This window comes from Lynx canadensis, chromosome B3 (genome assembly GCF_007474595.2).
Source record: "Lynx canadensis isolate LIC74 chromosome B3, mLynCan4.pri.v2, whole genome shotgun sequence".
Lineage (NCBI taxonomy): Eukaryota > Metazoa > Chordata > Mammalia > Carnivora > Felidae > Lynx > Lynx canadensis.
Window position 1 is genome coordinate 110,540,706 of NC_044308.2, and position 248,635 is coordinate 110,789,340.

General features: G+C 42.4%; 7 protein-coding genes, 1 long non-coding RNA gene and 3 other non-coding genes across 20 annotated transcripts; 6 read left to right on the forward strand and 5 right to left on the reverse strand.

Moving 5' to 3' along the window:
* Positions 1-10,604: 10,604 nt before the first annotated feature.
* LOC115517564 lies at positions 10,605-10,811 on the reverse strand. The gene has a single exon (XR_003969986.1). It is a non-coding gene; the product is annotated as a small nucleolar RNA U3 (small nucleolar RNA).
* Positions 10,812-15,746: 4,935 nt separating this feature from the next.
* On the reverse strand, positions 15,747-38,210 carry LOC115516552. Of its 4 annotated transcripts, XR_004343709.1 has the most exons (6): positions 37,943-38,210; positions 35,172-35,261; positions 22,264-22,396; positions 20,506-20,678; positions 20,251-20,379; positions 17,071-17,486 (listed from the first exon to the last, which is right to left on the reverse strand). XR_004343709.1 is itself a non-coding variant. In XM_032593373.1 (5 exons), exons 4-5 carry the CDS (start codon positions 20,300-20,302, stop codon positions 16,762-16,764), a joined length of 777 nt encoding a protein of 258 aa, XP_032449264.1. In that variant the 5' UTR covers positions 20,303-20,379; positions 22,264-22,396; positions 35,172-35,261; positions 37,943-38,121; the 3' UTR covers positions 15,747-16,761. The 4 variants fall into 4 exon arrangements, 3 of the variants coding, with proteins under 3 accessions (XP_032449264.1, XP_030175151.1, XP_032449265.1); XM_032593373.1 differs by lacking the exon at positions 20,506-20,678 and having other exon boundaries at positions 15,747-17,486; positions 37,943-38,121; XM_030319291.1 differs by lacking the exons at positions 20,506-20,678; positions 35,172-35,261 and having other exon boundaries at positions 15,747-17,486; positions 37,943-38,121.
* MTHFD1 (methylenetetrahydrofolate dehydrogenase, cyclohydrolase and formyltetrahydrofolate synthetase 1) lies at positions 16,916-79,341 on the forward strand. The gene is made up of 28 exons (XM_030319280.2): positions 16,916-17,073; positions 32,263-32,347; positions 39,694-39,753; positions 40,434-40,487; positions 41,575-41,711; positions 41,851-41,951; positions 44,242-44,378; positions 45,215-45,326; positions 50,164-50,291; positions 50,859-50,956; positions 51,592-51,765; positions 52,399-52,535; positions 54,060-54,106; positions 54,994-55,101; positions 55,244-55,318; positions 58,564-58,666; positions 62,361-62,437; positions 63,056-63,196; positions 65,322-65,390; positions 65,664-65,775; positions 65,874-66,013; positions 68,511-68,552; positions 70,869-70,969; positions 71,804-71,981; positions 74,288-74,395; positions 75,170-75,322; positions 77,680-77,773; positions 79,088-79,341. The coding sequence occupies exons 1-27, from the start codon at positions 17,033-17,035 to the stop codon at positions 77,767-77,769; spliced, it is 2,808 nt and encodes a 935-aa protein (XP_030175140.1). The 5' UTR covers positions 16,916-17,032; the 3' UTR covers positions 77,770-77,773; positions 79,088-79,341.
* LOC115517556 lies at positions 33,855-34,053 on the reverse strand. The gene has a single exon (XR_003969983.1). It is a non-coding gene; the product is annotated as a U2 spliceosomal RNA (small nuclear RNA).
* A 1,488-nt stretch (positions 79,342-80,829) lies between the features above and the next one.
* Positions 80,830-83,467, forward strand: LOC115516554. Its single transcript, XR_003969575.1, has 3 exons — positions 80,830-81,208; positions 82,897-83,013; positions 83,145-83,467. It is a non-coding gene; the product is annotated as an uncharacterized LOC115516554 (long non-coding RNA).
* A 3,384-nt stretch (positions 83,468-86,851) lies between these two features.
* AKAP5 (A-kinase anchoring protein 5) lies at positions 86,852-89,050 on the forward strand. The gene has a single exon (XM_030319287.1). The coding sequence runs from the start codon at positions 87,101-87,103 to the stop codon at positions 88,388-88,390; it is 1,290 nt and encodes a 429-aa protein (XP_030175147.1). The 5' UTR covers positions 86,852-87,100; the 3' UTR covers positions 88,391-89,050.
* Positions 89,051-103,310: 14,260 nt separating this feature from the next.
* ZBTB25 (zinc finger and BTB domain containing 25) lies at positions 103,311-121,863 on the reverse strand. Of its 2 annotated transcripts, XM_030319283.1 has the most exons (3): positions 121,568-121,863; positions 108,244-108,423; positions 103,311-104,896 (listed from the first exon to the last, which is right to left on the reverse strand). In XM_030319283.1, the coding sequence occupies exons 2-3, from the start codon at positions 108,414-108,416 to the stop codon at positions 103,762-103,764; spliced, it is 1,308 nt and encodes a 435-aa protein (XP_030175143.1). In that variant the 5' UTR covers positions 108,417-108,423; positions 121,568-121,863; the 3' UTR covers positions 103,311-103,761. The 2 variants fall into 2 exon arrangements, with proteins under 2 accessions (XP_030175143.1, XP_032449263.1); XM_032593372.1 differs by lacking the exon at positions 121,568-121,863 and having other exon boundaries at positions 108,244-109,867.
* A 790-nt stretch (positions 121,864-122,653) lies between these two features.
* Positions 122,654-151,448, forward strand: ZBTB1 (zinc finger and BTB domain containing 1). 2 transcript variants are annotated; one of them, XM_030319282.1, is made up of 3 exons: positions 122,775-122,862; positions 140,509-142,424; positions 149,535-151,448. In XM_030319282.1, exons 2-3 carry the CDS (start codon positions 140,527-140,529, stop codon positions 149,569-149,571), a joined length of 1,935 nt encoding a protein of 644 aa, XP_030175142.1. In that variant the 5' UTR covers positions 122,775-122,862; positions 140,509-140,526; the 3' UTR covers positions 149,572-151,448. The 2 variants fall into 2 exon arrangements, with proteins under 2 accessions (XP_030175141.1, XP_030175142.1); XM_030319281.2 differs by lacking the exon at positions 149,535-151,448 and having other exon boundaries at positions 122,654-122,862; positions 140,509-147,643.
* Positions 151,449-152,272: 824 nt separating this feature from the next.
* On the reverse strand, positions 152,273-152,341 carry LOC115517542. The gene has a single exon (XR_003969981.1). It is a non-coding gene; the product is annotated as a small nucleolar RNA SNORD2 (small nucleolar RNA).
* A 4,603-nt stretch (positions 152,342-156,944) lies between these two features.
* HSPA2 (heat shock protein family A (Hsp70) member 2) lies at positions 156,945-159,746 on the forward strand. The gene has a single exon (XM_032593375.1). It carries the CDS (start codon positions 157,341-157,343, stop codon positions 159,261-159,263), a length of 1,923 nt encoding a protein of 640 aa, XP_032449266.1. The 5' UTR covers positions 156,945-157,340; the 3' UTR covers positions 159,264-159,746.
* Positions 159,747-165,463: 5,717 nt separating this feature from the next.
* PPP1R36 (protein phosphatase 1 regulatory subunit 36) lies at positions 165,464-226,010 on the forward strand. Of its 5 annotated transcripts, XM_030319300.2 has the most exons (13): positions 165,464-165,560; positions 166,384-166,448; positions 176,310-176,396; positions 177,165-177,262; positions 177,378-177,444; positions 179,976-180,074; positions 185,299-185,433; positions 194,363-194,405; positions 194,716-194,894; positions 194,979-195,170; positions 205,252-205,377; positions 205,516-205,627; positions 209,879-212,308. In XM_030319300.2, exons 1-13 carry the CDS (start codon positions 165,486-165,488, stop codon positions 209,894-209,896), a joined length of 1,296 nt encoding a protein of 431 aa, XP_030175160.1. In that variant the 5' UTR covers positions 165,464-165,485; the 3' UTR covers positions 209,897-212,308. The 5 variants fall into 5 exon arrangements, with proteins under 5 accessions (XP_030175160.1, XP_030175165.1, XP_032449267.1 ...); XM_030319305.1 differs by lacking the exons at positions 205,252-205,377; positions 205,516-205,627; positions 209,879-212,308 and adding exons at positions 197,087-197,208; positions 225,531-226,010; XM_032593376.1 differs by lacking the exon at positions 179,976-180,074 and having other exon boundaries at positions 209,879-212,309.
* The last annotated feature ends 22,625 nt before the right edge of the window (positions 226,011-248,635 follow it).

The following is a 248,635-nucleotide window of genomic DNA, read 5'->3' on the forward strand; positions in this document are numbered from 1 at the left end:
ATCTGGGAGACTCTCTTGCAACAAATAGCCTGAGGGTGCTTGAGCTCAACTAAAGAATTCCTACACTCTTGGGGCGCCTGGGTGGCTCAGTCAGTTGAGCGCCCAACTTCAGCTCAGGTTATGATCTCACAGCTCGTGGGTTCGAGCCCTGCGTAGGGCTCTGTGCTGATAGCTCAGAGCCCGGAGCCTCCTTTCGATTCTGTGTCTCCCTCTTTCTCTGCCCCTCCCCCGCTCATGCTCGCTCTCTCTCTCGCTCTCTCTCTTAAAAATAAATATTAAAAAAAAATTACTACACTCTAGTTCATCACCTGGTGTTAAGGGAAAAGTCAAGGCATTTTCTACAAATGTGGTTTCTTTCTTTTCCATCTGTTGATGTTACTCAGATGTCTCCTCAAGTATTATATAAGACTAGTGGATATTTGACATTTGGTGCTGTTTTAAATAGGAACTCAATCTTTCCATTAAAAAACGCATAATACATGTAATTGATTAGTGTTTTTACATAAATTTTGAGCATGGCAGTTCCTAGCACGATTTTAACACTACAGCATTCAGTGGTCCACTCAAAAGTATCTAACTATGTACCATCTTCAAAAGGATTTATCTGGTAAAAAAGCAAACAGATTTGGGTCTAAATTAGTGTTCCTCAGTAATAAGACAGTTCAATATTGAGGAAAAAAGCACAACTGAGTTATGAATCCCTTATCAGAATGTTTCTCTCCCTGGTGCACCTGGGTGGCTCAGTTGTTTAGTCTGACTCTTGATTTCTGCTCAGGTCACGATCTCATGGCTCATGAGTCTGAGCCCCACTTAGGGCTCCACACTAATAGCACAGAGCCTGCTTGGGATTCTCTCTCCCTCTCTCTCTGCCCCGCCTCCACGTGCATTCCCTTCTCTCTCTGTCTCTGAAAAAAAAAGTTTCTCTCCTTACTTTTACAGAGGATACATTTTCCTTTGGCACTTTATTTTCAGATAATCCATATACCTCAGCTAAAAGAGTCTTGTTTTTCACCAACAAAGCAGTAAGGTCAGGACAGACTGGGTCAGCTGCTCTTTTCTTGTACATCATTGGGTTCTTGGTGGGAACCGTTTTAACAGGTGGATCAAAACAAGCCTACAAAGAGAAACTGCAAATTAATTAACTGAACATGTGCCCTATTGATCAAAACCAACAATGTTTGAACTCACACAAATGCAATTAAGTAGCTTTAAACAGAATACAACTTTAAAATATTTATTTTGAGGTGCTGGGATAAGAAATGCAATGGGTCTCAGGAAAATAGCAAGTAGCCTATATTATTTATCTAAATAAATATAATTTCTAAGAGTATAGGAATCAAGACAACACATATGAGTTATCTGGGGAAATGTTAAATCACATCCAATAAAACCTTTATAGAGACGTGAACTATTAGAAAGCCATTGATGAAAGAATTACCAGTATGTATTTGTTTTATTTTTGGTTACAAATCAATTCCTATGCATTTTATTATTATACAAATTGATTTTTTAAAATCTGATTTTATTAAGTCAGTGTCAATTTTGTTTTTTCCACACCTATATGGAGGGTAAAACTTAGGGAGTATTTACCTGTATGACAGTATCTCCTCCTATTGTCAAAAGGGTGTGCAAAGTGTAATTGTAATTAGTACAATTTTTGTTAAGAACAAAGTTTATATGACTCAAATAAAACCAAGAAACATGTATTAACATAAATCTCTAAAAAAACATATAAATCTATCACATGGTGCTTAATGTGCTAAAGAACAAAATACATTTTTCTAAAGTTACCAGGTTTTAGAATTTTATGCTTACCAAGATACTAGGAAACAGAATTGCACAAGAGAATACAAAATAACTATGTTTAACTGTTTAAAGAAATAAAAAAGGAGCATTTGGCTGGCTCAGTCGGTAAAGCGTGCATCTCTTGATCTTGGGTTGTGGGTTTGAGCCCCAGGTTGGGTATGGAGATTACTTCAAAACAAAACATTAATAAAAAAATAAGAGGGCTGCCTGGGTGGCTCAGTCGGTTGAGTGGCCGACTTCAGCTCAGGTCATGATCTCGCGGCCGGTGAGTTCGAGCCCCACGTCGGGCTCTGTGCTGACAACTCAGAGCCTGGAGCCTGTTTCAGATTCTGTGTCTCCCTCTCTCTGACCCTCCCCCATTCATGCTCTGTCTCTCTCTGTCCCAAAAGTAAATAAACGTTGAAAAAAAAAATTTAAAAATGGAATGGACATGTTAAAAAACAGATTAGGCCTAGATGAAGAATAAACGGATCTATAGGAAGGAACAAGAGGACAGCATACAGGAAACAATAAATGGTAAATATAAAAGAGAGTTCAAAGGCACAGAAACAACATGAAGTGGTCTATCATATGTCTATTTGGAGTTCAAGAAGTTTATAATTTAAAGAACAGGAAGAGGCATTATTTAAAAACATAATGTCTGAGAATTTTACAGAATTGTTGAAAGATATCAATCTAAGTGGTCTAGCAGATCCCAAGAAGAGTAAATAAAAAGAATTCCTTACCTACACACTCATAATGAAATTGCAGAACATCAAAGAAATATCTAAAAAGCAGATAATTAGAAGGACAGGTAGTTACAAAGAAATAGCTGTTGGACTGGTGAGTGACTTCTCAACAATAATACAGAAGATTGAAAACTGCAAAATGATAGCTAAGAAAAATTTCCACCGATTCTAAGAGACACAACTTGTCAAGTCTCTGCAACTGGGATGCATCTAAAGTTGGTGCCATTTCATATAGTGGGTAGTTTAGGTGGCAACATTTTTAAACTTTATAATAGTGCGTAAAATAGTAGCAATTCTTCAAATCAAGGATATATTGTAACTGGCAGCTAGAAGTCTATACTGAATGAAATTATGTTTTAATAGGGGGGTAGAATAAAGACATTTTAGAGAAACAAAAACTGAATTTACCAATATGCCCTCATTTAAGAAAATTCTAAAGGATAGATTTCACATAGAAAATTAACTTACAAAGTCTAAAATACAAGCAAGAAGAGTAAAAAATAATAGTAAATATGTGGATATATTTAAATAAGCATGAAGTAATTTTAAAAATAGGATTTAGGGGATTGAAAATAAAGAATAGAACCAATGCAGGACAAAAAAATGCATATACATGGATAGGAGAAAAATAGTTTAAAGCAGTATAAAATCTTCAGATTTCTCAGGAGTTAACAAAGATTTCAGTTAGCTTTGTTAAGTATATAATGTAATATAGTTAATATAACTACTAAAACTGTAGTCATATAACTTTTAAACTAGTAGAAAAGGATGGGGTGCCTGGGTGGCTCAGTCAGTTAAGCAACCGACTTCAGCTCAGGTCATGATCTCACAGTCCATGAGTTCAAGCCCCGTGTCAGGCTCAGTGCTGACAGCTCAGAGCCTGGAGCCTGCTTTGGATTCTGTGTCTCCCTCTCTCTCTCCTGCTCATGCTCTGTCTCTCTCTGTCTCAAAAATAAGTAAAAACATTAAAAAATTTTTTTAAACTGGTAGAAAAGGAAAAAATGGAATGAAAAAATAAATGCAACAAAACAAAAACATAATCAGTTTTTGGCACGAGAAGAGGAAGGAAAAGGAAACAGAAATATAATGGGACAATAGAGTATGCATAATGTGGGGTGTCTGGATGGCTCAGTCAGTTAAGTGTCTGACTTCGGCTCAGGTCATGATCTCATAGTTCTTGAGTTCGTGCCTCATGATGTGCTCTGTGCTGACAGCTCAGAGTCTGCTTCAGCTCCTCTGCCTCTCTCTCTGCTCCTCTCCACCTTGCACCCTCTCTCTCTCAAACATGAATAAACATTGAAAAAAATAAAAAAAAGAATATGCATAATGTAATGACAGATATACATCCAAATAGTCAGTAATATCTATAAATGTAAATGAACTAATCCTTCTAGTTAAAAGCAAAGATTATCGACATTAGTTGAAGCAAAAAACTGAAAAACCATATGACAACTAAGAGTTTAATAGGTAAATAATAGGTAAATAATTTATTTCATACAATAAAATACTGCATAATGATGGAAATTAATTTTTCATTTATTATTTTTTTATTTTAGAGAGAGAGAGCACACACAAACAGGGGAGAGGGGCAGAGAAAGACAGAGAGAATCTTTTTTTTAAAGTTTATTTATTTTGAGAGATAGAGAAAAGAGAGAGAGAGAACCAGCAGGGGAGGGGCAGAGAAAGAGGGAGACAGAGGATACGAAGTAAGTTCTGAGCTGTCGGCACAGAGCCCAACATGGGGCTTAAACTCACAAACCTTGACATCATGACCTGAGCTATAAAGTCTGATGTTTAACTGACTGGAGCCACCCAGGTGCCCCAAGAAAGAGAGAATCTCTTTGATGTAGGGCTGGATCCCATGACCCTGGGATCATGACCTGAGCTAAAATCAAGAGTCAGGTGCTCAACTGATTGAGCCACCCAGACACCCCAAAATTATTAATAACTGTAGTAATTATTAATAACTGCATCAACACAAACTCACAAAGCAAAAGAAGTAACAAAAGAAAGCAGTATAATTCAATTCAAATCAACTTTCAAAACCGATAAAAACACAGATTAGGGATACATGTATGGGTGATTAACTAGGAAAAGAAACAAGGAATGACAGATGCAAAATTCAAAACATCTACTACTTTGAGGTTTAGGTGGGAGGAAAGGGATTTAGCTAGGAAGGGGCACACAGGAAGCGGATAAGGCAATGTTCTGTGAAACTAGGGAGTAAGTTCATAGGTATTTGTTTCGTTATCTAATCTGTGTGTATACATTTTGTAATTTTCTAAGCATGACGTATTTTTGAAAATAAATCCATACAAAAAACAAAGCCACGTATTTTTAAAAGATGTGTATATATATTCAAAGGCATATATCAAATATATTAGATTGAAATGGGATACAAATGGAGATTATGGGGAAAAAAGTAAAGCACAACCTTACACAGAAAGATGACAATATACCATGAACTAACATGAGTAACTTGACAGCATACCCGAGATCCAAAATGAGAGTAAACTGATTAAAATGTGCTAGCTATCTTATTTAGTACATTTCAATCTCCCATCCAAGTACTAACCAGGCCCGACCCTGCTTAGCTTCCGAGATCAGACGAGATCAGGCGCGTTCAGGGTGGTATGGCCGTAGACTAGTACATTTCAATCTCACTAAGATTTATTTTTTTTTAAACAAGGAATATTTCTTTTTATTCCCTCTTTTTTTTTTTTAGTTTTTTTTTTTTTTTTTTAGATCCTTATTTATTTTTGAGACAGAGCATGAGCAGGGAAGGGGCAGAGAGAAAGACACACAGAATCCGAAGCAGGTTCCAGGCTCTGACTTGTCAGCACAGAGCCCGACGCGTGGCCCAACTCACAAACGGTGAAATCATGACCTGAGCCGAAGTCAGACACTTAACCAACTGAGCTACCCAGGTGTCCCAGTCTTTTTAGTCCCTTTTAAGACTAAAGCTAATATAGTTAGCTTTCAGGATTTAAGAAAGTCACGTACAAAAAATAAGCATTATTTTTCCTTGCAATATCACTGAGACTTAAAACACCAATAATAAAAATAAAAATAATAACTATTATTTCCAGTTAGGCTTTTGGTTCATAAAAATAAGCAATATACAACCTACAATTTATTTTTTGTATATAGTTCTTTCAAATACAGTTTGAAAACTTTTTATTTCATAGTTTAAAAGATATGGATAAGGAGGCATGCCGTAAAAGAATACGCAACTGCGGCTCGTATATATACAGAAATTAAAATATATAAATAATGTGATATATTAATTTGTAATGAAATTCTATGCAGCAGTTAACGTTCACAGACTAAACTAATGTGAATCAAAAAGAACAACTTTCAAAAACATAAGATTGAGGGGCGCCTGGGTGGCTCAGTCGGTTAAGCGTCTGACTTCGGCTCAGGTCATGATCTCGCGGTCCGTGCGGTCCCATGAGTTCGAGCCCCGTGTCGGGCTCTGTGCTGACAGCTCAGAGCCTGGAGCCTGTTTCGGATTCTGTGTCTCCCTCTCTCTCTGACCCTCCCCCATTCATACTCTGTCTCTCTCTGTCTCAAAAATAAATAAACGTTAAAAAAAATTTTTTTTAAAAAACCCAAAAAACAAAAAACATAAGATTGAATGCAAATAGCATGGCAGAAAGTTATGTTTAGAATACCATTTATGTAATTTTTTAAATGCCCAAAACATTAAAAGCCTTCATATATATGCAAGAACATAAAGATTATATATACACTTAGTTCACAAGAGTTCTCTCCCAAAAGGGAAAAAAAAAAAAAAAAAAAAAAAGCCCCAAGATGGCCAAATAACACTTTCACAGAGGTTTGTAATAGCAGCTGCCTGGGGCACCTGAGTGGCTCTGTCAGCTGAGTGTCCAACTCTTGGTATCAGGTGGGGTCATGATCTCACATTTCCCCTAACTGGGCTCTGTGCTGACAGTGCAGAGCCTGCTTAGGCTTCTCTCCCCCTCTCAATCTCTGCCCCTCCCCCCACCTCAAAATAAATAGTTAAAAAAAAAAATAGCAGCTTCCCTAACACCTCCATATCTCACCACCCCAGACCCTGGGGGTGCTCACCCCACTTCAGTCTAGTATCCAAGATACCTAATGCTCAACAGCAGAAACTCCAAGGCCTGTCCCAGTGCTAGGAATGGCAAAGATTCTTACTGGTTGATGTCTGATCTTGTTAAATTTTTTACATCATCCATCCCGAGAGCTGGGGATGGGATCAAAAGTTACACAATGGTCGTCAACTGTTACCAGTCAAGTTTGATCTCTTTTAAAAGAAGAAGTGAAGCAAACTGGGGGGGGGGGGGGGGGGGGGGCGGGGGGTCAAATATAAATCTGTGCAATGGGTACGTGTGTATATACATGTATATGTAACATTTCTTTATCCATTCATCCACAACTTATTTTTACTGTAAAACATTTCCTCTCCTAGCAAAGCAACTAAGCTTGTGATACTCATTTAACCCCAATATGGGGAGTAGGAAATAAACTACGCTAGTCTACATTTTCATCCCAAGCTCAGACTTCATCCCTGAAGAGCTGTATGCTAAAGACAAGGTGGATCTTTCTAGTGATCTTAAAAACATCAATGGAAGGACATCACCTGATCCAAGAGGATATGTAACCTTCAGAAAGATTCTCATTAGGGTCTAGCCCTAATAAAACAAGGCTGTAAACCAAGGAGGTAATATGGTGCATATGGAGGTAATATGGTAAAAGGTAACAGGACTCAAGACTACTTAGTTCTGCCCCCAAATCACTATGGCCTCTCTAGTGCTGTTTCCTAATTTGGAAAATGATAGAGTTGGATCAAATTAATTCAGAGGCCCGTTAGAGTCTATTTTTATATTGTTTTGGGATTATTGGGCCTCAGTGAAATGTCAGAACCACCAAAAAGGCAAATATAAACAAAATCCACTTTGAGGTTCCATTAGATTTAGTTGCTTCACTGTTCCTTATTCTAGAGTCAAGCCAGGAATCAAAAGAAATGAGAGTTCATTTGACCTCACATCTTAGATCAGTCACTAGCAAAGACATAAAAGGGTGCTCGCACAGGCAGGTGGGCAAACAGAACTGGACTTTCCTTTCTCCTGGCCCTCAACTGTGCAGGAGTTGTTGTACCTCTGTCTTCTAAGAACAGGGCAAAAAAATAAATGCCAGCGTACAACTCACCACTGGGCTATTTTTCTGAGAAGTGTGAGCTGATAGATGCTTGGCTTTTGATGGCTTAGCCTCGTGGAGCCCTTTGCTTCAGCCAGTAGCAAGGCTTCCTGGATCTGAGTGGTTTAAAAACTGGAGAGGGCCTGACATGTTGGAGATAAAAGAAGCATAAACAGATCTAGTAATGGTGATCCGAGGTGCTTCCAAGGAGAGTCTGCATAGAGCAGTCAGGAATTGCTGCTGAGGTATGCCCAGCATCAATAACAATGTCTTTAGGAAGGTTCCACTTCAGATCCACACACCTTAGCCAGACTTGAGAAGGAGATGCCTGCTGAACCTGTTGCTTGGAGACAAGGCAGATCTACCTTCTAAAGATCAAATCATGGTTTAAATTGTAACTGGTGGAAACAGCCTGCTAACGTATATATATGTACTCATATCATATTTAAATGCTACTTATGAATCATATCTATGGAAATAAGACTTGCAAATAGCCTTCATTTTCAGTTTCTCTATCTATCAGGATCCCTAACTATATCCCTCTGGATTCAGCCAAAAGATAAAAAGTCTAACATGAGTTCATAATGTAGCATCTGATAACTCAGAGTGCTCTTTTTACCCCAGCAGAATGTAACTTTACACTATAATTTTCATAAATTCAATTTCCCAAGAACTTCAGTACTGCCTTAAATCCATATTCCCTACTCAGTTCAACTTCATATATTATCTTTCTTTTCTAACGTTAAAGTAAAGGCAAGAGTGGAAAGCCATCTTCCAAATTAATGTTCACATTTTATTAGACAATAAGAGATTTCTTTATTAAGAAAAGGAGATTTCTTTTTTGAGATCAGGGGATGTATGAGGGAAGGGGAGGAGAAAGCCACATTTAGAAAAACTGAAGGCCAGAGGGCTGCATGTAAGTGGGGTATGTGTTTCTTTGGCTGGTTGGTATCTCCCAGGAAATTAAACTTTCCTAGATTAAAGGCATTTTCACAGAGAAAAAAAAAATTCAAGATGTGTGACTTGAATAACATGGAACAGAAAGCATGAAGGCCTGGTTTTATTCACTAACTCTGAAATCCATTTTGAAATTCCTGTATTATTTCATTCTTTTGATATTTAAGGCAATTACTAAAGTACAAATATCTCTGAGGCACCTGGCTGGCTCAGTGGGTGCAGTATGTGACTTGATCTCAGAGTTGTGAGTTTAAGCCCCATGTTGGGTGTAGAGATTACTTAATAAAATCTTAAAAAATAAATAAAGTGCAAATATCTCTAATGAGACTTTAGTGTTTTCCTCATTCTTATCATTTAATACCTACAATCATTACTACATTCCTTTTCTAAGAACCAAAGAAGAGAATTGAAAAACAACTTAAGTTTTGGTGAATGAAAAGGGAGAATAAATAGCTCCTAAATTCTGGAACAAAAATGATAGTGGAGACAAACGTCTCCGTAAGAAATCTAGGGGCACCTGGGTGGCTTAGTCGGTTGAGCATCTGACTTCGGCTCAGGTCATGATCTCACGGCTCATGAGTTCAAGCCCCATGATGGCATCTGTGCTGACAGCTCAGAGCATGGAGCCTGCTTCAGATTCTGTTCCGTGTCTCTCTTTGCTCCTCCCCTGCTCATGCACTGTCTCTCTCTCTCTCTCTCTCTCTCTCTCTCTCAAATATAAATATAAAATTTTTTAAAACAATTCTATCCTTTACTTTTATTTCCTTACATTTTATGAAAATTATGCTCTATTAAAAACAAAGTTACTTAATGAGTTTCATTCATATTGCTTCTAAAAACCTGGCTATATTATTATGTGGACCAAACTATACCTCCAAAAGCATGAACATATAAATTCTTCAATATCAGTTCAAATACCACCTCAGTCCCCAATTCCTGCAAGGTAAGGGTAATCTCTTTCTCTAACTCTTGTAGTGTATGATCTACACCTTCCTTTCAACTGTTAACTCATTCAATGTTGGATTATGTAAAAATATTATCTCTCCTACTGCATTAAAGGTCCCTAAGAGCAAGATCTATTTCTGGTTTATCTCTATCATCTCAAGGGTAGGCACAAAAAATACACATTGAACAACTAAAGAACCCAACAGAAAAAAAAAAAATTCCTTAATACAACGTTAACTCATATGGGTAATAGTACTGTTTTCCCAAACTAACCTTATATAATAAAAATGTATTAGGAGACTACACAAAATAGAGCAATATGACAGAATTATTCTGTGATAGATGACTATTCTGTTTTTCTATTCATTTAAAAGATGTATCAATACTTCAAATGAGAAAAGATACAGTATGTTACACTTCACTATGCTTCAGAATGTAAAAACCATACATTTTTACCATATCAAACACAAGAGAAAAGTCCAAATTTAAGTTCAATTCCCAGAAGAAACTTGAATTGTACAAGGTGAGTGGCAGCCTGGCACGATTTGCCAGTAGAATGTTTGCACAACAAAGAAGCTGTTTCTAGGTGAACGCATCACAGAACTCCAAGGAAGGGAAAAGTCCTTCCAAAGTGATGCAGTAAGGTAGCCCATGACTATTTCCCTAATTAATGACGTGAAAGCACAAAGCGATTTTCATCAAGCACTAGTAAACCTAAGAACTCTGAAGAAAGTGATTCCCCTGAAAGTAAACCTTCCAGAAAATTTGGGGTCTTTTGTGAAATTCTTGAAATAGGTGAAACTTTTGTCTCCAATACCTCATTCAGGGAAGAAGTACTTTGAGAGGAAAAAATGATTTGATTCAATCTACTATTTCTAAAGCAGAAGATGATTTGTCTGCAAAACTGATATTCTAATTCTAAGCAAATACTTTTTTACACTAGAGAAAGTATGTCCCTAATATGCTTTTTTTTTTTTTTAAGAAGCCACCCAGACCATGTCGCTTTCTTCTTAATCGCTCAAAGGAGGAAAAGAACCATCACCAAGGGTAAAAAGCAGTTGTAAAAGCAACACCAAAGCCAGCTTCATACTCAGGAAAGGACACTGCACCTCCTCCCTGTAGTTGTAAGTACTCTACATGTTCAGAGAAACTTCTCTAGTAATGAACTACAAAAATGATCCCTGGGCACCTGGGTGGCTCAGGTCATGATCTCATATTTCGTGAGTTCAAGTTCCACATTCAGCTCTCCGCTGTCAGAGGGGAGCCTGCTTCAGATCCTCTGTTCCCATCTCTTTCTGCCCCTCCCCCACTTGCGTGAACACGCTCTCAAATAAACATTAAAAAAATTAAAAAAAAAAAAAGAAATGCTCCCTGAAAGTATAGTCTTCCTGTTATGTATTCTTGATACCAGAATCATTGGGATTATACTTTAAATGTCATCTTCTCATCTTCTTGGTTCTCAGCTCTGCCTGCACATTAGAATCTCAACGAAAACTTTTAAAAAAATACTGATACCCCGATCCCACCCCAAATTCTGACTTAATTGGTCTACACTGGAGCCTATGCATAACTTTTTTTTCTCTAAAGCTACACAAGTAATTTTAGTGTTGCTTTAGGGTTGAGAATGACTATTGTACTATCTTCATTTATAAATATTAAAAATGAGACAGCACAAAGTGATATTCATTGGAATGAGAGTAATAGTTAATAACTAACCTTAGAAAATAAGCAATATAATTTTCCCCTAAAACAAGGTTTTAAAAATTATATCCCTAAGCAGCAGGAATAGAAGCATGAACAAGACAGGAAATGTATTACAAAGCTTACATTCTGGTGGAAAAAGTGAACAAGTATATAAATAAGATTATTTTACATAGTGATAAGAGTTGTGAATAAAATAGGCTAATGTGACAGTTATGAGTTAAATGAGTAGGCAGGCAGCTTTTGATAGTATACTCAAAGAAGGCCTGTTTTACATATATTAACATAAATTAAATCATATTATACATTTTATTGAATAACCTGAGTTTATCATTTAACAAAATGTGAAAGCTATCTTACACATCAATATGCATCCATTACATATCTATTGCTCCTTTAACCACTGTATCCGTCCTGATGAAGATTTTTTTACTACTGAAATCAACACTGTGAGGAACACTTTTATACATTTGTACACTTTTATACTCCAGGATAAATTCCTACAAGTGAAATTACAAGGTTAAAGAAAGTATACATTTAAGTTTCTGATAGATAGTATCAGATTGTCCTCAAAAAGGTTGGAACAAATGGAGCTTCTGCAAAAGGTTGCATTTTTTTCCAAGCAACCGCCATTAAGATCATTTGAATAAAAATATTTTGTCTTTCTATTCTCTGTGAAATTATTGATTCTCAATCTTTACCTGATCTGACCAATTTGCAATATATTTGAGTTACCCCTTTTCCCATAAAACTCTTTACCTGTCTTCTAAAGCGGTATGACTCCGTGGTTTTTCTCATAACACACTGGACTCTGCTTTCTTAAAAAAATTGTGTTAATGTTTATTATTTATTTTTGAGAGAGACTCAGCATGAGCAGGCGAGGGTCAGAGAGAGAGGGAGACACAATCTGAAGCAGGCTCCAGGCTCTGAGCTGTCCCCACAGAGCCCAACACAGGGCTCGAAACAATGAATCATGAGAACATGACCTGAGCTGATGCTTAACAGACTGAGCCACCCAGGTGCCCCTGAACCTTGCTTTTCTTTTTTTTTTTTTTTGGGGGGGGGACAGAGAGAGACAGAGCATGAACGGGGGAGGGGCAGAGAGAGAGGGAGACACAGAATCGGAAACAGGCTCCAGGCTCCGAGCCATCAGCCCAGAGCCCCACGCGGGGCTCGAACTCACGGACCGCGAGATCGTGATCTGGCTGAAGTCGGACGCTTAACCGACTGCGCCACCCAGGCGCCCCTGAACCTTGCTTTTCAATCTGCTCTCCAGGTTCTTCCTCATCTTCTTGAATTCTAAACACTGAAATGTCCTGGGGGTCAGTTCTTGGTCCTTTGTCTACCTACACCCATTCCCTTCATGGGCTCTTATCTAATCTCATGGATGGCGCCCCTGAACCTTGCTTTTCAATCTGCTCTCCAGGTTCTTCCTCATCTTCTTGAATTCTAAACACTGAAATGTCCTGGGGGTCAGTTCTTGGTCCTTTCTCTACCTACACCCATTCCCTTCATGGGCTCTTATCTAATCTCATGGACTTAAATATCTATTTCATTTGGATGTCTAAGAAGTCTTTGAAAACATCTAAAACTGAATTAAAATTCAAAACCTGCTCCTGCCACAGAGCTATCTTATTTCAATTCAATATATGACAACTCCATCTTTCCAGTTGCTCGAACCAAATCCATTCTCTTACACCCCAATTTCTTCTTTTCAAACAGGTTTCTGCCCAAGTCAAATTCCCCAGACAAGCCTTTCTTACCACATTTCTAAAACAGTACTTTCCTGCCTCTTAACCACCATTGCCCATCCTCTCAGCTTGTCTATTATTATTTTTTTTGTTTTTTTTTTTTAATTTAATGTTTATTTATTTTGAGAGAGAGAAAGTGCGAGCAGGGGAGGGGCAGAGAGAGAGAGGGAGACACAGAATCCAAGGCAGGCTCTAGGCTCTGAGCTGTCTGCACAGGGCCCGACGCAGGGCTGGAACTCACACGCCGTGAGATCATGACTGAGTCGAAGTCAGATGCTCAAACGACTGAGCCACCCAGGCGCCTCTCAGCTTGTCTATTTTTAAAAAATGATATGTCAATATCTAAAATTAGAGCATATATTTCTTTAATTGGTCATTGTTTTGTTACCAGAATATTAGCTGGGGACAGGAAATTCATTGTTTCACTATGGTATCTCTAGCACCCTGAGCAGTAATTTTTTTTTTAAGTTCGTATTTATTTTTGAGAAGGAGTGAGAGAGAATCCCAAGCAGGCTCTACGCTGACAGCACGGAGCCCAACATGAGGCTCAATCCCACAAACTATGAGATCAAGACCTGAGCCGAAATCAAGAGTTGGATGCCACCCAGGCACCCCAGTATTTTTTGTTGTTAGCACAGTAGCCACTCAATAACCATTTGTTCAATGAATGAATGAATGATATAGGTCACATAAAGATATTTTTATTGAAAACCAGGTTGTTGAGGTGGAAAAGACAATATATTTAGAGACGAAGCATCAAGGTTTGGGGCCTGTCCCAGGCACAGCTATACAGCATTGGGCAAGTTATCCTTCAAAGTCTATTTCTCCAGCTGTAAATTGGGGTTTTGCCATCTTCCTCAGCAAACAAGACAGCTGAAATAGTCAATATGTACTTGGTATTATAAGCCACAAAAGTTTCACTACCTGTAATTTACCAGGAACATTTGCTTCAATTTTCCTCTTAATTTTACTTGTTTAGGTCAAACCCAATATAAGGGTATGTGTTCAGAGGTCCTCATATTAAGTTATTACATTACATCACTATATTATATATTATTTAAAATTTTTTTTAATGTTTATTTATTTTTGACAGAGAGAGAAACCGAGCACGAGCGGGGGAGGGGCAGAGAGAGAAGGAGACACAGAATCCGAAGCAGGCTCCAGGCTCCAAGCTGTCAGCACAGAGCCGATGCGGGGCCCGAACTCACGAACCGTGAGATCATGACCTGAGCCGAAGTCGGAAGCTCAACTGACTCAGCCACCCAGGCGCCCCTATTATTATTTTTTTAAGTAGGCTCCATGGTCAGCATGGAGCCCAACACGGAGCCTGAACTCACAACCCTGAGATCATGACCTGAGCTGAGGTCAAAAGTTGGACACCCAACTGACTGAGACACCCAGGCACCCCCATATTACGTATTAAGTTGTACTTCTATTTTGTCTACTTGTGCAAACTTTAAGAATGGTAAAGTAAATGCAATTACTAGAAAAAAATTCACCAAAAAAAATTTAATTCTACTGGTGGTGGTTGTACAAGTCTGTAAATCAACCAAAAATCATTCAGTTGTACACTTAAATCAGGTGAATTTTATGGCATATAAATTATATCTCAATAAAACTGTTAATAAAACAAAAAAGAGATTCTCTGACTCTGTATATAAGGATACTGTAAAATATCCTCGGAATTTAGGAATAAGGCCAAAGTCACCTACCAAAAGCCCAAAATTAAAAAAAAAAAAAAAAAAAAAGAAAAAAGGTCAGAAGATGAGCTCTGCCATTAGTTGAAGCATGCCAATATAAAAGATGTTTTATGGGCGCCTGGGTGGCGCAGTCGGTTGAGCGTCAGACTTCAGCCAGGTCACGATCTCGCGGTCCGTGAGTTCGAGCCCCGCGTCGGGCTCTGGGCTGATGGCTCAGAGCCTGGAGCCTGTTTCCGACTCTGTGTCTCCCTCTCTCTCTGCCCCTTCCCCGTTCATGCTCTGTCTCTCTCTGTCCCAAAAATAAATAAACGTTGAAAAAAAAAATTAAAAAAAAAAAAAAAGATGTTTTATAAGAAACCCAGATATTTGGTCAATCCAAAATGACCTGAACAAAATCACTATCTCAAAGAGGTATCTGCACCCTCCTGTTCATTGAAGCATTATTTACAATAGTCAATATATGGAAACAACTTATTCCCATGGAAGAATGGATAAAGAGAATGTTACACACAATCCAACCCACCTACCCACAAGACTATTAAAAAAGGAAATCCTGCCTTTTAGGATAACGTGGACCTTGAGGGCATAGGCTTAAATGAAGTAAGGGATAGAAGAATACTGATATCATTTATATGTGGATCTAAAAAAGCCTACTTCATAGGAATAGAATGGTGATTGCCAGGGAGTAGGGGAAATGGGGCGATCTAAGGGTATAAATTTACAGCGATTAAGAAGAGTAAGTTCTGGGGCGCCTGGGTGGCTCAGTCGGTTGAGCGTCCGACTTCAGCTCAGGTTACGATCTCACAGTTCGTGAGTTCGAGCCCCACGTCGGGCTCTGGGCTGATGGCTCGGAGCCTGGAGCCTGCTTCCGATTCTGTGTCTCCCTCTCTCTCTGCCCCTCCCCATTCATGCTCTGTTTCTCTCTGTCTCAAAAATAAAATAAAAACATTAAAAAAAAAAAAAAAAGAAGAGTAAGTTCTGGGGATCCAATGTTCAGCATGGTGACTACAACCAACAACCATCAATACTGTATTATACACTTGAAAGTTAAGGGAGTAAACCTTAAATGTTATTGTCACACACAAACTACTGTCATTATGTGAGAATGGAGATGTTAACTAACCTTCTTGTGGTAATTATTTCATAACATACACGGGGATCAAATCATTATTCTACATTTTAAGCTTACATGGATTGTATGTTAATTATCTCTCAGTAAAACCGGGGGTAAAAAATAAAGGAAGTGATCTGAACAACTTAACTTTACAGCTACACCGGGATGACCGCACGGTAAGAACGCAGCTAGTTTCTAGAGCTGAGCGGACAAACGCCCCATCCCGCTTCCGGAGTGGAGCCTGCGGGGGAGGGAGTGTCCACTCCGTGGGTCACTTGGCGCCTAGTTCAAGCAGCGTCCGTCCCCTCCAACCCTAGATCTTCGCGGGGGAGCTGACAAAATTTAGGCTTGCTGAGCCGACGACCCTCCTTGCTTGCACTGACCGACCCCGAGGTTACCCCAGCCTCTTGGGGACTGGCGGCGCTTCAGCTCAGAGGGGGTCTCACCCAGAGCGCTTCGACCTTGGCTGAGTAGGAGATTTCAAAACGGTTACGGGCGCTATTCGGACCCTCGGACTCAGAATAGGGATGGAAGCCCCACACCAGTCTGACAGCGCCGGTGGGCGAGAAGAAGCCGCCCCAGGCCAGCCCTGCGCCCCACCAGGTACCCCGCGCGGAGACCGGCGGAACTCTCCCGGGGAAGCCACGCGCCTTCAACCCCCGGGGTACACCTTCCCCAGGGAGCAATCCTGCCCCAGACACCCGCCTCACTCCCGCGCGCGCGAAACCGTTCTCCCGCGAGATCGCCCCTCCGACTCCGCCCACTGCTCCGCCCACGGAGAGCTGGCCTGGAGGCCAGACCCCACTTCGGACAGTTCCCCGCGCCACCCGAAGGCGCAATCTGAAACTACGCCTTCCACCAGCCAATCATTTCCTCTAGTCGCTCATCACCGAGTTCATCCATCTTTCCGGGGCTTTCGGAAGTCCAAATCCCGGCTCTTCACTACAGAAGTGCCTAGGGCCTTCCGGACCGCGCATGCGCATCGACGGGGCCGGAGAGGGGGGAGGGGCGGGTGGCGCAGGCGCAGTAGCATCATCTCCGGGGGTGGTCGCTAAGCACGTGGGTTGTGCTGGCCAGCGCGCCAGTGGAGCTACTGGATCCTCAGTTTCGGTGGTGTCCATCGTGGGCAGCGGACTGATAAAGGCCATGGCACCGGCGGAAATCCTGAACGGGAAGGTGGTCTCCGCGTAAGCACCTGTCATTGTTGTTAGGGCACGTTGGGCTGCAGGCGAGGGTTCTGAGCAGAGTATGCAGGTCCCCATGTTCCCATTTTTTTTGCTGGAGGGACACTTGTAGCGCAAGAGTAAGGCTGGCCGGGGGCGTGGGGGAGGACGTAGTATTGAACCCATCACACTTGAAGATCGATCCTCTGCAGTCGAAAAAATGGGGACTTGGGCACCGTCCGCGTTTCTAGAAGGGCTCCCTGATGGCTGGGCCGGCTGGCGATTGGATTTTGGACCAGTTTTCTTAACCCGCCCGACTGTGCTCCTCAAAATGCAGCTGCTGACGGCTCTCTGCCAGAAGAGAGTGCTTGGGACTGTCTGCAGCACCGTATCAGAACTCAGAAATGCAATTTCCTCACTTACGCTGTAATTCGGAGCTGAGGAGACAAATTAATAAGATTAATGAGTGACAAAACTTGACAAGGGTACAAGACTGATTAGTGACGGAGGGACCTCTTCCAACCATAGCTTTCCCACTACACCTGAGTCATCATTTGCTAAGTGGAACCCAATAAGCTTTTCCTTTCCCTTCAATTTCATGCTCCTCTAATACCCTTGTCTGCATCTAGGCCCTAGAGTTACTTTCAAGTTTGGCTCCTGAGTCCTGACACTGTTCTGTGTAGCATTTGGCCTCTGCTTGTTCTACCTATATAGGAAATGTAAATGCTTAACTGATGGATATGATTGCCAAACTTACTCCCAAGAAGTACACCCTGCTGCTTTTTGTCTGGGAGGTGACTAGTGGGAAAATATGAGAGTAGAAGAGGAAAGGATACATTTTGTGTGACTTTCCGGGAGGTTGATCTTGGGGCCTTTGACTTCGCAGTTATTTAATAACTACCATAGTTGGCAACAGTAATTGTCTTGTAAACCTGCCAACTCTGTGAGTAAAAGGTTTTTGAGTGTATTAGGGAGTCACTGGTAGTGAAAACCATCCTGGGGCAAAATGATTTTTCCTGGAAGGTAGAGATGGTGGACAAAGAAGGTGAGATGTACAGTAAATGGTAATGAATCTTCCACATTGGGAAAGAGAAACTCCAGACTTTTAGACTGGAAGTCATAATACATCTGAGTGCTTTTGAACATGTGGTATGCTGAATTACATTGTTTCTGCGACTTTGCTTTTGGTTTGCCTTCAGTCAAACCTACTCCCTTTACCAGTGGCTTTTTCTGATGAAGTCTTTTTTAAAAGACTGGTTGAAGAGATAATTTAGGCTTGCTCCTTGGCAGGCCACTGAAAATAGGTGCTCAATGGGTACGTTTTTGTTGAGTGGAGAGCAAGTTAAATATGTTTGTTAACTCCACAAAGGCAAATACATGCATTGTCTTGTTTATGTCTATGTCCAAAACACCTAGAAACCTTTCCTTAGTAGTTAGTTATGTGGCTTTAAGCAAATTAGTTAACCTATCTATACCAGCACTTCCTCTGATGTAAAATAAAGATAATATATAGACCATTGAGTTGTTAGGAGAAATTAAATGAGTTCTTAGCTGAAGAACATTTAGAGTTCTTCCTGACATGTAATAAGTGTTCAACACATGTTAGCTGTGTTAATGATTAGAAATTAGTTAATGTATACATGGATGATTGATTCATGATCTTTTTGACAGTGATAGGTGCTTGAGATCTATTTCAATGGTTCCCAATATTAACTCACATTGAAGTCACTGAGGAAGATTTTGTTTACTATTTCTTTTTATTTAAACATGAATACATACAGGGGTGCCCTGATGGCTCAGTCACTGAGGCTTCCAACTCTTGATTTTGGCTCAGATCATGATCTCGTGGTTTGTGAATTTAAGCCCCTGTTGGGGTCTGTGCTGAGACCACAGAGCCTGCTTGGGATTCTCTCTCTGCCTCCCCTCCCCCTCAAAAAAACCAAAAACTTTAAACATTAATACATACAGTGAGTGTGCCTATCACAAGTATACAACTCAATGAATTTTTTGCAACTGAACTTAACTGAATAGCACCCAGATCAAGAAATGGCATTGACACCCAAGAAGCCCTCCTTTCCTAAACCTCCGGTCACCATCCCCAACAAAAGTCATCATTTTTAAGAAATATTTGTTTTTGAGAGGAGAGGAGGGCAGGGAGAGAGGGATACACAGAATCTGAAGCAGGCTCCAGGCTCCGAGCTGTCAGCATAGAGCCCAATGTGGGGCTCGAACTCATGAACCTTCAGATCTCGAGCCAAAGTTGGACTCTCAACCAACTGAGCCGCCCAGGTGCCCCAAAGGTAGTCATTCACCTGACTTCTAACAATGTAGATTAATGTTGCCCGTTTTTGAACTTTATATAAATGGCATTGTATGGCATAAAGACTTCTGGGTCTGGCTTCTTTCAATGAACATTGTGTTTCTGAGATTATTTCATATTGCATGTAGCTGTAGTTCATTTACTCTCATTGCTGTATTGTATTCTACTATATGAATATGCTACTATTTACTCATCCAGTAACTAGGACACTTAGGTTTCTAGTTTTGGTGATTAGGAGTTTTACTGTTACGAGCATTCTTTTGCATGTCTTTTGATGGAACATATGCATATTTCTGTTGGTTACATATTTAAGAGGATTGTAGAGTAGTAGGACAAATATGTATAATTGTATTTAGTAGAAATTGCCAGTCTTTTCCAAGATAGTTTTGCCAATGAGTCTCATAGGGTACTTTTGAAACATATCAATGCCTGGTGCCCACACCAGACTGATTTCATTTGAATTGGCTAGCAATAAGCCACTGGATTCAAATATTCTCTAAATCTTTTAAAAGCTCATTTCTATGATTCTAATGCATCTTGAAAGTGAGAACCACTTATTTAAAACCTTACATATAGATCCAGTTCTCATCATTGAAGTATGGCAACGATTTGGCTATAAGGATTGAAAGCATTCTCTGGAAAAGACTGTTCCAGGTGCTGGAGGGGTCCCCTTTACCCAGCCTGCTCAGAGCTGACATAGCTAACTTTTTACATTGCCCTGTGGTAGAGCAGTCAGTTAGTTCCTAACACAGTTCTTACAGGAGCATTAAGACCAAGGTCTCCTTGTCCTTACAGAAGATCTGTCTTTCATGTGCTAATAAAATGGTTCAGAGACTGCCATACCTTGCCACCTTGACCTTCATGGAGCTTGTAGTACTCACAGTTCCTCAGAGAGAGGGAGCCTTGGCAGGGGGAACAGCCTTCCTGGCTCATGGGGATCTTGCAATTCCCCAGCAACTTGTACTCAGGCTGCAACAGGTTTCTGACTTGGCTACTGGCTCAGTGGGAATCTGAAGAACAAGATTCAGCTTGAGTAGGCTGGATTGCAGGCGGAGGCTCTGGGCAGGGTATCCCCACCTGTCGTCTTTTACTGGGTCAGGGACACTCTTGAGAGGAAAGGTAAGTGAACTTCTTACATTGCAACCAGGGATCCTGGAGTCCAAGGAAATGGTCCCTCATTCCCCAAGTTTCAGATCAGCTTTCTTGGTTGCCAGCAACTGTTGGGTCTCTCGGGGGATAAATTTGCAAGCCTTCAAGGGCTCTGGGCAGTTTCTTCCCTGATACAGTGTTTGGAATGTAAAATCCCTTCCTTGGGGGGAGAAAGTGGAATAGGCCATGAGTTCTACAGTCAGAATTTCTCCAAAATCCAGTCCGCTCGATCCATCCCATCCTGCAGCTGAGGCAATAATAGTTGAGGCTAGAAAGTGATGCGATTTGGCCAAAGATTAATGGCAGAGGTTCAATTGGAACCAAGTCTCGTTCACCCAGCGCATGGCATTTTTCACGCTATCAGGCACTTATAACTTTGCCGAAAGGAATTTCGTAAACTAATCTTTGTCTTACTTAACAGCAGTCTCTCATTGCTGTGCTTCCCACTCTGCTGAGAAGACCATCCTTGACTTTTGTTTACTTTTATTATTTATTTTATTATTTTTTTTATCATTTATTATTTTATTATTCCTTTATACCTTCCTGGAAGCCAGGACTAGACAGAGTTCATCATTTCCAGATTCCATCTTTGCCTGTTCTACCCTGTGGGAAATCTGGATCTAGTTGCCAAATTGTCTCCCTTTGGGAGGAACACCCCATTTCTCCCTTAAGGGGAGTTTGAAGGTTGCAGTCCAAGTTTGACAGTTGGGAGAGATCTGAGGGTCAGAGACAAGTGTGTGTCGTTTTTGGGTATTTATTGACTTATTCAACAAATATCTCTGTGCCTCCCATATGCAAGCACTCTTTCAGGACCTAGAGATGATGGCAGTAAACAAAATAGCTCAAATCCCTGTTTCTGGAGTTTGTGTATTGATAGGTAGAGATACACAATAAAGTAGGTACAAAAATGTGAGGTGGTGAGATGTGCCAAAGGGAAAACCAGAGCAAGGAAGAGGGACAGAGATTCCTGCCACATGGGGGGACTGTAATTTTAAATATGGGAATTAAGCTCATACTATTGTAAAAGTGACTTTGGGGCAAATACTTGAAGGCTGTGGGGCCATGAGCCTACCGATGTTATGGGGAAGAGGGTTCCTGACCAAAAGCAAGCCTGTGCCATGGACCTTTGACCTCATTCTTTAATAAATGACTGCCTTAGGGTCAACAGTGAGGGCCCCAGAGAAGCTGACTAAGCATAACTGGGTGAAGTACACTGTCTTTGGCGGTGACCCACCACCTTGGCTTAAAAGAGGTGTCCTTAAAGAGACAAAGGGATGGAAATTAGATGGAGGAACCGCCCTGATTTGTGTGGTGCCTAAATGGGGTATCTCCTGATCAGATGGGGGCCCTAAATGCAGGGCAACAATCAGGTGGAAGCCTGTGGGGACGAGGGAGGTGAAAGAATTCACCTGAGGCAGAACAAAGGAGGTACAAGTTTATTGAATATGCAGTGAGGGAGAGGAGAGGCTGTCTGCTTGGAGGCAGTGGAAAGAGGCAGCTTTTCAGGAGGGAAAATGAGAGGTTTGGTGACATATGGAATTTTCCCTTTTTTGGTAACTGGCTGGTTGTAAGCAGCCCGTTGGTCCGTTAAGGCCTCTGGATATTTCAGGGTGGGTCGCCTGATGGGCCTGTCTGTGTTCAGCCTGGTGGTCACTGTGGCCCTTTCTGGATTCCTTTGCTCAAGCCTGCTTGCCTAAAAGTGGCCTCCACAATTTGGTTTTTAGGCTAGAAATTACAATTCTTACCTGTGTGCTTTTCAAAGTGAGACTTGCTGGATTTTGTGTGATTTGTTTGCTTTTCCTTCTTCTGTTTGATATACCTGAGCCCACTCCCTCCATCGGTGGCATTTTTCTTGGTCAGGTCTTCTTTCTGCAAAGACTGGTTGTGAAGAGACAGGCAGCTTGCTACTTGTCAGGCACTGAGAGAAGGTGCTCTTAGTTTTTCTGGGTTGAGCAGAGCAAGTTGGATAAGTTTGTATGCTCCCTGTGGGCGGAATCCCCAGATCTAGACATAGCGCTGCTCCCTCTGGGGAGCACGGGTAACTTAATTTACCTCTTTGTGCCTTAGTTTCCTCATCTGCATGTTGCGGATAGTGATGGCACATAATTCATAAGGTTGTTGAAATTAAATGAGTCATTCATTACTTTTAAAGCATTTGGAGCAGTTCCTGGCCCATGGTAGGTTTTAATGAATTGGTGCTTTATAGTTAGTATCTGTTGAATAAATAAGTGGTGTCTGTGTTTATCCAGGCTGTGTCTTTGGTAGCTGCCTTATAACCTTGAACCTTAAAATTAGAATTTGTCCTACTGATCAAATATAAAAATGGAACCGTGCTATACATTTAGCTCCAGGGCTAGAAAAATTATTTCTGTGAAAAGAATTTGCCCACCACAGAGAAGGGCTGCTAAATGTTGATAAGCTTTTCATTTTGTCCTGTAGATAAAATACCTGTAGACCTTTTGTGCTTAAAAAGATTTGCCTGTAATGAGATCCAAAGTGCAGGCCTTTCAGAAGTTACACGGAACCTCGAATGCCCAAGCTGGCTTGACTCTGGGAGCCTTGCAGGGGAGTGGGATCTTCTGCAAGGTTGTAACTAGGCCGCCTATCTAGGCTACTGGAGTATTGTTGTAAGCGGACCCTGGCAGAGTCTGGAGCTGGCAGCCAACTGCTGTGGCCATGGCTCCAGCGAAAATCCTGAGGATGTGGCCCAAGAATAAGTGTCTGTCCTCATCCATCACGAAGGTTGGCACCAGGCAGTTTGGGATTTGGACAGTGGGGCTTTGAGTAGGGGTGTGTGGTCCCTTGTGTATCCCTCAGGAAGAAGGAATATCAGGTTAGCCTAGCATGGAGTAGGATCCCTGGAGCACAGGGAAAAGGCACCCTCTCCTTCCATGGACCCTGGTAGGGGCTGAGCAGGGTAGAAAGACCAGGGCAAGTTAGTGAGCCTTGCTTTCCTCTCTTTTCCTCTTCTGTACTGTGGGGGTGGCCGTAGCAATCATTTATACCCTGGGGTTGCAGAGAGGGTTAAAAGGGTGTGTAATGTAAGGCTCTCAGAACCACAGAGCTACTGTGGGCTACTGTGGTTACGACTGTATCCACTGAGGTCTGATCCATAGTGTTGAAAGTTCCCAGCACCCCTGCACTGTGCAGTTAGCTCCCCTTGATACTCTCCTGTAAGGTATCTCCTGGCACTGTCCCTCCGTGAGCTTGAAGGAGTGGGGGGCGGATGGTGCCACAGTCAGGATTCCTCAGCCACCCTGGCCACCTCACCCTCCATTTTGCAGTTTCTGAAGCTTTGGCCAGAATGACTAACTTGACCAAGACTTACAAGGCTGGAGTGGGGGGGGGGGGGGGGGAAGAGTTATAAGGCTGATGGCAGGGACTCCACAGTGTATTTTTCTTCCTAGCCAAGGGCTTGTTACTTGCTTGCCAAAAGGAATTGCAAAGTTGTATCCTCCTGTTAGGAGATGAAAGGACAAATTAAATCAGTTTGGAAGGCTCCCAGACTGCTTCTCTTCAGAAAGTCATTTTCAAGGTTGGAGACAAGTCAAACCTTCTTGCTTTGTTAGCTAAGTTTTTCTTTTCACCCTTGATAAGAAGTTCTTTCCCTAGAGCCTGGGCTGGAGAGGTATAGCTTTGTGTTACTGGTGTTTGAGGAGTACCAGGAAAGAGGGAGTATTTCTTTAAAAGGTTTTGCCAGAGCCTAAAAGGAATTTATCTTCAGTGACCTAACGTGATAAATGATCTTTTGTTTTGGTTCCAAGTACTAGTCCTTGTAAGCAGCCTCCTAAAAATTTATTTATTTATTTATTTATTTACTCATTCATTCATTTATAATTTACTTAAAATTTTTAATGTTTGTTTATATTTGAGGGGTGGGGAGAGAGACAGAGACAGAATCTGAAGCCGACTCCAGGCTCTGAGCTGTCAGTAAGCAGAGAGCCTGATGTGGGCCTTGAACTCCTGAGCTGTGAGATCATGACCTGTGCTGAAGTCGGCCGCTCAATGGACTGAGCCACCCAGTTTCCCCAAACAGCCTTTTAGATGTAAGCCCTTTTTACCCAAGTTTTTCCTTTAGCTTTCCATAAAAGCAGAAAGCTTAGGTCTTTGTGAGGCTTTTCTCAGAGAGAGCTCTTGGCCTGCTCTTCCTCTCCAACCAGAGGCCCCCAGTCTTCCACCTTCTTTCCACATTCTGCCTGGATGATGATCCAAAGCCCTCTTGGACTTGGGCCCAAAAGCAGCTCTGATGGCCAGATGTGTGGTTAATGGGGAGACCAACTCTGCATGTTGGGCTCTTGCTTACAGAGCCTCATACGTGGGGCCATCCTGTGATGTCTCATAACTCTTGTTACCAACTGACAGTTACAAAATGGTGGCCTAGCGGCCAGATGTAGTTATACATTTTGTTGGGCTTACAGAGTTATTTTTAAAAATTGGATTGCTTTCCAGCACATTTATGTGTATAATTATACCCCAAAATCTGGAATCCTGACTTTTTGAGAGGAAAGGGAAAGCTTAGCAATGCTGTGCTCTCTATTCTTAATGTCACCAAGTTTGTTGGATCAGAGTAGAAGCTTCCCCCTCTCCCCTGTGAGGGGGAAGGGTGGTGGGACCACATTGTTCAGGAATCCTACCACACTTGGTTGTGTCCACCTGGACTTGGCAGTGTTTTCCACTTTGTGACCTTTTTCTAATGCACCTTTTTTCTGTCTGTCTCTCTCTCTAGTGCGCATTTAATCCACTTTTAAAATTGTACATTTCAGGAAGCTTTTCTTTTTTTTTTTTTTTTTCAACGTTTATTTATTTTTGGGACAGAGAGAGACAGAGCATGAACGGGGGAGGGGCAGAGAGAGAGGGAGACACAGAATCGGAAACAGGCTCCAGGCTCCGAGCCATCAGCCCAGAGCCTGACGCGGGGCTCGAACTCACGGACCGCGAGATCATGACCTGGCCGAAGTCGGACGCTTAACCAACTGCGCCACCCAGGCGCCCCCAGGAAGCTTTTCTTGACCAGTTCAACCTGGTTTCCCAGCTCCATGTGTTCTCTCTAGATCAGTGGTTCTCAAATGCGGCCAGTTTGCCCTTTTCTCCACCCCAAGGCACATTTAGTCAGGGCACATTTGGATGTGTCTGGAGACATTTTTGGTTGTCGGTTGGGGACTTGTCATCTATGCTGGTGGCATCAAGAGGTAGAAGCCAGGGATGTTCCAGAGCATCCTACAGTGCACAGAAGAGGCCCCTCCAACGAATAATTATCTGGCCCAAATGTCAGTAGTGCAGAGATTGATAAACCCTGATCTAGAAACTTAAGGAAAGTAGTTATTGTATCATTGTGTATATGGATTAATGATACCTTGTATACTCACTGAGAATTAGAAGATTCACTAGAATTTTACACCATTAGCTGTTTTCACGTCCTGAATGTCAGGCACTTTACCTTCCTTAGGTCTTGGAGAGATTGGATGGAAGAATTTTACATTAGAAATTTTTATTGGAGCATGAAATGGATTCACATTAAGTTTTCAAATATATATTTGAGGTATCTGTCAAGTTTAGTGTATATTTGCATTAATTATAATAATTCTTACATTAAATATTTTATTCTTCAACATAATGAAGGAAAGTACTGATACTAGTTGATCTGTATACTGATACAGTATAGCTGTTGCTATTATACCATGTATCAGTGAAAACAATCAGGTGTTTTTTAAATGCTTATTTTTTTATTTTGAGAGAGAAAGAGAGAGAGAAAATCCCAAGCAGGCTCCAGAGCCTGGCACGGGGCTCAGTCTCATGACCTGAGCTGGTATCAAGTTTGACAATTAACTAACTGAGCCACCCCAGGACAATCCTCCCCACCTCCCTCCCCCTTTCTTTTTTAATAATTGAAACAGTTCTAACAAGAAGGTAATTTAGACTTTTAATTTAACTTAACTAGGAATTTGAAATATATGTATTTCTTGGAACACTAGGTGGCCTCACAATCACAATTGTTTTTACAAGAAACTACGTGTTTTTGTTTTTGTTTTTGTTTTTTAATTTGAAGTATTTATTTTTAGCAGCATAACATTGTATGGACAAATGAGATAAAACAACAAATGAACAACATGAAAACAATGCAAATAAAATATGTGTGTTGTTTTGCACAGTTAAAACTTTACAACAATAATTTACTCCTTGGGAAGTTGGGCAAAAGAAATTTGTGTCCTTTAGAAAAGCCCTACGTACTGAATGAAGATGAATGTCCTTCCTTTTTCTCTGATTGGTTACTAAAGGTATATTCTGTTCACCTTTGAGAATCACTTGGGAATTACTCTAAGCTTGTGTTGTATTTCAGTGTTTGTTGACTGAGGCAGCTTTATTTTCATCATGTAGATTTCTCAGCCAGGTGGTTAAATACCCTTTACCGCCTCCTTTTTCTACCTATAGCTTCTGTTGAAATGGCCCTGTTGGGTTATATTTTAGCAATGCTTTTGTCTCTGTCATAAAATGTCCAAAATTTGAAAATGAGCCAACATTTTATATCATAAAGAATGAGTTGTAATTTGTACTGGGCTTTTCCAGGAGTAATTGTACAACTTTGGCAAAAGAAATCTGGGTGACTATTTACGGGTATTATCTGACTGGGACTCTCTGGGGGTAATGTGATTCTATAGGGACATGCATCTTTGACTTATTGATTAGGCTCTTTAACAACTGTATGTGGCAGAAGGTAAGTTGGAGAAGAGAGTACTGCACATGACTCATCTATACAGATTTAAGCAAATTTTGACAGGTTGAAATATAAATGATTAAAAAAAATTTTTTTGAATGTTTATTTTTGAGAGAGACAGAGCGCGAGCAGGGGATGGACAGAGAGAGAGACACACACAGAATCCGAAGCAGGCTCCAGGCTCTGAGCTGTCAGCACAGAGCCCAACACGGGGCTTGAACCCACGAACTGCAAGATCATGACTGAGGCAAAGTCAGCTGCTTAACTGACTGAGCCACCCAGGTGTCCTGAAATATAAATGATTTCTACCTTGCTTTTCACCCCTTAGACAAAAAGATACCTCCAGACATTGCATTTTATTGGCCAAGAGCAATGCTTCTCAACTTTGGGTACTATTAACATTTGGGCTAGATAATTGTTTGCATTGCATTGTAGGATATTTAGTTGCATCCCTGGCCTCTACCCACTAGATGCCAGTAGCAACTTAGTTAAAACTGCATCTGTGTCTGTATCTAATCGGCTATGATTATTTTACTAGTATCAGTTTAACAGGACCAGAGGCTTTAATGGTTTACTGCCACTTTGTCTTACCACATTCACCTGCACTTTAGTACTGATTTCTCCTCCACTGAGATTGAGATGTATCTTCCCTTAGGTTTTAGAGAATGTTCATGCAGGATGGTGAGACTCTGGCATATGGAGGTCTACCATCCAGGTATCAGGGGTGTTCTCCAAGTGCCTATTTCTGCCTCACTTTTCCCTGAATCTTTATTAGCAGTGTAACTCATGGGCCATGGCTGGAAATCAAGGCATCTGCAACTCAAGAAAGTTTCTGTTGATTTAGCGGGTGTCAGTGTTTCAGAAGGTGTTCTGTGATGTGGCATTTTAGCTTTCTGGAAGTAATGAACTATGAAAACTAAAGAGTTTCCCAGCATTTAATTCCTCATAGCTCTCTGACCCTAAAATAAAGGTAGATGAGGGAGAGAGTGTTAACTTTTCTCTCCATGTCTTTTATAGTTTCTGAGCTTCAAGCATGCTTGCACTTGGCTGTTGTTATTCTGCTTTTCATTCCAGAGTTCCTCAGTTAGTGGCCAACTCAGAAACCAAGGCAGGGAAAACCTTATAAGGGACCGTGGAGACCTTATTACAACTGTCTTTTTAAATTTTTTTAAAAATATTTTTTAATTAAAAAAATTTTTAAACATTTATTATTTAGAGAGGGGGCACAAGTGAGCGAGGGCAGTACCACAAGGGGCAGAGAGAGAGAGAGAGAGAGAGAGAGAAAGAGAGAAATGGGGCTCACCAGAAGCCAGTCTCATTCTCACTCCATGCAGGACTTGAACTCACAAACCGTGAGACCATGACCTGAACCCAAGTCAGATGCTTAACTACTGAGCCACCGAGGCACCCAGTTTATTTTTTTAATTACAACAATCTTGGTTTTTTTTTTTTTTTCTCCTCGCTAAAACAGAAAAGTTTCTGCCTATTGCTTTAGTGTTTTGGGCTGTGTAATTCTTGCTGATTGTGGTTTATGTGCATTTTTAAATATTTCATTGCTATTCTGATCATGTCTCATAAGGAGACCTAAATGTTAGCTTTTAAACAAATCTTTCTAGTTGGAAGAATAACCCTGCTAATGCAACTTCAAAAACAGTCCTGCTTCTTAGAGAAAAGCTTAAGGGAGTCACTGTAACTGATCTCAGTCTATGATCTTTTTTAGAAAAAAAAATTGCACACTTAGATCCATTTAAATTATAGCATAGAAAATACAGAACATTTTGTTCTTTGCTCTTAACCTAGTGGGCTGAAATATTTTCCACCTATACCACCTTGTAGTACTGGGTTCTCATAGTTTGCTACCTGCTGGGTAAGGATATTACTTTTAGTTGTCCCTAGAGTCCCTTCTTCAGGCCTCAGATGGTCATTATTCTAGAATCCTTATAAGATTTGGGAAATGAATTCACAGTATCGGTATGAAATCTGCTCTGTGCCTTAAAATATTTGTAGTTGTCAATCTTCCCAGCTCTATTTTACACCCCCTCCCCAAACCTCAAGAGTCATCGGTAGCCCCGCCTTTTCTCTGTGCTTCATGTTAATATTATCTAGAATCCAGCCACTTCTTGCCAGCTATGGATACCAGAGTCCAAGGCACCATCCCCTCTGGCCTGGATTTTTGCAATTTGAATAGCTTCTTGCTTGTGTCCCAGATTCTCACCATTCTCCCTTTAGTCTGTTCCCAGTTCAGCAGCCAGGAGTAATTTTTCAGAAATGTTAAGTCCTGTCATGTCAGCCCTGTTCCAAGTCTTCTAACAGCTTCCTATCACATTCAGAATAAAAGACAGGCACCCCACTTTACCCTATCCGGTTACCGCTTCTCCTGGGACCCCATTTACCCACTCAGAGCCTTTGCGCTTGCTGCTTTCAGCTAATTGGCTTTCAGAACACCACATGACTGCTTAGAGCCTGTTTCTATATCTTGAAATAGGAAGGCCTCTCCTCCCTTGGCCATCTCGTAACATTATTGAGAATTTCGGATACAGGTTTCCTCCACTATTCGACAGTACAGTATTCCTATGAAACCTTTCATAAACCAAAGTGGCACAAAGAAAAGAAGCAGGTTTGGAAAATTTTTCGAGCATTCCAAGACCCAAAAAATAACCTCACTTAGGCTTCTCTGATACCTGAGGACACATCTTGCTAATAGATGCGCAAAATACATTGAGATAAAGCCCAGACACTCACACAGTTCAAAGCTCTCGTGGCTTCATGCTGAATTGCTGAGTTCCCCAGGAGGGAGCTGGGGAGTACCCTTCAGGAAGGGCTTGCTGCAAAACAAACACTAAATGCTGTTTTGTTTTTGTTTTTGCTTTTTTTCCCCATAAAGCAAAAATCCTCTGTATTCCTTTGGGCTAGTGAAAACAGATATTAATAGAGGTTTTTCTGAAAAGCAAAGTGGCAAACCTGAACTTTTGAAAAGCAGGGAATCCCTGCAACGAGCTGTTTCCTCTGATGGTTCATTGTTAATGTCTTACATTGTGCCTGGCAATGATTCCCCCCCAAGTGAGCTTTGTTTGGGTTGGGAGGGCTAAAGGAGAACCTGTAGGAACCTGTGCCTAGGCCTTTGTGTTAATATAATGGTTGGAGGGAAGGGAGGGGACAGGAGAGAGTTGAGTAGCCCAGCACTACACCTAGTTGTCATGGTGGGGAGGCAGCCAAGGCTAGGACTGCTGGGGAGTTTCAGAGGCAGGGCCAGTGGAAATGCCACGTGTTTCCTGTTCTCTTGTGTTAGAGCAGAACTGTGATCTCCAGGTCAAATCTCTGATAGAAAAATCCAACACTCTGTTCATTCTTTTGAACTATATTATTGTATGGGATAATTGATACAAATGATTTTTAGAAATAAGGTCACCAGCTTGAGATGATGAGGGAATGTGGGGCAAGCCGAGGGCAAGGTTCAGGCTAACAGCAAGCCCACCCCCACCCCCACCCCCACCAGTGGGACATGTATAATATTCCTTGGACACTCCCAGGCTACCCAAAAACATGGAAAGGACAAAAAACAAATGGTTAAACTGATAAGAGTCTCCACCAGTTTACCAGAAAAAGGCAATCCCATTATAGCCTAAAGTCCAGGAACTCCCTAGTGTCTTAAAGTCAATGCTTTGCTAGAGGGAAAACCACCTTAGCTTGACAATAGCTAGGCCTCCAGCATGTGAAAGTCTGGAAACTCCCTCTTGACTTTATCTCTCCCGATTGCATAAAACGGTCACCCCCTACACTTGCAGTGTAACTCTTTCTGCCCACGGGTCCTGTCCCCTTGCTTTAATAAAATCACCTTTTTGCTCCAAAGATGTCTTTAAGAATTCATTCTTGGTTGGGGCCCCTGGGTGGCTCGGTGGGTCAAGCGTCCGACTTCACCTCAGGTCATGATCTGGCAGTTTGTGAGTTCGAGCCCTGTGTTGGGCTCTGTGCTGACAGCTCAGAGCCTGGAGCCTGCTTTGGATTCTGTGTCTCCCCCACTCTCTGCCCCTCCTATGCTCACGCTCTGTCTCTGTCTCTCTCAATAATAAATACACGTTAAAAATTTTTTTTAAAGAATTCTTTCTTGGTTGTTGGCTCCAGACTCCATGAACCCCCCCCATCACCTCAAAATTTCATCAGAAATACAATTTTGAAGTCTTAAGTATGACTTCTTGTATCATTCAACATTCTTACCATTGACGAGGCTAATCCAAATAATCTATTTCTTGTAACACCTGTGCCTATTTATGTCCGTTGTTTATAAGTGTGGAGGACTGGAGCAGGAACTAATCAAGTCAGAAAGAGGGAAGAGATGTTTGTAATGTCCATATATATTTCGTATGTCAAATGTGGTTGAGATGAAGAAAGGCAAATGATGTAATCTAATGTACTTGATGTCTTGTATTGTCGAGAAGTTGTATGTTGGTAAATTGATTTGTCCTTTGTTTCATGAGAGGTTATACTTTTAACGTTGTGTTAAATTCTTCTGTAAGGAAAATTCTTTTGTGAATTGGAATATATTTATAAATTCATATTGGCTTTGGAGTGCGATTCATTGATTGTCATTCAGCCTTATGTGGGTACCCTGTGATCATCTTAGCAGGGAAAGTTGAGAGCAGGTGTGAGCTGTAGTTCTTTCCTGCAAAAGTTTTTCATTTAGCACCTGGAGAGGGGGAATGCTGAAAAAGATGAAGATTAACAGCCTTCCAGAAGTGTTGGTTCAAGTTTTCATTTATTCACTCTATGATTTTGAATGCCATCAACTAATATGTTTTCAACTAAATGTCCTCATTCCGCATGGCCCAGTCAGTGTAGTTAGGAGTTAGAATCTAAGATCCACATCTACTCGAGTCCTGGAAAATGGATGCGTATCCGTAATATCCTCAATTATACCAGATAATGTCTATTCAAGGGAGGTATTTTTAATTTAAAAGAGAAACGGCCTTTTATTAAATGACTTACTTGCACTTGAGACATTCAGTGTTAATTCCAACCTTTCCTTTTTCTCTAGGCAAATAAGGGAGAGACTGAAGAACCAAGTCACTCAGATGAAGGAGCAAATTCCCGGTTTTATACCAGGCCTGGCAATTTTACAGGTATTATGATAGTGTATTTGCACGAATATCCTCTTTTCCCAACTCATGAGTAGCACTTCAGACAGCAAGCACTTCACACGTCTTCCTTCCTTTCTCTTTCTCTTTCTCTTTTTCTTTCTCTTTCTCTTTCTTTTCTCTTTCTCTTTCTCTTTCTCTCTCGGTTTCGTGAAACCTCCTCATACCTTTTCAGGCTCTCTCTGCAGGCCGCTCTTCTTCAGCTCAGCTTGTACATGTTGCTGTATCCTGGCATCTGCTATTCTCTGGGGGCACCTCTTCCGTAGTCCAATGTCCCTAGACCTTTGGTCTCGGGATCCCTTTACACTTAAAAAATTTTAAGACCTTAACGACTTTTTGTTTATATGGATTCACCCATTGATGTATACTGTATCAGAAGTTAAAATGTTTTTAAATATTTATACGTTTTAAAATATCAATAGTAAGTTTATTATATGTTAGAATGAGTAACATTCTTATGAAAAAAATAACTTTGAGGAAACAAAATTGAGGGGAGCTTGGGTGGCTCAGTTGGTTAAGCGTCCAACTTAGCTCAGGTCATGATCTCATGGCTTGTGAGTTTGAGACCTGCTTTGGCCTCTGTGCTGACAGCTCAGAGTCTGGAACCTACTTGGGATTCTGTGTCTTCCTCTCTCTCTGCCCTGCCCCAGCTTATGCTCTCTCTCTCTGTCTCTCTCAAAAATAAATAAACATTTTAAAAATTTTTTAAAATAAAATAAAAAACAAAATTTAGTGAGAAGAGGGGCATTATTTTGTACTCTGCTATCTGGCTTAATGAAAGACACCTGGATTCCCATCTGCTCTTGTGTTCAACCTCTTGCTACATGTTGGCTTGATTGAAATATATGAAGAAAATCTGGACTTGTATAGATGTATAGTTGTAAAAGGGAAGAGGGTTTTTTTGTTGTTGTTTTGTGTTTGTTTGTTTTTGTAGTCTTCCCAGGTAATTGTGGATACTTTTGTTACTACAACAGGACTCAGTAAGTTTTTATAGTTTAGTTGCAATGTGGAATCTGACACTGTGCAGTGAACTCTCTCGTGCTTGGTTACATCCAAACCCACTGCTTTATGTTGCAGTTTGAATGGATATTTACCCATGCTTGGTTTGTTTTGTCTTCATTCCTCATTTAGAAAATAATGGTTCACTGAATTATGCAGATCTTCTGAATGTTAACACATTTCATTACGCAATGTAAAGAAAAGCACAATCATTAGTATCACAACAAACTTATCAGAAGAGTCTTTGATTATTGAGAAGCTTGAGGAGCTCACAGGAGTTGATAAAAAAAACTTCTGATTTTCACTTGAAAGCTCAGATTTTACCTTTGGCAACAAATACTATTAAGCTATTTTCCTTCAAGTAGCAGGCTCGCTCTGTCCAGTTTTGAGGAAATATTTGCCAAATATTCAAGCGTGAATAATCGTTGTTTGTCAGCTGTTTTTTCAAGTAAAGATAGCGTTCCATGTAAAACTGTGGCAGTTCAGCTGGCCAGGAGAAAAAGCACAGGGCTTTTCCTGGAGACCACCGCTTCTGTGTGGGGCACGAGTGTTTGATGAGCCCTTCCCAGTTCCCCACACAGGATATAAAAAGACATGTATGCAAGGGTTGAGGTTTAATAAAATTAATCATTTTTACTGCTTCATCGAGAGCAGTTCTACACTTGATCTCAGCCAAAAGGCCGAGAAGCGATCGAGAGCACTTTAAGTGAAATTGGCATCTGTTTTTACTGAGAGTGTGGCAGTGACTAGTATAGTTTGGTGCCATTGCCTTGATTTGTGCTAAGTCTCACCCACCATTGGCTCTGCAGCCTCCATACAGATGTGAAAAAGGCAGATGACATCACGGTATCATTATAAAGTAGTCTGGCACTTGAAAGGATCTTGGGGTTCCCTCAAAAGTGGGTAAGCTGCCCCAAATCTGGCAGTTTAACCTGGCTCTCGATACCAGCTCTAGGTCAGTAACTTCTTTTTTTTTTTTCTTTTTTCTTTTTTAAAAAGTTTATTGTTGGATTTACATCCAAGTTAGTTAGCATATAGTGCAACAGTGATTTCAGGAGTAGATTCCTTAATGCCCCTTACCCATTTAGCCCATCCCCCCTCCCCCAACCCCTGTAGTAACCCTGTGTATTCTCTATATTTAAGAGTCTCTTATGTTTTGTCCCCCTCCCTGTTTTTATATTCTTTTTGCTTCTCTTCCCTTATGTTCATCTGTTCTGTGTCTTAAAGTCCTCATATGAGTAAAGTCATATGATATTTGTCTTTCTCTGACTAATTTCGCTTAGCATAATACCCTGTAGTTCCGTCCACGTAGTTGCATATGGCAAGATTTCATTCTTTTTGATTGCCGGGTAGTATTCCATTGTACATGTATTCACCACATCTTCTTTATCCATTCATCTGTCAATGGCCATTTGGGCTCTTTCCATACTTTGGCTATTGTCGATAGTGTTGCTCTAAACATTGGGCTGCATGCACCCCTTCGAAACAGTATACCTGTATCCCTTGGATAAATGCCTAGTAGTGCAATTGCTGGGTTGTAGGGTAGTTCTGTTTTTAGTTTTTTGAGGAACCTCCATACTGTTTTCTAGAGTGGCTGCACCAGTTTGCGTTCCCATAGGTCAGTAACTTCTAAACCTGGGCTTCTTCTGAATTCTGGACTCTTGGTTTCTTGGAAAACTCTCACTTCCCTTCCTTCTCTGATCTCCTTTGCTTCCTGTTCCTTATTTTCCTGATACCTAAACCATTTGGATGCCATAGGGTACAGCCACAAAACCCCTTTTCCACCTATTCCTTCCCTCAGTGCGCTCACCTGGTTCCATGGCTACCCGGGAGAGTCCTTCCTGATTGAGGCCTCTGTCCAGGGTTTCTTCCTGAGCTCCAGATTCACCCAGTAGGACACCTTCAACAAATTGGTAGGAGGCATTCAATGAATGTTTTGTCAGATGGACACATGGACAGACGCACATTTGAAGGGTTGACTTGGATGACAGGAAGCCGATAACTTTCGTTTGAAATTCCCTTCAGAGAAGGCTGCTCCCTCACTTCACATTTCTGGTGTGTCTCCACATGTTATCATTTAATCCCTTACTAAGTTTTCTGTTCCGTGTTCATCAAGAATTCCAGAGTGAATCGTTCTTAAATACTTCCCCCTGTTGCTGTTCATTATCCAGGAGGCCTAAGCCGAGAAGAAAAGCACACAGGCCTGGGTGTGTTCTTGGCTGTGGTGGGTTTTTCATTTCTTTGCAGATTAATGAGAATCAAAGGTATATGTTGTGGGCATTCACTTGGTTCGCTTGGGAGACCAGTTATTTCTTGACTTATTCTTGTGAATTGTTTAGTGTAGAAAGAGGAAATGTGGTAGGCAAGAACTCTATTTCTATAAACCTTTTCAGAAGATTTCAGAAAGGATTCAAAAAAACAATCCCAATATTAGCAATATTGTGATTTTTTTCCCCTGTTTTTAAGATCAACTTCTGAACTCGTATTTCGAATTTATTGATTGCGAGACTTTTTGTTACATAAACACTTCTGCAGCTTGTCTCCCCTGTGTTGCTGCCAGTGAAACAGTGTTAGAGTATTTTCATCTTGCACTTCAGCACCAAAGTTTACAACATCTTTCCCTGATGCAAGGTTTACATATTATGTTGTAATCACGTCCCTGCTACCTTGGACCTCTTGGTTTTTTTTTTCCCTCCTGGTGACTGACACCATCTTCCCACACACTCAACCAGAAACCTGTACTCTTCTCTTTAGGATTTCTCTCCCTCACTCTCTTGAGTCCCCTTAGTGAATTTCATGCTATTGATTGTGCCTCTCATAAGCTCTTTCAGTTTGTACTGCTTTCACCCTCTGGGGCCACTGCAGTCACCTGCTTACAGGTTTTAGGGTTCTAATCTGGACCCTGCTAGCCTGTCTTTAGCTGCTGCTGCAGGACCCACAATCGTCCAGCCACACCCACCCTGTCCTTTACAGGAGTGAGAGTACTGCTTATACAGCGTGTCTGCTGTAGTCCAAACGGTTTGTATATATTTCTAGTTGTTCTGAGTTGCATACTAGCCCTATAATCGTGTTTCCTTATAGTCACAGTAACTGATGCTCAAAAGATCGTGGGTACTTGCCCCAAACCAGTCAGGAAGTGCCTGCGTCTGGGATGTGAACCCAGGTCTGTCTATCTCTGCACCCCATTTGCTTTTCCTTTTGTTTTCCTAATTCCTTAGCATTGCAGTCAAGGATATTTGTGATCTGGTCCAGGTATATACACCTAAAAGTTGGATTTTTTTTTTTTTTTAAAGAACAATGGACTGGTGACTTCCCAAACAACTGAATACTTAAAGGAAATTAAGACTTGACTTTTCACTATAAGAGATCAAATTGAGGCTGTATTTCTATCCCTTTAGCACATAAAATATTCATTATTAATATAATTCATTAGTTGCTTCCTATCAGGAATTATTCAGAGTGTTTTATATATAGTAACTCATTCAGCCCTCACAAAAGACATGGACAAAACAATAAAACGAATAAACTCAACTGGTCTGAATATCTACAGAAGGTTCCTGAAGCAGAAAGAAAAATTGATAAATAGGCCAACACCCAAGATATTTTATGGCATAAAGCAGGGATCAGTAAACTGGGGCCCCATCCAAATGCTGCCCAATTTGGAAGCCGTTAAGAATGAAGCAGAAGAATATACGACAGAGTATGTGGCCCCCAAAAGCTAAAATATATACTGTCTGACCCTGTACAGAAATAGTTTGCAGACTGTTGGTGTTAGGAGAAAAAAAAGTCCCTAATTTATTCTGGGATAGGACCTTTTTAGAATAATGCAATTCACCTTTTTCAGGGAGGAAATTAGCATTACTGATAAAGTGCTTCAGTGATTTTCTTGATAAACTGTGATGGGATTAAGATTTGTTCTCGGAAACCAGTCTTCCACCTACTCACTTGACTGTCAGTCAAGAATCTACTGTTTTTCAGCTAAACATTCTTTCCGCATCTAGTCTACCAGTGATTGTGTAACCTTTTCCCCTATGACGTGTCCATACCGAGAGGCTTTAGGAGGTCTTTTCATTTGCACTAGGCTTACCTTAAAACTTTGATACATGCTTGTAATCATAACTATTGCACTTTATTTTTAAAACTGGTGGCAGTTTTGGAATTTTTTAAAAAAAGATTTCATCTTTTAAAAATGTGTATTTTTGAGAGAGACAGAGAGAGCAAGGGAGGGGCGGAGAGAGAAAGGGAGAGAATCTCAAGCAGGCTCTGCATCGTCAGCACAGAGCCTGACGCTGGGCAAGGACTCATGAACCATGAGGTCATGACCTGAGCCAAAATCAAGAGTCAGATGCTTACCCTCACCACCCAGCCAGGTGCCCCTAAAAGATTTCAGTTTTAAGTAATCTCTCCACCCAGTCTGGGGCTCAAACTTACAACCCTGAGACCAAGAGCCAGTCGCTTAACTCCACCATCTGAACCAGCCAGGTGCCCTTGGTTTTGGAGTTTTAGAAAAATTCTTTCAGACATATGCAGACAGAAAGCAGTTACCTGTAAAAGAACCACAACAAAAGACTTGAGACTTACCACTAGATGCTGAAGATAGCATTTATGAAGGAAAATTTCGTGACTCCAGATTCAGCCAGGTAAATCCTCTCGAGGGCAAATGCAGCAGAAAAATATTTTCAGATACACATAGACTCAGAAAAATGCCCACATACCTTTTCTGGGAAAGTGACTTAAAGTTGCATTTCCGCTACCTGGGGGATGTATGAAGATGAACTATAGAACAGAGAAGTTGTGGTTTAAAAATGTCTGGCAGTGAATAACAAAACCATCTAATCTCAGAATTGAGTTTAAATAACTAATTGTAGGGGCCCCTGGGTGGCAAATTGTGTTGTGCGTCCAACTCTTGACTTCAGCTCAGATCATGTCCCAGAGTTGTGAGATTGAGCCCCACTTTGGGCTCTGTGCTGAGCATGGAGGTTGCCTGGAATTCTCTCCCCCTCTCTCTGCCCCTCTCCCCTAGTCATACTCGTGCACACAGCACACTCTGTCTCTCTAAAATAAAAAATAAATGTAGTTTAAATATTAATGATAATGAGAGGAACAATACTGTTGTGTTTGGAACCACCTCCTTTCCTACTTAGATCTAAGAATCCCAGAGTATGTTTAATGTGGTAACTGAATCAGTGAGGGCTTGAATGATAGGGGCAAGGAACACACAGAAAATGACTGAAGAAGAAACAGAGGCTCTGAAATTCTGGAGATGCCCCCACAAGAAGCAGGTAACCCATAGAAAAATCAAATTCCCTTCAAAGGATTCATCTGACTCTTGAAATTCAGATGAGTGCAGGCAGAACTGAGAAGTATCTGTATAAGGGACAGCCGAAGCTAAGAGGAAGGCCAGGTTCTATGACCCTGAGGAGAGCTTCCAGGAACCCCATCAACATGATAAGGACTGGAAGCGCTCACCCTTCTTTCTGTGCGGTTGTCCTCTTAAAAGGAGTCCTGCGTCTGTTATCTGTGGTATCAGTGGACCTACCATTTTTCCCCTCTGCGGTTTTGGGAGAAACCGAACTTACTGTTGATCACGAGAACGTGGAAAAATAGTTGTAAAATAAAAATTTACAGATATATGGCCAACAGTGAAAAACTCTTAAGCATGTTCTTGATTAGAGAAGCTGAGGGAACCCAGTGAGACCGGCATGGTAGTCAGAGGGTTTGCTCCTGTACCACAACACTTTGCTCTCTGTCTTGAGGGCATCGGACTGCCCTCTGCCTCACATAGCTCTTCCGAGTAAGCTAGGATTAGCTCCACCCCAGCAGGTTTCTCTTCTCTGTGTAACTGGGCAAGAGAATTTTCCACTGGGAAATTGGGGGGTGGGAGAGAGGGTGCCCAATATACCTTCTGGGTTTTCCTGACTCCCACAGCTATGGTGTTTCTCTTGCCTGATGACAGTTCAGCCCTCCATGCTCTGTGGTTCTGTACGGCAGCTCCAAGGCAGATTCCACATGTTTCAGGCAAGCCTGTGGCTCCTTTGTTTAGTTCCCATGGCAGATGCAGATGTCCCCTCCTTTATTACTTTTTTTTTTTTTTTTTTTGCCTTGTGGCTTTTTCAGTGGGAATCAGGTGGGCCTTGTTTGAGGAGGGATCGGTAACACCACTGTGTTCATATCTCCGTTCTGCCCCAACATTCTCCTATTCTCCTGTGAAGTCCTCTGCAACAAGAATCTCATGATTAAACATTCCTTTTATCAAAACTAAAACTTTAGAAGCTTTTCTGTACACTTTGCCTTTCCTTGATCGTCTGATTTGCATGTATTTATTATTCTAGGTTGGCGACAGAGATGATTCTAATCTTTATATAAATGTGAAGCTGAAGGCTGCGGAAGAGGTAAAGCCCGGAAGGGCAGCGCCGTCACCCCCAGCCCACCCCCTCCCCAGGTCTTGTTGGTGACCCCGTGCCCTTTGTGCCCTCCCTGTAAAAGCTTTCATTGCCCATAGCAGGTTTGAGTCAGAAATGCAGGGCTGAAGCTGCAGCCTCCGGTTTACCCTGGAATGTTTTCTAATCAGTGATGTGCCGACTTCCCAAAGAGCAGGAACAGTGGACGTGAAATTGCTTTAGTACAGTGGTGACAATGAACAAGTAAAGGATGAATGGGTCAAAGTGAGAGACTCATTCTTCAGACCATACGGGGGTGTGAGGTGCCTGGGTGGCTCAGTCAGTTAAGCAGTTAAGTGTTTGACTTTTGATTTCAGCTCAGGTCATGATCTCACGGTTCTCGAGATCGAGCCCGTGTCGGGCTCTGCCCTAGCATAGCGGAGCCTGCTTGGGATTCTCTCTCCCTTTCTCTTTGCCCCTCCCCTGCTTCTGTGTGTGTGTGTGTGTGTGTGTGTGTGTGTGTGTGTGCGCGCGCACGCACGCACATTTTCTTTCTCTCTTTAAATAAATAAAAGCAAGCATACAAGGGTGAAAGGGTGACTAAGGCCATCTGATTTGTTAGTCACATTGGTTAAAAGAAATGGGCCCATGTCTGACATTCTCTTGCCTGTTTTAAATGTTCATTTTTGCAGATTGGGATCAAAGCCACGCACATTAAGTTACCAAGAACAGCCACAGAATCTGAGGTGAGCTGTGAGGAATTGACTGTTAAGAGGGGCAGCTAAAGTGCTTTCATCTCTGGTCTTTGGTTTAGTGGAATTTTAGGGATTGGTACATTCACCATATGAAAGACCTTGAGGTAATTCTTTCTTTGCAGACTCTGCTTCCAGAAAATTTCTGAAACACCCAGAGTAAATGGTGCCATCCTGGGGTATGGCTGTGTGCATACTCAGTGCGTGATCACAGTGTCTTTTGCTTCAAACCCCCTGCAGTATTCACTACAAACCAATCCCGGACCTGTAGCTGTTTGCCTTTTAAAAACCAAATATGGGGGCGCCTGGGTGGCTCAGTCGGTTAAGCGGCCGACTTCGGCTCAGGTCATGATCTCACAGTCTGTGAGTTTGAGCCCTGCGTTGGGCTCTGTGCTGACAGCTCAGAGCCTGTTTCCGATTCTGTGTCTCCCTCTCTCTGACCCTCCCCTGTTCATGCTCTGTCTCTCTCTGTCTCAAAAATAAATAAACGTTAAAAAAAAATGTTTAAAAAAAAAAAATAAAAACCAAATATGTATTCCATTTATGTGATGTTCAAGAATAGGCCAAACAGGTCATTAGTGATTAAACTCAGAAGTGTAGTTGCCTGAGGGTGCAGGGGTAACTGTGAAGGGGCAGGAGGGAGAAAGAACTTTTTGAGGTCATGGAAATGTTCTACGTTCTGTGTCCAGTGGGGTAGCTACTAGCCCCCTGTGGCCGTTTAATTAGAATGAAACAAAATGTAAAATTCAGTTCCTTGGTTGTGCTAGCCATGTTGACAAGCATTCAGTAGACATTACTGTGTGGTAAGGGCACATTATAGAACATTTCTGTCATCACAGATCTTGGTTTGGGTGAGTAACATGGCTATTGCTATTAAAGTTCTTAGCTCTTTTTCTTGATGGTGTTCTTAGCAGACACTGAAGATTACATATGGTGTTAGAATTGCTCTCAGGTTCAAGGGGAGGTACATTCTAAGAGGACTACGATTAAACTCCTGGGGGAAAATAGGGCAACCAAAAAGCGTTTCTCCACCTTTTTGGTTTCTGTGTATAACACAAATTGTGTGCGCTGTTTCTTTTAGGTGTTGAGGTACGTTACATTGTTGAATGAAGACCTCACTGTACATGGTTTCATAGTGCAGCTACCTTTAGATTCAGAGAACCCCATTAACACCGAAGCAGTGGTCAATGCCATTGTACCCGAAAAGGATGTGGATGGGTGAGTGCGCCTCGGCTCTCTGTGTCACATTGCATGATTCCAATTATATTTCTGTTTCCAGAACAAACCATATGTGCTTCTGGAGAGTAAAGACATCTAATTATCTTTATTTCTCCCTTCATTGCTTTAATTGTTTTAGATTGACTAGCATCAGTGCTGGAAAACTTGCTAGAGGTGACCTCCATGACTGTTTCATCCCTTGTACACCTAAAGGATGCTTGGAGCTCATCAAAGAGACAGGTAAAAACAAATGTGAAAACTGGGGCGCCTGGGTGGCGCAGTCGGTTAAGCGTCCGACTTCAGCCAGGTCACGATCTCGCGGTCCGTGAGTTCGAGCCCCGCGTCAGGCTCTGGGCTGATGGCTCGGAGCCTGGAGCCTGTTTCCGATTCTGTGTCTCCCTCCCTCTCTGCCCCTCCCCCGTTCATGCTCTGTCTCTCTCTGTCCCAAAAATAAATGAAAACGTTGAAAAAAAAATTAAAAAAAAAAAAGAAAACAAAGCACCATTTCTTGGGTCTGGTCTTGACCCATGGAGGTAAGGGGGAGGTACACTATGGGCCCTAAATGAATGGACTTGATTGGCACAACGACCTGTCGGCTGGGGGCTTTTCCTAAATTCTCAAACTTTTTCGACAGCTCTATGGATTAGGTACTGTTACCGTTTGACAGCTTGAGAAAACAGGCTCCGAGAGACGCATAACTTGTCCCAGAGGCAGCCATGTCAAGATGTGAGCTCAGGGTTATTTGAGTTCAACGAAATTTATTTATTTAATTATTTGTTTTTGTTTTTATTGTTTTTTGTTTGTTTGTTTTCAAAGAAGTTTGCTTTTTATGGAAAAGTAACTTACAGAGTCCTAAGAATTCAGACAAAGTGAAAAGTCCCAACCCCCCACACGGGCACTGAGTTGAGTTTGAGGACTTGACAGATGGCTGGAAACAGATCTCTTGAACAGTTGGCCATATTACCCCACCACCTAGTCAACATCTTGGTGTTTTAATTTCATCATGAACACTTTTTGCAGAGGTTATTTTTTACCAGGAAATGTGTCCTATTTAAAGGAAGTGGATCAGAAGTTTCAAGTGGAAAATGCTGGCCAACGTATATGAACATTTTCTGTGGTTGGCAAGAAAAGGTTAAGCTGTAAGCCTCGGGACAGCTATTACTGTTCAGTCCTCCAACTAAATTTATATACTCTAAAGCATATTTAGCAAACGATGCATTACAGAAGCAAATCCCATGAGCCACAGCAGCTTCTCTGCCCCAACACAGCTTCAAGTCCTTCTCTGAATCCTCGAAAGTCTATAATAAGGTACCTTTCAGACACCTCAGACTTTGAGGGCTTTACTTCTAGATGCTTATGATATTAGCATTACATAGAAGCTTATCTTTTTTGAATAAAATTAATGTTATACAGGAAGCACAGTTTAAAATAAGCCACCTTAAATAAGCAAGAGTCCACCCAAGCCGGGCTGCATAGAGGAGCTCAGGTGGAGTCTTTGAGGTCTTACCCCTGCTTTCTTCTTGTGGTGGCTCATTCTTGGGCTCTCCTTGGCTGCCCTGAGCATCTCCAGCCTTGTGCCTGACAGTCATACGATTAGCTCTCATTGGCCAGGGACAGAAATGTGAGTGAGGGGCACCTGGGTGGCTCAGTCGGTTAAGCATCCAACTCTTGATTTCAGCTCAGGTCATGATCTCATGGTTTGTGACTTTGAGCTGCACATCGGGCTCTGTGCTGACTCACAGAACCTGCTTGGAATTCTCTCTCTCCCTCTCTGTCTGCCCCTCCCGTGATCATGTACTCGCTCTCTCTCTCCCTCTCTTTTTCTCTCAAAATAAATAAAGAAAATATTTAAAAAATAAAAAAGAAAAGAAATGTGGGGGAGTACCCAGATCATCTCCTTTAATGAGTAGAGTATGTCAGTCCTGGAAAGGACATTGGGATAGTGCCAGAAGAATGGATGCTGAGTCATCAAAAAAGAAAGCTTTCTGCTGCATTTAAAGTTCCCCTTTATCACTTCCCTGCAAATAATCCTGTGGCTCAGGCCCTATGCCAAAAGAGAAATCTGGATGAGGAACTACATAAATAAACTTACCAGAGTTGGAAAGAATTACTGATACTCCTCTAATTTCCTTTGCTTCTGTCCAGCACGTCATATGTACCCTATTTGTTATAACTATTTTTCCCATGTAAGTAAATCTACTGTCTTCCATATGGCTGTTTAGCTGTATGTCAGGGTTTCTTTCTTCTTTGAGTGTAGGTTTTCTTCCCACTCTCCTATGACTCAATGAATGGATCTTGGCTTAGTCTGCTCCCCAAAACCCACAGCAAGAAAGGCACAGTATAAGTCCCAATTTGCAGCTGAAAGCCTAGAGCTGAGACTATTATTGCCAAAGAAGGGATGTTTTTAGGAAGATTTCTGTTTGATGCTCAGAACCCGTGTTTGTGCACTTGTTCTGAATTTTCCCATTTAGGTGGTGTGTGAAGAGGCGACTTCTCCCCACACTCTGACTCACCCTGGCTGTTCTTTCAGGGGTGCAGATTGCTGGAAGTCACGCCGTGGTGGTCGGGCGCAGTAAGATAGTCGGTGCGCCCATGCATGACCTGCTTCTGTGGAACCATGCCACAGTGACCACCTGCCACTCCAAGACCGCCAACCTAGGCGAGGAGGTAAGGGGACCGCAGCGGAGTGGAAGGGTTCTGTGTGTGCCTTACGCACACGTGTGCGGTGGGCGTTCTCACCTGGTTTTCAGTGCAGAAACTGCCACGTACTTCATTCAATATCTCATTTAACCCCTACAGCAACTCCCTTAATTCCTGTCTCATTTTACATGATGAGGAAACAAATTCTACTTAAAAACTTGCCCAAGTTGTACAGATTTTGCTCTGATCGTATTCTTTCTTTACCAGTCTGCCTCGTGGGAAGGTAGGGATTCGCAGTATAGAAACTGGGATGGATCACAGCAGCCAGATCGCAGATGTGTGACACAGTGGGGGCCTCAGAGGTGGAGGTGCTCCTGAGGGGGGTGTGGACGGTGGTCCCCTGGACCCCTGTCACATCTTGTTCTTGACCCTGCATCAGATCCCGGAGCCTAAGAATCTCACGTGTACCTATCCCGGCTGACAACGCACCTTCTCTTTTAATCCCCCCGAAGCAGTGCTCTGCAGGAGGTGCTGGTCCCCGTACTGCGTAGGAGAGGGGGCAGCCTCCCAATGCCTCGTAATTTAGAGCCGGGCCTGTGGCTCCAAGCCAGTGCTCCTCCCTGCCCTACGTGTTTTCATCACGTTCCCCATTCGGGAAGATTTTAGTAGCGGGGAGCATTTTGGCACATGGAGGAATGAGCCCATAGGAACTGTCAGACGTGGTGTGTGGTCTGCATAAAATAGCTGATGACATTGAACAAGTTCATACAAAGCTCAGGGATGTCTGTTCCACATGTACGTTTTTATTTGTTTGTTTTATGTCTCACTGTTTAATTTCTCAAATCAAAATCCTCTTTTCCTAGGTAAATAAAGGTGACATCCTGGTGGTTGCAACTGGTCAGCCCGAAATGGTAAAAGGGGAGTGGATCAAGCCTGGGGCAATAGTCATCGACTGTGGGATCAATTATATCCCCGGTGAGTGCCGCTGGAGGATGCAGGTGCTGTCTGGTGTAGGGTGGGCAGAGGAAGACATCTAGGTCATCACGTGAAGCCTACGTGAGAACCTCTTGTCCCATTTCAGGCTCGAAGTGCTAAGGTTCAGAGCAAGTGCCCTGCCCGTGGTGCATGCAGTTAGATGACAGCCTGATGGCGGAGCTGCTGATTTTAGCCACCGGGCTGTGCATTTCCTGAGATGGCTTTGCCTAAGGAGAGGGTGGGGGAGGGGGCACGAGGGGGATCTCACAGCTGCCTTGCCTTCACGCAGAGGTCACCCTTTATTTTTAACAAAGGATGAGTGGATTTAAAATGCAACATAGGGGCGCCTGGGTGGCGCAGTCGGTTGGGCGTCCGACTTCAGCCAGGTCACGATCTCGCGGTCCGTGAGTTCGAGCCCCGCGTCAGGCTCTGGGCTGATGGCTCAGAGCCTGGAGCCTGTTTCCGATTCTGTGTCTCCCTCTCTCTCTCTGCCCCTCCCCCGTTCATGCTCTGTCTCTCTCTGTCCCAAATAAATAAATAAACGTTGAAAAAAAAATTTAAAAAAAAATAAAATGCAACATGATCTTTGCAGAATGTTCGGTGCCTCCAGGAGAGGGGCTAGCTTTGCCAAGACTCCCATAGGAGGGCTTTACTGAGAAGGCTTGGACCCAGACCCTTCCAGGCAGAGAGAGTAAAGCCAGCGCACTGTCATTCCCTCCCAATTGTTCCCTGTGTCAGATTCATTTTTAAATATCAGAAATTTTCCCTGTCTTCTGTCTTCGGTGTCTCCAGTGAGTGTTAACCCTCGCAGGTGGACGCCCTGCTGTGCGCTGGTTACTGGTCTCCCACGGCCAGCTGACTCCCACGCACATCCATCTGCGAGTTCTTGCCGTGTTGGTGGGTCTTGACGTGGAGCTTCTTCCTCCCACATTACCTGTCAAACTCCTCAGCCCCACCCTGGTTTCAGCCAGCTCTGTGGCCGTTTATCTCACACCACTTTGTGAACACGTGTCTTCACGTGTTGCCGAGTGGACCACGTGCCCTTCTCTGCCCGCGCCTTGCTTGTCCCTGGCGGCTTCTATCCCCACACCCTCTGCAGTGGGTGGTTCCCTCACGGTGACGTTTTCAAAATTTGACAGGATGATACAGTGAATAAAACTGTACACGTGCCTCACAGATTCAAGAAAGGAACAGCCTTTCATCAGACAGCTGTTTCTGTGCATCACACACCAGGGCAGGCCTTGGGCTACGTGGTCGGAAAAACTCCACTTTGATCTTCAGTTTAAGCCACTTCCTCTCTATCTCTCCTTCTCTTGAAAATCCTTCTCTCCCTCCCTCCCCGCCCACAGAACTTGGTGTCTCTTTTACTGTGTGTGGTGTCCTGTGCTGTCCTCCACCTTGGAGCCGTGGTCTCTGCAGTTCCTTGTCTAGCTTTATGCCCTCTAACTGCTGGCACTCCCACCTGTTGAATTGTTGAAGGGAGTTTCAGCAAGAATATTGGGTTTTTTTTCCCCCTTCCCATCTCAAGTTTGAAACATAGACACTAAGCTGCCAGGAACATTAGTCACTGTCAAGCCTTCACCATTTTTAACCTCCCTCCCACTCTCCTTACTGTGCTTTTAAGACAGTAGCTCATAATTGATCACTCATTTTCTTGTAGTGTAATTATCTAATGGGTGATAAAGAAATTGCTCTCCTACAACTCCTCACTTTGAGTACTTGTGATATGACATTCAAGCCCATTCTGTTTAAAACCTTGCATCTTCTGTATCATATTTCTGCATTTTGGCATTTTGGGGGGCAGGGAGGGGGATTTGAGAGATTTGAGAAGATAGAAGAAAAAAACACCTGGATAGGAATCTTGAGTCCCACAGGCATGAAATGTTGACTTACACATGAAACTCCCCATCCTGTTCACATTTATTCCTCACACAGATGTTGAAATATGAGTAAGAGCAAATCAATATCTGGTCAGCTGTGTTTTTACTGATCTGGGGTATTTAGTAAATAAGTTTTGATAAGGCTGGATTTTATTGTTTCCTTCTCAAATTATCTTTAGTAAGCCAAGCAGGAAGTCTGCTTTTATGTGTTTCTCTTCTGCTCTGAACTTGAATCTTAAAAGTATTCCTTTTCTTTTTTTTTGGAAAAAAAAAAACAAAAAACAACTTAATTCATTCTTAATTTGGCAAATGTCTTAGGATATTATCCCTGCGTGGACCATGCAAATGACTTTTTTTCTTTAAAGTTTTTTTTGAGAGAAAAAGCATGAGGAGGAGGAAGGGGAGAGACAGAGAGAGAGAGAGAGAGAGAGAGAGAAAGAGAGAGAGAGAGAGAGAGAGAGAGAGAATCCCAAGCAGGCTCTATCCTGTCCGTAGAGCCTGACATGGGGCCTGAGATCATGACCTGAGCCAAAATCAAGAGTCAAACCGACACCCAACTGACCAAGCCACCCAGATGCCCTGCAAATGATTTAAATAATCAAAATATAAGTCAGGATACGGCCCAATTACAGAACATGATGCCTTGAAAATGAACATTGGCAAAGAATAGTATTTAGTTCCTCCAGTCCACCCACTGGTCTGTAACTCAGTGATTGGATTTTGTACCTATAATTCACAATGAAAGAGAAATTCTAGGGCTCAGATAAATAACCAGAATGTTTATTGGTTAGTGAAACCATACACTTAGTTTGAGAAGTGGTGACTTTTTCTACTGACCACATCATACTTTACACAAAACACTGGACATGTACCAGAGGGCACTCGGGTCAACCCTAATAGTGTTGATTCAGAAGCAAAACAGAGCTCATCTAGTGTAGCAGTTGTACAGTGATTGATATGTCTCCTATATATGGAGACACTAAAATGACTAGCATGAATAAATAGGAAGAGGTGCAGGGCATTTTATTTTTAAAAAAATTTTTTTTTTTCAACGTTTATTTATTTTTGGGACAGAGAGAGACAGAGCATGAACGGGGGAGGGGCAGAGAGAGAGGGAGACACAGAATGGGAAACAGGCTCCAGGCTCTGAGCCATCAGCCCAGAGCCCGACGCGGGGCTGGAACTCACGGACCGCGAGATCGTGACCTGGCTGAAGTCGGACGCTTAACCGACTGCGCCACCCAGGCGCCCCAGGGCATTTTAGACTAATGTCCATGTTAGACTATTGAAACCTGTACAGTAGCTCTTAGCCATAGCTCCTTGGCATTTTGAAATGACTATAGGGGCGCCTGGGTGGCCCGGTCGGTTAAGCGTCCGACTTTGGCTCAGATCATGATCTCACGGTCCGTGAGTTCGAGCCCCGCGTCGGGCTCTGTGCTGACAGCTCAGAGCCTGGAGCCTGTTTCAGATTCTGTGTCTCCCTCTCTCTCTGCCCCTCCCCTGTTCATGCTCTGTCTCTCTTTCTCTGTCTCAAAAATAAATAAACGTTAAAAAAAATTTTTTTAATTAAAAAAAAAAAATGAAATGACTATAGGGTTCTGAGAGGAAATGTTCTGTGGTAGCTTGCTTTATAATTTAGCAACCTGAAACTATCCCAAGGAGAGATATTCTCCAGCTCCTTATAGTACATATAGAAAATATCCTATGTATCTAGGATGGGAAGAGAAACCCTTGTTTAGAGAACGCTTTTTAAAAAAAATTTTTTTTAATGTTTATTCATTCCTGGAAGAGAGAGACAGAGTGCAAACAGGGGTGGGGCAGAGAGAGAGGGAGACACAGAATCTGAAACAGGCTCCAGGCTCTGAACTGTCAGCACAGAGCCCAACACGGGGCTCAAACTCATGAACCGCGAGGTTGTGACCTGAGCCGAAGTCGGATACTAAACCAACTAAGCCACCCAGGCGCTCCTAGAGAATGCTTTTTCGATTTCAAGAATGCACACAATTTCTTACTTGATTCTCAGTGAGCTTGTGAAATAGGTAGTGTCAGTCCTTTGCAATCTTTGGCCTTCTGGTCAGGAAGGAGCCCACAGAGGCTAAGGACTGGCAGTCAGCTGATCCTAGAACTTAGATCTCTTGAAGTCTGACTTTTGGCTACATCCTGAAGTTTGCTCTGTCGGTTGTGGTGATCTGATCAAACAGAAGGGGTGAAATGGCTAAGATCCTACCAGATCCTGCCTCGGGAGCCTTAGAGCTGCAGGGTCTAGCCCTGTCCCCCATCCCCTCCCGGAAGTGCACTGAAGCCAAGTAGAGGAGGTACTTTGTGTGAGTGAGCAGTGATGCATCACTGGGTTTTGTTCTCTCGAATAGCTGTTCTTTGCTGGTGAGATTTGTAGTTGTTCTGATTTCCTTTTAAGGGAAGCGTAATTATATTCTTTGCCTTTTGCATACATTTAAGTAGCTGCTTGTCTCTGGAATTGGATGTTGAATTGTTCCTCCAGCTCACGCATGGAGCTTACAAAGTGCTGACAGTTGCTGTAGAAACGGTATCTGGCAGCTGTGACATAGTTGGAGCTTTGTGCACCAAAAAATTCCTTTGTAGGCCTTGGCAAATTAACATTTTAAAAGGTGCTCATTACATACTGGGTAGTTGGTTTTAAGAATAAAAAACAGTTGGTATTTTATTTGCCACATGACTGCAAAAGGATTCTCCTGGTTCTGAAACACCACTTATGCAACTTGTGAATTTTTGCAGGTAAAGTAAGTTTCTACCTAGAAAATAGCAAACACCTGTCATCCTATAGCTTTTTAGTAAAGTAGATGTTTGAGCCTGATGGGAATACACACCCTAAACTCTAGTTATTGGTGCAAGCTGTCATACTCAATCACTTAACTTGGAAATAAACACCACGATTGCAATTGTGAGACCTTGCCTTGCTTTTTTCCCCCCTTGACCAGATGATACAAAACCAAATGGGAGAAAAGTTGTGGGTGATGTGGCCTACAATGAGGCCAAAGAGAGGGCGGGCTTCATCACTCCTGTTCCTGGCGGTGTGGGGCCCATGACGGTGGCAATGCTAATGCAGGTGCGTGTGAATGGAAGTTTCTGCACTGGGGGTCAACTGGACTTACTGTGATTATTTTGCAGTAAATACAAATATTGAATCATTGTGTTGTACAGCTGAAACTAATACTGTTGTATGCCAGGAAAAAAAAAGTTTTTCTAATGGTTGTAAAAAGCTGCTAGAATTCAAGTTATTGCTTTTAAGTAAGGATGTGAATCTATTGAAGGAGAAAAAGGGACTGTTAGAACAGAGATATAGAACCAGTTCTATTAGTAGGGCAAGGTAGGGATGGCACAATGGGGATTTACTCTGGAGTATCAGAACCTTAGGAAAAGGAAAGTGCGAACCCACAGCTCTGCTAAGTGCACTTTGTCTTGCTTGCCCTTGTTGATACACACACAAGCTGAGATGGGGCGAACCCAGGGCACTTTAGCGGCTGTAGATTCTTGCCTAGGATTGAAGCATGTTTATAGGGGGGTCATAAAGCTGTTCATTTTGTGGTTGAACTGGAGTGACTTGGGATTTGGAATTGAGGTGGAAGTTAAAATAACCACTTCTTCTAAGTTCCATTTGTGACCTTTCGTTTAGAGCACAGTAGAGAGTGCAAAGCGTTTCCTGGAGAAATTTAAGCCAGGAAAGTGGACGATCCGGTATAACAGCCTTAATCTCAAGACACCTGTTCCCAGGTAAAAATAAAATTTTACGGGTTTAAAACTTTGTGGATTATCTGCTTTTAGCTCATGGATACCATGGCTACATATGTGCCACCTCCAGAAGCGCCATCAGTGGTCGGGGTGGGTCGTTCCTAGGATGCAGTTAAATAAATTCAGTGAGTCAGGGCACCTGGGTGTCCCAGTCGGTTAAGTGTCCGACTTCAGCTCAGGTCATGACTCACGGTTTGTGAGTTCGAGCCCCGCGTTGGGCTCTGGGCTGACAGCTCTGAACCTGGAGCCTGCTTCAGATTCTGTCTCCCTCTCTCTCTGCCCCTTTGCCACTCATGCTGTCTCTCTTTCTCTCTCTCTCAAAAATCAACATTGAAAAAAATTTTAAAGGGGCACCTGGGTGGCTCAGTCGGTTAAGCGTCCAACTTCAGCTCAGGTCACGATCTCATGGTTCGTGAGTTCAAGCCCTACGTCGGGCTCTGTGTGGACAGCTCAGAACCTGGAGCCTGCTTCAGACTCTGTGCCTCCCTCTCTCTGCCCCAACCCCACTCACGCTCTTTCTCTCTCAAAATTAAATAAACATTAAAAAAAAAAATTAAAGTTTTTAAAAAAAGTTCAGTGAGTCAAGACTGATAGATATTTTCTCTGTTTCCTGTAAGTGACATTGACATATCACGATCTTGCAAGCCGAAGTCCATTGGAAGCCTGGCTCGGGAAATTGGTCTGCTCTCTGAAGAGGTAGAATTGTACGGTGAGACAAAGGCCAAGGTTCTGCTGTCAGCACTGGAACGCCTGAAGCACCAACCCGATGGAAAATACGTGGTGGTGACCGGGTATGGTTGTTACTCGTTTGCTCTTGGAATCGTAATCCTGATTATTGTTATCAAAGATTGCATTTCCTCTTAGCATATATATGAGAAGTTTCCTTTCATTTGGTTTCGGCATTTTCACGTGTGTTTAGTCTCATTTGACTCTTAACAGCAACCCTGTGAGGTAATTAAGAGTAGATTCTAACCCTTTGGAGATGAGAAAATTTGTCAAGGTTATCCATCTAGTAGGGGAAAGAGTTGAGTTTTAAAAGCTTATCTTCAGATGGAATCACCTTTTTTTTTTTTCAACCCCAGATTTTTTTATTCAGTAGATGTATTGAGCATTTATTTTTATGGTTTGGCTGAGTTATACACAATAGCTAATTTTTTAGATTACATCGAGCTATTAAAATTATAGCAGTGTCTCTATAAGATCAAATGTATTTTCTCCTCACAGTGCGAGGGGCTCAATTACAACAGTTTTTTTAAATGTAACATTTTTTTGCAACTTCAGTAAGACTCTTGGAAAAGAACCTTTTCAGGTCTTTCTTCTTCCTTACTATTCAGGTTAAAAATTATTCTCTAGGTCTGGCTTAGCGATTCACATAAATTTAATTCCTATAAATTCACTTTCCCTCTTTTGCTTTCACCTTGAAGAATAACTCCAACGCCCCTGGGAGAAGGGAAAAGCACAACTACCATTGGGCTGGTGCAAGCCCTTGGCGCCCATCTTTATCAGAATGTCTTTGCGTGTGTACGACAGCCTTCTCAGGGACCCACCTTTGGAATAAAAGGTATTAGTAGCACTAGACCTTGGGTGGCCAGAGGCCACTGCTTCTCCTTCAGTCCTCCCTGGTCCGCTTGACCCAGGAATGCTTATGGGTCTTCATATAGACACCAGGAATGTCCTCGTGGTGCAGCCCCTATTGTGATGCTTTTGGTGAAGGCTTTTCACCAGATCATCCCAGCTCTTGCTGTCACTGTTTGACACTGCACAGGGGTTCCCTGGGATGGGTAATAATGTAGCGAGAGGTGCTTTTCTATGACTAATAGTCAAGTGTCACAGTAACAATAAAGGTAATCGTAGGTACTGATCATCATGCTGACTTTCTAGAAACAAAGACACCCTACAGCTGTCTCAGCCTGTTGGGAATAAGAAAAGCCTACTGTTACTGAGTATATGCTTTGCGCTGTGTTTTATGCTACGCAGCGTATGCATTTTCTCTTCTAATATGAGATAGTTACCGCTGCCACCAGTTGTCAGCAGCAGTGGCTGGGACTCCCAGAGTAACTTTGTCAAGTGCCAGGGTGGGTGCCATGTCAGTTTCAGACGCTTTAACAGCACTGCCCACACAGGGTTTCTTCTGATTGCACAAAAACATGACGTCACTATTCACTCTCCACCTTTCGTTTTTGGTAGCTGTGGTACTGCAAACATGCTCTTTTCATTTAAAGTATTTTCATTAATCGTAAGTTCGTAGAGTTAGCGTTCTCATGTGCTCGGTGAGAGCATCACATATTCTGCTTGTTCTAGAGACTGCTGCACAGGGCACACCTTTGCTCTTCTGCCTGTAGTAATATATTTTATAAATGTCCCGACTCAGTACACTCTGAGCTTGTCTTACCAACCGTCTTTCAACTTCGGAATGAACCGTTCCCTTGCACTGCTTATTGAACCCAGTATTCTGCTTTTCCTCTTATCACTAATTGCCCCATTTTCATCGCGTGGTCTCTGCCTCACAAAAAACCCACAAAATCTAAACCTCAAATTGACATTCGTCTCACTGATAACCAGAACATTTTGACTGGTCTTTTGTTAATAATCCAAACAGACCGGCAAAAGCTAGCAGTTAAGCTGTTTTCTAACATGTGTCTCCTATTTAGGAAGAAGTACAGTCTCTGTGTTTGTGTTTGGCGTGTATATTTTAAACATTCCTTTTTTTAAAATGCCAGCGTAGCATTTATGAGAGTAGGAAATTGAGCAGAGTTGCCTTTATGTAACTGTAGGCTGGGTCTTTTAACAAATGTTAGGAATCATGGGGAACCTGTCTCTAAAGATAATGAGTAGGTATGTATGTGTTCATGGTTTTGTCATTTAGAGTCAGATTTCAACGGAGACTATTCAGCATGAGCAAGATCAAGTGTTTTAGACTGGTAAAAGAAAATTAGAAAACGCTTGGTCAAAGCTGTCCAAATGGTTGAAAAAAGTAAATAGATAATGTGCGTAGCAGCGACGAAAACCAATTTGCTTTTATTTGATTTGCAAGTGGTGGAGAAACACACTTAACCTGAGTCCTCACCCTTGGCCTGCCCTGTAGGTGGCGCTGCAGGAGGTGGCTACTCCCAGGTCATTCCCATGGAAGAGGTAAAGTGCCTGGAATTTGGTTTCACTTGGACCTTTATTTATAGTTTTTCTTACAGAGATTAACTCTTTTTGTGCAGAGTTCTTAGTGGACAAATGACTTGTTTCTCATCAGAAAGGGGAAAACATCTTAATATGCAGGCTTGTGAGACAGCTTAGTTTTTTTCACATGACAAGGACTTCAAGGTCTGGCTTTCACTGGGAATAATAATTTTAAGCAAGAGATGAAACAAAGCATGGGAATAGGAAGGACCAACACAAGGTGTATTCAGAGCGGTAACTCCAGACACGGGAGCACGGTATGAGCATATAGGCACAGGGCTGCCCTCATGAACCCCTCGGTGCTCACAGTCCAAAGGACAGGAGTGTGCCCTCAGTATCCCGTGGTTGCTCCTGATGCTGGTGGTACGGGGTTTGTGGTTACAGGACGTGTCCCTTCAGGTAAACACCAATTTCTTGTGAGGCTACACAGTCTGTAATTTATGTTTTCTTTTTTTTTTTTTTTTTTTTTAATTTTTTTTTTCAACGTTTATTTATTTTTGGGACAGAGAGAGACAGCATGAACGGGGGAGGGGCAGAGAGAGAGGCAGACACAGAATCGGAAACAGAGTCCAGGCTCTGAGCCATCAGCCCAGAGCCCGACGCGGGGCTCGAACTCACGGACCGCGAGATCGTGACCTGGCTGAAGTCGGACGCTTAACCGACTGCGCCACCCAGGCGCCCTGTAATTTATGTTTTCAAGAGCGATTTGTACCGGGTGTTTGTTTGCTAACTGCTGCCGTCAGGTTTCTGTTAGCTTTAACACAGGGATTGATTTGGTTGTGATACAATGATCATCGGGAAGATGTCGGAGAAGCTGAAAGACTGATGTGGCCTCTGCTCTTTTGTAGTTTAATCTCCACCTCACTGGTGACATCCATGCCATCACCGCAGCCAACAACCTTGTGGCTGCAGCCATTGATGCCCGGATGTTCCACGAACTAACCCAGACAGACAAGGTAGGCTCCTGAGGCCCACAGGCACTTTTGAAAGGGCTGACGCACCCAAACTAATGTTGTTGGTCCCTTGGGTGTTGATGATGCAGGTGGCAAGGCAGGGGGTTCCTCTCACTTCAAAGCCCTTTTCCTCCTTTTCTTTAAGGCTCTCTTTAATCGTTTGGTACCATCAGTAAATGGAGTGAGAAAGTTCTCTGATATCCAGATCCGAAGATTACGGGTGAGATTTTCCCTTGTTCATTTTTGATAATTGTATGAAGTTGGGTGATTAATAAGGAGATACCTATTTTAGATCAAGTTACATCCATAACCGTAACCTTAAGGTCATTGTATACATAACAAAGGTTGGTGGTAGAGGGTATCTCTCATCCATCTGTAAATTATAAGTGGTTAGTCCTGGAATACATACAGCACTGACACCCCCACCCTCAGTCAAGAAGACATACTTCCGGGGCACCCGGGTGTCTCGGTTGGTTAAATGTCCAACTCTTGATTTTGGCTCAGGTCATGATCTCACGGTTCATGAGTTAGAGGCCTGCATCAGGCTTGCGCTGAGTGTGGAGCCTGCTGAAGATTCTCGCTGCCCCTCCCCTCCCTCTCTAAAATAAAAACAAATATATAGTCATTAAACATACATTGTACCCTGTGACCCAGAAATCCTACTCCTAGGTATTTATCCAAGACAAATGTTAAGTTGTGTTCATACAGAAACACGAATGTTTTTAGCAGTTCAACTAATAACCTCCAACATTTAGAAACAACTCTGATGTCCCTTAGTGGATGAACGGATAAACAAACCTGTACTTTTATGCAATAAAAAGGAATGAACTATTGATACACACAATTTGAATGACTCTTAGAGGCATTATGTGGAGTGAAAGAAGCCAGTCTCAAAAGGTTGCATGCTGTGTGCTTCCGTGTACATGGCATTCTCAAAAAGACAAAGCTGTTGTGATGGAGAATAGATCAGTAGGTGCCAGAGGTTATAGATTTGGGGAGGGTGTGACACAAAAGGGATAGCACAAGACGGTTTTTTAAAATAACATTTGAAAATACATTCATCATTTTTGCATATGAAAGACAATATATGTATATATATATTTTTTAATGTTCATTTATTTTGAGAGAGATTGTGAGCAGGGAAGGGGCAGAGCGAAAGAGAGAGAATCCCAAGGAGTCTCCACACTGTCAGTGTGATCACAGACCTCATGAACCGTGAAATCATGTCCTGAGCCAAAATCAAGGGTCGGATGCTTAACCGACTGAGGCTCCCAGGTGCCCTGTACATATATGTTATTTAGACAACCTGGCGTATGTAAGCTTAAGTAAATGGCACACGCTGCTTATTAGCAACAATAGTTTTATTTATTTTAAATTTTTTGCAACTTTATATTTTGATGTTGCAAGAATAGTACATAAAGCTCCCCTTTACCGAGCTACATCGTTTATGTTTTGCCCTACTTGCTTTACAATTATGTTTTATTTATTTATTTATATGCATTTTTTTTCTGGACTTGAGAAAAAGTGACTTTGACACACTATGATATGTCTAGCTTACTTTGTTTTCATACCCCCAAAAATCCTGTGTGTAAGGTAAGTTAATTATTGCTCTGTTTTGTAAAAGGGTCATGTTTTGAGAGGCATGTAAAGAGCAGGCAACGTCTAACCTTACCTTTGCTGATGGAACTTTCTGTCAGATGTGGGGAGGTGCTGGACTAAATGTGTAAATGATTCTTTAAAAGTCTCTAAGATTTGAAATCAAGGGACTTGCCCAAGGCCACAGTACCCTCTCACCACCACCCCCCCCCAGGTTTGAGCTAGAACCTCGGTCTCCTCCTGGGTCCCCAGGCCTCCTCTGTGGCAAAGTGTGCTCACGGTCTACACCCCGTGTGCCCAGTCGGAGTGGGGTGTCAGTGGCAGATTCTCAGCCGAGTGACTGAGAGTTGGGGTACCTTCTGTAAACAATGTCATGTACTAGGCTTCTGAGGCCTGTGATGAGCCAGTGAGGACCAGCTCTGAAAACACATCTGAGATTTTATTTTACTTATTTTATTAAAAAAAATTTTTTTTAATGTTTATATTTATTTTTGAGACAGAGAGAGACAGAGCATGAGCAGGGGAGGGGCAGAGAGAGATGGAGAGAGGGAGAGTCCCAAGCAGGCTCCACACTCTGAGCTGTCAGTACAGAGCCCGACACGGGGCTCGAACCCACAGACTGCGAGATCATGACCTGAGCCAAAGTCGGATGCTCAACCAACCAAGCCACCCAGGCGCCCCACATCTGAGATTTTAAAACAAAGTCTTCACAGTATAAAAAAAAGGAACTGTGGGAAGAACAGGGCTTGCTGGAGCCCACTCAGATCTACCACACATTAGGCAAAAAAAAAAAAAAAAGGAGGGGTACCTGGGTGGCTCAGTCCGTTAGGTGTCCAACTTCGGCTCAGGTCATGATCTCAGGGTCCCTGGGTTTGAGCCCCATGTCATGCTCAGTGCTGACAGCTCAGAGCCTGGAGCCTGCTTCGGATTCTGGGTCTGCCTCTCTCTCTGCCCCTCCCCTATCCGCACCCTGTTTCTCTCTCTCTTTCTCTCTTTGTCTCTCAAAAATAAACATTAAAAAATAGAAAAGGGAAAAAAAGGAGAACACATTTTATTTTATTTTTGTTTTTTTAGGAGAATACATTTTATACTCACTTTCCATTTCAGGACGCGACCTGTATACATATACTCTGTAAATAAATAAAATTTCCAAGTTCTGTGAGGAAGAAGAGACAAACTTTTTTTGTGCCTTTTGGAACAGTAAGAAGGCACTAAAAAATGCAGTGCTGTGTAAAAAGCATGTGAAGGTGATTTACACCGAGTTTTACTGATTAATAACTTATTTTTACCCTTCCAAATTTTTCATGTGAATTGGGGTTCTCAACTGTCTGCTTGAGAAAGCTTTTGTACCTTGCGTTTCCTTTCATACACTTGGGCTTGGTGAATTAGGTACAGCACTTTTTGGTCATTGTGCTTTTGTGTTTTTAAAAATTTTTTTTTAATGTTTACTTTTTGAGAGAGAGAGAGAACACAGGAAAGGGGCAGAGAGAGAGGGAGACACAGAATCCGAAGCAGACTCCAGGGTCTGAGCTGTCAGCACAGAGCCTGACATGGGCCACGAACTCATGAACAGTGAGGTCATGACCTGAGCCGAAGTCAGAAGCTTAACCAGGTGTCCCTGTGCTTATTTAGGGCTAGGTTTAGGGAAATGCCTCTGGGGCCCAGTTAGGGATAAACATGTTAACAACACCTGTGTGTGTGTGAGAAAGCGTAAGAAATAAAGGTTTGGCCTAAGGATTCTAATTTTCCCTTCTGAATATCACGTGGTTTATATTTCCTAGAGGGCACTCCCTCCGGAGATAAATTTTTAAAAAATTTATCACGCTTGTGTTTTGTCTTACTGATGTTTTAATTTTCCTGCCTCTTCAGAGACTGGGCATTGAAAAGACTGACCCTAACACACTGACCGATGAAGAGATAAACAGATTTGCAAGATTGGACATTGATCCAGAAACCATAACTTGGCAAAGAGGTACCAGTGCAGTGTCTGCGCCCCGTCGGCTTTCATTGTGCTGCACGTCCCTCCCTGCCTGTGGGGGTTATTCGAGTGTAAGGTCCAGAAGCTTGTGTGTTGGTGTCTTCATGGTTAAGGCATGACCAAGATGGTGCCTGACCTGTTTTTCTGGCCACCTCCATCAGTCTCTCTCCTTATGAGCTGTAATCAATCCTCCTTTCGTCGAGTTAGTTGGACATTTTGCTGGGTTTTCAGTGTTGATTGCAGTGAGGGTAGTTATAAGGAAGTTCATGCATAAACGAAATAACATTCTGCAAGTTTCTTTTTATGCAAAAAGTTTGGGTTTCATGAAGTAGAGAAATTATGTTTAATCACTTCTTGAATCATGCCGTTCTTTACTCCCAGAACTCTTGTCTGGCACACGTGATGTACTTTTTCTTGTCACTCTCTAGGTTGCCTACTCATTTTTACCTCATTTTATTAAACTCTTGTAACAAAGTAGGTAGGTTTCAAGGTTTAAACAGTTGGCGGTAGGTTGCTTTTCTCTGTGCACAACTGGTGTAGCTTAGAATTTTATTTGGTACCAAATTTACCAACATAAATTTTATTTATGTGGTGCATCTACATTTTCTGTGTCATTGCTAAGAAGAAATTTTTATCCAGTCATGCAGAATGCAGCTAGTGGCAAGTTTATTCACTGTTTTTGTGATTTTCATTGGCTTAGTAACTATTGCTAGCTAATGGCATTTTTAAAAATTTTGTCTTTTGGGGCACCTGGGTGGCTCAGTTGGTTGAGCGTCCAACTTCGGTTCAGGTCATGATCTCACGGTCTATGGGATCAAGCCCTGCATCAGGCTCTGTGCTGACAGCTCAGAGCCTGGAGCCCGCTTCAGATTCTGTGTCTCCTTCCCTCTCTGCCCCTCCCCTGCTCATGCTTTGTCTCACTCTGTTTCTCAAAAATAAATAGATGTTAAAAATTTTTTTTTTTATTTTGTTTTTAATGTTTATTTATTTTTGAGAGAGAGAGAGAGAGACAGAGTGTGGGGAGGGAAGGGGCAGAGAGAGAGGGAGACACAGAATCCAAAGCAGGCTCCAGGCTCTGAACTGTCAGCACAGATGCAGAGGCTCGAACTCATGGACCGCGAGATCATGACCTGAGCTGATGTCGGACACTTAACCGACTGAGCCGCCCAGGTACTCCTTTTTAAAAATCTTTTAAATTTATTTTTTAAATGTTTATTTGAAAGCTTATTTATTTATTTTGAGAGAGAGAGAGAACCAGAGAGAGTGAGCAGGGAGGGGCAGAGAGAGGGAGACAGTGAATCCCAAACAGACTCCATGCTGTCAGCATAGAGACTGATGCAGGGCCTGACTCACGGACTGTGAGATCATGACCTGAGCCGAAATCAAGAGTCAAATGCCCAACCAACTGAGCAACCCAGGTGCTCTGGGTTAATGGCATTTTAAAGATTACTTCTTTAGTATCTAAAATCACATTGGTATACCTTTTCCTTTGCTTTCATTGACAGATGGTATAATATTTTATGAGGAATAAGGTAAAGATCTATTTTGAAAATTTAGTATCTCATTCCCTTTTCCTTTGCTTTATGTCTAATTCATGCTTCCTAAGAAAGTAGAAGCAGACAAGGAAAAAAATGGATCATACCTATTGACTGGCTATTTTATAGAGAGAAATCAAATACAAAGAACTTGACATAGTTTTTGAAAATAAGAGTAGGCTCTAACAGCCCATTACATCCTTCACTTACCAAGTGGGGTGTGTGTGTGTGTGTGTGTGTGTGTGTACATGCATTGTTATGCATTGTGCAAGACCCTGCTTTTGGGGTTTACATTTAAAAAAAAATTTTTTTTTTAATGTTTATTTTTGAGAAAGAGAAACAGAGCGTGAGGGGGAGAGGGGGCAGAGAGAGAGGTAGACACAGACTCTGAAGCAGGCTGCAGGCCCCAAGCTGTCAGCACAGAGCTGGTTGCAGGGCTTGAACTCACAAATTACACGATCATGACCTTAGCCAAAGTCGGACACTTAACCGACTTAGCTGCCCAGGCACCCCGGGGGTTTAAATTATTACAGTCTTTATGCAAAATAATTTCACATGTAATCAAGGGCCTTAAAAATGTCTCTCCTGTTTGACCCATTTAGAGTATGAACTGGTTTGTTGTTCATTGTGTGTTTCATTATTGTTTGGCACGTCATACAAAAAACAAAATTGGTAATACACCAAAATGTTAACAGTAATTAGTCCTGGAAGGTGGAATTAAGATTAGTTAGCTAGTTGATCTTTGCCATGTTTTCCAGGGGTATACAATTGGATACGTATTCTGTCATCAGAATGGAAATTATTTCTTCTAAGTGTGCTAAAGGAAAGAGTAAGCCTGTACCTAGCATGCTTCAGAAAGCATTTGCCTTGCCCTGCATTTATGGCTCTTGTGTGTCAGGATGGTGTAAGGTCAGTGACACCCCACAGAACAATAACCTTGGCCTTTTAAAAAACTGGCCGGCTCTGGTTTTCTTTTTACGTGTAATGGGCTTTAAAATAGATGCCAGATTTGTAGTTAATTGTTTGAATTCTCTAGACAGAATAAAACCAAGTCACTCTTTCTTTAAAAATATCCTTCTTTGGGGCATCTAGGTGGCTCAGTTTGTTGAATGTCCGACTCTTGATTTCAGCTCAGTCATGGTCTTGTGGTTTGTGGGTTCAAGCCCTGCATCTGACAGCCTAGAGCCTGCTTGGGAGTTACTGTCTCCCTCTCTCTGTGTACTGGCCCCCTCAAAAATAAATGAATAAACTTTAAAAATGTATATCCTTCTTTAGGGGTGCCCTGGCCAGCTTCGTCGGTTGAGCATATGACTCTTGACCTGGGGTTGTGAGTTCAAGTCCCAAATTGGGGGCAGAGATCACTTAAAAATGAAGTCTCTTAGGGGTGCATGGGTGGTTCATTTGGTTGAGCATCTGAGTCTTGATTTTGGCTCAGGTCGCCATCCCAGGCTGGTGGGATCAAGTCCTGCATTGGGCTCCACACTGAGTGTAGCCTGCTTGAGATTTTCTCTCTCTCTCTCTCTCCCTGCCCCCCTCTTCCCCTGCTTGCATTGTCTCTCTCTAAAATTAAAAATGTACATATTTTAAAAAATAAAATAAGGGGCACCTGGGTGGCTCAGTTGGATAAGCATCTGGCTTCGGCTCAGGTCATGGGTTGGAGCCCCGTGTCGGGCTCTGTGCTGTCAGCTTCAGATCCTCTGTCTCCCCCTCTCTCTGCCCCTCCCCTGCTTGCCTGCTCTTTCTCAAAAATTAACATTTAAAAAAAAATTTGCTTTTTTAAACATTTATTTATTTTTGAGACAGGGAGAGACAGAGCATGAACGGGGGAGGGTCAGAGAGAGAGGGAGACACAGAATCCAGAGCAGGCTCCAGGCTCTGAGCTGTCAGCACAGAATTGCAAGATTATGACCTGAGCTGAAGTTGGACGCTCAACCGACTGAGTCACCCAGGCGCCCCTCCTTCTTTTAAAATAATTCCCTGTTCGTTTATAGTTTGAGAGCATCATTTCTGAACTTCAACCCATATTCTAGCTTCGCCATCAGCTTTGAAGTCAAATTTTGGTAGACTGTCGTTGAATTGGACTTGTAAGGCTGTCGGGTTAACTTACTGTGCTTGTACTGAAGGCTGTTCTGTATCTTCTCTTTCTACTGTAGTATTGGACACCAATGATAGATTCCTGAGGAAGATCACAATTGGACAGTCTCCAACAGAGAAAGGGCACACACGGACGGTAGCTATTTGTTCATTTCTCATTAAATTCATTCTTGTGAACCAGATCCTTGCTGCTTCTGTCCTCCTCCGTCCTCTCCCGTACAATTGATCCTGCCAGGTGTTGTTCTGCCTTCTCCTTTTTAAAATGGAAGTGAGTAGGTGTGTGGTAACGAGCACTCCTGACGGCTTTCGCAATAAATCCCATGTGTCACCTGTGTGTTTTCCCCCCCGTATTTTTTCCTGGAGGTGGAAGCCCCCAGTGAATATCCTCGTACGTGATTTGTTCAAACTGCCTCTTTTTTTGTGGCCATTTATGATGTTTCTTCGATGTAAGAGCTTCTGTGTCGTTTCCTTGTGGGTTAGGGAAACCATCACCACTTGAAGGCTGCCTTCAACGGAGCTTATTTTTTTCCTACTGGAGCATTTATTTTTAAAAATTAACTACTCAAGGTCTTGGAATAATTGATTACACATTTTTTTCTTGGGGAATTATTTTCATTAAGTTCTTTGTGCACTACTCTCATTCTGTCCTTTTAAGGTATTTGTTTAAGGCTTGGATGCAAACAGGGATTGCTTTCGCGATCCAGTCTTCTGGTTGGATGCAGTGTTGTGTGTTGTGTCTTTTCCCTGCCGACAGGCCCAGTTTGATATCTCTGTGGCCAGTGAAATCATGGCTGTCCTGGCTCTCACCGGTTCACTAGAAGACATGAGGGAGAGACTGAGCAAAATGGTGGTGGCATCCAGCAAGAAGGGGGAGCCCATCAGTACCGAAGATCTGGTGGGTACCCGGCTGCTGCAAGCTCAGTGACACGCCTGTGTCTGTTAGCGTATCTCAGCAGTTACTGATGAATTCACTGTGATTTTCCTGCTTGTAAGAGAATTCGAAATTTATAAACAGCACTTCGTAGCGAGTAACGGGTGGTATGCTCCAGTAATAGACCACAGGTTTCCGATGGTTTGAGCAACACCTTGAACCTGTGAGTATTCCTAAAAGCGGATGTATAATTTCAGTTTTCAGAGAACAGCCAGTCTCCAGTGAGGTCCTTAGTAGCTGAGCTTGGAGCCACACCTGGCCTCTCCCTGCAGAGAGGCCTCTTGTCACGAGGCTCGCTGACCGCCATGTCCATGCTAATAAGCACATTGGGAACAACTCATTAGCGGTTTATCTGATGGTCCCCCTAGGCTACTTCTGCACTAAAGGGTTATTTCTGAACTGTGTGGTAATAAGAGGTTTGAAATGAGAGAATCTTACAGATTAATTTTTTGAAAGCCTGTTTGTGTTCACATACACCAAAATGTTCGGCCTGTGATTAGCAGTCTGTCAGTTGAATTCAGAAAAGGGGAAATACTAAGTTCTTGTTTCCACAGCCAATATGTGTAAGAAAAGAAATCATTTTAAAGTTTACACCCAGAGGTGTCTGGGTGGCTCAGTCTTAGGTTAAGAGTCCGACTTCGGTTCGGGTCATGATCTCACAGTTTGTGAGTTCGAGCCCCGTGTCGGGCTCCGTGCTGACAGCTCAGAGCCTGGAGCCTGCTTCCGGTTCTGTGTCTCCCTGTTTTTCTGCCCCCCAACCCCCGCCCCTGCTCACACTGTCTCTCTCAAAAATAAACGTTAAAAAAATTAAAAAAAAATTTTTTTTTTTTTTTTTTAAAGATTTTTTTTTCAACGTTTTTATTTATTTTTGGGACAGAGAGAGACAGAGCATGAATTGGGGAGGGGCAGAGAGAGAGGGAGGCACAGAATCGGAAACAGGCTCCAGGCTCCGAGCCATCAGCCCAGAGCCTGACGCGGGGCTCGAACTCACGGACCGCGAGATCGTGACCTGGCTGAAGTCGGACGCTTAACCGACTGCGCCACCCAGGCGCCCCAAAAATTTTTTTTTTAATGTTTATTTATTTTTGAGACAGAGAGAGACAAAGCATGAATGCGGGAGGGGCAGAGAGAGAGACACAGAATCGGAAGCAGGCTCCAGGCTCTGAGCCATCAGCCCAGAGCCCGACGCAGGGCTCGAACTCATGGACCTCGAGATCATGACCTGAGCTAAAGTCGGACGCTTAACCGACTGAGCCACCCAGGTGCCCCTTAATGTTTTTCTTAATGTTTATTTATTATTTTTGAGAGAGAGGGAGAGAGAGAATGGAAGGGACAGAGAGAGAGGAAGACACAGAATCTGAAGCAGGCTCCAGGCTCTGTGCTGTTAGCACAGAACCTGATACGGGGCTTGAACTCAGAAACCATGAGATCATGACCTGAGCGGAAGTCAGATGCTTAACCGACTGAGCCACCCAGGCGCCCTCCCAGAAATTTTTTTAATAAAGTTTTACACCCAAACCAGAAACTTGGAAACTCCCAAAAATTGAACATGGGTGGGATCCATAGCTCTTTCTTACTTCGTTACCAGTTCGTTCAACTATGGTTGGATGGTTTCAAAGAGAGACCAGATTTTAAGAGTTTGTATTGAACTCCTGGGTAAATTTTCAGTTTCAGCTTTGGGAAACACACACTGAATTTGGTTTTTAGACATTTCTGCCCAGACATCAAAGTTACAAATAACTCAGTTCTCTAAGAGCTAGCATTTCTGTGCTATAAACCAGTATAAAATGGACTCCCCTCATCAGTCAGCAACAGAGCTTGATTGAGATGCTTGTTTCCAGAGTTCCATGTTTTGCACAAATTCCACGTGAATGTCATTTTCATTCTGTGTGTTATCTCTGCTTAAAATAAGTGGTAACTTCATAGTATATCCAGAAAAAAATAAGTAAATGGATGGTATAGCTCAGGTGAAAGTACGGATTGGTGCACAGTGGCTAAAAAAGGAAGACCTGAGAATGTTGAGTTTTGGTTTGAAAAGGTTGGGGTTTCTTGCGGGTCGGAAGCAATGCTCCATGCCTTTGTTTTGTAGGGGGTGAGTGGTGCATTGACAGTGCTTATGAAGGATGCAATCAAGCCCAATCTCATGCAGACGTTAGAGGTGAGCAGAGTGACCACCGCCTTCCCAGACCAGTCTTCCGTGTCAGAGCAGAGTGGTTCTAAATCACACTTCTCTTGGGGAGTCAGGGAGTTCTGTACCTGCCCGTGTCTCTCTTCCCATTCTTCCTCACTGTTGTGATCGGGATGCTGCTGAAATAGAAAAGAGGGGGCTTTGTATTTTTCTTCTGGGAAGTCTTTATCTTTCGGATTCCAACTGACTTTCGTCCCCTTGACCATGTTGGCGGCACTGCTCACGATGTCTTGATTTCCATAGGGCACTCCGGTATTTGTTCATGCTGGACCGTTTGCCAACATTGCACATGGGAATTCCTCTATCATTGCAGACCGGATCGCACTCAAGCTTGTTGGCCCTGAAGGGTTTGTGGGTGAGTATTTTTGCAAAATCGGTGGATCACCTGTTTTCCTTTTAATATCAAAGGAGTCGGGATGGCCTTTTTACAGTGGCTTTTCTCCTTACTTACAGTGACTGAAGCAGGATTTGGAGCCGACATTGGAATGGAAAAATTTTTTAACATCAAATGCCGGTATTCTGGTCTCCGCCCTCACGTGGTGGTGCTTGTTGCCACTGTCAGGGCTCTTAAAATGCACGGGGGCGGCCCGACGGTGAGGACCAAGAGTTGGAAGGATCTGATTGTCAGGAATGTTCTGAAGGCTAGGAGGAACTTGGGATGGCCTGTGCCTGTTTCTTCATGAAGCTGCTCATATTCTCATGACTAAGAGGTGCCCAAAGCAAGAGGTGTTCAGACGGCTCTCGTACTGGCCGCCTTATCACTCACAGGCACTGGTGGCTCTTGGCATTTACAGATGGTGGAAATGGGCTTCGCGGCCTGTCTTCTGAGGGAGCCATCTGATAATATCTAAGCCCCTCCAAGGACATGGGCTTGGCTATATCCACAAAAAGCCCCTTTATGTTTAGACTGTTTTTAAATGAGTCCCATTTTCCCTCTAAATAGTGACGCTGGCAGCCAGCCAAGCAAACCATTAAGCTGAGACAGAGGTCAGGGCCTTCTTGAAAGGCACATGCTGGGTGGGACTAGCATGGAGTAGGAGAGAAGGGGAGGAGAAAGGTAGGTCTGCCCTGGACTGCCTCCGGGTAACAGAGAGAAACTAGGTTAGGACTAGCTTATCTTCAACTCCAACCTGAACTTTGTGTGTTCCTGAATTCCTACTGGTTAGAAATTACACTTTTTATCCTATTATTTTAATACCTTTTCTTTAGCACACGTACATGAAGACAGTGTGCTAGTTTTCAGAAATTACTTGAAGAAGTATTAAATTCCTAGCCTTCTTAAATTTTAGAAGCTGGTCTTACAACTTGAGAAATAAGAGCCCCCTCTCTTAAAATCGGTGTTTCTTTTCTTTGTTTGTTTGTTTAAACGTTTATTCCTTTTGAGAGAGACAGAGTGTGGGTGGGGGAGAGGCAGAGAGAGGGCAACACAGAATCCGTAGCAGGCTCCAGGCTGTCAGCACAGAGCCTGCCGCGGGGCTCAAATCCACGAACTGGGAGATCATGACCTGAGCTGAAGTCAGATGCTTAACTGACTGAGCGCCGCTCCCCCCCCGGGCGCCCCTAAAATCAGTGTTCTACGTGTAGCTATCATACAGCAGTTCTCAAGCATTTTAGTCTCAGAACTTCTTTACGCTTAAAATTCTTGAGGCGCTGAAAGAACTTTTGTTTCGGTAGTTATATCGGAATTGACTATATTGGGAATTGAAGATGAGTTACATTTTAACAAAAACAATTTTTTTTTTTTTAATGAAAAGTTCTTACATTTCCCCAAACAAAATGTAAGCATCGTACAGTTTTCAGGTCTCTTCAGTATCTGGCCTAATTGAAAACTACTGGATTTTCATGTTCTGCACGAATCAGTTGTGTTAGCACATGTCACGTATTCTTTGCAAAAGTCCATTGTACACTCAGTGAGAGAATGAGTGTGAAAAGAGCCGTGATATTTTAGAGTTACTATGGAAATAGTCGTGACCTCATGGCCCCGTGAAGGGATTCGGTCCCCAGACCACTCTGTGAGAACCACGGCCATAATGCAACCCCAGGACACCTCTCCAGTGTCACTGGTCCCCCAGGTACCAAAAGCACTCCTAGCCCACGAATGCAGGTTGGACTCCTTTTATCTTCCCAGTTATAACCAACATGTTTTCCTCTTGCACCCCTCACGCCGTTGCACCTTCTTTCCTCCTGCCCTCATGGTCTGAAACATAATGCCAGACACTTAACTCAGGTAGCAGAGAAGGAGTGCCTCGTACGTAGCCTCACTTCGGTCAAGGAGCCAGACATGCTGCTCACAGTCCCTCATGGAGCTACATGTCAGCCCCAGAACACGGTGGCTCATGTCCCTGCTTGCCGCCCCGCCTCTCTGGCCCCCTTTGGAGACAGAGAAATGGGAGTGGACCATGCTGGGTGGCTGAAGCCTTGTAAGGCACGCCCATTGTCCACAGTGGAGTCCCTGGAATGAGCACCTTTACCTCAGTGCTCGTCCCTGTGGATGCGGCAGAAGCCAAGCCACCGGCCACCTCCGTAACAGTGAACTCACCACTTAAGTATTCTGACACCTTGAAATATACTCTGATGGAGGGAGAAAATCCTGGGCTGTGTCCCTCCTGTTTTATTGCTCATGCTCCCTAGTTCAGCCCCACAAACTTGCGCATTGGCTCCGTGGACCAGGTCAGGAGCCCATTGCAGGGCCTGTCACAGACTCCTCTGGGGGACATTCAGGGTGGCCTTTCTGACCACTGCCTTTTTCCATACATGCACCTTTACTTCCGCCCCCACTGCTGTGTGCTTTGCTCACTGAGGTTATGGCCCTTGGCTAGAACACATCCCTTTCCCCACCACCTTCACAGATCTGCCCTCACGTCCCTCATTCAGGCCATAGAGGTTTCCCACAATGCTCAAACCAGACATTTTTGTTGTTGGTCATATGCCCTAAATCCCTTGGACAGGAAACAACCTTATCCTGCTGTAAACCACCCCTCCCCCGCCAGTATGCAGCTTCTGGCCTTTTACACATGGCAAGGCATCACTTTAAGCTAAAACCGGATTGTAAGTAGAAAATGCCTCTGACTTTGCCTGCTTTCCTTCCAGGTTACTGCTGGACTGCCTCTTCCCAAGGCTTACATAGAGGAGGTAACTTCAGTCATTTCTAACCACTTGTCCTAGAGAATACGCAGAATCAGCGTCTCTCAGCCTGTTTGGAAATGAGGGGGGTGGGTATGGCTCCTGTGGACAGGGGCAGTAAGAGGCCTGCTGTGTGCTGAAGAATCTTATCGAATAAAGTAGGGAAGAAGTGCTTCTAGTGAAACCAGTGGTTGGTTCTCCATCGGGAGCAGTTTTGCCCCCCGGGGGACATTTGGCAATGTCTAGAGACCTATTTTTGGTTGTTTCCACTTCAGGTAGAAAGTGCTGCTGGCACTGAGTAAAGGCCAAGGCTGCCTCTAAACACCATGTGGTGCACAGGTCAGCCCCACGGCGAAGAATCATTTGGCCCCAAATGTCAGAGGTGGTGAAGTGGAGAAACCCTGCCCTATAGACTAATGACGTTTCTTTCCACTGCCTTAATGCGTCGGCTGCTTCCTTACCAAATGCCATCTGAGTCTGGAACAAGTAGGGACTTTTTGTGAAATGTCTCTTCCTCTGTGTATTTAAATCCACCTTAAAGGGGCACTATGCAGTCAGGATCCTGGTTATATTTTTCTAGGTAAAGTTTCCCTAAGCTGATTTGGTCTCTAGCTGTCAAGGAGGAGCTCAAAGAAGAACTGTGACCTTGAGCCTTTTCCTCTTTATATCATTTACTACCCAAATCCCTGGAGGCTGTTGGGGTGGTTCTGTGAGAGACAGACCCTCGCATGAGACGGGAAGGTCAGCCGCTGCCACTGTGAATTCAATTCTTCTGCCTTTTTTGGAGGCTTTTGAAGTTGTCAAGCAATCGAGTGCCACTGTTCAAGCCCTAAATGAAGTATTTCAGAAGCAGCTAGAAGAGAATTGTTAGTGTCTTGAGTCTGCCTGTCTTCTGAGTTATGATTTGCCTTTTATGGTCATTTGTCTGATTCACGCGTAGGAGGGGAATTCACAGTTCTGGCCCTCCTGCCACCCCACAGCCTTTCCTGTGTCTAATTAGAGTGACTGCCCCTCACTGGCCCAGCTGGTGTCTTCATTTACAAAATTCTACTTTTCAAAAACTGTTCTCAATCGGTCTTACATATTAATTGGTTTCCATGTGACTAGAGGTAAAGAATTAGCAGTGCTCTGTAGAATATCAACTCAATCCTAATTTTAGTTTTCAACTATTAAAGGAGAAAAAAGCCTAAGTCATGTTTATAACCGTAATTGTTTTCTACCTTTATCTTGCCCCCTTTTTCTGCTCTTTCATTGAATCCACAAACCAAGGGCTGTGACTGCTGGGTTTGCTCATGAGCCAGTGTATGTATTTTTACGTAAAACTATTACATTTTTATCTTAAAGATATCTAATGTATTTTAAGCTTATAATGGTAGCATCCTTTTTGTAAAAGAAAGTTAAACAATGTAAGGATATAATACACAAATATGAGTCCCCTGAACAGTTTGGTATATATTTTTCAACATTTAAAACATTTCATGAATATATACACGTATTTTTGTATTTGTCCAGAAGTGGAATTAATGAAACTGTCCATAGTTTTATAACTTTGGCACACTTTAGTACATCTTTGACAGTTTCCATGTTAATGCGGATTATCTCACTTTTCATGGCATCTGCATGATACTTAATAGAGGGTGTATGTCATAACTCACTGGCGCAGTCCCCCATCAAAGGAGGTTTGTGTTTGCAGTTTTCCAAGGCTGCAAGTAGAGCTGCCATTAACATTTAACATATTTAAAGGTATGTTTCCTTAATTACTTTCCTTTAAACGTCATAGTATTTGGTTATTAAAGGTGGCATCTATCTTCTTTGTCCCGAGTGAAGGTACATGGTTGAGCTCATTAGAACCTTTGAAAGCCTCACTGATCACTTCGTGTTTTCTGACGGCACGTGTGGTGGCTGTGTAATGAACCCCAGGCACTGTGCTAGGCTCTGTCTCCTGTGCAAGATGCTGAGTAGAGTTTGTACCATTGTACCACATGAGTACATGACATCTATAAACACAAGGCTATAAATATAATTTACTTAAGAGCAACTGATTCTCTGCAAACAGCAAATATGCAATTAAGATGTGGTGTGATGACAGCAGCTATGCCCACTCTCATGCTTTCAAGACAGCCAGGAGATGAGCCTGACGCCACTCCAGTGTTACAGTCTGGCCCAGGGTTATGGCTCCCTAGCGCCCCCTCACCACGGTGTGCGAAATGCATCAGCAGATCTGCCCTTGGCTTGTTCTGACTAAGTGGCTGGCTGCTGGTTCAAGGAGTTCTTTTAAGAAGAACCTGCAGCTGGCCTCATGGACCTTCCCTGTTGTTTTTACAGAACCTGGAGCTGGTTGAAAAAGGCTTCAGTAACTTAAAGAAACAAATCGAAAATGCCAGAATGTTTGGAGTTCCAGTGGTAGTGGCTGTGAATGCATTCAAGTAAGTACAAAGAGTAGGAGTCAACGGGACTGTGGAAAATGGTCAGAAAACATCTCCTGGAGCTGACTGTATAGCACTGCTTTTAGCTTTGTTTTGTTCTCCAGCTACTGGTATTGGTTATTAAGCCTGTGTTCTAGCAGCCAATAATGAGAGCCTGTGGTGTGAGCTACACCACAGACGCCACAGCAAACTCGTCACTCCTGCCACTGAAGGTCCAGGGTCAGATTTGGCTCCCATGCGTCCCCTTCTCTACTGGGTGAAGTGGGTGACACACAGGCCTGTGTTAAAGAAGTTAAATGTTCTTTGTGCTCTCTAGAGGCCTTTTGTGCTAACAGAAGGTCATAGCCCTACAGAGTTCTATTATTTTAGGAGGTCTGGTGGGACATTATCTTGACAAAGAGTCGACCGTATTGAGCTAGAAGTGTTCGTGCAAAAGGCAACTTGTGTAGGCTGTGTAGGTATTGTAGTGCTAGCTTTGGTCTTGTTATAATGGCCTAACCACAACAGAATGGGAGGAAACGTTTTTAAAAAGCTAGTATTTATTGATTCCTGTGATGTTCCTGGAATGTTCTAAGTATTTTGCATGTGTTTGTCAACTAAGCCTGATGACATCCCAATGAAATAAGTGCTATGATTAGTCCCATTGTACCACATGGAAACCAAAGCACATAAGGATTAAATAACTAGCCAGGAGTCCACCCAGATGGTAACTGATGGAGCCGGGATTCAAACCCAGTCAGTATTACTTGATTAGTTTCCATTTATCGGTGAGTAGCTCAAAAGAGTTTGTCCTAACTGTCATCAGTGCTTTAACACAAAGTGCTGCCTTTACAGGACAGATACGGAAGCTGAGCTGGACCTCGTCAGCCGCCTCGCCAAAGAACACGGGGCTTTCGATGCTGTGAAATGCACTCACTGGGCAGAAGGGGGCAAGGGCGCCTTAGCCCTAGCTCAGGCCGTCCAGAGAGCAGCTCAGGCACCCAGCAGCTTCCAGCTCCTCTATGACCTCAAGGTGGGTTACTTGCTATAAGACAAAACAAAAACAAAAAGGAAAAAAAAGCACAGTGAGGTTTCTGTGTGGCTGCCTCTCTTTAGAGCCCGTGTTTAGCATCTTTAGCCTTGTGAGTCTGATTCCCACGTAGGTGAGTTACACAACCACAGCCTGGGCTTTCAACCCTAGACAACTTTCTTACCAGTGCATGTTTCTGCTTATTTACAGAGGAGCAGGTCCAGGCAAGAACACTCTGGGAGGTTGGCTCACGACCTAACTTTTGGGAAGGCTCATGGTACCTTCTCTCTGCTGGCAGGAAAAAGGGTTAAATGTAGAACCAGTAGTGTAATTCACTACAGCCTTTAACCCAAGGCACCAGCCATGTTGTTGCAAATCGGCAGGGAGGTCCATCATGCTCAGAAAAGCTTTTTGACCGCTTCCCAGTACCAGGGGAAAGCTGCGTGCTCCCAAGCTCACCTCCTGGTTTGGGGCTGCCTCACGTGCAGAGAAGCTCTAGTGCAAAGCCAAAGCATCCCGGCAGGCTTTAGTATTCTTTTCATCACTGAGTAACTGCTTATTCTGTGATGCGATAAAGTGAGTTCAGAGAAACGTTGTTCTTATAGTAGGGTTGTATTTTGTTTTCAGCTATCTGTCCGTGTATTTCAGGATGTGATTAGACGTTAAGCAGCATGCTCACGACACCTGGAAACTTTGTTAGGAGCATGGGATGGATGTGGTAGTTAATTCTGTTTGTATTTTCCAGGCTGGTTCTGGCTTGGTTTTTAAAATATAGTCATAGACTTTCAAAAATAGCCATAAAAAGGTAGAGGGAAGAAACCCAAGTGTTCTTGAGTTTTTAACATTCTCTTGTTTCTGTTTGCCCTTTGCAGATAAAATACACTGACATTTCATTGACATTGTCCTATTGACATTGACATTTTCCCATTAGGCTTTAGTTTTATAGACTGGTTTGAAAATCTGTTCAACCAATCATATTTTCAGGAAATGCCATAAATGCCAATCTGTACACACATGCAAAGAAAGCATTTATAGGGCCTCTCTCTAAGCTCCATCCTCAGTACCTGAGTTAGGAACCCCCAGTCCTTGAAGACCAGCAGGAGGCCCAGAAGAAGTTGAGTGATAAAGACTTTATCACTCGTTTCTACTTGGAATTTTCTCTGTTCTGATACACTGGAGTCTGCTGCTTTTTGTCTTATTTAGCATCTGTTAGCCTTCAGTCACCCTTCAACGAAAGTACTTTCACTTCAGAAGCTCTGAATGTGCCTCAGCATTTATAAAGCTCCAATGATAAGACACATAGGAAAGTGATCTCTGTTGCGTCTGTATACAACCGTGATTGAATAGTCAGTCCCCTTATTTTTGTCCATTATATAAAGCCTCTCCTTAAATTGGCACTGTGTAGCTCCAAAGGAAATTTTTATCTTTATAGATTATTGCTCCTTTCAGAAAACAACATTCGCCCGATGTGTCCTGTTAGCCTTAGTTGCCAGGGAGCATAGTCAGGTTATTGCCAAATTTTAGTACTTTGCTCATCCAAGGAGCTTTCCTTCCCATTTCCTCTAGGCAGTCTTTCCTTAACGCAGTTTGCATTTCATTCCCCAGCGGAGCAGCCCCTGGAGGGGGAGGCTCTCACTGGGTGAGAGACCACTGGCCTCTGTGCCTGGCACTGTTTGTTTCAGGTGCCACACAAGTCATGGCCTTCTGCAGCACGCCCAGTGCATGTTGTCATGTAAGTCACTGGGGTGTTTTTTTTAATACGTAGGTGATTTTGTTTTTATGGCTATTTCTAAGCAACAGTGGTTTGCAGTCACTGTCTTATGTTAAAAATAGTATCTGCCTCTCACATAACAAACCGGGAGTTGTTGGATGGATGCTGGTTGTCTTTCGTCAGAAGTATCCCAGGTCTGGTTTGACATGAGTCTGATCTCCAATATTAGAACACTACTTTGTATTTATGAAGAAATAATTATTCTTGGGTAGTCAGCAGTATTGTTTATGACGTACCTAGGGAGGTCCTGAATACACATGCACACGTGCGCGCACGCACACACACACACACACACACACACACACACACATATACAGTAACTTTACCTCTGTGGGATGTTTTCCACGTATAAAATCTGGAGCTTGGTATTAAAAGAAAATGTTTGTAACCCACATGCACCTCAAACTATTTGTGTATCTGTATGTGTATGTGAAAGCGTCTTCTCGCCCTTGTGGGAACTTGGACCTAGACTGTGGCCCAGTTCAGCATCATCATGTGTGTCCAGTCATGGCATCTCCCCCTCTTTCCTGTGCATTAGCTTCCAGTTGAGGATAAAATCAGGATCATTGCGCAGAAGATCTACGGGGCCGATGACATTGAATTGCTCCCCGAAGCTCAACACAAAGCTGACGTTTACACAAAACAGGTGGGTGTTTGGTTGGTTGGTTCTTTTAACTCTTTACAGAGCAGCCTGGATGTCCGAGCCCCTGAGTTCTCCCCACCCTGCTGGGCGCCCACTGCCTCACTTCTCTGGGTGACAGTCTTCTCCCCTCTGGATACTGAGCTTGGATTAGGTGGTCCAGTTCTTTATCTACCCAGAGGTGGTATATGAACGTGTAGAAAAGCCATAGAGAAATAGGAAGTGTCTTCCTCAAATACTGAGAGCCTGCCTTCAGTTGTGTCCTCACATCTGCTCCAAACTATCATTTTTAATAGGTTGTATGGATGAAAATAAAATACTCACTTTTGGAATATGGTTGTGGATGCTTACCTCCCTCACCCAACAGTGATTCTTTTTTGGGGGGGTGGGAGGGGGGTCTAGAATACAGAGCTTGAGGTCAGTGAGGTAGAGGTGTATGTAAAGGAAATTAGATGTTTTATTGTTTTTTATTTTTTTAATATTTATTTTTGAGAGAGAGAGACAGAGTACGAGCAGGGGAGGGACAGAAAGAGAAGGAGACAGAATTTGAGGCAGGCTTCAGGCGCTGGGCTGTGAGCACAGAGCCCCACATGAGGCTTGAACTCATGAACCACGAGAATATGGCCTGAGCTGAAGTCGGAGGCTTAATCGACTAAACCACCCAGGTGCCCCAGGAATTAGATGTTTTAAGTAAATTGAAGAATCCGTATCATCACGATGCCCAGATGTGCTTTGTTGTCAACCTTTCATTTGTCCTGCTTTGTTCCTTTCTCTCCCCAGGGCTTTGGGAACCTGCCCATCTGCATGGCCAAAACACACTTGTCCTTGTCTCACAACCCAGAGCAGAAGGGCGTGCCCACAGGCTTCGTCCTGCCCATCCGTGACATCCGCGCCAGCGTCGGGGCCGGTTTTCTGTACCCCTTGGTGGGGACGGTAAGTGAGTGCTGCAGGCAGAGTGGGGGGTGGTTCATCTGTGCTTCTCGTCTGAAATTGATCACTGAAGCTATCAAGCACGTGCCAGCTGAGCAGAGTCCATGGCTGACGAGCAAGCTGGCGTCGGGCCTGTTAGGATTAATCCTCTTGCTGTGGATCATCCTGGTGTCCTTTCAAGGGTGAAGCCATGACTACTTGTGATGAGTAACAGTTCTGTTTCCCAGGGGCAGTATGACCTTGACTGAATCCAGGACAGGCCTAATCGATTGTCTGTGATAGTGCTAATGTATCATCACAACTGACATTCATTGGGTACCTTTCACAGATTAACTCAGTCCGGCCAACAGTAGGGGGGTAGGGGGTAGGGACAGAGGCTCCGACCTTCCCTGATCATCTTGACAGGCCTGCAGCTTATGCCTGTAACTCAAGGAATTGGTTGTTTCTGAGTAAAGAATTCCCCCCTTAAAATGCGATTGAACCCTTTAGACTTGGAAAATGAGGTTGCTTATTTCTGCTTCAAGATGAATTATCAAATGCTTCCTTATGACTTCGTGCATATTAAAGAAGGAGCTTTGCTGACAAGGGAGGGAGATTGCTGAAGGGCACACTCACAGTTTGCACTGACCTTCCCAGGTTAATGCGGATCCTGTGCCTAGGTTTCCCCCTTTGATCCACCCAGTGTCCTATACCTGCAGCTAGTCCTTACCTGCAGTACAGGATCGAAATAGTAAACTGAGCCAATTTATAATGGAAAAGAAACCAACAGATCTCGTGCTGGAGCTGGGTTACTCTTTCAGGATAGAAAGAAAGTGGTAAGAGGTGGCATTATAAGTCTGAAGTGTGTAACTTTAAAGCCGCATCCAGTTTTCACTGCTGGTTTTGGCCTTGGGCAAGTTATTAAAGATGTGTGCCCTGCTCCACTCAGCTCTCAGCGTGGGGCAAGCTGGTGCCCCTTCAGCCACTGCAGAGAGCAGGAGGTTCAGCTTTGTGACGACGTTCTTCGGTCCTGGGGATTTAGAGAAGTTACCTTTCGATAGGAATGTTAAACCATTGGCCTGGCATCTTGACTGTCACAGAAACGGGTGTTATTCTCTCTGGAGACACTGTCAGCAGCCGCCAGCTGGAATAGGAGGAGCTGCACTGGGCACTCGCTTTTGATGTGCGTGCAGGGGTTGGCCATCGAGGGGAAGGCAAAACTGACAGGTCCGGCCTGAGTTTGCCAGTAGCATGTCTGCATCAATGGGCACAAGCCCGTCACCTTCACCGTCACCTCCAGGCTTTTCTGCTAGGTCTGAGGACCAATCCCTTCCTTCCCCCTTCTTGTCCACACACCCACCAGTTGCTTACAGAGTTCCAGAATAGAGACTGATAGCAGGTCCCTAGAGAATGTTCTGGGAAGTTATCGTTAAGTTGTGGAAGTTCAGCTTAAACTCTTTTCCTGTCTGGATCTGATTTGGAACTTGTACATATTCATTATACAAGATACTGTTACAGGTGAAAGTTTACTTACAGGCCTTAAGGATTTGTCGCTAGGTAGATTTTTGTCAAAGCCAGGTCTTTAGAAAAGAAGGAAGTACAAATATAATCCATAGGCATTACGAGCTCAGTTTTAGAAGGCCAAACTGGACCCCTAAGAACAGTGATTGTAAAACTATTTAGATTTTGTACAGAAATGTCTTGGCCCAAGTTAACGGATACTAATTCCTAATGTGCTGCTGAAGCAGAATGATACGGGCATCAACACAAGACTTTTTTTTTTTTTTTTTTTAATGTTTATATTTATTTTTGAGACAGAGACAGAGCATGAGCAGGGGAGGGGCAGAGAGAGAGGGAGACACAGAATCCGAAGCAGGCTCCAGCTGCTGTCAGCACAGAGCCTGATATGGGGCTCGAACCCATGAACCGCGAGTTCATGACCTGAGCCAAAGTCGGATGCTCCACCGACCAAGCCACCCAGGCACCCCAACCCCAGACTTATTAAAACAAATTAAAACAAAATTAAAAGGCAGACAAACCCTGCACCTCCCTTTGGTCTTATGAGGGCTGAGGAGGGGGGAGGAGACTCCTCAGCATCCCCACACCTGCCTTAGAGAATGTAGGTGGAAGGCCTTCCTTGCTACTTCTTGTTGCAATGGTCAATGTGGAAGATGGTAGTGAAGCCCAGTGTTGGCTTGCTGAAAACTCGCTGGTCTCTCTGTGAGGCCATAACAGGATCGGTGACTTGGTGTGTAACAAGAAGAGTGCCCTTTCTTGACAACTGTAAAATAATATTCTGTTTTTGTGCCTTGGGCTTTTTATCTGAAGGGAAGGTGGAAATGAAGATCACTTTATTTTTACTGCTATTTCACATCTCCTAGATGAGCACAATGCCTGGACTCCCCACCCGGCCCTGTTTCTATGATATTGATTTGGACCCTGAAACTGAACAGGTGAATGGGTTGTTCTAAACAGGTGAGTTGTTAACTGTGAGAGTTTTGCTTTTTTTTTCCTTACAAGGCACAGTTGTGAATTATGGGACTCAAGCTAACGCTCTGAAAATGCCAGTTGTGATACTTTCAGAACTTCTCTTTCCAAACATCACTGAGGGGAGAGTTGCAGTGACCAATGAAGGAAATATCTCAACACATTTTTGGAAGAAGAGCGTGGCTTGTTCAGGGGCAGTGTAGGGGAGAAAGCCACCGTCTCGTGAACTCTGGAGGGACTGGCGCGGAGGCTGCGTTCTGAGTTGTTGGCACCCTGGAAGGCAGGTGCCAGTAGGGGTCTGTGTACTCTGAGTAGATGGTGGGCAGGAGTTGAGTAAATGTTCCAGAATGTAGAAAAGAAGAGGAAAGAGTCTAGGACTTCATGGGGTCTTAAGTGAAAGGCTCCCAAGTACTCGTCACAATGAATGAGCCTTCCCTAGATACATCTAGTTGAAATTTCAAAAACATCAAAGATGTAATCCTAAAAAGCCTTTTCCAGAAAAGAAAAAATGGTTTGTCTATGAGAAAATAGGAATCAGACTGAAGACTTGTCTTCTTATCAGCAGTAAGGGACTTTTCGACAATGGAAGAATAGACTCCCAAGTTCACGGGGAAAGCTGACTCCCCACCTGTGCCTAACACCCCACCAAATGTATCCAGATGTTTTCAGACACGTCCAGCTGTGCCACCCCACCTCCCTTCCTAGGAAGGTATTTAGCAGTGTCCTCCAGCAAAACGGGGAATAAACTAAGAAAGGGAAGACCTGGTTTTCAGGAAACCGAGTCCTGATCTGGGCAGTTACGAAGGGGAATCCTGACAGCTGCAAGTGACCTAGAGTTACAAGTCTAGGAATTAAGCAACACTAACTAGAAGGAGCCATTGAAGACAAGGGTGTCAGAGGGTAATAATGCAGAATGAAAACTCTCAGGTTGTTTAAGAAAGTAAAGGTCCGGCTGATGGCACAGTATAGTCCTTTTCCCAGCAGCCGCAAGGATGGGTGCTTACACAAGTCCCTGCAAAGGGAGCAGAGGCGGTGTGCTCCATGCCTGGGGGACTTATGTGACACTGGAGGTGTTCCCCTGGCTCACTCCCGGCCCGAACAGTGTTCACATAGCCATAGTGGAAGAGTGGCACGCATTGTGTTCAGGTCCGTGGGCAAACCCTGCCCTCCTGGAGTTGGTTGTGGGAAGGATGGAAACGTTAACAGCTTTGGCAGAGCAAAAGGAGGATGCTGCAGGGTGGGGGTGGGGGTGTGTTTCAGCTCGTAGAGGAACGTTTACTTCTCATGTCCTTTTCCTTCTAGATTTCCCCTCTTCGAGAAGCCGCTCTGAACATTTGGCCAGTGTCTATTCGGGCCGACTGTTGGTTAGGAAGTGTGGGGAAGGTGGAGAGGAGTCAGCCCCTGCCCTGAAGATCTTCTGAAAGAAAGAGCAGAAGTTTCCCCAGGAGCCTTTCTTCAGTCTTAATTCCCACCACCATGTATAAATTAACATAAATCATGCACAAGTCAACTTACTTGATTGAAGTTCCACAGAATAAAAGGAAATGATTTTGCAATCTGGATGTTTAAATATAAATTCTAGCCTTAACAGACTGTGCTGCAGTATCACTGCCGTCCTGCGGGAGCCCCTTTGCCAGCAGGCACCCGGGACTGAAGAAGCAAGTTACAAGACCTTCTTTATTGACACTGTTGTGTTCAAAGGGGTAAATGGCACATGCACACAGAGTTCTTGGGGACACAATCGGGATCCCTCCTGAGAGGGTTGAGGGGGAAGTAGGGTATAGAGAATGTGCCTTTTTAATCACGTACCTTTCTATATTGTTCCTTTAAAACAGACCTGAGAAAGTCACACTTTTCCAGGTTTTTGTGCTGAACTTCCTTGGAGGTCCCATTTCTGGCACAGCTTTAGCACCATTCATTTTTTTAAGTCATCAGGAAGGACGGTCATGAAGCACTAACTACAGGTCCATCCTGTCTGCTCTGTTGGTTCAGCAAATGTTGATTGGGCTTGTACCATGTGCCCTGGTCTCTACCCCTCCCTCCGGAATGTTTTTTTCCCTGAAATGTTTTCCTTCCTCTTCTTGTTTATCTTCTCTGTTCTTCCTCTCCTGTTTTTTCCTCCCTCTTCCTTATCTTCCTGCGTTGGATCCTTCCAGGAGATGTTACATCACCATTGATGCTGATGTAAACACTGCTGGCATTGGCGGAGCAATATTTGTCCTGGTGTCCTTGGTTTTATTACATTTAATTCCCTGGGTTCACATCGGTGTTGTCATGCAGTCAGTTTTGCCATCCAAAGAATTGATGGCAGTGCTTCGGAGGCATATGGTAAAGGGATCATCAGTGCGGAGCCCAAGCTTCACCATGCTTTGTATAGTGCCTGGCACATTGTTCACAACGATGGTGTCAGTTTCTGTTCCAAAGCATCATTTGGGCCCCGTCTGCACAGAGTTCACTGTTTTTGATGGGTTTTTTAATGTCCTATGAGACGTCATCTGGAATGGGACTTGCCGGGAATTCATCTTGTAAATAAGGGAAGAAAGCAGGCTATTGTTAGATGTGGTGACTCAAAGATCATCTAAAAGGATTTAGGCTTCCTCATCACCAAAAGCCAGGTGGGTTTATATCCTTAATATTGATAGGAATAGTGAACACGATTGGTGGGAGAAGGTGAGTGGAGGGTGTATAAGCCAAAGATAGTAAACAAACCCCTAATGTAATAAGTAGTCCAAACTGTTTTTTACCAGGATACTGCTTAGAATGAATGGACTATCACGAATGCAAGAATTTTCCTAAGGAGGAGTAAAATGTCTTCAGTAAAAATTCAAATGGTACCACTTGCTTTTTCCACCTGGCAGTATATCTTGGAGATCTTACTATGTCAGCAGCTGGAGACACACCTTGTTTTTTACAGCTGTGTAGTATTTCAGCAGTCCCCTATCGATGGACACTTACCATCGTTTCATGGTTATTGCTGTTACAAATGAGAGCAGCGAATATTCTCTCACGCATCTGTGCGGTCTGTGTAGAAGCACGTGTTGGGTAAATTGTTAGTAATGGAATTGCTCAAAAGTGACCTCTAGCTTCAAAATGGGAGCTGACCTTTGGCTAGAAATGTGTCAAGAGAAATGATAACAGAACAAATTTGTAAATTAGGTTTGTATCTCCATTTTGCAGGAAGGCAGACTTCAAAATTGCACTACTTGCTGCCTGCCAGATGGACTTTTTAAGTCCTCTGACGCTAAAGCCTCTGCTCCTAACTGTTATTCTGCCCATCAGAGCTGTTCCCGGAAGGCAGCCCCTGCCACGTGGTACAGAAGCAGACTTCCCATTTGTGACCAGTGGAAAGCTGTGTCCATTTCACTTCCCTCTTGAAGGAAGGGAGAGTGAAAGGCGGAAGAAGCAGAGGGAAGAAATAAAGAGGTTGGGAAGGCTGCTGAGCAATTAATAGCATGGGTTTTGTGAAACTGATTCTTCGATCTGTGGTTAAGAAGTGTGATGAAGAGGGGCACCTGGCTGGTTCGGTTAGTGGAGCATGTGACTCTTGGTCTCAGGGCCGTGAGTTTGAGCCCCACACTGGGAGTAGAGATTACTTAAGAAGTTTTTTTTAAGGGTAAAGAGCACCAAGGCTAAAAAAAAATAACTGCAGGCTAATTGAAGACCTAAATTCAAGACCTGCAGAAGCATTACTGCTTGGAGTACATATTATATGTTGCCAGACAAAGTCCAGTGTCCTTACCTTGGGGCGAGGAGCCCTTCCAGGTCACTGGCCTCCCCCGTTCTTAACCCGTTTCCAGGCCACTGATGCTTTCCCTCCCCCTATTTGTAATGTTACTGACGAACAGCGGACCTTCTCTATTCTGTACTTCAGAGGCTGTCGCCATGCACTGAAGATGTTCGTAGTAACACTCCATTCAGAAGAGGCAGCACGCATGTACTGTCAAGTAAAGCAGATTACGACAGAACTCCCGTTGAGTTTGTGTTCACTGGTACAACCGGACGGTGCCCCGAAACAGATAAAAGTACCAGAGAACACGAGCCACAAGTTCATTTAATGGTGTACCAGGGAAGAGGGTGGTGGGCTGATTCCCAGAAGGTCTCTCAAATGTGTGTAAGAATTCCTAAGCCATTTTTGGTAGCTACAGGCCCAGGCCCTGGGGATGAGGGCCAGAATGGGAGAAACGGTAGGACCAGTTGAGATCAGGTAAAGAGGAGTTCAGATAAACAAGCAAACTATGCTATTGGCATGCTATGGCTGGTGATATTGACAAGATAAGCTGTAGGAAGGATAATTTCTCATCAGATTGGAGAAATCTATTTATAGCCTGTTTCTCATTATATAATGAAAAGCTACTAATGGAGTAGCAGACAACGATATGGGTAATAGCTTACTAACTGTCACTTAAGTGAGTTCAGGGATGACGGGTCTTTCATGCATGAAATACTGGATACATTTCTTAAAATTCAGATATGGCATCAGTTTGTAGTCATATCCTAAAGAAAAATCACAGTGCAGTATTTTATTTATAGTACTATATTCTTAGTGTGTGTGTGTGTGTGTGTGTGTGTGTGTGTGTGTGTATGCACATGTGGTACAGGTTGGGGATGAGTTATTTGAAATATACCTTAAAGAAATCTTCCCTTCAAATACAAAATCAATTTACCTCAACCTTTTACCAGTTCCCTTCCACTAGTCTTTTTTTTTTTTTCCAAGAAAAGTAAGTGATAAAAGATCTACAAGTCATTAAAGTGGATTTTGTTGTTTTTAACCTGTTCCTTATTTTATTTCCAACTCCTGCCTAATAAGACAGCTCTCCTACCTGTCTTCATCTGGATAAGCTCATCTTATTTTTGCCTGAAATTGTTGTAAATGCCTATGTCTAGTAGATTTGGGGAAACTTGGATCTCAATGAGTAATAGCATCTCAGTTGTTTATGAGTGCCGTGGATTTCTTTTGGCTTGTTTAAAGTTCAAAAGTGTCAGCAAGGTTAGCAACCCATCTGGGAATATAAACGGCATTTTCACAGGCTGGTGTTGGCTGTCTGCACAAAGATAAACTGAATTCTTAATTACCACTAAAGTAGATGCTAATGGATTTTCCTGTTTTACAGCTTTCATCTCTAACTCTACCTGTAAGTTTAAGACCCCGACAACTTAGATTCGGCTTTGCTGTTGGGTCCTCGTGTTTCTTTCTTAAGTCTCAGTGAGAGCTACAGAATCTCACAAAGGTAAAACGTATTTCTGGAAAAACATCCAAAAGCAGATACCAGATTTATTTCCGTGAAGATCAGAATCCTGTCAAAGAATGGAGGTAGTAAGTACAAGCGCTGTTTGGTAATTCTTTGCTCCGCCTGAACAGGTTCTTCATCTGGACGGTGTCCCGGGGAGGGCCCCTGAGGAGCCCAGAACTGTAACCCCGGGAGGACCTCACTGCTGGAACTCCCAGGAATGCCCGGGTAGGTACTGGTAATCCTGAAGCCCTCACACCTAAGCCCTCACAGCAACACCTCATTGGTTAATGAAACCGATGCGCTAAGTGTACAAATAAATGCTTGCGGTTTCACTACGCTAGTAACCGGTTTAGACAAAGACCCAGAAAACGTATGAAAATACACAACCTAGCCATCCAGTCAGGAAGGAGGGTAGATGTTGCCTGTGCCCTTTGCTCTGATTGGGACTGGAATCGTGAGGAAAGCAATCTCCTGATCCCCGCTTAATCGAGAGGGACAAGATTAAGCAGACATTGTAAATACGTAAGGTATAAAAGATGGATGGGGCCGGGTTCCTGTGCCCTGACCTCCTCCGCACACAGATTGTATCACCTCCACCTGGCCCCTAGACTAGGGAGATTAGGGTCTGTCTAGGTCTTGGGCCTCAGAGTCCGTTTGGCAATGAACCATAATAACACCGTTGCACCCAAAGCCACTCCTAGGATAGCTGGTTTGTGTGTGTGTGTGTGTGTGTGTGTGTGTGTGTGTGTGTGTGTGTGTGTGTTTTGTTCTGTTTTTTTTTTTTTTTTGTCTCAATTCATATACGTAATTTTCTCTCCAAACGAGCTCTCACCGTGCACAGTTTTGAATCCTTTCAAAAATGTATCTGCTGTGTCTTTAAATATTTGGTGTGTCGAGGGGGCTTCGATGGCAGTGCCCATAATTTAAAACCAGATTTTGCTACTTTGCATCTCAGGAGGTGCGGGGCTCACTCCCCCTGTCCCCACCCCATCTGCGGGTGGTCCCCCGCCCCGGGCCGGACGGGGTCGCGCGGCGGGAACTCGCGCGGGGGCTCGAAGCGCCGGGTGCGCTCCCACGCGGCGGGGGGAGCCTCTCGCAGGCCGCGCCCCCGCCCCCGTCCGCCCTGGCCCCGCCCCGCGCCCGCCCGCCCTCCCGGCGCGCATTGGAGCCGCGGGCTGTCGCTCCCCGCTCTCTGGGGAGGGGGCGCCGCGGGCTGCGGTCCCACTGCAGAGGGTTGTTCACTGCGGGTGCGACCGAGGCTTCCCGGCCTCCTGGGCGCCCGGCCCCGCGAGCCGCCCCCTGACCTCGGCAGCAGGGTCGCCGGGGACCCCCGCGCCCTCGGTAAGTGAGGGACGGCGAGGGGGTGGCAGGGAAGGGGGTCTGGGCCAGGGTCAGGTCCTCTGGCCGCCCGCGCGGCGGGGTGGGCGCCCACAACCGGGGCCCCCGAGGTGGCCGGGGTAAGAACCGGGAGGGTCGTCCGTCCGCCCGCATCTCCAGCCAGCGGCCACCCTGGTCAGCTGTGCCCACCCGCCCTCTCCGCGTTACAGCTCGTCCTGGCAGCAGGGGTTGCGGGGACCGCTTGCCCTTCCTTACCCTCATTTGAGAGGAACGTGATTTGGGGCCCCTGGCCATTCTGTTTGTGCAGACAGCCTGAAGCTGGGCTATCTGTTCCACGCCCCCGGCACTTTCCTTTTTGAGTTCTTTATCGTGCGCTCCAGCACCTGCCACCAGGCGCGTCCAGCCGAACGAGCCGCCTTCCTCCGGAGGCAGCTTGGTGGTCCGCATCCGGCCCTGGGAGAGATTCGCAGCTTTCCTCGCAGGGGCTCGCTCTTTTCCTCCGGGCTTCTCTGCTCAAGGGGGAAAGGGGCGTTAGACATGAGACTCGGTCAGGAAATGACAACAGGGACTTTAAGATTGCTGTGGCGGTAAGAGTACCCTGCTGGCTAAGGAGGAATCATCTGCAGACTAACACTCTTCAAAGTTTTAAGGTCTTCAGATTGTATTTTCCCCATTTCGGTTAGGTTTTTGGGGAATTTATTTCTATTGTGATATCCATTCAAGTGAGCTTCTCAGGCAGTTGCCTTTGGGCAATCCAGGGCAATTTCAAATCCTACAGTCTTAAACATGGTCTAATTTCAATATTTCTGTTAGTTATACATTCTCTGGCTGGTAAACACTCAGGTGCTGAGAACTGCGAGACAGGAGAAGACTTAAAGAGAGAGCTATAATCAGCTGTGATTCTGGAGCATATGGAAGCATCATTTGAGGAGGGACACCTACAATGTTCATATTTTAGTTCCCGCGCTGTTCTGGGATGATCTTGTCCTTCCATCAGGGGCATGGAGTATGGAACTCCAACCTAAGGGAATACTTAGATCATAAACTGATTTGCAGAGTTCCAGTTCCTCTTGTGGTTCATAGAATCAAGAGCTGCCCAAATAAACCTACAACGCTGAAGGATTTACATAAAAATAGTACAAGGAAAGAGTCCCCTTGCTTATTTTAGGACTTGGATCAACAAAAATTGGTACAACTTTTGTTGAATCATCCCCTCACATCTTTGTTCGTTGGTCACGCTATTCTGTGGATTAATTTTATATTTTATATGTAACCAATCAGTTTGCCAATCACATAGCTTAGCGATTATCTTTGGCTCCTTAATTAGTTCCAGAACCAAGAAAACAAAATATAAGGAATTTCAGAAGCTTGATTTTAAAATAACACGAACCCAGTCTAGTCTTGGTTCAATTATGAGTTCATGGGCTGTGTTATGGTTAAATAACCATAAGTTAAATTTAAGCAATGAAAACGTTTTTGACTAGTGAATCTAGTGCAGATTAGTATCTCCAAATAATTCATTTTCCTGATAAAACTCTATTGCGCACTTTCAGAGCTTGGATTCAACCAAAGATTACCTACTAGCTGTGGAATCTCGGGCAAGTTGCTTAACTCTGTGCCTCAGTTTCTTCCTCTGCAGATAGTGATACCAGCACCTACTCACTTCATAATGTTGTGGGGAAGATTAGAGATGTATGTAAACGTGCTTATTAGCCTTTCCTAAGGCACAGATGCTGCTCAATAAATGTTAGTGCTTATTATCATTCACTCTTACTGACCTTTGGCTATGTGCTCATTATGGAAAACTTTTGAACAGTAGATACTTAGGGAAAAAAATGTCAAAATCATACAACTACATTTAAGAGTGGTGAATGACAGTGATGTTAAACTTCCCGAAAGTATGTATGAAAAGTGGCACTTCCCTGACAGAACATACATTTTTAGAACAGAAACCTTATGGTAGAATGGAAAGAACATTGGAGAGGCAAAGTCTTCAGTTCTAACTCTGGCCATGACCTTGTCTAACTGTATGGCTTTCAGCAGTCCAACCACCCACTCTGGAGCTCGATTTCTTCATCTGGCTGGGCTTGAAAAATCTCTAAGATCCTTTGCAGCTGCAGAATTCTTTACTGCATGTAATAAAAATTACCCTAGCTTGCTTATCACCTTGCCTTTCATTGTTTTGTTAATGTTTGTTTTGTTAACTTGGAATTGAGTCATAAACATTCGTAAAGACAGCGCAATGAAAGAATTGGTATCAGATTTGCAAATAATCCAAGATGAAGTTTTAAGAAAGAGAGTAGAGGAAAATAGATTCACATGGAAATCTTTTTGATATTTTAATTCTCCAGTTATTTCAGTAAGTTATTCTGTGGGAAACGTGCCTGGTAGAATCATATACGTTCGACGGAAATCTAGGAAATTGTTTTCCTAGAAAGCAATAGGCTGATGGTGAAATAAAATGCCACTCTCTTTTCTCTCATCAGGTTGATCCTTAAGTAAAATAAAAATCTATCCCGTAAAGGGCTTTCATGAAGAAATTAAAGAGAGGAAATTACAAGTAATAGAGAAACTAGGAGTTGCACACTGGAGAAGCCACCCAAAATAACTGGAGTAAGACAAAACGAGTGAATACATCTGGAAGAAATTTTACTTAGTATGGTATTTTTGCCCACTTTTTGGTCATAAAGGCCGCCAAGGAAGAAAGAATATAGTTTTCTAGAGAAAGAACGAGTGTAATGTAAAAATGGAAGCCACAGTTTCTGAAATTCAAGTCGAAAGCAAGGATGAGAAGAGACCAACAGAAGTCAGTCCTCAAGACGAGCGGCAGGAGGAAAAAGCATCAGTGCTTTGCTTCAAGAGAAGAAAGAAAGCAGCCAAAGAGATGAAGCCCAAAACTAGCTCTAAAGCTGCTGGTGCAGCAAGAACGGGTCCCCCAGAGGCGGGAGCTTCTGATCAGCCCCAGGCCCCAGTGGGGGCCTGGGCGTCAATCAAACGTCTTGTAACGCACAGGAAAAGGTCAGAAGCTTCAAAGCAGCAAAAGCCCTTTGAGGCTAAAGTGCAACCTGAAATCAGTGCTGAGGATGCTGATCTTTCTAGGAAAAAGGCAAAATCCAGACTCAAGATTCCCTGCATAAAATTCTCCAAAAGAGAGAAAAGAAGTAATCATTCCAAAATTATAGAAGATTCCGACTGCAGCCTCAGAGTCCAGGGAGAGGCTGAACGTTTGGATACGGAAGCTCCGACCCAATCCGATGAGCAGGCAACCACGCCCAAGTTGCCCCAGGATGTGAGTAAAGCTGTCTCACAGAAAGGGGGCGATGAGGTCTGTGAGCCAAATGGGAGCCACAGCACAATGGCACCTGGGGAAAAAGTGATTGCAGTAGAACTTGGGTTAGACACGGGGCATTCTGCCATTCACACAGGAACTCTAGTCATTGAACGAGATACTGAAACAACTGAGGAAAAACAAAGCGTTCAACCCCAGCAAGCAAGCCCACTTGAACCTTCAGAAACACAACAGCAACCCCCTTTGGTTTCTGATGTTCCTCCCTCACCTGCAGTCCCAGATCAGCAAATTGTGGAAGAAGCCAAAAGCAATATCCTAGAAAGTGGACCAAATTGGAAACAGCACGAAAGTGGAGAGATTGTTGCTGAAGAGAGTGAGCCAAAAGATACTGAACTGAGCCAGAAATCAGAGCTTAGAGGAAATGAGGTCACTGCAGAGAAACCAAAACCAGAAGAAAGCAAAAGAATGGAGCCAATTGCTATTATTATTACAGACACTGAAATCAGTGAATTTGATGTTAAGAAATCTAAAAATGTCCCTAAGCAATTCTTAATTTCAATTGAAAACGAGCAAATAGGGGTTTTTGCTAATGATAGTGGTTTTGAGGGTAGAACTTCAGAACAATACGAAACACTCTTAAAAGAAACGGCTTCTTCTCTTGTCAAGAATGCTATTCAGTTGTCTATAGAACAGCTGATTAATGAAATGGCCTCTGATGATAATAAAATAAACAATCTTCTGCAGTGACTTAATTTCCAAATCATGGGAGGAAAAGAAAAAAAGCTTAATGCTGAATTATTTTACATACTTGCGGCATTTCTTTTTCAGTAACAAATGAGGGATTTATCATCTGTGGAATTTAAAGGTATAGTTCCAATCCAGAAGTGCTAAAGAATTACGTTTATAAAACCCTTTCTCCCCCAGAGATGTAGTCACTTCTGGATCAGAGGAAGCCCATACAGATTGCAATGCACAGTGACATACAGGGAGGTGTGAAAATGACATGTGGAGATTGGGGTACTTGGGGGAAGGAAGCTGTATTAATTGAGCACTTATGGGATGACATAAACTCTTTACTGTTCTCTGATGTCACAAAGCCTGGTTTCCCTTTGATAGTTCGATCCTGTGTATAGGTTAACATCACATTCGATTTTCAAAGCTTCCCCCCCCCCCACAGTGCACTTTTATGTTTAAAATGGTGAAGAAGGTGAGCTATTTTTGTCAATGTGTGATTTATAGTTGTTACACTCATAGGCAGTAGTCTTACCTCAAAAAAATATTGCCTTTTCTTAGTTTCAGCAGAATGTGCATATTTGAATTAAACATGAGTGTTTTTCTAGTCCTGCTTAAATACTGTACACAAGCCATTCACAATTTACTTCAGACAGACAAATAATTACCAAGTGCAAAGGTGTAGAAACAGGCAGGGCATCTTCGCTCTCCATCTTCTGCCTCCAGCAGACCTGTATAAATCCATTTCTGCATGGGGTCGTCTACTGAAAAGCTTAAAAACAAAACCTGAAAAGCTAAGCAACAGCAACAGCAGCAACAAAAAGTGAGATCATTGTTTTCCATCCAGGGGAAGGCAAACTGCCCGAGTAACAAATTATCACAGATAACATAGGATTCATCTTGCAGGATTGCTTCTCTAGAGCCCGTATTCATCAACCTCTCCTCAAAGAGGGAACGTGAATTCAAAGCCTGCCTGGCAGTGAAAGTACTAGGAAATCACAATAACCTGGTGAAAATATTGTCCATTCTTGACCAAGAAGGAGCCAAGTACATAGTTGAATAGAAAAAGTAAAAAGTTACTGCTAAAGCACATTGTATTTTAAACGTCAGTATTCTCTCATTGTGCCTCTGTGTCGAGATACCAGTAACAAACATTTTACATGGATTTTGAAAAATAACTTTTTCATCAGTATTTCCAGTCCAGCTAATCCCTTACAGAAAAAAATGAACTTAATGTAACCATAAGGGCTTATTTGCATTTTATTCGGTTATTTAAATCATCGATCTCATTAATAATTACCATATTTTTTGAAAAAGTAATTACATTTCAATCTTTCCTTGTGTGAAATGGCCATAATACTACAATACACTTCCCTACCTCACAGGTAAAGGTTCAAACTGTAGAGTCCCCCACTGTCTAAGTGGCGGCATTACTCTGAAAGTGGATGAAGTATGAAGAGCTCTCCATTTGAGTTGTAAGGTATTTGCTAAAGAGTATTTGTACATTCTTGGGGAAAAGAGTGTACATTGGATGATTGTAAATGATCTAGGTGACTTCCAGCATTATTACGTATAGAAAGTATGTGCTAATTTGTCCTATAGAACCTTCTTTGTTTCTTGCTGTGAGTACATCTTGAGACCTCTGGCAGAAAAACCTAATCTGACTTTGGAACTGAACCAAATAATGGATATTATTAGCAAGATTCTTTCCTGAGGTGCAAAATTATCCCCCCAGACTTTCCTACCTTCATGCCTATAACTTTGGGACCAGAAACCCACAAAAATCCTTCAATTTAGCAATGTGAGCGTGGATTTTCAAAACACATGACCCAAGAGATGAATTTCTTTTAGTGTACAATTTTTAAACATTTAAAAAAGACTGCTAAGTCATTCTCCCTAAAACTACTTTTTCATTCACTCTCTGTGGTGCTAATGGACTTGGATGGCTACCAGCAAATATCAGATCATATTTAAAAGTGAACAGTTGTTAAAAACCTGATCAAAGTTGGTGCATTTTAACTGTTTTGAAGAATCCTGTCTTCATTTACTGCCAGAATGGCTCAAGCCAATATACTTGCATTGTAAACTTTTTAGTAATCTCTCATGAATGAGCACAGAGCACAGCACTTACCAGTGATTGAAAATATTTTGGAAGGCTTAGGCATATTTGGGAGTTTTAAAAACAGATACAAGATAAATATGTGTAATTATTTTTGTTAAAATATCACTTTCTCTAGTCCTAGGTTTCTACCTTTTTTTTTCCCACTATGGTTTGATATATATTTTTGGTTAGAATGTATTATAATTGATTGTTTCTCTGGTAAGATGTGTACTCCACTTGCATTCATCTTAATTGGCTTTTCCTTAATCTTTCCTACTGAGAATATCTGGGGAGTTAAATAAGTAGGATTCCAGTTTGAAAAAGGAATCCAGAAATTAATTGGTCTCCATCTAAATATACCTGCCACATGGCCAAATCCTATTAAAAGGAATTCTAAGGTGATCCAAACTGTATTGTTGTAGACACAAGCAGGAGTCACATAACTTGGAAGTCTCTTATAAAATATGTTTCATTTCAATAGTGTTTATTTTAAGCAATTCGACCTTATATGCGAGACATTAAATGAATTTAAGTAGGTTCCTATTCAATTCATATCCATTTGACATGATTAAAATGATCATTTAAAAGGCAATTCAATGACACTGCATTAATTTTCACTTAAATGTGCTGTGGTATAAATGCTGCTTTTAATGAACACTTATTAATTAGTTGGGATTCAGTTTGTCTTTGAGTTTAGGATTTTACAAGGTGGGTTGGTTTATTGGATGCTTGTTAATTTTTTCGGCACATTATCTTCCCCCTTCTAAGAGTCCAGTATTATTCACTTCGCTTTACAACCCAGTGAATATGAAAACCCTCTTCTATTTTCTCTAGCACTATTCACTTAACATTTTCTCAAAGTACTTTATAGGGTATAAAAATAGTACTGGGTAATATCTAAGTGAAGGTAGCAGAAAACAAAAGAACTTTCAAACAGAAATTATGTTCCCTGCCTCCTCCTCCACCTCAAAGAATAATAAGCATGTGGCACAAATGGAGTTCTTCAGAAAAGCTGTCTGCATAATTTTCTTTCAAGGCAATTTCAAGGCATTTGACAGCACGAAGTTTGTGATGATCTTAATTGGTCTACTATTTAGTGGAGTCTAAGAAACTCTGATTTATTTCTGAGAGATTATCTTATTTCACGAGTATCTGTGAAAAGCCTTACTGCTAAAGGCCATTAGTCATGGGAGGGCACCAGTCAAATCTGGCTTTTGCATGCAATCCAGAGTTAACTTCATAAATGTTTAACTTCAAGTTGCCTTATTTTTTATAGTTATGAGTTCATTTGTGGGGGTGGGGGGTTTCCAGCAGAATTTTTAAAATAATTGTTAGGCTTTAGAACCCCATTGTTTGGAAAGATCCTTTTAATCTCAACTTTATTCAGATATGTAAAGTCTTTCTAATTTCATCTGATACTCAGTACATCAGGGGTTGACTTTTCTGCCTGCCATTTCTGAAAAAAAAATTTTTTTAAGTCCTCATTTATGGTTTCAGGTTCTTTAGGTTCAAATTCCTATGATGTTTCATCCCGTAACATAAAGTTTCTTATTATGCAGAATTCAGTCAATAGTACATTTTATGATACATTTTTGAAAAAAAGTTCTTGCAATCCTTATTTAGTTACAAAAATTAAACAGAAGGAAGCTCCATGAAATTTAGATGTCCTGATTAAATTCAGTTTGGTTCAACATGTGTTGGGTATAACATATGCCCAACACTGTTTGGTGAAGAAGACGGGCTCCCAGCCCTCCAAGAGCTCAAGCCAGGCAACAGCAACCACAGGAACTGGGACAGGGATTAGGGCAAAGAGCCACAGGCAATGCAGCACCATGAGTGCCATAGAGGGGAGAATAAAGAGACACTGGTTAATTTGCCCAGTGTGGGGAGGCGGTCATCTAAATACAGGGACAGTTTGAAAGCATTCAGTTTCTAAATAGTTACACAGTTATATTCATTATGATTTGTGAACAGGTGCAGAAAAAAGCCTGCATAATGTTACATATTTATAGTAGTTCTTTGTCTGTAAAAATGTTAAGTGGATGAGCTATATGAAAGTAAAAGTTCCATTTTGTATTTCTCATTAAAATTAGTACTATAGGACTGTGGATCAGATGCTGATATTAAAGAAATACTCTGTAGAAAAAAGGTTTTAACCTGAATTAATATATGTACTGACTATTAATATAGAATAAATGTTATATTGGCTCATGTTTATTTTATTTACCTAAATCTTTTAAGAGAAATGTGGTATATTATATTTATTTCCTAAAAGTATAAAGATCACACTGAAGAAAACTATTGAGTTAACATTACCAAGAGTTCTACTTTGCTAGTTGGGTGTTGGACAGATTTTACAATGATCTGCCCAAAAGAGCTCACCTGCAGGGGTTCCTTGGTGGCTCACAGTTGGTTAAGCGGTTAAGCATCTGACTCTTGGTTTCAGCTCAGGTCATGATCTCACAGTTCATGTGTTCGAGCCCTGTATCAGGCTCCGTGCTGATAGTGTGGAACCTGCTTGGGATTTTCTCTCTCTCTGACCCTTCCCTGCTCATGTGTTCTATAAATACGGAAACAATCAAACAAACTTAAAAAAGATTCCACCTACAGCAAAGAGAAACACAAACACCTCAAACTTGAATTCAATATCAGCGAACTATCCATCTAAAGGGCATTTCTGACTTTGATGCCATCTATAAATTTGGCAAAAAAGTCCACTTGTTTTCACCATCTCCTGCTATACTCATTAGTTTTTCTACATTATACTAACCTAATTGTTAGTAATCTTTATGGTTTTCCAAATAATCAAGCAATCTTGATATGAAAATGCTTAAATTATGCAGATGTTGCTGCTAAAGCTGGGTGTTTCACAAGTTCTGTGTTTACAGACACTGATTTTATTTCCCTAACATTGACAACCCTGTTTTTTCTTAAGCACAGCACAATGGTAATAATTGGACTTCTATTACAGATTGTCTTTTCTAAATCTCGGGACCAGTTTAAAGTCGATTGTGTCTGGGGCACCTGGCTGGCTCAGTCAGTAGAGCATGTGACTCTTGATCTCAGGGCTGTGAGTTTGAGTCCCACGTTGGGTGTAGAGGTTACTTAAAAAAGAAAATAGAGTGGATAGCGTCCTAAAACCAAAATGTGTGCCGAAGTAAAATGTCTTACTAGTGAACAGACCCCGTATATAGGGTATTTCTGCAGGATTTAAAAATTCTTATTAAATCACAATTCTGTTGTAAAAGAAAGATACACCACCTTTTGCAAGACTTGTTTTCACAGGCAATCCCGTGAATCGTTTTTTAGACCCACCATTACTGCTGAAGTCTGGAGTGAGTTCCTACTTTCCCCACCCTACCCCCCGAGAAGCTTGAGATCATGAGGGGTTGAGTTTCTGAGAGTGAGTACAGACAGTCCCCAACTTAGGTTGTTCAACTAATGATTTTTTTACTTCATTGGGACAGTGAGGGCCAAGGGCCTTTTTCTTTTTTTTTAAGTAGGCTTCACACCCGACATGGAGCCCAACACGGGGCTTTGAACTCATGATCCTGCAATCAAGAGTTGGACGCTTGGCCAATTGAGCCACCCAGGTGCCCTGATTTTTTGACTTCATGATCGTGTGAGAGCATTCAGTAGAAACCATGCTTGGAAGTTTGCATTTCGATCTTTCCTAGACTAACACTAGTGTGATGCTCTGGCAGCAGCCACAATTCACATTCAACTATGTGATCATGAGGGTCAATAACTGATACACTCAAACCATTCTGTACCCATACAACCATTGTTTTTCACCTTCAGTACGGTATTCAATACATTACATGAAGTATTCAGTGCTTTATTATAAAATAGGCTTTCTGTTAGATGATTTTTCCAAAGTAGGCTAATGTAAGAGTTCTGAGCTATGTTTAAGGTAGCCAGGCTAAGCTCTGCTGTTCAGTGGGTTAAGTGTATTAAATGCATTTTCAACTTACGATGTTTTGAATTTACAATGGGTTTATTAGGACGTAACCCCGCCATAGACTGAGGAAGATTATATGTGTTTGTACATGAGCACACTACACATCCTCAGAAAATCCTCAGCAAAGCTGGGCACAGGTGCCATGAATAATTAAAGACAACCTAGGTAAGTGGAGAATGGTGTGGTGGCTCCCAGCCTAGAAAAGTCCCACACTGAAACTCGTCTCTGTAGGGGCGCCTGGGTGGCTCAATCAGTTGAGCGGCCAGCTCTTGGTTTTGGCTCAGGTCATGATCTCAGGGTTGTGGGATCAACCCCTGTGTTGAGCTCCACACTGACAGTGCAGAACCTGCTTGGGATTCCCTCTCTCCCTCTCTGCCCTTCCCCCACTTAGGTGCTCATGCACTCTCTCAAAATAAACTTAAAAAAAAAAATGTCTCTGTAAATTCCAGCTCATAACAGCAATGGTGGTGGTGTTCAGCAGTTTCTGCACATTAGCAAGACAAGATGCACTTTCCCTGTTGACTCATTTTGTGGCTAAACTCAGATAGGACTTTCAGCCTTGATTTTTTTATTGCAGTGCAATTATGGGGCAAGGATTCAGCTTTTCACAGCTCTACTTGTGGCCGTGAAACCCAGACCTTCCACTTCTGCACTCGGGGAGATGGGGAACACAGGGTGACACGAAAAGCAGATGGCGTCATTTGTATACTTGTACTCGAATCCTTTATTCCCAAATCCCTCCTGTGACATCCATACCTTCAGGGCACAGGAAGTTCTAGTCAGTATGCCTACAAGTGGGTCTCCGGGCCACATCTGTGATGATCAGTCAGTCACTACTGCAGCTACAGCCATGCACGCTCAGATCAATCAGCCTCATACACAAATTACAATGCACAGCTTCCATGTGGAACAGCCATTTATGGCATAAAAACGTAGAATATTGACTATTTAAAGACATCATCCCAAAACGTAGTATTTCCATCCTCCTGATCAGAACTAGTTAGAACTTACCCTCATACTCTGGGTAAGGCTGAGATGTACAGAATGCCAAAACAATAGGTCACCACGCAATTCCAGTGAAAAAAGTCACTAGGCTAAGCTAGGACGTTCGATGGGTTAGGTGTATTAAATGTATTTTATAATCTTCTATCCAGATATGCCACAAACAGCCTTATCGGCAGTTTCACTGATTTCATAGTGAATTTGCTTAGAATTATCGTTTTAGTTTTATGGGTTTCTTCTATACCCTGAATGTCTGGCTGATGTGTTTTTCTGATCTGCGGAGGTTTAATAGTGAATAATAATCATTATATACAGCAAAATCCACTCTGTGCACAGTTCTGCAGATTTTGACAAGCATATAGTTGTGTCACCTAGGGGGTCTTTTTTTCTTATTCTGATTTCATTATTTTTTTATACCACATGTGTATTTTAGTTTAATTTCCTGACTGCATAAGTGGAAACTGCTACTTGCTGCAGAAACTCAAAATAAGGGCTTCTTAAACCCTATGTTTAAACCAGGAAGGAAAAGCAAGGCTGTCATGCACGGCTGTGCAAACTGCACAGCTCAACTGCAGTCACGGCAGGGAGTGGCGCCCCCTAGCGTCCATTGTGCATGATCATGGCCATACGTGGTGGCTCTGAATATAGCCACCAGTTTGAGAGATCTGCAAAACTGTGATGGTGTTAACAGTGAAACAGGAGATGTTTAAAATAAAAAAGGAGGCTTCCATTTATATGCCTTTCCTCCCACATTTTAAAAGATTGTGATGGAAAGAGAAGACGAGAACCACTGAGCTCATAGCACCAGACTTTGCACATATGTGGAAGAAGGGCGATGTTGCAAAATGAGAACTAGTCCGGTTAAAAAAAAACAAAAAACAAAAAACTTGGGAGACTGCTGGATTCTCTGGTCTGCATTTTAAAACCTTTTCTCTTACCTTTTTAAATGTTATGTCCTTCTTCTAAAGAACCACCATAGATTCTTTGGATGTTTCTCCCTACAAGGCACTTAGAACAACAAAAAAAATTTCCTTAATTAGATATTTACCTACATATGGTTTGGACTAAGTACCATATGGCTCCCACTACAGAAAAATGTGGCAAAGCTAAACTCACAAGACCTCATTCTTCCAGGGCCTATTTGGTCCGCAGGAATCTAACATGGACCTTCCAGAAATTCAGACAGACCAAACAAGGAGTAACAGCTACAGCTGACAACGGCATCCTTCTTAGGCCCTCTTCCCACACAAGCCCCTCCCACAGTTCCCAGGAGAGCAAGGACCCGTTCAGGTGTGCAGACAACCCTCCCCAAGGTCCTGCTATTCCTTCAGATTTCTGGCATGAAAGGACACCATAGTTTTCTAATAGTTTAGAGGAAGATACTTTATTATTTTGATACAATATCACCAAGTTGTTTCAATGAAAAAAGTTTCAACACCGTCTAAACGATGAAAGATAGTTTATCTGAGAGGAGGGGGGTTCATTCTCCAAATTGGCTACTCAGCTGTAAAATGAATTTAAGAGAAGCATTTAGTGATTAGATACAAAGTTCTAGGGTAATAATAACAACACTGCAAGCTGAAATGATGGAGGGAAAAAGAGGGCACACTGCATTCACTCAGCATTGGAAGGCAAAAAGAGTTGAAGGCAAAAGAACTCTATTAAAGAAGGTCTCAGTTTACTCAGAAAATGGAACTGGTTGGAAGGAAGGGAGGGAAGAAAGGTAATAAACACCCGCTTAGGGGTGCCTGGCTGGCTCTGTCGAAAGAGATGTGACTTGATCTGGTGGTCATGAGTTCCAGCCTCACGCTGGGTGTAGAGATTACTTAAAATAAACAAAACAAAAAACCCCACCAACTTAGAAAATCAGTTGTTGAACCATAGTTAAAAAGGAAATTCCAGGGGTGCCTGGGTGGTGGCTCAGGCGGTTGAGCGTCTAACTTTGGCTCAGGTCATGATCTCACAGTTCATGGGTTCCAGCCCCAGGTCAGGCTCTGTGCTGACAGCTCAGACCCTGGAGCCTGCTTCCGATTCTGTGTCTCCCTCTCTCTCTGCCCCTCTCCTGCTCACGCTCTGTCTCTCTCTCCCTCTGTCTCAAAAATAAATAAACATTAAAAAAAAAATAAAAAGGAAACTCCAGAAAATTATAGGCCAATCTCACAGGATGTCAATGTAAGGAAACAGGAGGCAAGAAGCAAAGGAATATTTACTCATATGTCCGTGGATTTATCTCTCGACCAGGCAGGACACCAAAAACTGAGTCTGACGTCTGGTTAGAAAAGCAAATGTTGATGGGGACTAAAATGCCAAGGACTTAATGTTAAAGACTTAGAAGAATCCTCAGATGAGCTCAATGTAACAGTCACAGTGTTATATTTAAAAAACCCATCTGTTGCAATATTTACATGTAAATTGGAAGCTTCTTGATTAAAGAGGGATGTCAAAATACAGAGGTACCCAACATATTATAGAATTCTAGGAAAATTCTTATTAGTCATGACTAAATAAGACCCAGCAGTAGCTAACTAAGTACTAAATAGTGAATTAAACAAATAGTGATGCCAGATTTGAGTGTCATATAAAATGGATTTCTAAAAGATACACGGGTGCCACCTTTTGGCCAGATTAAAAATTTACACAAATTATAACCCACGATCACGTTAATTTCACAAAGAGACCGTGTTAGACACGGTTGTTTAATTCAAACATTATGTGCATAGATTTTAAACTGCCTTGTTGCTTAATACAGCTGATTTTTAATCACATTTTTTTATTTTTTAAGACCTGGGATAGAAGATAATACAAAGAGAGTTTAATTCTGAACTAACGCAAATCATACTTGGTAAGTATTCCTTTAGTTCTTGACAACCATCACAAAACTTACTTTAAGCTTTTAGACCAGGATTAGTTGACTTCAGCACTGTTGATGTTTTGGGCTAGATAATTCTTTATTTGAGGTGGGGGTGGGGGCTGCCTCCTGCATTGTGAGATGTTTAGCAGCATCCTTGGCCTCTACCCACTAGATGCCAGTAGCAACTATCCCCTCCCCAGCCCAACCCAGTTGCGACAACCAAAAACATCTCTACATTGTGAAATGTCCCCAGGGAAAGGGGGATCACCCTGTGTATGGTTAACTGGCAGTGTCAACTGGCCACAGGTGCACAGATATTTGGGCAAACATTATTCTGAGTGTGTCTGTGAAGGTGTCTTTGGATGAAATAAACATTTGAATCCGTAGACTGAGTAAAGCAGACAGCGCTCCCTAAAGTGAGTGGCCCTCATCCAGCTGAAGACTGAATAGAACAAAAAGGCTGACCCTTTGAGAGTAAAGGCAACTTCTCCTGCCTATTAATCTGGGACATTGGTCTTTTTCTGCCTTTGTGGATCTCAAGCCTGCTGGCTTTTGGACTGGAATGATACCATCGGCTTTCCTGGGTCTCCAGCTCGCCAACTGTAGATCTTGGAACATCTCAGCCTCCATATTTGTGAGTCCATTCTTTATAATCAACCAAACTCTCTCTCTCTGTACTACACGCTATTGGTTGTTTCTCTGGAGAACCCTGAGTAATACATGCTGGTTGTGAACCACTGTTGTACATTAGGTTGCTAGAGAAAATACAGGAAACAGGGAAGAAAGAAAGAAGCAAAGCAGGGAACTACTGGGCAATGGCTAGACGTTACCTTTCTTTCCAGAGATGGCAGTTGGGAAGCATTTGATTGGGACACCAATCTTCTATTAACACAGGTTATGGTTGATAAGACCCGGGCTCACTGATGCATTTTTGCATTACACATCCAGGATGGTCCCTGGCACAGAGACTTACTTACCCCAGTGCTAGGATGACAACACTTGGCAGACACTGCTGTAAAATAAGAAGAGTCTATAAGCCGCACTTAAAAAAGGTTTTGTTTATGATCAAGTCACGTTAATTTATTGGTCGTGATAAAATACATGAAATCCACTGTTTTCATTCCAAATAGAGGATACAAAACTTTCTAAATTAATGTGTCGGAAGCAAACTCACGGTGCGTAAGGTGGGAAGAGTTTAACCATACAATGTACTATTCTCTGCGGTCTCCTGAATTTGCCATGTGTTACTTATACGTGGAGGATTTCTTCTGTGGGCCTTTCTTCTTGCACAAGTGTTTGAATTCCAAGTTTCTTTGAAACTATTTTAAGTTCATATTTGATCTACGCTGACTAAATGACTTTATTTGGCACAAAATGGAAGAGCCAATGGCAGTTAATGTCAGATGCGTCGCAGCAGTTGTCTACTAAGCAGTCGAGCGTGGCACAGAAACATGCTGCAGCACAACGGGTTCTTCCAGGTCTCGAAGACAAAAAAATCGAAGTTGGTGATTCCTTGTATTTAAGACATCCAGGCTTGGGGCCGTATAATCTCACCAGTTTTCACAAAGTCCAACCATACAAACATAGAAGTACAGCAGAGAACAATCATTTACAGATTTCACTCTTAGGAATTTAAAAATTAATTATAATAAAATCCCTTAGAGCTACATTTAACGTAAAACATACAAAGACACAGATTACATTATGAAAACTCTTCGTGTGGCTTATTTTACCTCAATTACTACTAAAAAATGACACTTATCAAGGATCTGGGTTACAACACTAAGAATTTGCCTGGGCAGATAAACATTAATGGAATTATACCATTTTCCAGACTATCTTTTTCCATGATTAATAGGTATTTCCTTCAGTTTAAAGTGAGGCCTTTCCAATGTTACTTTAATAGAACATAATGAATAACTATGTTATTATCCCCACTCTATTTCTTGTCTCCATGTACTTTTTAGATGACCTACAGCAAAGAAACGAAAATGATATTTTCTCCATTGCTTTTGTTCTTTTTTTCCATGTGTAAACAATATGTTTGGGGTAACTTTCCATGAAGCTGAAATTGGCAAGGTTTTATTCCCAATAATGCCAATGAACGAATATCCCCCTTCCTAAAGTCTAAAGAGAAATACTACTGATTAAACTACAATAGAAATGGAATTCTGGCAACGTTGCCGTTTCTAGAGTATTTCTAAAAAATAAAAGGAAGAACTGTGTCAAAAAATTATTGAATATTAAATAGTATATGACTGCTTCTAAGACATTCTAGAGTTTACAGGTTGGAATACTGAAGTTAATAGGTTTAGCTATAGAATATATGTAGTTTTCTTTATATGGTTGGTTTTTATTAATAATATTAAGAGAACTTAACACAATTCCTCACAACACCCCTGTGAGGTAGGGATTGTTTATGTCCACTTTACAAGTGAGAAATCAGAAAAACAGAGCAAGAAATAATAATCTCAAGATATAGAAATCAAGAAATTTTGGTTTTCTTATAAGGCAAACTGCACTTATGAGTTCCAGAGTTCTGACAACATGCTAATAGGGACAAATACTGAAACAAGTCTGTTTTTCTCCAGAAAACAACTATATGTAGGATGTGGAAAGAAGAGAGAATCCTAAGTTGATCCAAGAAGAAAATGTCTGCTTGGTATTTGCCTCATACATTAATTAAGGTGCATCTAGCATTTCCAGTTTTAAGAGCTTGGTAATCATGCAAACCACATTATATGGTTAAGATTACAGCTCATTTTACAGATGATGAGGTCAAAACTAAAGGGTTTAGCTGAAAGAACCTTTTTTTTATATATATATATATACAAAGTAGATTCTCTTAGTAAGGAATCAAGTCTTAAAAAAATACACTCAGGGCACAGTATTAATTATACGTGTAACAGTTATTTTTAAAATATGCCTGTTGAATGAATGAAAAAAATTAAACTGGGGTCAGTTCCCACACCACTATTCACTGATTCTCTGCAACCCACCTTTTGGGACTTTTTTCCTATAAAATGGAGTTAACATTTTCCCACTTCCTAAAATAGAATATTATGAAGACTAAAAGAAAGAACATTTGCTCTGAATTTCTAACATTAAAAGGAACTAAATGAATGAGAACAAAAATACAATTAACCATCATGTTCTTAACATCTAATAAGTATAAATATATTTCAGCTTTAAATTAATGTCCGCCGTGGCCAATCAGCCACAAGCAAACACAATTTCTCCAGACTCTGCCCTGAACTGCTACCCTACACTTCAACTCATATGCACCCGCAATCCCACCCTTCAGCTACGCACTTCTTGTGTCAAGGACTAATGACTGAGCAAGAAGAAAACAGAGAAGGAAGAAATCAGAAAAACTGTCATCCTAGTGAGAAAAATAAAATTTTACTTGAAGAAGGCCGGGCAGTATATCATGAATAGCCTAAAATACAGGAAATCGATGTTAAGATGTGTGTTCACCCTATGAGATGAAATCTTTGAGGGCAGAAAAGTTTGAATCATTGTTTAAGTGCCTTAAGTTTAAGATTAGATGAAGTTCTCACCCCCAAGAGCAACACATTTGTTTTTAGCCACTCCCAATGTAACTGCTACTATAAAAACAGCTAGTTAGATTTTATTCTCAACACATAACAATCTTGACCCCAGGAAGTTTTAGTCATTTGTCTGAGGGACTAACGCTACTGCCTTAGACAATGCCCAGTAGTTTCTTCATTCAGCCTTCAAGAATAACTTAACCACTTCATAAGTCACCTAAACTCAGTGTTTACCCAGAGAAAACCTTTGTGCCCTTAGAATGGGCTGGATTACTCTTTCAGCTCCCTTCTGACTCCACTCTGATGCTGTCAGGAGATGTCTTCAGAAGGATGCAGTCAATAAAGGAGCTCAGAGTTTCTGTATACAGTTAAATTGTAAGCCTCACAAGCCAGATTTATTAAAATGTCTGTGAGGCTTTGAATTTAACAGGACAGCACACACAAAAAAGATGAGGCTGTTTTAAAGCCTCTCTGCTTTGTTATTCTTGACTAATCTTTGAAATTTAAACATTTCAGAAACAATTTAGATCTATCCTTTGTGGTGAAGTTTGACCAGCTATTCTCCAGCTACATAAAGCAGGACAATCTATCATTTAGCCCATCAGTTTTAATTTTTCTGGTGTTTTAGCTTTGTAAGTTTCACTGTTATAAAAAGGAGCTAAGGTTATTCACAAAGGGAAAGCTATCATGGACTTTAGACATAGTTCTAGGACACTGTGTGTACTGTTAGTTTTATGGACCAGAAAAAAATGAAAACTGTGTCACTGAAAAACTACTTCTGCAAGTGATAGAAAATTAACATCAACTTAGGCAGCCTAGAAAATCCTCGGGCGCTGAGGGTAGAAAGACAATTTGTATTTTATCATTTTCCTCTCTAAGCTGATGTAAATCTCTGGTCATAAAAAAAATCTCAAATTGCTCTTAAGATCCTTAAGAAAACATTCTAGATTAAGGTAACAACATTGGTGTTAGTCAAGGCAGTTCTGTCTGAAGCTCTGTTTATCTAGGTGTATGAACATTTCTGTTTCTCTGCTTAGGATTTTGTTTTACTGTTTGAATCTCCTCCATTTCTCTCTTTTCACTAAAATATTTTTCATTAACAATGAGGTATGCTCAATGTGAAAAAATAAATAAAAGCCATGCAAGATGCTGCAGAGCTAATAAGTAAAAAGTGATTTTAAAACTACTCATGATTTATTATAGCTATGCCTTAAAACAAAATTTTTATACATTATATAGTTATGTATTAGAAATAACTTTAACTCCCTATGTGGCAGAAAATATTATTATTGTTTTTTATTATTTTTAAATCTTTAATGTTTATTTATTATTGAGAGACAGAGCGTGAGTGGGGGAGGAGCAGAGAGAGGGAGACAAAGAATCTGAAGCAGGCTCCAGGCTCTAAGCTGTTAGCACAGAGCCCAACGTGGGGCTCGGACTCAGAATGGCAAGATCATGACCTGAGCCGAAGTTGGATACTCAACCAACTGAGCCCCCCCAGCGCCCCAGAAAATATTTTTAAATTGTCTTTACAGTGGCTTATTCATGTGAAAAATTAGCCAAAACTGATAGTCTAGAGTATTCTTTAAAAAATTTCATTTACCTCATTTTCAATTTGGTTTTACTGATTCTACTTAGAAACTCTATAAATATTTACTCTAAAGTTCCATAATTCTTACACTGATTTCTGATTTCGTAATTGCGATTTATGAACTGTTCACGCTCTACTTGAAGGTTACATTTTAATAGCCATGTGTATAACATACCTTACAATAAGACCTAACGTATACCACCTTAAAACTATGGATAAATGGCAAAGAAAAAAGTGAACAGACGTTGAGGAGGAAGAGAGTTTATGAATAAAAAAATGCATGTGGATTTTTTTTCAGAATTGATATAAAAATTATGGAGGAGAAACTGCTACTCCACAAGGATAGTGTCCACACCTTCTTGTGTGAGCTCTGACTCTAAGGCACAGGATGAATCTAACTGTTCTTGCGACAAGCAAGAACTTCTCAGGGGGACATCAGACCAGCTGTCACAGTACGGCTGAAATCTCTGGGCTACCGCATTACTGAACCTTTGGCATCGGTTGTATCTGGAAGATTTACCTTTGTGTATATACATGTGTTCCAGCAGTTGGCTTTTTCGGAGAAATTTATGACCACAGATGGAACAGCTGATTTTTCTTTTCCTTGAAAAAGAAAAATTACAGTTTAATTCTACTGGCTCTGAGTCTTTGGAGATCAGAGACACTTGGCTGATCTGCAGAGGCTCGGTGGTACCCTGGTTTGAGTGGTCAGGCTGCTGCTCATTCTCCTTGACAATGAAGGAGCTGACCCTGCGGCATTCAAGAGCCTCACTGTTTTCATTAAGTGGATGCACTTCACCAAGGTCGTTGCTTTCCAGAATGGAAGCAGGGACACCAAACGGGAGGGATCCGGACACGTGGGTATGGAGATGTTGTCTTAGGTTACTACGGGAATCAAAACGTTCCCCACAGTAATGGCATAAGTGTATTTTGATACCGCTTTCGGTGAAAGTGGGGCCTGTCACCTCCGCCGAGGGTGAGGGATGGCTCTGGGAGATCACAGACTCTGGGTCACATCTCTCCTGCTTGATGGACACTGGGGGCTTCTGGTGTTCCTCCAAGGCCTGGGCAGCAGGACGGGCCCTCTGCTGATCGGCAGTGCCATCATCCAGCCCAATAGCGAGAGAGAGCTGCAGCTGGGGGTGGTCGCCCTGCGCAGCAGCCCTGTTGCCACTGTTACTGGAAGGAGCTTCTTTGACCTCCAGCCCCGGTTTGACAGCTGTTTTTTGGGTTGTTGAGATCTGAATGCCATACAGATTGGAGGACTGCACAGTCTCTGGTGAGAACACCTGATTCATTTCAGTCGCAATGTGAGAAAGGTAGTCGGCGTGAAGAAATCGAATCCCTTCCTCCAGACGACTATGATCCACAATCTGTTTTGGCCCTTTCCCCGTATACATAATGTGCAGCAAATAGCTGAATATGTCAGGTTGGATATCACTTGGTTGTATTTTTATGCATTCACTGTTAAAAACAAAAAACAGAACCGCACAAAATGAAATGACCAGCTGGCCTTTTGGGTAGCAGCATACAGTCTAAGGCTAACGTGATTTCTTCCCAAGAAGTTCAAACTTAGCAATCTGCCTTGATGAAACATATCAACAGAAAATTAAACTTTCACTATACACCAGCTCTGTGGCCCAGCAACAAGTCTTCATGTCTTCAACCTACCGCCTAAAGTTAAGAAACACACACAGATGTTCTGATGAGTTCAACATTTAGTGACTCCTAAGTGATATGCCCTATACAAGCTGCCAGGGAGTAGAAACGTGATGAATAAAACAGGTCCCTTGCTGTTAAGGGACTTAGCAGTCTTTTGAATATATAATCAAAAGAACTGAGAATGGGGACCCAAAGGACACCTGCACGCCAGTCTTCACTGCAGCATTATTCACACTAGCCAAAAGGTGGAAGCAATGCGAGTGTCCAGCGACAGGTGCCTGGATAAACAAAATGTGGCCCGTCCGTACAGCGGACTATTACTCAGCCAGAGACAGGAATGAAGCTCTGACACCTGCTACAACATGGATGAACCTGGAAAACGTCTGGTAGGTGAACTAAGCCAGACACAGAAGGACACATTTTGTAGGATGCCACTTATAAAAAATATCTAGAGCAGGCAAATTCATGGAGACGGAAAGTAGATTAGAGGTTACCAGCAGTTTGGGCCGGGAGAGATGGAGAGCTATTGCTTAATGGGCACAGAGTTGCCGTTTTGGGTGATGAAAAGTTTTGGAAATGACAGCGGTGATGGTTGCACAACGCTGCAAATGTACTTAATGCCAGTAATTATATGCTGAAAATGGTTCAAATGGCAAACTTTATGTTATATATATTTTACCAAAATAAAAAATATTAAAAATTTTAAAAGGATCTATTGAAATTGGCAATATTTAGAATTTCAATTACACTAATCCCAGGGGCACCTGGGGGGCTCAGTCGGTTGAGCATCCGACTTCGGCTCAGGTCATGATGTCGTGGCTCGTGGGTTCGAGCCCTGAATCAGGCTCCATGCTGACAGCTCACAGCCTGGAGGCTGCTTAGTTCCTGTGTCTCACTCTCTCTCTGCCCTCCCCTGCTCGCACTCTGTCTCTCTCTCTCTCTCTCTCTCATAAATAAATAAATAAATAAATAAATAGCACTAATCTTATTTTGGCTTCCTAACTATATTAACACATCTAGTCTTTACATCACAAATGAATACAGGCATAACTTTGAAAAACTTCAAAATAACCCCAAGCCCAATTTTTAGATATGAATCTAGAATTCAGATAATAGGTGGAAATAATGAGTGAACAAGAAATTGGGAAACACCCTGCAAGATGAGGATAAACAGAACCTGAGGGAAGTGCTGGATGTCAAGGAACAACAGAATCAGTTAACGGACTTACCTTCCCTGAAGCAAAACTTTGTGAATGCTTCACAATGCACTGGGTGTCAGTAAGTATAGCGACAATCCATTTCTTTAGTCCCCGTATCTCGGGATTGCCTCCTGGGTTTCACTCTTAGCTCTCACCCACCCACCCACTTCCAGGGTCTGTGGCAAGGCTTTTTTATATCGGTACAGAGCTCTGTTAACTGAGGATTTTTAGTTGCTCAACAGAGATACCAGACAGCAGGCCTGACACCTTTGCATCTCTTGGATTTAGTTCAGCGTGCATGGTGCCTGGCACACAACAGGCGCTTTGGGAGCTGAACCAACTCCCAGCTCTTAGAGGAGACTGATGTGAAGGTACTGTTTCTAATCCAGTTTCGACAGTGACCCTAACTATGACATGTCCTCCCCTCCAACCTCCTCCCTCCTTGTGCCATGCATTCCAGTCATTCTGACGTACTCCCGTTTCCTCAATGTACTAGCCTGGTTCATATCTGCCTATGTTTCCGTGCACTTTTCCCTCTGCCTGCAACGCACCTTCCTGCATTCCTCTACAACATCCGGAAAACTCCTCCTGATCCTTCAAGATACAGGGCCTCAATAAAGCCTATTCCAACCTCCTCAAAATAGAGCTGCTGACACTCCACTCTACCTTCTACAACACTTCTATTATAGACGTATCACGTTAATTATTGATAGCAGTAGCTGACAGTGCAAAGCTCCGTTCCAAGCATTTTAATATTAATCCATTTAAATCTCAACACCATGGGGTGAGTACACATACAATGCCAGTGTCTTACATAGAAGGAAACTGAGGCACAGACAGATCAATTACACGGCGATTATTTTCTTTACGTGCACTATCTATGAGACTATTAACCCCTTGAGGGCAGGGAGCATAATTAGCCTGTTACTGGGGTCTAGCACAGTGCTGACATTAAGTACCTGATAAATACTTGAATGAATGAATGGGTAAATAAAAATGTGTAATTGAGGCTACACTCCTAGTATTTCATGCACGGTCCTTTAAAAAAACATAGAGAACTCTATCCCTTTCAATCGAGAATGGATTAAAGCTATTCTTTAAGAGCTCAGAGTCTGAATACCACTTTCCTGCCCTCTTCCTACATACCTATCATGTTGGGATAACCTAAATTCAAAACATCAAAGCACTTTTTGAAAATAGTATTTGAAACAAATGACTTTTGAACTATAGTATGGAATATAAGATGGGTAGAACTATGACATTAAGGCCTTGCTATGAAAGTGCTACAGAACAGGTATCAAAAACTTAGTGGGTTAGAACACAGATCTTTAAAAACACGTATCTGCATTTGAATGTAACTTATTGGGGGGCTATAATCCTGGATGGACCAATTATTTACTTCAACCTCAGTCTCCTTTTCTCTAAAATAGTGTGGATAAGAGGTACCTGGCTGGCTCAGTCGATTAAGCATCTGCCTCTTGATTTCGGCTCAGGTCATGATCTCACAGTTCATGAGTTCGAGTCCCGCATTGGGATCTGTGCTAATGGTCTGGAATCTGCTTGGGATTCTGTCTACCTTGCTCTCTGCCCGCAATCCCCACCCCCTCCCCCACACTGTGTTCTGTTTCTCTCTCTCTCAAGAATAAATAAATGAATAAACTAAAATAAAATAGTGTATATAACAGTAGAATGTACATTAGGTAAATACTTAGTGCTTGGGTATGGGATAAGCCTCCATTAACTTTTAGCTATTACTGTTTTCATTTTTACCTTCCACCATGGATCTTACACACAGAGATGAATTACTGGATGTGTAGAAAAAAAATACATAACTTTTTTTTATTTCTTAAGGTGACCCCATGACAAAGAATCCCCCAAATGATGTTACAATAAGGTTTAGCTATATCACAGTATTTAAAATTCTTGTGATTTACAAAAGCACATCCTTACCTTGTTTGGTGAATAAATATCATCTTGAAATAGTTAGAAAAAGCAGCAAGCACTGCTCTGTGGGCTTTGAAGTAAACGTCTCCAATAGCAACTGTGCAATCACACAGAAAACCAAATTCTCGCTGCATGTTCAGCTGCTGCAGGAGGACAAGGCTATGGCTACCTGTGTCCATTGTGGCTCTGAGAAAAAGCACAATTTTTGTTTGTTTTTTTTTTTTTTTTTTACAAAATTAGCTACAGTTCACACACATCTAGAGTACAAGGACACCTAAATTTAAACGAGATTATTCAATAGTTTTTAATACTGTTAATTTCACCCCAAACCTAGCTAACATGAAATCCCCTCCTTATGAAAATACCAATTCTTCGAAAACGGTAAAATATGGTCTTTTTTCATTTGGTAAGAAGGTGGCTTGGTATGAGTGACACAGAAGCAAAAGGAAGGCTGTCCTTTTTTAATCTATCTGACCTCAACGTTACCAGTCCGTCCTGTTTCCTCACTGGAAAATGGGATTGAGATTCTGACCCATTCCTCAGAGCTAAACGAGTGAGGTTATGTGACAACCACCTCGTGATGGAAACTGCTATTCAAATGTTAACCATAACTGTTAATAACTTAACAGTGTCCTGGCTGGGCTAGAAGTGTTACTGCTCCTTAGGAATCCTCTATGTGGTCAGGGGACACTGGCCTCCTGACTATCATACAATGTTTGGGAAATGTGTCAGTCACAGTACATTCAGGAGCCCTTAAAATAGATACTAAGCCACATCCCCTGATTTACATGGGGCCTGGAACCCTATGGGAAAGAGTCTATACCCTGATATTAACTGGATTCAGACATACATACAAGTATGGAGGCTCCTGAAGAAACAATACAGAATGGGACCACTGGTCCTGGGAAAAATCACGCATGAGAAAGAACACACAGAAGAATTCTGCCAGCAAGGGAGAGCAGTGTGAGCAGCAAGGGTACTGAGTGCTGTTGTTACATGTAGGTGGGAGGCCCCGCTTCACCACCTCCTCCCCAACCGTGTAGACAGCCACCAGTGTTTTAAGGAGAAGGCAGCCGGGTACGAAGGTCATCACTGGCAAGCTGGGAAAACCTTCTCTAAAAGAGCAATTTCTGCAAAAGAGAATGAAGTTTCCTCACTAGCCAGAGACCAAAGTCAAAGAGGTCAGCGTTGAAAGTGTGGGGTTAGCTGTCTGGAGATTGGCCGCAGCTTGGGCAGCAGACAGCTGAGTGATCAATTATATAATAGAACCAGCTAACACTTAACGGTGTTTCCTTTCCCTTAGGAACTTTCTACTCATTTAATTCTCAATACAACTCTACAAGAAAGGGAGTAAGCAGTGCACCTTACAGATGAAGAAACTGAATCATTGCAAAATAAACGGACATAAGTCATATTGCTAGTAAGTGGGAGAGTGGGGGATTCAAACCCAGGTACTGGGCTCCCGAGCCCAAATGTCCTCCCTTTCCACCTTTCAGAGGGAACATGACCCACAAACTGGAGATGCTTAGGGAATGGTCAGGTTATACATCAAGACACACAGGGAAGCCTTGGGGCGCCTGGGTGGCTCAGTCAGTTAAGCTTCTGACTCTTGGTTTCGGCTCAGGTCATGACCTCACGGTTTGTAAGTTTGAGCCCCGCATCGGGCTCTGCACTGACAGTGTGGAGCCTGCTCAGGATTCTCTCTCCCTCTCTCTCTCTCTCTCTCAAAATAAACTTTAAAAGAAAAAATTATGAAGTATTTCAGATGGACAAATAGGCACAGAGAGCAATGGGACAAACACGCAGCCACCCACCCCTGAGCACATAAGGTAAACGTTACAAACATGGCAGAGACCCCCTGCCATCACTCCCTCATTTGCACTGCCTCCTACCTTGCCTCTGAAGGCCGTCTTCATCCTGACTTTGGTGTTTATGACTGTCTTGTAACAGCATTATGTTCTTGCTGCATCTGTACATATCCCTTAAGAAGGGAGAGTACTATTTTGCATGTTTTAAAAGTGTATGTAAATAATAGCGTACTTTAGGAATCCTGCAATTTGCTGCTTTTAGTTCTACATTCATAAATTGCTTTTTAAAATTCTACTTACTCACACATAAGTTTCTCCTAAGCCTCCCCCAATTAAAAAATAAATGAAAACGAAACTCTTACTCCTTGCCATCTCATTTTAAAAGCCTGTAAGCAGTAATGAGATAAGGAAAATAACAGAACCTACAGAGACCCGAGCCTCAATAAAAATCCAAATTGTAAGTATTGTTCCAAAAGGCCATTTGACTAAAAGTCACTACTTATTGTATTTGCTACATTACCCAGATTCCTAAACTCCACCAATTTAGAGAGAGATTTAAACACCAAAATAGGGGCGCCTGGGTGGCGCAGTCGGTTAAGCGTCCGACTTCAGCCAGGTCACGATCTCGCGGTCCGTGAGTTCGAGCCCCGCGTCAGGCTCTGGGCTGATGGCTCGGAGCCTGGAGCCTGTTTCCGATTCTGTGTCTCCCTCTCTCTCTGCCCCTCCCCCGTTCATGCTCTGTCTCTCTCTGTCCCAAAAATAAATAAACGTTGAAAAAAAAAAATTTTTTTTTAAAAATAAACACCAAAATAAAACTGGGTATACTGAAGATTTCACCATGTGAAAAACATGTGTCTTAGATTCAATGAATGGTTCAAAGTGAAGTAGCTTAAACTAGCCTTACAAATTGTTTAAAGCAAAACAAAACCTCAGATCATAAACATTTTCACCAGATCTATATCTATCTGTCTATATATAGTGCAGTAGTATAATGAGCTATTGAACCACATGGAAATGAGAAAGGGCACACTAAAAAGCCACATACACAAAAATGTTGTGGTTAATCGTCTATGAGTAACAGTTAAATTCTTCACTTACTGAACACATTTTTTTTGAAGAGAAACTTAATAAAGAAAAAATTATTTGAAAGCACGCATTACACAAGGCCTAGGGATAGAAAAAAAATTACACAGATACTGCAATCAACAAGACTGCAGGCTAATAGGGGAGACAAAACATAAAACATCATAATTATGATATAAAGTAAAAGTGATAAATGTCATAAGAGCAGTTCAGAGAACATGTTATGGGGGGGGGGCAGGGATCAACAGCAGGTGACTCAATGGAAAATAAGCCATTATTTAGATGGACAGGCAGAGGATGAACATAGCATTCCAGGCAGAAAAAAATAGGATGAATAGAATTACAGGGAAGAGTGTGAATATACAGGTAACTGAAGAATTCAGTCGGGCATAGAAAAAACAAAAGTAAGTGACTAACGAGATGTGGTTAGCTCACACAGGGTACCAACTGTAAAACTGAAAGGTACTCCAGTTGTGTTTGAGATGAACTGTTAAGACGTTTTTGCTGGAGGGAGAACACATAGTAGTTAAAGCTCAGACCCTGGAATTAGACAGCTTGGATTAAAATTTCAATTCTGTCATTTAGCTGTATGATCTTGAGAAGACACTTAACTTTCTGGTCTTTGGTTTTACTTGTAAACTATGGATGGATAATTACAGTATCTATCTATCTCACAGGTTGTTATATAGATTTAATACGATAATGCATATAAGCACTTAAAAGTAGTGGGGCCCATAATACCAAGTATCATCATCATCATCAGGCCTGTTAGTCAAACTGCTCTAGTAACAATACATAAAAAAGATTAGCAAGAGAAAGGTATGGAGAAATAAAGACCAGCAAGGAGTCTGCTGTAATATCCAAGTAATGGCAGTGGGAATGAAGGAATAAAAAGACGCACCAGACGCAGAACTGACATGACCTGGCAGCAGATTGGAAGTGATAAGCCACAGAGAATATCAAGTCAAAGGTGAGTCTCAGAATTCCAGCTTGGGTCACTGGAAGAATTCGTTCATCCCTTCAGGTCGTATTTGCAGAATAACTGTCAGGTGTCAATACAAAGGCAGGGTCCCAGAATGCTGGGGAAGAGGCATAGAAGCTGTCTTAATAAAAGAGAAGTTTCATTTTGGACATAGTTCAAGGTGTTCACGCTAGGACATCTGAGTAGAAACGCTTGGTGATCAATGAGACAACATGAGGACTGGGGCTCTGGAGATCAGGGCTAGATAGAGAGAGAAGGGCCTCAGTAATTACACAACCGAAGCCACCAGGAGTGGATGGGACTACTGAGTGAAATAAGAGGGAAAAAAAGCTAAGAATGAATCCTTGAACAACACAGAAAAGACACAAGAAGAAGAAAAGGAGAAATAAGAAAATATATTTTCTTATATAAGGGAATGGTGAAGGAAAGGCAAGAGCCTTGGCTGGGGGAGCCCAACAGCCTCCATTTTCCATGGTGGAAAATGCTGCAGACAAACGTGAGGATGAGGCCTATTACAAATGCCCCAAGTGTGGGGACCAAGAGGTTTCTGGTGACCTTTGACAATGGGAAAGCAGCAAGAGCAAAATATCTCACTGCAAGAGGATGTTAGAAAGCACACGTCATACAGGGTAGGTACAGATAGGATAGGGCACCGAGAATAGGCAGCTTCAGCTTGGAGAAGACTTCCAGCCTGAAGAGGGGTGGAGTCTCTAGAAGCCAGAAGGAACACAAGCAGAAGTCTTAAGTGTAGTAGTCAGCCACAGAGAAGAGAGGGATTTCTTTCTGATGGTGGCAAGGAGATGATGAGGTGAGGGGAGAATGTGAGAGTAGTCTGTAGATGGCTTTGATTTACATACTATGAAGTTAGTCCATATGCAAAGGGAAGAGCTGAATTTAGGCCTTGAAAGAAACCTAGAGTAATAATCCCTGATGCTAACATATAGTGATGAAGTTCATACAGAACTTTCACATAAAACAATCTCTTTTTCTCTTTTAGGTGTGATACTTTCTATTAACCTGTCTTCAAATTCATGGACTCTTGTCATTTCTGTTAAACTCATTCAGTGAATTTTTAATTTCAGATATATTTCCAGGTCTAAAATTTTCATCTCATTCCTTTTTAGTGTCTGGTTCTCTGCTGAGATTTCCTATTTCTTTGCCCATTACCGCTTTATGTTCTTGAGCATAGTTATAATAGCTACTTTAAATCTTCTCTACCAGGGGTGCCTGGGTGGCTCGGTCAGTTAAGTGTTTGGCTCAGGTCATGATCTCACAGTTTGTGAGTTCGAGCCCCACGTCAGGCTCTGTGCTATTGGTTCAGAGCCTCTGTGCTATTGGTTCAGAGCCTGGAGCCTGCTTCGGATTCTGTGTCTCCCTCTCTCTGCCCCTCCCCTCCCCTGCTTGTGCTCTGTGTCTCTCTCTCAAAAATAAACATTAAATCTTCTCTGCCAAATCCAACCTCTGGGTCATCTTGAAATCAATCTTCATTAATTAGGGTGATAGTTTTGTTTCATTTTGGACAATATCCTAGACATTGCGATTACTGCAGTAAAGACTCTAGATTCTGTAATATTCTTCCAAAACACATTGATGTTTTTGCTTTGTTGTTATAATTAACTTGGTTGGACTTAAACTCCAAATTCTGCCTGCCCTCTGGTTCAGTTTTTTCAGCACGTGTGCCAAATGGGGGTTGCTCCACACATATCTAAGTTTAGGGATTGGCAAGAGATTCAAGCTGAGTAATACACAGTATTTGGGGTCCTCCCAGCATCCTTTCTGGAATTTTCCTTTTCTTCCCAGCTGTGTGATCACCCTGAACTCTGTCCTCTTTTCTTCAAGCAAGTAAGATTACAGGTTATTAACCTAATTTTAGCCATCTCCTCATGTCACCAACAGGAGTCTTCTCTCAGGATAAAAGCCATAGAAATGGAAATGTGCCCACTGCTGTTCCCTTCTCCCAAGTATAGACCTTATTCCAGTTTCTGCCTGATTTTTGTCACTTTCAAATGCCATCTGGTAGTTTCTAAAGCTTTTTTTCAAGTTCATACAGTTGACCCTTGAACATTGGTTTGAGCTGCACAGGTCCACTTATATGTGGATTTTCTTCCATAAACACAGTACAGTACTGTACATGTATTTTCTCTGACCTATGATTTTTTTTTTTTAAAGTAAGCTCTAGGCCCAACATGGGGCTTCAACTCAGAACCCCGAGATCAAGAGTCGAACGCTCTACTGACTGAGCTAGCCAAGCGCCCCTTCCTTATGATTTTAATAAGTTTTCTTTTCTCTACCTTATTATAATATAGTATATAATACATATAAAAAATGTGGTAGTTCACTGTTTATGCTATCAGTAAAGCTTCCAGTCAACAATAGGCTCTTAGCAGTTAAGCTGAGGGTAGGGAGTCAAGTTACATGCAGATTTAACTGCAGAGGGGTTGGTACCCCTAATCCCCACTCAGTGCAAGGGTCAAATGTAGTTTTTATTTCAGAATTGTCCCAACAGGCACTACTCAGCCATTATCACCCTTCATCAGTTCTAAATAGTCCTGGACTCAAGACCCACTTACACTCTTAAACACTATTAAGGACTGCAAAAGGCTGTTGTTTATGTGGATTATATTTATCAATATTTGCCATATAAAAAATTAAAAGTGAGACTTTTTTTTTGAGAGACATAATGTACTAGCATGTGAGCGAGGGAGGGGCAGAGGGGGAGGGGGAGAGAGGGGAAGGGGGGGAGAGAGAGAGAGAGAGAGAGAGAGAGAGAGAGAGAGAGAGAGAGAATCCCAAGCAGGCTCCATGCTCAGTGCAGAGTTCAACGTGGGGCTCAATCCTATGACCCTGGGATCATGACCTAAGCCAACATCAAGAGTCAGATGCTCAACTGATTGAGCCACACAGGTGCCCCAAAAGGGAGACATTTTAAAAATTTTTATTCATTTAAAATAACAGTAAGCCCATTATATATTAACATAAAATATACTTTTTCTAAAAAAAATAACTACATATATTTTTTAAGTGGAAGGGTAACATTGTTTTATAGTTAACAATCTTCTGATGCCTGGCTCTAAAAAATACAGCTGGGTTCACTGCTTCTCTGTTCACATAATCTGTTGCCACATTAAAAAAAAATGTTTATTTATTGGGACGCCTGTGTGGCTCAGTGGTTGATTGTCCGACTTTGGCTCAGGTCATAATCTCAGGATTTGTTGAGTTCGAGCCCTGTGTTGGGCTCTGTGCTGACAGCTCAGAGGCTGGAGCCTGCTTCAGATTCCGTGTTTCTCTCTCTCTCTCTGACCCTCCCCTACTTGCGCCCTGTGTCTTTCAAAAATAAATAAACGTTTAAAAAAAAAAGTTTATTTATTTTGAGAGAGAGAATCCCAAGCAGGCCGTGTGCTCTGAGGTCAGAGCCCTACTCAGGGCTCAATCTCCTAAACTGTCAGATCATGACCTGAGAAGAAATCGAGTCGGTTGCTTAACCAACTGAGCCACCCAGGTGCCCCTGCCACATGTTGTTTTGATTCAAGCATAGTAAGATATTTCAGCCTTGCAAAAGCAAGATCCTTGTAGATCCTGAAAAGGTTTCCGGAACCTCTGGGGGTCCTTGCACCATAATTTGAGAATCTCTGCCCTATGCTATCTTTTTTTGATCCTATGAGGTAGTAGAGCAGGTACTATATTGGTTCCATTTTATGGTTGAGGAAGCACAGGCTTAGGGAAGGCAGGAAAGGTACCCGACGTCAGGCAATTAGCCATTAACTGACAGTACTTCAGGTCTGACTTTATTTTTATTTTTTTGTTAAAGTTAATTACTCAAGGACAATTCCTTTTTTTTTTAAATGTTTATTATTTATTTTTGAGAGCAAGAGAGACAAAGCCCGAGCGGGGGAGGGGCAGAGAAAGAGGAAGACACAGAATCTGAAGCAGGCTCCAGCCATGAGCGGTCAGCAGAGCCCAATATAGGGCTCAAACCCATGAACTGGGGGATTATGCCCTGAGCTGAAGTCAGATGCTCAACCAACTGAGCCACACAGGCACCCTTCAAGTCTGACTTTAAACTCGTGCCCTTTCTTTACAACCCCCATGTAAAACTTTTAACATACATACTGATGCAGATTTTACAAATATATTGAATTGAATAAGGGGGAAATTTTTCCAAGTGTATACAATGAAAAAAAACTCAGATCTGTTAAAAAAAAAAACAAAACCACAATTTACATACATAATAGGCTCATTCAAACTTGTTTGCATAATAATAGACCTTTGATGTTTCAAGGCAACACAACTAGATTTTATCTCATGTCAGTATAGCCAATCCACCACAGAGTTATTAAAAACATTTACTAATGCAAGCTACTTTGCAAATTATTAGCTAAGCTTTTCATATAGCCTTTGCTCATTATTTCTTTGACCATCAATTCTATTTTCTCTACTATGTGGAACAGCCAAAGCTTTCTATGCATGCAGAAAGATCTTAGAAGTTACATTTAAGAATTTCCGGTGGAGGGGCAGCTGGGTGGCTCAGTTGGTTGTGTCCAACTCTTGACTTCGGCTCAAGCCCTGCACAGGGCTCTGTGCCGGGCATGGAGACTGCTTAAGATTCTCTCTCTCCCTCCCTCAATCTGGGAGGGAAAAAAAAAGTTAAGAAAAAACGAATCTGGGGTGGCAATTTTAAGATGTGAGAGAGGTTGCAGAAAAATAATTTTATACATTTTATTAAATTGACAAATACCACAGTCAAAATGAAAGAGTACTTCATCTTAAGATGCTTTATCTATTATCAAAGTGGTATTTATACTGTAATAATAAAATCAGTATTGATATTTAAGAAAAACTACAAAATCTTATTTACTAACTCAATTGCAGTAACTCTGGATTAGCTCACACTAAGTAAACTAGAACAGCTTTATACCAGTATCTATTTTTGTTTAATAAAAAGCTGACATTTAACATCTTTTAGTTTTTACTTATTTTATATTATTTATTCTCATTTATTTAAAAACTATTTATTGTATTAGACTGGACTCTCAGATCTATGGTAGCCAGACGATAGACGATATCCTTGAATACACAGCTTTTCATTCTCTCAGGCTGTATGAATCTTTAATAAAAAAGAGACATAGGTATAAGACATCTGTTGCCGTAGAAAATAAACAGTCTTAGATATTTTCTCTGTGGTTCCTACCATTGTGACTTTATTATTAATTATAATTAATAGACAAAGAGAAAAGTTGGCAGAGGAATGTGTACAGCTTTTTTGAGATACTTACTCATGGCTATAAATACAAAGATAAAAGCAGATACATTCAAAGTGCCAAGTGATAACAGACTTTATACAATGGTTTTAATTTTTTAATGGTACTTTCACATGACTGTGGAGGTGTAACAGTTTATAATCTAGAGAAGGAATGTTTGCAGAGATCATTTTATCATGGAACAGCTCTTATCACTGACTGTACTGTAAAACTTAAAATGCAGGGGCTGTACTGATGCCTGCATTCTACTTCACGCTAACCCAAAGAGAATTGCTGTGAGGCTCAGATCCTTTTTTAAAAAGCTCTTCAGGTAGTTCTAATATGATGCCTCAGTTAAGAACCACTGTATTAGAAGGGAACCAAGCAACCCGAAGAGAATATTTCACTCTATAATTTCAGAGAAAAAGAAGCAATTTTACAAGAAGTTCTCAAAATGTGGGAATTACACCAATTACGTTAAATGAAAAATCAACTATTGTACTTCTAATGTTAAACAAAAAAAATTAGCCAGATCCTAAGAAACAAAAGTGCTCCCAAACTAGTAGAATGGGCACTGGGGGCAGAGGAGGAACACATCATTTCCAGACTTCTTCTAAAGAAGTATTTAGGAAAAAGAGGTATGTCCTCTCAGACACCATTATGCCTATTTTCATAATATCTGAAAATGATACGGAAATCACAAATCTGAAAATACGGAGATAAAACGTACAGTAATTCTAGGATCTGCTTATGAAAATCACTAAAAATATTAGAAAAGAGGGTAAGAAGCAGACGTGGTAGAAGACACAGGAAGAGCAGTTATGCTCTAGAAACTTTTAACGGAACAGGGAAACGTTAGTTTGGGGCCTCCTGCCTGTTGCCAGACCCAGCCAGCCTACTACATCTCTAACCCCCATCTAACCAACATGTGGGATGCCTGATAAAGCCGCAGCACCAGGCAAACATGAATGCTAATACTGGTGAATGCAAACAGCTAGTGGACCTTAAAAAAATCAGAACCCTGTGAAGGAAAATAAATGGTCTTCTTAGTCCACTAAAAAAATAATGACTGCATTTCTGAAAGAAAAAAAAAAAGCTACTCAAAGGACAGCAGAAAGCTGGAAAACGACAATGCTAGTACAGATCTAGAATACAGTATAAACAAGAATAATTATTACTTCTGAATATAGGTGAACCAGTACTTCCTTTGCTACAGAACGTTCCACAAACATGTTATCCACATGGGTTAATTTTGCTTAAAGTGCCTAGAGTTTTTCACAAGGAACCAAAAGTCATTATATGACTGATAAGTACAGGGAAGAAATGAATTAGAAAAATTCCAAAAATAACTAACAATACTATAAACATTTTTTTCTTCAATTAAGATTTAAAAAGGGGTGTGTGGGTGGCTCAGTTGGTCAAGCGTCCAACTTCGGCCCAGGTCATGATCTCACGGGTTCAGGTTCGTGAGTTCAAGCCACGCATGGGGCTCTGCGCTGACAGCTGGGAGCCTGGAGCCTGCTTCGAATTCTGTGTGCCACTCTCTTTTACCCTTCCCCCACAACAAGTAAACATGAAAAAAAAATTTTTTTTAAAGATTAAAAAAAAATTCCTACTGGCAAAGGGAAAGCAGATGTGTGAATAAATTACTAATCCTAAAACTGATGTTTGTTTCAAATACTTTCCTCTTACTCCACTCACCCTAAACAAGTTCAAGTAGCAATATCTTTAGTATCCCAGAAAAAATAATACTGTTCTAGTTAAAGTAGCTACTATTATAATGAGTAAATACTATATGCAAGGCCTTGTGCTAAGTGCTCTATGTACATTCTCCCTTTTAGTCCTCACCTTGACTATGCGTTATTTTTATTTCCGTTTTACAGATGAGGAAAAACCTAGACTTAGTACCCACAAGTATAAAGTGGGGATCAAGAGCTAGGTCTGATTCCATAACCTGCGCTGATAACTATCAACTGGAATAGTACTTTTCTTAGCATTCTTCTCTCAAAAGACTGACGTTCGCATGCAATTTGGAATAAATAAGCAAAAACGAGCACAGGAAGTGGTGTACAAGTACTTTATAATTTATCAAGATAAGAGCACCTGCACTGCTTTTTTAAGACGAGGGGAAAAAAAAAAACCCTGCAATAATCTAAAACCCCAACTCTGTTCTGGCCCTATTATGACAAAAAAAAAAGACAAGTTTTTCTGTAACAAGATGGTCAAGCACCACCTATGGGCCATAGTAAATAAATCACTTTGGTTCAGTGGTGGGGAGGGCATTATGCAACACTTCCCAGCACTGCCTTTGCCAGGATATTTTACGGCCAAGACTCTTGGGCCCCTCCTCCCCAGCTAGACAGCCTGGCTCCTGCCCATTCCCCTCAGGAGATAGGGTGGAAGCACACAGCTCCATTTTCTAAGGCAAAGAGGGCAGCTGAAAGTCCTGCTCAGCCTCTCTGGGCAACCACAGGCGCCAATAAATCAGCCACAGGCGATTCTCTCATCCTTTTCCTGGCTTGAAGTCGTAGCAAGATACAATGCACAAGAGCACTGACTGGACTTGTGAGATAAGTGATCTGGCCTTGAATTCTGCTGTAAATGACAGTATCACAGAAGACAGGTAAATCCTCTGTTTTCTCGCTTGTAACATAGAAACACTACTACCTCCTTTTTTATTAAGTACTCAAAATTCATCTATGAAAGTGGCTAGCCACTGCTGGTGCTCAGTAAACAGCGAACAACCTGAGGAGAATCCATTTCCACTGCTTCCAAACAAGACATTCAGGGAAGGGCTGGGCAAAAAGGTATACACGTCATGTGACGCCCCTCCCTGCTTTGTCGCTAACCATCCTTGTGACCTTCCACGGTTTCCCATAACCTCCCAGCTATCAGAACTAATCTATTCCAAACAAACAAACAAACAAAACCAAAATGAATCTATTACACGTGCTATCCCAGTATTCTACGCCCTATTAAGGGACTGTTTTCTGACCATGGATAGTTTACCCTTAACCAAAACACATCCAGACTGCTTGCTAAACAGATCTTTGATGCCTTAACCTAAGGAAGCAACCAATGCTGCAAACATTGGTTATTCTTGCAGATAATACTGCTGAATTTTGGAGACAGGCTTTGAGCCCCAAAGTACATCATAGGGAGTCTATTTCACCTAGACATAATGCCAACCCCATTCCTTAAAATAACAGAGCCATCACACCATGGCCAAGCCTGGTTTCTCAATAATCTGAATCAAGGCAAGTATATCACCTCTGGCAGACAGTCTCTACAGTGAGTGGGTTAAACCAGCACTGTGCTCCTGGCGTGGTGGAGAGCCCAATAATCAAGGCCTAGAGCCCTACGGTCCAGTTACTCAAAAGATGTAGGGCTTCGACCAAGCTACACGTTCTTTAGGCCGGGTGTCTTTGTAAAATGAGAGGGATGAACTGGATTTCCTCTAAGGCCCCTTGCAGCTTTAAAATGTCATTCCAACGTACACCTTACACGCTTGACAAAATCCTGTGAGAATCAACAGTTTTGCCAAAAGACCCGAGTCTCAAGAGAACGAATACCAAATATAATTCCCCGGGGGAACCGGGCGTTACTTTAGGAAACACATTAGCTACTATCAAGTTCCAAGTACAGCTCTAGGTGCTGCCTAAGCAGCTTGATTTTTCCAAATAACAAGTGCTAGGTAAGCAGTGAATGATGGGGCAAACTTTTAAAAGAAAAACTGCATTTACTCAGAATGAAATCAATATAATCCGAAAAAAGGAAGAAATGAATTATGAAGGGGGGAGGAACTTCCTGCCCTAGAAACGGGGTAATCACAAACAGGGGTGGGGGAGGGAGAGGACAGTGGCCGAAGCGTCTCGCAGTTTGCACCACGAGACCCGCCCACTTGCGAGAAGGGTCCGCGCGGCCGCCCGGGGAACGCCGCAGGCCTGCTGGCGGGGGTTCCCACGGGGGGTCAGGCCCCGACAGCCGCCTTCTGCGGGCAGCGAAAGGTGGTTCTGGGCATCCTCGGCCCAGCGCTCCCTCGCGGTTGCCATTTTCCTCCTGTGCCCTGATTGACATGTCAAACGGACCAGAACACCCCTCTCCCCAGCTACTTGCATCTGTCCCACGACCGGCGCAGCTGCAGGCCGCCGCCCCGGGCGGCTCGCGGCGGGAGGGACTGAGCCCGGAGCAGCCCACAGGGGCCGGGCCGCGTCGCTTACCCAGACGCCGCCGCGGCGGCCAGCCGGCTCCACCGTGCGGGAGGGGCGGCTCCCGCGCCGCGCACGTCACGCGGCGGCGCCGGCTCACGCACCCCACGGTCCGCTCTCGCGCGGCTTCCCGCGCCGGCCGCCCCGCGATGGGCCCACGTGACCGCGCGCCTGGTAGCCGGGGAACGAGGAGAGCGGGGGCAGAAGAGTGCGTGCGTACGTGCGCGCCCGCCCGCCCGCCTGCCTACTCAAGAGGCTAGGCGGGGGTCGGCCCGCGCTCTGGGCACCTCCGCCACGGTCCTCAGTCGTGACTCTGTAGGCGGAAGCGTGGAGATGAGCTTGAGCGTCACAGGCTCCCCACACACAACCGCGTGACCCGGGGACTTTCCCCAGGGTGTGCAGAAGCACAGCACTACCTCAGTTCGGGGGTGGGGGTGGGGAAGGATGCGCCCGCGTGTTCGCGGGAAGAGGGGTGGGGGCGCGGGGCCAAGGAGGCCGAGCCGCTGGAGCCTGAGGGGGGGTGCGGGGGGAGGCGGGCTGGGCGGGGTGGGGCATAGCGGGGGAAGTGACTCAAGGCCAGAGGCGGACAGGCCCATGGCAGGCGGAGTGGGGGGAGCGCGGGGAATGGGTGACCCCGGACCGACTGGCGGCGCACGGGACAGGGCGAGGGTGCCGGCGCCCCCAGAACGCCGGGGACGAACCGCGAGGGGAGGCCCAGCTGCTGAGCCCTCCGGGGCAGGGGTCTGACATCTGGACGGAGTGGGAAAACAGCATCCTGCCCTTGGGGAGTCGGGAGGAGCCCAGTCCCATCCAGCTGTGCAAACAGGAGGAGGAGGAGGTCCCAAGCCTACCCTTGGGAGAGGGGCTAGAGGGGTGGTAAAGCCGCCGCCGCCGCGCCGGCCCCCGCGGTGCGGGTTGCGCCAGCCTCCCCGGAGCCCGACGCAGAAACTTGTTGCAAACAAACAGGCGACCGCGGGTGCCCCTAGCAGCCAGCGGCGGAGTGGGTGGGCGGGCGAGAGGGAGGGGAAGGCTGGCGGACGCCGCAGCGAACTGGTGGGCAGACCCGGAGTCGCCGCGTAAGCGGGGCCGGCTCAGTGCGGTGCGGCAGGCGCGGCTGTGCGGCAGCGGAAGTCCTTTGTTGCAGCACAGTCCCTGGCAGAGCCAGAGCCTCTCCGCGCAGCCCAGCCCGAACGCCGCGCGCCGCCGCCACTGCAGCTCGCGGCCCCTTCGCCTCCGCCCGCCTTTCCCGTGGCTGATTTGCCTTAAACTCCCTAAAACCTCCGCAGCCCCGGTTCCTGCTGCGGCCGGTGAGTATCTGCCAGTTGTGGGGCTATTTGCGCAACTTTGGCCCGGGCGGGAGGACGCGGGCCGCCGGCCTGGCGGAGTGCGGTGCCGGAGCGGTGCCGACCCGTGCGGGGATCCCGAGCGCGGAGGACGCGCCGCGAGGACCCGGCGACTGGCGGCTGCCGGGCCGCCTGCTCGATCCCGCCGTTCGCCCGCGCGCCTCGTCCGGGACCTGCGGCCTCCCTGGGTCGGAGGCGAAGCCCCGGCGGAGACTAGTTCCCAAATTAGTTACCTTCTTTTCCCTTTCTTTCTCTGCCTTTATTTTTTCTTGGGGGGGGGGGGAGGGGAGGGGAGGTGTAGACGGGAGGCGGGAGGACCCGGTTGATTGACGTGCCCAGAGCCCGCTTCTCTCAACTTACAGCTGCGGCTCCTCGGCGGGTGGGAGGGGAAGTGTCCCGGAGCCGGAGGCCGCAGACTTGGGCGCGCTCCGAGGGAGGAGGCGTAAGAGCCGTGCAAATTCTTGCCACGCTCTTTTCCACCCCCTCTTGCCGGCACACACGCTTTTTGTTCAGTAAAAAAGTAGTGGGTCTCGGGTTTGGGAATTTTCAATGGAAAAGATGTGTTTCCTGGGAAGAAAGTGCTTTCGATTCCAGTGGTGGGCGCTTGCTAGAAGTTCTGTTAGTGTTCGGTAAATGTGTTGGGTGTAGATCGGGAGTCGTTACCACTAAAATATGTAGGCTTGAGTCTGAGCTCAGCCACACTCTCAGCCTCCCTTTTTTACCTAAGCAACGTGTCCGTATGATCTGAAAGGTTGACATGACCTTTTCCAAATTGGGAGCGTCGGGGAGATGTTGATCAAAGTCCTTGATGTTTTCTGGGGACAGTAGGGCATTTGTATGTGTGTAATAATACTCCTAAATCGAGCTTCAGCGTGGTAGGTACGCGCAGATTCTCCATTGGCCTAAGTATATTTCCATACAGCATGTCTCAAGGCAGGAAAACTATTACAGGAACAATTTTCTCCAACCCAAGGACTGGTTCCAGGCTTTTTGAGGCGACTTAGAATCAGTTTCCGAGTTGAAGTTCAAGTCACTTTGGAGCAGAATTGGTGAAGGATGCAGGTCTCATGTTAACTTCAAAGCAATCACCACCTTCTTAGAAACGAAGAAATTAGATTCTATGAAATTTTATCAGTGCAAGTGGATATGATGGGAGAATTGGGATACAAAAACATGAAGGTTGAATGATAGCTGGCCATTCCAACCTCAAAACTTTTACTTTTGATTAACTTGCTGGATATCTGATAAAGTCTCAGTAATAACTGAATGGCTTTGGGAGCTAGATAGGGGCTTCCTCATCTCAGAAAACTGAAGCATAGTGGATGTGAAACTATTTTCAAAGATTAATAAAGACAGTCTCATGTAGAGCCTTTACTTAACATCTTATATTCATTTTAGGAGATTTCTCCATTATGACCAAGTTATCACAGTATAGAATAACTCAAGTTGAGTAGCCTTTTCTGAGGCCTTTCTATTCTTCCCACTCCAATGTGATGGCCTATTTTGGGGAAGTAGTGGGGGAGCCCTGGTGCCTCACTGTCAGAGAAAAAGAAACCATATTTAACCAGGACCTCAGCAGGGCATGAACACAGTCTCAGCCACTTGCTCTTGACCTTGTGTTTTGATTTCATATTAACGGCTAGATTTTTGTACTGTTTCCTTATTCTCTTCTTTTGCCAGGCTCTGGGGATGATAAGTTCATGGAGCTTTTTCAGAGTGTCTCTGTGTTCCTTGCAGCAGCATTTCATATCCTAATGTGCAAGAGAAAAGAAGTGCCTGCTTTCAGGCCTCTCCTCCTCCAGCCAGGAAAGTGCTAAGCCTTTCCTATTAACCTTCTAGGCCAAGGGGGAGGAAACCCTGTGGGATACAAATGTAGAAAAGTGTCCATAGATTTTTATTTTTAAGCTGTAATCTGTTTTCTAAAACAACTGAGGTATGTTTGAAAAACATCTGTTTGAGAGGGCTCTTTGGTCTGTATAGGATGTTTTCTCCTGTTGTTTTTTCTTGTGCTAATGTATTTTGCCCTGAAATATTGGCATTGTTATTCTTATGTACTTTCATATGAACCAAATTAAAAGTGATTCGTGCCTATTTTTTTCTCAAAATGGAAATACTTATTATAAAATCCATGCTGTTTGTAAAAATTCAGCCAATACTAAAGTACATAAAATACAAAAACAAAAATCGTTTTGATTCCCACTCCCCAGAGATAATCACTGTTAACAGTCAATTCCTTGTTTAAAACAAGAGAAGGCAACATTTGATCATAACTGTGCTGTTGTGTGTGCTTCAGAACCCTGCCGAAGGATGGCCTGTGATGATTCATGGCCTTATGTTCTCTGTTCACTACTCAGGTTGGTGAGAATTGGCTAGGTGGAGAAAAAGGGAATGTTTCGCTTTGGACTGGTTTAAAATTCTATGATCAAGTAACAGACGTGAGCGTTTAAATATAACAGGGCTGCTATTTTAGGTTTGTCCTTACGAAGTACTTACTGTACTGTGGTAAGCTAGTTCTCACACTTTTTTCATGCTGATGTTGATGTCCAGCTTCTGATGGGTTGATTTCTACTGGCCAAACTCATTAAAAAAATAAAACAAAACCAAAAGCCTCATATTTGTAGAGAGTTTCATAATTTTGTAGTTGGGAAGGAGTGGCTGAATTTGCCATGAAGACCACTGCCAAGATGTTCCTGTGCTGATATGGCGAGAGGGGTTCCTCTTGAATAGTACCTAGAGGCAGCATGCCAAACATCAAGGAAAGAGAATTAGAACAAAGAAGGGGATTCATGACTACAGTTTTTAGATGTGGCATGGAAGGAGATGGTACATATTTAATATAGATTCTAACTTCTGTTTGTGGCTTGTATGGTAACTACAGGAGCTCTTAGTCAAAGCCCAGAGTCATTTATGACTTAGCCTGGCATATTCAAGAAGAATGCATGTGAAGTAGCTGATGATGCTCTGAAAACAAAGCCCCAAAGTAGTACATAGAAGTTTAATCACACCATTGGTTATTTGATAGTGTTGGGGACACTGGTCTTTTTACACTACTTTGAGTGTAAAATCATTTTCAGGGGCACCTGGGTGGCTCAGTCGGTTAAGCATCAGATTCTTGATTTTGGCTCAGGTCATGATTTCACAGTTCATGAGATTGAGCCTTGCCTCAGGCTCTGTGCTAACAGCACAAGCCAACGTGGGATTCTCTCCCTCCCACTCTCTCTGCCCCTCCCCGACTCCCACTCATGTGTGCACACTTGCGCTCTCAAAATAAATAAATACACATTAAAAAATCGTTTTCCAAATAAAATTGGGAAATTGAAGCATTAAAGCCCCAACCAGATTTTCCATTTGTTGTCTATGTGAGATACACATAATCCTTTTTAGAGCTAACTAAAGAGCTCCATCCCCACTGTATGTCTTTAGTATTGGTGGGGGGGGGCTTGCTCTGATGGATGGTGGGAGTCAGCAGATGGAAGAGGAGATGCGGAAGGGGCAGGGCGTTCTGCCTACAATGTGGGGCTATGTGAGAGTGGGTGACTAGGAGGCTTAGCATGTTCCAAAGGGGCACTTCAGTTAATAGTCATTGCCATGGAAAGAGTGTTGTCTGGTTTATTTATTTAAAAAATTTTTTTTTAACATTTATTTATTATTGAGAGACAGAGAGACACAGAATGTGAGCAGGGGAAGGGTAGAGAGACGGGGAGACATAGAATCTGAAGCAGGCTCCAGGCTCTGAGCTGTCAGCACAGAGCCCGATGCGGGGCTCAAACTCACAAACTGCAAGATCATGAACAGAGCTGAAGTCGGTCTCTCAACCAACAGAGCCACCCAGGCGCCCCGAGTGTTGTCTGGTTTATAAAAGCTGAAACTTAGGGCCCTGAAGCAAGACTTCAGAGTTTGAGTCCCACATCCTACTTACAAGGTGAGCACCTGAATATCAGCCATTAACATTCAGGAAATGAGGATAATAACAATACCTATCTCAGGATTGTTGTGAGAATCAGTTGTATGATGTATGGGAAATTGCTTTGTAAATTTTTGACCACTATATAAAAGCTGCCATGACTGAAATAATACAAAAAAATTGGACACCTGGCTGGTTCAGTTCATGGAGCATGTGACTCTTGATCTCCAGGTCATGAGTTTAAGCCCCATGATTGTAGAAATCACTAACAACAACAACATTGAAGAAATTACTAACAACAACAACCACAAATTGATAGGCAAAATAAAATTTACCTTCTTCAACATATTCAATCAAGACTGATCGAATATTAACTAAATGCCAGGCAATCCTTAGGGGTCGGGATACAGTGATGACGAAGACAATGCCTTGATCTCGAGCTTACAGCAAAACAAAATTATATAATTGTAATTGTAATCCCTGCCAAGAGAGTGTGGTGGACACAGCATCCTATAGTTGTAGATAGGGGCTGTTTTAGAACAGAGGACATCTGCATTTTGCATTACCCTAGGATCAGGAAAAAAATTCCCAAAAGAGTGACTGGACATCAAAAAGGTTCTAAGCAAAGGGAATCACATATATGGAAGCACGAAGGACTTTGCTGTGGTAGGTCCTTTGGGATGAAGGGGAATCTTAAAGCTTAAATAGATTTAATGCTTAAAAAGGGAGTTAAGCTTCTTAGAATGAACATAGTTTTTATGATACTTTTTTTATTGGTTTCATTTCATGGACTTTTAATTAGATAAGAGTGAACTTTTCAGGGTTTTGGTTGGACTTAAACAAGAAAAATGGGGTTATAAGTGGAGAAATTGGAGACAATACAGTTTGAAAAGTCGGGTGGATCTGCGGGGGGGGGGGGGGTACTTTCCTGGCCAGTACTTCCCATTGTTCTAGAACTGCCTCTCTTGCTGCTCATTCAGCAGCACTTAGTGAATACTTACTATGTTGCACAGAAACAAGCTAACGGCCTTGTCTTCAGGTTGCTCCTCCTAATCTAGTGGGGAGACCTTCCGACAGACGCACAGATAACTGCGGTAGCCAGTTCTTATTTAGCATTTACTCTGTGACAGCCACTGCCTTGTGATAACTCTAAACACTAGGAAGGATTATCATCCCTTCTCAGATGAGAGAATTGAGGTACAGATTGCTTACGGACATGTTCAAGGTCACACACCTAATAAGTGGCAGAGCCGGAATTTGGACCCAGGCGATCTGGTTAGTCTGTGCTTTTTAACACCTACTTTACGTTGCTGTTCTGATGATTAAAACATAGCGTAATAAGTGCAAAATAAGGAGATGATACAGAGTAATATCAAAACCTAAAATAGTGGGAGAGGGAGGTGTTACAGAAGGCTTTCTGGAGGAGGTGATACACTGTTAGATATGTGGGAGGTTCAGGCAGAAGAACCAATCAATCAGCATGAGTAAAAATGGAGGTAAGAAATACATTCAAGAGGAGTGGGGGGACAAGCAGTGTTGTGCTGCTTGAGAATGGAGTTTGAAGCAAGAAGTAGCCAAACATAAGACTAGATGGGTGGGCATGGACGGCTCAGTATGCTTTGCTAAGGAGTTTTTACTTTTTAGCCTGAGGATATGTGAAGGGAGGCATAGATGGTACGATTTGTGTTCTTTGTGAATCGTTTGTTGTAATAACTCAGGAGTGATGATAGAGACCTCAGGAGGGCAGGGAAGGTAGGGATGGAATAGAGGAGTAGATTTGAGAAACAGAAAATTGGTGAGACTCGACAGTTGACTGTTAAGGGTGGGAGAAGTCCCAGGTAACTGGCAAGTAGCCTGGGTGATTGGTGCATGGCAGTGCCTGCTGAGACAGAGAATACAAGGGGGAGGGGCAGATTTAGGTGGGTCCCCAAAGTCACAGAGGTACAGATATAAGTTCTAAAAAATGAACCCCCAAATTACCAAGAATACCAATGCCACGTGCAAAAAAAGTGACTTCCTGGTAAAAGCTGCCTTTTGCTGAGAAGCCTGCTGTTCACACAGTGCCCTCTAGTGGTCGGAAGATGCCATGTTGCCTCTTTAAGATGAACAGATCAAAATGTAGAGATGGCCTGGAGTAAATACTTTTCCTCTTCTACTTCTGGAGGGAGAGAGAAGTATTCCAGAAGCCACTATGTTCCCTTTGCTTTCTGTGTGGACAAATTTATTTCCTAGACCTAGGAACAACTTACTTACTCAGAAGTTAGTTGGTTGGCTACCTCACTATCCAGTGCCCTGGCCAGAAACAAGAGTAATGGCAATTTGTTGCCTATGAGCGATCAAAATAGATGAAACATCAGGTCATGATCTCACAGTTCATGAGTTCAAACCCCACGTTGGGCTCTGTGCTGACAGCTCAGAGCCTGGAGCCTGCTTCGGATTCTGTGTCTCCCTCTCTCTGCCCCTCACCCACTTGCACTCTATTTCTCTCAAAAATAAATAAAAACATTAAAAAATATAATGGATGAAACAAAGTGCAGGAACTAAACCCTTATCTTACAGAACATTTCCCTTAGGTCCTCTCAGAAAATTAAATTATGTAGATTTAGTTTCAATGAGTTTTTGTCTAATTTCTTAACCCCTAACGGGTTGCAATGGTGGGCAGCAGGAGATCAGCACCCGTTTTAGAAGTGATAGCTGTTGGCTTGACAAGCAAGACAGAATACTAACCAGCCAGCAAACCACAACCTCCAAAAGCACAACAGTTTGAGGCCATTTTGTGTAGGTGCAAACAACCCTTGCCAGTTTGAACAGCTGTGTTTTAGCAAAACACAACTGATGCAGAGCATAGGGCAGAGAGGTAGTTGGTGTTGCACTCGGGGTTGCAGAACAGGAGGAAGAGCCCTGGACCAGGATTGAGGAGATGGGGACCTTTGCTGTCAGCCACTACAACTGGAGGTGATCTTGAGTATGTCTCTTAACCTCTTAGGGCCTCACTTTGCTTTCTCATGTGTAAAGCATCAGGTTGAACTTGATCGCTTTGTAAAATTCTATGAAGTATGTTCACAATGATGACATTAATATTTAAGAAAAATTGTATTGTGCTTGACTGAAAAGACAAGAAGAAATTGTCATCTCTGATTTATTTAAAACAAATATTTTGTTAAGTTTATTTATTTTTGAGAGAGGCAGAGCATGAGTGGGGGAAGGGCAGAGAGAGAGAGGGAGACACAGAATCTGAAGCAGGCCCCAGCCCCCGAGCTGTCAGCACAGAGCCCAGTGTGGGGCTCGAACTCACGGACCATCAGATCATGACATGAGCCGAAGTCGGTCACTTCGCTTGATTGACTGAAGCTACGCAGGCGCCCCTGGTCTTTAAATTTGTATGAGAATCCCGTAAGGAGTATGAGTATCCCTATTCTATAGATGAGAAAAGTAGGTTTAGAGAGGTAAAGATGTTTCCTCATAGCTAAATAAGTGGCAGAGTTGATATCCAAACCTATTGGTGCCTCCTTCCTGGGCTCTTATTTAATACTTTCATTTACCAAGCATGCATTAAGTACCAACTATGTGGGGGACGTGTGTGCTGGGCACAGGGAGCATGAGAGCCTTGAAGTCTCATCCTTAGCCTTTCGGATTCAGTGTAGTGGGCATTGCTGTATGATACCTCTGTTAGTGTAAATGATAAAAGTCATGCTCTGGCACTGTTGGGACTAATATAAAGCGCCATTAGGGTTTTAGAAGACTTTAGGGTGTGAGCGTAGAACTGACTCACCATTTATAGCATTGTTTCTATGGGAATATGTGTTTCAAGTTCCAAAGAACTAACTTAAAAATAAAGTTTTGGAACATAACCCAATTATAATTTCAGAACTTCCTGTGCTAAGTACTGAATTTACAGTCTAATAGCCAGCCAGAATGCCTGTTCTAAAAAGTGAATAAAATTGTCTAAACTTCATCGTGTCTGTCATGTAAGTGCCTTGAAGTGAAACTTTTACCTTTGTGAGCATCTACAAAACTGGTTCTGCCTGGAAATTTCAAGAAAACCTAAAGAACTTCATTAAGTTTAAATTTAGAGATTGGACTCTATACCCTGGAAAATGGTATTCCAAGAAAGGATTTCACCAGGGTGACCTTATTTTTTACAGGTGGCAAAATCATCGAGGCCACGATCTCAGGCTCAAGAGTCACATTGCCTGTGTTCTCATCTCACGAGGTCCTCTGTGGCCTTACAGAAGTTATATAACATTGCGCGCGCGCACACACACACACACACACTCTTAGACTAGAGCCTGACCATCGATAGGAGCGCTTAGCAAGTGTTGGCTATTCCTATCGTTGTTGTGTTACACTTGTCATTCACTCTACCTTCAAAACCTCCATTTACCAGTTTGGTGAAGTGTACCTGTCTTCCATCCCATTACATCTTCATGCTTTCGTGTGTGCTGCTCTGTATCCCTCTCCAATTATTTACATCCACCCTTGTGCAGATGCCTGCAATGCCTCTCATCTTATTCTCTATTTTTCTCTGTTCTACTCACTCATCAGGTCCTCACTCAAAGCTTCCACCTTTCCTAACGCCCGCTGTTGTAGTACAATCATGCTTTTATTCCCCCCTCCAACTCTTGCTGAACTTTATTCAGTTTGATTTAGTAATTATTCTCAAATTGTTTCTTGGTTTAAAATTTAACCCCTCATTTGTAATTAGTTCTATGTTGACCCTCCTTTTCCACCCTCTACTTCGATGCTTTATGCAATGTTGGGAATGTCGTAGATGTTCAATACACTCTTGATACTCGGCTTTATTAACATGAGAGAGCCCTTTCATTTCATTTCAGGATTTTTAAAAGGATAGTCTATAACCCTCAAAGTAAATCCCTATACATATATCCAATCATAGAAGACACGGAAATAGGTATGAGGAAATGAATGTATATACCTAAATGACCTTTGAGATCCAGAGGTAATTGTTAGTAGTTGAGAGATGGGGGCACTGAATCGAGAGTCTGATGCTAGACTCTGCTGCAGATTCTCACTGAGGCAATGCACGCTGTCCCCGGGGAGGCCTCCGTGGCCTATGGCACACATTACAAAAAGATGATTTGCTTTACAGAAGGAGTCACTCCAAAATTACTGTAAGTGACTTTTTCAATCACTTTATTTTTTTAATTAGTTAATTTTGGGGGAGGCGGAGAGAGAGCAGGAGCAAGCAAGAGTGAGGGAGAGGCAGAGGGAGAGAGAGAATCTTACGCAGTCTCCACGCCCAGTGCGGAGCTCAACGTGGGACTCGGTCTCACAAGATTGAGATCGTGACCTGAGCCGAAACCAAGAGTTGGACCCTTAACTGACTGAGCCACCCAGGTGCCCCTTCATTCAGTTTATATGCTTATTTATAGGTTCTTCAGTTATCACATGACTAAGGCGGAAGCAAAAGAAACTTTCGGCAAAACTTTTTTCCCAGTTTAAGAGATTTAGTGATGAAGGAAAAGTATTTCTGATACCTTCCTATGTCAGTGAGAAATTTACTGAAATAGCTTGCACAGTATAATTTAGGGGACACGTCTACTGGGTAAGACCAGATGCACGTATACAGATAAAACAGCATTACAGATGGAGTTCAGATGTGGGTAGTCACTTGTGCAAGAGTGCCTGGTCAGTAAATCCTGTATGAGGGACTCATGCCCAGTCCTTGCTGAGTGTTCTTTGCAGAAGGGCACTTAGTGCCCTTTACAAGGGGTTCGTACCCCTTTGAGTGGTCGTATGTCCTTGTTCTGTAATCCTAATCCTAGTACCTACTTTACCACGGTTAATTGTCCCCTTGATACACTGTTTAACAGTCAGAGATCTCTGCTGTTCTATGAAATAAGAATGTTGGATCAGATTAGAAGTCTCTAAACTCTAAAAATCTGTGAATATCTAAATTCATATGCTTACTGTGCTTGGCGGCTGTTTTTGAATTTGAGATGAAACTTTCAAACTAAAAATCTTAAAATCTGGCGTAAAATGTGTCGCATCACCTAACTTCTTTCTTTTCCTGGAGAACTGCATGCAACAGATATCCATCTGGCCTTAGAACTCTTGACTTTGGATCACACTTGAAGTTGTGCTCTCAGTCCCAGCCCTTGACTTCTAGCTGTAATAAATTTGTTTCACTAGTGATATAGCTAGTATATAATATAAGCAATCACAGATTCAGTTATAAAGACAAGAAGAGCTAAACGCTCTTGCACTGTTGATGGGAATGCAAATTGGTGCAGCCACTGTGGAAAACAGATGGAGGTTCCTCAAAATGTTAAAAACTGAACTACCCTATAATCCAGTAATCACATCACTGGATATTTGCACACACAAAATAAAAACACTAATTCAAAATGATTCATGAACCCCCAAGTTTATAGCAGCATTATTGACAATAGCCAAGATATGGGGGCAGCCCAAGTATCCATTGATTGATGAAAGGATGAAGGCAATGTGGTATATATACACAAAGGAATAGTATTCAGCCATTAAGAATGAAATCTTGCCATTTGCAATGACGTGGATGGAGCTAGAGAGTATAATGCTAAGCAAAATAAGTCAGAGAAAGACAAATACCATATGATTTTATTTATATGTGGCATTTAAGAAACAAAACAAGTGGGAAAAAGGCAGGGGGGGAAAGACACACACAAACCAAGAAACAGACTGTCAGTTATAGAGAACAAACGTTACCAGAAGGGAGGTGGATGGGGGGGATGAGTGATAGGTGATGGGGATTAAGGAGTGCACTTGTGATGAGCACTGGGTGATGTATGGAATATTGAGTCACTACATTGTACACCTGAAACTAATATTACACTGTAGGCTAACTATACTGGAATTAAAATTAAAACTTACAAAAATAAAATAAAAATAAGAACAGCTAAGATATAAGCAATCTTTTTATTTAAAACGTTTGCAAGCTTTACTATAATAGAAAGTTAACTAAGTTTTAGTAGCATTATTAATATCAAAAAAACTGAAAGGAGAAAACTTATTTTGGAATTTGAATAAAATTGTTTTTAATTAATTAAATTTACTGTAAATGAATGTAAAAAAATATTTTCAAAAAGGGGGCGCCTGGGTGGCTCATTCAATTGAGGGTCTGACTCTTGATTTTGGCTCAGGTCATGATCCCAGGGTCATGGGATTGAGTCTCGTGTTGGGCTCCATGTTGAGCATGGAGCCTGCTTGAGATTCTCTCTCTCTGCCCCTCTCCCCTGCTCACTTTCTCTCTCTCTCTAAAAAAAAAAAAAAAAAAAAAAAAATCAGGGCACCTGGGTTGCTCAGTCGGTTAAGCATCCAGCTTTGGCTCAGGTCATGATTTGCGGTTTGTGAGTTCAAGCCCCACATGAGGCTCTCTGCTGTCAGCATGGAGCCTGCTTCAGGTCCTCTGTCTCCCTCTCTCTTTGTCCCTCCCTCGCTCTCTCTCCCTCCCTCTCAAAAATGAATAAACATAAGAAAAGATTAAAAGAATAAGTCAATGAGTTTTTAAATTTTTAATGCAAAAAAGTATTCTCGAGATAGATAACAAGCTAAAAGTCTCACAAGAATTTAGATCCTTCACTCCAGATTCCATGCCCCACCTCTCTTCTTTTTTTGTTTTTTGGGGTTGTTTTGTTGGTGTTATTAAGCCTTCTCAAAGTTTTTCTGTGTAATAAGTGAGGTGTAATAAGAACAAAATTATTGGTACTAATATGTGAAGGATTGTTATTAAAAGTTACTCTACTGGGGCGCCTGGGTAGCTCAGTTGGTTGAGCGTTCGACTTTGGCTCAGGTCATGATCTCACAGTTCGTGGGTTCGAGCCCCCCGTCGGGCTCTGTGCTGACTGCTCAGAGCCTGGAGCCTGCTTCGGATTCTGGGTCTCCTTCTGTCTCTGCCCCTCCCCCACTCACGCTTTGTCTCACTCTTTCTCAAAAATAAATAAATGTAAAAAAAAAATTTTTTTTTTTTTATTAAAAAAAATTTTTTTTTTCAACGTTTATTTATTTTTGGGACAGAGAGAGACAGAGCATGAACAGGGGAGGGGCAGAGAGAGAAGGAGACACAGAATCGGAAACAGGCTCCAGGCTCTGAGCCATCAGCCCAGAGCCTGACGCGGGGCTCGAACTCACGGACCGCGAGATCGTGACCTGGCTGAAGTCGGACGCTTAACCGACTGCGCCACCCAGGCGCCCCTGTAAAAAAAAAAAATTAAAAAAAAAAGTTACTCTACTTTTGGGGTGCCTGGGTGGCTCAGTTGGTTAAGCATCCGACTCTTCGTTTCGGCTCAGGTCATGATCTCATGGTTCGTGGGTTCGAGCCCTCCATCAGGCTCTGTGCTGACAGGGCAGAGCCTGCTCGGGATTCTCTCTCTCTCTCTCTCTCCCTCTCTCTCTACCCCTCCCCCCACTCATGCTGTCTCTGTCTCTGTCTCTCTCAAAATAAATAAACTTAAAAATTTTTTTCAAAGTTACTCTACTTTTTAAAGTTAGTTTTACTCAGAATGTGGATATTTGCATAATAATATTGATGAAACTACAATTCTAGGTCAGCCTAGAAACTGTAGTCTTAGCATGAATTTTGTTTGGCCTTGAGCTCTCTGAGGGGAAGGTAGGAATGTAGAGACCTGTGAAGACAGTGGGGTTCATACCCATGCCTTTCTGACCCAGAGTCCTGTGTTCTCTCCACAAGAGCATGATGCTCTCTTCCATAGAGAAGGTACTTTACTGAATACGTGTTGAAGTCACTAGTGTAGAAAAAGCCAAAATTCTCAACAATGTATCCCTGAGATTGCAGAATACCTGTGCTATTGCCGATTCTCAGTACTTTATATAGTGCCGGGTGCCCCAGAGCACTCAAGGAATATTCGTTGCATTGACAAATGTGCGTTCAAATGCTGTTGGTGCTCTTGTTGTAGTGTAGTGTTTATATTAACACGGATGCATTTTTACTAACTTCACTGAATCTGATTTTCTCTAGAGAGGTGCCTATCATATTGGTCTTGGATGTACTTGCAACAGTTTTGGTTGCTGGCCGTAAAACTGCTTTCCATTTAGGGGCTCCTGGGTGGCTCAGTCGGTTGAGCGTCCGACTTTGGCTCAGGTCATGATCTCACTGTTCTTGGGTTCGAGCCCCACGTCGGGCTCTGTGCTGCCAGCTCAGAGCCTGGAGCCTGCTTCGGATTCCATGTCTCCCTCTCTGACCCTCACCTGCTCATGGTCTGTCTCTCTCTCTCAAAAATAAATAAACATTTAAAAAAAATTAAAAAAAAAACAACCCTGCTTTCCATTTAGATTAGAAGAGGTCTTGGAACTTTTCAGCTCTTTTTTTTTTTTTTAAGTTTATTTATTTATTTATTTAGAGAAAAAGAGAGGACAAGCAGGGAAGGGGCGGCGGGGGGGCAGGGGGTGCAGAGAGAGAATCCTAAGTAGGCTCCTCGCTCTCAGGGCAGAGCGCAACGCCGCGCTCAACCCCACGAACCATCAGATCCTGACCTGGGCCGAAATCAAGAGTCGGACGCTTAACCGACAGAGCCACCCAGGTGCCCCTAATGTCTTTATGTCATTATATTAAGCACAGGATATGAAAAACCTGCACATCTTCGCAGATTAACTGCTGGCGTTCCTCCTACTAGACTACTGTTTGGAAGGAAACCTTTTTATTTTTTATTTATTTATTTTTTTAACGTTTATTTATTTTTGAGACAGAGAGAGAGCATGAACAGGGGAGGGGCAGAGAGAGAGGGAGACACAGAATCTGAAACAGGCTCCAGGCTCTGAGCTGTCAGCACAGAGCCCGACGCAGGGCTCGAACTCACAGACCGTGAGATCATGACCTGAGCCGAAGTCGGACGCTTAACCGACCAAGCCACCCAGGCGCCCCTAATGTCTTTATGTCATTATATTAAGCACAGGATATGAAAAACCTGCACGTCTTCACAGATTAACTGCTGGTGTTCCTCCTACTAGACTACTGTTTGGAAGGAAACCTTAAGGTTAGCTGACTAGTCAAACTTAGCTCCTGCTGCTTAGAATATGCATGACCACCACTACCACTGCCGTGTTACTTCCGTTAGTTATCACCCGTCAAGAACTTTACACATTGTTTCTATGAATCCTTGTATGTGATATGTTATTTGACGTATTATCCCCACTTTGAAAGTTCGGGAAATTTGGGGCCAGTGAGGATAAATAAGTTACCAAAGGTGGCGAAGCTAGATTGGAACTCAGCTCTCTCTGACGCAGAGCCTGTGTTCTTTTCCTTGTACCGTCCCGTCCCGTCCTCATCGACATTCCATCCCTCTTCCGTGCAGGGCATTCGTTATCATCCGGAAGAGTTTGTTTCATTTTTTAACAACTCTTATTAGGAGATTTGTTTTGAGATAACATCTATCCTTCTGCCCCTTTCTCTTTATTATTCATTAAAGTTCTCTATGAATCCTACAAAATGACTATAGACCTAGAAATCTCATCCTATGGTGCTGCCACTCTGGAAAACAGTATGGACTTTCCTCAAAAAAATTAAAAATAGAACTACCCTATGACCCAGCAATTGCACCACTAGGTATTTATCCAAAGGATACAGGAGTGCTGATTCGAAGGGGCACATGCACCCCAATGTTTAGAGCAGCACTATTGACAATAGCCAAAGTATGGAAAGAGCCCAAATGTCCATGGACTGATGAATGGATAAAGAAGATGTGGCATATATATATAATAAATATATAATAAATGTATATATATAGGGTGTGTATACACACACACACACACACAATGGAATATAACTTGGCAATCAAAAAGAATGAAATATTGTCATTTGCAACAATGCAGATGGAATTAGACTGTATTATGCTAAGTGGAATAAGTTAGAGCAGACAATTATATGATTTCATTCATATGTGGAATTTAAGAAACACAATAGATGAACATGGGGAACATGGGGAACACAGGGAAGCAAAAATAAGATAAATACATAGAGGGAGACAAGCCATAAAAGACCCTTAAATACACAGAACAAACTGAGGGTTGATGGGGGTGTGGAATATGGGTGATGGGCATTGAGGAGGGCACTTGTTGGGATGAGCATTGGTGTTGTATGTAGGTGATGAATCACTAAATTCTCTTCCTGAAATCATTGTTACACTATATGTAACTAACTTGGATTTAAATAAAAAAATAGAGAGAGAACAAACTGAAGGTTGGTGGAGGCGTGGTGGGTAGGGGGATGGGCTAAATGGGCGATGAGCATTAAGGAGGGCACTTGTTGGGATGAGCACTGGGTGTTAAGTGTAAATAATGAATCACTAAATTCTACTCCTGAAACCAGTACTATGCTATATGTTAACTAGCTTGACTTTAAATTAAAAAATAAAAATAAATAAATAAGTCTAAGAAGCTGTGAGTTCAATAAAGTTAAAGCTTCTTTACAAAAAAAAAACTCATCCTATAAAAAATGGGCTTGGGGTCAACGTGTGTGTGTGTGTGTGTGTGTGTGTGTGTGTGTGTGTGTGTGTGTGTTTCTCACCCTTTGAATAAGAGATTGTTGTTTGGATTTGTTTTATATAATTGTTATTGTTACATAATTTCATATCCTTTGTTTATTTACTTGACTTTCCATCCTGGAAACTTACTCATTTTCTTCTACAGTCTTTGTTCATTAATTTAATTTTTAAAGGCCACACGACAGTGAATTTTAATTTTAGGTAGTAGATTTACCTGGGTTCACTTGCAACTCCCTTATTACCAGACATTTCAAATTATAAATAACATGTTGATGGATATCTTTGTGCATATATTGCTTTTTGTATTTAGGTACATACTAAGCATGCTTCCTCATTGGTTATAGATACCTGACTTATAGAAGGTTGAAATATTGTGCCTATTGACATGCTTGATTTGGCTTACAAAAAGGTACAATGGTTGCAATTTTAAGAAGGCGCTAGTCCTCATGATAAGCCACCGTCTTTTTACTAGACTCACTAGATGCATATCCCTGACTAAGCAACTCTGTGTCATTAGGCAGGAAGAACAGGAAGAAGGAGGAGGGATGGGTCTTTAGGTAGTGGGGAAAAAGGGTATGTGATCCAGATATGATCTGTGAAGAACAGATAAAAAGCAAGTGGAAATAAACTGTAGATACCTCTTAATTACCATTGCAAGGATTGAAGGGTTTGGGGACTGGAGAGTGAACATTTAATGTCTCTGAACAGCTTGTTAAATGTTCTTTTTATGCTCAGGTTGTATAGGAACTTGTTTTTAAGTAGAAGATAGTGAAGTTTACGTATACAGATTAAAAATTGAGGCTATGGATTGAGCGTCCGACTCTTGATTTCGGCCCAGGTCATGATCTCACGGTCATGAGATTGAGCCCTCCTGTCAGGCTCTGCACTGAGCTTGGAGCCTTCTTAAGTTTCTCTTTCTCTCCCTCTGCCCCGCTCCCCTGCTTGTGTGCACTCTCCCCCCCCCCCAACTCCCCACCCCCATTAAAAAAAAAATTGAGGCTAAAATTGGATCTTATTTTAGTTTTATAATATAATGGATAGGGCTTCTAGTGCTTTTAATGTTTTTGTCTCCTTTACCCAAGGTCAACTCACTACATTAATAATATTTATAGTGGGGGGGGCGCCTGGGTGGCTCAGTCAGTTGAGCGTCCAACTTCGGCTCAGGTCATGATCTCGCTGTCCTTGAGTTCAAGCCCCGCATCAAGCTCTGTGCTGACAGCTCAGAGCCTGGAGCCTGCCTCAGATTCTGTGTCTCCTCTTCTCTCTGCCCCTCTCCCACTCATGCTCTGTCTCTCTCTGTCTCTCAATAATAAATAAATATTTAAAAAAAAATTTTTTTTAACCTACAAAAATAAATGGCCAATAAATGGCCAATTTTGTATCACCTATAGCCCCCACACCCACCTCACTGGATTTTTTTCACGCATAGTTTAGGGTACATCACGTCATCTATAAATATGTTAGCGTGTTTATCTAAAAGATAGGGACTCTTTTAACCAAAATACATTCAACACACTTAAATATAAGCAGTGATTCCTTAATACCCGTTACCTAAGTTTTTAATACTCTGTAGTTTAGTTTATGAACTTTCAGTTTAAGTTGTTATTTTATTTACTTTCATTGTTTGTATCCGTCAGGTACTTTTAAACTTTTTCCTTTCAAATCTAGTAAATGTTACTCCCAACATAGTTTGAGGAAACCAAAGTGATGGTTTTTGTTTTTGATACCTTAGCTTGGGTTTCCTTTTTTAACAAAATATTTATTTTGAGAGAGACAGACCACGAGCATGTGAGTGGGGAAGGGCCAGAGAGAGAGAGAGAGAGAGGGAGGGAGAGAGAGAGAGAGAGAGAGAGAGAGAGAGAGAAGCCCAAGCAGGCTCCGCGCTGAGGGCTTCGATCCCACGAACCATGAGATGATAACCTGAGCCAAAATCAAGAGTCAGATGCTCATCCGACTGAGCCACCCGGGTGCCCCCATTGTGCTTCTTAAAATCAAAGTGGGAAGCTTGACTAAATGGCTATCTTCATCTTCAAATTTAAAAAAGCATTCAGGTATTCAGGTATTGAGTTTTACTACACTGGAATGGAAAACTACGTATACCTTTGTTATAATAGCAAAGTCACACAAGTCACAAAGTGTGATCAAAATTACTCTTCAGGTGCTTTCTAAAGGTATCTCGCCTGACTTTACTATTTTTGTTTTACATAGGTCTCTAATTAATAGAAGATGGCAAAGCCCAGCCACAGCAGCTACGTCCTTCAGCAGCTAAACAACCAAAGGGAATGGGGTTTTCTCTGTGACTGTTGTATTGCGATCGATGACATTTACTTCCAAGCACACAAAGCAGTTCTGGCTGCCTGTAGCTCCTATTTTAGAATGTTTTTCATGAACCATCAGCACAGTACTGCGCAACTGAATCTCAGCAACATGAAAATTAGCGCCGAGTGTTTTGATCTCATTCTGCAGTTTATGTACTTAGGCAAAATCATGACTGCTCCCTCTAGCTTTGAGCAGTTTAAAGTGGCAATGAACTATCTACAGCTGTACAATGTTCCTGACTGCTTAGAAGACATACAGGATGCAGATTGTTCCAGTTCCAAGTGTTCATCTTCTGCTTCTAGCAAACAGAACAGCAAAATGATCTTTGGGGTAAGAATGTATGAAGACACAGTGGCTAGAAATGGCAGTGAGGCCAATAGGTGGTGTGCAGAACCCAGTTCAACCGTAAATACACCACATAACAGAGAGCCCGATGAAGAGTCTTTACAATTAGGTAATTTTCCGGAACCACTGTTTGATGTCTGTAAAAAAAGTTCGGTGTCCAAATTATCTACTCCAAAAGAACGCGTGTCACGACGCTTTGGACGGAGTTTTACCTGTGACAGCTGTGGATTTGGCTTTAGCTGTGAGAAGTTATTAGATGAGCATGTGCTAACCTGTACTAACAGACATTCGTACCAAAACACAAGATCCTACCACAGAATAGTGGATCTTAGAGATGGAAAAGACAGTAATATCAAAGCTGAGTTTGGTGAAAAGGATTCTTCTAAAACATTTTCTACGCAGACGGACAAATACAGAGGAGACCCGAGCCAGGCGGCCGAGGATTCGACTTCAACCCCTGGAAGCAGAAAAAGTAGCACCGTCGAGTCTGAGCTAGCCGGCGAAGAAAAAAGCAGAGCTGCCGAAAGGAAAAGAATCATTATCAAGATGGAGCCAGAAGATATTCCTACAGACGAACTGAAAGACTTTAACATCATTAAAGTTACTGATAAAGACTGTAACGAATCCACTGACAACGACGAATTAGAAGATGAACCTGAAGAGCCATTTTATAGATACTATGTTGAAGAAGAGATCGGTATTAAAAAAAGTGGTAGGAAAACTCTAAAACCTCGGATGTCAATAAGTGCTGAAGAAAGAGGAGGTTTAGAAAGTATGAGGCCCCCTAACAACAGCAGTCCGGTACAAGAGGATACCGAAAATGCATCTTGTGAGCTGTGCGGACTCACAATCACCGAGGAGGACCTGTCATCCCATTACTTAGCCAAACACATTGAAAATATCTGTGCATGTGGTAAATGCGGACAGATCCTTGTTAAGGGCAGACAGCTTCAGGAACATGCGCAGAGATGTGGAGAACCCCAAGATCTGACAATGAATGGCTTGGGAAATGCCGAGGAGAAAATGGACATGGAAGAGAATCCTGATGAGCAGTCAGAAATAAGAGATATGTTTGTTGAAATGTTGGATGATTTCAGGGACAATCATTTCCAGATAAACAGTATCCAAAAAAAGCAGTTATTTAAACATTCTGCCTGTCCTTTCCGATGTCCGAATTGTGGCCAGCGTTTTGAAACTGAGAACCTGGTGGTTGAACATATGTCTAGCTGCCTAGACCAAGATGTGTTTAAGAGTGCCATCATGGAAGAAAACGAGAGAGATCACAGACGAAAGCATTTTTGTAATCTGTGTGGAAAAGGATTTTATCAGCGGTGCCACTTGAGAGAACACTACACTGTTCACACCAAGGAGAAACAGTTTGTCTGTCAGACATGTGGAAAGCAGTTTTTAAGAGAGCGTCAGTTGCGACTGCACAATGATATGCACAAAGGCATGGCCAGGTATGTCTGTTCCATTTGTGATCAAGGAAACTTCAGAAAACATGACCATGTACGGCATATGATTTCTCATTTATCTGCTGGTGAGACTATATGCCAGGTCTGCTTTCAGATTTTCCCAAATAATGAACAGTTGGAACAGCACATGGATGTTCATCTGTATACATGTGGAATATGTGGAGCCAAATTTAATTTGAGGAAAGATATGAGATCACATTATAATGCCAAGCATTTGAAAAGAACATAAGTGATTTTCTACTGTACTCACGTTTAGTTGATAGCAGACAAAACACCAAAGCAAAGGATATGAGCTATTTAGAAATTGATTTTATAAGATGAATTGTTGGAGAAAGATCTCAAGGCCCTTTTACCTTTAATATTTTTGTTTAGGATCTTAAGTATCTACATTTTAGATGTTATTAAATGTTTATCATTTTTGTTATTTCTTCATAGAATTCTTTGATTTTAGTTTGTTTTAGCTATGATTAAAATTACTTTTCAATGTAGACTACAAGTGGTTGTTACCCCTTCAATGACTATTAAACTTTAGTTTTTTTATCATAAGGTGATGACTTTACTATTTCTATGTGGGTTTTTTTTTTTTTTTGTAAGGTTATCCTGTGAAATTTTAAATCTAACATCATTGGCCATTTGTGTTTATTTAAAAAAACTTTTTAAAGTAATTCTTGGAAACTATCTCATTTGCTATTAGCTTTTTTTTTTGGTAAGTTGAACAGTGATTTAGCTACTGTTTATTCCCCCCCCCCTTTTTTTTTTATCAATGAAATCCATATTCTTTAATTGACATGCTTGTTAGGCAGGCTAGGTGCATTGACTCTAAACTTGAAGGTTGACATGGGCTCAAACTTGGCCTAAAAAGATTGATGGACCTAAGGAAATTCCTATAAATGAATATTTCCTATAATTGATAAAATATTATCATTTAATAATCACATTTAAAACTTATATTAAGTGTAAAATCCAATGACTTTACCCCACTGGAGAAATTAGTGGGGACATGTCATTTTGTTTTGTGATAGTAAATTTAACTATGATAGTTAATTAAAAAGACATATCTTGTATTCATTTAAAATAATTTAAAATATTCTGATTTCTAAAGTGTATTAGTTTATCAATTATTTTTGTTTATAAATAGACTTTAATAGCTCTCTAGGAATATGACATCTAAAGGAAAATGATTTTTCATCTTTAAAATTACATACTTTTGGAACTTAACTTTGAGATTTGAGAAAGCTGCCATGTATATTGATAAATCAAATAAAATAAAGAAATAAATTACAAACCTGGTTGTTCTATAAAAGTAGAGTGTGCAAAAAAATGTCTTGTGTTTTATACTAAGATTTGGAGGAAACGTGTTGTGGCAAATTGCAGTTTATCGCCATGCTTTATTACTATTTTTTTCTGTAAAGGACTACAAAATTTGAGGACTATAAAATAATCACAGAGCATATAAGTAGAAATAGCTTATCATTTTTAGTTAAAGGAGTATCATTGTTAGTTGTTGTTGACACAGGGTCTACCTTGAATTACATGTGAATTAAAACACTGGCACAGCCGACACACCAATAAACACATCTACCGAATAGAATGCCTTTTAATGTGAATTACTTGCATTGTCATACCCTTCTCATAACGCAAGGGGTTTTAAGTGACGTCTGTATTTAAACATACAATTCTGTAATTATGCACAGTAACTTAACAGCATTGCTCTTTTTGCTTACGTCAGATTTTTAAGCTATGCAAGTCCTATTTTCCTATACAATTTGCATACAAGGAAAAATTGCCAAGAGAATTGAGACACTGACGAACACAGATCTAGCTGAAAGAGAAGGAAGTACTGGAGCACAGTGTGAGCTCGGAGATTTGTGGGGATACAAGTAAGAATAGGATAAGTAAGAAGAGGGACAGTGCAGGTGGCATGTGGTATTAAAATAATGGGAAATAGAGACGGGGGAAATAACACTAATAGATAAACAAGAAGTTAGGAATTTTTTTTTTTTTTTTAAGCCACCTAGCAGAAAAAGCAGGAAAAGTGATTCAGCTAAGTCTTGGACACAGTAGTTTATCAAGGAATTAAATCTGGAGTGCCACTTGAAATATGGTGTATATATTACTGATAAGAACCTGATAAAAGCTCTGTAACAAACCCAGAGACCGTCAGAGGGTTGCGTAATGAGATAAGATAAACTCAACAAATTTCCAGACTATTGATAGAGTATCTCAGTGAACATAATTTTTAGGGGGAATCACTTTTTTCCATGATCTCCACCAAAATCTATTGCAGTGGCTTCCCACCATTAAAGAATAGGGTGGTTTCTAAATACTACCATGCTGTAAAAAAGGATTGTCTATTCCATTAGGAAAAGGGAGGGTTAATTTAATGTTTTGACATGGACCGACAGCCAACAATTAGCAAGCAAATATATAAACATTGAACATAATGTCTAACTTTACATAACTGAGAAGTTTATGGTTTCGCGAAGCCCCACCTCACCATGTGTCCTTCCAGTTCCATATTACTCAGAACAACTTTTGTTTTGTTTTGGAACCAGCTATAGGGCAGCACAGGCTCCTGTGGGTATAATGTACAAATTTTCCTCATTAAGGCAGAGAGTACATTTAAAAGCTACTTGCCTCTTACAGTTAAGGGGAATGAAAAATGTCTGACACCTCTCTCCAACCCAGTTTCTTCTGACTTCCTTCCTTTCCTGGGGTTACAGAGCTGTAACTCCTTGCTATTGCTTCTTGCCCTCCGTGCTGTGAAGGCAATGAATCGAGGTTGTGGAAGCTACCTTCTCCTCCTGCCTTTCACAATTTATGTAATTAGGCTCCGAATCCAAAAATGAAGGGAAAATCTAGACAGATATCTGTGGAATCTTGTGTCTCACAGAGTCTTGCTTAAAGGGCCTTTGTTCTTCAGCAAGAAATCTTAGAGAAATGGAGTCCATGCCTATCAAAGCTTGTCACCGGTTACGGTGCAACGTGGATGTTTATAATTCTGTAATAAGCACCACTAAGAATCTCAGATTAACGAAGCACAACAGGGTGACAGTGCAGTAGGACTCAGAAATCTGTCTTAATCTCACCCATATTTTTAAAGTAAAACTATTGAGGCAAATGACTCTCATGCGTAAAATGGTACAAGGCTCGTTTAATATATGAAGTTCGAATATGGACAAAACTTAGAAGAAAGAACAGGGATTCTAGGGGCTAGTTATAGAACTAAAAGAATTAAAATAAGGACAAACTTTGCTAGGGCAGTCAGAGCACCAATCAAAAGGAAAAATAATAGACTGACGTGAAAAATCGTATTTAAGTGCTGTAGTTGAAAACAAAAACACGAACGAGATGTAGGAGTTGAATAAAATATAAACATTTGGGATTGTTTTAGGTGAGAGTAGAGATTGAAGTACTTTGGTAGGTTAAAATAATACTGATACATTAAAATAATTACAGCTATAAAATGCCTAGTGAAACAGTTGCTGTGAACATGCCAAGGATATGCCTAAATGCTTGAGATAATATACTCACTTTTCTATTCTAAAAAAGTAGGAAGAGAGGCTAGTGATGGTTGGCAACTTTCTCCCTGGTTAAACAATACTTGTCCCTATATACCACAAGTTAAGGAACTTCCATATATAATAGATCTCTGGAAAAATCCCCCCTCATAATCAGTTTAACAGTTAAAAGTAAACATAAAACTTGTCATTGTTAACAAAAAGGTGAATTAGTACCAACCAAAAGAAAACCCAAATGTGTATCAGTACACGTTGTTGGGAGTAAAGAAGTGTGGCGTGTTTCTTGATTTTTAATGGGTTTTGTGAGTTAAAATTAATTTGCTTTCCATGAATCTACTTGATCAGTTCCTCATCTTTCCTCACCGGGCCCCACCTCCTTTGTAACAAATGTTTGTCTGTGATAAATGCCAGCGTTCCTCAGGCAGCGTAGCAGTACAATGCCTAGGCCACCAGGGTGCCAAAAAGCTGTGTGGGGACATATCCTTGGGGAATGCCCCCCATCTCCTTGATACTTGAGGTGTAGGGAACGGGATGACAGGATGCATGCCAGCCAAGTGAAGCAAGTAGGGTGCTGTTGGGTGTTTAAGAGCACGAAGATGCCGCCCAGATTAGGAAGCCCTTGATCCATCCATCCTAGAGCTCTCCCTTAGTAATCCTGGCGTCCATTTACTTAGTGCTCTTTATGCTCCGCCAAGTGCTTTACATGCACAATTTTAATTAAGCTTCACAGCCTTATGAGGTAAGTATTCTTTGGATTTTCCAGATGGGGCACTGAGGTTCACAGAGACTTGAGTATTTTTCCTAAGATCACACAGAAATTAACCACAAGAGCTAGAATTGAGCCTAGAACTATTTGATTTCTACATGCCTGTACTTAACCACTCAGCCACATACCTCACCTACCATGAAGTACAAAGGAGGCCCTTTTCAGCCTAGGAACACGTGTGATAAAGCTTCTATGAAACTCTGTGCTCCATGTTGCATCTGTGATCTGCTGTGCCTGGTAAGGTACTTAATGAACGCATTGAATAATGTGGAAACATATCAGTTGGACACAAAACTTTTTATTTGAATGGGTCACATTCAGAGTGATGTTTTAGAAATAAATCCTGACTATTGACATGTTTTAATTTTCCTTTATTTAAACTTAAACCTTTAGTGGTATAATCAGCCATTTGGGAAGACCCATTGTAAGTGCCCAAGTAAAATTTAATTTGAATTCCACTTCTGTACTTTTACTGTGACTTTTTCCCTTCTATTTTCCCTATTCCTGACCTTTATGTTTTCATCTCCAAGCAATCACCATTTTATTGGTTATGAGACTGATGAGTTGAATAATTCCAGCCATTTGAAAGTATTCCCAAGAAAAGCCAGGATCCCAGAATAACTAGTTTCCTCTTTTTGCCTTAACAGATGATGTGGATAAGAAAATTTTCATGTCTTTGGCTAAAAAACAAAACAAAATTCTTAATTGGCATATTGTGATTGGTTTGATTATAGAGTAATGTAAGTTGGTCTAAAATCAAAAGTTGGTTTTTCTCTTTATAGTTCAATTTACCAAAAATATTAGTGTAAACTTATAAACACAGTCTTACTCATAAAAGAAATGAAAGACAGTTTCAGGAAACGACAGCTGTTTATGCACGCTAACCTAGCGGCAAACTTAAAAAAAAAAAAAAAAAAGAACAGTTAATGGTTTAAGTGAAACAATCCCCCTCCCAATCTAATCTGATTTTAACTTGATACGTCTATTGCCTGATTTCTAAAAGCTATACAATAGGTTTTACTATACTGTATTAAATCTATACTTTAATGGGCTTTCTACCATCTGCCAAATGTTATTTTTTGAGTGAAAAGAGAATAAGATGGTGAAGACTCATGGATGATGCCTTTATAATTACTCAGGTGGCCCACTTTCATTGCCTTCTAGCAAACTCAAGGACATACTACTTGGTAACATAGCAGAAGAGTCTTATACTAAAACCAGATGAAATGTAGCTACTTATAAATTTATATGCTGGCAAGAAGCAAAGATGCAAGGATTTAAAATGCAAGGACTTTTATGTCTGTGAGTATTGGTAAATACAAACTAAATGACAATAGCTTGTAAACATGCTAATTTTGAACCCGTTTATTACCACTTACATATTTATATTCAGGTGCTTAGTTGACTTTATCATTAAGAAGCTTAAATCGTTTCCTTATATCCAGGAGAACCAAATCACTGAGGTCCATTGGTAGTGACAGAATTGTTCATCCTTTCTATCAAAATCGACCACAGATCACTAGGGGGCAGGAAGCCATTAGAATTTCTCATTATCTTACTCATTTGTTGACAAAAAAGATGGTGTAAACATTGTAGTGCAGTACTTGGCTCTGAATCGAATGTATCCATATACTCATCATCATTGTGACCAAGTAAGACGTCACAGGAAACTCTCAGGCCGGGGGATGACAAATATGTAAAAGACATTTCCTTTCAGAATCAGGAATATTAACAATTTTATGTGAGAAAACTTGCATGACTCTCTGTACTTACCTATGTGAGAAAGGAATAGTTTAAAGAGGACAGCCTAGGAAGCCCCCACTTAAGCTTTATTTCAGAAGTTACTATGTTGTTTTTATTGTACTTAATACCAGTCAGACTCAGCAAAGCTCATTTTTGGATGACAGAAATAGAATTCCATCCAGATTATGAAGGCCGTCTTTTCTTTCAAATGCTTATGCATTCCCTGATGTGGGAGAAAATATTTTAAGAGACAATCTCTTTAAAAAAAAAAAAAATAGGGTAAAGCATTGTTGCAAAAAATACAATTCTACCCAGAATCACTGAGGCAGTTTAGGAGAGTTGTGAACTGAGGAATTTGAAAGAAAGCTCCTTCTCAGCGTTCATGTGTGTACTTTATTTTTGTTTGCAGAGTGTGCAACATTTAATATTTGAAGAAAACAATGTTAGTGTGATGGCTGAAGGCACTCAGTAAAGAGAACATGAACTTTTAAATTTGTTAGATCTTCCAATCAGAGATTTGCCATTAACAAGTTAAAATGCATCGTGTGGCACCTGGCTGGCTCAGTCAGTACAGCATGTGGTGCTTGATGTCAGAGTCGTGAGTTCGAATCCCACCTTGGGTGTAGAGATTACTTACATAAATAAACTTTTAAAAAAAGGTTAAAGCACATTGTAAAATTATTTGATTTGAATGACGAAAGACCTCTTAACTGCTTCCTTTCTCCCTATTTTCCTCTACCTGGCTGACCTCTTACTCTTCATGTTGTGTGTGTCCTACCCATTCTAGCTTAAATCACAAGAAAAAAGGTGCCCCTAAAGTTGAAGATTGTATTAGTAGTAAGAACACCTTGTATTTGAAGGGTTCAATGAGTTACATTAAGGAAGAAATTAAATAAATTTAAGTCCCAGGAACTATGCTTTTGCTTCCATTCCTTGTTCTAGTAATATTATGCTGGCCTAGTGCCCCAAGCCATGAAATTCTGACCTAAGAATTATGTTGTATCTTGTAGAGCAGTCAACTTGTAATATTATTTTTCTTGAGTTTTGTCTTTTTCTGTGTGGCAGTGGTGAAATAGGGCCTTCTAAACCTCTGGAGAAGTGAGATCTGAATTTGGAGAGGACATGGGGAAGAATCAATCTTCAACAGATAATCTTTAAGTCCAGACCCAGGAATATCAGATCTGAAGTGACACCATCTTTTCTGTCTTCCTGACAAACCTCATCAGTCCCAAAGGTTCCCGTTTCAAGGATCCAAGAAAACTCAGTAAAGATCACTTTGGAATCACTTTGCGGTGACAAAATTGATTCACGGTGACTCTCCTAGTATTTGTGGAAAATCTGCTAAAGAAAAGTAACAGAATATTCATATGGCATCAGTGGTTAAAGCTACACTAAAATGAGACTTTATATGCTAATTATCTTCCATGGTCCCTTCTAGAATAAAAGGGGTTGCTAGGCTACCATAAATATATTATAAAGAGATAATAACGTATCTGTGTAAACACATATAATCCTAAAATTACAATAATTTCAATCACAGTTTACATATTATGAAATGTAGTTAGACAGTTAAAAAAATTACACTCCAAAATCTACAGTTTAGAGTATAAATAAAGAGATGTGGGTACAGAGAAAAAAACAATGAGACCAATTTTTTAACAAGAAAAGATAATCTACTTATTACTCGTTGTAATGTAACATTTGCCCTTCCTCCTTTTTCACTGTCTATACTCGTCACAAACTTGATTATTAATATTAATGAAGCTCCCTTTAAGCCTGTTAACTCAAAGGAAAACCAAAGTGGTTATTACTTCAATAGTAGATTTTCATAAATCACAGACAACAAAAAGAATGTATCTTAAGACACATTATTTTCTTCTGAATTTAGCAATATAACCTAATAAGGTAGAATGAGTTTCTGTTAAATATTTATTCTCAGTATTAACATATAATACCATATTTCTCAGCTTTCAAATTTCAAGATAAAATTTAACTAAGTATTGAGTGAAACAATGATTGATGTGTTTAAAAAAAAAAACAAACAAAACACCTTTCACTGGGAAATGAAATGTTTGAGGAGATTTTAACCTGGCTTCAAATACTTTGTTATATATATATATATATATATATATATATATATATGCTCATACACACGTTTCTTAACCATATGAATCTTACAGCCATACTATTTCCTTATTGTGAGATACTCATAGTTTTACTTTTGTTTAACTGTCTATCCAATTCATTATTTATTATCATTTTGTTTCTTATGCAATATCCTGATGTTATATATTTCCAGAAATGCTTATTTTGTTTTTATGCCTATTTCTTCAAATGTTTTAGTAAAGAATTACACAAAGAAATCTAACTTAGAGTATATATAATAGTATATGCAAAAGTTAAGTCATTTAAAATCTCTAGCTATAAAGTGGGATGATAACTTGAATATTCCTTCTAATAATTAGACTAACAAAAACTTAGATAAAGTTAATTAGAATGAAAGTTAATTAGAATGTGGTAGTGGGTATAGGGGCCTGAAGGGATAGGAGAAGTAAAGACTTTGAGTTCATACGAATTCAACTGCTTTAAGAGAAATAAGTTTAGAAAAGTGTTAGGTTCTAAAAAACAAAAAATAAAAAACTATAGCGAATCTCTTGGGAACATATGAACCTGCAGACTTATAACAAGTAGGAAACAGCCAAGATAAAAGATTATTTGTAATTAAAGGTGCCAGATCGACACAGTAGAGACTCAACAAATAATGATGTAGAAGTAGATTTAGAAAAGAAATATGGCTTAAATTTTGACTGTACCAAACTATAACTGTAATGAATTACAATAATTATAAGTGATATAAATGCATTCTATAATGTGATTATTTTCTGTATGTTAGTATGAAATGGAGTTACTGAGTTACATGGAAAATTTTTGTTACATATTTTAATCCGTTGCTTTTACCTAATAAAATTTCCTCCTCTATGTTCAGAAGTTAAACTGTCTGTATATTACTTTTATTTATACAGTATTTCTTCAACCTGGCTCTTTTATAGAATTACTTGTCTGAAAAATTATTATCAACCCCATCCATTCCCTAATACAAAAATAATAAAATATCGGAGACAGCTAATTATTGTGTTCCTGAGCAGCTTAAGAAGTGCACAAAGCAGGGACACCGGGCTGGCTCAGTCTGTAGAGCATGCGACTCTTGAGCTCAAGGTTGTGAGTTAGAGCCCCAGGTTGCAGGTAGAGATTACTTAAAATCTTAAAAAAAAAAAAAAAAAAAAAAAAAAAAAAAAAAAAAAAAAAGCATGCAAAGCAAAACTACAAAAAGTTCTTACTGCCAAATCCTGGATTATTTTATATAGAATGATTAGAAAAGTACTATCTTATGGCAAACACAGATGGCAAAAAATCAATTAGGTTTCCTCATAATATAAAAAGGAATAATAGGGGCGCCAGGGTAGCTTGGTCGGTTGAGCGTCCAACTCTTGATTTCGGCCCAGGTCATGATCCCATGGTCATGGGATGGAGCTCCATAATATTGGGCTCCTCACTGAGCATGGAGCCTGCTTAAAATTCTCTCTTTCTCCCTCTGCCCTTCTCCTCGCTCGTGCTCTCTCTCTCTCTAAAATAAAATAAAAAAAGAAATAATCATTTATTAAAAAATGCACTGACATAGTATTTAGTTCTTTCAGAGGGTTAATTTTCAAAATGACAATGTATTCAGAGAAATAACTTCCTTACCAATATAATTCATTTTGTCTATGTTCAGCTTAAGAGATGAAAGTTGCACCCATCCCCCAAAGTGATCAGCAAAGTGTATTCTCTTCATTTCAGTCCAGTTCCCAAAGATGATTGCCATAATTGCACAGAATCTAGTTAAGTGTTAACAATTACGACAATATTGGGTCAGACTATTCCACAAGATTCTATCCTCGAAGCTAGCACTGTACAGAACTGAGGTAAGGCCCAGTTAGTGTTATTGTCACAGATTCACTTCTTTTCTGGAAAAGACTCTCTTCCAGGTGCAGGTCTTAGCTTTCCATACCAGGAAGTGTCCTCCTCCAGACCACAGTGTATCTGCAGTTTAATTGTAACTTTTAAAGACTCAGGTTTTTAAGACTAAAAGAGCAAATGGTGAAATTTTTCCTATAGTGACAGGTGATTGCATAAAAATTTGGGGACAGGGTACTTCCAATGAAGTATAAAATGGAAGTATTTATAGAGATTTTGTTTTGTTTTTTAATGTTTGTTTATTCTTGAGAGAGGGAGAGAGACATAGGGCAAGCAGGGGAGGGGCAGAGAGAGACAGAGACAGAGACAGAGACAGAGAGAGAGAGAGACAGAATCCGAAGCAGGCTCCAGGCTCCAAGCTGTCAGCTCAAACTCACAAACCATGAGGTCATGACCTGAGCCGAAGTCAGACTGAGCCACCCAGGCGCCCCTATAGAGATCTTAAATAACCAGTTCAGCTCCACTTTGCTCGTAGGCCCTCAAATTACAGGCTGCTACCTACTCCACTTTCTCTTCAGGCCAACATTAACTCCTCAAAACAATCCACAACCTTTATGAAAGTTGTGTTTGGGTAGGGATTGAGAGGATTCCCGCCCCCCCCCCCCCCCCCCCCCCCGGTAATTCTGGAAAAATTTCTTCTTATTCAGTCTCCTTAGGGCAGGCCTGACTACCCAGGTACATAGTTCTAGACTTAATCTTACTCATCTCTGTATCTCTAGTACAAGTATTTTCAGATGTGAATTTGTTTCAATTTTTGGTCCTGGTAGTATTATTTAGTACAGAAATGTAAGAGAGAGGCAGAGTATCTTCTTCTTATATGGGAAAAAAAATGAAGTTATTATTTCCCAGTTTTTGGTTAAATAATGTGCCTCAGGCCGCTCTTATAAACACTGAGCTAGTGAATCACTACTGTGTTCCAGGTATTCTTCTGGGTGGTGGGGATTATTAATTAGAGGGTTTGACATATGTTGAAGCTCTTGTTTTTTCCAGACTGTGTAGAATTTCAGTTTTTGGATTTTAAAAATATTTGAAACACCCCAGTATTTATAATCTGCCAAAGAGATTTTTTCCTTGTTGAAAATCAGTAATAATTTCTATGTAAATAGTAAACTACCAAACTTTGTTTCAATTGAATGTTAATAGTCAAGCTTTAAAAATCCTTGTAAAATTACAGGAAAATTTAGAAAAATTATTGACAATCCTACCATCTAATCAATTTTGATTCATTTTCAATATATGTAAGATTATCCTACATACAGAATAGGATACAAAAGTCTTATATCTTATTTTCCCATTTAACTATACCAGGAACATTTTCCTATATCATTAAAAATTCTTGTACACAATTTTATGGTTACATAATAATTCATCATAGGAATGTATTACGCTTCATGTAATCATTTTCTTATTGTCAGATATTTAAGCCATGTCCTTTTTATTATTGTTGTTATTACAAATAATATACCTGTATGTTCTATTATTTCCGTAAGATTAACCCTACAAAGAGTAATGCTAAATGAAGGGTATGATCATATTTAAGGTAAAGAAAAAAATCTTGTCACATTGCCCTCCAGAAAGAGTGTACTAATTTATATTCCCACCAGCAGCATTTACCTGTTTGGCTGCACCATTGCTGGCATTGATGAATATTATTTGATTATAAATTTGCAAATTTGATCATCTTTAATGGGCTAAATTTTAAATGAATTATGAGCCACAATCATCAAAGAGAACAAATAAAAAAAATCAATACAAATAAGCAACAATATAAAAATTCCAAGAACAGTCAATATATGACAATGTTCTAGGACTACAAATGTTTATTTCATATAAAATCAAAATGCAAACACTATGTCTATTTGGGAAAAACTCAGATGCCATTTAAAGTATAAAACATAGGGACATCCAGCTCGTTCAGCTGGTAGAGCATGTGATTTGATCACAGGGACCTGAGTTCAAGCCCCATGTTGGGAGACTTTACTTGAAAAAAAAGTATAAAACATCGATATACTAGGTGAGAAGAGCAGAAAAAGTATATATAAATACTGAAAATACAGATAAAATTGCTATTGTAGTTTTGGAAAGCAGTGTTAAAGATGAATGTGGAGTTAGACTGCAGGATTTATTTATAATAACTATGCATATAGTACATAGTTACTATACAAAAGAACCTCTCTCTTCCTGAAGCTGCAATTTTAGTGCTTGTAAGAACTAGCATGTTTATTTTTTGCAGCCTTGCTTTGCTTGAAGGAAGTGTATGAGGGCTGTCTGAACACGAGAGATCTGATGAGTTTGTTTCTCACTGTTCTTTCTGCTTTCACAGTTGTGGCGGAGATCCTGTCTCTCAATCACCCTGTATCATCAGTTCCACAAAGAATTTGTATTGCTTTCCAGCCCCCTAATTCCCCTCTCCCCTTTTAATTACATAAAAGGCAAACATTTCCAAGAATAAAATCAAGAGGTCTGTACTCACAATTCAAGACAACTTTAATAGAAACTTTTTGGTTTTATTTTGTTTCCCTAATATTTTCTTTAAAAGGTTTCCTGGTCCCAAATCAACTTCTTTCATAGAAAAAGAGATGGGAATTGTGGTTAAAACCAGTGTCCTCTGTAACCCATGAGACTAACAAATAGCAGATGTATTTTTTAAAATTGGAAATGACATACACAAGTAGATAAAAGAAAGGAATATTCATTGACTGATTTTATAGGGTTCTGTCAGCATTGCTTTTTGGTTACAGATAGCTATGTGAGTTTTGTTTTGTTCTGTTTTGTTTTTTTGGCAAAAACTCCTCTCCAGCATTGTCTCACCCAAATCTGAAAGGGGCTATATACTCCCAGCCTCCTTCAAAACCTGGATCCCCCTTCCCATGGCCTCAGGAAAAAAATCATGACAGGTAAATCTCCTAAATGTATCCTGTCCACCCGAAGAGACTATTTGGTGCTTGTGTCCCCCTCTCCTTATAGTGACACTAATCTTCTGTCCAGAACTTGTATTTGGCTCAGCATACGCTGCTCATAACTCCGCCCATGCCACAACGCATGGAAAGAAGGCCCTCCCTCCTTTCTTTGCTGGCAAACTTGAGCGCCTGGCTCAGCGGTGCCTTCGCTTCCAGGAAGCCCTCACCAACACACCCTGCGCTGTTGGGATGTTCCCCTACTTTGTGTTCCCATAGCACTTCTCTCAAATTACGTTTATCTTTTTATTAGAGCCTTAACTTCATAAAAACAGCCCATTTCATTTGTCTTTTTACTCTCACATAATAGGTACCTGTTAGAGCTCGTTGAATGTCTCCAGCTTTCCCCCCTAATGTGAAGTGTTACCGCTGTTTTCGTGACAGCAATTTGGTTACTGTCTTCCTTCGAGAGTCCAAATATAGGGGTCTGCTTCTACCTCCTATCAGCTGGTGCCAGATAGTACTTCCAGACCCATTCTCAAATTCCTCTTAAACATAATAGAATGAATTACCTTCCTTTTTCACCTACCTACTCTGAGGGTTTAGGTCTCTAATGTAACGTCAGCATAGCTAAAGAAAACAATTTCAGTTGAGCTGGGTCATAAAATTCGGTCATAAACACCAGCGCAAGCTCATGCTGGGGATGAGAGAATCTTGGGGGGCGTCAGCCTAAGTTACTTAGTGGTGCTTCAAGGTGCAGGTTTTGATTAATTTATAGATTTTTCCGGTGAAGAACTCAAATTGGGGAATAAAGCACTTGAAACGGAAAATAAGGAAAGCAGTGGAGAGAACCGGGAGACGAAATCAGGGAATTCTAAGAGGCAGGACAAGCAGGAAAAATGGAGAGCAAGGTGGAGAAAGTTTAAACCCTGGGAGGACGACTCGCAGCCGCTTCCCCATCTCCAATTGTGCAGGCCGTCCGCGCGCGGGCAGAAAAACCGTCGGCCTCTCAGGTCGCACCGGCGGGCTACTGCTGTCCCGCCCGCCAGGCGGTTTTTATCGAGCGCTCACACCCACAGAGACGCTGCGAAGCACGCGAAGTAAAATTCCAGGAGGCCGACGTCCCGTCTCAGGAACTTCAAAGTCATTTCTTTTTGTCCCCGCCGGAGGAAGCCGCCCTCACGCCCAGGCCACGCCAACTCCCAGTCCCTTTCGTTTGAAGGGCGCAGGAGGAAAAAAAAAAACCAAACCCGGTTCTGGACCTAGTTTCTTAGAACAACCAAGGAACTGCCCCCACCCCAGCGTGTTAGATTGGTTGGGATACTCGGCTTTGAGACGCATTTAAGGTCTTAGGAACTGAGCGAAGCGCTCAGGTGGCCCCGCTCTCCCGACTCCGCTTCCGCATCTCCTCCTTGCGCCACGCCCCAGCTTTCCCTTCCCCACCCACTTGGGAGTCCGAGCTGCTTATTGGTTGCATGCCCTGCCAATCCAGCGGACGTTGACGAATCCCGCCTTAGGAAAGGCAAAGAACGAACTAAAGCGCCTACACCTGGCCGGGGGGCGCGAGCCTAATGCTCGTAAGCTGGTGGCTGCGCGCGTGGAAGGGCGGCTAGAAGCCGCTGGGGAGACCCGGTGGGGGGGCTTCATTTGCATAACGGCCGCCCCCGCCTCTGAGCGCCGGCCGGGGTCCCGCCCCTCACCCAACTAGAAATCTGTTGGGCTACGGGCGGGTCACTCCGACCCAGGCAAGCCTGTGGCGGGCGGTCCTGGGAGCGGATTGGCTCCGGTAGTTTCCAGAAGGCGGCAGGGAGGCGGCTATAAGAGCAGGGAGCCGAGCAGGGGGAGAGGGAGACGGTGTCTGCGCTCGCGGTGTCTAGTGCGAGGCGACCGTTAGTTGACGCCGCAGGTTTTCTGTCCTAGGTGTTGCCGCCTAACGTCGCTTGCCTATCTTTCAGTCAGGATGTCTGCCCGCGGCCCGGCTATCGGCATCGACCTGGGCACCACCTACTCGTGCGTGGGGGTCTTCCAACATGGCAAGGTGGAGATCATCGCCAACGACCAGGGCAACCGCACCACCCCCAGCTACGTGGCCTTCACCGACACCGAGCGCCTCATCGGCGACGCCGCCAAGAACCAGGTGGCCATGAATCCCACCAACACCATCTTCGACGCCAAGAGGCTGATCGGACGGAAGTTCGAGGACTCCACGGTGCAGTCGGACATGAAACATTGGCCGTTCAGGGTGGTGAGCGAGGGAGGAAAGCCCAAAGTGCAGGTGGAGTACAAGGGAGAGATCAAGACCTTCTTCCCGGAGGAGATCTCCTCCATGGTACTCACTAAGATGAAGGAGATCGCCGAAGCCTACCTGGGAGGCAAGGTGCAGAGCGCGGTCATCACGGTCCCGGCCTATTTCAATGACTCGCAGCGCCAGGCCACCAAGGACGCGGGCACCATCACGGGCCTCAACGTGCTGCGCATCATTAACGAGCCCACCGCGGCGGCCATTGCCTACGGCCTGGACAAGAAGGGCTGCGCCGGCGGCGAGAAGAACGTGCTCATCTTTGACCTGGGCGGCGGCACCTTCGACGTGTCCATCCTGACCATCGAGGACGGCATCTTCGAAGTGAAGTCCACGGCCGGCGACACCCACCTGGGCGGCGAGGACTTCGACAACCGCATGGTGAGCCACCTGGCGGAGGAGTTCAAGCGCAAGCACAAGAAGGACATTGGGCCCAACAAGCGCGCTGTGCGGCGGCTGCGTACCGCTTGCGAGCGCGCCAAGCGCACCTTGAGCTCGTCTACGCAGGCGAGCATTGAGATCGACTCGCTGTACGAGGGCGTGGACTTCTACACGTCCATCACCCGCGCCCGCTTCGAGGAGCTCAACGCTGACCTGTTCCGCGGAACCCTGGAGCCGGTGGAGAAGGCGCTGCGTGACGCCAAGCTAGACAAAGGCCAGATCCAGGAGATCGTGCTGGTGGGCGGCTCCACCCGCATCCCCAAGATCCAGAAGCTGCTGCAGGATTTCTTCAACGGCAAGGAGCTGAACAAGAGCATCAACCCCGACGAGGCGGTGGCCTACGGAGCCGCGGTGCAGGCGGCCATTCTCATCGGGGACAAGTCAGAGAACGTGCAGGACCTCCTGCTGCTCGACGTGACCCCGTTGTCGCTGGGCATTGAGACGGCTGGCGGCGTCATGACCCCGCTCATCAAGAGAAACACCACGATCCCTACCAAGCAGACGCAGACCTTCACCACCTACTCTGACAACCAGAGCAGCGTGCTGGTGCAGGTGTACGAGGGCGAACGGGCCATGACCAAGGACAATAACCTGCTGGGCAAGTTCGACCTGACCGGGATTCCCCCCGCGCCCCGCGGGGTCCCCCAGATCGAGGTAACCTTCGACATCGACGCCAACGGCATCCTCAACGTCACCGCCGCTGACAAGAGCACCGGTAAAGAAAACAAAATCACCATTACCAACGACAAGGGTCGTCTGAGCAAGGACGACATTGACCGGATGGTGCAGGAAGCGGAGCGGTACAAGTCGGAAGATGAGGCCAATCGTGACCGGGTCGCCGCCAAAAATGCGGTGGAGTCCTATACCTACAACATCAAGCAGACGGTGGAAGACGAGAAACTGAGGGGCAAGATTAGCGAGCAGGACAAAAACAAGATCCTCGACAAGTGCCAGGAGGTGATCAACTGGCTCGACCGAAACCAGATGGCGGAGAAAGATGAGTATGAACACAAGCAGAAAGAGCTCGAAAGAGTGTGCAACCCCATCATCAGCAAACTTTACCAAGGCGGTCCTGGCGGCGGCGGCGGCAGCGGCGGCGGTTCTGGAGCCTCCGGGGGACCGACCATCGAGGAAGTGGACTAAGCTTGCACTCGAGTCAGCGTAAACCTCTTTTCCTTTCTCTTTTTTTTCTTCTGTTTTTTCCCCCCCTTTGAAATGCCTTTGTGCCAAGTCTGAGGTCTGTTTCTGGAAGTCTTTAGCCCGTGTATGCATATAAAAGGAAGGGTGCAACAACTTAATTTAATTATAAAAGGTTAGTTCTACAGTTTGATTTTTAAAACCATTATTTGAGGTTTCTCTTTAACGCATTTTGGGTGTTTGCTGACTTGAGCATTTTTGAGTAGCTTAGTTTGTGCATGGAGATTTATTTGAAATGAGAAACCTGAAGTTTGCACACAAGTTCTGTGGAAGCTTGGTAACAATAAAACATATAGAAGCTTGAATTGTTTATTTTTATGTACTACTTTAAGATTAAAATGAACGTTTAGTAACGTTAAGGACAGGCATACTTTTTGCAAACAAATGCATAAATACAAATTTAAAGTAAAGCTGAAATTGATGTCAAAATTACTGTCTTGGAGTTTTTACTGTTCCCTTCTTACAGTTTTAAACATGTTGGTCTTTAGGAGATTAGTATGAGGTGAAGTGTGTCTAAGTCAGTCTTGTCTAATTCTCAGATGAGATTCCTGCTTTGAATTACCAATAATTTAAGAGGAGAAGATCTGGGTAAACTTTCTCCCTCCTTTTAGTAAAGAAACCAGACAGGTCTGGTGTACCCAGTGTACCCAGACTCCTTAGGCTTGGCTTAAGTGTTCAAGTAAAAATCCACCGGAATATTCCAGCAGAATACAAACTATATTCTGGGGTTAAGTATAAACACTGGGGCAGGAGTTGTCCTCGGACAATAGCCTTAGTATGGAACAAGTTGCTTTTTGTGCATGCAGGTGCCTGAAACAAGAGCCAGCAGAGCAAACTTCAAAGCCACTTAATATTAGAGTCCAATGTAGTCAAACTTGTTTTTAACTTTAATTTTCTAGTGAAACAGCTTAACTTGTGAGCTAATAAGGCTGTGTTTTCAATAGTTACCATTACCTGGGGGATAGAGGGAGATAAAGATTTTTTTTTTTTCTGAGAATCCTAATGCTTTTGCAATACCTGCCTTAACTCACTAGAATAGAGTTCTTTTCTAAAAGAGAAAAGTGCAAGGTAGTCCTGTGTTTTGTTAATACACAATATACCCATTTTCTCATATATTTGATTTGAGATTGTTACAGATAAGAATATGGTAACCCTTTGGGATCCACTATCCTGGGCTTAAGCTTTAAAATCCACATCCGTTGGAGAAGGGGGTTCATGTTTGTATTTTTTAGCGGAATGACACTTCTGCTTTGTTCTGATTTATTCTCTTTACGGGGAACTTGGGAAACATTCAGTAAATCTGATTGGAAAACAGTTAACCTAATGTGTTCATCACATATAGACACTTCGATATCTCTTTTCAAGTGATGTAGATTTGCTCCATGTTGTTCATAAGATAACAGTGAATTATAGAAGCTACGTTTTTAGTAGTGGACCCTTCTGTATCATGTAGAGAGATTAATATTTTAAATAATATAAAAACTAGAGAACAAATTAGCCTAAAAATGTTGAGCTTTATAATAAGCCTGACCTACAAGAGCTGACTCGTATGTACATTGTTTTATTTTTTAATTTTTTTTTTTCAACGTTTATTTATTTTTGGGACAGCGAGAGACAGAGCATGAATGGGGGAGGGGCAGAGAGAGAGGGAGACACAGAATCGGAATCAGGCTCCAGGCTCTGAGACATCAGCCCAGAGCCCGACGCGGGGCTCGAACTCACGGACCGCGAGATCGTGACCTGGCTGAAGTCGGACGCTTAACCGACTGCGCCACCCAGGCGCCCCTATTTTTTAATTTTTTAAGCAAAGTCATTTGAGTGGATGGGAGTGAAGTAAAAAGGCAATATTGAAATTGTCTCAAAATAAACTTTAAAAATATTTAAGGAAATTGTTCTTTACACTGAAAAGCTGGTAACTCAGGTATTTTAATGCTAATGCCACATTGGTGGAAAGTTTTCAGCAAGGAGGCATTAAGAGTGTTTAATTAACTACAGATAGCATCACATAAATATTTGACAAATTACCTTAGAACTAACAGAATCAGGTGAATACTAGCATTAGAGTGATGTTTAACATGAATTTTTTCCAACATAATGCTCATTCTATTAACCTTTTCTTAGTCCTTTATTTGTTGAAAGCACTTATCCCTTGCTCTAACTTCAAAATATAATGGAATCTTTCTGTAAGTGCAAAAGGGCAATTTGGTAATAGTATGTTTCATTTTAGACCTTTCTTTAGAAATTAGTTTCCAAAGTATCAGAAAAAATGACCAATGGTAGTCTCTTTGACTATCCTATGGCGTGGCCTCTGGTAACTTGCCATAACACAAATATCAGTATGCAGATACTGCATTTTCTGTTATTCTGAAAAGTAATTTGCAAAACACCCAGCCTTCTTGAGTGTTTTTAATTTTGTCTTCTCGAATCTATCTAGATCTGAATATTGCAAAGATAAAGGCACCAAACTAGCCATTCAGTGTTTCCATGGGTCATTTGAAACCGGTAACTGGATAACTCCTGGGAACTCCTTAGCAGATGTTAGATCAGCCATAGTCAAATGACAATGGAAAAAGTACTTGATGTTGAATGAGGCTAAATTACAGTTTAAGGAATAATTAGCATCACTTGAACTTGAAAGTAGTGTTACACTAGGGACTAGTCATGTCTAAGGCTAATGCAGTACATACAGAATGCTAAGGGATTAAAAACATTTCTCAGATGGGCACTTAAATCCTTACCTGAATGTCTGACTAATATAGTTCCTGTTTTGAGGCAGTAAGTCTAAACACCTGTCAAAATAAGACCTAGCAGGTTGTTTACAGGATTTGAGACTCAGAAATTTCAAAACAAGCTTACTCTAAATTTTTTATTGCATTAGTTTGATGTGTATAGTGGTAATTAATGGTTGTTCATGAGGAGATTTTTTTTTAAGTTTATTTTTGAGGAGGGGTGGAGGGGCAGAGAGAGAGAATTCCAAGTAGGCTCCATGCTCAGCACAAAGCTTGAGGAGAGGCTGGATCCCACGACCGACCACGAGATCAAAACCCTGAGATCACAACCTGAGCTGAAATCAAGAGTTGGATGCTTAACCAACTGAGCCACCCAGGCACCCTCATGAGGAGGTATTAATGCTGCTCACATCTTTAAACTTAGCATGCATAATAGGATATTTAATGTATCACCTGTGTGATATATCAGGGAGACTTAATGAGAATTTCTTTATCCTATGAATTGAATGTAGTTTATAATGTGCTGTGAGGCATGTTCCCCTTGCTTTTGAACACTGGAATTAAAGTTTCAAAGAATCTCAAATCCATACATCACAAGACAATTGCTAAGGCAATATGTATGTTTAGGTTAAGGAACAACAACCTAAACAACCTAGTTTAGGTTAGGTTAAGGAATATTCAGTTGCTTCTGTATAATGTCTAAATAGAAATGAGAAAACGGTTTTGAAAGGTTATCCTTAAGCATTAAAATTAGATACAGAAAAGTTGATACATTCCTTAAAAATTATGGATCTTAGAAAAAGAGCCCAATATTTATTCTTGAGATAGCTCTTGGAATACTTCAGGGTATATGCATTTCTGAGATTTAATAGGGTGATGTTTAGTGTTGAAATGTCTTTCCCTTAGAACAAATTAAGAAGCCATAGGTTCTTTTCCTCTTTCAGTTTAGGTTGTTTGTGAATTGAAGATTGAGGAAATACGCAACCAAAAATGGAGTTGATCTTCAAATACTGGAATTGCTATTTTCTTACATGTTAGTTTTTATTTAATGTTTATTTTTGAGAGCGAGCATGCGAGCACAAGTGGAAGAGGGGCAGAAAGAGACAGACAGAATCTGAAGCAGTCTCCAGGCTCTGAGCTGTCAGTGCAGAGCCCAAGGCGGAGCTCAAACAAACTGTGAGATCATGACCTCAGCTGAAGTTGGATGCTTAACCAACTGAGCCACCCAGGTGTCCCAAAAATCTTTTTTTTTTTTTTTTTTTTAGAGGAAGGGAGAGGGGCAGAAGAAGAGAGGGAGAATCCTAAGCAGGCTCCATACTCAGTGCAGAGCCCAAATTGGGGCTCGATCCCACGACCCTAGGATCAAGACCTGAGCTGAAATCAAAAGTCTGTTGCTCAACTGACTGAGCCATCCAGGCACGCCTCCCATGTTAGTTTTTAAAGGTAGAATTATAATACTTTGAAAATCTCTCCATTATGACTTTTTCATATATAAGCATACATTATATTCAGTTAATGTCTTTGGCCTAAAATCTGTGATCAGCAATTTAGTTCTATCTTACATGCTCTTAGTTACATGACCTTGAGAAGTTTCTCTTCATTAGGCAAACAAAACAAAACAATTTCCCTCACAGGACACTTGAACCTGTTAAGTATTTAGAATAGTACCTTTATCCCTACTTTATAACATCATGAATTGTTTTTTTAAAGGGAAAACTTTTTGTCATGTTCCTTTTATGTAGATCATTGGAGTTCTCAACTCTTATTTTTTACCTTAATTTTGTACATTAGATAGCTTGAAGTTAATCTATAGTGAAGTATAAAAGGTCTTTGGTTTTCCGTTTGCATTTCTTCATTCACTGGGATAAACTGAAGAGGTTGAAGTGTGGGCTTCCTGATAATGGTTGTGAGGTGAATGGATTCTACCCAGAGTCCTTGGTGTTTCTCAGACCTCTGTGGAGCTTCAGCTCATTTCTCCCTGTCCTCCCCACCCCAAGTGATATACATTGTTAGATGAAAAACTCTTGGTGACTGGGATTTTCTTACTCCTATTTCTTTTTTTTTTTTTTTCAACGTTTTTTATTTATTTTTGGGACAGAGAGAGACAGAGCATGAATGGGGGAGGGGCAGAGAGAGAGGGAGACACAGAATGGGAAACAGGCTCCAGGCTCTGAGCCATCAGCCCAGAGCCTGACGCGGGGCTCGAACTCACGGACCGCGAGATCGTGACCTGGCTGAAGTCGGACGCTTAACCGACTGTGCCACCCAGGTGCCCCATTCTTACTCCTATTTCAAGTGAGCCATTCAACCAGTCCTGAGGCCACAGCCTCAAAGCCCCACTGCCAGTGGATAGGTGGGTTTCCATATAATCTGAACAGCAGTGGACTGGAGTGGAACATGAATCTAGCTGATTACAGTTTTATACCACTGGAACCAGTGATTATGTGTTATCAAGTAGACTGGGAGGGCGAGGTAAGGGGAAGCAGTGGGATGGCTACTGCCATACGTTTTAAATTTATGGGAGTAAAGTTACCAACTATTTACTGAGGAGCTCTTAACCGTATTAGGCTACGGGGATAAAACAAAGGCAGAATATATTAGGCATTCTCAATAATGTAGTGATATCTAGCATTGCTTACATCAGTGTTGGAAGGGGAAAAAAAAATACCAACGTCTGCGTATCTACTCGGTTGCAAGAAGGAATTAGAAGACACATGATTTGAAAAGTGAAAAGCAGACACGTAAAAATGTTATTGAATACTCATGGACACGAAGCAAGTTTTCTTAGAGCAACACTAATTTTGAGTTCGGAAGGGCGGTGCCTTATACACATTCCTCCTTAATAATCCTAATTCCTGATTTGGGTATCTTCGGACAGAGGTTCAGAGTTGCCTTGCCCTGGGTCAACACATCTAGTTATGCAGTAGAACCAAGTTAAGAAACCTGATTTCCACCATCCTTCCCTGAACCTCCCCCACACCCCCATCGACTTAATCCCAACCTGGATTTGAAATTTAGTACTAGTAAATTTAGTGCTAGTAAATCGGGACAAAGGGATCTTCCCTATGAAACTGGATCTTGGTATTCCAATTACGAACGAAGACAATTCAGTGCTTTGCCTCACAGCTGGAAGGCCAGGTAGAATCGACCCATGCAGAAATAACCCCGGGGCAGCTACACCACGGATACGCCAAAAAGGCGCCACGGCAAAGGTAGAAAGTAGACGGAGCCCCGCGAGGGCCGGACCGGGCGGAGGCGCCTCCCGCAACGCGTGCGCAGCCTCGCAGCGTCGCGGCCCCTCTACCCGCCCGCTGCGTCCGCTGAGCCCGCGGCGGAAGCAGGGTCCCCGCCCCCCTCCGCCCGCCGCCCTGCGGCCACGGTTGCCCAGCGCGAGCGCGCAGTTGCCTGGGCGACAGTGAGGGGCTGGCTGGGAGAGGCCATGCATCAGGTGACGGTGCCGGAGCTTTATTCCCGGAGGAAGCGGACAGAGGGACGGGGGGCTTCCTCGCCAGAGGTAAGCGCAGCCTTCCTTGGTCGCCCCCACTCCCGAGGCAGGGGCAGGCCGGCCCTGCCGCCTCCTCCCGGCCCACAGCTCCCGGGGCGCCCTCCACCCCGACTCAGCTCCGGCCGAGCGGCACTCAGAGATGTGGGCAGCTGTGCCTACGAAACCCAAACTATGGAGGTGTACTCGGCCAAAGGGCAGAATTGAATCCTGGCTCCTCACCGGGATATTTAGATGTTTATGAAAGTTCCACCTCACCACCTCTAATTTGTTGGTTGCAAAAGAAATAGCCTTCCTGCGCAGGAAGCTGTCCTGCTGGGGGGGGGGGGTGGTGGCGGGGGGTGCGATCCGCGGGAAGAAAAGGCTGGTGGGTTGGAAGCTACCACTACTGAAAAAGTAAGCTGGTTCTTTGCCTACTTCCTCTGGGCGGGGTCGGTTCGAGCAGGCTCCCCTGCCTGTTATTAGTGTCTTAACTCCTCTGTTGAGGCTGCCCTGGGTATCAGTTTATTGTGGTCTGAGTCGCAGTTCATCGGTCAGTTGCTATGATGAGCCTTGAGACAGTAGTGCAGGCTAAGTGAAGTTTCCTTCCTTCCCTTCCTTTTCCTCCTCTTTCCCTTATTTCTCTCTTCCTTCTTTTCTACCGAAACTACATCTGAAAACAAGATGGGTAAAATCCTGGCTTCAAGATAAAAACAAACCAACCCCACAACACTTGAAGATACTACATCTTTATTGAATAAAGAGCGGCTAGTGGGAATTGTTAAAAGCTCATTATGCCATGTGTATTGTAAATTGAGTTTTTAATTATATTTGCTGCAATCATTTCATTTTACAGCAGTTGGGATTACGATTAGGGATGTGGTACTGGAAAGATGAAACCAGAACTCTTGAATTCAGAAGGTAAATTTTATTAAAACTTTATTGTAGCTTTTATAAAAATTGCATGTGCCCAGAGTAAAAAAAAAAAAAAAAAATTCAAGCAATACAGAAGAATATAATGAGCAAAATAAATACCTGCTGAAATCCAACCATCTAGAGAAAACCATTTTGGTGAGCAGCCGTCCAGATATCATTTTCTGATAACATTTATCAGCTGCTTCCTATGGACCAGACACTGTGCTAATCAGTTTGCCAACCGTTTCAAAAAGCTGCATGTTCATCCAGTTTTACAGATGAAGAAACTGAAGCCAAAGGGTTAAGCAATTGGAGGAAAACTAAGTGACTTGGCCAAATCACACAGCTCACAGGTGACTAAGATGATTGAAATCTAGGTCTGTTTGGCTCAGGGTACATACTCTTAACTGCTTTATAAAATTGCCTCTTTGAGTTATAGAAATGTAATTGTACATTAATGGGACCGTATTATACTTGCTGCGCAATAGACAGCCAATTCTACAAGGTAAAATTATTAAATTAGAAAAAACTGGTTTTAATCTCCATTGAGAAAATACTGACTCTATTAAGTGCATCACTAAACTAATAATACTAGCCACTGTCTGCCGTGCTGTGTGCCTATTATGTGCCCGACATTTGCATGTTTTCTGATTCTTAAACAGCCATGGAAAGTGAGCATTATTATTATCTCCATTTTAGAGGTGAAGAAATAAGGCTCAGGAGACTGAGCAATCGAACCAAAGTCCTACAGCCAGTAAGTAGCAAAACTGACATTTTGAACCACAGTTTGTCTGATGCCAGAGCCCTTCCCGCCATAGACAGTGTCTCCCTCCTTTAGACTGTAAGCCCCTCAGTGGCAGGAACTGTCTTATTCATCTTTGTGTCCCTTGAAGGAGCTGTCTGTAGAACTTCACAGAGTAGGCCCTCACCAGATGTTTATTGAATATTTCAGTACACCAACTAGATTCAAGTAGAGGAAGGCTAGAGGCAGGGGACCAGTTTAAAAGCTAGCTGTGGGAGGTTTACAGATAGCTGCTCAGGTATGAAACCATGAGTCAGCACGAAGTCCACGTTAGGAGGAATAGAGAGAAGGGTACAGGACTAAGAAATACTTAAGAGGTGGAACTGACAGGATTTTGGATAGAATGGATAAGATGTGAAGGGAGAGGGAGAGGAGGTGCTTAGGCTGACTCCCAGTGTCTCTCTTGGGTGATGGGGTGACTGCGATTGCCCTTCTCCTGTATGCAGAATAACAGACAAATCTGTGATGTGCCTGAGATTACTATGACACGTTCACATGCACATGTCTCTTAGGCTGTTGGACAAATGGGGCTGGAGGTCAGGAGAGGCTGAGCAGATGTAGTTTATAGTTACATCATAGGTAAAATGACATTTGATGGCAATTAAACAATAATTTAAAAATCAAATTTTACATTTTATAGAATGTTTGTTTCGGTATTGCTGAGTAGTTTGTCATTTCCAAAGTGGTGATCTCAGTTTTTTGTCTGCAATAGTGTCACAAAATTCTGTTGTCTAGCTCCCAAAATATCACACTCAGTGAGTGTGAGATAGACAGTGAGAAGGACAGAAAGAGCTTTGGGATTAGCCCGCCACGATAATGGAGTCAAAATACAAGTTAAATACATGTTACAACACCAGATAATGTGGGTAGAAATTTTAAGTGCCAAAATATTCTTTTCTCAATCTTCATGTATATTTAAAGGCCATCTCAGTCCTCTCTTTTTTGATGAAAGGTGGACCATACTTTTTACTTACTGACATTCTTTGTAAATGAAATTGATTTGCAGTATATTTCATACCAATTTTCAGTGTGACTGGTAACTCCGGTAACTAAAATCCTTGCAAGTCTCATTTTGCTAGTTTTTTTTTCTTACAGCGTTATTAAAGTAACATTTGAAACTTTTTGTATGGGAAGAGAGGTGCCTGGGTGGCCCAGTTGGTTAAGCATCTGACTGTTGATTTTGGCTCGGGTTTTAATCTCGTGGTTCATGGGCTTGAGCCCCCTGTCACGCTCTGCTCTGACAGTATGGAGACTGCTTGGGATATTCTCTCTCCCTCTCTCTCTGCCCCTTCACTGCTTGCTCTCTCTGTCTCTCTCTCAAAATACCTAAATAAACACTAAAAAAGTTTTTTAACTTTTTATTAAAATGTTAAATAAATGTTTATTAAAATGTTTGAAAGAGAGCAGCACAGAGCAAGAGTGGGGGCAGGGGGCAGAGAGAGATGGAGACACATGACCCAAAGCAGGCTCCAGGCTCTGAGCTGTCAGCACAAAGCACGACGTGGGGCTCAAACTCAAGAGGTGTGAGGTCATGACCTGAGCTGAAGTCCCACGCTCAACCGACTGAGCCACCCAGGTGCCCCCAAAAAACTTTTTGTAATGGAAGATTTCAAGGATATACAAAAATGGGAGAAGGGTATAATGAACTCCAACATTCCCATGATGCAGCATGAACAGTCACCAAATTAAGATCCACTTCATATCATCCACACCCATCTACTCCACCTCTTGATTATTTATTTAAAAAAAAAATTTTTTTTTAACGTTTATTTATTTTTGAGACAGAGAGAGACAGAGCATGAACGGGGGAGGGTCACAGAGAGAGGGAGACACAGAATCTGAAACAGGCTCCAGGCTCTGAGCGGTCAGCACAGAGCCTGACGCGGGGCTCGAACCCACGGACTGTGAGATCATGACCTGAGCCGAAGTCGGACACTTAACCGACCGAGCCACCCAGGCGCCCCACCTCTTGATTATTTTTAAGCAAATTCCAGACATCATATCATTTCATCTATAAATATCTCAGTCTTTATCTCAAAAAATAAGCATTCTCTTAAAAAATAAACCTTACTATTTATGCATTTACAAATGGAAATGGTAATTTCTTTATATCATCATATATTCAATTTGCATTCAAGTATCTACTCTTCTCAACCTTTCAGTTCCTGGCTTCTTTCCTGAATGAGTGGCACTGGAAATCTTTTTTTTTTTAATTAATTAATTTATTTATTTTTAAATTTACATCCAAGTTAGTTAGCATATAGTACAACAAGGATTTCAGGAGTAGATTCCAGTGATTCATCCCCTAGGTATAACAGCCAGTGCTCATCCCAACAAGTGTCTTCCTTAATGCTCCTTACCCATTTAGCCTATCCCCCCTCCTACAACCCCTCCAGCAACCCTCTGTTCTCTATATTTAAGAGTCTCTTTTGCCTTGTCCCCCTCTCTGTTTTCATTTTATTTTTGCTTCCCTTCCCTTATGTTCATCTGTTTTGTATCTTAAAGTCCTCATATGAGTGAAATCATGTGATATTTGTCTTTCTCTGACTGATTTCACTTAGCATAATACCCTCTAGTTCCATCCACATAGTTGCAAATGGCAAGAGTTCATTCTTTTTGATTGCTGAGTAATACTCCATCACACACACACACACACACACACCCACACACACACACACACCACATCTTCTTCATCCATTCATACACCAATGGACATTTGGGCTCTTTCCATACTTTGGCTATTGTTGATAGTGCTGCCCTAAACGTTGGGGTGCATATGTCCCTTCAAAACAGCACACCTGTATCCCTTGGATAAATACCTAGTAGTGCAATTGCTGGGTTGTAAGGTAGTTCTATTTTTAATTTTTTGAGGAACCACCATACTGTTTTCCAGAGTGGCTGCACCAGCTTGCATTCCCACCAGCTGTGCAAAAGAGATCCTCTTTCTCCGTATCCTCACCAACATCTGTTGTTGCCTGAGTTGTTAATGTTAGCCATTCTGACAGGTGTGAGGTGATATCTCATTGTGGTTTTGATTTGTATTTCCCTGATGATGAATGATGTTGAGCATTTTTTCATATGTCGGTTGGCCATCTGGATGTCTTTGGAGAAGTGTCTATTCATGTCTTTTGTCCATTTCTTCACTAGATTATTTGTTTTTTGGGTGTTGAGTTTGATAAGTTCTCTATAGATTTTGGATCCTAACCCTTTTTCTGATACGTCCTTTGCAAATATCTTCTCCCATTCCGTTGGTTGCCTTTTACTTTTGCTGATTGTTTCCTTCTCTGTGCGGAAGCTTTTTATTTTGATGAGGTCCCAATAGTTCATTTTTGCTTTGGTTTCTCTAGCAACACGGAAATGTGTTGAGTAAGAAGTTGCTGCAGCTGAGGTCAAAGAGGTTTTTGCCTGCTTTCTCCTCTAGGATTTTGATGGCTTCCTGTCTTACGTTTAGGTCTTTCATCCATTTTGAGTTTATTTTTGTGTATGGTGTAAGAAAGTGGTCCATGTTCATTTTTCTGTATGTTGCTGTCCAGTTTTCCCAGCATCATTTGGGGAAGAGACTGTCTTTATTCCATTGGATATTCTTTCCTGCTTTGTCAAAGGTTAGTTGGCCATATGTTTGTGGGTCCATTTCTGGGTTCTCTATTTTGTTCCATTGATCTGAGTGTCTGTTTTTGTGCAAGTACCATCCTGTCTTGAGGATTACAGCTTTGTAATACAGCTTGAAGTCCGGGATTATGATGCCTCCAGCTTTCGTTTTCTTTTTCAGGATTGCTTTAGCTATTCAGGGTCTTTTGTGGTTCCATACAAATTTAGGATTGTTTGTTCTAGCTCTGTGAAGAATGCTGGTGTTATTTTGATAGGGATTGCATTGAATATGTAGATTGCTTTGGGTAGTATTGACATTTTAACAATATTTGTTCTTCCAATCCAGGAGCATGGAATATTTTTTCTTTTTTTTCTTTTTTGTGTTGTCTTCAGTTTTTTCATAAACTTTCCATAGTGGTTTTTGGTTTTTTTTTTTTTTTTTGTCCATAGTTTTCAATGTATAGATTTTTCACCTCTTTGGGTAAGTTTGTTCCTAGGTATTTTATGGTTTTTGGTGCAATTATAAATGGGATTGATTCCTTGATTTCTCTTTCTGTTGCTTCATTATTGGTGTATAGGAATGCAACTGATTTCTGTGTATTGATTTTATATCCTGGGACTTTGCTGAATTCATGGATCAGTTCTAATAGTTTTTGGTGGAATCTTTTGGGTTTTTCCATATAGAGTATCATGTCATCTGTGAAGAGTGAAAGTTTGACTTCCTCCTGTGGCATTGGAAATCTTACCCTTCAGAGAAGACCTTGCTCTCTCTGTCACTGGCAATACCCCGAGAGGGATAACTGTATCAGAATAAAACAGGATATCCATAACCTCCACACAAGAAATGGACGCACAGTAATGGGTAGGGAAAGGATGGTCATTATTTCTTTCTTTTTTTTTTTTTTTTTTGAGAGAGAGCGCGCAAATGCACGCGTAGGGGTGGGGGTGGTAGAGGGAGAGAGAAGGAAATCTTAAGCAGGACTTGATCCCACAGCTCTGGAATCATGACTTGAGCTGAAATCAAGAGAGGGATGCTCAACTGACTGAGCCACCCAGGTGCTCTGGCATTATTTCTTAATAGGCAGTTAAGGAAGAGACCTCAAAGAGTGGTTTGCAGGAAGACTTGGGTTCAAATCCTAGCTCTCCCAGTTGCTAGGTGATTATCATTTGTCAGGTTACTTAGCCTCGCTAATTATCGGTTCCCTTGTCTATAAAATGAAATCATAATGCCTTGTGAGGAGTAAATGAGGGTATTGCATAACTCATCAGCATGCATGCCCATTGCTTATTTCTTTTTTTAATTTTTTTTTTAACGTTTATTTATTTTTGAGACAGAGAGAGACAGAGCATGAACAGGGGAGGGTCAGAGAGAGGGAGACACAGAATCTGAAACAGGCTCCAGGCTCTGAGCTGTCAGCACAGAGCCCGACTCGGGGCTCGAACTCACGGACTGTGAGATCGTGACCTGAGCCGAAGTCGGCCGCTCAACCGACTGAGCCACCCAGGTGCCCCTCATTGCTTATTTCTTAAAGAGGGAATAACTTTCTTCACAGGCCATCTCTGGGTTGTCCCATGAGGCAAGCTTCTCCCTGACATAGTGTCAGCAGTCCTACCCCTTCTACTCATAGCTGGGAGAGAACCAGCAGCTTGCTTGCATGAGTCTTTGCCAAGGTCATTGACTCCCCTGAGGACATACAGCTGAGGAAACTATACCTCCAGAAGCCCTGAACTTCTCTCATCTTTAATAATGGCCTGAGAGAAGAGTCTAATAACCAACTGAGGAGCTCTAATTTGTGTGGAAGCCAAGAGTGGTCCAACTCTCTGCATTTTAGTGGTGGGTTCTAGGGGAAAATAAGATTTTTTTTTCCTCACTTATTTCAGGGCAAAGGGAAATGACATGATTATGTTGTAATATTAGAAATGTAACAAAATGTGGTCTGAGAAAGGCGCAGATTCTAACTGGGTTGCCAGGTGGAGACCGCGGGAGGGCACAGAACGAGCTCAGACTGCTGTTTGGCAGCCAATCAGAGGTACAATTCAAAGGACAGCTTTTAGTTACTATTAGTGACACTTCCTAGTGATTTCAAATGCACTGTGAGCGTAGGCTGCCTGTAGAGCTACAGCAGGGCCCTCAACAGAGAGAAATCCTTCTCACTAGCTGAGGTAGAGAATGACTTCAGTCAAGTGAAATACCACTCAGACAAGTGTGAAGTAGGGAAGGCATGTCCGAAGGTCAGAGAATAAGGACTAGAGGTTTAGCAGTACATGTCAGACTATTGGCTAAGGATAGGCACTCAGTGTCTTATTTTAAGGTGCTCTCATCTCAAATCATCTCAGGCAAATAGGGCAGGACACTTTGAATTATAGGGATAAGACTGAGAAAAGGGCAGGAGACAGCAGTTTTATTGGGTATATCTATCTTCTCTTCTAGAGAAGAGAAACCCTGGGAGGGCTGGTGACCTGTGACTTCCTTAGCGTGGGGTAGGAAAGTTAACAGCCAATGGCTTGTAAGTGGCTAAAACCATGTGATGATCCAAGGAAAAATGTGAAAAAACTTTGTGTCCTTGTTTAGGATGGTTATATGAAAGAAGGAGGTACTAATCTGCACAAGGCATCTAGCAAGGAGAAACGGCTTCAAGGAGCCATTAGAAAATGTCAGGATATTTGGGGGATTTGATTATTTTGTTAAAGACTAAATGGTCTGTCAATATAACATATCAACCATATAGTGTTTCTTTATATGTGCCTCTATCAACTTTTTCTTAGTTATGCAGGTAATAAGTCAATATGTTCTTGTTTAAAAACTCAATGTGGAAGTATACAGATTGGAAGGTAGATCTCTTCATCACCATTTCACCTCTCTGCCCCATTCTGATCCCCTGTCTCTTTTTGGCAGTAGCCACCATCAACATTTGCTATTCTTCCATTTCTTTTTACCCACCCACGCCCTCAGTGGTTCAGCATACCTTCCCAGCATACCCAATCCTTGGAGACGAGGAGCACCAGAAATAATGAAAACCTTAGAAATCGTCCACTGACCAACTCAGTACCAATTGTCTTTTTTTTTTTAAGTTTATTTATTTACTTATTTATTTTGAGAGAGTCACAGTGTAAGTGGGGGAGGAGCAGAGACAGAGGGAGAGAGAGAATCACAAGCAGACTCCATGCTGCCAGCACAGAGCCTGACATGGGGCTTGAACTCACGAACCTGTGAAATCATGACCTGAGCCAAAACCTAGAGTCTGACGCTTAACCAACTGTGCCACCCAGGTGCCCCTGGTGCCAATTATCTTTAAAAAAAAAAAAAGTTGAAAAATGCAAAGAATCATTCCCTTGCGGGGACACGATGTATATGCTTTTAGGAACTAACCTCTTCTACAACCTGAACACTGCTAGGAGGTTGGCAGAAACTCCGGGAAGAAGACAGAGTCAAACAGATTAACTTTATTATTCCCATGGAGAGGTATTTCTGTAAAATAATTACTTTGTGAGTAACATCAATCCCAGAAAATTTTCAGATGAAGTTGTTTTATAACTGTTGCGTCAAAAAACAAAACAAAAACACCCAACTGTTAAAAAACACACACAAAACTGTTGTGTCGATAGGGAGATAAGGAAAATATATATGATTGATATCCATCTTTAGAGAATGAGTAAAGTCTGGGGGAATGAATGTGCTTCTTTTACTACACCTACACGTAAGCAGAAAGACAAGAAACTGTGGGCAGAGATTAGGCTTCTGGGTTGTGTTATTGTGGCATTGTTTCAGGCGGAAAAATAAAAATCGTAATCCACGGTGGGTTTCCAAACCAGTGTATTTGGTAGACCCCACAATTCTCTGAGAAAATGCACGCTCTATAAGGCAGGAACCACATCCTGCTGGTCTACAAAATGTTTTTCTGGGTGGGGAGGGGGGTGGCACCTGGGTAGCTCAGCCAGTTAAGCATCCGACTTTGGCTCAGGTCATGATCTCGGAGTTTGTGAGTTCGAGCCCGCATTGGGCTCTGTGCTGATAGTTGGGAGCCTGGAGCCTGCTTCGGATTCTGTGTCTGCCTCTCTCTGTCCCCCTCCCCTACTCATGCTCTGTCTCTCTCTCTCTCTCTCTCTCTCTGTCAAAAATAAATAAACATTAAAAAAATTTTTTAAATGTTTTTCTGGGTTTTTCTATTCAGCATTTGCTGATATGCCTAAGGGTCTGTGCATTGACTCTAACAGGCACCATTTTCTTTTCTTTTTAAAAATAAATTTTTTGGGGCGCCTGGGTGGCTTGGTCGGTTAAGTGTCTGACTTCGGCTCAGGTCATGATCTCACGGTCCGTGGGTTCGAGCCCCGCGTCGGGCTCTGTGCTGACAGCTCAGAGCCTGGAGCCTGTTTCAGATTCTGTGTCTCCCTCTCTCTCTGCCCCTCCTCTGTTCATGCTGTGTCTCTCTCTGTCTCAAAAATAAATAAACGTTAAAAAAAATTTTTTTTAAATAAATTTTTAAAAAATGTTTATTTATTTTTGACACAGAGAGCATGAGCAGGCGAGGGGCAGAGAGAGAGGGAGACACAATCCAAAGCAGGCTCCAGGCTCCGAGCTGTCAGCTCAGAGCCCGACGCGAGGCTCGAACTCACAGACCACGAGATCATGACCTGAGCCGAAGTCAGACGATCAACTGACTGAGCCACCCAGGCGCCCCACCATTTTCTTTTCAATGTCAGAGCAATGTGTGACGGAGTGTGGCCTCATAGTATATGTTTGTTGCTCCGTCGTGGTCCCTTGTTAGCCCCATTACTGCTTAGTAAATGTTTGTACAACTATAGAGTTTAAGACACCCTGAGTTAAGTAAAGGGTCCCGATACCTCCCAAGAGATAGTCAAGGCCCTTACAAGAGTCCACAGCAGTGACAACTGAGATGCTGCTCGGGAGGCCGGATTGCCTTGTAGGTAAGCACATGGCTCTGAGGCTAGAGATCCTGGGCCCCAATCCAGGCTCTGACACATGCTAAGTGATCTTGGTCAAGCTACTTATCTCTTTCTGAGCTTCAGTTTTTCTCATGTGTAAAAATGGCTGTACGAGTAATATTAGAGTAATCATACTAATAATCATAGAGTTGCTGTGAGGACTGAGTAAGATTGTGCCTAAAAGCACTTGGTGCACAAGTGCTCAATAAATAAAAACATCTCTCCAAACTTACTGTGAGCTTTCTGTTTCTTGTGAAGTTACTACAACATCTTCAGAGTGAAATGTTTCGTGTATGGTGGTATTCTGGAGGCTGCTGATACGTAGAGGCTGAATATAAAGTCTGAAATGTTCATCTTTTTTTCTAGATGGTTGTTCCATATGTAAATACACGAATTGAGGACCTCTGTGCCCGAGATTCTCCTCACACTCCACTCATGACATATGCTAGTCCTGAGATGCCATGAGTTACTGTTGTGATAGCATCAGTCTTCATGGGAAGGTTCGGTTCCTAATTTTCTCATTTCTATTACAGTTTTACACCTGCAGTAGAACTCAAGGAAAAAGGAAAGAAAGGCAAAGCAATACACTTTGCTGAAATTGATGGTCCGGCTTCAGACAGGTACCTTCACTTCCCAACTGTGGCAGTGCTGCTGATAGCACCTCTTAGCAGAATGACTCAAGTGTTTACAAACTCTAAGAAAATGTCATTCCCATTATCTGAGGTTGAAATGCAGATACCCGTTAAGGAAAGAACATGCGCTCTTTGACAATTGTGGGAGGAGTTATACCAGCCCCTGTAAATGTATCCCGGTGATAATTTGGCTCTTAGCAAATTTTCAACATTTTATACTTAAACAAATTTTTTTTTACTTTATTTTAGAGAAAGAGTGTGCATAGGAGTGAGCAGGGGAGAGGCAGAGGGAGAGAAGGAGAGAATCTCAAACAGGCGTCATGCCCAGTGTGGAGCCCAACACAGGGCTCAAATCCCATGACCCTGAGATCATGACTTGGGCCCCCACCAATAGTCAGACACTCAACTGACTGAGCCACACAGGCACCCCTATACTTTTTTTTTTTTTTAATCTGAATATGGTAGCTGCACCATAAATACATGATCTTAATAGATGATCTAAATGATCTGTTTTGGATGGAATTGGCATTTACATTTTCTATCAGGTAGTGTGCATTTCTCCTAACCCTAGCATGGTAAATATAATGTTTAGTAAAATGCATTCCAAAATTCTCCTACATGAAACCAAACCCATTTTTGGGTTTTGACGTTCAGGCTCTCCTTACTTGATAGTAAAAGCCTCATGCATCTCAGGATCAATTACATACAGTTGAAATCTTTCAAGTCACTGCTAGAGGCTGTTCCATTCCAAAACAGGTTGACGGATAAAAAGCTTGCTTCAAGAGACGATAAGTCACTTAAAGCCTTAGAGAAGCGAGGTCAGCAGGGCAACGTGACGCTCCATGATGCTAAATGTGAGTAGCTGGTTCATCATCCACACATATCGTATGGGGGGTGAACCTCTGAGGCAGCCCTCTGTCCCTCTGTCCCTCTGTCCCTCTTTCACTTGTCCATCTTTGCTCCTTTCAGTTGTTGCTTTGTTTTTACTACAAGATAATGAGATGCAGCGGATCTGTTCCTTTACAACATTTATGAGGTATGTAGTGCTCATGAGACGTTTTATATCTTTTATCCTTAGTTCAAAGTAATTCCTCCTAATAAATGATGAACAAATCTGGTTTTTGGAGAAAGGGCGTGGGACTGGCTCTGTGCAAGCCATCCCCTCAGACTGAGACCAAAGCGATGAGGCCAGAAGTCACAGCAGCCCAAAATAAAGCCCTAGGGCAAGGAGAATGGATAGCATGTTGTCAAGAGTCCCATAGAGACTACATTATGTTTATATGATAGTAAGAGGGTATACTCGTTTACTAAAGACCCATTTTCTCCGTTTTTGGAGCCCCAGCAAGTACTAGGTATGTGACTCTGGGTGAAGCTTCTTGACCTTTCTAAGCCTGTTTCCTCAGATATGAAATCGGAAGTCGTTGTGTCTCCCTATGCCTGTGGGTGGAGGATGCTTCTCAGGGTGCCGCACTTGAGCGTGCTCAGTGAGAAGTTCCCAACGATTGGCAGCCCTCCCAGGTTCCCTTACGTTTAGTGAAGGCTGTTTGTGGCAAACACCTTAGGCTTTATTCCACAGCAGGGGCACACTCCTCCTGACGACAGGGCAAGCTGGGAGCACTAGGGAGTCAGTGTTCCTTTGGTCAGTGCTGTGCGAGGAGGGAGTGTTGGTAGAAAAAGATCCTAACTTTTATCCGTCAAGATAACTCTGAGAAGTTTTCCCCGCCGGGACTGAACTACATTTGTCCATGGGGATAACCAACTTGTTAACCACCCCTTTGTGGGCTTCCTTCCCTTTCCTGTCTCACTTCCCTACCCCACAACTGATGTTTCCTGTGCGCACATCCCACGTCTTTGTCTCAGAGTCTGTTTCTGGGAGAACCCACCCTAGGACAGGGACATATTAATGTCGTGGAAAAAAAAATCTGCAGTGCTCACGTTCATCCTGTTGTCAAGGTATAGTTGAAGAAAGAATGTCAGTAAGAATTTCCACTTGCTAGAAAGAAAGTAGCAAAAATCTTGTAAGAGTATTTAGAAAGAAGACAAAGGCTTCTAATTTTTCCTTGTAGGACTGCCTTTGCTGCATGCATCCCACAGTAGTTTTTAAACAAATTAAATTGTGAATCAATGCAACCTTTTCCTCGAGCAAAACCATGAAACTTTAATATGCTCTACACTATGCCCTAGCAGTTTCACTCCAAGGAAGTTACTCAGAAATGTGGCCATCAGGATAATTACTGCAGCAGTATTGATAACATTTCTAAAAGACCTACATATCAATCAATAGAGGACTATTTAAATAAATTGTGAGTTATAGAATATTTTACCCAGCTGTTCAAGAGAATGAGGAAAATCGATCCATAGTATCAAGGAAAGAGGTCCATGCTAAGCAGGTAAGTGACAAAAGCAAGTTGCAAAGACTTGTGTGTACAGCATTATCTTCTTTGTTACCAAAGAAAAATTTAAGGCATATATTCATGCGTATGTATGTATGTATATATGTATGTATGTAGGTGTGTTGGTGGGGGAAGACCTTCTATGTAATTGTCTATGCTTTGGAAAGTTTAGAAAGGATTCAGGCCACTCTTAGCAGCAGCTGCCACTTGGAAGTAGGATAGTAGCAAGGGAGGAGAGGACTTTTTACTTTACACATTTGTGTAAATTTTTTAAAGAATGGGAAAATATTATTTGTATAATAAAAACTTATTAAAAATGAAAAGTAATTAATAAACAAAACTATAGTTTAGTGTGTGACCTCCCAAAAAGTTTTGGTTACAAAAATCCGATTTCTTACATCTTCAATAGTATAGTAGACAGAATTTTTAAGTTTTTTTTTCTGTTTGTTTTTTTTGAGAGAGAAAGAGTGTACTGTGCAACTAGGGGAGGGACAGAGAGAAAGAGGGAGAGAGAGAATCCTAAGCAGGCTCCTTGCTGATCAGATTGGGATCCGATCTCAGGAACCATGAGACCATGACCTGAGCTGAAATCAAGAGTTGGACCCAGGTGCCTCAGTAGATAGAATTTTATTTTATTTATTTATTTATTTATTTATTTATTTATTTATTTATTTATTAAAAAAATTTTTTTTTAAATATTTATTTATTTTTGAGACAGAGAGAGACAGAGCATGAATGGGGGAGGGTCAGAGAGAGAGGGAGACACAGAATCCAAAGCAGCCTCCAGGCTCCGAGCTGTCAGCACAGAGCCCGACGCGGGGCTCAAACTCATGGACCATGAGATCGTGACCTGAGCCGAAGTCAGATGCTCAACCAACTGAGCCACCCAGGCACCCCAGTAGATAGAATTTTAAATGGTAAATTAGTTGTGTAATAGGCATGATAACATGTACTTCTATTTATTCTTATGTCATGTGCCCATGTATTTTTATGAGAAGTTTTATATTTGAAATATGTCAGCATTCATTTCTTTCTTTCTCTTTCTTTCTCTCCCTCTTTCTTCCTTCCTTTCTTTCTTTTTCTTTCTTTCTTTCTTTCTTTCTTTCTTTCTTTCTTTCTTTCTTTCTTTCTTTCTTTCTTTCTTTCTTTCTTTCTTTTTTAACTCTCCCCATAGGAATAAGAATCTTGACAATTTCCTCATGGCATTATTGTACTATTTATCTCATTACTTGGAAAAAATAGCCCTGGAAAAGAAACCCAAAAGCTGCATGGTGTAAGTAGGACTTTGCAGTGCGCTGTAAAGTTTTATCATTGCCAGTAATAAAACTGACTTTTTTCTTTCAAGCTTTTATTTAAATTCAAGTTAGTTAACATACAGTGTAGTATTGGTTTCAGGAGCAGAATTTAGTGATTCATTACTTACGTATAACACCCAGTGCTCATCACAGGTGCCCTCCTTAATGCCTATTATCCGTTTGGCCCATCCCCTCACCCACCTCCCTTCCAGCAACCCTCGGTTTGTTCTCTTTAGTTAAGAGTCTCTTATGGTTTGCCTCCCTCTCTGTTTTTCTCTTATTTTATTTTTCCTTTCCTCCCCCGTATGTTCATCTGTTTTGTTTCTTAAATTCCACATATGAGTGAAATCTTACAGTATTTGTCTTTCTCTGTCTTCTTTCGCTTAGCATAATACACTCTGGCTCCATCCACATCATTGCAAAAGGCAAGATTTCATTCTTTTTGATGGCTGAGTAATAGAGATGATGGAAATTTTTTAATTTTTGGAGTATGCTAAAATATTTACATGGGAGGAGTTCATTAGTTTTTAAAGCTCACTGAATAATTCAAATAGTTATTCTAACAACAAAATATTCCAGATAGTATAGACCAGCACTGCCCAGTAGAAATATAAAGAGAGCCACATATGTAATTTAAAATTTTTTCAGTAGCTAGATTTAAGAAACATAAAAGATAAAGGCGGGGGTGCCTGGCTGGTTCAGTCAGTAGAGCATACAACTCTTGATCTCAGTGTCATGAGTTTGAATCCCATGTTGGACTTAGAGAGTACTTACAGATAAAAAAATCTTAAAAAAGATAAAGGTGAAATTAAGTTTAATAATGTATTTTATTTAATGCAGTGACTCAAAAATATCATTGAGACACGTAGTCAATGTTAGGAAGTTATTGATGACATACTTTGCTTTTTTTTTTTTTGTAGTAAATCTTTGAAATCTGACACTTACTTCCTCAGTTCAGATTAACCACAGTTAGTGCTTAGTAGCCACACATGGCTCATGGCTACCATGTTGGACAGTGCAGATACAGATATTTGGTTTTATGCTTTTTATGCTTAAAACCTGCTTTATGCTTAAAAGCCCTGCTAGGGCTTTTGTAAGCATCCAATGAAAAAAACTAAGAATTAAGAAAATTAATAGATATGACCAAAATTATATTCCATATTACAGAAGAAAACAAGATTTCTTAGGCTACGTAGGAAGAATTTCACTGCTTTAGGCAGAGGTGGCTCAGAGCTGTATGGGGCAAGAATCTGGGAACTCAGAGTCCAGAGCAGAACAATGCCTCTCAGGCTTGGTGACCTTTTGCAAACCGTGGAACTTTCCAAGTGCCCAGGCTGCCCTCCCCAGTATGTGTGGAATCAACCCAATGATTTAGCTGTTAGAAATGCTGTTAGAGTCATCAATTTGTTGCTGTGGAATGTTTTTAAAATGCAAAATCCTTGTGTACAACCAAGCAGTTTGAAAACCATTTTATGGATAGATAAATATATCTGGACAGCAGTTTTGTAAAAAACCAAATAAATAATTCAGACATTGCTGGTCCAGTAAAGCCATCAAAATATACCACATCCGTGTTATTTCAAGGCTGCTTTCACTGCAGAGTGGCCAGAGCTCACGAAGGGTTTCTGTGGTGGCAAGCAAAAGGGCTCAGCTAGCTGTAGGCTCGGAAGGTTTGAGGGGTCTTATCGTCCCCCCAAAAGAACTTATTAGACTGTGGCAGCACATTCACTTCTATTTTATATGGCGTTTTCTAATTCTGAGAGTTATTGCTGCTTTGGCAGAGACCTTTGTTTCATTTCTTCATTTTAGAAATAGATTAACAGAGGGGCGCCTGGGTGGCTCAGTCGGTTAAGCGACCGACTTCGGCTCAGGTCATGATCTCGCAGTCCGTGAGTTCAAGCCCCGCGTCGGGCTCTGTGCTGACAGCTCAGAGCCTGGAGCCTGTTTCAGATTCTGTGTCTCCCTCTCTCTGACCCTCCCCCGTTCATGCTCTGTCTCTATCTCAAAAATGAATAAATATTAAAAAAAAAAAGATAGAAATAGATTAACAGAGAAATAAGGTCTCTTGGGTTTTTTTTAAAGTACACTGAAACATATTAGAGTACAGTGGTATAAGGTAGACTTTTTTAGAAGGAATCGGTTACAGAATGACAGAAAAATCCAAGTCTTAAAATGATTGGTTCCATGGGGTGCCTGGGTGGCTCAGTCAGTTAAGTGTCTGACTTCACCTCAGGTCATGATCTCACAGATCTTGAGTTTGAGCCTCGCATCAGGCTCTGTGCTGACAGCTCAGTCTGGAACCTGCTTTGGATTCTGTGTCTTCTTCCCTCTCTGCCTTTCCCCTGCTCTCTCTCCCTCAAAAATAAATAAACATTAAAAAAAAAAAAAGATTGCTTCTATGGTGTGATTCTGAAATAATTAGAATAACTTTTCACTTTCAGGCCTCCAGTAATTAGTTTACTTACTATAGTAGAAATATGGATTGTATTGAAATATCTGGACTTAAATAACTTTAAGAAAAAAATTGATTTTGGTCAAACTAGTGAGGTATAACAGGGATAATGGTAGTATCCACTTTGCAGAGTTATCATCCAGATTACATGAGATAATGCATATTATTTTAAACCAGAGGCTGCCACGTGGGAGGAAAGCCTTCAGCCTGTGAGGGGAGAGCTGAAAGGGCTACAAAGACATCCTTTGGAGGGTTTAGACGACTCAAAGTCCCGATTCCAGAGGAAGGAGCCTTTTCCCCATTTTACAGATGAAGAAGCCAAGGCTCAGAGAGGTTAAGCGGCTGGCTGGAGACGACATGCCTCGTTGGTAGTGGAGCTGAGATGGGAGCCCAGATCTAACTCCCAGGCCTGTGCCTAAGCCACTGTGCGGTGTGTCCACACCCCCTACCAGTCAGCTAAGCTCTCTTATGCAGAGTTTATCCGTTTACACTTAGGATTTGTGACTTCTGAGCAAAGGCAAAATTATGTTATTTTTGTTTTTCATTTTTTTAAAGTTTATTTATTTGAGAGAGAGCAAACAGGGGGGAAGGGGCAGAGAGAGAGAGAGAGAGAGAGAGAGAGAATCCCAAGTAGGCTCTGCGCTGTTAGCAGGGCTCAAACTCACGAACTGCGAGATCATGACCTGAGCCGAAATCAAGAGTCGGACAATTAACTGACGGAAGCACCCAGGCGCCCCCAAATTACATAGTTTTTAGAACATTGTAAGTATTTTTCAAGTTACTACAATCTTCATAGTTATAATTTTTAATGGTGGCATAACTTTCCATCAAGCTAATGTGTGTTATTGACTGATTGACTTACGAGGCAGTATAGCACATATACTGGTTAAAGGTATGGACTTTGGTGCTGGCATAAATCCTAGGGGACTCATATGTTAAGTTAATAAATGTCAAGTCCTTAAGTGGCACCTGGCTGTATTACTACAGTCTGCATTATTACTACTTTTTCCCTTCCATTTTATAGATTTTTGGGAGTTGCCAGTTTTCCTAATAGACAAATAGATAATAATTGAATGATTATTGAATATCTTCATGCATTAGATTTCCCCCTTAATTTTGGATAATTTTTAAAGCTTATTTATTTATTTTGAGAGAGAAAGAGCGTGCGTGTGGGAAGGGCAGAGAGAGGGAGAGAGAGAGAATTCCAAGCAGCCTCTGCACTGCCAGCACAGAGCCTGATGCAGGGTCCGAACTCATAAACCATGAGGTCATGACCTGAGCCAAGATCAAGATTCAGATACTCAACTGACTGAGCCACCCAGGCACCCCTGGATAATTTTTCTGAGAAGGATAAATTTCCCAGAGAGATCATTGGACCCAAGGTTATGATCAATTGTATGGTGTATGAAATTATTATCAATTTTTTCCCGAAGGATTGCACCTGGGCGTGTTTTAAATGCCAGGCTCTACGAACACCTGCTAAGTCAGGATCTTGGAGAGGGCGTGGCATTAGGAATCCGCACTTTCAGCGAGTGTCCCAGGCAATTCTTACATATATTTCAGCTTTGGAACCATTGGCCTAAAAGTTTTCAAGGCATTTTTTGTTGTTGTTGTTTTGTTTTCAACAGCAAAAGAGGCATGTTAGCTACTGGCAGCTCTGGAAAAGTCGGGGGGCAAAGGGTTGGGCTGGGAGGCTGCTGAAGGAAGCAGGGAGGTGGGCATAGTCATGGCCATTGAGGTGCAAGCGGGTGTGGGTGTAGGTGTTTGGATTATTTGAAATTGGGGCATTTCAAGTTGGAACTCACTTTATTCCAGAAACTCATTTTATTCCAGTGACTCAAGCCTTCTCATCACATGTGATAACGTGTTGTGCTTTGAAATATCTCTATTATCCTTAAACCCCTTCCTCCACAGCAAATCCTCATGTGGTCAGTCAGGCTCGTAGTTAACATCAGAAGGGGCAATAATTAGTCCCTGTTGTTTAGGGTGCATTTCATTGGGTTTAAATCTTTCCGAAAATGAAAAGGCAGATAAAAAGCCAGTGACACTGCACTTTTCAATAGCAATCATTGGAATGTGTTGTGAGTAATGTTGTTTCGTACTATACTGTACTGCACAAACTTCTAAAATTAGGCTCCAGACATGCTGTAACAGGTTGTCTTTTGGAATGTTCATTTGCAATTCAATTGGAACTGGGGCAGTGTTTTCACAGGGAAGCGAGGCTGTTATAATTGATGCCAAAGCTCCCAGATTAGTGGTCCACACATGCTTCCTCAGCAAACGCAGAACTCAGAGTAGGGAAGCGTTGAGTGGTTCAAACACTGAGCCTTCACACTTCCTTGTAACATCAGGAACCCAGGGGAAGCTGCCCGGGGAGAGTCTCCAGTAGCTCTTTCAGCAAAACAGCAGGAAAATGTGCTGCCAGCTGCCTCAGAAACCAGTATAGGTAATTTGTTAGTTGGGCTGCTGGGCTATTTGGTATAAATTAGGACTGCCTGTATGTAACGTTAGAAATACATAGCATAAAGAATCTATAAAAAAGTGAAAATTCACCATGAACCTGAGATGCTAATTACAATGATAACTATCAAAGCCCTCCCTCTGCCATAGCTCAAATCAGCTAAATGAAAAGGTAAGTGACATGTGTTGACTCACTTGTTATTTCTTTCAAAACAGTTCACACTTCTGACTGTTCGCTGATTACTGTTGGCATTTGCCAACATTAATCCAAATGATTGTTTTCTTTTTAGGGGCCTTGTGGAGAAGAAGGAGATGGAATTGGTTATAAGGAAGTTAGAAGCAGCGCAGAATTACCTGGCACAGAAGTATTGCGTCCTTGTCCTGGGCTTGGCAATGCCTGATAAGCATCACATGTGCTGCGGGAAGTAAGTGCACACTTACGATTTCATGAGATCTCCACGTGTGTGCATATCCATATCCTTAAGACCCTTACATTTGACTTCTGGAGCCCTTGCAAAAGTTTCCTTCCCTGTTGTACAGAATAATTGGGCTCAGGTGAGACTCTGCCCCAAACACACGTGATGTCTCGTTTGAGAAAGCCAAGTGAGTATGTGAAGAACCTCAGAATCGACACTGCTTAGGTTTAAAAGACTTCTCTCAGCATATACTGGCTCAGTAGAATCTTGCTCTCAACCTGAAAGGCTTCCTGTGGCCGGCCAGGGTCCCCATGGTGATGAGCCAGTGTCACAGGGAGCCCTGGGTGTGTCCCCTTCCGCTGCTCATTTTGTAGCAATAGTAGTGGGTGCAAGCTAGTAAGGTGGGGGTTATAAGATGATGCTGTTTGTGGGGAGTTGATCTTTGCCTTAGAAGGACAGTTTATATATTACTGTAATTAAAATTTATCTTTTAAAGTTTATATTGAGAGTGTGTGTGTGCGCATGTGCACATGCACAGGCAGGGGAGGGGCAGAGAGAGAATTCCAAGCAGGCTCCACACTGTCAGTGCGGAGCCTGGCTTGGGGCTCCATCTCATGAACCATGTGATAATGACCTGAGCAGATTCAAGAGTCAGAAGCTTAACTGACTGAGACACCCAAGCACCCCTCTGTAATTAAAATTTAAAAGCGTCTTATCACAGGAGAGTTGGGAGGCATTGGAGGGAAAACTCTGATCCTTAAAAACCGACCCCCTCCCTCCAAATCTCCTCCTCTGAGCAGTTTCACAACAGGCTCGAGAGGGCCATACCACGGCCATGGCCTGAACTCTTATTTTTAACTTCATAGGCAAAGAACACAATTCATGGTTTCTCTCTGCATTCCCCACATTGTCAAGATACAGATATTTCTATATGCTTTGTTCATGTTCTATATTTTCTGTGTCCCTTATTCTCTTATTCTGCTTACATAATTTCACCTACCACTTTGAATAGCCACTATAGTTACTCTACCGTGTAATACACCAGTTTGTTTCACCATTCCTTCTGTGCATGCTTGTTATGTGGTTTCAGTTTTTCTGCTTTGTGATATTTCTGCATTGGATAACTTTACATAAACTACTTTGTCCATTTGGGCTATTTATTTATGGCTTTTTGCCCAGAATGTATTTACCTGGAAGGCATGGACAGTTTCCTAGTTCTTGTTACATATTGCCAGATGTTCTCCAAAAAGGTTAAACCATTTTGTATCACCAGCAGCAGCAAGCGTACCTAGCTCTATTAGTTTGATTTTTTTGATAGCTTGCAGTTGTATAAAAAGCTTACAGCTGGGGCGCCTGGGTGGCTTGGTCGGTTAAGCGTCCGACTTCCGCTCAGGTGATGATCTCCCGGTCCGTGAGTTCGAGCCCCGCGTCGGGCTCAGTGCTGACAGCTCAGAGCCTGGAGCCTGTTTCGGATTCTGTGTCTCCCTCTCTCTCTGCCCCTCCCCTGTTCATGCTCTGTCTCTCTCTGTCTCAAAAATAAATAAACTTTAAAAAAAATTTAAAAAAAAAAGCTTACAGCTATTTGACTTTTGAATATCTTTCATGAGTTTGGAGTCTGTGCTCTTTTTCTGTATAAAATAACTTATTGCCTGATTTTTATATTTATTATTAAAATTAATTATTGCCTCATCTAGTGTTAGCCATTTATCAAGTAGAAACTGGGTATTTGTATAATTTATGTTTCATGTAGCAAGGATTTCCTATTTGTTTTTCTAGTTTGTTGCTTTCCTTTTGATGTTTAGGTGTTTACACATTATGAAAATGTTAAGAATTTTTGTTTATTTGAACATTTATACCTTGTTTCTTTTTTTAAATTTCTTTTTTAAAAAATTAATTTATTTTTTAAATCTACATCCAAGTTTGTTAGCATATACTGCAACAATGATTTCAGGAGTAGATTCCTTAATGCCCTTTACCCATTTAGCCCATCTCCCCCTCCCACAACCCCTCCAGTAACCCTCTGTTTGTTCTCCATATTTAAGAATCTCTTATATTTTGTCCCCCTCCCTGTTTTTATATTATTTTTGCTTCCCTTCCCTTGTGTTCATCTGTTCTGTATCTTAAAGTCCTCATATGAGTGAGGTCATGTGATATTTGTCTTTCTCTGACTAGTTTTGCTTAGCATATAATACCCTCCAGTTCCATCCACATAGTTGCAAATGGCAAGATTTCATTCTTTTTGATTGCCGAGTAATACTCCATTATATATATATACACAAATATATATATATATATATATGTATATATATATATATATATATCACATCTTCTTTATCCATTCATAAACCAATGGACATTTGGGCTCTTTCCATACTTTGACTACTGTTGGTAGTGCTGCTGTAAACATTGGGGTGCATGTGCCCCTTTGAAACAGCACAGCTGTATCCCTTGGGTAAATACCTAGTAGTGCATTTGTTGGGTCATAGGGTAGTTCTATTTTTAATTTTTTGAGGAACCTCCAGACTGTTTTCCAGAGTGGCTGCACCAGCTTGCATTTACAGCAGCAATGCAAAAGAGATCCTCTTTCTCTGCATCCTCCCCAACATCTGTGGTTGCCTGAGTTGTTAATGTTAGCCTTCCTGACAGGTGTGAGGTGGTATCTTATTGTGGTTTTGATTTCTGTTTCCCTAATGATCAGTGACGTGGAGCATTTTTTCATGTGTCGGTTGGCCATCTGGATGTCTTTGGAGAAGTGTCTTCATGTCTTTTTCCATTTCTTCACTGGATTATTTGTTTTTTGGGTGTTGAGTTTTATAAGTTCTCTATAGATTTTGGATACTAACCCTTTATCTGATATATCATTTGCAAATATCTTCTCCCTTTCTGTCAGTTGCCTTTTAGTTTTGCTGATTGTTTCCCTCTCTGTGCAGAAGCTTTTTATTTTGATGAGGTCCCAGTAGTTCATTTTTGCTTTTGTTTCCCTTGCCTCTGGAGACGTTTTGAGTAAGAAGTTGCTGTGGCCAAGGTCAAAGAGGTTTTTGCCTGCTTTCTCCTCTAGGATTTTGATGGCTTCCTGTCTTACATTTAGATCTTTCATCCATTTTGAGTTTATTTTTGTGTATGGTGTAAGAAAGTGGTCCAGGTTCATTCTTCTGCATGTCGCTGTCCAGTTTTCCTAGCACCATTTGCTGAAGAAACTGTCTTTATTACATTGGATATTCTTTCCTGCTTTGTCAAAGACTAGTTGGCCATACGTTTGTGGATACGTTTCTGGGTTCTCTATATTGTTCCATTGATCTGATTGTCTGTGTGATATTTTTTTTTTTAACAAATGTTTTAAATGTTTATTTTTGAGAGAGAGACAGAGACAGAGAGAGCAGGGAAGGGGCAGAGAGAGAGGGGGACAGAGGATCTGAAGCGGGCTCTGTGCTGACAGCAGGGAGCCTGATATGGGGCTTAAACACACAAACCTGAGCTGAAGTCAGACATGTGACTAACTGAGATACCCAGACGCCCTTGTTTCTGATGCTATTCAAAAGTCATACAAGTTCATCATCAGCTTTCCAATTTCCTTTTCAATCACTTGTAAAATTTCGTTTTCTCATCATTACTCTAATTTCTTCTGTCTGCAAATTGTCACTTCAAATTGAGAAAACTAGAATTTGTGGTTTGTATTAGTCAGCTCGGGCTGCCATAACAAATTACCACAGACTGAATGCCTTAAACATCAGAAATTTTATTTTCTCATAGTTCTGAAGCTTGGAAGTCCGAGATCAGGCGGCCAGCCTTGTCGAGTTCTGGTGAGGGCCCCCTTCTTGGCTTGCAGACAACTGCCTTCTCACTGGGCCCTTGTTGGTGGAAAGAGAAAGCCCTGGTCTCTCCTTCTTTCCTTTTTTAAATGTTTATTTACTTTTGAGAGAGAGAGCAGGGGAGGGGCAGAGAGAGGGAGATAGGATTGGAAACCAGAAACGGGCCCTATGCTGATAGCAGAGAGCCCAGAGAGCCCCATATAGGGCTTGATCTCACAAGGCCTGAGCTGAAGTCAGACGCTTAACCAACTGTGTCACCAGGTGCCTCCTTTTTTCTTGACACTAATCCCATCATGGGAATTCTACCCTCATGATGTCATCTGAACCTAATTACTAAGACCCTACCTCTAAATGCTATCACAATGGGGATTGTTAAGGCTTCAACATATGAATTTGGGGGTGGGGCTGGGAGACATAAACCTTCAGTCCACAACAAAGTTAAAAAAACACCTACTCTAAAAAAATAATTGAATTGCCAATATTTAATGTTTACTCTTTAAAAGCACATGTGCATGCAGTAAGACTAATTTTGAGATTAAAAAAACCCAAACTATAAATAATTATATCATAATTAGAGATTTTATCATATCTTTTAGTTCTGTGGATATAGAATCTACACTTAAGTTATTTTTTTTAAGATAAATTCTCTCTTTTTTTTAATGTTTAATTTTGAGAGAGAGAGAGAGAGATGGAGACACGGAATCTGAAGCAGGATCCAGGCTCTGAGCTGTCAGCACAGAGCCCAATGCGGGGCTCAAAATCACAAACTGCGAGGTCATGACCTGAGCCGAAGTCAGATGGTTGACTGAAACACCCAGGCATCCCAAGTTATTATACTTGGAATGGTACATTTTTATTACAATCTAATTTTTATACAAACTTTAGAAGAACTCATTATGTTTGAAAGATAGTGATTGCCTTAGTTTACTACGAGTTAATCACCAGGAAGTGCTGGTCTTTTTGCAACATCACCTGCTTTTCTCCTGCCTGCCAGATAGCAGTTTGGAGAAGAATCCATTTAGAGCTTACCACCCACCATTCACATAACAGATTCCATGCAGGTCAAAGAGACAAACAAAGGATATTGAGGAAAACAGATTATAGCGTGTTTTTGCCAGTAAAAGTTGTTAATTGGCCATGGGTGTTGAGTATATCCTCCAGTGGAGTTTTTATTGTTCTTTGGCTATTTTTTTATTTTTTATTTTTTTAATGTGTATTTATTATTGAGAAATAGACAGAGCATGAGCAGGGGAGGGGCAGAGAGAGGAGGAGACAACAGAATCGGAAGCAGGCTCCAGGCTCTGAGCTCTTAGCACAGAGCCTGATGCAGGGCTTGAATTCACAAACTGGAGATCATGACCTGAGCCGAAGATGGGCTTAACTGACTGAGCCACCCAGGCGCCCCTTTGGCTGTTTTTATGTAGAAGATGAGGACAGTTTTTGCCAGTTAAGAGTGATTACCTGATTTTAACATATTTTTATTTCACTTCCAATGTGAATAAGTTCATATTCTCATGAGAACATCCTCATGTGTATTTTCTGACTTTTTTTTGTCTAATATATGCACACTTAATACTGGACTAGGACATCTTACACTATTTGTCTCTGGAGTTAAATTAAAGACTTCAGAGGAACCAGCAATTTGGGGGCTGTTAATTTTGTGCTTTCATGTTTCTTGAGAAGTAGGAGGACATGCCTTTCTATTCTAAATACATCTGTAAAATCCTGATATCGAGTAGGCTTTGGCACGATTTTGATGAACATATTCAGTAAAAGATCTCTGTTTTCCAGGATAGATAAGAAAACCTCTCTCTGTGTGGCTCCCGCCATAGAATTAGACGTATTCTTTGGTTATGGCCAATTTGGGCTCCACCCCCATCTGTACCCTAGGATTTCCACCTCCCTCCTTTGCAGCTGGCACCTCATGGCTGACCAGAGAGGCTGGTGTGCAGATGAGCATAAGGAGAAAGGGGTTCATTAAAGCTCAGTGTATAAATCATCCTTAAGCCCCATTTCCTATTCCCACCCCCCCAGTCACATGCAGTAAGGTCTCTTTCCCCTCCCCCCAAATACATTCCTTTTATATTTCTCTTCCTTTGTGCAGACTAACCCTTGACCCTCATTTAAACCCAGTTTCACCCAAAGCAGCACGGGGAATGGGAACATAACATGACATAAGTGAGAATCATAACTTTTCTTCTCTTGGAACCGGAACCCTTTAGGTTTGGCCCTAGGCTTTTTTTTCCAGGAATGACTAAAAATATGATATATTTTCTTCATTTTGGCTTAGTGCTAAGAGTCTAATGTAGCAAGAAGGATAAGAAAGCATGATAATAGGCCACTGAAAATCTGTGGATTTATCGCCAAGCTGGCTTTCCCCTCTTTCCTTTGGAGCCTGACCTTGCCGGTGAAATGTGCAGCATTTTTGCTGACTAGCTTGGTAGCAACTAGTCAACTAGCTAGTTGGTAGCTCAACTAGCAAGGGCTGTTGAGCCCTTGGAATGTAGCTGGTCCATATTTAAAGGTGCCATAAATGTAAAACATACACTGTACAGAAAAGTCTAAAAATGGATGAAATACCTCATTAATCATTCTAAAATATTGATTACGTATTAAAATAATATTTGAGGGTTTGGATACAATAAATGTATTGTTAAAATTAATTACACATGTTTCTTTTTACTGTGGCTACCAGAAATTTTAAAATTACATTTGTGGGCGCACCTGGGTGGCTCAGTCAGTTGAGTGTCTGACTCTTGATTTCGGCTCAGGTCATGATCCAGGGTCGTGGGATTGAGCCCCGTATTGGGCTTCATGTTGAGTGTGGAGCCTGCTTAAGATTCTCTTTCTCTCTCTCTCTCTCTCTCTCTCTCTCTCTCTCGCTCAGTCAGTTAAGTGTCTGGCTCAGATTATGATCTCATGGTTCATGAGTTCGAGCCCTGCATTGGGCTGTGTGCTGACGACTCAGAGCCTGGAGCCTGCTTCAGATTCTGTGTCCCCCCCCCCCCCTTCCCTTCCCCTGCTCATGCTCTGTGTGTGTGTCTCTCTCTCTCTCTCTCTCTCAAAAATAAATGAACATTAAAAAAAATTTTTTTAGACCCTATTTCAATTTGAGGATTTGGAGTGTTTAAATTTGTTATTTATACTCAGTAAAATTTGAAATTTATAATCAATTTATAATTATTATGTACCTAACATAAAAATTATGAAATAAAATTGAAGAGAAAAACGACTCAAAATTCACTAAGAGATGAATTTGCAGATCAAACTAGGAGGTTCCCAAATGTGCTCATTTTCTGCCTCCATTTCCTGGACTCATTTCAGGTTTATATGCGGAGCTAAATCAGAATGGTAAGAAGAAGCCCGTTACATATTGTACTTGATTTCCACAGTGTAGGCTACATTAGTTTGGTTTAGGCTTTAAGGGAGAAGAAGTCCCAGTTTTATGGCAACTTGAGGGGAAGGAGAAGAGGTTCATGGTACCTTCTCTTCTAACGTTTAAAAAGAGAAGAAGAAAAGAGAAGAGGAGAAAGTGTGTGTTTCCTGTGCAATCTCTGTGTCATTTCAAAACCTCACTAAGATGGTGCTGGTTTGAGTTGTACAAACGCAAGTGCTGCTCTCAGTCTTCTCCCAGAAGGCAAGCTGACTTGGTATTCCAGAAACTGAGTTTGGTTGGTTTGTCTGCAGGGTGTCTGGTTTCAGCTGGCAGAGGCCGTGGAAGGGGGGAAATGCCACATGAGCACTCCTGTCAGGTGGGGGCCTCAGGTGGCACAGAAGGACACTGAGGCTTGTCCCAAAAGCTTGTGCTAGGCTCTGTAGTTTAACGTTTTTGTTCTGCAAAATATTCTCAAGGAAAAGCTTTTTTCTCTAGCATTCCGGTTACAGGGACAGTTGTGGAGCTGTGACAGGCCCAAGTTCTAGTACAGACTCTGTCCCTAATTAAATATGTCTTTGGACTTCAGTCTCCTCAGCTGTAAAGTGAGAACGATAATGCTGACTACACCATAGGGATCTTATGAGGACTAAATACGATCATTTAAATGGTTTAGCATAATGCTTGCCACATAGTCCGTACTTCGTACACGCTCACTGTATTTATTGCCTTAGCTCCTTGTTGAAGACTTGCACGTGAGGAAACCAGTGTGTGAATGAAGATGCTGCAGGAGGGGAGGGGTCCACCCCGGTAAAAGCTGAACCACTTCTTCAGTGTTTCCCTCAAATAGAGGGCTAACGTAGGCTCGCACAGACCATGCAGTTCCTGTGAGAAGGCTGGAGGTCCTGAGGGGTTTGGGTCTTCTGCCCCAGACCACCAGAGTTCAGGATGGTTCTTGAAAGTCTGATAACAAGGGCCAATCCTTGGAGTCTCTGACTCTGAAAGCAAGAAGCAGAAGCGAAACCAGAATCAGCCTTGGAGTGCCTGGGTCTAGCGTTGGCCCCCTTGAGGGATCAAGTGATTGAAGGTGCACGGCCCTTCTCCATCAGTTCTCCAGTCCTCCGCCGGCCATGCCTGCTGTCCTCAGGCTGGGAATCAGAACTAGAATGGCCCATCTTAGGGAGGGAGCCAAACTCAGTAAGTGTGCCCATGTAAGTACAGTATCCTTAACATTGAATTTGTGTTACAAGGACTCCTGAGCAGATGCCTGCCTTTAGGAGACAAGGCTCAACGTGCATACTGCATCTAGAAGGAAGAACAGACTGGTGTCCCAGTCGACTAGACATTTTTGAAAATATTTTTTTATCATTTTCTTTTTGTTTAAGATTTGATTCTTTGTCTTTTTCTCCGTTTTAGATTTACCCTCTAGTTCTTTATTTCCCTACCTAGTAACACCCCGTGTTACCTCCTTACCACCTTCCCTCTCTCCTTACTCCCCGATGCTCACATCACCAAAAAAAAACGTTCATTTCCTGCTGTCTTGTTTATCCTGAATTTGCATTGGGTGTTGATCTGGATAACCTAAGAAGTTGAAGAAAAAGATAACTGGGATTCATCAATGCCTTTTGATAGCATTTATGCGGCTAAATAGCCTTGGGGCCACGGGTATTGATCCTTTTGAAGATAGGGGCTTGCCCAGATCGCTGAAAGATCGAACTTCCCTCTCCACGTATAGTTGTGATTTTTTGTATTGCAGGGAGAAAAGATCAGATACACAGAAAGACTGGAAATTCTTTGAGGTGAGTCAGTTACCTTTTGGGGCTTTTCTCTTTTATATGAAACATGAAGTAGACCAAGAACCAATAGCCATGTGTCAGGCACTTATTTTTAGTGAATATCTTTTCTTCAAAGGATGCTAACAAGCTATATGCCATATCTTAAATTTTCCTCCTGCAAAGGTGAGTACATGTGTAATTTGCCACCACTTTTCAGGAATGTGCAGAAATTGGGTTATCTGGGTTCGTGTCTGCTTAGCAATGTTCTATAGACAGGTGAGAGTTCCTACCACCATAGCTGTGCACTGTGATTCTTGTCTGTTTTCTGTTGTAGTCCTTTTACACTTTCTGTACATATGTAGCTTGGATTGTGTTCCGACGTCAACACTTCACAGAGATTGAGGAAGAAATAGGAAGGCTCTTTCGTACCAATATGTTCAACATTCCTCGGAGGAAGCGTGAGGAGGAAGAATCAGGAGGGGAAAAGAAACGCATGACTTTTGTACAATTCAGGTATGACATTTTGACTTTCCAAAGCTCGAGAACATTTCTAGAAAACTGGATGATGTAACCTAAATGTTACCTCTTCCCACCCAGGAGAATGATGGCGAAACGCCCAGCAATTAAAAAAGCCATTAACATGCGCTCTCCGGTCATGTCTACACTGCTGCCATCTCTCAGAGAAAAAGCTCAGAATATCTTTGAGAAAAAGTATCATCAAGGAGTCGTCAAACTCCCGGCCCCGATGCAAGAGCACATGGAAAGTCTGGACTCTGTGCTCATGCCAAAGTAAGTGGTCCAAGGAGAGAGAAAGGAGAGCCCTGGGTTGTGTGCTAGGTTGGGCTGGGAGGGGCAGGGGTTTAGACGCCGTGCCAAGGCCAGAAAGTTGAACGAAGATGAAAGCACCACCTTCCTACCCACCCCCTCCCCTCTGTACCTGCTTCCTTTCCCAGGCAGCTCTTGGTACACCCATCTAGACTAGAAAACATTGCTAGAAAGTTATGCTAGCCTTCAAATAGTTCTCAGTTGGAGGAGGGAGTAGCAAACTCCATAAGCTGAGGGTTTTCCATTAGAAGACATATCTCTGGTAAGTGTGAGGAGAACCATTACAAAATCTTACTGTGGGCTGCTTTTGGACCCCTATTTAAAATCACAGTGGTAGTTCATGGAAACGGAAAACTTCTATGTGTGTGTGTAATATGTGCATGTGTGTATGTATGTGTGTAGCTTACACACAAGCACACAACCACAGCCATACACCTCATTCTTTGGCCACACTGCTTCAGCTATACCAATAATTCTTTTCACAGAGTTGGCATCTTGGGGGAGCCTCGAAGTCAGTTCAACCCCCATACCCTCCTCCCCCTTGAACCAGAAGAAAACAAAAGAATGTCTGGGATACATTCTTCCCTGATAGAAAGAAATAACATGAGGATCCAGGATACACTGGACTTAGTCACGAGAACATTGTCCTCTCAAACAACATTCCCTAAATAACCTGGTACATTCCAGTTCTGTAATTAAGTCCCTGCATTTGAAGTAAACTACTTCAACTTAATCACTTTATATAGGACTAATATTTATTATTATTACGCTTTTTAAATTGTTCAAATTATTTTGTTAAAGGTTCAACAGTGGACTATTAAAAGAAATTTCAGAAAGCTCTTGAAAAGCTCATTTTCCTATATTTACTAGTTTGCTTTGTTATTTAGTTACTTCCTTGGCTTCTATGTGACTATTTAGAGTAACGTATTAGAACGTTTAACCAGTGTTCTGGTAGACTAGTGAAGAGACAGTCTGTTTAGGGGGCGCCTGGGTGGCTCAGTTGGTTGAGCATCCGACTTCAACTCATGTCGCGATCTTGCAGTTCGTGAGTTCAAGCCCAATGCTGGGCTTGCTGCTGTCAGCGCAGAGCCTGCTTCGGCTCCTCTGTCTCCCTTTCTCTCTGCCACTCCCCTGCTTGTGCTCTCTCAAAAATAAATAAAACACCTAAAAAAATAAAAGAAACATTCTGTTTGTTTGTTTCTAAGTTCATTTTTACTTTATGAGAGTATCTTTGGTACATTTGAAAATGAAATTTTATAAGGGAAATAAAATGTTTTTAAAATTAAATCTCGATGGCTATGTTATTTTTTGCATTGAGATATAAAGTATATCTTGCTCATTTCAAACCCTTTTAACATATACGTTTCATTCATTCTTTCGTTTACTCATTTGACAACAAATACGTATTGAGCCTCTGCTCTAGGTGTGCCTGGATGGCTTAGTTGGTTAAGCGTCCAACTTCGGCTTAGGTCATGAACTCACAGTTCATGGATCCGAGCCCTGCGTTGGGCTCTGTGCTGACAGCTCAGAGCCTGGAGCCTGCTTAGGATTCTGTTTCCCTCTCTCTCCGCCCCTCCCCAGTTCTCACTCAGTCTCTCTGTGTCTCTCAAAAATAAACATTAAAAAAAAAAAAAAGCCTCTGCTCCATCCAAAGCCTTGTGGTGGGTTATGTAGGGAAAAGGGATCATCAAGACAGAGACCATATCCTCAGGTCTGGATGGTAGAGAAGATAAATAAAATACACACCTGCTCACAAGACAATTTTAAATGTATTAGAGGCCACGAAAGAGATAAAAACCAAGTGCCCTAAGAGGACCGAGCAGAAGAACAATCACTTCTAGGGGGACTGGGAGCATTCTGACTCGAATTTGGCTTTGCAGGGATTGGGTGACACGAAAGGGAGACTTCCGGTCAAGAAAGAACGTGTGCAAGGACACAGAGATGAAAAAGTGTGCCCTGTGAGGAAAGGCAAGAGCACAGTGGAGCAGAATGCAAAGGACAGGTAAATGTCCACTAGGGAGTGAGTTGGATGTTATCTGGCAGACGACGATTAGAAATCACTCAGGAAAGCACTCCACTATGTGGAATACAGAGCCACTGGTTCTATGTTACCATTTTAAAGTCCTGTAGGAGTTTCACCTGTTAAAACAACTGGATTGAATTAATCTTTCTGTGGTCACAAAGTTTATCCTCAAGCTTCAAAATCCTCCTCGGGCACCTGGGTGGCTCTGTTGGTTAAGCGTCTGACTCTTCATTTCAGCTCAGGTCATGATCTCTCAGGTTCGTGAGATCGAGCCCTGCATTGGGCTCTGTGCTGACAGCATGGAGCCTGCTTGGGATTCTCTCTCTCCTTCTCTCTCTGCCCCTCCTCCACTTGCACATGTGCTCTCTCTCGCTCTCTCAAAATAAACATTAAAAAAAAATCCTCCTGTTAGCCTTTAGCTAAAAATGCGTTCATTTCACAGAGAAAACTGGACACCTTCCCCAGATTTAATATCAAGAGCAGAGGCACATCAACTCCAGCCTATGGCTAACGCAGGATGGCTTCAACATACCCTCTGTCTTCATGCTGTTATTCTTTACCATCCACGTCAATTCTGGTGACGACTCCCATTAAAACTGCAAAGTTTTTATCAAAATCGCGGGCTATGAACTAACTTCTGTTGGACTTTTACGTAGAGAATTTGGTTATAATACACTCCGTCATGACAAGTTTCTATCTAGAATATGTTGACATGGTTTTATTTTTGGTTTTTATTTTTTTATATTTAAAAATGTTTAAAAAATTTTTAATGTTTATTTTTGAGAGAGAGACAGACACAGAGACACAGACAGAGTGTGAGCAGGGGAGGAGAAGAGAGAGAGGGAGACACAGAATCCAAAGCAGGCTCCAGGCTCTGAGCTGTCAGCATAGAGCCTGACACGAGGCTCAAACTCATGAACCGGCAGATCATGACCTGAGCTGAAGTCAGACACTTAATCGACTGAGCCACCCAGGTGCCCCTAGTTTTTGGTATTTTAAAATAAAACCTGGGAATTATGAGACTTTTATAACTATCTTTCCTAGGGTGTTAGGCTTTTCTCTACCTCCCTTCTGAACAACGAGGCTTTGGTGTACATCATTTATCAATTCCTTCATTTGTTTACTCATTTTTTCATTCCATAGTTGGTATATCCCCACTCTGTGCTGGGCACCATGTTTGGTGCTAGGAATTCAGTGTGGAAAAAATATAGCCAGCTCTGACTTGGAACCAACAAGTCTTGGGGAGAGACAGACGGGAAACATACTCAGACATTGAACTAATCAAGTGGGGATGAATACCGCACAAGAGAAAAAGAATGCCAAGAGTGTGTAACCAGAGACTTGCTGGTATGTGAGAAATGGGCAGAGGAAGGAGAAGTCATCCCTGAGGAAGTAAGACTCGAAGGCACATGGGATCAGAGCAGTGGGAAGCGAGGAGGGAAGTACTCCTAACTGTATTAGTTACCTATTGCTGTGAAACAAATTACCCCAAAACATAGTGGCTTAAAAGAGTAACATTTATTGTCTCACAGTTTCTGTGGATCAGGGATCTGGGTTTTTCGTATATGACCTCTCTTATGTTGAGACATGTTCCCTCTAGACCTACTTTGCAGAGGGCTTTTTTCATGAATGGATGCTGTACTTTGTCAAATGCTTTTTCTGTGTCTATTGAAATTATCATATGGTTTTTATTCTTTCTCTATTATTGATGTGCTGTATCACATCGACTGATTTTTGAGTATTGAACCACCTTTGCAACCCAGGAATAAATATCATTTGATTGTGATAAGTGAGTTTTTAAATGTATTCTTGGATTTGGTTTGCTACTATTTTGTTGAGGATTTATGCATCTGTGTTCATTATAGATATTGGCCTGTAGTTCTCTCTCTCTCTATCTCTCTCTTTTGTGGTATCTTTATCTGATTTTGATATCAGGGTAATGCTGGCCTCATAAAATGAATTTGGAAGTTTTCCTTCTTTTTCTACTTTTTGGAATACTTTGAGAAGAATAGGTATTAACTCTTCTTTAAATGTTTGGTAGAGGGGCGCCTGGGTGGCGCAGTCGGTTAAGCATCCGACTTCAGCCAGGTCACGATCTCGCGGTCCGGGAGTTCGAGCCCCGCGTCGGGCTCTGGGCTGATGGCTCAGAGCCTGGAGCCTGTTTCCGATTCTGTGTCTCCCTCTCTCTCTGCCCCTCCCCCGTTCATGCTCTGTCTCCCTCTGTCCCAAAAATAAATAAACGTTGAAAAAAAAAAATTAAAAAAAAAAAATAATAAATGTTTGGTAGAATTTGCCTTTGAAGCCATCTGATCCTGGACTTTTGTTTGTTGGGAGATTGTTGAATACTGGTTCAATTTCTTTGCTGGTAATCAGACTGTTCAAATTTTCTATTTTGTCCTGTTTCAGTTTTGGTAGGTTGTACGTTTCTAGGAATTTATCCATTTCTTCTCGGTTGTCCCAATTTGTTGGCATATAGTTTTTCACAGTATTCTCTTGTAATTGTTTGTATTTCTGTGGTGTTGGTTGTTATTTCTCCTCTCATTTGTGATTTTATTTATTTGGGATTTTTCTCTTTTTTTCTTGATAAGCCTGACCAGAAGTTTATCAATTTTAATAACCTTTTTTCAAAGAACCAGTTCCTGGTTTCATTGATCTATTTTATTGTTTGTTTGTTTTAGTTTCGGTATCATTTATTTCTGCTCTAATCTTTATTATTTCCTTCCTTTGCTTGTTTTAAGTTTTGTTTGTTCTTTTTATAGCTCCTTTAGGTGTAAGGTTAGGTTGTTTATTTGAGATTTTTCTAGCTTCTTGAGATAAGCCTGTATTGCTATAAAGTCTCTATTGGAACCACTTTTGCTGTATCCCAAACGTTTTGAAACATTGTGTTTTCATTTTCATTTGTTTCCATGTACTTTTTAATTTCTTTTTTATCTCTTGGTTTACTCATTCATTGTTTAGTAGCATGCTATTTATGTCTATGTATTTGTGGTCTTTCCAGATTTTTTCTTGTGGTTGACTTCTAGTTTCATAGTGTTGTAGTCAGAAAAGATGCATGGTATGACTTTGATCTTTTTTAATTTGTTGAGGCTTGTTTTGTGGCCTAATATGTGATCTGTTCTGGAGAATGTTCCATGTGCACTTGAAAAGAATGTGTATTCTGCTGTTTTAGGATGGAATGTTCTGAATATGTCTGTTAAATCCATCTGATTCAGTGTGTCATTCAAAGCCATTTTTTCCAGGGCACCTGGGTGGCTCAGTCAGTTAAGCATCTGACTCCTGGTTTCAGTTCAGGTCATGATTTCTCAGTTCATGGGTTTGAGCCCCATGTCAGGCTCCACACTGACAATGCAGAGCCTGCTCATGATTCTCTCTCTGTCCCTCTCTCTCTGCCTCTCCCCTGCTCTCTCTCTCTCTTTAAAAATAAATAAAACTTTGAAAAAAAAAAAAAGAAAACAAAGCCATTATTTCCTTGTTGATTTTGTTTAAATGGTCTGTCCATTGATGTAAGTGGGGTGTTAAAATCCCCTACTACTGTTGTATTATCGATTAGTTTCTTTATGTTTTTTTTAAAGTTTATTTATTTTGAGAGAAGGAGAGCACATGTGCGTTCACGAGGAGCAGAGAGAAAGGGAGAAGATTGAATCCCAAGCAGATCTCTGTTGAATAAATATTTATAATTGTTACATCTTCTTGTTGGATTGTCCCCTTCTTAATGTCCTTCTTTGACTCTTGTTATAGTCTTCGTTTTAAAGTCTATTTTGTCCAATATAAGTATTGTACTCTGGCTTTCTTTTGACATCCATTTGCATGATAAATGTTTCTCCACCCTCTCACTTTCAATCTGCAGGTGTCCTTAGGTCTAAAATTAGTCTTTTGTAGGCAGCAAATAGATGGGTCTTGTGTTTTATCCATTCTGTTGCCCTATGTTTCTTTATTGGAGCATTTAGTCCATTTACATTCAAAGTAATTATCAATAGATATGTATTTATTGCTATTTTATTACTTTCTGAAGATTTTCTCTGACCCTCTCTTGTCTTCTTTCATGGTTTGCTGGTTTTCTTTAGTGATATATTTTATTTTCTTTCTCTTTATTCTTTGCATATTTATTAGTGGTTTTTGATTTGTGGTTACCATTAGGTTTGTTTATAACTTCCTCTGCACGTAGCAGCCTATATTATTAATTTGATGGTCATTTAAGGTTGAGCCCATTCTTTACTCCTCTCCTCCCACATTTTAGGTATATAGTGTCATATTTTATATCCTTTTATTTTGTGAGTTCCTTGAATGATTTTTTAAATAGAATATTCATTTTTACTGCTTTTGTGTTTCCGACCTTCAAACTGCCATTTTTGGTCTTTCCTTTCCACTCAAAAAGTCCCCTTTAGTTTTTCTTGCAGGGCTGGTTTAATGGTCATAAACTCCTTTAGTTTTTGTTTGTCTGGGAAACCATCTCTCCTTTTATTCTAAATGATAGCCTTGCTGGATAGAGTGGTGTTTTTTTTTTTTAATGTTTGTTTATTTTTGAGAGAGAGCCAGAGCGTAAGACAGGGAGGGGCAGAGAGAGAGGGAGACACAGAATCTGAAGCAGGCTCCAGGCTCTGAGTGGTCAGCATAGAGCCTGACCTGGGGCTTGAACCCCTGAACTATGAGATCATGACCTGAGCCGAAGTCGGATGCTTAACCAACTGAGCCACCCAAGCGTGCATGTATAGAGTATTCTTAGCTGCAGGTTTTTCCCATTCATCACTTTGAATATATCATGCCTCCTTTCTGGCTTGGAAAGTTTCTGCTGAAAAATCTGCTGACAGCTTTATGGGGTTTCCTTTTTTTTTTTTTTTTTCTTGCTGTTTTTTTTTTTTTTTTTTTTTTTTTTTTTTTAATTTTTTTTTCAACATTAATTTATTTTTGGGACAGAGAGAGACAGAGCATGAACGGGGGAGGGGCAGAGAGAGAGGGAGACACAGAATCGGAAACAGGCTCCAGGCTCTGAGCCATCAGCCCAGAGCCCGACGCGGGGCTCGAACTCACGGACCGCGAGATCGTGCGGGGCTTGAACTCACGGACCGCGAGATCGTGACCTGGCTGAAGTCGGACGCTTAACCGACTGCGCCACCCAGGCGCCCCTATCTTGCTGCTTTTAACATTTTTTTTAAAGTTTATTTATTGTGAGAGAGAGACAGAAAGAGCATGAGAGTAGGGGAGGGACAGAGAGAGGGAGAGAGAGAAAATCTCAAGCTCCTTACATGGAGCTCAATCCCGCAAATCATGAGATCATGACCCGAGCTAAAACCAAGAGACAGACACTTAACTGACTGAGCCAGCCAGGTGCCCCAATATTTTTTCCTTATCACTATATTTTGCCATTTTAATTATAATCTGTCTTGACATGGATCTGCTTTTATTGATTTTGTTGGGAGTTCTATGTGCTTCCTGGATCTGGATATCTGTTTCCTTCCTCAGATTAAGGAAGTTTTCAGGTATTACTTCTTCAAATAAATTCTCTGTCCCCTTTTCTCTGTCTTCTCCTTCTGGGACTCCTATAATACAAATGTTATTACATTTGATGGAGTCACTGGGTTTTCTAAGTCTATTCTTGTTTTGCATAATTCTTTTTTCTGTCTTTTGTTCAGCTTGATTACTTTCCATTACTGTCTTTGGGGTCACTAATTCATTCCTCTGCTTCTTCTAGCCTGCTGTTCGTTCCATCAAGCATATTCTCAAATAATCAAATTTTTAAAAGGGCAAAGAATTTGAACAGGTATTATTCCAAGGAGGACATGAAATTGGCCATAAGCACATGAAAAAATGCTGAACGTTATTAGTCATTATGGAAATGCAAATCAAAACCACAATGAGATACCATTTCATACCCACTGGGATGGCTATAAGCAAAAAGCCAGACAAAAACAAGTGTTGATGAGGATCTGGAATAATTAGAACCTTCACAACATTGCTGGTGGGGATGTAAAATGATGCAGCCACTTTGGAAAAAGGTTGTCTGTTCCTCAAAAAGTTAAGTATAGAATCACCTTATGACCTAGCAATTCTACTCTTAGACATATACCCAAGAGAATTGAAAACAGATGTTTCATAAACACATGTACACAAATGTTCATAGAAATACCATTCATAGGGGCGCCTGGGTGGCGCAGTCGGTTAAGCGTCCGACTTCAGCCAGGTCACGATCTCGCGGTCCGTGAGTTCGAGCCCCGCGTCAGGCTCTGGGCTGATGGCTCAGAGCCTGGAGCCTGTTTCCGATTCTGTGTCTCCCTCTCTCTCTGCCCCTCCCCTGTTCGTGCTCTGTCTCTCTCTGTCCCAAAAATAAATAAACGTTGAAAAAAAAAAATTAAAAAAAAAAAGAAATACCATTCATAATAGATTAAAAAAACTGGAATAACCCACATGTCTAACAATTGATGAATGGGTAAACAATATGTGGTATATCCATACAATGGAATATTATGCAGCCATAAAGAATGAAGCACTAATTCATGCTACAATGTGAATAAAGCTTAAAAACATCATGCTGTATGAAAGAAGCCAGACACAAAAAGCCACATATCCTGTGATTCCAATGGTGTGAAATGTCTAGAATAGGGCAATCCATAAAGACAAGGTAGATTAGTGGTTGCCAGAGGCTGAGGGGAGGAGGGAATGGTGAGTGACTGCTAACAGGCAGGATTTGATTTGGGGCTGATAAAAATGTGCATTAGATAGTGTTAATGGTTATACATGATGAATATACTATCCCTGAATTGTACACTTTAAAAGAGTGAATTTTATAGTAAGTGACTTATATCTCAATTTAAAGAAAAGAAGGAAATTATGAGAAACTGCCACATGATGACTAAATGTAATGTAATATAGGGGCGCCTGGGTGGCTCAGTCGGTTAAACGTCCGACTTTGGCTCAGGTCATGATCTCATGGTCTGTGAGTTCAAGCCCCGCGTTGGGCTCTGTGCTGACAGCTCAGAGCCTGGAGCCTGCTTCACATTCTGTGTCTCCCTCTCTGTGCCCCTCCCCCACTCATGCTCTCTCTCTCTCTCTCTCTGTGTCAAAAATTAATAAACATTAAAAAAAATTTAAATGTAATATTTTGGAAAGAATCCTGAAATAGAAAAAGGACATTAGGAAGAGATTAAGGAAATCTTAATAAGGTGTGGATTGTAGTTAATAGTAATGTATCAGTATTGGTTCATTAATTGTGGCAAATATACCATACTAATGTAAGATGTTAATAATAGGGGAAACCGGGTGTAAGGTATACAGGAATTCTCTATGTTATCTTTGCAATTTTTCTTTAAATTTAAAATTGTCCTGGGGCGCCTGGGTGGCGCAGTCGGTTAAGCGTCCGACTTCAGCCAGGTCACGATCTCGCGGTCCGTGAGTTCGAGCCCCGCGTCGGGCTCTGTGCTGACAGCTCAGAGCCTGGAGCCTGTTTCCGATTCTGTGTCTCCCTCTCTCTCTGCCCCTCCCCCGTTCGTGCTCTGTCTCTCTCTGTCCCAAAAATAAATAAACGTTGTAAAATTGTCCTAAAATAAAAATTCGATTTAAAAAATGTTCGGCAGATACCTCTGTAGGATTCTGATACGTGGGCACAGAGATGAACAACATGCTGTCCTCTATGCAAGTTGCTCTCTGGGCATCAGGGGAAAGATAAGACAAATACAGGTTCAAAAAGGAGACTGGATGTCAAATCAAGAAAAACAGTGCACTAGAGCTTAAGGGAGAGAGCCCATCAGGTGGAGGCAGTGAGAGGTGGGCACGGAGGTGGGTCTTGAAGACGTAAGGGGTCTGGATAGGCAGACAGGGGTGGAGCGTACCAGGGAATGCTTCCAGGGGTTCTCACGGCGCTCAGACCTGGAAACTGCGGGGCCATGAGGCCTTGTGTCGTTGAGCTGGACCACGGGGTCGGTTCAGGAATAGTGAGGACTTCTCCGTTACACAGGAAGATGAGGTCTTGCTGCTTAGCCTTCTGCTGGTGACTGCAGAATTCTTTTCTGTTTGGCCTTTGTTTTAAAGCTGCCTGCTCCAGAGATCTAGAGCATCTGAAACATCACTATTGCAGGATTCAGCCTGCCCGACCCTATCATCCTATTTTGGACGTCGTTTATGGCATTCTGATCGCCCAGCTGATTTTTATGCAAAGTAAGAAAAATAAATTGGACTCCTCCGGGGCCATTTTCATTCACCCCTCCTGCCTCTGAACAAGTTTCAGGTTGCAGAAAGCAAGCAGTTTCAGGGAACCAAGAGCACAGGGTGAACCGTCTCCTGTTGTATTTGCAGATCGTCTCCAGAGCGGTCTGTGTCTTGCAGCGGGCTCATGTTGTTCTTTGTCTCTGAGTTTGGGCACATGCTGGTGGCTTTCTCTCTGGGGGTGACACCTGAGGCAGTCCAGGTGAGCTGTGCCAAGGGCCTTAGTGTCCAAGACCTCTTCCTTTGCACCCTGGCCTTCCTCCTCCTCCTTGTACAGAAGGATTTGTTCTCATTTCCTTTACTTCTCCTGCCTCTAACCCAGCTGCCTAAGCCGAGCAAAGAGAGAATGCCCTGGGCCAAGGGCCTCGGCCCTCACCCTGAGAAGTCAGGCCACACTGAAACCTGGCACAAGAGTGGCCACCCGAGCCTAGGACCTTGAGGGGGCTCACCTCTCCTGCCTTCACTGGCCAGCATCAGAACACTGGAGCTATTTAAAATCAAAATTTTAGCTATTTTAAATCAAAATCTATTTGTGGATGCCCCATATCAGTCCATACTTCTTAGAAATGCTTTGTAATGACATCAGCCCTCCTCCCCCTAATGTACACAAGTAAACCTTGTTTGGTGTAAAACAAAAACCCTTAGAAAACACAAAGAAACACAAAACCTTAGAAAAGCACAGAGAGGAGGAAAAAAAAGTTATCGCCAATGTTTCGTGAATCCGCTTCCAGTCATCCGTGTGCACATATGCACAGACAAAAACCGGGTCGTGTTGTGTGCTGTTGTCCGCACCCCGCCTTCTTCCCGTGGTAATGCATGGTGCACATTCTCCTACAGCAGCCAATACTCAGCTGAAATATTTTTTTAAATGTTTATTTCGAGACAGCATGAGCAGGGTAGGGGCAGAGAGAGGGAGAGAAAGAATCCCAAGAAGGCTGCGTGCTCAGTGCAGAGCCTGATGCAGAGTTCAACCCCATGACCATGAGATCATGACCTGAGCCGAAATCAAGAGTTGGATGCTTGACTGACTGAGCCAGCCAGGTGCCCCTAAAATATGATTTTCATTCCCCTGTAGTAGTCTGTGGTATGAATCTGTCATTGTGTCCTTGCCCAATCCCTTATTTTATACGTACTTTATCACTCAAACTGATGGTGGTTTTCTCAGGATAAAGCCCAGCAATGATATTGCTGCATCAAAGAGCACACTCATCCTCCAGACCTTATTATTACCCAATCTCCTCCCGGAAGGCTGGTCCCAAAGCACACGACCTCCATCTCTGTGTGAGAATCCTCACTGGGGCATTATCATTTCTTTGAATCATTGCAAATTCTATGGCAGTGAAAGATAGATTTGTATGTTCATTCTAGTTTATACTTCCAAATAAGAGTAGGGGTGAATACCTCTTCACATCGCATCTCCTTTCCTGATTTATCACAGGAATCATAATATAAGAAATGCCTGTTTCTTGGAGTAAATGCATTTCCCAGCCCAAGGTACTATATTAAGGTATTACAGATAATAAAAGTAACAGCGCCTTGTTATAAATTCTGGGTGAAGGCCAATGGTCTCTCGGTGTTTCTTCTTAATTGATAAAATTCAGTTGTCCGTCTTTTAGCTCAGAATCTTAAAATGCTTTCCAGATGCCAGGTAAACTTGTTAAAACACTTTTTAGGTACTTGTTTGTAGGAGTTCTAATCTGCCTCAGCAACGCCTGACCCTCCAGCCTCACCTCCAGTCTGTGAGTGATGAGAGCAAACCAGTCTGAACTCAGGTACCTGGTTATTCACCTAACTCATACACTTTGCTTATTTTTTTATTATTGGACTCTATTTTGATCTTTGTATTATTGATTTGTCATTCTTTGAAGAAATTGCAAATGGCCCTATGAAGAAACCAGGTTACAGAAAAGCTGAATATAGTGAGATCCCACGTGTCTAAAACACACACATATTTATAGAAAGTCTGGAAGGAAATAACTAAATTATTAACAATTCTGCCTGAGAAGTAGGATTGTGAATGATTTTTCTTTTCTTCTTTTTTTTTTTTTTTAAGTTTATTTATTTATTTTGAGAGAGACAGAGTGCCAGTGAGGGAGGAGAAGAGAGAGAGGGAGGCAGAGAAGCCCAGGCAGGGCTCCACACTGTCAGCATGGAGCCCGATGCAGGGCCCGAACCCGTGAAACCATCGAGATCATGACTTGAGCTGAAACCAAGAGTCGGACGCTTAACTGACTGAGCCACCCAGGCACCCCATGAATGATTTTTCTTTAAACATTTTTGCTTACGTGTACTTTCTATTTTTTTACAATAGATTAAAAAATAGCGTCCCCAATTTCTTGCATAGTGGTGACATCTAACACCCACCCCCATCGGGCAGCACATAGAGACATCAAAAGACGTCAAAAGATGAGCAAACGATGTGAGTAGGTAATTAGCCACAGAAGGAGAAGCACAAATGGCCAATATGAAGAGGTATTTGTTCTCACTACTCGTTGGATGTCTAGATTAGAACATATGATTCCATTTTCACCTATAGAATTAGCAAAGATTTCAAGAAATGACAATGTCTAATGTTGGCAGGAGGCTGGAGAAATAGGCATTCTCACACACTGACGGGGAATATACTCTGGAAATCAATTTGGCAGGAGCATATTACTTTTTGAACATGTCTGTGTACTTGTATATGCATTTAGGGCTGATTCAAATGTCAGGTTCCTTCATGTCAATCTGTGGTGATTTGAGACTTAATGAGGGGTGGAGCTATATCATTTCATCCAGCCCTGTGACCAGAGAGATACTTCAGAAGTGCTTTGGAGGGTGATTATGATATTGATAAATAGTTTAGCACCCTGAATGTACAAGCAGTCGTCAGTCATTGACGGAAAGCCTACTCAGCAGTCAGTGCCTTGCTAGATCTATGAGGGATTCAAGAAGAATAAGGTGGGGTTCCTGTTCTCACAGCTGAACTCCAGAGTCAGGAGAAAGCTCAGTCCAAAATGGGGAAGTGTGCAGGTAAGCTCGATTGTGAAGTAGAAACTTAAGGGCTCAGCAATCCGCCAGCTCATAATCATCCTTGCAGAAATAGCGAGGACCCTGGGGAGGAGGAGCCCCTGTCTCATTTCCCCTGCTCACTCCATCTTCCTCCCGCACTGATGCTTTGGTGAACACTTACCACGCAGCACGGCGGGTGCATCTGAGTTTGCCTTGTTTCCCTGGCAGGCAGTGAACTCTTTCAAGTGTAGCCCAGGGCAACCCAGATAGTTGATGAGGGAAAGTTTCTGTGTCGAAATATTCCAGGTGATAAATGTAGAAGGAATGATAGCGTTAGAATCTTACTATCTTGCAAAACGTCCGTGGAATAGTGGGTTTAGGCACTGATTGCCGGTGGTGGTTAACATTGTGAGGGACATCTAGTCATCAAGTGCCGCCAATGGGAATATGAAACACTACCTATGAAACGTTCTTGCATGGGTGCCTGGGTGGCTCAGTTGGTTAAGCGTCCCACTTCAGCTCAGGTCATGATCTCACGGTTCATGCGTTCGAGCCCCGTATCAGGCTCTGCACTGACAGCACAGAGCCTGGAGCCTGCTTCGGATTCTGTGTCTCCCTCTCTCTCTCTCTCTGCCCCACCCCTGATTGTGTTCTCTCTCTCAAAATTAAATGTAAAAAAAAAAAAAAAAGAAAGAAAGAAAGAAATATTCCTGCCAAACCACTCTCCCCAAACCCCCCCCAAAAAACAAAACCCAAATCAGATTGAGCCTCTAAATCTAACATTTGATTTATGGGAAATTCAGGGGAGGAGCAACATGTTAAATAATACTAGAGGAATTCAATCAGAAAAATCCAAAATGGGGGAACTCTATGGAAAAATGTACCTTATTCTTCAACAAGTAACAAGGAGGAAGAAAGGAGGGAAGAGGAAACTTTAGGTTAAAACTTTAGGCATATCAGTCAAATGCAGTATGTGGACCTTGCTTGGATCCTGATTTAAACAAACCAATTATTAAATATATATATAAAATTATTAAATTAAATTAAACATATTAAATTAAATTAATTATAAATATAATTAATTAATTATAAATTAATATTTATAAATAAATTTATTTTAAATTTATAAAAAATAAAATAAATTATAAATTATATTAAATTAAATATATATTAAATTATTTAATTAAATTAAATATATTAAATTAAATTATTAAATATATATATGTATATATAATCATGGCAATTTACTACTAAGGGCCTATCTGATATTAAGGAATTATTGGTGAATCTGTCAGACATAACAATGTTGCTGTGGTTTTGTAAGCCCTCCACCACCCCGCTTTTTAGAGGCATAAACTTAAATATTTACAGATGGAAAAAAGAAGAAAGGCTGGCGATGGAAAGGGAGATGAGAATAAATGAGTAGGTATTAATTCTCCTGAACTACCGGATGTGATTGCAGGTTGACTGGGGAGTGTGACACCCTCTTCCCCGATCCTTTCCCTTTGCCACAAGCTGCGACTAAAGCATGCCTGAGACTGTCAACTGAACAAAACGTGCCCTCGAGAAAAAGAACACACTAGCAAAATGCAGTACTTCCATCACGTGCAGAAAACTGGAATCCGCTTCAGACCGTGCCCGCAGCGCGGTCAGGCCTCCCGCGGATCCGGCTGATAGCACACTTCCTGCTTCAGGGACTGTGTTCTTTTGTGTGGCTTCTCTGAGCCCACCGCCTGGATAAATCTGCTGTTTTCTACCCAGACACTGTTGCTTCACTTGGAAATAATTATCTCCTCCACATGCACCCTGTTCCCTTCACCCACATCCCTTATCATGCCATGATAATCACACACTGAAGCAGATGTAAAAGGCACAAATGGAGCATTTGCTTGACGACTCGAGAGCCTTGTGTCATTGCACACAAAGAAGAAAGTGAGGAGGAGCCCTATCTGCCATCGCAGGACTCACACTGGAACATGTACCCATTAAAGAACAATTGAGTGGATTTTTTAGAGCTAGAATTTTTTTCCCCCATTAGTTCTTGCAGCAAACCAGGAAGAGTGGTAGTTATAGTTGCTGGCTTTTCAAGCCAGGACCCTGAGATACAGAGCTGTTGTTACCAGTCTAGAATTATGTTTGTCTTATGAAATCGTTTGTGAATCCACAAATAATTACTGTGCACCTGCTGGGCCAGGTTCTGAGAATATTACTCCCATTACGAGGTAGACATGGTCTGTGCTTCTCCACATGGCTGGAACTTCTCTGGGCAGAGGGTGGAACGAGAGGGAGTCAGCAGGGACTGACTAGATGGTTTGAGCTTTGTAGGTTGTAGGGATTTTGTCTAATTGGATGGGAATCCGGTGGAGGGTTGTAGGCAAAGGAGTGACATGATCCCATTTATATTTGAAAAGATTATTCTGGCTCCTGTGTAGAAGATGGGCTGAGGTTAGGGTTGGATGGATGGAGAAAAGAGGCTGGAGGTCAATTAGAGATTATAGAGGTGGCCCAGGAGAGGGAAGGTGGTAAGCTGGACCAGGGATGGATTCTGGATAAGGTAGAGTTGGCAGGATTTGCTGATGGATTGGCTGTTGGGGAAGAGAAGAAAGAGAGCAAGGAAGTCTCTAAAGTTTTTGGCCTGAGCAATTGGGTGTTTGGTATTTCCATAGGGCAGAATGGATGAAAAACAGGTTGAGGGAGAAATCTTCACTTCTATTTTTGGACTGTTAACTTTGAGACGTCAATCAGTCATCCCTGTGGAGTTGAGTTGGCGTTTGGATAGAGAGATCTGGAGTTCTGGGGAGAGACCTGAGGTGGAAATACAGGTTTGGGAGTCAATGGCTCTCGGATTGGTTAAGATTACCTAAGGAGAGTGAAGATAGAGAAGACAAAGGACACTCTACGTGTAAGGGGGCAGAGGAGGAGCAAACAAAACGCAGCAAATCCCTTACGTGCTCCAGCAGCTCACCCCGCCTTCAGAATGTGCCACAAGCCAGTGAGGTGCGAAGAAACACATGACGGAGAGAAGTCATGGTAGACAAGAGAAAAGAGCCTGCCATGAAGTAGGGGTGGCAGCTGGGCAGAAATGCTGCAGGACGAACTGGTACGATAATAACAGAGGTGACTGCCAGGGTTGGGAACATAGAGGTCGACTGTGTGGGCTCCAAGTGTGGCGCCCCCTTGATGAGGGCTGAGTAGTGAAAGGCTGGCGAGAAAGTGGAGACCAAGCCTCTGGCCAGTGCAGAGTTTGCCGTGAAGGAAAAGGAAGAAATGGCACAGGAGCTAGGGGAAGATGTGCTGTCAAGGAGGTGAAGCTTTAGTGTTGGGTTGTTTGGATCTTTGGCTTTTAGAGATCCGAGGTTAGAGAATGAGTCTGTGCTGACACAGGGCAAACTGATGATTCAGGAGAGAGAGAGGGGATACTTGTAGGAGGTGAGAACCGAAGGTTGGGAAGCATAGGTTGGGGGTTGCCCTTAGAGAAAAGAGACATCTGTCATCACAGCAGGGAAAGCAGAAGGTGTGACATTCTTTCTCCAAGTCTCTTTGACGCTCAGAGGCCCCTTGTGTGTGTACCACTTGAGCAAGGCCCGCTCTCTGAATTGTCAGTAGAGGAAACCAGAGACCAAAAATTCTCAGCCCAGAGGAGTGCATATAGCTAATGATGGACTTTCAGACACCACACTGGAAAGACATAGCTGGGCTGTGAAGAGTGTCTTGTTGGTTTCCCTGAAGCCACACTTTTTGGGTGATCATCTACGCCATTTAGGTATAAGACTGGCCATGGAAGTTGCATCATTTTTTTCCCATAGGATCCCTTAACCAAGTCATGAGTCCTCAAGCATTAAAAGGAATAGCACCTGAGGGGGCGCCTGGGTGGCTCAGTCGGTTAAGCGGCCGACTTCAGCTCAGGTCATGATCTCGCGGTCCGTGAGTTCGAGCCCCGCGTCGGGCTCTGTGCTGACAGCTCAGAGCCTGGAGCCTGTTTTGGATTCTGTGTCTGCCTCTCTCTGACCCTCCCCCGTTCATGCTCTGTCTCTCTCTGTCTCAAAAATAAATAAATGTTAAAAAAAAAAATTAAAAAAAAGGAATAGCACCTGAGCCCTGAGCTGGCTTCACCTCTGTAGATCTTTTTATTTTTTTATTAAAAAAAATTTTTTTATTAGTTTTCTTCATTTTTGAGAGGCAGAGACAGACAGAGCGCATGTGGGGGAGGGGCAGAGAGAGAGGGAGACACAGAATCCGAAGCGGGCTCCAGGCTCTGAGCTTTCAGCACAGAGCCCAATGTGGGGCCCGATCTCACAAACTATGAGATCATGACCTGAGCCGAAGTCGGATGCTCAGCCGACGAAGCCACCCAGACGCCCCACCTGTAGAATTTATTTTGTGCCCTGGGGTTGTATTTTCACTCAACATAGTTTTCTGGAAATTCATTCAAGTTGTTGCATGTGTCAGTGATTTGCTCCTTTGTGGATGAGTAGTACTCTGTGACGTGGATGTAACACAGTTTATTTAATTCATCCTTTGAAGGGCATCTGGGTCATTTCCAGTTTGGAGACTATCACCAATAAGGCTGCTACAAACATTCATGTACAGATTTTGGTGTGAATGTGAGTTTTCACTTTTCTGAGCTTCTATCTTTTCTAGTGAATTGTATTAGGTCTTTTTCTGTGAATGAATAGTATATAATCATCAATAAACAAAGGCCATCTACTTTCTTCTTTGTGATTGCTATTAGCATGCTATTACCCTCTATCTTCACAGCTTCCCAGTCTCGGACTCCTCTCATGGGCTGGAAAAAAGCAGATGAAAGTTGGAAGAGTTACGTAGCATGTTTGTGGGTCAAGTGGAGCCTGGTCTCAACTGGCTTTTATATGAAAGCTGCTGCAGTTCTTAAGATACGGTTTATTTTTATTCTTCTCTCCAGGATTCTGGACTCTAGCAACCATGTTGGTTTCAAGTGGCTTGTGTAGAACAGGCTCAGAGATGTGGTTGGGCATTCTTTCATGTATGTAGGCAATCAAAACAAAAGTTCTAAAGGAGATGGAAGCACAGTTGACCCCCTAGCCCCACTTCAGGCTGGGTGTAAGATTTGAAATTAAGATAATCACTTCATGGAACCACGGTTTATACCATCTCTGCTGAAAAGAATGCTGGATTCAAAGAAAGAGACAGAATGAATCCACCATGAAACCCAACCCAATATTTTTGTTGAAGCCACGTCTGATAGACCACTGATGGAGGAATGAAGGATGGGAAAGCACGTGCACCAGTTCATTTTCTAGAACGGTCTAAAGTGACGCATACAGGGGTGCCTGGGTGGCTCAGTCAGTTATGGGTCTGACTCTTGATCTCAGTTCCGGTCTTGATCTTGGGGTCATGAGTTCAAGCCCTGTGTTGCACTCTGCACTGGGTGCGAAGCCTACTTAATAAATAATAGGTAAATAAATAATAAAGTGACACATACAGCTAGATATGGCCCTCACTCTGCTGTACTAGCATAATATCTAGAAGCCAAATTTTATTTGCTCATTTATTTCACTCAACGCTCTGCTCACTGGGTGCCCGGTTCAGGTGGGGGCTGGAAACTGAGGAATTAAGATGTTCTTCCTAAGTTCAAGGAGCTCACCGTCCAGTGGGAGAGGCAGATAAATGTTTAGATAGTCATGACATGATGCACCAAGTGCTATTCTAAAGTTTGCAAGTAGCAGTGGTGACAGCAGCAGCCTCCAGTGATGAGGGGGTGGCGTCAGCATTGGGTGCAGGAATGTGGCCTTGCCTGTGGTTGTGACTAATCGTCTGCCCTCCCTTTATTCTTGTCTGTTTTCTAAGCTTTCCTGATAATTCTACCCAGTATATTCCCAGTAAATTATCTGTCTACTTAAATCAACCAGACAGTGTTGATGGAGAGATAGGCCACTGGTCTCAGATTCTTAGGAAAACTTCCAGAATTGTTTTTTGTTTTTTGTGGTTTTTTTTGTGTGTGTAAATGCAGGATGAAGCCTTACGTGGTATAAAATGTTGAAATACTTCCATGTCAGTTGGTAAATAGACACTGGCTCTACCCCCATGGGACCCCAAACTCCCTGGTCCCTCCCTTCATTCCCTGTCCCCTATGATCTGTCATCTCAAGGGGTTACACCAGGCAGAGGTGCTCTGGTGGCATTCTTCCTGATTGACAGGTGCTTCTGGTGAAGCACCTGAATGTATGCAGTATACACATATAGGTGGATGTATGTAAGTATGTGGAAGGTGTATATTCATGACAAATTCATCCCAATGGGGTGAATCCTACTACACACACATACTACTACACATTCTGTATGGCTAATGTGAGATCTTTCCATATCAGCACTTGTAGCCTTTTCAAATGGCTCTTTGGCAATCCATTCCATGGATTTAACCATAAATGATTTAATCAGTTTGGGGAGGTTTCAAAAAATAGGGATGCCCTGCCCCCATTTCTTAACACCAACTTCAAGATGAAGATTCAGGAAGGCTAGGAAAGGGTTGACTCTGTGAATTTTCCAAACTTTCCAGGTGGTTCTGATTATCGGCCAGGTCTGGGATTTTTTTGGCAGAAGCAATGCATCAGTTCACCCTACAAATATGGAAAGCCCAGAAAAAGCCATGAAGCTTCATTTTTTAAAAGAAGGTCTACCTTCTCCTCTCTGGGGCACAAGATATAAAATAAACAATATAAAAACCTGTGTTTAAAGGCTTCCAATACTTCAGTTCATCATTGCCCTGGCTTGCTACCAGACTGTAAATTTTCTCTGGTTAGCAATAACTAAAAGGAATGCCATTCTGGAAGCAAGATGAGGGGCAGAGACCTCTCAGTAAGTTCCAGATATCGAGGCCAAGCTTTTGCTTCTTCCAAAGAACACTGCTGTCCCTCCTGTATTTAGAATAAATTCAACTTTGATTGTCCTCCAGGAACTGAGCAGTGGCCAAACATCAGTATTTCTTCAGATTTGGAAATGAATTTTGATTGTTTCTTCATAAGTCGGCATAATGCTTAGATAATCAACTGCAGTTCTTGGCAAAGATTAAAATGTGAACTCAGTTCACCACTCCCAGACTATCTGGAAACCAGGAAAGTATATTTATGGGAAAAGAGGTTTATATAAATACTTTCTTCAGTGACCCACATGATGGAGTTGAGAATAAATATCTTGCTTTTGGTGGATGATACCAAATTAGGTGGAGCTGGCAACATCCCAACACTGAGAACTAAACTCAATATGACCCTTTAGATTGGCCTTGACAAAAAAAAAAAAAAAGATTCGCACCATAAATACAAGATGAGAAATGGCTCACAAGCACTATAGTAAAAAAATACAATGTTACAAAGTTTCAAAGTTAACAGCTGGGTCACAACTCCAAAATTAGTCAGCAATAGGGAAAATGTTGGGAAAACAAAAGAACATAATGCTGGAATGTTAATGTGGAGAAGATAAGCACAATTTCTGAATACTTTCCCACATATGGCCTTCGTAGGGCCTTAGCTAGAGAACACGTCTATCCAGTTAGGGCCTTCATAATTTGGGAAGACTATCTAAAAACAATTCAGTGGGCCCTGAGAACTGTGGGTGGCTGAGATGACCAGGGGTGGGGTGGAGAATCTCTAAGAGACATTTTTTTTTTAATTTTTTTTTTTAACATTTATTTATTTTTGAGACAGAGACAAAGTATGAACGGGGGAGGGGCAGAGAGAGAGGGAGACACAGAATCGGAAGCAGGCTCCAGGCTCTGAGCCATCAGCCCAGAGCCCGACGCGGGGCTCGAACTCACGGACCGCGAGATCGTGACCTGAGCTGAAGTCGGACGCTCAACCGACTGAACCACCCAGGCGCCCCTCTAAGAGACATTTTAAGCTAAATGGAATTAGTAAACATATCAGAAAGAGAACTCAAAAACGGCCTAAAAACTATCTTCTAATATTCATGGTGTGATTATAAAGAGAGTGTTGAATATCTTTTTCTCTCTTCCACAGAGGGCACACCTGGAAATCAAGAGGTAAATATTAATAATTCAGATTAAGCTAGGTCTAAGGATGAGTTTGCTTGAAGTAGATTAGTGGGCCAGTGTGTCGTAGCTGGAGAGCACAGAGCATGGACTCTGGAGCCAGACTGCCCGGGTTCACATCCCGTTCCACCACTTACTCCCTGTGAGGCCTTGGGCAGGCCTTACTTTCCCTCAAGCTACCTCACTTTTCCATGTGAGTAGTGGGGAAGCCAAGAGCGTCAGCCTTATAACATCATGGGAAGGATGGCATGAGATGATTATGCAAAGCCCCAAGAAGTGTGTGGTTATTGGCTGATGACTATGGATAGGAAAACTTCTAGAACAGGCTCCTGGAAGTGATTCTTGAGTCTCTTCCTAGGCATTTGAAAGACTATCTCAAACTAATGGTTAAATCTGTAGTGCTAATTCGAGTCAACTCTGTGAAGGACACATGGTTTAGTCATAATTTCAAAATTGCCTCATTCTATCACATTCTTATCTCACAAAATTATTAACCTTATGTACCCAGCGGTGTCTGCCTTGCACACAATATACATAGTCAATCACATATTCAGTCAGGATTACAAGCCTGAATATGTTCGTGAGAACATTTGCTCCTTAATCTTTTGATATTGCAGAAACATTAGCAAATAGTCCTCATAACAAATCATAAAATATGTTCCTCCCTGAATTTTGTCTCAATGAACCAGTTTAATTCAATTTAATTAAATTCCATTCAGTTTAAGTAACCATTATTGAAGACCTGTGTTAGGCCCTTAGACTAGTAATGCTTGTCTCCTGCCTTTAGAGACTGCATAGTCTACCAAGAAAAGGGTGAAAGATGGCACATTTCAGGTGCCAACTGCTATGTAGAAGCATAGAGGCTGACTGATGACTTTTGCCTGGGAATCACCAAAGGCTCACAGAAACCCAGACCTTGAACTGAACTTCGAAGAAAGTGGGGAGGTGAGAGCATTTCTTGAGGTGAAGCTGAGAGGAGATCTAGGAGTGACAGCTTCTGTCAGGTCCAGGAACCACACTTGGCACGCAGAGTGAGGAACATGGTGGCATGAGGAAGAGGAGGCATGGTGAGGGGACAGGAGCTGTTGCTCCAGGGGCTGATAGCACTGAGCGACACTTCCTGGCTCTGCTGGCACCCTACCCTGCCTCGGGGTCCATCAGTGGCCAATCGTGGGAATGGACGGGGTGGCCTCTCCCAGTTCCTCTCCTGCCCTCTGTGTTGGGAAGAAATTCATGTAACTTGTAGGGACTCCATATCCTGAATAGAGAAAAAAAGTCCACATTTCAACATTGTGGTCTCAGGGAAGTAATGCCCCTCTTTATATATAAGGAAGAGTTGAATAAACATTGGATTTAGAGTCAGGTTCTAGGCTTGGGTTCAAATCCCAGCTCTGGGGACATCAGGTTGGCTCAGTCAGAAGAACACGCAGTTATTGATCTTAGGGTTGTGAGTTTGAGCCCCATATTGGGTGTAGAGATTACTTAAAAATAAAATCTTAAAAAAAAAAATCCCAGCTCTGTCATGTAACTGTCTATTCTGGGTAGGCTGTTCATTGGTACTCAAGTTTTTCTGGACAAGGGCTTAATATGTTCAGCTCAGAGGACCCTGATAAGGATGAGATGAGACAGTGCATATGAAAGCAGCCAGCTTAAAGTAGATGTTCCATTGACATTTGAGTGGTTTTTTGATATTGTTACTGTTTTTATTTTGCCTAAGTAATGTTGGCATAGAGCTATGACATTTCCAAATGATCATGAACATGAAGCAGTATTAGGGGCAACAAGAACTCTGAGGCTAAGGGTTTAAGCTGCACCTCCTCCACTGAAAACTCAGAGTGAGAATCGTATGTGTGTGTGTGTGTGTGTGTGTGTGTGTGTGTGTGTGTGTTTATCTGTCTATCATCTATCTATCTATCATCTATTTTTAACCATTCTTACACATTTGGACCAAATCATTTTCAAAACAGTAAATAGTAAATGCCAGAGTAAGACATTTTATCTGTGATAAATGGGGTAGAAGGAACTTTTTCCTCCAACTCTGTTTCTTTTTTTTTTAAGTTTATTTTTGTGTGTGTGTGTGAGAGAGATAGAGTGTGAATGGAGGAGGGGCCGAGAGAGAGAGAGAGAGAGAGAGAGAGAGAAGGAGACACAGAATCGGAAGCAGGCTCCAGGCTCTGAGCTGTCAGCACAGAGCCCGATGCGGGGCTCAAGCTCACAGACCATGAGATCACGACCTGAGCCAAAGTCGAAAGTTCAACGGACTGAGCCACCTGGGTGCCCCTCCTCCAACTCTGTTTCTAAGGATTCTGGTAATATCTGCCCAAATCACAGAAGTATGTTAGAAGAAAGCACTCATTCAGTTTATTTCTATGTTTCAAATTGGTGCAAGTATAGAACACTCTATGGTAATGTGGGGAAATTTAAGAAACCCCACCCACGCCCTGGATGTTTTTGTGAAACTTTCCATAATAAGAACAATAAGGAGAAATAGTAGGGGCCCCCGGGTGTCTCAGTTGATTAAGCATCTGACTTTGGCTCAGGTCATGATCTTATGGTTCATGAGTTCAAGCCCTGCGTTGGGCTCTTCACTGACAGTGCAGAGTCTACTTGGGATTCTTTCTCTCCTCCTCTCTGTGTCCCTCCCCCACTTGCACTCTCTATTTCTCTCAAAATAATAAATAAATAAATAAATAAATAAATAAATATAAAAAAAAAGAGAGCAAGGTGGGTGGTGGTGGAGAACACAGATGTCCTTGCAGATCCGGGCTTAGAGTAGGTTAGGGGACCTCTTTTAATCTCCCTTCAGACATTGGGGTTGTTTTCTCACTGATGTTTTCCTAAATAATAAGAAGGCAGTTCTGTTATAAATCAGTCCTTCTTGGGGTTACAAGGAGGGCAGCCGTGGTGCCACTGACCAAGTCAGTCCCCACCCAGCAGGCTCAGGATCCTGAGGAGACAAAGCTGCATACATGTTCCTGAGCACCAGCTTGTCTCTGGACATGGCCAATGGCCCCAGCATCATTAACAGGAAGTCTTTATTTTCAGGGCTGGGCAGGAGAGAGGCAGCTGGACAAGGAGGGTTCAGTGCTTTGCTATGGTACAAGGTCAAGGCCTTTTTCAAATCAAATGACAAATGACAGATCGTCCTTTGTCCATCCATTGCTGAGTGACACCCGAGGCCCCAGGAGGAATAGTTGGTGCCCGTCATGAGACGCCAGGCCCTCATCACATGCTTGTGTCAGACTCTAAACTAAGAGGCGATGAGCCGGCCTTGCGATCCTGCTCCTGATGTCTGGCCAATGTCTCTGCTTTCACCCTGTTCTCTTCTTTGGTATCTGGTTTCACAGATGCCAAATACAAACCTCATTGATTCAGCATTTGGGATCACTGGATCTGAACAAACTGAAGTTTTCCCTTGCAACACCTTTAGTGAAGGATTTGATTAAGCAAGCAACATAAAAAGTTGCTAGAGGAAAGGGAGATTTAACCCACTTACAATAATAAATGTATTAAAAACAACTTTAAGTAGGGTTGATATGTTAGCCTTTGGTGGTAGATAGGTTTTCTATTTTGGCCCTTTTCCATTTGGTTGGCATGATGTTATGTCTGAGTTTATTTAAAACAGTGCTGGAGTGCCTGGGTGGCTCAGTTGGTTGAGCCACCAACTTTGGCTTGGGTCATGATCTCACGGTTTGTGAGTTCGAGCCCCACATTGGGCTCTGTGCTGACAGCTCAGAGCCTGGAGCCTGCTTCCAATTCTTTGTCTCCCTCTCTCTCTCTGCCCCTCCCCCACTTATGCTCTGTCTCTGTCTCAGAAATAAATAAACATTAAAATAAATAAATAAATAAAATAATAAAACAGTGCTGTGGTTGATTAGCAATGTCTGCTCTGGGCTCATGAAGGACATCAGAAGTGGTAGGAAATAGGCCAGGTATTTGCTTCCTTGGTAGCATTCAAACCTCTTTTAGAAACAGCTGTGTGAAGAAAACAAATAAAATTAAAGCAAATGACATTAATTAAGCATTTGTTATGTTTTAGACCTATGCTAGCTATCATAATTATTTTTTTCATTTGATTCTCATTGTTACTCTGAAAATTAGTAATGATTATTTCAATCTTACAAATGGGCAAGTTGAGTCCTATAGTTGACAAAAGTCACATAGCCAGTTAGTGGAGCCACATTACAGATGAAGGTTTGTTTGACTCCAAAGTCTATGCTCTTTCAGTTAAAATAAAAAGGACCTCTAGTTAACAATACATTAAGAGAGTCAGTACAGGGTGCCTGAGTGGCTCAGTAGGTTAAGCTGACTCAGTTTCAGCTCAGGTCATGATCTTGTGGCTTAATGGGTTCAGGCCCCACATTGGGCTCTGCACTGACAGTGTGGAGTCTGCTTGGGATTCTCTCTCTCTCTCTCTCTCTCTCTCTCTCTCTCTCTCTCTCTCTCTCTCTCTCTCTCTCTCCCCTCCCCCACCTGCACTGTCTCTGTCTCTCTCAAAAATAAATAAACTTAAAAAAAAAAGACTCAGTACATTACAAGGTTTCAGTATTTATGGCAACACTTTCAATTTAAAAACTTTAAGTGGAGGGAGCACCTGGCTGGCTCAGTTGGAGGAGCATGTGACTCTGGATCTTGGGGTTGTGAGTTTGAGCCCCATGTTGGGGGTAGAGCTTACTTAAAAAAAAAAAAAAGAGAATAAATAAATAAATAAATTTAAGTGGAGGTAAAATGGAATAATAAAAAAATACTAAATGAATTCAAAAGAAGACAGGGAAAGAGTAAAAAGAAACAAAGAAAAGATATGACAAATGGAAAACAACTAGCAAGAAGGTAGATTGAAATCCAACATATCCATAACTACATTAAATGTAAATAGCCTAAACCACCCCTAATAAAAGGGAGAGATTATCAGGTTGAATAAAAAAGGCTAGACCCAACTAGATGCTGCCTCTAAGAAACACACTTGAAATATAAAGACACAAATAAATTAAAAGTAGAAAGATGGAGAAGGATAAATCATGCTAACAGTAAATCACAAGAATGCTGGAGTGGACTTTAAATACAAGGAGTATTACTGGCAATAAAGAAGTCCATTATATAATGATAAAAGAATAATTTTACCAAGAAGACATAACAATCCTAAATATAAATGTACCTAATAACAGAGCTTCAAAATATCTGAGATAAAAAAATGATAGAAATGGAAGAAGAAATGGAGAAATTCATAATTATAGTTGAAGATTTCAACACTTTTCCCTCAGGAAGATAGAGTGAGTAGACAAAGCAGATGGTAGAATAGTAAGTTTAGAGAACACTTGAACAGCACTAGTAACCAACTTGACCTAACTGACATTTATAGGACATTCCACCTGACAGTAAATACCCATTCTTTTCAAGTGCACACAAAGTGTGCCCCACTAAAAATCTGGACCATAAAACAAACCTTAGCAAATTTAAGAGAATTGAAATCAAAGTATGCTTTCTAACCACAATGGAATCATAAACTAGAAGTCAATAAACTAGAAGGGATATCTGGAAAATCCCTTAATATTTAGAAATGAAACAACACACTTAAATATCCGATGGGTCAAAGAAGAGATCACAAGGGAAATTAGAAAATATTTTGAGTTGAATGAAATAGTCTAAAGTGCTGACATTTTACAAAGTCCACCTGGTCTGAATTAGTGTGATGTGCCTCCAGGTTTTAAGGCGATGTGCCACTGGGACAATTTTATTAAAATACAGGAGCAAGGACACTGCAGTCTCATCAGTCCCTAGAATGAAAAGCAGATGGGTAATGTCTATAGAAGGCCCTCCCCTCCTGCTCCCCGTCTTCCTGTATTCCTGGTTCTGCCCTGGTTGCAGATCCCAGGTGAACACATCCCCAACGGAATTTGACTCCAGACACCATACTAGTGTTGTTTCCTTCTGGGGGAGCATCTTGCCTATGATAAGATCACTGTGCAGTGAACCAAGAGGCAGGAGGCTTTCTCCTCAATAAGGAGTCAGCTGTCTTAGTGACTCTGGGTTTAAATGCCTTTAAATAACAGCACCAAGCATGTGTCCTGCCTCTTGCAACCTTCCGGAGAGAACCAGAGGCCTGTGTGAAATTCATTTCTTCATCATAGGAACTGACGCACGGGACTTAGACAACAAGCAAAATCAACTGAGGTGTGGGGATATGTAGATTCCATGCCACTAACTGTAATCATAACACATAGGTACTGCTTACTCCGGCATTGTCGCTTTGAACCTTACGCAACCCCATGAAGTAGGTCCATTCTGCAGAGGAGAGACTAAGGCCAGTAAGTGGCAGAGCTGGAAGATGGAATCCAGGCTGTTTGCTCTAGTAGCTGAGGGCTCTAAGAGGCTTCATACTAACGTACACAGTCTCAATGCCCACAAGGAGCCCTGACAGAAGCCTTATCATCAATGGGGGAAAGGATGCTGGGGGCGTGTCAGTACCCATACAGAGGAACCAACAGAGACCCAGAGAGGTCAAATGACTTACCCATGGTTGTTAGGCTATTGATGGCAGATCTCAAGCTAGGACTCAGCCCTTCTAATCCCCAGACCAGTGCCCTTTGTTCTACACAGGCCGTCTCCCTCACCAGGGTGCCCCAGGAGGATCATTCATTGTTCTTCTATCCTGGTGTATATACTTTCCAAAGCAGCAGTGCGACCAGCTGTAGATGAAGATGTGGATATAATGAACAGAGCAGAGGTAATATTCGTGGGCACTCTTCTGAGAGCTGCTTGCTGTGGGAGAAGGGGAAAGGACTGGGAATTACTGGGCTATGTGGATCCATATAATATGGATCTGGTCAGAGAGGCTCAGGTCACACATGAGCTCTCTGAGCCTCTATTTCCTTGTCTACAAAATTGGGGTTAATAGTGCTAACAACCTCATGGAGTCACTGTGAATATTAAATATTAGAGCTAATGCACATAAGGCACTCAATCCAGTGCGTGGCGCATAGAAAGTGCCAAGGCGACTTTGGCACACATTTTCCAAGTGTTGCTTCTTCAGTCTGCCTAGGAATTGCTTGAGTGTACCCTCCTATAACTATAACCTCTGGATGGAAAAAAAAAAAAGTTGTTTTTCTCTTCCTTTCTTACCATCTTGAGAGTGATGGTTTCTACCTGTGAGTCTTCCTCAGGTGCTCACCTACCTGCCTGGGGCTTTGAGACATTTGCCTGTCAAGTCCTGTCCTAACAGTCCAACTCAGAGCCTCTCTTTTCTTTGAACACACACCACCCAGCTTTTAGGAAGTTCCTCCCTGGATCTAGAGAGGGTGTGTCTAGCAATGCATTCTTTCCAAAGCCCAGAAATGGGAGGATTCTATGAGAATGCTTTGTAGAATATGTATATATATATTTGACAGGGGAGGATGAGAGTGCCTGAAAAAAAGAGCCTGTTATTTCACTTCTGAGTTTTGTACATTCCGCTTCTTCTGGAGAGGGTTAGGGCTCCACTTGACATTTTGAGAGATAGCATCTCTACAGTTTGCTCTGAGATCTGTAGGGAATTATCTTCAAGGTCTGGACCCCTTCCATTGGAAGAATCCAAAGCTGCCCATTGGCCAGATTGAAATGCTAGAATCTCTCCTCCTGGCACCAAAATGCCCAGAAATGAGCTCTTGATAGTAGGTATTAAGAGTCCTAAATACATTTTTTTCTCTGCTCTGATTCTTTTTATTTTTCCAAATGAAGATACCTTTTTTATTTTTAAATGTTTATTTATTTTTGAGACAGACAGAGACAGAATGTGAGTGGGTTAGGGGCAGAGAGAGAGAGGGAGACACAGAATCTGAAGCAGGCTCCAGGCTCCGAGCTGTCAGCACAGAGCCCGACGCTGGGCTTGAACTCACAAGCTGTGAGATCATGACCTGAGCTGAAGTCGGATGCTCAACCGACTGAGCCACCCAGGCACCCCAAGGTAGATTTTTTAAAAATTGACTTTACTTGGAGGTGTGGTTTGGCTATCTCAAAGTGGTAAAATTACAGATGATTTTGTTCTTTTTCACTACCATTAGAAAGAATTACTTAAGTAATTTGTCCTAAGGAAGTAACCACTTATTCTGACAAAGATGTTTTCACAGCATTATTTATGGAGAAAACTACAAACAACCTACATGTTCACCAATAGGGAATTACTGAACAGAAGTACAATTCCCCTATATAATGATATACAATACATCCACAAAGAGTGACGTTTATAAAGAATCTTTAATATCATGGGTAACACTCATGATAGAATGTGAAATTAAAAGAAAAAACAGTCTATGTAAAAAAAGGCAAAAACAAAACCCAAAACCAGTATATGTAATGACACAATCAAATGGCTACAAGTGTTCATGAGCGTGTGGAGGGAGTGGAACGATCATATCTTACTGGTGGGACTATAAAACAGTACAAATACTTTGAAGAACACTTTGACTTTTTAAAATGTATACATTTTAACGTAAAGTTTTATTCATTTATTTTGAGAGAGAAAGCAGGCAGGGGAGGGGCAGAGAGGGAGGGAGAGAGGAAGAATCCCAAGCCAGCTCCGTGTCGTTAGAGCAGAGCCCGACATGGGGCTCCATCCCACAAGCTGTGAGATCATGACCTGAGCCCAAATCAAGAGTCAGATGCCTAACTGACTGAGCCACCCGGGCGCCCCTAAAATGTATAAATTGAATATATAAACTTAAATGATTATTTATTTTTTTTTTTTTAATTTTTTTTTCAACGTTTATTTATTTTTGGGACAGAGAGAGACAGAGCATGAACGGGCGAGGGGCAGAGAGAGAGGGAGACACAGAATGGGAAACAGGCTCCAGGCTCTGAGCCATCAGCCCAGAGCCCGACGCGGGGCTCGAACTCACGGACCGGGAGATCGTGACCTGGCTGAAGTCGGACGCTTAACCGACTGCGCCACCCAGGCGCCCCTTAAATGATTATTTAAAATAAGACCTTATGATCCAGCAACTTTACTCTTAGATATTTACTCGAGAGAAATGAAGACATATGTCCACACGAAGACCTGTACATAGAAGCTTTATTCATAGTAGCCCCAAACTGAAAACAATCCAAACATCTATCAACAGGTGAATGTTGATAAACTGTGGCGTATCCGTACAATGGAATAAACAGTGCTACTTAATCAAGAGGAATGAATACTTAGACCTGCAAAAATGTGGATGAACTTCAAAAACACTACGCTGAGTGAAAGAAGGCAACACAAAAGAATACATACCGTATGATTTCATTTATACGAACACTAGAAAAACAAATCTATGATGACAGATAGCTGATGGGTGGTTTCCTGGAGCTGGGGATTGAGGGAACTGACTGGGAAAGGGCCCAGAGAACTTTTTGGGGTAATGGAAATATTTTGTATCTTGATTGTGGTAGGGGTTCTAGAAGTGCATGAAGAAATATTCATTGCCAGTATTTACAATATGATTAAATAAAAGATGTGTGTGTGTGTGTGTGTGTGTGTGCGCGTGTGTGCGTGTGCACACAGATGTATACCAGATATAACATCATAGGATCTCAACTTTTAAAATAAAAAGGGGTGGGGAGCACCTGGGTGGCTCAGTTGGTTAAGAATCCAACTCTTGATTTCGGCTGAGGTCGTGATCTCATGATCGAGATTATGAGATCTCATGGGATTGAGCCCCATGTCAGGCTCTGCACTGGCAGCAAGAAGCCTGCTTGGGATTCTGTTTCTCTCTGCCCCTCCCCTGCTCGCACCAACACTTTCTCTATCTCTCTCAAAATGGATAAACTTAAATAAATCAATAAAGATAAAAGTAGAAAGGAGGGCAGAGAGAATACTGGAAGCATATTTACAGCAAGGTAGTGGTGGCTAACTCTGATTTGTGCAATTATAAGAGATTAAAAGATTATTTAAAACAATTTTTAGTGTTTATTTATTTTTGAGAAAGAGCACAAGTGGGGGAGGGGTAGAGACAGAGAGGGAGACACAGAATCTGAAACAGGCTCCAGGCTCTGAGCTGTCAGCACAGAGCCCAGTGCAGGGTTCAAACTCGGGAACAGTGAGATCATGACCTGAGCCGATGTCGGACATTTAACTGACTGAGCCACCCAGGTGCCCCTAAAAGATTATTTTAACCAAAAAGATTATTTAACTGGGTGGCCCAGTTGGTTAAGCATTGGATTTCGGCCTGGGTCATGATCCCAGGGGCATGGGATCAAGTCCCCTGTAGGCTCTGTGCTGAGTGTGGAGTCTGCTTGGGATTCTCTCTCTCCCTCTGCCCCTCTCCTCTGCTCTCTTTCTCTCTAAAATTTAAAAAAAAAGATGAAGAGATTGTTTTAATAATTTTCTGTGGTTTTCTAGATTTTATCCCATGAACACATCTTAATATAAAAGTTAACAAATACATAAAAATAATTGTTGAAATTATTATTTGAATTAATTGCTTAATTTTTTGCATCTTTAAATATATTCAATCAGTTATATCTCAATACAGCTGGGAAAGAAAGTTCAAAGACTTTGTGGTGACATATGTCTGTAGAGAACTAAACAAGAGACAGCAGGCATGTTGTTCTCTAGCTTACTAGCTATCTTTACCAAGTCGGTGAACTGCATGCCAACCATAGCATGTGAGGAAGTAACTCCTATAATGCTGAGTAACACATCTCAGTATGGGCACCTCCTAAAAATTTAAAGGGTTTACACGAGGTAAGCGGATTTTGCACAAATGTCCTATCGAGATCATTGGCACTCACTATGGGCAAGGCTTTATTCCACGATCTTCACGGAGGTGGAGCTAATGAGACCTCCGGTTGGTCCTTTGGAGACCCTAACCTCAAAGGGGCTCTGTGGCTGGTCCTCATTCCCGGACCTGGGGCACCCAGTCACATGGGCATAAGGGATGGACACCCTGGAGTGTTACTCCATGGGGTGCATTACCCTGGGAAGGACTCCTTTTTGGAGAGACACTCCCAAAGCTGTCATCCCCAATGGCCATTTCCCTCCTTTGAGTCCATTTCCCCTCCAAAATTGTGGGAACCACGACTTCCTCCTCTTGGGTACCTCCCACTCCCTAAGCTCCTGTATGTGAAGGTACCCAAGTACTAACTTTCACCAGAGTAGGTCATTTTGATTTAGTTGATTTGGTGGGGTGAAGGGAAAGAAGCCATCTCCCTTAAGAGAGGGTGCCAACGCCAGGGCTAAGGGAGAGAGTGGCAACCTGATCCTAAACTTCTCACGGGGTCAGAAATCCCTGGATGCTTCTGTACAGTTCTGGGAAAGATTATGAAGTTGGCCACACTGTCCGCTGGCCCAGATCAGAGAAGGTGCTTCCTCATTCTCTTCCTGCCTGCGAGCGCCTCTTCATCCAGGAGATCCATTTTCTCCCAGACTGGTTTCGCCACCAGAACACGTTCCGTGGCTTAGCTTCTGTTCATAAAGAGCTAGCCGTTCTGGTTGAAACCTGGTGCATCTTGCTCAAATGACCTTCACAGTGGCTCCCTATGTGTTTCTAGACCATGCTCTTTGGCCTTATTCTAACTTCTCCACAGAGTAGAGAGCCGAGAAAGCTTGGCATCACTGTGCCTCGTAGACTTGCCACCCACCACAGGAAGTGGCTGTGGCACTGAGAAACCAGGCTGGCCCTGCCCACAACACATAATTACTGGGTTGATCTTTGGATGGTCCGAGCCAGTGCCAAGTCTCTTGTATTTGCAGGAGCCAGGACATAACCCCCCCGTCCTTTCTTCCAAAACAAACCCAAGGAGCATTTATTCTCTCTGCTGATTTCCTTTGATGAGGTTTTCCAGGGCCTGATGGATGACTCTGTTCCCTCACCTTGGCCTCTAATTACTACCCACACTTGCTTCCGTCTGTTGTGGTTTCTGAGCTAGGAATGGAAGTGTACTTGGATGTTTTATCATCGCTTTGGAACACACGCCGAGAAAAGCAGTGTTCCCTGTAATTTCCACTCCTCTGGATTTCTCTTCAGCCTTGGTTTTTGCTGAAACAGCACATGAGCCAAAGAACAGACAAGGTATGGGCACCTTCCCAAAGTGCCAGCTACCTCCCTGTCTTATCGAGAGTGAAATCAGATGATGGAGCAAGTTTTCACCTTGAATCAGTCATCGATCAGCAAGGAGGTGTGCCCTTACGCACCCTGTCAGGGAGCCAGAGGGCGAGGGAGGTTCCCAGAGGTAGAGGCACGCCCTCTGCCCCCAAGGAGTTCGCCTTGTAGACCGTGCACTCAAGGGTATTTTCCATGCAGACCCCAGTGGCCAAAACTGAACAGATCCAGTTCTCAACCCAGGAGAAGACGCAGCGGCAACACGTGATTGAATGTGCTGCGTGTGCAGTGACAGCTCTACACATCCACAGCAACTTAAGGTCACCGTGGACTGGAGGGTTCTGGGAAGGTGACTTAGAAGAGGCTCCTTAAACTGAATCTTAAAAATCAAGGAAGCGTTATTCAGGGGGAAAGGGAGGGAAGAAAGTAAAGGGGCTCCACACTGCATAAAAGTAAGGGCAAACCCAGTACGTCCAGGCACCTATGCTGTGACCCCCTCCTTTACTCTGATTTCCTTCCGGGCTTTCTCCTTCAACTGGTTTAATAGAATAAGAGAATCCTCTTAGGCTGCAGCCCTATACCTCCAAATCAAGAGGTGATCTGGACCCTGGAAGGTGAAGAAGCCTCTAAATTCCAGCCTCCCCAAGTCCACCCCAAGTAACCCAATGCACGTATATAGAGTCACTGAAGTGAAAATAGCTGATTACGGAAGCTGCAGGGGTGTGTGGGAGAGGGTGTTAGACCGATGGTGCCCAGGGTTAGTTGGGTGGAAGGTGAGCACGTGCGGGAGACCCAGAAAGGGCTGCTGAAGACCCTGTCGCATTGTGTAAGGAGGTCCGATGGCTTCACAGCCGTGTTTGTCTTGTAGGGTGGATAGAGGGGCAACTGGAAGGAAAGACTCAAGGGTTGGTCTGACTCACCTTCTGGGCTCTGCACGGAGCCTTCATAATCTGAGATTTTCTTTGCGGTGAGAGATGATACTTGCCATCCCTTCCACAGCTACAGGGGTTTTCATAGTCAAAAATCTGTGCCTGTAAGGAAGATACCAGGAAAGACGTATGTGGTGAGCCCTGTGACCTTGGGCCCCTGGTCAGTCTCAGCGCCTCTGAAGTATGTCCCTGCAAGTGACCTCCAGTGTCCCAGTTGCCACCAACCCAGAGCCAGCTCTCGCCTCAGCTCCTGGCTTCCCCACCCCGCGCTCCTGGCAGCACTTTCTCCCCCTGATCCCCATGCCGACAGCAGCCCAGGCGAGAAGGCAGCGTCCTGGACCTGCCCAGGCTCTTCCCCTGGGTCAGCGGCCAGGAAGTGGGAACAGTGAACCCAGAGGAGGACACCAGGAGGCCTGTGCCTGACAGAGGGGCCCCGGGACCGTTAACCTGCCTGGGAGCTGGCGGTATTTTGGTTTGAGTATGGGAGTAGTTTTTTGTTGCTATCCGTGTATTTATTCATCAGGGTTGGAACTCCAAGAGGGCATGTCTGTACTGTTCACCACAGTCTTCTAGCAGAGGCATCATGATGGTGCTGCCGAGAGGAGGTCCCGACGAAGGTTCTGTCCATGAGAAGAGAACACAGGAGCACCTCTAGGAGGTTCTGCTGTTTTGTTTCCTGCTCTATCCTCCCTGCTTGCCACGTAGTAGACACTAAATAAATACTTGTTTATTGAATTAATTGCTTAAAAGTCACGAGATCAAAGCTGGAAGCTTTAAAAAAAAAATGTTTTATTTATTTATTTTGAGAGAGAGAGAGAATCCCAAGCAGGCTCAGTGCTGTCAGTACAGGGCTCCACAGGGGCTTGAACTCACCAATCGTGAGATCACGACCTGAGTGGACATGAACAGTCCGACGCTTAATGGACTGAGCCACCCAGGTGCCCCAAGGCTGGAGGCCTTTTTTCAAGGTTGTAATCTGGGGAGAGCCGGGGCAGAAATTTTGCAGAGCCTGAATTCAAGATCCATCCATCCATTCATTGAATACCTACTGTGTGCTACACACTGTGATGGATGTTTGAGGTACAGAAATGAATCAGATATGATCTGTCTTCAGGAGGGTCACAGGAGATTTGAAACAAATTAATGGCAAAAAAAAAAAAAAAAATGCTGCTGGAATTAGGTAGAATCAGAGGAAGTCTGTAGAAGGGGATTGAAGCATGGTCCTGGCCTCCAAGAGATGTTTTATAAAGAAGTTTCTCCCAGCCTAAATTTCCTGATCTGTAATGGGGGGATAATAATCTCTTCTGTTTACTCCAAGGGTTGTCGTGAGGAGTAAATGAGCTAATGTGGGAACATTGCTCGGCACAGGGAAAGGCACGCAGGGGCACAGGGTGCAGGGGGTCCCCAAGGGAGAACAACAGGTTTCATGCAGGGAGGAGGTGCTCACAAAAGACTTCTCAGAGGAAGCACTCAAGCTGGGTCCTTCAGGATGAGGGCGTGTCGGCCAGGTGAGCTCAGAAGAGGGCGGTTAGATGGGATGATGGTAAGGATTCTAGCCCAGCCATTCTAGCCCAGCAAATAAAGGGGTCCCAGGAGGCCATGGAAGGGGTGCTTAATACAGGAATCACCCTGACCTCTGACCCCCACCCCTCAACACACAACGCCCATCAACTGGAAGGCTCTGCTCTTTTCCAAGGAGCTCTGTGGTGTCAGCTGTGCATTTAGGGCCTTCTAAGGCATGATTACCAGGATGCGCTTCACATACATCTGCAGGCACACAGAAGATTTACCCACACAGTTCAGCTGGGGGTGACCTCTTGGAACTGTCAGTCTGCCTGGAGGATGGGCCAAAGACCACCTAATTCTGCTCCGTTCTAAGCACTTTATCTGTACTAACTCATTTAACCCTCAGAAAAACAAGCCAGAGAGGTAGGTGCGATTACTGGCCCCATGCTCTAATTGAGAGTGCAGGGGCACAGAGAGGTTAAGTCATTTGCTTGAGGCCACACAGCTGGGACACGGTGGAAGTAGGCTTCGAACCCAGGCAGTCTGGTCCAGAGTTGGAGCTGTTAGCCACCACTCTAGTTACAAACACAAGGAGGGGTGGAGAATCACAGGCTTTACTGTTTCTATGGGTGTAAAAACCACTTAAGTTTGTTTCGGCAGGAGTATCAGAGACCTACAGTTCTAGGGTCTAACCCTCTAGGGTCCTGGAGACTAAAACTCTGAAGACTACAGACTCTTCCCAGGAAAGCACACGGTTGCGTATGTAATTCTGGGGGTTTGTGGGTCTCCTGAAGCCTCTCCAAACACCCCTTACAAGACTGTGAATTGGGGGTTGACAGGGCCAAGATTTCCTATTTGGCCTGGAGATGGGGGTGGGGCTGGGGGTGGGCGTGGGGTTTGCTGGAGACACCAAGCCCGAGGCAGACTCCGGCCGCCCGGCTTAGTGCTCTGGGGATGAAAGCATTCATTTCAAACTCTGAATCATCCGGTGCCATTTCTTCACACATTTCTGCAAGAAAAGAAGGCTTTATTTGGAATGATTCACCAACATATAAATCAAGAGACATGCAAACCAGACTTAAAGGAGCTACAGAAACTTACAAAGCCTAGAAACTATGAAAACAAACTATTTCCAGTGTTCCCATGGCAAAGCATGTAAACTCAACTCCGGAGAAAAGAACAAATGAAATCAACTCACTTTTCAAGAGGCTACAATTCTAGCTAATATAATACACAGCTATCTTCTTCTTTGAAAATTGAATCGAGGGAACACATGAATAGGATTAAGAAGTAAAAAAAAAAAAAAAAAAAAACCCCAAATCGGAAAATCCAGCAATGAAAAGCAACAGCTGTGACTCTTCCCACCTTGAGTCCCAGAGCCTAAAGGTAACTAATTTACCCGCTCTGTTTTTTACTGCTTCTGGGAGTTACCCCTTTTCTCTAAATGATATGCTTGAATTCTGTTGTTCTGCTGTCATAGCAACGGATTAGATTATGTCACCAGCTCTACGACACCCCCTTCCCATTTATGTATATGTAAACTACTACTTCTCCTCTGCTGCATTCATTGGTTAACATTATAACTCTGGAAAATATATACTTAAATCTCTTGATCTGGCTCATTCAACTGTTGACAGTCTCTGTTTCCCTGCTTTACAGATGAGGAAATGGGAGGCTTAGACAGATCATCGCTCGCCCAGGGCCACATGGTTGGTTAAGTGGTGGATCTGGTTACAAGCCCCGCTCAGCCCCCGAGCGCTGAGCGCTGCCGTGACTTGCTGTGGTCCCAGAACCACTGTGCTTGGCACCTATCACCAAAGTGGGGCCACCTGCTATTTTTATACCTGTTACTCTGTAAAGAGAGCAGTCTTCCCAAGGATTCAGCTCCGCCAGCTAGTAAAAATACCCTGTTGGTCAGCGGAGGGGGGTTGTTTACAGAGTGGATTTCAGAGTGCCGTGATTCGGTCCTGGAGGTTGGGGCCCATCTCAGTTTCCTCATTCTCTTGCTGCAGGGAAGCCGGACTAGAAATGGTTCGGTAGAAGCCAGCTCAGAGGTTCCCCGCTCAGCACTGTGAATCTTCGATAGTGGCAAAAGAGAACACAGATAACTGAGGTCAGTATCTACTTGTTCAGGGTCCCAACCAAGTCTGGGAACACAGCGGTGGTCTCACTGGGTATCTCCCTCCTCTGTGGAGCTGTGAAAGACTGGGTTTGTTTTCATCACTTCTCGATGGTTTCAGTCCCAAATCAGACCAGGGCACACCTGATAACAGTTGTTTCTCAAGCTTTTTTCGGTTCATCTGCTACTTTTTCAGAACAAAGACACCCGTGTCAGCATCTATGCATTAGCAGGCTGGTAAAATCCAGCGGGCACTCCTGGAAGGGGGTGGTGGTGCTGAAGCATTTGCCAGTTTCCAGGGTGTAAATGCTGCCACCATAGTCGATTTCAAGCTACCAGCATGACTTCACTGAACATGAAATAGGCAAGAAATGCACAGTAGCAATTCATTATAAAGTTATTTCCACCATACAGAGGCAATAGATACGAACAACCTCTAAAGCACAGATAATCAGTTGTTTTTTTTTTTTTAATGTTTATTTATTTTTGAGAGAGAGACAGAGGGTGAGCAGGGGAGGGGCAGAGAGAGAGGGAGACCCAGAATCAGAAGCAGGCTCCAGGCTCCCGGCTCCTGGCTCCAGGCTCCCAGCTGTCAGCACAGAGCCCGATGCGGGGCTTGAGCTCACAGACCATGAGATCATGACCTGAGCCGAAGTCGGATGCTCAACCAACTGACCCACGCAGGCACCCCAGAAGCACAGGTAATCATAAACTAGAGTGAAACTGATGAAATTTGAAGTGGGGTTCATGAGTGAAAAGCTAAGAAAGAATTCTTGAGACTTGTTTTGGTGCAAAAAGGTGATTTTTATGACAGGACCTATGGGCAGAAAGAGCGTCATGGGATTGTGAAGAGTGACTGATCATACGCTTTTTAATTAGTGGGGGTTAGGGAATAGCGTAAGTCTCTAAGGAATTTGGAAGCAAGGCTTTCAGGACCTTGACAGGCTAGCAACTGTTAAGGTTAATTTCAGTCTTTAATGAAACAGACACATTAAGGAAGTAAGGCAGCCATGAGTTCCTTGAGGAAAGTCACGCTCTGCATGTTTCAGGCGTCGATCAGTGGGCTACAAGCTGTAAGGAAATTTCATTTAAGCTACTTTCTCTTGCCTTTGTTTCCCTCACCAAAATAATTAGGAAATGTTGATTTTTGAATACAGGCATACCTTAGAGATAGTGTGGGTTTGGTTCCCGACCACTGAAATAAAGCAAGTATCACAATATAGTGAGTCAAATGAATTTTTTGGTTTCCCAGTGCATATAAAAGTTATGCTTACACTATACTGTAGTCTATTAAGTGTGCAACAGCACTATGTATAAAAAATCAACGTACACACCTTAATTTAAAGATATTTTATTGGGCAAAAAACAAATATCCAAAGAAGACATCCAGATGACTAACAGACACATGAAAAAATGCTCCACATCACTCATCATCAGGGAAATACAAATCAAAACCACAATGAGATATCACTTCACACCTGTCAGAATGGCTAACATTAACAACTCAGGCAATAACAGATGTTGGCGAGGATATGGAGAAAGAGGATCTCTTTTGCACAGCTGGTGGGAATGCAAGCTGGTGCAGCCACTCTGGAAAATAGTATGGAAGTTCCTCAAAAAATGAAAAATAGAACTACCCTACAACCCAGCAATTGCACTACTAGGTATTTATCCAACGGATACAGGTGTGCTGTTTCGAATGTTGCACCCCAACGTTTATAGCAGCACTATCAACAATAGCCAAAGTACGGAAAGAGCCCAAATGTCCATCGATGGATGAATGGATAAAGAAGAAGTGGTATATATATACACTGGAGTACTACACGGCAATCAAAAAGAATGAAATCTTGCCATTTGCAGCTATGTGGATGGAACTAGAGGGTATTATGCAGAGCAAAATTAGAGAAAGACAAATATCATATGACTTCACTCCTAGTGTAGAATTTAAGATACAAAACAGATGAACATAAGGGAAGGGAAGCAAAAATAATATTAAAACAGGGAGGAGGACAAAATGTAAGAAACTCTTAAATATGGAGAACAAACTGAGGGTTGCTGGAGGGGTTATGGAAAGGGGGATGGGCTAAATGGGTAAGGGGCATTAAGAAGGACACTTGTTGGGATGAGTACTAGGTATTATATGTAGGGGATGAATCACTAGAATCTACTCCTGAAATCATTATTGCACTATACGCCAACTAACTTGGATTTAAATTAAAAAATAAAAAGAAAAATAGATAAATAAATAAATAAATAAATAAATAAAAATACTTTATTGGGGCACCTGGGTGGCTCAGTCGGTTAAGCATCTGACTTTGGCTCAGGTCATGACCTCAGGGTTCATGAGTTCGAGCCCCACATGACTCTGTGCTGATAACTCAGAGCCTGGAGCCTACTTCGGATTCTCTCTCTCTCTCTCTCTCTCTGCCTCTCCCCTGCTTGTGCTCTCTCTCTCAAAAATAAGTAAATAAACATTTTAAAAATTATAAAAAATAATTTATTGCTAAAAATAAAAATACTTTATTGCTAAAAAATGCTAACCATCATCTGAGCTTTCAGTGAATCATACTGATTACAGGTCACCATAACAAATATGATAATAATGACAAACTTTGAAATCTTGCAAGAATTACTAACATGTGGCACAGAGACAGGAAGTGAACAAATGTAGTTGGAAAAATGCTGCTGATAGACTTGCTCAGTGTAAGGTTGCCACGAACCTTCAATTTGTAACAAAACATACTGTATCTGCCAAGCTATGCTTCTATTTATTACTTTTTGAAAACTCTACAATTTATTTCACTGTTTGTAATTTAATTTTTTTATTAAAAAATTTTTAATGTTTATTTATTTTTGAAAGAGAGACATAAAAACATTTTAAAAAATTTTAAAAAAAGGGGGGTACCTCGGTGGCTCAGTCGGTTGGGCGTCTGACTTGGGCTCAGGTCATGATCTTACAGCTCATGAGTTCGAGCCCCACGTCGGGCTTTTTGCTGACAGCTCAGAGCCTAGAGCCTGCTTTGGATTCTGTGTCTCCCTCTCTGCCCCTCCCCTGCTCATGCTCTGTCTCTGTCTCAAAAATAAATAAAAAGATTTAAAAAAAAGAAAAAAGAAAGAGAGACAGAACGTGAGTGGGAGGGGGCGGGCAGAGAGAGAGGGAGACACAGACTCCGAAGCAGGCTCCAGGCTCTGAGCTGTCAGCACAGAGCCCAACATGGGGCTCGAACCCATGGACCACAAGATCATGACCTGAGCCAAAGTCAGATGCTCAACCAACTGAGCCACCCAGGAACCCCTGTAATTTAATTTTAAATAATGCCTGTATTAAAAAAAAATTTTTTTTCAACATTTATTTATTTTTGGGACAGAGAGAGACAGAGCATGAATGGGGGAGGGGCAGAGAGAGAGGGAGACACAGAATCGGAAACAGGCTCCAGGCTCTGAGCCATCAGCCCAGAGCCCGACGCGGGGCTCGAACTCACGGACCGCGAGATCGTGACCTGGCTGAAGTCGGACGCCCAACCGACTGCGCCACCCAGGCGCCCCAAATAATGCCTGTATTTAACAACTGGCTCCTAAGCTTCCTGAAAATTCAAAATCTTGTGAGCTTGCCCAGACCGCTCCAGTGGGTCACTGCCCCCGTACAACTTTGGAAGCTGCTGCCTGGGCCTAAGCCGGGAGCAAGGAGGCTGGGATTTAGTATAAGACGATAATATCATAAGTGACCAGACTGGAAAACATAAAATATCCAGGAGGCTGGGCTCTGGTGGCCCAGAAACAGAGGAACAGGAGGCCAAAATCTCTGAGAGATTGAGTGGATCTGGGTGGAAATCTTAGTATACTCAGATGTACAGAAAAGGGCAACATTCCTTGTGATTGTTCTTACCTTCCTCTACGGACTCTATTTCCTCTGGTGGGTGCAGAGACTTCCACTTGTCTCTTTGAAAGGGAATTCGAAAGACCTCATTTTCTTTTAGTTTAGAATAATCTCTCCAGGCTCGCTCAGCCCCTCTTGGCTATAGATCTAGTCTTTCAGATTTCTCCCCACACACCTTGGGCCTTTAGGAAAGATGGTGTATTAATTTGCTGGCATTGCTGTAACAAAGGACCACAGTCTGAGTAGCTGAAACAATAGAAATTGATCGTCTCTCAGTTCTGGAAGCTGGAGGTCCAAAGTCAAGGTGTTAGTAGGGTTGATTATGTCTCCCAGTTTCCCATTTTATATAAGGGTACAAGTCATGAACTAGGGACTCATCCTATTCAATATGACCTCATCTTAATTATATCTGCACCAATCTGATTTCCAAATAAGGTCACATTGTGAGGTACTAGGGGTGTGATACTGCGATTTCTAGTAAGAAGTTTATATTTGGCCTTTGTCCTATTTCTGACACAGAGCTCCTAAAACTCTGGGTATTTCCCAAGTGATGAGAGCAATAAAAGTGTCCTCTGTTGTGTTAATGAAGTTAACCTTGGACCACACCTAAGGATGGGGCTGGTTGCCAGCGAAGCCAACCTTGTGATTCGAGGGCTGGAACTTTCAGTCTGCTCCCCCCCCCTTCCCGCCCCCATCTTTGGCACTAGGAGCAGGGCTGCAGGGTGACTCAATTGCCAATGGCCAATGATATAATCCATTGTGCCTATGTAAAGAAGCCTGTGTAAAAACCCAAAAGGATGGAGTTCACAGTGCGTTCAGGACGGTGTGATTCAAGGGCAGTGGCATACTCAGCCAGGGCATGGGAGCCTTGTGCCCTTTGCTCATACCTCACCGTATGCGTGTCTTCCATCAATAAAATGTTTCCCTGAGTTCTGTGAGCCACTGTAGCAAATTAATCAAATCCAAAAGCGGGGGGTGGGGTGGTGTGTGTGTGGGAGGTCACTGGAACCTCCAATAAGAAGCACGGGTGATAACCTGGGCCTACAATTGGCATCTGAAGTATCGGAGGGAGGGCAGTCTAGTAGGACTGAGCCCTTTACCTGTGAACCTGATGTTATCGCTGGGTAGACAGCGTCAGAACTGAGTTACATTGTGGGACCCCCAGCTGGTGTCGGAGAATTGCTTGGTGGTGTGTGAAAAACCCCTCTCGCCACACTGAGACTGGGTGCAGAAATCTTATTAAAGGGTTAGGAATTCAACATATAAATTTGGTGGGGGATGCAATTCAACCCATAACAAATGATATTTTGTGGCAGGAGCGTCCGAGTGGGAATGGCTATGCACGTGTCCTCATGAGGGTGGTGGATCTGGGAGCCATCCTCCTTGTCCTTCTTGGTCTTCTCTGTAGGGTGACTGGTTTGATCTGGTTTTTGAATATCCAGTGCCTGCCAAGTGCTCACTCAGGTGAAGCTGGTCTCAGCAGGCTCTTTGGCTCCCGCATCAATTGCCCTTCTGGTCATTTGGTTCTTAACATTCTGTGGCCTCTCACTCTCCCTCAACTTTCTGTGCTCTACTGGTTCCAAGTAAGTACTTACAGAGAACTGCAGAGTTTAGGGCTCCGTGAGACCCTCTTGCAGCCCACCTACCTCTTCACCATCGTCAGCCTTGGCCACCCAGGTTGGATGCGGACTTTCCCTAAGGTGCCCGAGGAAAGAAGGAATAGCCCACTGCTCTGGGAGTCTCCTAGACTGACCCAACAGGGTCCCAAGCCCAAATAGAGAGTGGGACATGTCCCCCTTCCTCACACTATTTGCTTCTCTTCCTCTTCTTTCTCCCACTTTCTCCCACTGGAAATGTGATCTGCTTCTCCCCTAGATGAATGAATATCTAAGTTCTCTCTCCCTATGGCTTGGAGTAAAAGTCAACATATAAAACTCTAAGCAACACTTTTTTTGAATATGTACATATTTGATATATGTGTATATCATACATATGTTTATGATTTTATATATGTGATACTATACTAATGTATTATATGTTTTATAAAACATATCCCACAATAGGTATTTCATCTAAAAATTTTAAAAAATTAAAAAAATATTTTTTTAATCTTTATTTATTTTTGAGCGAGAGACAGAGTGTGAGCAGGAGAGGACCAGAGAGAGAAGGAGACACAGAATCCGAAGCAGGCTCCAGGCTCTGAGCTGTCAGCACAGAGCCTGATGGGGGGCTCGAACCCACAAACTGCGAGATCATGACCTGAGCCGAAGTCAGATGCTTAACCGACTGAGCCACCCAGTGCCCCTAAAAAAATTTGTTTTAGTTTTATTCATTTTTTGAGAGAGGGAGAGAGACAGAGCATGACCGGGCGAGGGGAAGAGAGAGAGGAAAGCACAGAATCCAAAGCAGGCTCCAGGAGAGCTGTCAGCGCAGAGCCTGATGCGAGGCTCAAACCCACAAACCACAAGATCATGACCTGAACCGAAGTCAGGTGCTTAACTGACTGAGCCATCCAGGTGCCCCCCACCATAGGCATTCTAAAGGATAAGATAAAAACGAAAATAGAAGTGTTAATATTTTTTCCTTCACCCGATGTGTTGGCACACCCCACTTTTGAGGCCACTGTTCACTACTGTTGTCTTGCAAGGGATTAAAAAAAAAAAAGAATTTGGCAGGCCAAAGCTGAGCAATGACCTGGTTGTTCTCTTTGGCATCTCCCTTTCCCTGAAGCATGGAAACCTGTTGATTAAATGGGTGGAGAGCCACAGAACACCATGATTTAATCGGAAAGAAAACACACCAGTTTAATATATATTCACAAGTATCATCCCCATTACATGGGAACCATGCCACAGGCTGGCCCTGATCCCCAAGGTCTGAGAACAAAACAGGCTGCCTCTGTGGGGCACACAACATTCCCTTTGTCACCACTGGAAGACCGATGGGTTCATGCCTGTTGTCCCCTGTGCTCTCTGGAGCATGTGTGTATATGTGTGTGCATGTGTGTGTGTGTGTGTGTGTGTGTATACGCACACAGGGGGTGGGAGCTGCCAGGAAATGGATGTGGAGGAAGGCAAGGAATGGAAAGTTCTATGTGCTGGGAATTCAAAAGGACACAGAATCTGAGTCAGGGCTTAGCAGGGCTGCTCACACATCCCAGAGGCTAACCAGATCTCCCTTTTGAGTAGTACGTTGCATTGTGCAGAAGTCGCTAAGAATGAATACCGGTCCTGATCTAGTGAGAGGAAGGTAAAATCCTTCTCAGTATAGCATCTGAAAATCCAGGAGGTCAGGAGAATGCTTCACAGGTTTCCTCTGCTCTCTGAAACCTCTTGGAGGCAGAAGTGACCTAAAGTGAAGAAATGGTTGCCATTAACCAGGCGCCCCAGAGTGGCCTTTTCTAAAAACAAAATTTATATGGAAAAAATTTTGAGCATTTCTGGACCCCAAAAATAACCTTTGCTAGGCCTTTCTGATACTGTAGGACACATCTTGCTGACGGATGCACAAAATAAATCGACATAAAGCCCAGATGCTCACAGACCCAGTTCAAAGTTCTGGCAGCTTGATGCTGAGATGTGGAGGGGGTATGGGGGGGGGGCTGTTGCTGCAAAACAAATGCTGAATGTTATTTTTGCTTTTTGTCACAAAAGCAAAAATCGTCTTTGGATTTCTTTCAGTTAGTGAAAACAGGTACTAATGTCAGTCTTTTGTAAACGCGAAGTTGAAGAACACAGATTTTTCAAAAGCAGGAGATACCTGTGTGAGACTTCTGTCCTTTTATTTAAATAAAGACTTGCAACTGATATTATGGGAACTTTGGAGACTTCCAGTAGCTGGTCACCTCCCCCTGATTTGTGATGTTGGCATAACTGCGTTGTGGTCAGGTAGAAGGGGCAGGGAAGTCTGGATCTGGACTTGCATTCTGGTTTGAATCCTGGCTAGTGCTTATGAGTTTAGGGACCATGGGCAAGTAAACTTTGTGAAACCGCGGTTTCCTGTTGATAAAACAGCCCAATACTAAACAACATGACGTATACAAAGTGTCTGTTGCCCACACAGCACATAGGGGGCCTTTAACAAACGGAATAAAAGTTAGCTGATATTAGGTAAAGGCTAGACTTATTAGAAGTTTTCCTCCCAGATTTCCTAGCCTGTCTCAGGCTTGTCCCTCCAACCAAAACCTCTGAGGTGTTAAAGTGGCCTGTTTTAATGTCTTATTTTTTATTTTTGAAAGAGAGAGTGCACAGGAGAGAAGCAGAGAGAGAAGGAAACAGAGGATCTGAAGCAGGTTCTGCACTGAGAACAGAGAGCCCAACGCGCGGCTCGAACTCACGAACTGTGAGATCATGACCTGAGCTAAAGTTGGACACTTACCCAACTGAGCCACCCAGGCGCCCCAGAGTGGCCTTTTCTAAAAACAAAATTTCTAGAAATATTTAGCTTTATTTAAAAAATATATATATATATATATATATGTGTGTGTGTGTGTGTGTGTGTGTGTGTATAGGCACACTCCACCCCCCAACATGGGGCTCAAAATCTATGAGCCCAAAATCAAGAGTCACAGGCTCTACCAACCCAGCTGGCCAGGCACCCCAATATTCAGTTCTCTGATTAACTTTTCAATGAACATACTTTGCACAGTATTTTACAAATGTCTTACATTATCAGTAGGAAACACCAGAGAGTTTCTTCACGTGTGCATATATACAGTCCCATCCATTCCCCTGAAGCAGCCCCTCTCCCCCGCCCCTTCTGTAGTGTTTATACCCCAGTTTGATGCCCCCCCCCCCCCCCCCCCCCGCTTTACACTTGTAGTAGGAAGCTCTGGAAACCTGACCATTCTCAAAATCAAAAGAGGTGGATTTCCAACACGGAGACTTCAGGCTGTGTGACAGATGGTAAAAGGAAATATTTATATGAAGGCTGTGGGCGGGAGAGGAGACACTTGTTACTGTTGAACTTGTAGTAGCTGCCAGCTGGACAAGCAACACAAACCCTCCGTCAGCCCCGAAATGTCTTCCTCACGGCCAACAGCCGCCTCCCGTAGTCGCTTCCTCGGGCACTAGTTTTTCTGACGGTATCCTTCAGGGTCCCCCCTTGGAAGTGTGCCTGCTTCTCCCAGGAGAGTGGCAGCTGAGAGTGACCGAGGTGCTTGCAGAGCTGGCTTGCCCATTTCACAGCGCAGGTCGTCATGGATATGGGGCAGCACGCGGGGGGTGGAGGGGGGCAGGTGGGGGAAGTGGACGATTGGAAATAATACCCCCACGGGTGTTTCTGGAAGGACACATCCCTGGGGAGCACCACAGTGAGGAGAAAGGGAGGCACATCCTCTTACTTCTACCATGTTCACGAAAGCCTGCGTTGCGTATTTTTACTAAAATGTTGCAAACATAAACTGTAGGAAAAGGCAATCCAAAAAAAAAAAAAAAAAGGATGACACAGGCAGGTGGAATGGTTTTTCTGACCCCACAAATTTGTCTGCAGGCCCCTTGCCAGGCTGTCAGTGCAGACCCCGGCGGGTCCGCCACTGTGGAAAACACTGCCACCTGCTGGGCCTTTTGAGAATGTCAGCTGACCCTGTCTGTCAAAACTAGTCCCAGGCTTTCCGGGTGCCCTGGGTGTCCGCCCATGATCCACCATCCTGGTTCTCCTGAAAAACAAAACAAACACCCTTAACACGCATGCACACCCGGAATTCTGGCTAGAATGTGCCCAGAAGAACTACAGTCGACACGGTGGAGGAGAAAGGCTACAAGGATTTTTTTCTTGGGCCCCCAGAGGCCACTTTGTCTTGGGCACTTCTAGCCCCTGCTTCTGGCCTTTGAATTTTAATTTGAACTACTGATCGAGGTTCAGATGGGATTTACCAGCATATGGGGGGGGGGAACCTTAGAAATATACTGAGGGGCACCTGGGTGGCTCAGTTGGTTGAGTGACTTCACCTCGGGTCATGATCTCGCTTCCCCTCAGGTTCATGAGTTCCAGCTCCACATGGGGCTCTGTGCTGACAGTGCAGAACCTGCTTGGGATTCTCTCTCCCTCTCTCTCTGCCCCTCCCTGCTCACTCTCTCTCTCCGTCTCAAAATAAATAAATAAAAACATTAAAAAGAAAGAAATATGTTGAAACAAAACAGAAAATGGAAAGGCTGTCTAGAGAAAAGCCCTTGTGCCAAGGGGCTGGGGTGAGAGTGGAGCAGGGGCCATGAGAGGTGTAGAGAGCCTCTGTTAGGAAACTCTCAGCCAAACATCTGCCAAGGAGCCAGGGAGAGAAGAGCAGAGGAGGGGAGACAGTGAGAATAAAGTTCCCTGGAGCTGGGAAATGACCTCTTGAACCGTTCTTCCTTCCACAAATGCTTTCTCTGTGCTAGACTTGGGGTGAAACGGGAAGCAATAGCCAGATGTGACTTCCTTGGAAGGGTTACCCAGAGCCAGGGACTGCTCCTCGGAGGTTCAAAGTCTTGCAGGATTGTATCTGAGCCCCAGACCTTCAGAGGCTTCAGCAAACATCCTCCTGGCATGTGTGACAAAGGGCAGCATCCCATTCCCGCTCAAGTTTCTCCATTGGTCACAGTAGTGTAATCTGCACAAAACATGTGCATGCTGTTTAGGGGGAGACAAGAGTTTTGGAGCATCCTGGCTTCAGAATCCATTAACCTAAACATTGTCAGACGTGTACGCAGAACAAATGGAATTGTGTGATGGGTAAAATACAAAACAAGAGCATATCTGATCACCACAAAAGCAGTTAACTGTATCTTACATTCATTGCGCACAGCCTCAGGACCCGCCCCCCCACCCTCAAATTTAACCAATCAGGACTCAGCCATGCCCAGCACGAGCCATCAGAGTTCAGTGACTGAATCACCGGCTTAGCCACTGCCATTTTATAAGCAAATTAATTGAGAAAGCAAATCATTTGTGTCTGGTAATGGCAATTAAGCAAAGCATGAGTTCACAACATTATGAGAGTGAAAATTTTGAACCAGATCATTCAAAGATGAAGCAACTTGCTGACTTCAGCCTTGGGTAGCTATAATAAAAATGAGGCATGGGGTAGGGCATATTGTCTGCAAGTTTCTTAGGAGGTAGGTGGTGTGTGCTTTATTTCTATGCCAATCTAAAATCATAGAAACATTAGCATAGTTAGGATAATCTTTATGTACACTGTGGGGCAGGATTCCACCATGCAATTTCAAGGCAATATTTTATATGTGTTTTATGATCACTTTGGGGCCATGTGATTATCCAAAGTAACAGACTGTAACTATTAATGCAGTCTTTTTTCCAACTAGAGCATGCTGAAAGACCTCTTAACTTATAAATTAGCTAAACACTGTCTTATGATGGAGAACTTCAGAATTCCTTGCAGCATAGTGAGGTGGCAGGGTAAATCCATGAATGTTAAACTCTCAATGTAGTATAATGGAAGAGTTTGCTGTGTTCCCTAAAAATTCTTTTTTTTTAATTTTTTTTTTTTTTTTTACTTTTTATTTTTGAGACAGAGACAGAGCATGAACAGGGAAGGGGCAGAGAGAGAGAGGAGACACAGAATCTGAAATGGGCTCCAGGCTCTGAGCTGTCAGAACAGAGCCCGATGTGGGGCTCAAACCCATGAACTGTGAGATCATGACCTGAGCTGAAGTCGGACGCTTAACCGACTGAGCCACCCAGGCGACCCCCTAAAAATTCTTTAGTTTTCACCCTGGGCACTCCCTTGCATTTAGGTGTGGCCATATGACTGAGTTCTGGCCAATAAACTGTAAGTGAGAGAGGCCAAAATAGTTAAGGTCAACATCACTGAATAGAGAGTCAGTATACAAAAGTCAGCTTCATTTCGTTATACTAGCAACAAACAATTTGAAAGTGAAATTTCAAAAAACAGTTCCATTATCAATAACACCAAAAAAACATCACCTGGGAATAAATGTAACAAAAGATGTGCAAAACCTGTGTACAGAAAACTATAAAACATTACCAAAAGAAATTAAGGGATAAAATAAAGGAGTTATATACCATGTTCATGGATTGAAAAAAAATTTGTGCAGCTGTTAACTCTCCTCAATGTTATATATAGAGCCAATTAAATTCCTGACAAAATCCCCACAGACTTAAATGTGTGCATGTAAAACTAATAAGGAAATTCTGAAATGCCAAGTGCCAAGAATAGCAAAGATAATCTTGAGTAAGAATGAAGATGCAAATTACTGATTTTTAAGCTACCATAATCAAAACTATGCAGTATCATGAAAGGATAGAAAATTGACCAAAATAATAAAATAGAGTCCCCCAATGACCCCCACATATATAATCACCCGATCTGCAACAAAGGTACATTGCAGTACAGCAGGGAAAGGGTGGTCTTTTTCAGTAAATGGTGCTGATTCAAGGGGTATTCAAATGGGAACCCCTACATCATACCAAACACAAAAGTAAATCATGGCTAAATTAGGGACCTAAATGTGAAAGGTAAAACAATAAAACTTCGAAAAGATAACAAAGGAGCATAGAAGAATATATTCATGACGTTGGGATAGGCAAAGATTACTTTACCATTAAAGAAAAGAACGATACTCCACATTTCATTAACATTTAAAACTTGTATTTATTAAAAAAACACAAGGCAACAAAACTGCAAGCCACAGAGTGTGAGAATATAATTGCAATTCACAAAATGACAAAAAAAAATCATATCCTGAATAATAAAAAGGACTACCGAGAAGAAAAATAAGCCAAAGACTTGAATGGAAAATTCTCAAAAGAGAATCTTGAAGTGGCCAATGAGCCTTTTAAAAGGTGCTCAATAACATTAGTCATTAGAAACATGCAAATTAAGGGGCGCCTGGGTGGCGCAGTCGGTTACGCCTCCGACTTCAGCCAGGTCACGATCTCGCGGCCGTGAGTTCGTGAGTTCGAACCCCGCGTCGGGCTCTGGGCTGATGGCTCAGAGCCTGGAGCCTGTTTCCGATTCTGTGTCTCCCTCTCTCTCTGCCCCTCCCCCGTTCATGCTCTGTCTCTCTCTGTCCCAAAAATAAATTAAAAAAACGTTGAAAAAAAAAAAATTTAGAAACATGCAAATTAAGACTACAAGGAGAAAAATCAATCAACCAATCAATCCACAAGGAGATACCACTACACTCAATCCAGAGTGGCTAAATGAGACAGATGGACAATACCAAATATTTGCAGGGATATGGAACCACGGGATGTCTCCTGCAATGGTGGTGGACATGTACATTTGCATAGACACTTTGGAAAAGTATTTGGCAACATCCACTGAAGTTTTATATACGCATGCTCTCCAACTCAGCAATTCTACTGCTAGGTGCATACCCAACAGAAACGTGTAGATATATGCACCTGAAGACACATTCATAATAGCTTTGTTGATAATAGTCCAAAACTGAAAATAATCCAAATGCCCATCAGCAGAGTGGATAAATGGTGGCATATTCACATAATAGAATATTATACAGCAACAAAAGAGAATGAACTATTGTTTCAAGGCACGATATGGATGACTCTCACAGACAGGCTATTGTACATACAAAAGAAGTGGGTGTGCCTTGTCTGTGCTCCCTTTCCTCATCTGCCAACTGAATAACAAGGACTCCAAGGCCTTAAAAGAGGGTGGAACCACAAAATAGAGCTTAGGGAACCCTGAATCATCACGTGAATGCTTGGCTGGCCAGGACTACCCATTTTGTATTGTGACATGAGTGAAAATAACTTTTTGTGTTAAGTCACTGAGAACTGGGGGTTACTCTTTTTCAGCAGCCAGCATGACTTATCCTCGGTGGCACATAGTACAATACAGAATTAAGCGGTAACAGGTGATACCACCAGAATGTGCTAGAGAAGCTCATAGATAAAGGGGCCACCAGGAGCTGGTGTTGTCTGGTGGTGTCAGGAAAGGCCTCTCCCCTTTTACAAATGGAGGGTGGGGATTGGGTAACTCAAGGGAGAAATCCTTCCAGTAGGGGCAGAGGCTTGGGGGCTAATGCTGATGGAGGGTAGATGGAGAACATCCTGTTCCTGCATGCGGAAGTTGGTCAGGGGCAGCTTTGGCAGGTGCCCCTGTCGTCCACTGAAGGATCTTGGAAGAGAAAGGTCAACAGCTGTTCTTTCCTCGGTAGATCTGCAGCCCACCATTTGAAATGACATATTCAACCTACACGGTCAGGGCAGTTTCAAGCGAGATGTATGTAATTCCTTTCCTCTGACCACATGCTCCGTTGTCTTCTGTTTTGTAATCATCTACTTTCAAGAGAATTTAGGGAGCCTGATGAATAGCTTAACATTTCTTTCCTTGAACTCCCAGAGGTTCTGACCAGATTCCAACTTCCAGTCAACGTTCCCAGCCCTTCACCAGAGTTGTCTGGTAATTTTCTAATCCTCCCTGGGACATGCCTATTTCCTGCTGAGAGATAAGCAAACAACAATGCTCCCCAAAGGGTAGTATGCCTCAGCCGTGAGGCCTTGGATCTCCATTTTAGGAAAAGTGTTCACACGGTTGTAAAGCTCTGAGAGGAGATGGGCCTGTGAGTCCCCCAGGAAAGAATATGAGAACCCACCATAAGGATTTCGCTGCATTCCTCAGCAGTATGGAGCTGTCTAGGAAGTTCATTTTGATTCAAAAATATACCAAAGTGAAAGTGTGTGTATGAGTGGGTGTGTGAAACAGATCTGAGAAAAAGACAGCAAAAGTAAAGGAGGTGGGGGAGATAAGGAGAGAGGTCAAAGGCAAATAGTTTTCTTTCCTCGCAAAAAGACCTCTTCGGTGCACTTAATGTTAATTTTATTATGGAAATATTCAAACAAAAAAAATATAGAGAAATAGCGTAATGAACCGCTATGTACCTGTCTTCTGATTTCAATAATGTCAACATTTGTCAGTCTTTTTCACCTATCTGCTCTTCTCCTGTTTTTTTGCACTACAGCTGGAATTGGCAAACTATGACCCCATGGGCCACATCCAACTTGTCTCTTGTTTTTATAAATAAGGTTTTATTGGAACACAGCCCCACTCTTATGTGTGTGCATTATCTATACCTGTTTTCCCATCACAGAAAGGCTGAGTAGTTGTGACTGAGATCATGCAGCCTAGGACGTCTAAAATATTTGCTATCGGTGGCTCAGTGGGTTAAGCGTCCGACTCCAGCTCAGGTCACGATCTCATGGTTTGGGGGTTCGGGCCCCACATGGGGCTCTGTGCTGACAGCTCAGAGCCTGGAGCCTGCTTCGGATTCTGTGTCTCCCCCTCTCTCTCTGCCCCTCCCCCGCTTGTGCTCTGTCTCTCTCTCTCTCTCTCAAAAATAAATAAAATGTAAAAAAAATTTTTTTTATTTTAAATATTTGCTATCTGACCTATTGCAGAAAAAATTTGCCAAGCTCCACACTAGAGTATTTCAAAGCAAATACTAGACATCATATCATCTGTAAATGCTTCAATATGAATATCTAAAAATAAGAGCTTCGGGGCACCTGGGTGGCTCAGTTGGTTAAGCATCTGACTCTTGATTTCGGCTCAGGTCATGATTTCACAGTTCCTGAGTTGGAGTCCCACATCAGGCTCTGCGTCGACAGTGTGGAGCCTGCCTGGGATTCTCTATGTCCCCTCTCAAAAATAAATAAACATTAAAAAAATAAAAATAAAGATAAGAGCTTCATTAAAGCTCAGTAATAGAATTATCATATCTAAAAAAATTAACAC

Coding starts and splice junctions, on each gene's coding strand:
- HSPA2 (XM_032593375.1), top strand. CDS start 157,341: ATGTCTGCCCGCGGCCCGGCTATCGGCATCGACCTGGGCACCACCTAC.
- AKAP5 (XM_030319287.1), top strand. CDS start 87,101: ATGGAAGCCACAGTTTCTGAAATTCAAGTCGAAAGCAAGGATGAGAAG.
- MTHFD1 (XM_030319280.2), top strand. CDS start 17,033: ATGGCACCGGCGGAAATCCTGAACGGGAAGGTGGTCTCCGC. Junction 17,074..32,262: donor AACGGGAAGGTGGTCTCCGC/GTAAGCACCTGT, acceptor CTTTTTCTCTAG/GCAAATAAGGGAGAGACTGA. Junction 63,197..65,321: donor CCATCAGTACCGAAGATCTG/GTGGGTACCCGG, acceptor TTTGTTTTGTAG/GGGGTGAGTGGTGCATTGAC.
- LOC115516552 (XM_030319291.1), bottom strand. CDS start 20,302: ATGAGCCAGGAAGGCTGTTCCCCCTGCCAAGGCTCCCTCTCTCTGAGG. Junction 17,487..20,250: donor CTCCCTCTCTCTGAGGAACT/GTGAGTACTACA, acceptor TTGTCTCCTCAG/CTCCGAATTACAGCGTAAGT.
- ZBTB25 (XM_030319283.1), bottom strand. CDS start 108,416: ATGGACACAGGTAGCCATAGCCTTGTCCTCCTGCAGCAGCTGAACATG. Junction 104,897..108,243: donor ATATTTATTCACCAAACAAG/GTAAGGATGTGC, acceptor TGTTTTTAACAG/TGAATGCATAAAAATACAAC.
- PPP1R36 (XM_030319300.2), top strand. CDS start 165,486: ATGCATCAGGTGACGGTGCCGGAGCTTTATTCCCGGAGGAAGCGGACA. Junction 194,895..194,978: donor ATGACTTTTGTACAATTCAG/GTATGACATTTT, acceptor CTTCCCACCCAG/GAGAATGATGGCGAAACGCC. Junction 205,378..205,515: donor CCAGCTGATTTTTATGCAAA/GTAAGAAAAATA, acceptor TTGTATTTGCAG/ATCGTCTCCAGAGCGGTCTG.
- ZBTB1 (XM_030319281.2), top strand. CDS start 140,527: ATGGCAAAGCCCAGCCACAGCAGCTACGTCCTTCAGCAGCTAAACAAC.